General features: G+C 36.5%; 2 protein-coding genes across 3 annotated transcripts; one reads left to right on the top strand and one right to left on the bottom strand.

The window, feature by feature from the left end:
- Positions 1-129982: 129982 nt before the first annotated feature.
- Positions 129983-264743, bottom strand: GRB14 (growth factor receptor bound protein 14). Of its 2 annotated transcripts, XM_003921924.4 has the most exons (14): positions 264374-264743; positions 262978-263110; positions 192033-192189; positions 174091-174212; positions 172089-172163; positions 168968-169105; positions 154761-154871; positions 154474-154569; positions 148285-148365; positions 143024-143140; positions 142861-142933; positions 142679-142766; positions 139891-139984; positions 129983-138659 (listed from the first exon to the last, which is right to left on the bottom strand). In XM_003921924.4, exons 1-14 carry the CDS (start codon positions 264562-264564, stop codon positions 138513-138515), a joined length of 1623 nt encoding a protein of 540 aa, XP_003921973.1. In that variant the 5' UTR covers positions 264565-264743; the 3' UTR covers positions 129983-138512. The 2 variants fall into 2 exon arrangements, with proteins under 2 accessions (XP_003921973.1, XP_010327858.1); XM_010329556.3 differs by lacking the exons at positions 262978-263110; positions 264374-264743 and adding an exon at positions 212301-212581 and having other exon boundaries at positions 129984-138659.
- Positions 264073-285645, top strand: LOC104649896 (uncharacterized). Its single transcript, XM_074400176.1, has 6 exons — positions 264073-264672; positions 275228-275304; positions 275746-275815; positions 276673-276735; positions 278589-278663; positions 284756-285645. The coding sequence occupies exons 1-5, from the start codon at positions 264073-264075 to the stop codon at positions 278595-278597; spliced, it is 819 nt and encodes a 272-aa protein (XP_074256277.1). The 3' UTR covers positions 278598-278663; positions 284756-285645.
- The last annotated feature ends 2713 nt before the right edge of the window (positions 285646-288358 follow it).

The raw sequence follows: 288358 nt of genomic DNA, 5'->3' as shown, positions 1-288358 counted from the left end.
GCTGGGATTCTCTGAAATAAATAATACGATTCTTCTTTACTGCCAAGGCGCAAGGTTGGCTTTGTATTATAAAAAGGGTGCAGAACCAGGACGTCTCCCCTAGCAGTTTCATTGGCCAAAGAATAATTATTGCTTCTCTCACTTAACAATTCTGTGAGTCTTCAGAAGTGCAAACCATGCCCACCGACTCTGTGATCTCAATTATTATGACAAAGAACTTTCCTTTCTCTACAGTTAATAACAATAATAATTAGATCAACTGATATTTATTAAGTGCTAAAAACTCTATGATAAGCATATTTATACCTTATTTACTAATAGCACTTTAGGCAAGCAGCGTTAGTCCTATTTAAACCAAGATAAGAGGGAAGGTATTAAGTTGCTTGCTCAAGATTGCTTAGTGTTGATAGCTTAGTAGTTAGTAAGTAGAAGAGCAAGGATTTGAACCTAGGTCTGACTATTGCAAAGCCCAAGATCTTATCTGCTACAATACACTGAAAATAATGGCCCTGTGAGGAAATAGTAGTGATAGACAGATGTTCAGTAACTAATCTCTACAAGATGTTCTCTTAAGCTTTGGGGTCCTAAGCTAAATCTGACTACAGGTGGTTCTTCAGAGTCTCAATAAATATGAACAAGACAGGCAAATCTTTAACATCAGTCCATTTGTTTTTTGAAATATAAGTTACATTTGGCTAAATCAAATTTAAGCTATGCTCAGACTCCTATATATAGTGAATGTCAGAAAAAAATGTAAAATATATCATGTATAAACATCAAAGTGATATACAGTTGATTCTGTTTCTAACACTTTATGATATTCTGAAATTATATATTTTTTCTTAACAATTAAATCGGTGGTCAGCCAGCTTAAGTCCAATGAGCTTCCAAGTGAAGTTAAAGATTCATTATTCGCAGCACTTAATTGCTTCCATCTTTGTCTCAATTGTTTTCTAAGTTTAATAGAGCTTCAGTTTGTGTATCTAGTATAATCTATTTATTTTCTCTCTTATTCTCATTTTTGTCATTAGTTGACCAAAGAATTTTATTTATTTTTAATTGAGATGGAGTTTTGGTCTTGTCACCCAGGCTGGAGTGCAATGGCATGATCTCAGCTGACTGCAAACTCTGCCTCCTAATTTCCAGCGATTCTCCTGCCTCAGCCTCCCCAGTAGCTAGGAGTAAAGGCAACTGCCACCACATGGGCTAATTTTTGTGTTTTTAATACAGACAGGGTTTCACCATGTTGGCCAGGCTGGTCTCAAAGTCCTGATCTCAAGTGATCCATCTGCCTGGGCCTCCCAAACTGCTGGGATTACAGAAGTGAGCCACCATGCCTAGCCAACACTTTATTTTAAAGATCAAACAGCACGGTGCTTGTTAGGCACAATTTCTCATACACAGTGGGTTCTCAAAATATATTAGCTATTAACGATGTTATTATTTCAATTATTGTAATCACTGTACTTCTAGCATACAGAAACTCAGCAGGATCTATAGCACTAATATTAACTGTATATTGTCCCCTGGCATTCAGATAACCAAGCCACAATAATTGGTTTGAGTACAGATCACATAGCTAGATAGAGGTACTGGGTACTTTAGCATGATACACCATTCTTCCACTCTAGTGGTGCACAGCAATCAGAGATTGCCCATTTAAGAAGAATAAACCTTCTGTGATTTTCAGTAAAATGTTAATCAGGTCTCTCTTCAAACAAAATATTATTTGTAAATTATATATAGCTGGTACAAGTTGACTTATTTGCATCAGGTAAAATATAAATCAATGTTTAGTTTAGAAAAGAGCTTCAGTCTCCTGAATTATTTATTGTCTTATTAACTTTAATAACATTTAATAAAGGGGACTCTGTCATTGCACAAATTCTTACTATTAACCAAAGTGAACACGTTGAAAAGAAGTATATGCTGTTTTAAGCCACTTGAACATCATTTGGTACATCCAAGAAACAATTTACTTAATGGTAGCAGCAGAATCTAGACCAATAAATGTAAAACAACGTATGCCAGAAAAAGTGGAGGGAATTATATTTTGCCATATAAACATCCAGTGATAAATCCCTGTGAACATTACTAAATGTGTTATTTTAGCTTAAGAACAGAATTATGCTAACTTTTAAAATTTATATAAATGTAAGGAGCACAATTGCAGCTTTTTTTACATGGGTATATTGTATAGTGGTAGTCTGAGATTTTGGTCTAACCATCACTTGAATAATGTACATTGTTCCTATTAACTAATTTCTCATCCCTCATTCTCCTCCCATCTTCCCACTCCTCCACTCTTCTAAGTCACCAATTATGTTTATTATTCTACATTCTTTTTTTTTTTTTTTTTTTTTTTTTTTTTTTTTTTTGAGACAGTCTCGCTCTGTCACACAAGCTGGAGTTCAGTGGCACAAACTCAACTCACTGCAACCTCTGCCTCCCAGGTTCAAGCCATTCTCCTGCCTCAGCCTCCTGAATAGCTGGGACTACAGGCTCCTGCCACCATGCCCAGCTAATTTTTGTATTTTCAGTAGAGATGAGGTTTCACCATGTTGGTCAGGCTGGTCTCAAACTCCTGACTTCAGGTCACCCACCTGCCTCAGTCTCCTAAAGTGCTGGGATTACAGACACGAGCCACTGCACTCGGCCTCTATATTCTATGTGTGTAAGGTACATATTGTTTAGCTCTCACTTATAAGTGAGAACAAGTGGTATTTGACCTTACGTTTCTGAGTTGTTTCACTGAAGATAATAGCCTCCAGTTCCATCCACTTTGCTGCAAAAGACTTTATTTCATTCTTTTTGATGGCTGAATAGTATTCATATATATATATATATATATGAATATATATATAAATATATATATGAATATATATATATGAATATATATATATATATATCACATTTTCATCATCCAGTCACCCACTGACAGACACAAGTTTATTACATATCTTTGCTATTGTGAATAGTGTAATAAACATGAGTGCAGGCATATATTGATACAATAATTTCTTTTCTTTTAGACAGATTTTAAATAGTAAGATACTATTGGTAAATAGTAATTTTATTGGTAAATAGAACTAACAGTGTTTCCATTTTTAGTTCTTTGAGAAATCTGTTTTCCACAGTGGTTGTACATTTCTACCAGTTTGAATCAGTGAAATATCTCTTACCAATTGGTGACATTTTGAATCAGTGAAAGATCTCTTACCATACTGTTTTCCACAGTGGTTGTGCAATTCCACCAATAGTCATACCAACAGTGGAATTTACATTCTTACAAACGGTGTGTGTTCCCTTGTCTCTTCATTCTCAACAATATCTGTTATTTTTTTATCTTTTTGGTAATAGTCATTCTGAGTGGTGTAAAATGATATCTCATTGTGGTTTTAATTTGCATTTCTCTGATGATTACCAATGTTGAACATTTTTTATATGCTTGTTGGCCATTTGAATGTCTTCTTTTGAAAAATATATATTCATGTCCTTTGCCCACTTTTTAGTGGGCTTATTTTTTGTTGTTGTTGTTGTTGAGTTGTTTGAGTTTCTCATAAATTCTGGAGAAGAAAATTATGCTCATTATTAGTCACAATCATAAAATGAAATGATATAATTTGATAAGGTGTAGTCATTATGTAAATAATCTAGTTGTACACTCTTGCTAAGAAAATCAACATGAACAATCGCCTTGAGATAAGAAGAAATAGTAGTTTTAACCTGAACTTTTAAGTTTGTGGTGTAATTCTAATGCTAAATCAGCTTTAGAAACCAAGTGGACAAAAACTAGATTGTTCTAGTTGGTAAATAACTGATATCATGAGAGTCTTGTATTAGATCAAAATACTATTATAGAGAAGAAAAGGGGCACTTTCAATTTGCAAAGTAGAACTCTGTTAAGAATAATCAGTCAAAAGTTTATAATAAACTTTGAATATGTCTAGCAAATTGGAACAGAGATGCAACTAGCTATCCCAGTGAAATTTTTTGGCAATCTTTCAAAGCAATGAAGAAACATAACAAGAACATTTTGTCAGGCCTCAGGAGTTTTGGTGACTATTCTATAAACAATAGCATCTCAGCATTATCCCCAGCCACAATCATACCAGATGTTATACTTCCAACCCTTATTCCCTGTCTCATAATAAAAACAAAAGGAAAAAGTTATCCTTCTATTTATGAAAATAGGAGGAAAAAGGTAACTCTTTTATTAACTATGAGTTGAAAGACAGTAGGATAGTTTACAAAGGTGTGTTTAAATGGCAAACAGTGTTAGCATAGATTCATTATATCTTGTTTTCTCAAAACTCAGCTAAACTTGAATTTTGCTCCATTCAGTGTTTCAGAGGAAAACGGAAGGAGACATAACCTCTGCAATAGTTAGTGGCAACTTTCTATGAGATTGGAAATGTATTCACTGTGAAAATATTGAGTCACTAAGCCTTCAGACTGCATTCCAAAAGTCTACCAGGGACATTTCAATCAAGGGTGTGAAAATGTGGCAGGCAGGCCATTTGGGCTAAAAAGCATTGTACAGAATTATGTTGGGGAATCTAGTGCCCTCCAAATGACCTCGTGTGTGGCCATGACATTAAATCAAGGAGAAACTTATTCATTAGTTGAATATTTTCTTTCCAAAAAAGGGAGAAAAAGAAAGAGTCTTGCGTTCCCAGTAAGAATGCTAAATTACCTATCTCCCAATGGAATGATTCACTTTCATTTCCAATAGCAGTAAAGCCTGTTGACCCCCGTGGTGTTATCCTTCTTGCTGCTCATGCAGTACTTTCTTTAATCTCTCGGATCAAAGATTGGTCAATAAAAATCATCTCTGCTTTTGTGGGGAGCAAACAAACTGCACTCAGTCTTGTGATAATTGTAAGTTTTCACAAAATTCCAGAGAAAGAAATACTCATGTGTTGTTACTAAATTAGACAAGGAAATAAGTTATCTCCTATTTGGTGAGCCCATTTAAAATGCACTAGGTTTTCCATGTAAGGTACATATTACTTGTCTCAGGAGAGTGAGAAGTGTTCTGATATTTTCCTTCTTCCTAAAAATTTTAAATGAATTTTGAATCAGTGAAATATCTCTTACCAATGACCCTGAACACTGAAGTCAATTTTTCTGCAGGAAAAAATTACATGGAGGTGTCATTTTGAAAAAAGAACATCAATATAAATGACAGCCTCAATATGAACTGCCCTTTGCAATAAAGAAAACATGCCTCAATCCCAAATGAAAAGGACAACTTCTTTGGTGAAAGAGTAAACCAGTTGTGTTCTCCACTAAAGTTTCATCCACTTTGCTAAGTGGCAGCAGGTTTCAGTAGAAGATGAAAATAAAAGCTAGTTTTTGTTAGGTCTGTAATTATTCAATTGAAACTAGACTCTGTTCATTGACTCATTTCATAATAGATCATCTAATAGTCACTCATGGGAGATTCATGGTTCTTCTGAATTATCTTAAAGTTGACAAATTATTAATTTAGTAGGGCACAGTTTGCCATTGACAACCCCATTAAGCTTTTAAAATTTTATTTTAATTTTCTAATTGCTAGTCATATGAAATATATACTGTCATCTGAACTATGTTTCTTTCATCCCAGTTTAAATTTTAAAAAGTAATGGAAAATTAATACTTACCAGAAGTAAAATCTGTGGAGGGTATTCTGATACCTTTTCCGTCTGTTATGGTTTGGCTGTGTCCCCACCCAAATCTCATCTTGAATTGTAGTTCCCATAATCTCCACATGTTATGAGAAGGACCCAGTGGAAAGGCATTGGATCACTGGAGCACTTTCTTCCTTGCTATTCTCATGATAGTGAGCATGGTTTCATGAAACCTGATGGTTTTTTAAGGGGTTTTCCCCCTTTGCTCAGCTCTTTCTTCTTCTCTCTGCTGCCATATGAAGAAGGACATATTTGCTCCCACTTCTGTCATGATTGTAAGTTTCCTAAGGCTTTACCAGCATGCTGAACTGTGAGTCAATTAAACCTCTCTCCTTTATAAATTACCCAGTCTCAGGTGTGTTTTTATTAACAGTGTGTATTAGTCTATTTTGACATTGCTGATACAAACATACCTGAGACTAAGAGGAAAAAGAAGTACAGTCCCAAATGGCTGGGGAGGCCTCACAATTATGGTGGAAGGCAAAGAGGAGCAAGTCACATCTTACACGGATAGTGGCAAGCAAAGAGAGAGATCTTGTGCAGAGAAACACCCCCTTACAGAACTATCAGATCTCACAAGACTTAGTCACTATCACAAAAACAGCACTGGAAAGACCTGTTCCCCCATGACTAAATTACCTCCCATCAGGTCCCTCCCATAACACATGGGAATTGAAGTTGAGATTTAGGTGGGGACACAGTAAAACCACATCACAGTGTGAAAATGGACTAACACAGTAAATTTGTACTGTAGAGAGTGGGGTACTGTTATAAAGACACTTGAAAATGTGGAAGTGCCTTTGCAACTGGGTGACAGGCAGAGGTTGAAGCCATTTTGAGGGTTCAGATGAAGACAGAAAAATGTGGGCAAGTTTGGAATTTCCCAGAGACTTGTGGAATGGCTTAGATCAAAATGCTGATAGTGACATGGAATAGGAAGACTAGACTGAAGTGGTGTCAGATGGAGATGAGGAACTTGTAGGAAAGTGGAGTGAAGGTGACTCTTGTTATGCTTTAGCAAGGAGACTGGTGGCATTTTGCCTTGCCCTGGATGTCTGTGGGATTTTGAACTTGAGAGAGATTATTTAGGGTATCTGGTGGAATAAGTTTATTTTTCTTGTGACAGAGTCTCTCTCTGTTGCCCAGGCTGGAGTCCAGTGGTACAATCTCAGTTCACTGCAACCTTCACCCCCTGCATTAAAGCAATTCTCCTGCCTCAGCTTCCTAAGTAGCTGGGACTACAGGCACCCACCACCATGCCCGGCTAATTCTTGTATTTTTAGTAGAGATAGGGCTTCACCATGTTGGCCAGGCTGGTCTCCAACTCCTGACCTCAAGTGATTCACCTGCCTCAGTCTCCCAAAGTACTGGAATTGCAGGTGTGAGCCACCACACCCAGCCCTGGTAAAAGAAATTTCTAAGTGTAAAAGCATTCAAGAGGAAACAGAGCACAGAAATTTGAAAAATTTGCAGCCTGACAATACTATAGAAAAGAAAACTCTATTTTGAGAGGAGAAATTCATGTCTGCTGCAGAAATTTGCATAAGTAACTAGGAGCCAAATGTCAATCACTAAAACAATGGGGAAAATATCTCTAGAGTATGTCATAGATCTTCACTGCAACCCTCCCATCACAAGCCTGGAGGCCTAGGAGGGAAAAAATGGTTTCCTAGGCTAGACCTGGTTCCCCTCTGCTCTATGCAGCCTCAGGACATGTTACCCTGCTTCCCAGCTGCTTCAGCTCCAGCCATGGCTAAAAGGAGCCAAAATATAGCTCAGATTGCTACAGAGGGTGCAAGCCCAAGTCTTGGTGGCTTATATGTGATGTTAAGCCTTCAGGTGCACAGAAATCAAGAATTGAGGTTTGGGAACCTCCACCTCGATTTCAGAGCATGTGTGGAAATGCCTGGATGTCCAGATGGAAGTTTGCTGCAGGGTTGGGGCCCCTATGGAGAACCTCTGCTAGGGCAGCGGGAAAGGGAAAGGTGGGGTCAGAGTCCCCGTACAGAGTCTTCACTGGGGCACTGCCTAGCGGAGTTGTGAGAAGAAGGCCACTGTCCTCCAGACCCCAGAATGGTAGAGCCACAGACAGCTTGCACCTTATGCCTGGGAAATCCAGACATTCAATGCCATCCTGTGAAAACAGCCAGTAAGCCCCTGGGGCAGAGCTGCCCAAGGCCATGGGAGCCCACCTCTTACATCAGTGTGTCCTAGATGTGAGACATGGAGTCAAAGGAGATCATTTTGGAGCTTTAAGATTTAATGAGTGCCCTATTGGATTTTGGACTTGCATGAGGCCTGTAGCCTTTTTGTTTTGGCCAATTTCTCCCATTAGGAATGGGTGTATTTACCCAGTGCCTGTACACCCCCATTGTACCTAAGAAGAAGCTAACTTGCTTTTGATTTTACAGGCGCATAGGGAGAAGAGACTTGCTTTGTCTCAGATGGGACTTTGGACTAGGACTTTTGAGTTAATGCTGGAATGAGTTAAGAGTTTGGGGGACTTTTAGAAAGGCATGATTGTGTTTAGAAATGTGAGAATATGAGATTTGGGAGGGGCCAGGGATGAAATAACATAGTTTGGCTGTGTCCCCACTCAAATCTCATCTTGAATTGTAGTTCCCTAATCCCCATATGTCATGGGAGTGACCCGGTGGGAGGTAATTGAATCATGAAAGCACTTTTCCCCATGATAGTAAGTTCTCATGATAGTTTCATGCTTAAGTTTTAAACATGTAACAGTCTCAATCATCTGCAACAAGGTAGCCAGATGCTTTCTTCTTTCAAAGTGTGCTCACGTTTCAATCTCAGAGACCTAGATAGTAACTTCTAATAATAGTAAGTTCTCAAGAGATCTGATGGTTTTATATGGGGCTTCTCCCTTTGCTTGGCTCTCATTCTTCTCCCTGCAGCCATGAGAAGAAGGACATGTTTGCTTCTCCTTCCACCATAATTGTAAGTTTCTTGAGGCCTTCCCATCCATGCTGAACTGTGAGTTAATTAAACTTTTTTCCTTTATAAATTATCCAGTCTCAGGTATGATCTTATTAGCAGCATAAGAGTAGACGAATACACCATCATAAGAAAGAAACGATGAATTTCAATGATATAATGGATATAGCAATTACGGATGACAGTTATTTTAAATACTACTAGATATATTATGGAATGCATAAGTAACTGAATTTATAAACATATAGAATGGCTAAATACAAAGTGGAAGAATTAATTCCTAGGGAGACAGATATACTCTACATCAAGACTTACAGGCTCACATATTTTGCTTTACATTAACATTGATACAACAACTCATCTTTTCTGTATAAACTTGTTCTTAATAACACTTTTGTGTTATTGGGAATGATAGTATTTGCCTAATTAAAAACACATGAAAATACACATTTAAAACTCATCAAGTGAATAAAATTAAATATATCTAAGAATGATTACTCATTTCTAATTTAAGAAAATAATTTAATAAAACTTTGTCACTTTTAAAAACGAGTTACTATGGTTTAAAACATAATAATTAAGAGAATCTACTATGGAGTTAGAGTTAGGCTCAATTTTTAGATTCATGACTTATCCTGACACACCTTTTCATACTTACTGAGTTTTGGTTTCTTCTATAAAATTGGAACTTAAAAAAAAGTCTTTTTGTAGTAAGGACTAAATATAATAGTAGACTCAATATGCCTAGTAGCATTCTTGGTTTAATATTTACTGAGCATCTACTATTGCCAGATCTTGTATTTAGTGATTTGTTAAAAATAGTCACTCATTTAAACTCTAATCTATGGGGTTAACATTATGACAACTGCATTTTACAGACTGGGGAACAGAGGCACAGAGAAATTTAACTTGCCTAGGGTCTAGACCCAGTAGTTGGCAGAAACTGGATTTGAACCAGGTTAGTCTGACTCAATCACTTAAATTCTTGTTTGTCATACTAGGCTGCTTCTCCAGTTAACAACAACTTTCGGTTTGTCAGCTATTTATCTTAATATGTATAGCTCTGTCCTGCCTTGAAAGTTTTTGAGGTTTGCATTTTTTTTAACTTGGAGAGAAAGGCTGACTTTGTCCTTCATTGGCAATGTGAACACGGTGTGATTTTTCAATACCTCTTTCTTCTTTAATAATAATATGAGGAACTAGCTCTCAATGCTGTAGAGAAGATCTCAAAAGAGGATGAATGTGAATATGCTAAGTAATCATTGATTTTACATGGCCATATTGTACTTGGGGAGAAAAAAACTATTATATCTTTACTGAGTGATACAAATCCTTTATGATTCCACAGTTTTTGGACTATGCTTACCAAATCCAGGTTCCTAAGAATCTTCATGTAGAGTCAGAAAGAAATCTGAACTCCTCTCACCCCGCAACAGACAGAATTTGTTATTTGTACTTGTTTTTTTCTGTTATCCCTAAGAATACACTTTAAAAAAATATTTCAAAGCTAAACATATTTAAAATCTCTGAATTCTATGGTCTGTATCTTCTAGCCAAAGTTCAACTATTCTATGAGCCCTACCAATTATATCACATGGTAAAGAGATTTGGATATGTTAATTAATTTGAATGCAAACTGCTTTTTAAGGAACTACATACTAAACAGGATGTTTTCAAACTTTGGCAAAGTTCACCCAAGCCATTCTATTATAAAATGTTATGATGTTGGGGAGAAAGGATATATGGAGGCACATTGAAGACTGCAGTTTTCCATCCCTAATCTCAAATCACCCACTATTATTCAACCCTTATAAATGACAGCATTTCAAAATATATATTGTAAATACCTCACAATTAACACTAGTTGTGAAGGAGTATTTCCTAAAAAGAAATAATATGATTCATCTTCTAGATACTTGTGCTGGTTTCTTCACCCATGTGTTCAAATACTTAATGGTTATTTACTGAAGCTGCTATAGAAAAATAAAAAGACATATTCAATATGGAAAACTAAAAATACAGAAGAGTATAGGGATTAGTTTAATATACTTCCAGACATTTGCAGTTTTGTACATAGTTTCATTATATTGCATAAACAAAACTGCATTGTTTAAAATACTGTAATAGGATTTTCTGACTATAAGAGTACTACACACTTACTATAGAAATATTGAAGTAAACAGAAAATTAAAATGAAGAAAGAGAAATCATCCAGAATTCCAGTGAATATTGTTACTGCTGTATTTTCTTAAAAGAATGTCTCCTATGCATTTTTTAAAATAGTTGCGATCATTTTGTATTCTCCGGCTTTGAAGTGTACTTCACATAGTCATTCAGAGATCTTAGATGAAAAGAAAGTTAAGATGAAATCAGTGACAGATAACTGCCACTGGATTGTCTCCATCAAATTAAAGCAAAAGTCATCTCTCAGGTCATTTAATATAGGTTTAAATATGCAGAAATTAGTTATTCAAGTGTCCTGGAAATTTTAAAAAAGGAGAAAAAGGACACTTCACTGTTCCCCTCAACCTTGCAATTGGTAGAGACAAAAGGACACTTTCCCTTGGTCTCCTAACTTAAAAATTGTTAGCATGAGGTGAAAGAGAACACCACCACGTCAGGTTCAAGTTTTCATCCTCAACATCTATAGTTTTCTCTTTCAACATTTTATTTATTGATGCACTGTATTGGAAGATGATCTCAAAGTTTTGGGCAGTGTTTTCCAAACTTTAATGAGTGCTCGAATCACTTGTTGATCTTGTTCAAATGCAGTTTCTGATTCAAAGGTCAGAACAGGATCTGAGAGTCCTCATTTCTTTTTTTTTTTCTTTTTTTTTTTGTTTTGTTTTGTTTTTTATTGCATTTTAGGTTTTGGGGTACATGTGAAGAACATGCAAGATTGTTGCATAGATACACACATGGCAGTGTGGGTTGCTGCCTTCTGTCCCCTCACCTGTATCTGTCATTTCTCCCCATGCTATCTCTTCCCACCTCCCAACCCCCGTCCCTCCCCCATTTCCCCCCAATGGACCCCAGTGTGTAGTGCTCCCCTCCCTGTGTCCATGTGTTCTCATTGTTCAACACCCGCCTATGAGTGAGAACATGGGGTGTTTGATTTTCTGCTCTTGTGTCAGTTTCCTGAGAATGATGGTTTCCAGGTTCATCCATGTCCCTACAAAGGACATGAAGTCATCGTTTTTGATGGCTGTGTAATATTCCATGGTGTATATGTACCCCACATTTTCCCTATCCAGTCTATCATCTCACACCAGTTAGAATGGCGATCATTAAAAAATCTGGGAACAACAGATGCTGGAGAGGATGTGGAGAAATAGGAACACTATTACACTGTTGGTGGGAATGTAAATTAATTCAACCATTGTGGAAGACAGTGTGGCGATTCCTCAAGGACCTAAAAATAGAAATCCCATTTGACCCAGCAATCCCATTACTGGGTATATATCCAAAGGATTATAAATCATTCTACTGTAAGGACACGTGCACACGAATGTTCATTGCAGCACCGTTTACAATAGCAAAGACCTGGAACCAACCCAAATGCCCAACGAGTCCTCATTTCTTAACACAAACAATGGGCTTGCTGCTGGTCCACAGATCAGCATCTCTCTCCAGCTGCCACAACACAATCATGCAAGAGCAAGATGCTTGCTAGTCTTTTGCTGGTTCTCAGGCACTAGGTCTTTGAGATTGAAATAGTAAGCACACTTTGAAAGAAGAAAGTCTATCTACCTTCTTGTAGATGATTGAGACTAATCTGTTTTATGTTTAAAAATTATTTACAAGCTACAAATTAATTTTGGGTTTTCATTTTCATTATTTTTGCATCATTATAAAGAGGTTAGTGGACATTAGAAAGAAAAGCATCAGGGACAACTCTTCAGCACTTAAACCAGAAGTTTAAAAAAAAAATGAATAAAACATAACATGAGTTGTTTCAACAGACAGCAGTAAAGAAGTTGGAAAGGAGGAGCTGTTCAATAAATTTTAAGAATAATGACTCTCCCACAGGAAGTAAAACTATATTTTTATTTCTATTTCTTTCAATGCAAAGTTTTCAAATGATATTAGCAGCCTAAACCTGTAGTGCCAACAGGTGAGTGTGGACTTATCCTAAGAGAGTCCATGCCTGGGGCCAGGCACAGATGGCTGTCAGTGATCCTGGTCTGCATTAAAAACCTCCTGCAGCATGAGGACCAGAGCAGAATATAATTTAGACCACATTGCAAACAAAATCAAGTGGGAGAGAATTTCACTTTTAAATGTTCATTCACCAATAAAGGAAATAAACAAAGACAACATATCTACATACCATCATTTTCCCCGAAGGTGAATGGTTGCATCTATGCATCAATTGGTTTCAGAGAGAGCTCTGTGAGCCAAGATCATTAAGTATTGTCCTGCCCAGAAGCGGGGGGATGGGCAAAATGACCTCTTGAAGTCCCAATTCTATAATTTAGAAACTGGTTACTGACTCCTTCAGGATAACCACAGAAGTGGTGGTAAAAGGGATAGCAGGCATTAGTAGCCAACAGGCAGCACACTTTAACCTTCTGTCAGCCACACCAGAATGTTATCAGAGAAAATGTTGCTTCCAATACCTGGAAACATCCAGGTTCCTGTGACCCTCTCATCCTTGTAGAAATCATCATGTAGTTTTCCTATTAGCATTAGGACACTCTCCAGGAAATCTCAGAATCTTTATCCTAACTATTTAGTATTGCACCATTATTTTATACTTGTAGTTTTTACACAAAAGGTACAGAATCAAAACTCTTACAGCTCATTTTGCCTTAGTGATTCTAGACAAAGGAAATAAAACTATAATGTTGATACTCAGTTTTCCAGAATGATATTAGCTGAGTAATTTTTATTTAAAAAATATATATTGTAAGATTTGACAGATTACACTTAATGTGGATTATCAGTTTCCAGAAAATCAGAATACCTGATCTTAAATTCTATTGCTAACCCGAGCTGGCTGTCTTTGTAACGTGTAGCATTAAAAAGAAGGAAATCTGGACCAGAGACAGAATGATTTTGCAAGTCTGTTACCACTTACTGAAAACAAAACAAAACCGTACAAAAAGCCAAGCTTAACTACTGGTAAGGATTCAGAAGAATTATCATTATTGATGAAGGAGAGATATTCTTAATGAAACATTATGGGTGCTGTGGAGCATTTCTGTGTGGTTTGGACCATCAAGTTCCAGTTCAGAATCTGTAATACACCGATGCAGCAGCAATCTAATCTTCCTGCCATATCCTCTTATGGGCTCAACCTTTTCTTCATGGAATTCAGTGGCTTATGAGTTCATATTTGTGGATCTGTCAATGAGTCCTTCTGCCCTTTCTTCCCATTTAGGCTGTAAAAAGAAACTTTTGGTTTTTCCCTCTTTAATCCACACATAGTGGATTGTATCTTGTATCTTACACATAGTAGGCCCTTAATATAGGGTCAAAGAATAAATTTTAAATGAATTTTGGCATTTTAATACGTAAATTTCCCTTGAGCTTACAGAGGTTCACTGCCCTTTTGATACAGACATTTTCTAGATAGAGTTGATATTAGTCATAGGAATCATGCATTTAAGTAATAATTCTTTAAAAGGACTATGGGCTTTATCTCTGGAACTGACTCTTCATTGTCTTACTATCTTAAACTAAACAAGCATTATGGATGATGAGCAAGAATGAAAAAGATCCCCGACTGACAAAATTAATATCCTAGATAAACATGGAATTAAATGCTAGATATGTAATCGGGTACTTAAAATATTCTGCTACCTGTTCAATCACAAAGTGCAACTCCCTCCGTTACAAATAGAGTTGATCCATTAGCTCAACAATTATATTAATGGAAGCACTACTTAAATCACATGAATGCCTAATGACTTTTTAAAAATTTACATGTATTTAAGAAGTAAATATGCAGTATATAATTGCATCTGCATGCAATCAGTAAATAGAACTTAAATTTTTATTTTATTTTTTCATATGTTATGTAACATTTTTCCTATAAGAAATAGAAGCAAGTCATCAGAAGATATCAAGGTTTATTTTTTAAAAAAAGCACTCGGATGCTAAAAACTGAATACTTCATAAAGGAAATAGGTTACTCTCCCCTAAAATTGCCTCTAATGTTAGCTGAATATTAATAAAATCCATAAACCATTAGTACATTATAGCTGCTTTGTTCTGAATTACATAGACCTTTTATGTTTATTCCTCAGTGAAAATGCATAAAAAAATGAAATCCTCTCTAATTGTACTCTCTGAAGATAGCTGGTAAAATCATTTCTAGCAGCTATAAATCAATTGTAGTATTAAAATGACCTGCCAGGTGCATCTTCTGGGTATCAGACTAATTAAGGGAATGTATTAATTGCAACTATTCATCAACACCACCAACGTTGTTAGGTAACCCTTACAATGAATCTTTTTACTGTATTATCTAGCGATAAAACTGCAGTTTTATAAAATGTGGAAAAAAAACAAACGGAGGGAGAGAGCGAGCTGGGAGAACGGCGTGTGCTTGTGCTTCTGCATTTCGAGAGGTCTTACAGAGTGGCACGATGGCCAGAATAAAATATTTTCTTCCACAAAATCTTTAACTCACCTTTATGCTTGGTTTCTATTGTATTTTGCTTTGTAAAACATGTTTAATATGTCCTATTAAGCCAATTTTGAATTTTTAAAACCCAGTTATTTTACTGCTTTTTATTAAATAACTGCTAATAATAGCATATTATGGACAGATAAGTACATACTCATATATCTATGTGTATAAAACATAGAATTGCAAACTCTGTGTGTGTGTGTGTGTGTGTACATATACATATCTTTCCCTGTATGGAAGTCAATTAAACTGTAATGGTAATTAGCATCAAAAGAATGTCAGAAAAATGTAGGCTTTGATCTTAAGTAGTAAACTGAGTAGGCCTTTGAAATTAATTTCAAATGATGGCCACATTATTATTACATTTTCAATTCCTCAAAGAAGAAAAGAAATATAAAATCTCGGAAATTGTTATAAAACAAGAAGTGTTTTTCTTCTTTCTTTGTGTGCCAAATTCTTAGAGAGCATTAAGTGGCTCACTAGTTCTAAGAACATTAATTCACTTTGTCATTACGGCAATATTTGTGTGTGTGTGTGTTTGGGTCTCTTTAGTACTTCAAATAATATGAGTAATAAAATGATAAATTCCAAGTAGAGAGACTACTATTTTCCGTTTTTCTGATACAAATCACTGGTAGACTCTGAATTGCCCCTGAGTATCCCTGAGTAACCAGTTCCAGATACTGCCTCAAAGGTTCCAAAAGTGTGCTTTCCTTCAAATCAGGTCCTGGCACCCTTTTCATTTTTGGAGAATTCCTGTAAGAAATCTATTTTATGTTTAAAGCATACCAAGGACGGCTGCGGTAGCTCACACATGTAATCCCAGCCCTTTGGGAAGCCGAAGCAGGAGGATCACCTCACGGCAGGAGTTTGAGACTAGTCTGGCCAACATGGTGAAACCCTGTCTCTATTAAATATACCAAAAAAAAAAAAAAAAAAAAAAAAAAAAAAAAGCTGGGTCTGGTAGTGGGCACCTATAATCCCACCTACTTGGGAGGGTGAGGCAGGAGAATGCACTTAAACTTGAGAAGTGGAGGTTGCAGTGAGCTGATATTGTGCCACTGCACTTCAGCCTGGGCAACAACAATGAAATTCCGTCTCAAACATAAAATAAAATAAAATAAAATTAAATTAAATTAAATTAAATTAAATTAAATTAAATAAACCAAGACCACAGGATCAAGAGTAGACAGGATTCTAAGGTAACCCTTATTACACTAGCACATCTGATATTCCTATAGTACAAATAAAGAGAAATTAAGTCACTAGGACAGGTAGAGCACATAGCAATGCTCTCAACATCATGAAGAGTAGTCACTAACGTCAGATGCTTCAACACAAGTTGCTTATTGATATTTAGCCATGAACAAACAGCCTTAGCCTTGTGATGAGGCAAAGGAAGTTCTCCCTCCTACATATTTGAAATTTTGAGGTGAGACAATAAATTTGTTTAATGAATTTTCAAAGTCTAAGAAGAATCTATTGCATTCCCTGAAATAAGTACTCTGGAGATAAGAAATTGACAGGCTGTGTTGGGAACTTCTCCTTGGATGGGTAAAGTCTTCCAATCAGCCATTGGAGGGAAAGTCACAAGCCCCATATCAGGGACTGAAGCTATAAATTCACTCTGGTTCTCCATTTCTTAAGGAGCTAAAATAAGATAGAGGAGAAATCAAAAAGGGCTGAAGGCTATGGGGCAGACAAAACCCTCCACGTAAGAGCAGCAGGGCAGAGTCACAGGCTAGAGTGTCCTACAACTGCAGGGAAGCCCTGGTCATGTAAGCTGCCCTTCCTTCAGCAAGCAGTGCTGGGGGCTGGCCTGTCAGAATCAGCTTGTAAAGAGATAGTGATCCACAGTCTGGGTGAAAGTGGGCAGAACACTGATTTGAGTCTGCCAAATCAGTTCGGCTGCTGTACTTCTCCAGTAGTGTACAAAATGAGGATAGGTAAGAGGTAGCTAAACCCCCTGCCCACGAATCCTGGAAATGTTTCCTTTGGTTTGAACTCTTGAAGCTAGATATGAAGAAAGAAATATATAATTTAGAGCTAGTACCATGTATCGATCCTTTTCTACATCAGAGTCTGTACTGAGTATTTTGTAAACATTATCCTCTTAGCTTTATTTCATCTTCATCACCATCCTAGGATGAAGGAATTGATGTTCAGCAAAGATAAAAGACTTGCATAAACTTCTATAATTAGTTGAGAAACAGGGATTTGAATCCAGCTGTGTTTGATGATAAGCCTATGCTCTCGATCAATAAACTATACTATTCCTGAATATTCTTTTGGAGTTTGGAATCATCTCAATGTACAAAAACAGATATGAATATCCCAGAATTCTCTTCACCACTCTGATTTTTGTTAACTCATCTATACCCACTAAGTGATTTCTGCCTGATCTGCATCTTCTACATATCCTATATATTCCCAGGAATGCACTCTTGAGCTCAACAATTTTAAATTTTTGATACCCCATGATTAGTAAGACTGATGCGCCCATGCAATGAATGTTAAAATCCTTTTTGTTCATGTCATATTCCTTTACTGAAAGTAATAAGTGTAGATTTTCTGATTCTTATTTGCTCACCTGAGTTTTTACTTCATGTTATTTCTGTCTTTCTGAGTAACAGGTGATTTAAAAAACAATAGATGAATACTTATGATAGGGTAACCTCAGAAAATCAGAAAATTTGCACAGTGCTGAAAAGTAAATGTGACATGTTTCTGTCTACTCAGTCATATTAGAACAAAAAAGAGTCGCACCATTAGGACACAATGGTGACATCTATACTATCAGGACTGGAGTGACAATCGTCACAACCGTGCTGACTGACTGAAGATAAATAATTTTCTTGAAGATATCATTAAAACACTTGTACTTTTTTTAAATATATTGTTACTTAAAGAAACACAGAAATATATTATTTTGAAGATCTCACTTACATATAGGGTCAATTCATGTATTGATACAAATCAAAGAGAGTAGAACAGGATACAATCCCGATGTCACTTTGGGCTATGAAGTATGTTTGGCTATTTCCTTTTTTATACAGGGATGTTATATTTATATCCTTATTCTTGACAAACTCAAAAAGGAAAAATCTGGTTCCATAATTTCTCAGACTTATCTATTTCCTCTTTGACTCTTTACAAAATGAAATAGATTCAATTCAGAAAATGCTTATAAGCTATTCAGCTTTTCCAGTTGGTCCCATTGCTTGACTCCTTGAAATTCTCTGTGCTGGGAATAATTCACTCTCACTCAAGCTCATGTTTTGTATGGTTCTTTATCTTTCTATGTATATATCACAGGCACAATGATCTCTGAAAACATTTAAGCTTATAAATATATAGTATTTACTGTGTCTCTTGGTTTATCTTTGATGCAGAATCCATCATCCATTAATTCTAAATTAATCTGTGGCTAGTTGCTATCCTTTCTCTATAGGATGTACAGTAACTTTTTTTTCAGATATTTCTAACCCCACTCTGCACTACATCCTACAGGTAAAGGAATTTCTTTGCCAGGCATTTTGATTCTATTATTTCACTTTCCTAGGCCACTTTTGGGCTGTTGACCCTCTGGAATTCAAACTGAAATTTCAAAGGAAAGTGCTGTTTTTAAGCAGCATCCTTTAGAAAAGACTTTTGCGGTCTTCTCAAGAAAGTTAGCTTCTGCAAACTTGCTGAAATCATTCATTAGCCCTAATAGGTGTTTTTTCTAAATAGGATTTTCTGTATTCAAAACCAAATCTGTACCTAGATATAGGTTTGTTTCTTTTTATTTAATTTGGATGGGCTTTTTTCTTCCTTGCCTAATTGCTCTGGCTACAATTTTCTGTACAATGCTGAATAGAAGCAGTGAGAGAATACATCCTTTTCTTGTTCTTGATTTTAGAAATATTTATTTCCGTTATCACTAATATGATGTTAGCTGTGAATTTTTCTTGAATATCCTTTAATCAGATTGGCAAAGTTTACTTCTATTGTTTCTATAAAACATAAGAATTATATTTTCTTAATTTAAAAATAAAATTAAGAAAACAGATACTTTTACATTAGCATCAAAAATAAAATACTTAGGAATAAATTTAATTAAGTATAATGGAATATTATTCAGCCATAAAAAAGAATAAAATCATAGTGTTTTGCAGAACTGGAGGCCATTATCTTAAACAGAAAGTCAATACTATAATACATGTTCTCACTCAAAAGTGGAAGCTAAATGATGTGTACACATGGACACAGAATGTGGAATACAGTCATTGAAAATTCAGAAGAGTGGGAGAGTAGAAGCTGAGGCGAGGGAAGAGACATTACTTATTGAGTACAATGTATGTTATTTGAGTGATGGCTACACTAAAAGCTCAGACTTCACCACTATGCAATATATTTATGCAACATACCAGCACTTGTACCCCTAATATTTATATCAGAAAAGGAAATATAAAGAAGTGTAACATTTGTACCTTGAGAATATTTAAAGAAATTAATAAAAACTTAAATAAGTAGAAAAATGACAAAAGAAGGTTAGCTTCTTATTGCTCATTGTCATCACTATACCTTGTATACAGCTCTTTTTTATAACGCTTTCCACTCAGAAGATCATTGATTCATTGTTTGATGCCTCATTAAGCTTTGAGCTCCTTGAATAGAGGACTCATGGTTTATATATCTTATAAATTCAGCACCTAGTATTCTGCTTGGTGTGAAGTGGCATCCATTAAATGTTTGTTCGATAAGTGAATGAAGACTCTATTAATTGCCATCACTATATTTTTACATATGACAACTTTCCTTTCAATCCTATCCAGTAAGTCCTATGTAAAAGACTTCACAAATTTAAATTTAAATGATCCTGCCTCCAAATTATGGCAAAACATTCCCCCACTGGGAATACAGAACTGCAAAGTGACTTGTAGAGTTACTTACAATAATAATCTTTCTCAGAGAGATTCCCTTTCTCTTGACAGAGAAAATCAGAGTATCTAACTTCAACGACCTTCCCCTTCTATGTCAAATCTAGTCCATTCAAAGTGCTGATCAATATTAACCTTATCTCCTTAAGAAATATTTTTATTTTAACTAACTCAACAAGACACTTTGCAATTCTGGTTGAGGATAATGATGATGATGAAGAATACTATTAATTAATGTATATACCTATGCAACAATTCCACATGATTTGCACATATACCCCAGAACTTAAAGTACAATTTAAAAAAAAAGTCTACTATAGTAATTTTTATATCAATTATCTCTTGTGTTTGCAATAGTTTTAAGATGTATGTAATGAAAGTAATATAATCCCCCATTTTACAGATGAACCAACTCAAGCTGAAATAGCCTGTTAGTTCCAACTTTTTAATTACTAAGACACAGTCTTGTATTAAAGAAACAGCAAGCGCTTTAGAGTTTGTTACATATTCTTTCAAATTCTACTTTGACCATTCATGACCTACAGGACTCCTTAAGGAGTCTATCAGTTTGCTAACTTACGAAAAGAAGGTAAGAAGTCCAAGAATTTGGTTTCCTTTTTTCTTATCCCCAACCACATTGTATTCTACATGCTAGCCATCAGTAAATGGCTTTGATCACAGGGTTATTTGTAATAGTTGGTGTATTCTTTCTACATAAACGATACAAATGGAGAAAGTAAATATTGTGATTCTTTATACTTACCAAGTTATCTTACATATACCATTGTTCTATATAGACACTGCATTATTTAATGATTTTTAAAAGTAATAAACTGTTGAAATTCCTAGTTAATCATGCAGCAACTAGGTAGACTTACCATTAGCACTCCAAAAAAAAAGAAAGAAAGAAAGAAAGAAAGAAAGAAAGAAAGAAAGAAAGAAAGAAAGAAAAAAAGAAAGAAAACTATAACTGTGCAACATTGAAAATGAGAGACTTTCCAGATAGAAAAGTAAGAAAAAAATAGTTTAGAAATCATAACATTATTTTCATTTCATCAGGGGAGGCTTTACCAGGGTAACAGCATTTAAAATAATTTCTAATGGAATCTTTTAGTATATACCTGAATGATCATTTCTCGTCCTCAAAATCACAAAGGGAGATCTGACAACCTCAATTTCTTAATGTAACTGTTTGAAACACTCCTTCATCATGGTCCTATCTCCATGCTTAGTTAATGCCCTCTGCAACCTTAAAATGGGAACCAAATGTCTCCTGTCAAGAAAGAGCCTTAGCACATAGTAATATAACCAAATGTTACAATTTATCTTTTGACTGCTCTGGAATTTTCTTGTCAGGGTGCAATTTCTAACTGGTTTGGTGACATTCCCTGGTTTTTGCTTCTGACACAGTCAGAAGGTGCTCCTGAAAATTATTGATCAGCTGTGGCCCTGCAGTGAGAGTCTGAATGCCATTCAATAACATCCCTTGCCAAGAAAGAGCAATATGCTGCAAGTTGTCGTGAAATTCCCACCATGCTGGTTTCCTTTAGGTTCATTGATGCCTCAAAAGGAAGCCTGAAAAGCAGAGAGTCGACTGATGTGGATAGCAAGAGAAGGAAACGCATGTAGGATTTAAAGGTAACATCAAGAAACATTTGTTAAAAAACATAAAACTCTCTCGGGTGCTTGGAGGCACCCTCTCTAGCACTGCTGTTTCAACACCTGCTCTCTGCGGTCCTTTATTCTCTGGTCTTCTCAAAGGGCTACTGAGCCATAAGCAATAACACAACAGGGAGTACTTATGTCAGCCCCCACACACATTTCTGTGAACTGAAATATGAGGTGTGGCTAAGTAGACCTCACTATTGCCAGGGTCTACATATTTTATCTGCACGCTCACTCCCTAGAATTGCTCTCCTATTACAGCCCTGATTGTAGCTAAAAACAATAAATGAAAATATGCTGAAAGATGACAGTCTAAAGTCATAATGGAAATTACAGGCACATAAAGTAGCACCGAGGTGCCTGGATGGCCATTTGACTAGAAGTACAGATGCCCTGTCCAGATGAACCGGAACAGCCCGCATCTCCCCCTTTGTAGTACAAAATGTGCGCTCACCACATTGAAACCTGGAAACCTCAAGACTTGATTTTCCTGGTTGCAACTCCATGGCACCTCTTTAACTTGTACATATAAAGTTCCTTCGACACTGTTCACCACAAATAAAAGTCACTCCAAGCAGAGGTCCATGCTCATGCTAGCATGACACAAATAGCTGAATATGTCTCGTGTGGGACCTACTGCATCAAATCACACTGATAGGACTGAGAATATTGAATTGTCTCCTTCCTCTGAATAAGCTGTATGTCCAAGTTATATCTGAGCTGTGTCATGAAAAATCAGTGGAAGAATGACTGTAATATTCTTAGAAAGAATAGCCCTTTCTTAAAAGGTAGGAATTAGTATTCTATGACAAAAAAAAAAAAAAGTGATCCCATAGTCAGTACATTTGGAGAGTTCTTTGCCTCATCCTGAAGATCTGCAATAATGAAGCCTTGGAATGTATTTTTCGTGAAATGCCATTTCATGTACTATTCCATGAAACAGTTTAGAAATCACTCTTATATTCATCTGAGATGGTAGGTCTGATAAGTCTCAAGAAATTCTTGTGCCCTTCTTCTTTTTAATCTAAATTTTCCTTATTTTGTCTTCATTATCTAACAGAGATACTAACTCCAAATTCAGGTTATTCCAAACAATATTGAGAAGAGCTAGGTTAAAAGATAGTTTTAGAGATTCTATAAAGGGCTGTCCTTAATTAATCTAGAAACCAAATAACTTAGAGATCTCTTAGAACTTGAAAAAACTAAATCCTTATGCTAGAGAACAAGGTTAATTCACCTTACACTAAGTGTTATTTTTATTATGAGAATTATAGACTTTTTAGATGGCGATGAACATTTTTAAATTTTACCATTGCTTCAAGACCAGCCTGGGCAACACACAAGACCCTGTTTCTAAAAATACATTTTTTAAAAAGCTAGCTGAGCAAGGTAGCATGCACCTGTAGTCCCAGCTACTTGGGAGGCTGAAGCAGGAAAATTGCTTAAGCCTAGGAGTTGGAGGCTGCAAAAGAGTGAAGCCCGACTCTAAGCAAGAAAAAAGAAAATTCTGTCACTGTTGTAAAGGGGCCATGCATAGTTAACACTATTGCAGTGTTAGCTACTATGCAAATTTATGTCCCCAAATTCTGCCCCACCTTCTCCAACATCAGCACCTCTGTTTGGAATGTCTGAAGCAAAACAAGCGATGCATTCAGCGAACTCCTCTTGCCATATGAGGATAACTCTTTCCCACCCACTGATTCATCCGGTTTCTTCTATCGTGGTTACTTTGCAGTGCATCGATCTCTTGATACCTGGATTTACAACTTACTTTGTGCCTTTTCAACAGCAATTGATGAATTTAAAATGCAATGAGAGTTTAGTTTCTATCCTGAAACTAAGCAAGAAATTCTTCACTCTTTTCCTCTCGTATTGCACTTTTTTTAATCTGCCTTTTGTCCTCTATCTCCTGCTTATCCCTTTCACCTTCTCTCCACTGCCTCACTCTCTTGATCCATCAGACACAGCCCAGCCATCTGATACCTATACCTTAAAGTAATTTTGGACTGAAGCAAAAGGCCCTGGAATCCTTAGTAATCCGCTTCAGATCCAGCTACTGAGCACTGGTTAGGCTCCTGAACAGCCAACTGTCTTTTCAGGCAACTACCTTGGAAATTGAAAACCTGTTAGAGCATCTGTGGAATAACATGAGCCCTGAAACAAAGTCATACAAATAAAAGAAAATGTCCTTTAGGTGTTACTCTAAGGCACCACGGAAACAATTGAAAGGAAGACAGGCTCTAGGTGATCTCTATTGATGGACCTCAAAGTGGCTGCTGCTTAGAAGCAGTCTGGTCATTTTGCCTGCATTTCCGGTGTCATTAGGCATCTGCCCTGAAAACCAAGCGGCTTACTTAACTGCACAGAGCTTCCTGTCTGAGAGTGACTAGCAAACCTGAGAGAATGCATATTTGAGAGGTACTCATGGGACAAGCAGTGCATGCACAGAGTATTCCAGCCCAGCAATGCCTGCTACTTTCTTTAAGGGAAAGTTAGCTGTGCAGACATGCATGCTTCAGCTGCTTCCATCGTGCTTTCTGCCCCCAGCTTCCACAAAAGCCCTCTCTGCACTTTTCCCTGGAAGAAAGAATGCAGTGCTCTTACCTCTGCCCCCGGCTTTGACTCACTGTTCCCTGATTTGCTTTCCCTCACTAATTCTTCTACTTCTTTACTCTCTCCCCTACACCTGCTTCCTGACTATATTGCATCAAGACAAAATATTTGACAAGGATCTGCAAATACACAAAATTAATATTTCTGCTGAGCCAAGTTTATTCTCTCTTGTTGAGATCATGTCAGAAATTATTCCAATGGGTCAACAATTTTATTTCTGCCCAATACAAGGAATATTTTTAAGGAGACAATTTTGTTTCTGTGCCAGACTGCCATTATTAACAGCTTCAAATGTACAAAACATAATGCATTCCCAGGAATTCATTTAACGTCATCCATCCATTGCCTCTTCTTAATATAAGCCTCTCTTTTGTATCTCATCTCTTTTCTATTCATCACGTTACACTCCTCCATGACACCCTTGCATCCCCGTTTAGTATCCAAGCCCCTCCCTCTCCTCCTCTTTCCTCTCCTTTTCTAACATTCCCTAACTATAAGAAATACCTCATCTGGCCATTTCTGGTCACCTTGCTACCACCTAACAAAACACGCCATCTTTCCTTTCCCATTTCTGCTGTATTCTTTACCCCAGCTCATCCTCTGGTCCCAGGACAACTAAGCTCTGCAAGATTGGGACAAGGATCAGGAGCAGGAAATTTAACAATGGCAGAGCTGTGACAAGTTAATTCAACTCCTGCTGTTAAATTAACCAGCGTTCCAGCCGAGTTAACGCGTCACCCAGTTTCAAAAGGTTAAGCTCCAAGCTTAATCTTATTCATCATTATGAACTCTTCAAATTGGCTGAAATATTTAAAATTCAGTGAAATGAAAGGACCGCGGGAAACATTTAAGAGCCAACTGCCCGGTCTTCAAAAAATGGAGAAATAATCTACAAAGATTAGGAAAAGAAGGCTTCAGAATGGGTGAATGGAGACACTCGAGAACCAGGTTAGAGTGAATAATAAAAGGACATTGAGGACAAGGGCATCTTATCTTCCCACTATCGTGAAGAGATTCAGGCGTTAGGAAGAAATTTAATGGAGCACCCTGAAAATGCTTGTCCTATCTCATCATAAGCAACAGACCAAAACTGAATGCTAATGAAAAGGGCATGTACAATAATACCCACTGAGCTCTCTGTTTCTCTTTGGACTTCGGACATAGATGGGAGGTGGGTGACAGTGTAACCCTCCACTTATTACTGACTGGGAGGGAGCTCTCAGCCCCCTGGGTGCTCTCTACTCAAACTTCTGTGACAGCAGAGAGGCCATGTGAATTTTTAGAGAGGGAGCTGTGCAATGGAAAATAATGCTAGAGGCACTCAACCTAGCATTTCTTATTCAGCACAATGTTTAGTATACAATAGGGCTTGATAAAGGTTAATTCTATTATTATTATTACTTTTACTATACACCTTTGATCTCAAACCTCTGCAGACTTTTAAAGAGAATAGCAACTGAGATAGAGGGAACTGATATTCCACATGCATCCCTTTCCCCTCCTCAATCTCTTGCCCCATGTGGAAATGTATAAAGTTGTTTGAAAAGTTCTTTCACACATGCATCAGCGCAAGCTACCACTCTGCTACACAAGCCTCTTCAAACAAATAACTGCATTTTGCCCAAGCTAGTAGTCATGTCTAAATTTCCTCTTTGCTCCTGCTTGCCGCTTTATACATGTTCTTACAATTGCCTTCATGCTTTGCCTCTTTCCAGAGGTTTTTGTATTTGGAACACCTGTAATTACACCTCAGCTTCTCAAAAGTGATATTTTTAAAAATTATAATGATATTGCTTTGCTGATTGTATATTTGGTCTGCTTTTTGCATATTTTATTAGATTATAGGTATCTACAGGGCAAAGATCAAGCCTACTTTTAATATATACTCTGTATGCCTAGAACAATCATGTACATCTCTTGAGTTCCTTAGGTTAGTAAATAGCTGTATAACTTCCATCTTAATTTTGTACATAGTTACTTATTTTCTCTCTCTCTTTCTCACACACACACGCGCGCATGCATGCGTGATAGAACTTTTCAGTTCATATGCTACCTTTAATTGTTCTGTTCTAATTTCATTGGCAAAAATTCCCAACCCCCAGCTAAAGAGTAGTGAAGATGGAAAGCATCCTGCCTTGACTTTGGCAGGTGTACTTCTAGTATCTCTCCACTAAGTAAGACGCTCAGTGAAGATACTCAGTGTGACTGATTGCATTTTCCAGTAATACTTACAGCACTATCTTCCATACCAAATGTACCTATGCAGTGTGACATTGCTACTCTCCCATCAAGGGATGCAGGTGAATTCCCTTCTCCTTGAATCTGGATCAGCCTAAGCAACTCAATTAAAACTAACAGGACATGACAAAAGTGAAGTTATGTGTGACTTCTGAGGCTAGGTCAAAGGAAGCCTTCTGATTGTTAAAAAGTTAGCTCGCCAGATATTACTTCTCAGCATGCACCATGTCAGCACTCAGTCACCATGCTCTGAGAAGCACAAACCAAACACAGAGGCCACGCATAGTTGTTCTGATCTGTGGTCCCAAGTGAACTCAGCCTATCGGTCATCTCGGTCCAAATGCCAACCATGTAATGGAGGAAACCCAAGAAAATTTCAGTGCCCAGGCTTTGAGTCATCCACAGCCATTTAGTCCCCAGATGAGGCCCAGACATCAAGCTGCTGAGACAAGCCATCACCCCTGTGCCTGGTCAGAATCCTGGTCCATCCTCTTGGCTCTTTTGAAAAGGGTCAAAACAGAGGATGAAAAAGAGAAAGCCCCAAAGGAGAAGAAAGAAGCCACAGAAGAGGAGAAAACCAAAGAGGAGAAGCCAGAAGCCAAAGAGACCCAGGAGGAGGTCAGATTGGTCTGAGAAGACCTCTGCAATCAGGGCCTCTTGCTACGTCTCCTACTTTCCCCTCCAGCCCTTCATATTTTATACTATTTCCCTATTTTATATTTACATAAAAATTGATCAAATATAAGTATTCCCAGGGGTTAAACAGAAACCCAGGCCCTGAGCCCAGGGCAGCTATGCTGGGTGAGCTCTTCCAGGAGCTGCCTTGCCACCCCTCCATCCCCAGTGATTAACTTTGAACCATAAAAGGTGCCAAGTCTGGGTGGGAGGAATGCTTTTATGCAACCGTAAGACAAAGTCCTTAAATGCCATGTGCATGCTTAGTAGCTTTGGAAAGGTGCCCTTATTGGGCCTTCCAGAAGGGTTGGCTGTGTCGGTCCTTAAGGACCCACTGTTCTCCGTCTCCTAAGGTAACATCACCCATTTTTCTGGTTCTGTTTTCCTATCTTCCCACTGACCTCAAGTGAGCCAGGGAATTCACACTGCCTGCCCTCTGTCTTGCCTTAGTTCTGCAGGGGGAGGTTGGTAGTCTAGTTTCCTTTTTTGAGATATTATTTTCATTTTTGTGCAACTCTTTGTGATAAAATAGCACATTTCTATACCTTCCTTTAAAAAATCCTGATCTGCAGGATCTGTGAGTATAACATAGTTGCTATACAAAACTAATAGTAATGCTTATTTTATTAAGTGTTTTTATTAGGAATTGTTACATTTTGTCAACTGACTTTTGAGTCTCTGTGGAGATGATCTTTTATTTTTTTTCTCTAAACCTATTAATGTGTTGATTTTTATTGATAAATTAATTGATGTAAAACAACAGCTTTATATTAATGAAATTCATCATACTTAGTTGTGATATATCATTATTAAACATATTTTGGATTCTGCTTGCTAGTATTTAAGATGTTTGCATCAATATTTATAGGTGCTATTGGTCTTTGGCTTCCTTTTTTGAAATATTTACCAGATTTAAATACCAGTTATACTTGCCTCATATAAGTAATTTGGAAATTTTTCTCCTTCTCTGAGCTCTGGAACAGTAGCACGGGGATCATCTTGTCTTTGATGGTTGTACAAATATTTAAGTCTGATGCTTTTCTCTGAGGGATCCACTGATTTTTTTTTTTTTTATAAAAAATATGACTTTAATATTTTCTGTCTCTATTTGGGTCAATTTGGATAAATTATACTTTGTTAGGAAATCGGCCATTTTAGCAAGGTTTTCAAATTCATATGCACAGAATTGAGCACATTGTCTCACTTTAAAAAAAAAATATTTTATTGCACTTTAGGTTCTAGGGTACATGTGCAGAACTTGTCTCCCTTTTTAAATACATTCTTTGTTTGAATGATGTTTCGTGGTCATTCCTTCTATCATATATTTGTCCTTCTTGACTAATTTGCTAGCAATTTGCTTCTTTAGCTGATTTTTAAAAGCACTTTAGTTTTTTGTTTCTACTGTTTTTTTTTTGTTTGTTTGTTTGTTTGTTTTCTTGTTTTCTACTTAGTAAATGTTGGGTTTTGTCATTCCTATTGACCCTCTGTTTTTTAAAATTTTAACTTTTTGGTGTATTTCTATGCTTCTGAGTTGAATATTTCTTTTATTTTCCTTTTTATTGACCTAATTATTTAATTTGTATCACCACTACTTTAATGGTATTCCAGAGGTTCCATTATGCAGTGTTTTCATTATCATTATTTTTGGATGTTTTTGTTTCCATTTTGACCCAATAATTTAATAAGATGTTTGATACATTTTAGATAAGAAGGGCCTTTAAATATTTTTGTGATTAAATGTCTATTTTTGCTGCATTTCACTATAGAATGTTTTCATGTTTTTCTTTCATAGAACTTAGCTTTTAGAATGAATTGGTATACAGTCAGATTTGTTATATAGTTAAGATCCAGGTGCAAAATGAGGCACGTTAGTGCAAAGCTTATTTGAAACCCATAGCCACAGCACTGACTAGAGTTAGATGAGGACCTGAGAGAATGAACAGTTGGGCACAAGGTGTTCAATACACAAGGTACATCTTTGCCGATATTATTTATTTCTATTGTTTCTGAGTCAATTTCAGATTTGTCACTTGCATATTACAGAGTTGGATATTGCTTTGTAAGCCTTTAAAAATCTTTTCCAATACATGACTGATGCCATTTATATATATTAATATGATTGATGTATTCAGTCTTAGCTGATGTATACATGCATATGTATATATGTATAATTTACTGTATATTTATGTATTTTTCACTATTTTTTTGTATTCTTTTTATATGAAGATTTTAATTTTTTCTAGTGATTACATTTGTACTAATACTCTTGTATATCTTTTAGTCCTTTTCCTTAAGCTTCTCTTATGTGATTTCTCAGCTTGAAAAATTATTTTTGACTCCAAAGTACATAATAAGCTCATGGGCTTTTCTTAGTTTACACTTTCTCCCATCTCCTCTTTTTTTTTTTTTTTTTGAGACAGAGTCTTGCTCTGTCACCCAGGCGGCAGTGCAGTAACACGATCTCGGCTCACTGCAATCTCACCTCCCAGGCTGAAGTGTTTCTTCTGCCTTAGCCTCCCAAGCAGCTGGGATTACAGGCATAAGCCAACATGTCCAGCTAAATTTTGTATTTTTGGTAGGGACAGGGTTTCGCCATTTTAGCCAGGTTGGTCTCGAACTCCTGACCACTGGTCATCTGCCCACCTTGGCCTCCCAAAGTGTCTTATTTTCTTATTTCCGTTTTGTCAAGCACATATAGAAATCACTTGCACCCCTTCCATACGTTCTTACTCATCCAAATGTTCTCAGATCTTACTACCAGTTCATTTGCCAAAAATCTCTCTAGCATCTAAAGGTTTGATGTAATATGCTCCATAGTGGATTCTTCAAGGGCTTGAGGGTGTGCTGTTTCTTGAGTTCTTGCTGTGTTAAACTGCTTTTCTTTAGCCTAATTCTTAGAAGATAGCTTAACTAGATATTAAAGGTTTGTCATTCTATCCTTGATTCTCTTGAAAACAGTGCTTCATTATTATCTTAATTTGTATGTTGATAACAGTAATTCGGATACCAACTTTATTTTCCTTTTCTTTTAAAGTGGTTTTTAAAAAATCTAAAATTCTGAATAAATTATTTTCTTTATCTCTGAAGTCCAGCAGTTTTACTGGGATATATTTCAAAGTAAATTTTTACGAGTGCACAGAAGGCTTTCAGTACTGTATGTACAATCAAGTCTTCTTTTATTTTAAGAATGTTTCTGTAGATTGTCAATTTAAGTATTTGTTCTGTTCAAATATTTTGTTTTGATTCCTCTTGGACTCCAATCATATTAATCTTTATCTCTTTGCTTTTTTTTTATCGTTCTTTACTGATTTTGTTCTTTGGTATTTCTTCATATATATTTTCTGTGTCTTTTAGTATTATAAAATATACTTACTTTCCAGTGGGCACCTTGTAATTAATCTTTATTGTGGTATAACTACCTTTTTCTTTAATTATTCATTACTACTAGTTCAGTCAGCTTTTATTTTACCTCAATCTGATATTCGTGGTTTTCACAATTGGTCTAACTCATAGTGGAGCATTTTCTTGCATCCATTAGCTCTTTATCTTAAAATATTTTTTACAACCAGGGCTCCAATTAATACCTCCCTCTTCTATGATGTTGCTGTATTTCCCAGGTGTAGTGCCTTTCCAAAATTACCATCTCCTCTCGTCCAACACACTTTCTGAGTCCCTTCTCTTAAATTATAAGTCATCAGGCTTCTTCACAGTCTTTTCCCATTGAAAGTGTAACTATCTTCTTCTAGGTTAAACCCTAGTTGATGTGATTGGAATTATGTTCCCAATAGGATCATTCCTCACTGTTCCTTCTTCTGTTGACAGTTTACTATGTTCTTGAACAATTTAGATCTTGATTCTTCTTATTTTGTACGTTTTTAGGTATAATATTTTTTTCAGGTCTTGTTGAGTTAAACTGATTTTCCTTAACTGAATTCTCTAATTCTTGTTTTAGTCACTTTATGTGAATTGTAGCTTGTAGTCATCTGTTTCCTAGTTATGTCTAGCCATAGTGTTAAGTAATGTTATTTGCTTTCATTTATCTGCATGGTTTTTGGAGGCTGCATGGAAAAATTTGACTCTAGGATTCAGCCATTATTTTAGTAAGAAACATAACATATCACATAATATACATATTTAAATAGAATATAGTCCGTTTAAAAATCTTTTATTGGGAGAATAACTATTTGAATATTAAGTAGTTTACATTTTGATCTATAAAAGGGAGTCTAAAATCTAACATCTTGGAGTTAAAAAAAAAGTGTAAGCAGCAAATTAGCTTAATATAATCACATTTTTCAAAATCAACTGACAAATTAATAAGTAAAAATGTGTGAAAGTAATGATATTTTAATTTCATAAAAGCCAATAAATCCAAACAGTATATATTATTCTTATTTAATGGATTATATATAGTTTCTATTGGTACATTTGCTCTGAAGGATTGATAGGAGATATACATTAAAAATGTCAGCCACCACATAGAAAATGTGATAATTAGTGTATTTACCACCACTCCATTGACTATACCCTATATTTTTGTTAAGGTATCTAAATATTGTATACATAATATCTAAATATAAGATTACATTGAAGACCAAACAACACTATTTTTTTCTTTTCATCTTCTCTAAAACATAGTCTAAGCAAAGTGATAGATTGCTGCCATATTCTCATTAGGATTGTGGAAGACTTGACACTCAATTTCCACACCAAGATCTATTCCTTTCCCCATCCCAACTTTATAAGACTGTCTGCACTCTGCTTTGTCATTTCCAAGCCTCTGCATTTGCAATTCCTCCTTCCTTGGAATTTTCTTTCATTATTACTTTATTGGTAAGTACTCACTGATCCACACCATTTTTGCTGACATTTTTTGTTGATGTGTTACATGTCTGATTCCCAAAGCTCTCAGGTTTTGCTTTTCTACAAGACACTTGAGACTAATTGAATTATGACAATATTTTGGTTAATGGTACTTCACACAGCCCCTTCAAAAAATACAGTCTCCTAAGAATTATTATTTAGGCGTACTATCAAAATATGTAGCATGTAAGTTGTAATTGATGTATTTATGCAAACTATGTCAGATACCAGTGTTAGGAGCTGTTTAATAATAAATAATTTACCTTTTCTTATGCAGCATTGAAGAAAATTACTCTCATAGAGAAAAGCCATGATTATATGGATAGCCATGAGTCCATGAGACTTTTAAAAACTTCATAAGCTTAAAGTCAAGTTGGTGTGAGGTCAAAGAGATATCATCAGCAGTTTACTACAAACCTGTAGCTTATGTTATCATGTTCCAGAGTGGCCAACGCTAAACTTTAATTTAGTAAGTATTTAAACATTACCCATAATATAGAATAGAAGATATTCTTTAATATGCTGATAAAGAACCTCATCCATCCCTTGAACTAAGTTTTTCTACCTCCTACTACTCTTCCTTCCTACAACCCTATGCTACTCGCACCAAATAACTCAAGAACCCAGTGTGTTCAGAGGCTTCTCACAATTTCAGGTTGTTCTTGCTCTGATAGTGTCATAGAGCTAGCATGCACTGTAATCTCCTCACTCACTCTGCCTCTCATAAGCACTTCTTTTTGTATTGCTTTCACCATCTGCTCACATTTCGTTCCTTTTCTGAAATGGTTCTGAACCACATCCCAACAATTTTATGTCAGGTATATATAAACGTTAAATAAATAAACATAAAGTAAGGTAAGAATGAATAGAGGACACTGACCAAACATCTCTACTTAGAGATTAGCTACTAGGAGGCTTATAGATATAATACTGAGCCTGTCAATACACACTTAAAAATGCTTCAAACCAAGAAGGAAATTAATCATCAATGAATCTGAGATCTTAGGGCAATAACGTACCTCAGGAGACTTTCCTTCTTTGAAACAGGTAAGTACTAGTTTCGCCATTTTACAGATGTGTTCCTGAAACCTCAGAAAAAGTATATAAAATGCCCAAAATCCCACAGGTTATGTCAGTAGAAGAGAAAGAGAACAGTTGTTTGTCTTTTGTGTCCTTTTATAATGCTATCACCACTTTATTGCAATGGCTTAGTTGAGAGAGCTAGTTCTGTACACATAATCTTTTAATAAATTATAAAATAGTAACATTAACTCTGAATTGTGAGTAATGTGGTTGGAAAAAGTAAAATACAACAAATAAAAGCCATCTCATCAAAGCATGCTAAAGATATATAGATCATACTAATGAAAAAAAATTCAATGTAAGCTTATTATATGCAAAGTGCAACTATTATGTGATAAAACCACTTATAAAGTTCACTAAGGAAAAAAGTCAGAGGAAGATAAAATTCAGCAGTGTAGGCAGAAGGCAAATATTTGGACAAAATATTACTGAGGTGTATGATACCTGATAATTGTTTTTAAATTAATGTAGTAAAACTCAGTATTTGAAATATAAGTCATTTTAACTCATGATATAAATATCTGAAAGCCCAAGAAGTTAGGATATTTTATTTTGAAACATTTTAAGAAAGTCTTTAAAGAACGCTATCAACAGAGCTAAAAGGTGATTTGAAGAACAGTTGGCTAAATTAAAGCATCACGATTCCAAATGTAGTTAGAAAATAACATTTTTTATTCTCAACTATTTAAAAGGTACAAAAAGCACAATGCCTCTATAATTGACAATAATTCAATCACAATGTACAATTTCAGGAAAGAACCATTGTCATTACAATAAGATTTGCTTTATTGTTTTAGAACTAAATGCTAACTGGCATTATATTTAATAAGTAAAATGTATTTAAATTATAGATAAATTATATCAAGTCAAAGAATAATATTGTTTTTCATGGGTTTCTGAATGTCAAAATAGACCAGATAAAATTTTTAAAGTATTATTTTTGAAAACTTTTAAAGACTTCGAGTTTTTATTTTATCATTTCTAAATACCTTATATAATTTTAAAAAATGCAATTAAATACAAGTTTATTGCAGACATAACAAAATCTAAAAACAGGAAAATCCAGAGCGAAAAAAAAGTCTATATCATTCTGTATAACGCAACCTCTAACAAATGAAAACAATAAACTTTGTCTTCATTAATATCTTAAATGACTACTATAATCATTTAAATAAGTGAGACTTAGAATTACTGGTAAATAAAAAATAATTTATCAAAACAAATGACTCTCTACTGAATATGTCCATGAAAGCATGCACTGTGGAGTGCTTCTTTTGAAAAACAACAACAACAACAAAAAAAATGTAATGCCATACTTAAAAAAAAAAAAAAAGAATGCTTGTAACTCTCATTTTTAATACTACAGTGGGAACTCAAGATTTACAGCATAATTAAGAAGTCTATTGTTGATGCAATGTGCAAACTTCACACTTCTTCCATGCAGACTGATGTCATTTAAGCAGGCACTACTGATACATTTTAGTCATCTGCAAGAAAATATTTGAGATCTACACCTAGATAAAAGTTCACTATAGAAGAAGAAGAAACATCCACTAAAATTAAATAACATTTCAAGCAGGATCCACAGGATGTTCAACTAATACAGCATTAAATTCAAAATGACATGGGTGTATCAAACCCTGGAAGGGTTTATGTTATGGTGTTTAAATATCATCTTGAAGCAGTTTTCTATTATTACTTATGTCTACATTTTGAATTTGAGCATGGTAGCATTTCCTGAGCTTCCTTTAATATCACCTCAGTGAGACTCTATCCACTCACAAACATTAAGCACCCTGGCAGACCTGTTTCCTATTCTAGAAAAGTTCACTTGAACATTGTAAACCTGCAAACTCACCTTTTTCTTCAACGTTTTTGTTTAATCTTGTAAGCACTCATTTCTATTTATCACTCACATGGCAAATTCGACCACATATTCTATTATATCTTGCAGTTTTTAAACACAGAAATCACAACTCATTTTTTGATAAGACAAAACTTTCTGCAAGTTTGAACCAAGATCTGATATTGTAGCTATGCTGTGAGCATAGAAGACTCATGGATTAGGCTCCCTGGACAGCTGATTGAGAGTTCTTAGGCATGATCTGACCTTGTTGCTAAAGTTCTCTCATAACAAATTTATAGCCAATGATGAGCTCCTATCTGATACCTTCCGTTCCCATAAAGAAAAAAATTACTTGTATTTGAAGACCAGTTTTGATTTGGAGAACATTTGGCTTTAAGACTTTGTTCAGAGTTGCTCTTTGAGGTTTCTATTACTTTGATATTACCAATAATACTGCTCTCCAAATGTTTTTTCCATTTGTATCTAAATCAAAAAGCAAGATGAACAGTCTGTAACTAGGCCTAGAGTAAGGCAAGAATTCATAGGACATAAAACCAGGAGTTCCACATAAAATTCTGTGCCTGAAAAAAACATGGTATATATTGAAGATTGTCTAAGACAAATCATTCTGAATTAGAGTGTTTTAGAATGATTTCAATTTGTATGTGCTAAGCTAAAGATTTTCATAAAACTCAATTAAAAAAAAAAGGATAGCTTTATTTAATGGGTGATCGGTTTAAAAACTGTCCTGAGAGTTATAATTTAAAACCGCTGAGAAGCTACTTTAATGAATATCAAACCATATTAATAAGATGAAACACAGAACATAAAGGACCTGATATTACTTATTCTGAAAAAGGCTCAACTAAAAAGATGCAAGAGTGGCTGTAATAGGTGGGGAAGGTTATTGTGCATAGGTAAGTAGTTATCAGCTCTCTTCAGATTTCCCTGGGAATAGAATAAAGATAAATTATCTTTAAAAGTATCATAACAGTTTTACAGTTAATAAAAAGCAGCAGACATTTAGCATTGCAATAGTGGTTAAAGCAGATTTAGAAACAGTTTTAGAAGTCTCTAAACACAGGATATAAATAATATTCCCATAGTATATTTTAAGTATACCACTATCTTGCCTCTTTTACATTTTATAATTTTGAATGCTCTTTGAGATAGTTAATCATCACAAAATCCTTGAGAAGTGATATGGCAAATGAGTCTGAATTTTCCTAAAATAGCCACAGTTTTAGCCTATCATGAAGGAGACATGGTCATTTCCTTTTCAGCATTCCTCAGAGTGCCCCATTCTAGATGAAAGTAAATGGATATCATAGATATAAAGTCCAATTTTATAATTGAGGAAATCAAGATGATCAGCTACAATTATAAAAGTAATAAATAATAGAACTGATATTGAATAGGAATAGCTGCTGATTCTTCAATGTTCTTCCAAGGAACAGGACTGGACAACTTTAAGGTTGTATTTTAATCAGTAAAGCTTTTTCCTAACAAAATGACTATGAATTGATAACAACATTTCAAAACTTTTAAATTTTTCTATACATTTACTAACAAGAAAAATATTTCCATGACTTAACAGTCAATTCAATGCAGTTAATTGAAATAGAAGATGTGGCAGATCAGAAGTGACGAAATGTTCTTTCAGACTCTTCCCATGAATACACGGCTTTATGAACACTGCTCTTGAATATCCATGGGATCTTTGAATATTCGGATAAACAGAATATATTGGAAAGGCAGCTAAGAAGTTTTCAGTCCAAAAAACAAACTACAAAATCACAAGAGTAAGTTCCTACTTACCAATAATAACATTGATGTAAACAGACTAAAATCTCCAACTAAAAGACTTAGTGACTCAATGGACAAAAAAATGGGACCCATTAATCTGTTGCCTATCAGAAACACTCTCCACTTATAAAAATACACGTAGGTTTCCAATCAGTGTGGAAGCTGCTTTCCTCTCCTGAATTCCATCTTTCTGGATTCTCTCACTCAGCATGAGAGTTAACTGTTTCATTCTCTCTCCTTCTCCTACTTTTCTCTCTCTAAATAAATCATTTTCTACAAACAAACCAAAAACAAGTATATATATACATATATATATATATATATATATATATATATGCTGAAAACAAAAAGATGAAAAAAGATATTACCTGCCAATAGAAACCTAAAAAGAGCAGGAATAACTAGATTAGATCAGACAAAATGGATTTCAAGACAAAAATTATAAGAAGAGATTAAGAGAGTCATTATATAATAATGAAGTGGTCAAGTCAGCAAGATGATATAAAAGTTATAAACATACATGCACCCAACACTGGAGTACCTAGATATAAGAAGCAAACCTTACTAGAACTAAAGAGAGAGATAGAATCCAATACACAACAGTAGCTGGAGACTTATCACTCCACTTTTAGCATTGGTTAGATTTCCCTAACAGAAAATCAACTAAGAAACATTGGATTTAATCTGTACTATAGAACAAAAGGATCTAATAGATAGTAAAAGAACATTTCATCCAAAGTCTATAGCATCACAATCTTTTCCTTAGCACATTGGTCATTCTGAAACATAGACTGTGTGTTAGGACACAAAACAAGTTTTAAAACATTCAAAAAATTCAAATAAAATTAAGCGTCTTCTTTGACCACAATGGAGTAAAACTGAAGATCAATAACAGGTGAAATTTTGAAAAACTATACAAATACATGGAAATTAAAGATTCTTTAGAATCACGAGTCTCAAGAAATTAAGAAGGAAATTGAAAAATATCTTGAAACAACTATGGGATACAACAAAAGTGATACTAAGAAGAAAGTTTATAGCTATAAGTGCGTACATCAAAAAGGAAGAAAAACTATAAATAATTTAGTGATGCTTCTTAAGGTACTAAAAAGGAAAGAGCAAACCAACTCAAAATTAGTAGAAGGAAGAAAATAATAAAGATCAGAACAGAAATAAATGAATTTGAACTGAAGAAAACAATACAAAATATAAATGAAACAAAAAGTTGGTTTTTTTAAAAGTTGAACAAAATGGACAAACATTCCAGACTAAGAAAATGAGCTCCAAATGGATAAAATTAGAGATGAAAAGGTAGACATTACAACTAATACTACAGAATTTCAGAAGATTATTAATGGCAAATAAATTGGAAAATCTAGGAAAAATAAACACAGTCCTTGACACATGCAACCTACCAAGACTTAACCAGGAAGAAATGAAAAACTTGAACAGACCAATAACAAGTAAAAAGATTGAAATTGTAACAAAAAGTCTCCCATCCAAGAAAAACCCAGGACCCAATGGCTTCATTGCTGAATTCTACCAAATGTTTAAAGAATAAATAAAAACAATGCCATCCAAACTATTTCAAAAAATAGAGTTGGAGATAATACTTCCGAATTTATTCTATGAGGCCAGTAGAACCCTGACATCAAAACCAGACAAAGACACATAAAAAAATAAAACTACAGGCCAATATCTCTCATAAATATTGATGCAAAAATCCTCAGCAAACTACTAGCAAATCAAATTCAACAATACATTCAGAAGATGATTTATCATGACCAAGTAGGACTTATCAATAGGATGAAAGAATGGTTCAACGTATGCAAATCAATCAATATGACACATCATGTCAACAGAATGAAGGGCAAAAACTATATGATCATTTTGATTGATGATGAAAAGCATTTGATATAATTTCTCATCCCTTCATGCTAAATCCTTCAAAAAACTGGAGATGGTAGAAACATACCTCGACACTCCTATATATGACAGACCCACAGCTGCTATCCTACTGCATGGGGAAAAGATCTGAAAGAACTGGAATATGACAAGGATGCCCATTTTCACCACTATTATTTAATATAGTATTGGAAGTTCTAGCTAGAGCAATTGGGCAAGACACAGAAATAAAAGGCATTTAAACTGGAATAGAAGTCAAATTATCCTTGTTTGCAGGTAATATTATTCGATGTTTGGAAAAACCTAAAAAATCCACTAAAAAACTATTAGAACTCATAAGTAAATTCAGTAAAGTTACAGGATACAAAATCAACATTAAAAAATCAGTAATGTATCTATATGCCAATGGTGAAAACTATGGGAAAAAAAATATTTTAAAGTAATCCCATTTACAATAGCAACAAATAAAATTAAACGCTTAGAAACTAACTAAACTAAATAAGTGAAAGATTTGTATAATGGAAACTATAAAAACTGATGAAAGACATTGAAAAGGACACTGAAAATTGGAAAGATATTTCATGTTCGTGGATTGGAAGAATTAGGATTTCTAAAATGTTTATACTACCTGATATGGTTTGGCTGTGTTCCCACCCAATCTCATCTTGACTTATCATTTCCATAATCACTGCATGTCATGAGAGGGACCTGGTGGGAGGTAATTGAATCATGGAAGCAGTTATCCTCATGCTGTTCTCATGATAGTGAATGAGTCCTCACAAAATCTGATGGTTTTATAAGGGGCTTTTCCCCTGCTTCATTTGACACTGTTCCCTGTTATTGCCATCTGAAGAAGGATGCGTTCACTTCTCCTTCTGTCATGACGTAAGTTTCCTGAAGCCTCCCCAGCCATGCTGAAGTGTGAATCAATTAAACCTCTTTCTTCATAATTTACCCAGTCTCAGGTATGTCCTTATTAGCAGCATGGCAATGGACTAATATACTACCCAAAGCAATCTACAGACTCAGTGTAACCCGTATCAAAATAACAATGACATTCTTCCCAGAAATAGAAAACACAATCCTAAAATTTATATGGGATCATAAAGGTCCAGTATAGCCAAAGTTATCCTAAGCAAAAGAACAAAACTGGAGGAATCATGGTTTCTGACTTAAAATTACACTGTAGTGCTATAGTAACCAAAACAACATGGTGCTGACATAAAAACAGATACTTAGATCAATGGAATGGATTAGAGAACCCAGAAACAAATTGACACCTGCAATGAACTCATTTTCAACAAAGGTTTCAAGAATATAAAATGGGGAAAAGACAGTCTCTTCAATGAATAGTGCTAGGAAAACTAAATATTCATATGCAGAAGAATAAAACTAGATCCCTGTATCTTGCTACATACAGAAATCAAAACAACATGGATTAAAGTCTTAAATATAAGACCTCAAACTATGAAACTACACAATAAAACATTGGGGAAAATCTCCATAACATTGGTCTGGGCAAAGATTTCTTGAGCAACACCACAGAAACAGAGGCAACTAAAGAAAAAATGAACAAATGAGATCACATGAAGTTAAAAAGCTTCTACACAGCAGACCAGGCAGAGTGGCTCATGACTGTAATCCCAGCACTTTGGGAGGCCGAGGTGGGCAGATCGCTTGAGCTCAGGAGTTCAAGACCAGTGCAGGCAACATAGTGAGATCCATCTCTACTAAAAATCAAAAAATTAGCCAGGTGTGGTGGTGCATGCCTGTGATCCCAGCTACTTGGGAGGCTGAAGTAGGAGGATCACTTGAGCCCACGAGGTGGAGATTGCAGTGAGCTGAAATCACACTGCTGTATTCCAACCTGCGTGACAGAGTGAGACCCATCAAAAAAGTGAAGAGACAATCCACAGAATCAGAGAAATATTTGCAAACTACCCACCTGAACTCTTTACATATTCTGGCATTCATAACCAGAATCTGTAAGGAGCTCAGGCAACTTTATAGGAAAAAAGCTGATAATCTGATCAAAAAATAGGCAAAAGATTTGAATAGACATTTCTTAAAAGAAAACATGCAGGCAAGCTGGCATATGAACATGTGTTCAACATCATCATTGATCGTCAGACAAATGCAGATCAAAACTACAATGAAATATCATCTCAACCAAGTCAAAGTGGCTTATATCCAAAGACAGGCAGTAATAAATCATGGCCAGAATGTGGAGAAAATGGAACCCTTGGACACTGTTAGTGGGAATGTACGTTAGTACAACCACTATGGATAACAATTTACAGGCACTTCAAAAAACTAAAAACTGAGCTATCATATGATCCAGAAATCCCACTGCTGGGGATATAGCCAAAAGAAAGGAAATCAGTGTATCAAAGGAATATCCACACTCCTATGTTTGTTGAAGCTCTATTTACCACAGCTAAGATTTGGAAGGAACCTGAGTGTCTATCAACTGATAAATGAGTAAAAAAAAAAAAAAAAGGATGGGACTTTCAAGATGGCCGCCTAAGAACAGCTCAGGACTTCAGCTCCCAGTGAAAGTGCAGAGGGTGAGTGGACGCCGCATTTCCAGACCAACTCTTATTGCCCACAGACCAGGAGATACCCAGGCAGAGGGGTCGCCAGCGTCGCAGTCCCAGCCGGTGCGGCTGTTTTGGCCCCCGCGGGGCTGATTCCGCCCGCGCGGCTGCTGTGACCACTCCCTGTTGCTGCCGTTCTCCGTACAAAAGCCACTGGTCTGGGAGCCCTCTTAGCTGGCGAGCAGAGCCTTGAGACGGCAGAATAGCCCATTCATCTGAAATAGCGAGCCAGGCCAGGAGATTCCTAGGCAAAAAATCCGCCAGGAGCCCGCGCCGCGGTTCGAGCCGACTCCGTGAGTCGCAGCACGGGAGATCCCGGCGCCTTTTCAACAAGCGACCGGAACGCGGGGTCGTTCAACTTAAAAGAAAAGACTCTGAGTCAGGGAGCCAGGTGATCAGGTTCGGTTGGTCCCACCCCTCCACCCCCAACAACAACGAAAACAAAAACAGTAATTGGAAACCCTCTGGGTTGAGCCCTTCAAACCAAGCACAGCTGAACCGGGACGGTCCGGCTCCGTGGGGGAGGGGCTTCCGCCATTACTGAGACTCTCCACCGCTACGGAGGCAGGCTGCCGTTGCCGAGGCAACCCGCCGTTGCCGAGGCAACCTGCCACAACAGAGAGAGTCCGCCATAACAGAGGCGGGGCCACCATTGCCCAGACAGTTCTAACTACACCCATATAAAAAGGACTACAGGGAAGAGCTCAGGGCAGCTGGGCGGAGCCCACAGCAGCTCAGCAAAGCCCCTGCAGGCAGGCAGTGGCTAGGCGTGCTGCTAGCTGGGCGGGTCCGACCTGAAAAAAAAAAAAAAAAAATCAAAAAAGGCAGTAGTGCAACGGAAACTCATAAAGCTCCAACTCCCTGGGACAGAGACAGACAACAGGTGGATAAACCCACAAAAATGGGTAGAAACCAGCGTAAAAAGGATGAAAACTCCCGAAACCAGAACACCTCTCCTCCTAAAAGTGATCACAACTCCTCACCAGCAAGGGAACCAGACCGGATGGAGAAGGAGGGTGATGAAATGACAGAATCAGACTTCAGAAGATGGGTAGTAAGAAACTACAATGAGCTAAAAGAACATGTTCTAACCCATCGCAAAGAAAATAGGAACCTTGAAAAAAGATTGGACGAACTGCTGACGAGAATGGACAGCATAGAGAGGAGAATAAGTGAATTGATGGAGCTGAAAAACGCAACACGAGAACTTCGTGAAGCATGCACAAGCTTCAACAGCCGAATTGACCAAGCAGAAGAAAGGATATCAGAGGTCGAAGACCAACTCAATGAAATAAAAAGAGAAGGCAAGAACAGAGAAAAAAGCGCAAAAAGGAATGAACAAAATCTTCAAGAAATGTGGGACTATGTGAAAAGACTTAATCTACGTCTGATAGGTGTACCTGAATGTGATGAAGAGAATGAATCCAAGCTGGAAAATACTCTTCAGGATATTATCCAGGAAAACTTCCCCAACCTAGCAAGGCAGACCAATATTCAAATCCAGGAAATACAGAGAACACCACAGAGATATTCCTCAAGAAGAGCAACCCCAAGGCACATAATCGTCAGATTCACCAGGGTTGAAATGAAAGAGAAAATGCTAAGGGCAGCCAGAGAGAAAGGTCGGGTTACCCACAAAGGGAAGCCCATTAGACTCACAGCAGATCTCTCAGCAGAAACCCTACAAGCCAGAAGAGACTGGGGGCCAATATTCAACATCCTTAAAGAAAAGAACTTTCAACCCAGAATCTCCTATCCAGCCAAACTCAGCTTCATAAGTGAAGGAAAAATAAAATCCTTTGTGAACAAGCAAGCACTCAGAGATTTCATCACCACCAAACCTGCTCTACAAGAACTCCTGAAAGAGGCTCTACACATATAAAGGAACAACCAGTACCAGCCACTCCAAAAACACACCAAATGGTAAAAAAGCAGCAACACAATCAAGAATCTGCATCAACTAACCAACAAAACAGCCAGGTAGCATCAAAATGACAGCATCAAATTCACACATAACAATACTATCCCTAAATGTCAATGGACTAAATGCCCCAATCAAAAGACACAGACTGGCAAATTGGATAAAAAGCCAAAACCCATCAGTGTGCTGTATCCAGGAAACCCATCTTACATGCAAGGATACACAAAGGCTCAAAATAAAGGGATGGAGGAAGATCTACCAAGCAAATGGAGAGCAAAAAAAGGCAGGAGTTGCAATTCTCATCTCTGATAAAATAGACTTTAAAGCAACAAAGATCAAAAGAGACAAAGAAGGACATTACATAATGGTAAAAGGATCACTGCAACAAGAAGAGCTAACGATCCTAAATATATATGCACCCAATACAGGAGCACCCAGATACATAAGGCAAGTTCTTAATGACTTACAAAGAGACTTAGACTCCCACACAATAATAGTGGGAGACTTTAACACCCCATTGTCAATATTAGACAGATCAACCAGACAGAAAATCAACAAGGATATCCAGGACCTGAACACAGACCTGGAACGAGCAAACCTAATAGACATTTACAGAACTCTCCACCCCAAATCCACAGAATATACATTCTTCTCAGCACCACATCACACCTACTCTAAAATTGACCACATAATTGGCAATAAATCACTCCTCAGCAAATGCAAAAGAACAGAAATCATAACAAACAGTCTCTCAGACCACAGTGCAATCGAGTTAGAACTCAGAATGCAGAAACTAACTCAGAACCGCACAGCTTCATGGAAACTGAACAACTTGCTCTTGAATGTTGACTGGATAAACAATGAAATGAAGGCAGAAATAAAGATGTTCTTCGAAACCAATGAGAACGAAGACACAACATACCAGAATCTCTGGGACACATTTAAAGCAGTCTCTAGAGGAAAATATATAGCAATGAGTGCCCACATGAGAAGAAAGGAGAGATCTAAAATTGACACCCTATCATCAAAATTGAAAGAGCTAGAGGAGCAAGATCAAAAAAACTCAAAACCTAGCAGAAGACAGGAAATAACTAAGATCAGAGCAGAACTGAAGGAAATAGAGACACAAAAAACTCTTCAAAAAATCAATAAATCCAGGAGCTGGTTTTTTGAAAAGATCAACAAAATAGACAGACCACTAGCCAGATTAATAAAAAAGAAAAGAGAGAATAACCAAATTGATGCAATAAAAAACGATAAAGGGGATTTCACCACAGATTCCACAGAAATCCAAACCATCATCAGAGATTATTACAAACAACTCTATGCACATAAACTAGTAAACCTGGAAGAAATGGATAAATTCCTGGACACCTGCAACCTCCCAAGCCTAAACCTGGAAGAAGCCGAAACCCTGAATAGACCAATAACATGGTCTGAAGTCGAGGCAGCAATAAAGAGCCTACCACCCAAAAAAAGCCCAGGTCCAGATGGGTTCACAGCTGAATTCTACCAGACATACAAGGAGGAGCTGATACCATTCCTTCTGAAACTATTCCAGACAATCCAAAAAGAGGGAATCCTTCCCAAATCATTTTACGAGACAAACATCATCCTGATACCAAAACCCGGCAGAGACTCAACAAGAAAAGAAAATTTCAGGCCAATATCCATGATGAACATAGATGCAAAAATCTTCAATAAAATACTGGCAAACCGATTGCAACAGCATATCAAAAAGCTCATCCACCGTGATCAAGTAGGATTCATCCCGGGGATGCAAGGCTGGTTCAACATACGCAAGTCCATAAACATAATTCACCACATAAACAGAACCAAAGACAAAAACCACATGATTATCTCGATTGATGCAGAGAAGGCTTTTGACAAAATTCAACAACCCTTTATGCTAAAAACCCTCAATAAACTAGGTATTGACGGAACGTATCTCAAAACAATACAAGCTATTTACGACAAACCAACAGCCAATATCATACTGAATGGGCAAAAACTGGAAGCATTCCCTTTGAAATCTGGCACTAGACAAGGATGCCCTCTCTCACCACTCCTATTCAATATAGTACTGGAAGTTCTAGCCAGAGCAATCAGGCAAGAAAAAGAAATAAAGGGTATCCAAATTGGAAAGGAGGAAATCAAATTGTCTCTATTTGCAGATGACATGATTGTATATCTGGAAGACCCCATCATCTCAGCCCAAAATCTCCTGAAACTGATAAACAACTTCAGCAAAGTCTCAGGATACAAAATCAACGTGCAAAAATCACAAGCATTCCTATACACCAGTAATAGACTTCAAGAGAGCCAAATCAAGAACGAACTGCCATTCACAATTGCTACAAAGAGAATAAAGTACCTAGGAATACAACTAACAAGGAACGTAAAGGACCTCTTCAAGGAGAACTACAAGCCATTGCTCAACGAAATAAGAGAGGATACAAACAGATGGAGAAACATTCCATGTTCATGGTTAGGAAGAATCAACATCGTGAAAATGGCCATACTGCCCAAAGTAATTTACAGATTCAACGCTATTCCCATCAAGCTACCAATGACCTTCTTCACAGAACTGGAAAAAAACACCTTAAACTTCATATGGAACCAAAAGAGAGCCCGCATAGCCAAGTCAATTCTAAGCAAAAAGAACAAAGCGGGAGGCATCACACTACCGGACTTCAAACTATACTACAAGGCTACAGTAATCAAAACAGCATGGTACTGGTACCAAAACAGAGATATAGACCAATGGAACAGAACAGAGGCCTCACAGGAAATACAACATACCCACAACCATCTGATCTTCGACAAACCTGACAAAAACAAGCAATGGGGAAAGGACTCCCTGTTTAATAAATGGTGTTGGGAAAACTGGCTAGCCATGTGCAGAAAGCAGAAACAGGACCCCTTCCTGACACCTTACACCAAAATTAACTCCAGATGGATTAAAGACTTAAACATCAGACCTAATACCATAAAAACCTTAGAAGAAAATCTAGGCAAAACCATTCAGGACATAGGTGTAGGCAAGGACTTCATGACCAAAACGCCAAAAGCAATGGCAACAAAAGCCAAAATAGACAAATGGGACCTAATCAAACTCCACAGCTTCTGCACGGCAAAAGAAACAGTCAGTAGAGTGAATCGGCAACCAACAGAATGGGAAAAAATTTTTGCAGTCTACCCATCTGACAAGGGGCTGATATCCAGAATTTACAAAGAACTAAAGCAGATCTACAAGAAAAAAACAAACAAGCCCATTCAAAAATGGGCAAAGGATATGAACAGATACTTTACAAAAGAAGACATACAGGAGGCCAACAAACATATGAAAAAATGCTCATCATCACTGGTCATCAGAGAAATGCAAATCAAAACCACATTGAGATACCATCTCATACCAGTTAGAATGGCGATCATTAAAAAATCGGGAAACAACAGATGCTGGAGAGGATGTGGAGAAATAGGAACACTTTTACACTGTTGGTGGGAGTGCAAATTAGTTCAACCATTGTGGAAGACAGTGTGGCGATTCCTCAAGGACCTAAAAATAGAAATCCCATTTGACCCAGCAATCCCATTACTGGGTATATATCCAAAGGATTATAAATCATTCTACTACAAGGACATGTGCACACGAATGTTCATTGCAGCACTGTTTACAATAGCAAAGACCTGGAACCAACCCAAATGCCCAACAATGATAGACTGGATAGGGAAAATATGGTACATATACACCATGGAATATTATGCAGCCATCAAAAACGATGAGTTCACGTCCTTTATAGGGACATGGATGAACCTGGAAACCATCATTCTCAGCAAACTGACACAAGAGCAGAAAATCAAACACCGTATATTCTCGCTCATAGGCGGGTGTTGAACAATGAGAACACATGGACACAGGGAGGGGAGCACTACACACTGGGGTCTGTTGGGGGGAAATGGGGGAGGGGCGGGGGTGGGGAGGTGGGAAGAGACAGCATGGGGAGAAATGACAGATACAGGTGAGGGGACGGAAGGCAGCAAAGCACACTGCCATGTGTGTACCTATGCAACAATCTTGCATGTTCATCACATGTACCCCAAAACCTAAAATGCAATAAAAAAAAAAAAAAAATCAAAAAAAAAAAAAAAAAAAAAATGTGGTAGATATACAAAATAGTGAACTATTTAGCCTTGAAAATAAACAAGATTTAGTCATTTGCAACAACATGGATGGATCTGGAGATCATTATGTTAAGTACAATAAGCCAGGCACAGAAAGACAAACATTGTTCTCATTTATCGGTGGGATCTAAAAATCAAAACAATTTAACTCCCAGACAGACAGTAAAAGTATGGTTACCAGGGGCTAGAAAGGGTAGTACAGGACTGGGAAGTAGGTGGGGATCATTAATGAGTACAAAAAAAAAATAGGTAGAAAGAACTGATACAACCTACTATGTGATAGCACAATAGGGTGACTATAATCAATAATAACTTACTTATACATTTTTAAATAACTTAAAGAGTGTAATTAGATTGTTTGCAACTCAAAGAATAAATACTTGAGGCAATGGATACCCTATTCTCCATCATGTGCTTATTTCACATTGAGTGCTTGTATAAAAACATCTCCTGCACCCCATAAATACATATATACCTATTATGCACCCACAAAAACTAAAAGTATTTTTTTTTAATCCTAGATGAATTAAGCCATTTAGCTGTCCCTGCTTAGGCACCACACAAAAGTATGTGAAGTCAGCTTGACCCTCCAGACAAGACTTTCACCAGCTGAATTCTACCAAATGGCATCATTCAATATCATGCAGAGCAAAAGCATGGGCCAGCTGAGCGTTGCCCAGATTACTAATTCACAAAATTATGAAATATAATACACCTTTTTTTTTGCTTCAGACTTTAAGATCTGGAGTAATTTATTATGTAGCAATAGATAACTGGAACAGAATTCGGTACCTAGGTGTGTGGTGCTGTGATAACGAATAATAAAAAAGCTATACTATTGGCTGGTATGAGGTGGTGAGCAGGAGCTGCAAGGAACTATCCATGAAAACTTGAATGGCCTCAGGGAGGCTATTAGGGTATCAAGGACAATAAGAAAAATGTTATTGGAGACTGGTGAAAAGGGCAGCTGAATTATATATAGACAGAACAGTTAGCAAAACTGTGGCCTGAAGCAGTATGGAAAATAGAAAAGCAACCTAATAATCTCAAAAATCTTGCTAAGGAATTTGTAGGCACAGATTCTTCTAGCTCCCTATGACAAAATAAAAGATGGGAGAAACAAACTAAAGAAGAAATCTCTCAATTTTCTAGCATAATTTGGAGGAAATACTAAGCTAAGGACAGTCTTTCCCAGCCAACAAAAACTGTTAAAAGTAAGAAATAGCCTCATAGAAAAGATCAAATCTAGGTCCTTCTTAGAAAGCAAGGTCTGAGGGTAAAGATGAAGTAAAGGATAAAAGTGTGAAACCTTTTTTTAAGACCTCAGAGAGATGTAAGGTGGTGTTTTATGAACACTTTCAGCTGGACAAAATAACTTCTAAGGACAAAAATCCTTCTTAGGCAAGCCCTGTAGACTCTCTTATTTAAAAATATTGGGTTTCAGAGAATCTTGGAGGCATTGTCTTAGCCTCACAGAGTACTCTAAGTATAGAGAAGCCTATTTCAAAGATGTTTGTGGATGTGGTGTTATCTACTGGCATGAATTGTAAATTCATATACATGAAATTTATGAAGCTTTTTAAAAATTGTATGAGTTAGTCTGGAAAATATAATGATATTATAGAATACAAAAGGCATTCGGGTTCCTAATTTTCTGCAGGTAAAAAGACAAAAAACAAACAAAAAACAGCTGAGAACACTATTCAGCTAGAGATACAAGCTGCTTCTAATAGGAAAGATGAGTTCAAAGTCACAACGAAGTGCTCAGAGGGAGAAGTAAATAGGTCCAGAGAATTATTTCCATGGAACAGTACTGAGTTCTAATTTTTTAAAGGCAACATGTGTTTGATTAGATTTCAGAATTGCTATGGACCAGAGACTGCCATATGCCTCTTGCTTTTTCCCTTTCGGAACAGGATAGACTGTTGCTGTTAGTCTATGCCTACTTACCATTATATATTGTGTGTGTTTGGGAAGGAGCTATATATAGCTTATCTTTTGTTCACAAGTTAACATCAAGAGAGAGTATAAATGAAGGAGTCTAATATACACCTTAACTTGTTTTAAAGGAATGAGGTCTAAAACTTCAAGATAATATAGGATAGGAGTTTGTGGGACTTGGAGGAAGTGAGTGTATTTTCCATGTGGAAGAAATATAAGCACTTTATACCTCAAGGCAAACCATGATGGATTAAAGATGGATGCATATTCTTTGAAACTTCTCACATTGAGGATGGGCCTTTCAACTTTCTCTTTGAATTAAGTGGGCTCTATTATTGCCTTAACAGTTATAATTCAATAGAAGTGACACTAGACATATTTCCACTCACTAAGATTCTTCAGATCAATAATGAGCATCTACAGAAAGCCTGCAGAAGCCTCATGTGTAGTGGTAAAAGACTAGATATTTCCCCCTTTTGATTAGGAATAAGGCAATTATATTCTGTCTTACAACTCCTATTTAGCATCATACTGAAAATTCTAACTAGTGTAATAAGACATGAAAAAAAAGAAAGGTATACAGAATGGAAAGGAAAAAGTAAAAATATGACATGATTTTCATATAGAAAACCCCAAATAACACACAAAACAAAACAAACAAAAACACCCTTAGAATTAATAAGCAAGTACACCAAATTCTCATGATACAAAATAAATCCACTGAACAATTACTTTTTTATAAATGAACAATGAGCAATTAGAGTAAAAAATAATGAAGCAATATTATGTATAATGGCACCACAAAATTCAATACTCAGGAATAAATTTTAAAACTATAACAAGGTTTGTATGTAGAAAACTACAAAACACTTGTAGTTTGTATCAAAGAAGTATCTTTGATATGCATGTATTCAAAGAAATGTATCAAAGAAGGTCTGAAAAAGTGGAAAGATATTCCATGTTCAGAGATTAGAATACTCAATATTGTTAGGATGTCATTCTTCAAAATTTGATCTGTAGGATCATCAAAATCCCTGTAGCAATCTCAGGAAGATATGTTGTAAATATCAGCAAACTGACTTATTAAATTTTATATGTAAAGACGACCGACCCAAAATAGCCAACAAAATACTGAAGCAAAAAAAAAAAAATGACACTTACCAGTTTCAATATTTATTATAAAGCAAAGTAATCAATACAATATGGTATTGGCAAAATTATAAACATACAGTGCAATACAACAGAATATAGAACATAGAAATAGACCCTTCTAAATATGGTCAACTGATTTTTTTCATAAAGGCTTAACAACAGTTTCACAGAGAAATGATAGACTTTTCAACAAATTGTACTGAAAGAATTAGACATCCATATGAAAAAAAAAATGAATTCAGCCACCGACTTTAAGGTAAAGCTAGCTCAAACATAAAATGAAAGACAAACAACCAAAAAAACCTACAAGAAGAAACATAGGAGAAAATTTATGTGGCCTTTAGTTTGGTGATGAGTTCATCACTATTATGCCAAAATCATGACTCATGAAAGAAAAATGTTGATAAATTAGGCGTTATTAAATGGAAAACTTCTACTATACAAAGACACTGTTATGAGGAATACAAGGCAAACCACGACTGGGAGAAAATATTTGTAAAATACTTACCTAGTGATGGAATTGTGTCCAAAATATTAAAGAATTCTTAAAACTCAAAAAAAGAACACAAATACCCAATAACATAATCCATCACAGAAACAGAACAAAACACAAAAACCAAACAATTATCTCAATAGATGCAGAAAAGGCCTTTGACAAAATTTAATGGCTCTTTATGCTAAAAACTCTCAATAAACTAGGTACCGATGGAACTTATCTCAAAATAATAAAAGTCATTTATTACAAACTCACAGCCAATATCATATTGAATGGGAAAAAACTAGAAGAATTCTCTTTGAAAACTGGCACAAGACAAGGATGCCCTTTCTCACCCCTCCTATTCAGCAGAGTATTAGATGTTCTGGCCAGGGCAGTCAGGCAAGAAAAAGAAATAAAAGATATTCGTTTAGGAAAAGAGGAAGTCAAATTGTCTCTATTTGCAGATGACATGATGGTTTATTTAGAAGATCCCACCATCTTAGTCCAAAATCTTCTTAAGTTGATAAACAACTTTAGCAGTCTCAGGATACAAAATCAATGTGCAAAAATCACAAACATTCCTACACACCACTAACAGACAAACAGAGAGCTAAATCATGAGTGAACTATTCACAATTGTTACAAAGAGAACAAAATACCTAAGAATACAACTAACAAGGGATGTGAAGGGCCCCTTCAAGGAGAACTATAAACCACTACTCAAGGAAATAAGAGAGGACAAAAACAGATGGAAAAACATTCCATGCTCATGGTTAGGAAGAATCAATATTGTGAAAATGGCCAAAGTAATTTATAGATTCAATGCCATCCCCATCAAACTACCATTGACTTTCTTCACAGAATTGGAAAAAAACACTTTAAACTTCATTTGGAACCAAAAGGTAGCCCATATAGCCAATACAATCCTAAGCAAAAAGAACGAACCTGGAGGCATCACACTACCTGACTTTAAACTATACTACAAGGCTACAATAATCAAACAAGCATGGCACTGGTACTAAAACAGAGATATAGACCAATGGAACAGCACAGAGGCCTCAGAAGTAATGCCCACAAATCTACAACCATTTGATTTTTGACAAACCTGACAAAAACAAGCAATCAGCAAAGGATTCCCTATTTAATAAATGGTGGGCATTACAGTTGGGAAAACTGGCTAGCCATATGCAGAAAGCTGAAACTCGATCCCTTCCTCACACCTTGTACAGAAATTAACTCCAGGTGGATTAAAGATTTAAACATGAGACCTAACAGCATAAAAACCCTAGAAGAAAATTTATGCAATACCATTCAGGACATAGGCATAGGCAAGGACTTCATGACTAAAACACCAAAAGCAGTGGCAACAAAAGTGAAAATAGACAAATGGGATCTAATTAAACATAAGAGCTTCTGCACAGCAAAATAAACTATCAGTAGAGTGAACTGGCAACAAACAGAATGGAAAGGTTTTTTTTTTTTTTTTTTTTTTTTTTTTTTTTGCAATCAACTTGTCTGACAAAGAGCTAATAACCAGAATCTACAAAGAACTTAAACAAATTTACAAGAAAAAAACAACCCATCAAAAAGTGGGCAAAGGATATGAACAGACATTTCTCAAAAGAAGACATTTATGCAGCTAACAAATATGAAAAAAAGCTCATTATCACTGGTCATTAGAGAAATGCAAATCAAAACCACATTGAGATACCATCTCATGCCAGTTAGAATGACAATCATTAAAAAATCAGAAGACAATAGATGCTGGAGAAAATGTGGAGAAATAGAAATGCTTTTACACTCTTGGTGGGAGTGTTAATTAGTTCAATCATTGTGGAAAACACTGTGGCGATTCCTCAAGGATGTCGAACTAGAAATACCATTTGACTCAGCAATCCCATTAGTAGTATAGACCCAAAGGATTATAAAACATTCAATTACAAAGACACATGAAAATGTATGTTTACTGCAGCACTGTTTAGTAAAGATTTGGAACCAACCCAAATGCCCATCAATGATAGACTGGATTAAAAAAATGTGGCACATATACACCATGGAATACTATGCAGCCATAAAAAAGGATGATTTCATGTCCTTTGCAGGGACATTGATGAAGCTGGAAACCATCATTCTCAGCAAATTGACCCAAGAACAGAAAACCAAACATCACATGTTCTCACTCATAAATGAATGTTGAACAATGAGAACACACCGACACAGGGAGGAGAACATCACACACTGAGGCCTGTCAGGAGAGTTAGGGGGCTAGGGGAGGGATAGCAGGGTTTGAGGGGTTTGGCAGGGCTAACAGGAGAATTATCTAATGTAGATAATGGGGGGGGGTGAATGCAGCAAACCACCATGTGTACCTGTATAACAAACCTGAATGTTCTGCATATATACCCCAGAATTTAAAGTATAATTTTTTAAAAATAATAAAAAATGAGCAAGAGATCTGGACAGATACTTGCCAAAGGAGATACAGAGATGGCAAAGAAGCATATGAAAAGATGCTCAACATGATTTGTCTTTAAGAAAGTGCAAATTAAAACAACCGTGAGATATCACTGCATACCCTGTAAAATGAGTAACCTCCAACGCTCTGAAAATAGCAGTCGATATTTAGGATGCGGACCTGCAGGAACTCTTATTCATTGTTGGTGGGGAGTCAAAGTGGCACAGCCACTTTGGAAGACAGTGTGGCGGTTTCTGACAGAGCTAACCATAGTTTATTACATGATGCAGCAATCAGACCCCTAGGTATTTACCCAACTAATTGGAAAACTTACATTCACACAAAAATATGCATGCAAACATTTGTAGCAAGGTTATTTACAATTATCTAATTGGAAGAAACCAGTAGGGGACTTTCAATAAGGGAATGTATAAACAATTTTGTATATCTGTACAACGGAATACTACTGCTATCATTCTGATGTTTGTGTCTGCACAAAAGTCATATATTGAAATCCTAACCCCAAGGTGATGATATTAGAAGATGGGGCCTTTGGAAGGTAATTAGGTCATGAAAATGAAGCCTTCATGAATGGCACTGATGCACTTACGTAAGAGGCCTGAAAGAGCTCCTTGCTCCTGCTGCCATGTGAGGCTGTAATGAAAAGATGGCCATCTAGGAAGCAGGCACTTGAAAGAAATCGAATCTGCTGGCGCCTTGATCTTAAAATTTCCAGCCACCGGAACTTTGAGGAAAATATTTCTGTTGTGTACAAGTCACCCAGTTTATGAAATTTTGTTATAGCAGTGTTAACAGACTAAGACAACTATCCAGTGATAAGGAATGTGTTCTCTCAAGCCATTCAGAGACATGGGTGAATCTTAAATGTATGTTGCTAAGTGAAAGAAGCCAGACTGAAGAAGCTACATATTGTATGATTCCAATTATATGACAATCTGGGAAAGACAAAACTGTAATGTAGAAAACTGATCCACCGATCACTGTACCAAGGTTTGGTGATGAAGGGTTAAATAGGTGAAACTCAGGGCTTATTTTTGGGTAGTAAACCTATTCTGTATAATACAGTAATGGTGGATACATGACACAATGCAATTTTCAAAACTAAAAGAACTTTATGGCACAGAGTGAAGCTTAACATATGCAAATTAAAAAGTAAGAGATCACAGTGTACCAAGATGGAATGGAGAATGTGACAAACAATCTAATTATATTACACATGTATGCAACAAACTCATGGAAGGGGATGAGGGAGAACCGTTCTGACCTCAGTAACTTTGGAATTTAGTGGAATCTGTAAGACAAATGGCAGAAGGTGCCATGCATAAGCACCGTACTTTTGCTGACAAAGTTCTTTCTCTAGGGGGTAACAATTCTAAAACTACTGCACATTTATACAGCAATTAAACACATAAGTAAATGAATGGCAGGCAAAAGTAGCCAGTTTTCTCATTGCTGGAGTAGAGGATTACAGATAGTGAGGGGAGGAAGCTAAAATGAAAGGTGTGGTATAGTTGCAAGTATCAGTATGTGAACTCATGTTTAGCTTAATAAAGACACAAATGCTTACATATAAAAATATTTACAGATATGTGTACACACATATGTCTCCTTGCTCTATCAGCTAGGAGGGCCAGACAGTAATAATGCCGCTATAGTAACAAACACACTGAGCTGCCAGGTCTTGATTTCAAAAATGATTCTCTAGTAAAAGGAACCTGGAATTGCTAGAGAAATGGCTGAATTTACAACTGGTAAATATATATATATAAGATGAACCTGGAGGATCCTATAGTAAATTGAAGTAAGAAAGTACTCAAAACAAATGAACAAACAAAGGGATCCCACAATAATAGGTATGTCAAAGGGTACAGAAGCCAACTGAAAGAGTTCCCAATGGCCAAAGCTGAAACAATTTGAGAAACAAAATAAACAAATTAGTATTTTATTATTAACAAAATAAATATAAAAGAAATATCCATAAATCCCTACTGATATAGATAAATGACTTTATAAATAAATAGAGGAGAATATCTGGTGCAGAAACTTCCAAACAATTTCTATAAGTATGCTTATGTTAAGGAGTTAGAGCATACTTCAAATCAGGTAATCAAGGTTAACATCAATAGTGGTAAGTCATTACATCACAGTGCCTACTCTTAAAATACATCAAGGTGTGTATGGTACATCTATCATATACCCTTGAGGTGACGAAATGGCTCTACCTCTGGGTATTCCTACTAAAAACACATTTCTTCAATCTAATAATGAGAAAAACATCAGACAGATTCCAGTTATGACATATTCTACAAAACATGCAATGAGTACTACTCAAAACTGTCAAGGTCACTGAAAACAGAAAAGTCTGGGAAAGTGTCATTTATAGCCAAGAGAAGCCTAAAGAGACATGATTGCTAAATGTTATATAATTGCTGAATGGGATACTACAACCAGAAAAATAAAACATTAAGAGAAAACTGAACAAATCTGAATAAAGCATGTACATTATTTAATACCAATTTATCAATGTTGTTTCATTAATTGCGACAAATATATCATACTAATGTCAAATACTAATAATGAGGAAAGCTGAATGTGGGGTATATAGGAACTGTCTGTACTATGCTCTCAATAATTAAGTAAATCTAAAACTGCTTTAAAATATAAAATGTATTTGGCCAGGTGCAGTGACTCACTCTTATAATTCAAGCACTTTGGGAGGCTGAGGTGGGCAGATCATGAGGTCAGGAGATCGAGACCATCCTAGCCAACACGGTGAAACCCCGTCTCTACTAAAATACAAAAAATTAGCCAGGCATAGTGGGGCACACCTGTATTCCTAGCTACTCAGAAGGCTGAGGCAGAGGAATCACATGAATCCAGGAGGCAGAGATTGCAGTGATCCCAGATCATACCACTGCACTGCAGCTTGGTGACAGAGTGAGACTCCATCTAAACAAAAAATAATAAAAATAAAAAGTGTATTTCAAAAAGAACAAAGTTGGAGAACTTACAATATGCAAATTGAAGCTAATGTAGACTATAAAGCTATATTAATCAAGGCAGTGTGGTATTGGAAGTAAGATTGACACATAGAACAATGGAACAAAATAGAGAGTCTAGAAATATACACACACTAAAATAGTCCATTGATTTTTTTCAGCAAAGGTGATAAAGTAATTCAGTGGGAAAAAAAAAAGTCTTTCAATGAGAAAAAGTCTTTCAACAAATAGTGATGAAAATATTGGCTCTCTATATGCACAAAAACGAACTTCAACTCTTGTCTCACGTCTCACATAAAGGTTAACCTGAAATGGATCATAGACCTAAATACATGAATTTAAATTAGAATTTAAATTACTAAAATTCTGAGATATAATACAAAAAATATTTTAAGTGTGTATAGAAAAGTAGATTGATACTCATAAGTACCTTTATAGAGATAGATTTAGAGAAAGAGAAATGACATGTCAAAAACGGTAAAAATTGAAAATTTTATGTGAAAGATATATAGATATTCTTCTCACTATTCTTGAAACATTTTGTAATCTGATAATTTTAAAAATTAGAAGTTTTGGGAAAGAAGATAATAGAGTCAAATAGAAAATAAAAATGGAAAAATCTCATTAGTCTGGTTATAGCAACAAATGGCTTCAAAATAAAATAAGGCAGTGGTAAACAGTGACAAAAACACAAGAGATTCACATAAGATGAAGACAGTAAAAATTTATTGATGTTAGCAACATGAAAGTCATCAGTGACTTCAATGAAAGAAATTTCAGTGTAGTAGCAGGAATGGGAATCAAATTTAAGTAGAGGGAGGGTCAAATAAGCATTGAAATAAAAAACAGCCTTGTAATAAACTTTTTTGAGAAGATAAAGGAAACTCCTTCATAACAGTACAAAATAGAAGGAAATGGGTGCAAAAGTAAGGTTTTACATTGTGGTGGGAAGATAACAGATTTTTGCATCTCTTGGTTTCTGTATTGGCAGTTAATAATGAAGTGAATACAGGTCAACATATGATATTTAGTCTGGGGAAATTAAGAGACTTTCAAAGTTGGCAAGTTAGCTTCTTAGAGCATCATAGTAGGATTTCCATGCTATTGTGGAAATTCATTTGGAAATAAATTTGTATTCATACAGTATTCACGGCTGTACATAAATTATTGTTAATTAGGTAGCCACATTGTATTCTTTGCATTTATCTAAGAGAAATTATAACTGTTTTCACTAAAAAAAAAACCTGTATAGAAATCATTACAGCAGCTTTCTTTCTAATTACTAAAACTTAGAAACAACTCACATGTCCTTCAACTGGTCACTGAGATGTATCCATAAAATGCAATACTACTCAACATCAAAGAGAAAAGAATACACTAATGATAGGTGCAGCAACATGGAATCTCAGATGCACTATGCTAAGTGGAAGAAGTCCTCTCTAAAAGAATGGATAATTACGATTCCATTTATATGATACTCAGGAAAAGGCAAATCTACAGCCTGGTAGTTTTTTAAGTCCACATGGTGAGGGAGAGCAGAACACAAAGGGATGCAAAGGAATCATTGTACTGATGGACTTATTCTATATTTTTATTTTGGTAGTGGTTGCATGACTCTGTGTTAGTTATATTTCATACAGCTGTACCCTAAGAAGGAAAAATTTTAATATATGTAAATTAGGCCTTAATAATTTTTTTAATTTAGTTGATAATACGTAATTGTGGAGGCTTAGATTTCTAACTTTGACTGAGTCAAACAATTATGTGAAGCATGGTGAAAGCAGTTTTAACAGTTTCTAAAAGTAGGAATTCCCAACTGGTCTTCTAAGAATAAGTTACAGGTGTACCAGGGATGCTGTTCTCTTTTAGTTGCAAGGGCAGGGAGCAGGCCCTAGGCCCCAGAGCTTCTAAACTATGCATTTTAGCTGGAAGTAGCTTCAACCATTTACCCCACTGGGCTGTACACACGTTATATTGTCTGTGTGAGCCATTATGTGAGAAGCATGGAAAGCACTGTCTTAGAAGGAAATGGGCACTTCTTAGAAGGAGATAGTGCTGTAGTTCTTACTACTTCACTCATTCCTGCAAGAGCTTCCAAGAGAGTAGCACCACAGTGATTAGACCCTGCCTCCTCTTCCAGGCTGCTGCTGGAAAGCTGGTCCAGAAAACAGAAGAAAGCACAACTGCTATTGTCTGTAAAGCTACATTAAGACAAAAACAAAAACAAAACAAAAAACTGCAGCCAAATCTATCGTTAAAGAAAATTAAGGATTCTAAAATGCTCTTGTTATTTAATAAAGAAGAATAAAATTCAGTGAACTTATCATGTCATTGAATAGTTTGGGATAAAAAGTTGAAGAACAAAATAAATTTAATTTTAAAAATAAACAAATGAAAGTAATAAATTAAGGGCAGAAAATAATATACTTTTAAAAAGGAAGTTTGATATCAAAGACTCTCCAAACACACAAATAAATATGCAAATATAAAAACAATTCTAAAAAAAATCAGAAATTAACTTACTGTTATAGCAATAATTAAAAATCTAAAATTTTTGATAAAAACAATAGGCTTCTAAGAAGACAAAAAAGTTACCAAAACTGATTTTGCAGAAAATTATTATAAATGATTTTGAAAACCTGAATAAACTATTGACCCTTAAAGAAATGGGAAAAGATATCAAAATTAAATTTAACTTTTCCATGCTGTATAAACTTTTCAAGAAGATAAAAAATTCTATCAGGGCTATCTAGTGATAAATGGTAGCTTTCCTTTTCTTTTGTATGTTTCCTAAATATTAGAAGCAATACACATCACTTTTGTATTCAGAAACAAAACAATAAATTTTATTTCTAAAACAAGTAGTCCCAACCAAGTTTCTGTTAATATTATTAATTAGTTATGGATTTAAAATGGCCTTTGCAATTCTGCCACCTCAATGCAAGTTTTAAAAAAATTATCTTCATTCTTCCAAAAAGTATTTAAGTTTTGCATCTTCTCAGTGAATATATGTCACAATTGGTTAAAGAAAGTATACTTGCTTGAGAGTAGAGAACTAGTTTAAGAATATTTTAAAGTAATCAATATTTCAGAAGCCTGAATGATCATATATGAACATGAACCACAGTAATTGTCAAATGAATCTGTTCAAAGAGCCTACCTCCAAGTTCTCCCTCATCGATTAACTGTTTTGTAAAAAGGAGAAATGTCAGATGATTTGAAGTGTTGAAATATGAACTCCCACTGAAATCTAAGTTGTATTTTTGTCTGTTATAAATAGTTTCCTAAGTTTGTGACAAAGTAATAGGAAATTCATTTTCTCTCTAAACATAATGAAAGTTTAAAGGAAAGGTGCTGCCATGTTTGCCCTATATATACTCATAGACAAGCCTCTAGTTGTCATCAATGGGGGATACAGGAACATACTTGGCAAAAAAAAAAAAACACAAACAAAAAAAACTCTTGTAAGGGTTTGAACAGTGATTGCAAAAGAATAATGAGGGAGGTAAGAAGTCACTTTCTTAGCAGAGGAAAAAGCCGGGAAGAAAAACACACTAGCATGAAAAAAAGGAAAATTATGGAATCACCTAAAAGCATTCTCACTTTTTTTTTCTACTCTATTATAAATTTAACAACTGAAAGACAGGTTTCAAAATTACCTAAGACAACAATCACATTTCATTTAGGATAGAATCTAAAGATACCAGCAGCCATTGAAAAAATGGAGGTGAGAATTACAGCAAAGAAAGTGAGGGAGTAATAACAAGAGAACTCCTTATATCTTTAGAAGATGTGAATAAAGTGAGAGACATATACTAGGGAATGTAGTTTCAGGGGCATGAGGAATTTCGGTATCTGTATACTATCCACTGAATAAATATTCAAGATATGTTCTTTAGGTAAACTAAGTTCCTTTTCTATTACAGGAAAGTAATGCCAATTAGCGAGAAGGGCGTCAACCCATGGCTGCACATTTTTCAGATAGCTAACACTGCTTTAGATTTTCTAAGAGTTGGAGTTGAAATTGAGGGAATTAATAAAAGAAAAGGTACCTAACCTTGTTCCTTGAAATTATGATGGGACTAATAATTATGGAATTTTATTTTTATTATATTAAATAGTGTACTATATATGCATTGTTTAAAAAAACATTAAGAGGAAAATATATTGGAATAACATGCAGAAAACAAAAAGCAGCAGAATAGCCAGGTATTACACACAGAAGGAAGTCATTTAAAAAATGAATGTATCCATAAATTTTCAGATAAGTCCCATATGGGATGAAATTTAGTCATATTCTATTTCAAGATAATAATAAAATTCAAAATATGTGAGAAATGTATGAGAAATCACAGAAGGCAAAGAAGTATCAAATAATGGAAATAGGCAGGTTTCTAATTTTTAAATCTAGGCACGATATGGGCTTATTCACAAACAAATATCTAGTCAGCACATGATACATATTACTTCAAATATGTGGCAAAGAAAAATAAAGTTTATTCTTTTATGGTTTGACAGTAGGTACTCCGGTTGAGGAGAAAATAAGACAATTCACTAGGATTGGTGGATTAGCCTGTTCTAACACGGCTATGAAGAAATATGTGAAATTAGGTAATTTATAAAGAAAAGAGGTTTAATTGACTCAGTTCCACATTGCTTCAGAGGCCTCAGGGAACATACAATCATGGTGAAAGGCAAAGCAGAAGCAGGAGCCTTCTTCACAGGGTGACGGGATGAAGTGAGTGCAAGCAGGGGAAGTGCTAGGTGCTTGTAAAACCATCAGAACTCATAAGAACTCACTCACTATCATGAGAACAGCATAGACAAAACAGCCTCTGATATTCCCACCATTGAACCCTGGGGAGGATGGGGACTATAATTCAAAGTGAGATTTGGGTGGGGACACAGAACAAAATCGTATCATTTCACCCTGGGCCCCTTCCAAATCTCATGTCCCTTTCACATTTCAAAACCAATTATACCTTCCCAAGAATCACCCAAAGTCTCAATTCATTCCAGCATTAACCCAAAAGTCTAAGTCCAAAGCCTCATCTGAGAAAGACAAGTCCCTTCTGCCTGATCCTGAAAAACCAAAAGTAAGTTAGTTACTTCCTAGATACAATGAGGGTATAGGAATTGGGTAAATACATCCATTCCAAATGGGAGAAATTGGCCAAAATAAAAGGGCTACAGGCCCCATGAAAGTCTGAAATTCAGTAGGGCAGTCAAATCTTAAATCTCCAAAATAATATTTGACTCTATGTCTCACATCAATTGTGAATTTATATCATAATTGGTTATTGTGATGCAAGAAGTGAACTCCCTTGGCCTTGGGCAACTCCACTCCTGTTGCTTTGCAGGGTACAGCCCTGCTCCTGTCTGCTTTCCTGGACTGGCATTCAGTGTCTGTGGCTTTTCCAGGTTCAGGATGCAAGCTGTAAGCTGTTGATGGACATACCATTCTGGGGTCTGGAGGACAGTGGCCCTCTTCTCACAGTTACAATAGGCAGTGCCCCATTGGGGACACTGTATGGAGGCTCCAATCCCACATTTTCCTTCCACACACTGCCCTAGCAGAGGGTCTCTATGAGGGCTCCAACCCTGCAGCAAACTTCTGCCTGGACATCCAGGTATTTTTATACATTGTCTGAAATCAAGGCAGAAGTTCTCAAACCTCAGTTCTTGACTTCTGTGCACTCACAGTCAAGGCTTGGTATTGCACCCTCTGAAGCAATGGCCTGAGCTATACATTGGTTCCTTTTAGCCACAGGTGGGGTGGAGGGCACCAATTCCTGAGACTGCTCATGTACAGAGCAGCAGGGTCCTAGAACTGGCTCACAAAACCATTTTTCCCTCCTAGGCCTCCATGCCTGTGATGGAAGGGGCTGCCATGAAGGTCTCTGACATGCCCTGGAGACATTTCCCCATTGTCTTGGTGATTAACATTTAGCTCCTTGTTACTTATGCAAATTTCTGCAGCCTGCCTGAATCTCTCTCCAGAAAATGGGTCCTTCTTTTCTACTGCCTCATCAGAATGCAAATTTTCCCAACATTTATACTCTGCTTCTTTTTTAAACAGAAGTTTCCATTTCAAACCATCTCTCTACAATTCAAAGTTCCACAATTCTCTAGGGCAGTGGCAAAATGCCTCTTGTCTCTTTTCTAAAACAGAGAAAGAATGACCTATTTTCCAGTCCCCAACATGTTAGCTCCTCATCTCCATCTGAGATCATCTCAGCCTGGATTTCATTGTCCATATCACTATCAGCATTTTGGTCAACAAGTCTCTAGGAGGTTCTAAACTTTCCCACATTTTCCTCTCTTCTCTGAGTCCTCCAAACGATTCCAACTTCTGCCCATTACCCAGTTCCAAAGTCACCTCCACATTTCAAGGTGTATTATATCAATACCTGACTCCTGTTACCAATTTATGGTATTTTCCTGTTCTCACACTGCTATGAAGATATACCCAAGACTGGGTAATTTACAAAGAAAAGACATTTAATTGACTCAAAGTTATGCATTGCTAAGGAGGCCTCAAGAAACTTATAATCAGGGCACATGGCAAAGGGTAAGCAGGAACTTTCTTCACAGGACAGCAAGACAGAGTGATTGCAAGCAGGGGAGATGCCAGACACTTATAACCATCAGATCTTGTGAAAACTCAATCACTATCAGAAGAACAGCATGGCAGAAACCATCCCCATGATTCAAATACCTCCACCTGGTCTCATCCCTGATACGTGGAGATTATGGGATTACAATTTGAGGTAAGATTTGGGTGGGACACAGAGCCAACCAAATCAATTAGCAATAAAATATTAAAATTTATCTAGTATTTTTTGTAGAAATAAAAAAGACATGAAGCTGTACTAATATTTAATATACAGGTTGGCAAGGGCATCCACATTGGGCTCAAGTGTGAGAACATCATATGTGCTGTATAGTTTATTGAAGCATCCTAATGGAACAGTAGGGGTTCAATAAGACAGGTGAACTTTGCTCATATTTGAACTATTGTAATTTAAGCACACCAGTTAAGTAGATTTACAGATTACATTGTCTAGTTTTAATGAAATTCACCCTCACAAAATGAACAAGAAATTTAAAAAGACTCCTGCAAAGGAGCCACAGATCAAAGACAATTCCATTAACTCGCATACAACTGAACAATTAGAAAATAGCAGTGCTAAGATCTCTATTCTTCCTTGAGCACATTTCTCATCAGACACTTACGAGTTAAAGGCCAATAATAGTCTCATTAGATCTAATATAGTCAGGAGACTTTCACTTAAATACTAAAATTAGAAGCAACATTAATATTGACTAAAATATAATTACTAAAATATAATGAGAACAAAAGGTTTTCACACTGAAAAAAATTTTAAAAAACTGTTGCATTCTACTTATCTTTAAACTTTTCAATTCTTATAACTGGTCAAGTTTTATAGTATATCTGTCATATTTGCATTATGTTTATATTTTAGTACAAGTACATAATTAGAAATATATTGAAGTGAAAATACATAAAAATATTTTACTGAAAGGGGTGCACTATCAAAAACATTTGGAAATCTTTGATCTGTAAGATATGTGTTCTCTAAATAAAATTTCTTTGAGACTAACATTGATAATCAGGAACATGCTGAAAGAGCTATTTTTATAAACATTTAAAAAGAAAGGTAAATATAATTTTAAAGTATAATAATTAGAAACCAAAATGACTTAAAAAAATAAGGCACACAATTGACATCATTTGTTTTCTTAATAATATTACTCTGACTTTAAGATAATAAAGTAAATATTACTATTTTGAATTGAGCAAAGTACTTAGAAAATATCAGAATGTGAAAAATAGTAGAACTTAATGGCACACTCCAGGAGGAATAATAAATATTATAGACAACCAGAACAATCTTTCCAGCTCACTTCCTTTAGTACTACCAGTTCAAAATCCTTTGATCACTCGGATAATGAGTCCTAATGCCCATTGATCTATCACCCTTCACTGATTTCCTGGCCCCTGATGCCTTCACTACCCTCTCTAGCCACTTTAAATTCCATAGTTCTGTCATTATAACCACTGTCTTACACAGACTCTTAGTTAGCTCCCTTGGCTCTCCCTAGTGCTTCCATTGAACTTTCATCCTCTACATCTAAGTCTATGCTTGAATCGAAACATGAATGCAACTAAACTAGGCATAACCATACTCTCTAGTATCCCTTTAAATTCAGGAAGAAGTAATTCTCGATACCACCAAGGCTTATGTGATATTTCCCTGGACTGTTCACATACTCACTCTCCTAAACAATTGTTTCTCACTTTTTTGTCTTTTTAAGACATCAAGGCTTTCTCTTGGAGAATGGCCCAGGTTCCTAGCTGTGACCTATCAAAATAGGAAGGGTCTGAAATTTTGCTCTACTTTCAATGTAAAAAGTTAGCTTAACCACATTTTGTGGATAACACCAAAAGTCATGACAGTTCTGGGTTGATACAAAGGACAGTTTACTACCCACACAAATTGTAGTAGCTAGAGTGTTATCATTCTCTTGTGATTGTTCCTATGAGGTTTGATTTTTGTGTGTCAACTTGAGGAGGCCACAGGTACCCAGCTATTTGGTCAAACATTCTTTCTGGATGTGTCTGTAAGGAGATTAATATTTGAATCTGCAGACTGAGTAAAGCAGATTTTCCTTCCTAATATAGGTAGGCCTCATCAAATCCACTGAATGCCTATGCCTAATAGAATAAAGAGCTAAGTTAAAAAGAGTTTTCTCTCTATGCCAGACAGCCTTTAGACTTCTTCTGCCTTTGGACTACAACTGTATCATCAGCTCCCCTTGGTGTCTAGTTTGCCAACTACAGATCTTAGACTTTTCAGCCTCCGTAATTGTTAAGCTAATTCCTCAGAATAATTTTATTCTTATATGTTGTATATAACACAGTATGTAATATAATATTATATATGTGTATGGATATAAAATCTATAATATTATATATGTGTATGGATATAAAATCTACCAATAGATTTTATATCCATACACATATATAATATTATATTACATTCTGATCCTTTGGAGAACCTGAACACAGTTTCCTTGACCTCAGTTCTCACAGAGCAATGTGATGAGGACCAAGTAAAATCTGCATGTGCAGTGGGTTGCATTACAGGTGACAAAATTTGAGCTTAGGGAATTTGAATACTGTGTAGGACATGAGATACCTCATCTGACTTTTCCTTGGAGGCAAACATTATCTTTGTTACATTTCACAGTAAGCATACTTGCTTTCTCTCCAAATGGAGATAGATAATATCTGACTCTTTCCTGTACAAACATCCCTGAAAAGAGATTCTAGAACAAATAGGCAGTAAGTGATGTTGCTCACAAGACACATAGAGACATAAGAAATTCAGGGAGACATATCTCAACATGGCCAACCCTCCACTCATTGTACACTTTAGCCCATACCTTCTTGTCTACATTGCACTAGCTTTTGCTCTGTACTCAAGAGAGCAGCCAAGATGATCGTGTCATGTCATGTCATGCTTTGTGCATAGATTGCTTGAGTAATTTTCCTGTCTCTCCTCTGAGTAACTGTTTTTCCTTCTCTATTGGCTCATTCCCACGTACATAAATTGTGCTCATCTTAAAAACAAAATAAACTCAGTTTCAGCTCATAATTACTATCCCCATTTGTCTCCTACTTTTCATAGCAAATCTCATGAGAAAAAAACAAACAACAACAAAAACTGCTTCTATTCACTGCACCTCAGTTGTCTTCTCCAGTTGTTTCCACAACTCACTCTAATTAGACTTCTGCCTCCTATCACTCCAGCAGCCCTCCTCTTATCAAGATCACTGTCTTAGTCCATTTGGGCTGCTGTGTCAAAGTACTGTAGGCAAAGTAGTCTATAAACAACAGAAATTTATTTCTCCCCGTTCTGGAAGCTGAGAAGTTCAAGATTAAGGTACCAGCACATTTGGTGTCACAAAGGGCTTCTTCCTAGTTCGTAGAACAGTGCTTTTTCCCTGTATCCTCACATGATGGAAGGTGCTAGCTAGCTCTCTGGGATCCCTTTAGAAGGGCAGCACTCACTAAAATCATGAGGGTTCCTCATTCATGACTTAATCATCTTCCAAAGGCCCCATCTCTTAATGCTATCATCCCAAGGGTTAGGATTTCAACATAGGAGTTTTGCAGAGAAATAAACATCATTCAAGCCATAGCAATCACCAGTGACTGATATGTGGCTAAATCCAACATTCAATTATTAGTTCTCATCTTGATCTATCAGCAGCATTTGAGATAGTTGTGTTCCCTCTCCTTTTTCACCATTTTATTCACTTGGTTTTCGGGAAACCACTTTCAACACGTTTTCCACTGGCCTCTCTTAACTACTCTTTCTCAGTCTCCTTTGCCAGTTCCACCTCATCTCCCCAACCTCTAAATGTTAAAGTGCCCCAGTGTTCAGTCCTTGTATTACTGCTTTTTCTATCTCCACCAATTCTCTTGATAATTCATCTAGTTTTATGATTTTAAATAGCATTTTTTGTACTGTATGTGGTTGACTCTCAAAGTTATGTTTCTGACCTGTACCTTTCCTGGAACTCTAGACTCATATGTCCAACTGCCTAGTCAACATTTTTTCCTGGGAGAATTACTTGATCTCTCAAATTCATAAGCTCCTCATATTTCCTCCTGACCTCACTCCTTTAGTAGTCTTCCCCATTTAAGTAAATGGCAACTCCATTCTTTTAGTTTTGGCTCAGACCAAAACTTCTAAGTCATTCATGACTTCTCTAATATTCTGCATCTTATCCTTCAACTAATCCTACCTGCTGTCTACCTTTAAAAAAAAAAAATTCAAGAGAACAAATTTTCACTACTTGCCTGCTACCATTCTTGTCAGTTATCCACAGCTGCAACAGCAGCTTCCCTTGCTCCCATCTCACCTCCCATTTTCCTGAAAACCTTCCCTTGTTCCCATCCCACCTCCCATTCCCCCCAAAACCTGGTTTCCTTATTTGTGTTCATGGCCGGCTTTGGTCTCTTGTCAAGACAGCAGCCAAAATGATCCTGTTCTAAGTAAGGTAAATCATATCGTGTCATTTCTCTATGCAAAATTCTCCAGGGTTTTTCCAAAGTAAGAGCTCAAATTTTTTGCAGCGACATACAAAACCAGCTTTTTCTTCTGATCTCATTCTAACCTCCTCTTTGCTAATTCCACTTTAGTTACAGTCTTCCTTTTGTCCCTTGAACATACCAGGCATATTTTGCCCTCAAGGCTTATCCCATTCTTCTACCTGGAATGATCAACTCCAAAAAGCTAAATGTCTCACTATTTCATCACCTTTACCTGGTGAGACTTCACTTGCTTACCCTATCTACAATTCTAGCACGTTTCCTTTTTCCCTAGATTTCCTGTCTCCCTTTACTTTATGTGTTTTTCTTAACATGTATTCATTAATATTCTATAAATCTCCTTTATTTATCCTGTTTATTGTGTGCCACTCCCACATTCGAATGCCAGCTTTGTAAGAGCAGAGACTTGTGCCTGTTTTGTTTGTTCATTGCACTATGCCCAACATCTACAATAGCACCTGGAATATGGTTGGTACTCAATATTCATTTGTAGAGTGGATTCATAAAACATTCAATGAGAAGTTTAACAAACAGAGATGAATTAGATTTAAATGCAAAAATCGTGGATAATCTGAAGGACATTATGCTAAGTGAGATAATACAGTCACAGGACAAATACTGCGTGATTCCATGAATCTGAAGTATCTAAAATAGTCAAACTATTGCCTGGAGCTGGGGGAAAGGGGAAATGAAGAATTGAGTTTGAGTTATACAAGCTGAATAAGTTCTAGAGATCTGCTAGACCAGTTGTCCCCAACCTTTTTGGCACCAGGGACTGGTTTCATGGAAGACAATTTTTCCAGACTAGGGGATTGAAGGAATGGTTTCAGGAAGAAACTGTCCCACCTCATATCACGAGGCATTAGTTAGATTCTCATAAGAAGTGGGCAACCTGAAACCTAGATCCCTTGCATGCACAGTTCACAATAGGGTTTGTGTGCTCCTATGACGGTCTAATGCTGCTGCTGATCTGACAGGAGGCAAAACTCAGATGGTAATGCTTGCTTGTCCTTGCTTACCTCCTGCTGTGCAGCCTGGTTCCTACCAGGCCACAAATCAACACTGGTCCACTGCCTAGGGGCTGGGGAGCCCTGTGCTGTACAACAGGATGCCTACAATAAACAATGATGTCATTCATTTTAAAAATACATTACGAAGGTAGATTTCATGTTAAGTGTTCCCACCACAAAAGAACTCTTGGAGCTGATAGATGTGTTTATTATTTTGATTGTGTCATCATAGTTACAAGCTCACCAAATTGTACACATTACAAATGTACAGTTTTTAAAATATATCAAATGTATAAGGCTGTTAAAAAATCAATTTTAAAAATAAAGAAGGGAGAACTTGATTTGGCTGCTCTCTTGGAATTTCCCATACACGTCTTCTTATTTGGACTCAGTGCCTTTGCATATGCTTTCTCTAGTGCCTTACACTCCTTTCCCCACACCATTCAATGCAAGTGCCAATTGCTCAGTGACGCCTCTCTTATTTCAAGACATCTCCTCATAAATCTATTAAATCCTCTTCTACCCTGCCTGTGTCGTATGTTCATATTTCCATCTTTACCTGCATTATACCATGTAGTAATTATTTGTTCCAAGTCTCCTTATAAGTTATACATTCCTACGTGTTAATTAAGACCCATGTTTGTGATATTCTGTCTTTCACACCCACACATCCATGGTACATAGCTGTTTTTCAAATGTAACTGAATTTCTGTTTTTAAAGACATAGAATGATCTAATTTTTGAAAAATTTTAATACAAGCCGAAGTTGTCATTAGTTGGTATGCATTATTCGGATTGTGAAAAGTGAATCTTAAATGTTGTGCCCAACACATGGCCACACAGGAGTGTGAGCTTCCCATCACTGGATATAATTAGGCAGAGCCTAGAGACCAGTGCTCAGGGATCCTTGGAAAAGAGATTCCTCAATCAAAAAGGAAGTTAAATTAGAAGAGCCCTCCGGGCCTATAGAATTCTGGCTACCCCATTCTCTGATTTTTCTGTTTTTGTTTGTAATTTATGGTAGTCTGAGGTTTTTAGCATACTATACTATCCTGTCTAATTTATTACAATTTGGATATAATGTATAGAATAAATAAGAATTTGACATAAATGTACAGTGAATACATTTGCTCAAGTATCTGAATGATTCTGTAATCAAAATATATTTTAAATTTAAAGCTCTTAATCTATTTTCATGTCAAATAAGTTACTTTTTATGTTAGTGAGTTTAGCTTTCATGTTATAAACAATATTTTGCAATTCTAAAATATTATTACTAGGAATATTATTCTTTGGTTCTTATTCCTCATTTCTTTTTTCTCACTCTCCCCTCTTAAATTTTAAGTATGATGCTTCCTGGATTTCTGTGTGAATTTTTTTATGATTTTAAGATGTTTGAATTTAGAAGCATCATTTAATATTGAATGTTTTCTTTAGAAAAAGTGTATTTAATTATTTCAGTGTTAATGCTTCAAGAATAGCAAGTTTAAAATATCTTAGTGAATACTAAAGACATAAAAAACAAACTTAACATTCTATAAATGTCCTTTATTTATCCCGTTTATTGCCTACCACTCCCACACTAGAATGTCAGCCAAGTAGTTACTGTATTTCCTCACTTTATCTTAAAAACAATACCAAATGTAGAAAAGACAGATACTGTTATCTTCATTCTATAATGGATATTCTAGCACAGAAAGGTTTAAATGACTTCTCCAAAATCACACAGCCAGTCATGGCAGACATAGCAGCAGAATTTTCTTCCGATTCTAGCCCAGAGTTCTGTACATTTCAAATCTGTGTGTTTAACTTCCAGAGCCTGCTTGATGAATGAACACATTTTTAGAATTTTTTTCATTTATAACAGAAACATTCAATTTTATGTTTTTAAACCAAGTAAAAAGATACCTCACGTTTTTGAAGTTGCAATTTTTAAATTTATTATTTATTCAAAAAAGTCTGACTGCATGCTTAGAATAAATAGTCTGTACTTGAAACACAGTACCCCACTATGTATTTCTTTCCTTCAATTCTCCCTCACCTGCCCTTCATCTCTAGAGAGATGCCCTCACATAGGAATTCCCATCTGTCAGGAGACCTTTCCCTCTCTCAACTTTAAAAGAAATAGACATAATTTAAACTAATCCAAATTCCAAAAAGCACATTTAGCTTATTGGCTAAATACTTTGGCTTTTTTTTTATGCAAAAGTGCAATGCCTTGTTTCTCTTAATATAAAATAGGTCAAGCTACTTTCTGCATATTAGTCACTATTATCAACAAATGCACAAAAATGTGCCATAACTAGAAGTTGCAGGCACAATAAGTATTCTCTGAGGAGTCACTTTTGAAGTCCAGAAACCTGCAGAAACAGAAAATGTTTCTTAAAAGAATATGTCTTGTGATTTCAGATTCCATTTGCTATGTCTGTGATAAATCCACATTTTTTGTACTAAGATACATACATCTCACTAGTAGTATATTTTCTTTGTTAATGTCACAGCAGGAATAAAGATGGCGACAGTGGAAATAAAGATTTTGAACCTGATATCTGTATATATTGCCATTTAGTAAATCAAAATCTCCCATGGTATATAAGCAATTATCTGAAGAAATTAGTATAGGAAATTTGAATTAGCCTCAATAAGTTTGTACGGATATATGGAAGTTGACAAACATATTTTACTTTTAATGTGGTGCAAAAGTAATTGCGGTTCTTGCCATTATTTTCAGTGGCAAAATTCGCAATTACCTTTGAACCAACTTCATAGAAGATATAAATCTTTATTTTACTTATATAATTCTCCAAATCAGTAGCATATATGCATATATGTACATATGTGTGTGTATCTACATATACATCAAAAACTGCCTCTTATTGAGAAAGTTTCTACTAAGATGTTCAGTAGTTGCAGTATGTGATTAGTCAATTTCCTAAATGGTATCAACCATCCAGGTTGGAGCATATTACACAGATTATCAAGACATTACTAAATTGTCTGAAATCTTCATATCCTGAACCTGAAGGAGCAGTCAAGAGAACATATGAACTGTACCAGCACTTACATAGCAAGATTTTCTTTAATGGTATGGATTACCAAATATTCTAGAACACCTCCAAAGATTATTTCAAGGATATCTTGCCCTGATCCTCGCATCTCATATTGTCACAGATTCATATCCAGAATAAAATTCACTCCATCCATTGGGCATCCCTTCCAAATAGGCCCATGTTAGACATATTACAGGCCCCACATACCCAGGAGATAGGGAGGGAAGAAAATAGAAACGAAGGGCGGAAGGAATGGCTGACCACAATCTTCCAACCGTTCCATATGCCTGTCTAGAAAGATTATACACATGACCACAATCAAGCTTGAGTATTCCTCAACTGAAATGTAATTTTAAAAATACCACGTTCATTTAAGTAAGTTTTTACGTGAAAAAAATGCAACTAGAGAAAATGTCCTTCCCATAAGCTTTTATATATATAGTTATACATATATATGTGTATATATAAATATATATGCATAATCTTAAGTATCCACGTATATTTAACTATTTATATATAATATTAAAATATCAAGTTTAGAAAACATGTACAACACAATTCTTCAAAATCTTCTGAGAAATTCAACATGCTTGACTGTTCAAAAAATAATTGTGTTCAAAATTCTTTGAGCTTAAAAACCTTCTTCCCCAAATGTTCACTAAACACAGAACATGTGTAAGCCATGTACACAATATAAATTACATGGAAATAGGCATACGGCAAGTCTATATATTTCAGAAAGCATAATATATAGATAGTAGGCACCTTTCAATTCCTCAGGTAACCACAGAAAATAAATCTAGATTATCAAAGTGATACCTTTATGTTGTTTACGTCTCAATAATGATGATGGAAACTGAGAAAGACAGGACTCGTTCCTTGGATGTTTAAATCAACCGAAACATTCTATTTTCATGGCGTATTGCGGCACAAGTGAGGATGTTTCCTTAGCTTCGTATCTGTTTTGCTAATTTCCCTAGGCTTATTTCTTTCTGGTGTTTTTTCTTACACTTCCTTTGCACTTGCTATCTCCCTCTCCTTTTCCCTCTCCCGCTCCCTTTCTCTCCTTTTCCCTCTTTTCTAATTAGGCCATTTTTTTCTTCTGTCATTCTTGCTCTAAATATACTTGCTAAGTCTATCGCTGCTCTTGCCTCTTTTCCACGTTATCTTTTTTTAGGCACAATGCCAGTGCCATTTTTCTTGTGATTTGTGAAAGTCTTTCTTTCCTCTGTCCCTGCCCAGGCCTCCTACCCCCTGCCTAAGCTTTTCCTTTTTCCTCTATTATCTAGTATGCTCTCTGTTATATTTCTAGCCCTTAAAGTTCACAGGGCTCGTGAGAAAAGAAAACTACAGCTGTGGTGAAACAACAGAGGTTTGTCCAAAAACGACCCTTGATTATTTGGATCTGGTTTACCATGTTGCTTCTAAACAATAGCTTTAATTATATGTCTTGAAAAAACCTGCAAAAATTAAGCAAAAGCCCTAGAGAAAGTACTTGTAATATGTTTGTTCTAAAGTTTAGGACCCTCTGATTTGCCCCTATTTCTGCATCCATATGCTAAAACAAAGTATATTTACATTTTCTCTTGTTTACAAGGGAATTAGAACAAAAATAGCTCCCATTCCCCCAATTATAATGAATTCTCAATACTAATATAACACACAATACATGCCATCTCAATAAGAAATAGACATTTAATTTGGATAGGATGTTTGCAGTTTTATCCCGAACACTGGGAAAGGTGATTAAGTACCTGATGCCGGAACTCTTAATGACATGCACAGAATCTCATGGGCTAAAGAAATTCCCAGAGGAAAACTCAGGAATATAATAACCAGTTTCGGTTTCTACAAGTTAATCACTTCTTTGCTTACATATGCAATGATTTTAAAGTCTTTAATTGTATCTGTGTTGTGTTTTATTTTGCTATACAACCTTTTAAGTTTGTTTTTATTGCTGGTTTAATTCCTGAAAGCATTCCCCTTACTCCACAGGCACAAGATGCCAGGTGAATTTGCTTCATTACTGATCAGCATTTTTATTTTCATTTCACTGGTAAATACTTTTTTACATGCTTTGAAAAAAGAATAAACATATTTAAAATCTTAATAGGGAAATTGATCATTGCAAACCTAATTGGATCCCTTGACTTTCTTTACTTCACATGCATCGGCAGTAGTGTACTGAGCTGCAGACCTACGGAGGAAAAAAATCTTTCTGATTATAACTAGAAACATTTCTTGATTCTATATTTGCAGAATCAAAATTACAAAAATAATAATAATAATAATGGAAGCCCTAGGAATAGCAAATTAAGGTCTCCATAAGCTACAGCCAAAAGTTAGCAGTACAGAGATAGTTAATGCAACTGAACTTCTAAAAAAAAAAAAAAAAAAAAAAACTCCTTTCACAAACCACACCTGACTTAGTCTTATGGGAAAGAAGGAAGGTAGAAAATACATGGATTCTAAGTAGATCGTCAGGAAATTAAAGATGAAAAGAATAGACAAAAAAAAAATAAGAAGCAAAACCAAAGATGCCACTATATAATTAACAGTGGTGTACAACCATGAATACAGTAGAGATAGAAATTAATACTCTAAGAATCTTTTAAAGAGAAACACTGCTGTGATAAGAAAAAAGGAAGCATTAACAATGACCAGATTTTGAACAGTGATATTTTGCCCTATGAAGTTCTGTGAAAATTGCACTGTACCAGTAATATTTAATTGTGGCATAAAACTTAAACACCATTTACTTGATATAAAATAGGGATAGTATGTAAATTAAGTAAGTTTCAATTCATGTCTTCTTACTCACATCTGTTGGCAGTTTAAATAGTTTTAGTGTCATTAATTGTTATAAAAGTGCAAGATTTGCTGTATGCTTGCCACTTAGGACCAAAGGCACAAAAGTCTAATTGAACTAAGTAATTAGTAATTTGTCATTTCCTATTGTCAGCAATTACTTTCCATTAGAAATCCTCACTGAAAATTCTAATTTGAAGTGAGGTTTGCATTTTATTGCTGTCCATCCAAATTAGTTTAAAATTGACAGCTACATTTTCATTTAAAAATTTAAAGATATTAAATATGCTTGAAGAAAATGGAGCATACACAGCTCCACATAGGCGCACGCGCGTGCACACTCACGTACACGTGGGAGTGGGCGCGCGCTCACACACACACACACACACACACACACACACATTCACATTCATTCAAAGGAAAAGACAGCGAACACCCAAGGAGGTGTCTTTTATTTCCCCAAAGGGGAGTTGCTGTGCAAATATCACTTCATCGTTGCTTCTGTAAAATTCTAGGTTTCTGATTTTTACATTTACACACAGACCCCTGCAGTGGTGCTCTCACCTGAACACGGATGGACAAGGAAACAGCACACTATTAGACTTCTCTCTGGGGTTCCAAGCTCCCTCTGAGATATGGCTGTTGGATGGTTTTTTATTTTGCTCTTTCTTCATGCTCCACTAGCCAATCAACACTTTCCTTTCCTAAGATCTGAGCACTGTAAAAAGCTAAGGGGGAACTTAGATCAGACCTTAAAAATAATACTAAGGAGGTGATTTATAATTAGCATGGATCCACTGATCTACTTTAAACTAAGGGCAACTCGGTGAGTCAAGCTTATACTTAGCTCCTTTGTAAAAGTCAGAGCACCACATGTTTTCCCAACTAGGTAGTCTTCCTCTTTCAAAACTTAACAAGTCTGTTTCCCTTAAAGTAAAGCTGGGTTTCTGCAGTGTGCGGTGGCTCACGTCTGCAATCCCAGCACTTTGGGAGGCCGTAGGCGGGCGGAACACGAGGTCAGGAGTTCGAGATGACCCTGGTCAATATGGGGAAATCTTGTCTCTACAAAAATATAAAAACTAGCCGGGCGTGGTCACACGCGCCAGCTACTCGGAACCCAGGAGGCAGAGTTTGCAGTGAGCCGAGATTGTGCTACTGCATTCCAGCCTGGGCAATCCGCCTGGAAAAAAAAAAAAGAAAGAAAAGAAAAAAAAGAAAAGAAAAAAGTTGGGTTTCTTTAACAACTAGACCAGCTTTCCTATTGTCAAAATAAAAAATAAAGGATTAACTTCACACGTTTTTCTCTCTACCCCATTGTTTAGATCCTAAAACGGTACGCTAAATCTTTAGTTGGAAGGCTTGAGATAATATATATGTACACAAATGTCTAGTGTCTTAGATGAGACTAACAAAAATTCCTTGGGGAAAAGCATATTTATCTATTTATTATGATAAAGTTGGCATTGTCCATAAAGAACAGATCTGATTTATTAGCCTAGAGTTATAATTACATTATAGGGCAAAAGACAATGAAATTTCACAATTGCGAGTCTATTAACTGAAGAACTAACAGGGTGGTGTTGAATGCATCTCTTTATTAATTTAAATGATATGGTTTACTAATTTTTCTTTAAGTTGTATAAATGTTAAAATTGTCTTGTAACACTGGAAACGGTAATGGATTTCTCTTATTTTTTTTTTAATGACATTTTAATCATTACTCTAAAGTAATATACTTCTACAGAACAAATTTTCTACATTTACCCCTTTGGTAACTAAGAACATATAGCACACATCTGTAACACTTAAGCGAACATTAATTAGTGCTAATTTATAATCGAATTCCAATGGAGAAGCAAATTATACTTTCTTGAACATCAAAAGTCTTTATTGTGACCATTATGATGACGAATACCAGAACATCTTAATTATTTCTGCTTATAAATAACGTTTTCCGCAAAACTTAAAAATGTGGAGTATTGGAGAAAGGGCGGGGAGGCTAGTCTCATTATAATTTAGTTTTAATTTAGTGCTAATCCAGTTCATTTCACTGAGGATCTTTTTTTCTTTTCTTCATCATAATAGAAAAAAGATTGCCTGACAATTCAAGAGCAAATTTTTCCATTAGACATATTTTTGGTGATCTACTGAAATGACTTTAAGAATTATGGCACTGCTTCAAGATTTTGCCACGTAAATCTAAGATTGTCTATAATATTCAAATGTTATGTGAACCAAAAATTAAACTGTAAAATATTTGCTGCCTCACATGCATCACATTTCAGTAGATTCATAATTCTAAAGTAATACATGCTTCACAGAAGAAAAATAAGTAACAGAGACATAGAAACTCTTATTTGACTCATTCTAAAAATGTGTAAAATTGCCAATAAGGCACTGAAGAGAATAGAGAATTAAATTAAAAGTTCAATAAACACTGATCAATATGCTTGTAAATACCAAGTCTATAAAATGTTCTTCCCTTTAAATGTAGTTATACCACAGCTACTTGTTATGTATTTTGGAATTTGGCTGATCATTTTTAAATCTACTTAAATTCGTTTCTAATAGAAACATGCCAGAAATCTAGAACGACTGCCCAAGATGATTTCTTTTGAATAAAGAAAGAAAGAAAAAGAAAACAGCAGCCTGGATCCTCAAGCTATCGCTATCTCCTGGTTTAACATTAGCTCACAATCGGCTGAATAAAGAAGTCATCTCTGTCTAAGATGTAAATAAATCACAAGCCTCAGTTACTTTACCACTAGCTGTTTGTCATTCAGTAAAATAATGGTTAATCAATGTCTAATCAATGAAGATGTGTAACATATTAGTTTGCAGTCCTTCATCATCCTATTTTCTTCAATTGCCTGGGGGTTTGTGTTCAGTACTTACAGAATCGATTACAATTGAGAATGATCATTCAGCTCATGTTGAGAGCTGTCAGCTGTGCTTTCCACGAGGCAGTTTTACTCTTGTGTTTAATATGAGATGCTAATATTTAGCTGCATCTGACAAACTGGGTTCCATGGTGGAACATTTTATGAGAAGTGCTTAAGTAACTAATTGTATCACTACATGTCACTTGATGAAACTAAACTTTTCCTGACTTCACAATAATCATAAGCATTACTGGCTTGCTGTGGAAAATTAAAGAGAAATAGCTGCCTGCTTGAGTCTGATCATGCCTGCAGGGAAGGTCTAAGAAAGGCAACTACCAATGACGCTTTTATAAATAACTACAGGGGGTGGAAGGGTGTGATGATTCTACAATTTCGTATATAGCAACATTTATAAGGATCGTGTATCCTCATGTGTAAGCATCCTTGAATGTTCACAATACCTCACAAACACCATGAGAAAAGTTGGACCTCAGACTCTTGATACATTTCTTTTAAGAAACAAACTTTTCTGACTGCACATTTAAATTCCAAAGAAAATGTTAATTGCCTGACAAGTCTGTTTTCCTTGTCATGTATATACACATCCTGAAGAAAAAGTGGGAGAATACTTGAAAGAGTAGAAGAGGAGGAGAATCTTGATTTCAGCAACAAACAATTGTCAAGCTATGGAGCTCTTTGCTTTAATTACTGATTTTGTAATTTGTGTTGGAAGTTGGGCTGATGACAATCACAGAGCCCAATGTTAAAAACTAATAACGATATAGTATTCCATTAGAAACATTTTTGGATCTTCAGAGTATTGATTTGAAAGAACAAGTTTAGTGCTCTCATTGTTAGTATTAGTTCCAAGAGCACCCCCTAGTGCCCACAGCTTTGAAGAACCTTGTGGAAGGCAGAAAAGTCATTTGTATGCAGTTCAAGCTCATTGACACTTGCTTTATAGGCCAATATTAAGAACCTTTAAAAAGTATATCTGTCATCACAAGTGACCTAAATGTGCTCTTAAACTTAAAAATGTTTTAATATTATTCTGTGATCAAGCATACTGGAGAAATTTTAAATGATCTAAGATTTTCTTTAAGTTATAATAGTGCATTAACTTTATTAGAGTATTGCTTCAGTGACACATTGTCAAATTTTATGGATATTTCAGAATATGTGTTAATTGTATAAATGGCTGGGATAACTGAGAAAAACTTAACTAATTACAACATCTTAAAGAAAAAGGTTACTTCACACCCAAAGCCATAATGTGCAATGAAATATTGAATTTACATTGTTTCCAGTAACAGTGAAAAAGGAAAAAAAAAACTATCCCTGAATCCAAATTTTTAATTAATCTGACTTGTTTTATAAATGCTAGTTGTAAATGTGAACAAAAAAGACCCTTTCAAATGATTAAATGATCACTTTTGTTTGTTCTTAGTTTTAACTCCCTTTATTTCACAAATGAATCACATCATAAACCTGCATACATTGGACTAAAATGGGCCTACTGAAACTATGAAAGGATATCTGTAAAACAGTGGTTTTGTTTTTGTTTTGAAATAGAATTTCACGGTCATAAATAACAAACACAAGAAAGACATGTGTATTCACTTTTAAATCACAGATATGTCTTTCCAGGTTGGTGTACTAAAGATGTAGTGGAGGAATTCAAAATTTGGATTTATAGTAATATCTTATGCAATCACAAATGGTGTTTACATAAACAAGCTACTTAGCTAACCCGACCTAAGAAAAACAAAAATCTCAGCCTTTAAGTAAATCGAAACTGCCAAACCAAAACAGTTTTGTGCTTAAGATAAAGAAAGACTGAGGACAAAATTGCTAGAGCCACCCAATTCCAGAGAAATTCCCAACCCACAAAATTGCTATAACTTTATCAAAATATACATGATAGTGTTTTTCTCTTACGGAGAAACAGTCTATACCTTTACACCCTGAGGTGTTTCCGCAAACTTTGTTACATTATTTCTTGTGTATCTTTCTGACAAATACAACCTTTGGAAAGAAAATAAAGCTAACATGTGCACAATACCTCATATGTAACAGTCTTCAGACTGTTAACCTCAAAGAGAATCAGATCAAACTCTGAATTAAACTTGGTCAACATTTTCTAGAAGTTACTTTTTTTCCTATCACTCACATTGCTCAGAATATGGGAAACCCTGTTAGCCAAATGTCTTATAAGCTGGGTTCACATATCTGTGCAAATATTTGTAGTCTTCTTAAATTACCTTTTTACCATCAGCAGTTCCTAAATCAAGCACATACACTATAAAAGGCAAACCAACAAAGAAGTATGTAAAAGATCTTCATCTACCTCTGCGCAGCTACCAGGGGAGGTGAGCTTGCCCCACGAATGTCTACACTTTGATAGGAGAGCTGTGATAATGATGAAAAGTTAATAGATTTTTATCTATATCAACGTGATGATCATAGACCTTGTTATTTTTATTATTTTTAAGAAGGGAATTGGTGCTGCATGAATATGAAGGCATATATTCACAGAATTTCTTAGATTTATAGGTACAGGAGCTACAAAGCCTTCTCTTCTTTCTGAGGTAGATAAATTGAGTTCCATGCAGTTTACTATGTAGGGGTCTTTCAAATGAGACCACAAAATCTCAAATCCTTCCTCTTCTGTGTGGACATTAAAGATCCCATAGCAATTTTCATAAGAGTAGGGGTTTGTCACCATGCCACTGGGCAAATTCCTAGGACTTACCTTAAAGTCAAGCAGCCAGCTTCTCTCCACAGGATTTTAGTGTATTAGATACCTTGAAAAGTTCAGTATATTTACTCAATTTATTTAAAATGTTCTCCTAATGGTTCTGAAATGTATTTTTAAGCAAAAAGGAACCAAAGGTCTCTTTAGGTGAAGTTACAGTAATGTTTGTTATGTGAAATCAAACTTCCTTCCAAAATATTTGATTAGTCCTTTTTGAACACAAATGCCTACAGTATTAATTTTATTTTAAAAACAAAAACAACCAGCATACAATAAAAAAATCTTATAATCCATGATCCATGCTTTCTGATACAGGTAATGTAAAATAAATGATATAATCTACAAAACAATGACAAATGAAAGACTTGGAAAAGGTTATGGTTTGACAAGGTAACATTTTTGAAATCTGGACACCAATCAAATTGATGTAACTATTGGTGATGCAACACTCTCTGACACTAAAGTCTTTACCACTGTCTAAAACATATAGAAGACCTATTGTGATTGCTTAATGTCAGCTTTTGTTCATAAGCTCTTTCATAAAATTGAAACCAGGAAAATGATTTAAAGCAGTTCAATTTGTCTATTTACCTTAATCTTTAACTATTCCCATATGTCCGGCTACATGATGTATGACTCTTCATAAACCAATTTTTCAAAGACACACACGACAGAAAAAAGTCAAGCTCCTAACCTTTTATGTGCTGAACTTTTATAGAGCTCTAGAAAACAAAATGCTTTTAAGTTTCAGAAAAAGGGGGGAAAAACAAGAGAGAAAGATAATTTTCTTTTTCTCTCTTCTTAGTAAATATATGTATTAGTGAAAGTAGAGCATGCACCAATTTCTAGGTATGTGAAAAGTTCTTCTGATTGTCTCACTCGCACACATCTTGTAAAGGTCTTTGTTTAAAAATACTGCATAACAAATGAGGATCCATAAATTAAGATCATTAAATTCCTACAGGTCCCATAGTTGAGGCGGGAATATTGTGCTAGGTATAATATCACTCCGCAAGGGAGAATAGTAAAAGAGAAATGCAGATTAGGGATTCCTCAGCACCAGGAGCCTGAATCATAATCATAGTAGAACAGCTTTAGTTTCAGTCTTAGAAAAAAGCAACAATCATAGCAGTAATTTAGTCACAATTGAAATAGAATGTTCTGATTACTTTTAAAATATCACAAAATCCTATAAAATTTTAATTTATTTGCATACCTTTATAAAGATAAAAATAAAGGGGGAAAGTAGCATTTTGTTCATTCATGTAAAATATGTTTGCTGGACACCTATTTTGTGCTTGTTCCTGGATAAACAACAACTATGAACTGAACAAGTTCACAGCTCTGTCCTCTCGGAACCTACTTAGTTGTAAACCAGAGAACCGGCTTAAGGAATATTCCTATCAGGTTATGATTATGTGCCAGTGTAGGAGTGAAATTTTATACCACCTTCAGCTCAGTCTTTGTGCAAAATTTGCATCAGGTCAGTCTTTATGCAAATTTTGTTCTATAGGATGTGTTATTTTCAAGATACACTACAATATTTCAGTTGGTTTGTCCAAATTAAAAAACGTAGTCTTCTCTCATTAAAAAAAAAAAAAGGCGCAAAACATTAGAATTCTTGTAATGTAATGTGGAATCCAGAATAGAGAAAAAGACTTAGCATTTGTTACACATCTAACTACATGTCTAGTCCAAATCCAGGCACCTTGCATATGTTACATACGGATGTGTTCATAAGATGCAAGTATAAACATTTATACTATGAATACTCTCATCTTTCATAAGATTAAGATCAGCTAAATCTCACTTTATAGAGTAGCATAGTCTGTATCTTAAAATAGAAGAAATTCTAATAGAAAAACCAATGAATCATTACAATGAACTCTTATTTCAGTATGTGGATTAGTTAACTGGTATTATGCCACCATTTCTCCATCCATAACTAGGTAGACAGCACATTCCTTACGCAGATTTGTGAAGAGGTCTTAATGAACCACTGTACTAATTGATAAGCCATAGATTTAATGCAACTTCCCGAAGTACTTTATATGCTTAAAAAAGGTAAGCCTGTCAACCAATGAGAAAAAAATTAACATTCAAATTATTATCATTATCAGGCACTGTCAGAAACTAACATACAAAAATTGCATGATAAAAATCAATGAGATGCTGTCTAAAGCTCACCAGAGAATTTTATTCACAGCACCAACATCACAGGATAATTTTATGATTTGTCTATGTCATTTGATCAAATAACCATAAATGCCAAACTAAGATTTTAGTACCAGCTTCTAAAGTGTGTGGCATTCACGTCGTTTATTTATCTACGATCCCCTAAGTGAAACTCTGAAAGTATATCATTACACATATGTGTGTATACACAGACATTATTTACATATATTTACTATAATACATTTAAGTGGACTTGCAGTTCATTAAAAGCAAATGTCGCTATCTTTATAATTTTGAAAATGAGAAACCTGCAATTTCCAAAACAGGTGCTAAGATGCATTTGATGTGATATCATTTTAATGTACATTCTCAGTTTATTCAAGCTCTGCAAAGGAACTCTGAATAAATGAAGATAACAAGAAATTTTTATAAACCTAAGTATATTCCAATTTCTGTTATTTTTTTTTTCTATTAGTAGGAATTCTAATTCCTAATCTCACTCCAACTTCAGACTAACAAAATTGTCATCTTAAAGCAATTTGGAATAACTACACAAACGAAACCACTTAATAATTAGAAAATGTTAAGTTGATATGTGTTCAAATAAAAAGATACTGGCAATTCTCAGAATGTAGGAAAAAGCAAAGACATTTGTGTGACATTAGGTAAATGGCTCAAATCTGTTTACTTAGATATCTTGCTACTTACCTTATTCTTAATCCACTGATCAAATACAGAAAAAAAATGTAGTAGAAATCAGACATACATCACAAAGCTTTATGTGCGACTATTTGTTGCCTGATAATCAGATTTTAGAAGGGTGAAATAAATGAACTATATATATATAAATAAATATTTGTATGCAACTTTAATTTTTTAAAATTATTTTATTAAATTGTTTTTAAAATAAAATAATTTTAGATACACTTAAAATACAAATGATTAGATTTTACTGTTCTGTGCATTTGAACTAATACATTTAAAACTATGTCAACAACAAAAAACTCATTTATAATAGATTTTTTTTAAATTCCTAGCTTTTTTTTCTTAATGGCTCTTTTCAAACTTCAAGTATGCTTGAGAAACTAACTGTAGATCATGTATACAACATAGGGTCAATGCTGTATTGAATTTCCAGACCATTTTCAGACTACCTTCTGGCAATGGAAGCATTTTGACCACTGACACTCCCTATGGGTATATCTGACTACCCTGGTACAATGCACCATTCCGCATTATTGAATCTACAACAAACTGCTGTAGGTTATTCATTGATTGAGTGTTTAAGTATATTCTTTAGGAGCAAGTAGAGAACTAATCGGTAAGCAATCACATAAAATAAAATAAAATAAAAAACGGCAGAAAAATTCCCGCATCAAAGATGCTTCAAGCTGTGGCACTTAATTATTTGCATTCTTTGATTATATTGTGTCACATTCAATAAATATATAGGAATTCTATTTCTTGATATCACCCTAGATCCTTCTCAGCACATCATTGTACCATGCAAGGAAATTAAGAAAGCACCTGCCAAACCAACCACACCAATTTGAAGGACATCTACTCTCTTTTTAAACTTATAATTTTGGGGGAGGCCTGGATCAATCACAATATGCACCAGAATGTTTATTTAACTAATAAAGATACAGACAGTGATTCTATATTTTTCAGTACTTGTAAAACTAGGTATCAGGTAAAATATTTCCAGGCTCAAGACATAAATGTACACAGGTGCTTCTTAACTAGACTGTATTTTAAGAATAATCTTAATGACCCCTTGCACAGTCTTCTTAAACAATGCAGAACCTGAGAGTATGTGGTGGCATGTGTGAGAGAGCAGACAGCTCTACATCCCTTCACAGGGTCCCTCTGTCAGTGTGTATTTAGGTTAGCTTTCTAACATGAAATCAGCTCAGCTGCAGTGTCGATTTCAGAGCGTTCTGAAGAAGACAGAAAGGGAAAATGCTTCAACTCCTTAACATGCATTTGCTATTTCTCTTCTCTGAAAGCCTGAATGTATTTTCTGATTTTTTCAAAGAAATGACTTTTGAGAATATGTTTGCCATACCAAACTGATTTCTTTTGGCTTGCATTAGCTTGGTAGGTTTTGAATATTTTAACAATTGTACATTTAAAAATGTTTAAGAACAGAGAACAACACGTAATACATAGACACTTTTAAAAATATATTAATATATATATATATATATATACCTTAATATTTGGCATTTTCAAAAAGGAAGTAGGAAGAAAATGGGGTGAAAATATTTTCATAATCATATGTCATATAATGTTTTATCTTATTTTTAAGTATGTTTTTAGTTGCCTAGGTCTTATTTGTTTGTGTTCTATTGTGAGCAAAGTGATTATTGAAGCCACCATTAGTGTAAAGAGGAAAGAGAAGCTCAAAATGTTAATATCAATAAATATAAAAATCACAACTGTGTCTAAATTATTTTTTTGATGTCCATGCTTTTTATTTACTGAATTATTTCACTTTAATGGCAGCACTGAAGGCATATGGAAGAAGATGTCACTTTGCAGCCTTACTATATAAGAGTTCAGTGAAACCTGGAGTGTATTTCAACTAATGAAATGCTTCAGTATTTTTGAGAGATTGCTAAATGTGGAAGTAGTTTACTTCTAATAAAACATTTCAATAATATTGTTCTTCAAGTGGAAAATAACCAGGGAATAGAAAACAATTTTAAAATACAAGCTAACAAACAACAAAGAAAAGAAAATGCCGGGGTCAATGTCACATTGTTACTCACCTCTCTGATCAAGTTTGTAGAGTTCTTCAAGTGTGACAATTAAAGATCCGAGTCAGTTAATCTATGTGATTATGCTGTAGGGACTTGAACGAGTAAAAACTGTGGCTCATTCACAAACGACTTCACACTATAGAACAGGAACATAGAAAGTCACTTCCTTATCAAATAGTAAAGAAAATATGCTTATGATGTGGGAGACCAAAAAAGGAGATTTCATACTATTTACTAGTGATGTTTCCTCAAAGTTATGGACAGTTTTTAAAGACTTCTTTAAGTGAGGAGTAAGCGTAGCGCAAGTATTTTTTTAAAATTCTTTTTACAATAAATATGTGAAGTTTAATTTTATTCTTTGATGAGTTATTATTTTGGTTGATTAGGTTTTATAATGATAGTACTTTCCAACCTTAGTTCAAGCTTTTGCTTATATATAATACTTTTATTTTTTTGGATTTGTTACTACATATTTTATATTACTAAAAATGCATATATTTAAGCAAGATACTTATGCAGAAAGGCATTGGGTCACTCTCCAATAATTTCTAATAGGGTCATTTTGATTCCTCCAAGGAAATGTCTTTCTGCAATTTAAGAAAGACTCTTGCTCTGCTAAAGGTTAACACATAAAGAAATGTCCATTATCAAACAAAATTTTAAAAATTCAAGCTACCAGGAAATTTCAAGTAACATTGTCCTACCAAAAATTTGTGTTAACACTATACTTATACACTCATTACACTGGATTGTTAGTTTTTACATATCTATATATAGAGATGGAGAGTCTTAGACTATGATGGTTTTAAAGACCTGAATTGTATTTTATTAAGGTCCTAATTCAGAGAAGAATAGGTAGCAAATTTCCAATCAGTATTTATGAAAGAAAAAAATGGGAGGAAAGAAAAAAAAAGTAGTGCTAAAGGAAGGATGGATAGACTTGAATAAGGGAGCTAAATAACAGGAAAACACAAAAGAAAAGTAGTAGTATAAAATGCGTAAAAATATTAAGTTAAACAGCCTTTACTATCAGATGTAGAACAGCATTAATCTATAAATAAGTAAGACAAATGTAACTATATTTGCTGGACTGATAATTTATCCATTACTACAAATTTCAACATCAAATGTGTCATTAAATAAGCTCAACTTACTCCATTATAATTCCCCAAAGATATATTTTAGGAAGGTAAGTTTATGTTTTTGTTTCAAATAAAAAGATTGCATCCCACCAATCCCTACCTGGGTTCTGAACCACATTGTCATAATTAAGCTTTTATCTGCAACAAACTCCCACAAACCAGAAACAAATTACCCCCTGGAAAACCACTGGACAGTCACAGCCACCAGCCACACACCTAGGCTCAAAGTTGTGTGGTATGGTTTGACTGTGTCCCCACCCAAATCTCATCTTGAACTGTAGTTCCCATAATCCCCACGTCCTGAGAGGCACACAGTCGGGGGCAATTTAATCATCGGGGAGGTTACTCTCACACTGTTCTTACCTTAGTGAATACGTTCTCATGAGATCTCATAGTTTTATAAGGGACTTTTCCTCCTTTTGCTGGGTCTTCTCTTTCCTGCCATCATGTGAAGAACGGGTTTGCTTCCCCTTCCATGACTGTAAGTTTCCTGAGTCCTCCCCAGCCATGCAGAACTATGAGTCAATTAAACCTCTTTCCTTTATAATAATTACTGAGCCTCAAGTATGTCTTTATTAGCAGCATGAGAACAGACTCACACTGTCACGTGGGGAGACTCTACTCTCAAGAGTCTCAGACTGACCTGTGGTCTAACAGAGAGAGTTGCAGACATCACCAATGTCTGCTAACAGAGTCTATCTACAACATAAGAACATTCCTCCTATATGAACAGTATGGAAAGGATTACTCCTGATCACCTCAATAAATATATTATGTTTCATGCATTCATTTTTGAATTACAAAGATTAGCAGGTTATTCCTAAAGTACCTTTGAAATTTTACAATTCTTAATTATCATTCAGTTGAAAATGGAAGTTCTATGTACTAAACTTCTGGTAATAAGCAATATATTTTCTTCTCAAAGCTAATAGAGATTTTAACTCTTCCAACTAGGACATGGTTTACATTATGATCTAGAGCAACCATCTTTCATTTGGCATAGGTTCTGAATGCATTGCCTGAATTTGCATGATGTAGCTCTCATGAGCTTTAAAAGTTAATAAATAATGAATTCCAGTGTCCTATTTTACAGTCAACCTCTTATTATTGTAAAAAAGTAAAGACACTACAATTATAGAAAATAAATTAAAGGCTTGAAAAACAATTTGGTAGTAATCCTACAAACTCAGAGAAGGAAGAAAAAATACCTAACATGTTTAGTTCTGTGAAAACAACAGAGTGGAATTTAATTGTATGTCTGAGACAAGAGGAAGAGTATTTAATTTCTCTTGAATCTGCCTACTCACAATTTGTAAACGTAATGGATAACTTATATATAAAATCATTGCTTAACCTCTATTATTTATTTAGGTTCATTATATTTGCCTTGAGAACTGGGCATGCATTTTCTTCCTCAGTATAAGATCCTAATGCCATGTACATACACACAATATATCTTGCTGAATTTGTTGCATTTATTTGAGTTGAATGAGACATTGTGTAGCTTTCATCTAGTTCACATATGATGATAATGCTAGCTAAAAAGAGTGAACAAGATTTTTAGAATTTGTTTGTGAAAAGAGAGAGAGAGATTGAAAGAAAATGACTAGCCATATAAGCTTTAAGCTTAGTAGAGAGAACCTCAGTAAAAGAATTCATGCAGGTTTATTTGGTATTGACATATACATGTATTTCCCTCTCAGCTGGAATGACTCCAAAAGGGTTGTCATGGTTGGTCGAGTAAATAATACATGCTTTAAAAACAATTATAAATCTGTATTCACCTGATGGACTTTGTATTCATTCCAGTCAATTGGGCATATAATACTCGTTTAAAAAATAAGTACATATAATGCATTAAAAACTGCTTAAACGCCCATTTAACCGGAGGGGCCAAAACAGCTCTAAAATGGAGCATGTGATTAACACTAATGGAAGTTATGCATATGTAATGAAAGGAGAACCCCAAACCCTTTTAAAGAGGGCTATGACAGGAGAATGACAGCTGGGAAACACCACAATTGCTTTGTAAAACAGTCTTTGCCCTCACAGCAACCAACAACTCCCAGAGTGGTGAATCTTGGGGTTCAAGGCAACAAATGTACTGATATTTAAGGTAAAACAATGCTAAGGGGAACGGCAGTAACAGCCTGATGATAAATAATGCAGCGCTGTAATTGGATTGCATCTCTGTACTTAAACAGCTATTCACTGATGATGGCTCCCATCCCACTCAAAGGTCTTACCCAAGATTCTTTCTTTATAATGTCAAATACAAGAAGGACATATTTTATGTTTTTAATGAGTGCAATTCAGAAATAATCTCACAATATTTTAGGTTCACAAGGTTTTCCTTTTAAAACAAATGAAGGAAATAAGCAACAGTTGGCATAAAAGCAAATAGAATTCTGGCTTATTTCTTTTTTGATCAGAGTTTCAAGAAAGTATTTTTCAATTGGCCACATAGATGGTGAGATTTGGGAATCAAATAAACGTCTGCCTGTCAACCAAATTGTTTCTCCTTTAGCCTTCTCCCTAAGTCCCCCACCAAAAAAAAAAAGTTTGAAATTATCAATGGAAGTGCTTTGCAGGTGGTTGAGGGTAGGGGGTTTGTATGATAGAAACTCATGGCTGAAAATGCAAATACATTACCTGGACAAAACATACATTAATTCATGAGTGTTCCCCAGCTCATAAATTAATTTTGCAGGTGGACTATTACGATCTAGGGAAACAGTGGTCCTGTATGACAACAAGGCACAGAAAAGAGCAGTTCCATTGGGAGCAAAGCTGCAAGGAATGTATGTTGTACTTAGACGTAACACAAAAGAAGAGACTGTGAGCAATCAATGGGAAGAAGAAAATCACTGGGCTGTGTCAAGGAGTCCTAAAAACAAACCTCCATGGTCTCACCCATTACTTTGCTAATATCTTTCAAAGTAATATCACACTGGTAACTACTGGAGTTCCGCCTTAAGTCTCAGTCTCTCTTCCATTTCCAATATCAATTGTGGTAGTTTGAATGTTGCTGTGATGTGAGTATCTTCAGGGCAGGCACTTTGATGTGTACAGCATCTTAGGTAGTAGTAGTAGTAGTAGTAGTAGTAGTAGTAGTAGTAACAGTAGTATATAGGTATTATTATTTGTACCAAGAAGAATATCTGAAATGTAAGAGATGCTCATTATGTATCTGTTGAATGAATGGGGTGAATAAACAAGTAAATATAGTAAAGCTTTCCATAAGCACAGGATTGGAAATTAATTTCAAAGTCAAATGATGAGTTGGTGTTCTATTTTATCTTCTAAGGTATAATGAAGACAATTTCACCTCTAAATACATGCATTGAATAAGTAAAAACTTCCACATACAAAAAGGGAAATACATAGTAGAATGTGAGTAAATCAGCTAGCAGCAAGAAGGTAAAGAGAATAACAAAAACAAACAGAAACCCTAAGGATGTCTTCGAGTGCCATTGACAAAACACAGAAATGACCCATACAACAAAAGTCCCTTTGAGATCCTTGAATCCAGGTCTATTCTCTACAAAGAGTGGCATGGTATGTTTACTACCTTTTATTCCCATGAGAAAAATGCAGCCTTCCTAACTGTCAAATATAGTCTTAAAATAAATCCCTATAACCTAACCCTGGGAAAACTCAAGGTCCCAATCCTCTGAGAGTCACAAAATACCAAGTCCCATGCAGAGGGCAGAAGAGCTTCCCTCCAAACTCTTTGCCCACTTTATCATCTAGGTACAGTGCAGCCTTGAAGAATCTCACCACTTCTGCCTCTTTCTCTACAGTCATCTAAAGCTAGGCCCCAAAATGTGAGTTGGTGGGGGGTTAAAAAGGTGATTCCATTTCATCTCCCATCTTCCACTATCCTCCCTACATCATACACCAAATCTCTCCTTTCTAGTGATAAAATAAAGTTCCCAAATGAAAGGAAACAAACCAATGCTGGGGAAGTGGATGGTGAGGGGAAGCCCAGTCATCTAAGACTAGCCTGCCAAAAAATCCTGTTCTACATGTGTTATCTCATGTAGTTCTCACCATCCCCCTAAGAAGGTATATTCATCTTTGATATGTGGAAACTGACGCTAACTGGAAAGATTAAGTAACTTGCCAAGAATGTATTATCTCCCATGAAAAAGAGCACTAGAAGCCCAACATTCAACCAGAAAGACATAGCCCTTGCTGTCATGAAGCATATTAAGTAGAGAGATGGAAAAATAAATAATTAAATTAAATATGTTACAGACGCACCTAAGAGAACTTCTAATTCAGACCTGGGGAGGAGGACAAAGTGTTGGCTACATAGAGATCTAAAAGATCAACTGGATTAAGCCAAGAAAAGAGGCAGTGAAGACTGTCCATGTGAAGAAATGATATATACAAAAGAGCAGGTATACACAACCTAGAAAAACTGCAAGGATGAAAAGTTGGAGGAAGTGCTACCGAAGAAATCAGTAGAGACAAGCTCGTGCAGGGCCTTGTAAGTCACCGAAAGGGATTTGGACCCTATCTTGGGGACAATGAAAAACTGTTAAAGGGGATGAACAGAGGTGAGATATGATCAGATTTGTGTTTTGGAAAGACTTCTCCAGCTGCAGTGTGAAACAAATGGATTTTAAAAAGAGAGAGGAAAATAATTTAGGTTGAATGAAATAAATTGTCAGTATCTGAGTATTTTGGTCTGACAATATTGACAATTTCATATGGTTCAGCCTAATGGTTACACAGCTGTTGTTTAGGCTAAAGTAATGGTAGGAAGAATAGAAAGATGTAGATGCCTTTCATACCTTCCGTAGCTATTTATGAGAAGACAGCTAGCACTCAAAGATTGATTGAATGTGGCTAAGGGAAGGAAAATGGAGCACAAAGAATGACCTCCAAAAAAGCTTCTAAATAGAGCAGCTGAATAGATAATGATGTCAATCATCTATGTAGAAAAACAGGTGAAAGAATTAGGAGAACGTAAAGAAGTCGACTGGTTAGAAGAAGTTATTTATCCCAAGAACTATCCATACTAAGAGTAGAAAAAATGCTTTAAATTGAAAATTCCAAATTAACAAAATAAAATTGACTTTAAAATGGGTAATATTATTAACAGATCTATAAATGCTTATATTAATAAATAAAACTCTTAAGCTAAATTACCAATCTCCATCTTTTCGTAAAATAGGTATCCTTCTTAACTTACAAAAATTAGACTTTTGCATGGATTCATAATCTGACCTTCTCCAGATTGTCAAAGCCTAAGAAATAGCTTCAAGACTATGGATTAACCTTTATAGGGTATACTTGACTCGAATTTTTAAGAGATGTAGTGTCTTCAACTAAATGATCCCAATACAAATTTAAGATTCAATCAGCATTAATGGTGGTATTAGAAATGATAACTTCAATTATAACCATAATGCATTTTCCTTTGGGAGATTAATTTATGTAGAGTAGGTATGCGGTTTGCCCTGGTACAGTCATACTTCAGACCTCCTTGAGACTAAGAAAAGGTATTTGTGCTAGTTTGATTTTAGATAACATCTAGTATAAAATATAATATTTTAGATAATTGATTTAGATAATAGCACATGATTAAAAAATAATGTTATATAACTCATTTTTCAGAAAGTTATTTTTTCTAATTAACCTGAGAAAAAGGGTATAAGTTGAAATTAAAACAGATAAGATATGGAATTAATAAAATAAATCTATGTTTTGGTCCTCATATGAATTTTATATTCTACTCAATCTATAGCTATAAAGGAATAGCTGTAAAAATATTGTGCTACATGACAACAAAATAAGCAATTTCCCTCAGTATTCTTTTTCATCATTTCACTTTTTGAAAGGAAAAAGTTCTCTAAGGAGTTATGTGACTAAAACTAGAACTTTTAAGGATGTTGACAGCTATTTTTAAAAGGAGTACATTAAGTATTCTCCTGAAAATGAATGTGAGAGTATCTATAACATCAAAATTATCTAAACAGAAAACTCGAATGTAAAATAGTCTTCTCTCGGTAATTAGAAAAAATATATATTATTAAAAGAAATTTCCCTGGGACCTTGTTAAGGTATACTATAGAGTCCACTATGGAGTATATAGTATATGACATAGTATAATATATAATACCATAAAATATATGGATTGATATCCATATATAACATCTCTAAAAAACATCAAATTATCATAATTGAAAGATATTTTAAAATCTTAGAACCTAGAGCAAGCGTCCCCAAACTTTTTACACAGGGGACCAGTTCACTGTCCCTCAGACTGTTGGAGGGCCACCACATACTGTGCTCCTCTCACTGACCACCAATGAAAGAGATGCCCCTTCCTGAAGTGCGGCGGGGGCTGGATAAATGGCCTCAGGGAGCTGCATGCGGCTGGGCCGTAGTTTGGGGATGCCTGGCCTAGAGTGTTAGTAATTACATGTACTAACAGATTTTTATATGCCATGCAAAACATATCTGGTGTACTAGGTACTGAGTAGGTACAATTCTAAGTCCCATTTTACAGATGAGTAAACAAAGCTTGAGATTTCAGTTACTCGCCTGAGTTCTTCCAGCTAAGGAGTGGCAAAGTCAGACTTGAATCCCCATTTGCAAGTCCCTAAAGCATGAGCTTAACTCTAGCATGCTATATATTAACCCTCTAGGAAGATGTAAGGAGACCTCATATCACTACTTTTCTTTTAGATTAGTTTGTGTCTTTTCACTGGCAACATAAAAATGGGGAAGACAGTGGTATTCAAAAGTGAAAATAGGATACACTTTCGGCTTGATCACTGAGTTTATACCAATTGCATCATTTATCCATTCAGTTTTACTATCTGCAAAAATGAGAATTAGGCTGGATTAAACAAGTGTACCATTCTAAGTAATGGTATTTCTGATGCTGGTATTGGTGGTTTTTTAGAGTCATATAATTCTAAGCATTTTAATTAAAAGCCCCTCATTAAAACTTACTTTAAAATAGTTCAATATAAAATTCATTAATTTATCCAACACAAACACATATTTGTTATGCATTCAAAACGCATAGGTGGGTACTTGGCGAAAAGTAAAAACCAAAGGCAGTCTATGGTTTCAGCGATATAACAATCTACTTGGAAAGATACGAAACACATGCAATAAGCATAACATTGTTCAGCAAAATATACAAACCAGTACAAAACAATGTAGTAAAAAAAAAATCCACCCAAGAAATGAAGGCTAAGGAATAAAGCAACAGGTGAGGCTTGGAAAGAGAATGTGAAGGATGTGTTTTGACCCAAAGAATTAAGAAAGTGGTTAAAACGATGTTCAAAAAGAAAAGCTAAGAAAGCATGAAAATTTATATTTGGGGCTAAGAAAAGTATACAGGAAACAAGAGCTGGAAATTTGAGTGAGGGAAATTGACAGATGACTTGGAAGATCACACAGCAGATTTAAATGAAATAAAAACAACTTTGTTTTGATTTGGTTCTTCAATTTGCTTTTATAATTCAGGGAAACAAAAATTCTAATCTAAAAGTGTTTGCCATGAGTATCTGTCAAATTAATGTTTTAAAAAGTTACTCTATGAATTTTACTTTAAAATTAAGTGGAAGGACCAACCCAAATATTCCCAATACAAGTTGAAAGGTGGCTTTCCTTAGCCCAAAGATTTCTTAAAAACAGATATAAATAGATAGAACAATAGATCGATCAATCGATAGATAGATATAGATATATACAAAAACTTTTAAACAAAAGCTACATATGTATAAATGTATCTTTCGATTTTTTGAGCTTAAAATACACATTTTTCTCCAGCTCTCCTCAGTGTTGTCTTAATGGTAGTCGTATCTTTTGTTTTAATTTACTCTCCCTTGTGTAACTTTTAATGATTTTTGCAAAATTCAACAGTTCAATCTGGAGCCAAAAAATATAAAACCTTGATGAGTCTTAAACCGTCTAAGATTAATTCGGGAAGAAATTACCTTGGTTAGTCATGCCTATTTTTATTAGCATTCTGAAGTCTGCTTTCTCTGAAGAAGTGGGGAGAGTTTGACCTGAAGTCAGGATTTAGTGCATGATACAGTTTGTTTCTAATTACTGAATAAAAGAAGATAAGAATAGAATTTTAAATGATAATATTCTTGTACATGCTATCAAATAATATCAAATGAGATATGACATTAATGTGCATGATAAACAGAAATGAATATCATTCTTCCTGGTTACATTATGTCAATGAAACAAGTGAATATTCTATGGTTCAGAAACAATATAAGTAAATTTTTAATGGAAGCCCACATATAACTGTCATGAATGTCTTTCTAAGTAAGGATATCCTGGGCAACTACTCAACATCAAGACATCTATTACATTGGGGAACTTGTAATTTTTCTTCCAGAAAATGCTATGAACACTGCCGTGTTTATCAATTAATCATGCAGTTACTGTTACGCAAACCCTCTGCCAGGTGAATTGTGAGTGTATCTGCATACTGCACATGAACTAAGAATGAGAACACACACACAAAAAAGGTCTTTTTTAAAACCTGCTTCCTCTTATTCAAAGTAAAAGGCAGCAGAATCAGCTGAAACTCTGAATTAGGAATATTCAGCTGTGAATGGAGAGCGTGATTGGCATCTCCTGATATCTGCTTTATTTAATATCAAATAAAAAATAAGTTCTCGGCCGGGCGCGGTGGCTCAAGCCTGTAATCCCAGCACTTTGGGAGGCCCAGGCGGGTGGATCACGAGGTGGAGAGATCGAGACCATCCTGGTCAACATGGTGAAACCCCGTCTCTACTAAAGATACAAAAAATGAGCTGGGCATGGTGGCAGGTGCCTGTAATCCCAGCTACTCAGGAGGCTGAGGCAGGAGAATTGCCTGAACCCAGGAGGCGGAGGTTGCGGTGAGCCGAGATCGCGCCACTGCACTCCAGCCTGGGTAACAAGAGCGAAACTCCATCTCAAAAAAAAAAAAAAATAAAAATAAAAATAAAATAAGTTCTCACATTTTTATAAATGGGTAAAAATAACAAATATCTATTGAGCAATTATTTTTTATTTTTTATAGCAATCTATTTTATTCAACGTACTATATATCCTAAACATTATCATAGAACCTCATTATTCCTACCTTAATCTATTGCAGTTGTTTTCAGCAGTGTCCGTGGTGCCCGCTGGGGATATTTGTCAATGTCTGGAGTCTTTTTTTGTTTTGGTTTGGTTTGGTTTGGTTTGGCTGTCAGAACTCGTGGGCAGTGGTTGTTCTATTGGCATTTGAGGGTAGAAGCCAGAGATGCTGTTAAACATTCTTCAATGCACATGACAACCCCTACAACAAAGAATTACCCAGTCCAACATATCAATAGTGTTGAGGTTGAGAAATTCTGCCCCATTTTAATCTCCATTTAACAGAAGAGAAAAATGAGGCTTAAAGTGGTTAAGTAAACTGCTCAAGGTCACAGGGCTAACGAGTGGCTGAGCTGGGACTCAAACCTAGCACTGTCCAATGACAAAAGCCCACACCCTCACCATCTCATGCTCTTGCTGCTTTGCACCTCATTGTAAAATCATTTGCCTCACTCTACACAATTCATAGTGCTGCAAACCGAGGTCCTTAAATCAGAGACCCTTCATTTTGGTACAGGTAGAGCTGCTCTCTACCTCTTTGATCTTCACGAGTCATTCAAATTCTTTTCAGTAAGCAAGGAACCTACAGCTAGATGTTTCCTATTTCTTCTTTCTATGATTCTAACCATGAGCCTTCTAGAAAAGTTACCTGATTGCCTCTCCTTTCCTCCACCAGGTGTTAGCTTAGGCCTAAATGCTTTGTCATTATACTGTTCTCTGCTTCTTAGCAAGCAGCAGAGGAGTCCCTGGAGTGGCCTCCTGCTGACTTTTCCATTTGCTCTGTGGAATAGAAGCCTGTCTTCAGCGGTGCCAAGGGTGACTTTTTCTTCCTCCAGGGACCAACCTGAACTCCACTGGGGCAGTAAGGGGGATTTGCATTGCCCTTTCCCTTCAAATATCTGTGGAGTATCCGGTATTCTGTAGGAAATCCACTAAGAGTTCACTTTCTGCTACTCTGAAGTAGTAAAGATTCCTAAAGGAGGAGATCCACAGGAGATCCTCCAAACCCAATAGCTGAGGACTCAATGTATGTTGCTCAGTTACCTGCATGCACCCCAAAGACCAATCCAAAAGAGCCTAACCAACATTAACAGTCAGCTAGCTTTGGGAGATTCTTGCAATCCCAAAATAGCCACTTGGCTAAATCATAGCATCAGGAGCTATAATTTGTTTCTTAATATAGACTTCAAATAAAAGAAGCAGTATTTTCTATTACAGGCCCTTTCAAGGGACCAGATTTGTTTCTGTAGAAGATGAGATAGAGAACATGTAAGAATTGCAGTAAGATATCAAGAAGAACCAAACTCACTAATGAGAATTCCATTGCCTCCTTTTATTGCCAAAAAAGGATTTCTGGCTCTTAAAAGCTGTTTATGTGATCCAGAGGTGATGTCCCAGTTGAACATATCACTCCCACACAAAGATTCCAGTTTTACAAATAATAGTAGATAGGTAGAACATGGATTTGTCATAACCAGATAATTGAAACTCACATCGTAATCTAAACTTTAGTAATTTCTTCTTAACCTTCCTCACCAAGGCATCTCTCAGTTTTCCCGTAAAGATCAAAATTACTCAATGTCAACTACTTTTCCCTTGTCTCCACCAGAGCAGCTTCTCCCTGCCGATGGTTCTAATCATGATTAAATTCTATGTTGCAGAACGAGAGAGAAACAAGAATGCTACAATATCCAGAAACTTGAAATATCTTGTGAATAATTGCAAAAAAAGTGCATCTTAACTAACCTGTCATGAAATCGGGCTTACCTGACTCCTACTCCCACCCAGTTCTGCCTAGCTTGGCACAGTATCTGCTTCAGTACCCTCTGGGGGAAGCAAGGGATTGCTTGTTGGAAAGGTCAGTCGGAAATACGGGCATACTCCCCATCTGAAAAACAATCAAAGATGATGTGATAAGAACCCCATTTTTGGCCCTGTTGCTTATGGCACTTGAAGCAATGAAATTCTCTGCACCCCACAGACCAGATGATAGTTGGTGCTGAGTGCAGGTAGCACAACTGGTTAGAGTCAAAGTGGCCTTCCTGTCATCTGAAAGCAAACCAAGGGTCTTATCACAATACTTTCTACTCTGAGATTCAAATACTGTAGAAATGGAATCAGCTGCTTCTAATGGAGATTTAACCCAATTTGATTGAAAATCATTTCCTGTTTTCTGGTCACCCCTATTCAACATCCTACCTGACTACACACACACACACACACACACACACACACACACACACACACAAAATGCACACACACATGCACACTGTTTATTCCATTTTTTTCCAAAGATGTAAGCAGGATGAAAGTGAGAAAGCTAAGCCAGGCTAGAGCTAGGGCAGCTGAAGCTGTCACAGAGCTCTCTCCCCTTGACATATAAGTCTGCCAAATTGCCACAGCCAACTAGCAATCATTTGTCTTTTCCCTCATCTCCTCAGAGAAGCTGATGTTCAGGGTGGTTTTAGAATATGGACAGGGGTCTCCACGGCCAAGAAAATACATCTGATGTTTCCCCCTCCCCACCCCCCGCCAAGCCTGCTCTGTGGATGTAACTCCTCTAAGGCTTGGATGCAGGTCTCCAGAGGTGAAAGGAGCATGGACTAGCCCACTGTGCTGCCTTGCCCACAGCATAGTATAATATTAATTAGTCACCTTCCTTATTATTCAGTCAAAATATGCCAGACTGAAATAAATTACATTCTTAGCACATATTTCACACCCCTGGATCAAGTCTTGCAAGGTTTTTCTTTTATTATTTATAAGATCATGTGCTGTCTTCCTGCAGAAAATGAGATGGTATGCATGAGGAAAAAGGTAAAAGAAATGCAGAGAAATGAAACAATCAGATATTCCCTAATGATATTTAAAAATAGAAAATTTGCTACTGTTACATACAGCATGTTCCATCTTTTGAGATTTAATGGCTCTCTTGCGGTTTAATGGAGAATTACTTTCAGTAATTGATTATTAAAATTTAAAATTGCTAACCATCTTCATTATTAGATGAGCGAACATGTTATCCTTGTAATTAAAAAAGCCTGAGACTCACTTTCATCCTGTTGACAGAGCGGGCAGACTGTCTCCACACTCAGACTTGATGGTTTCAGGCTTCTTGTTTGACAAAAATAGCCAGTGAGTCATTTGATGATGAAAATGCAGAACATCCACAGAGACTGAGCAGAAAATATAATGAACAAAAAATAAAATAATAAAAAGCCCTACAAGCGAATTAAAGTTTTCAGTCCCGACTCATTAAATGCTATGCATCACTTATGTGATATTTCAATGTGCGTTGCTGAGCTAACACAGGTCGCTGTCAAGTTTTTCTTCAGCCTCACTCAACGTGCCCTTAGAAAGGAGTACCGGCCTGGCGCGGTGGCTCACGCCTGTAATCCAAGCACTTTGGGAGGCCGAGGCGGGTGGATCACAAGGTCAGGGGATCAAGACCATACTGGCTAACAGGGTGAAACGCCGTCTCTACTAAAAATATAAAAAATTAGCCAGGCCTGATGACACACACCTGTAGTCCCAGCTACTGAGGGGACTTGAGGCAGGAGAATCACTTGAACCCGGGAGGCAGAGATGGCAGTGAGCTGACATTATGCCACTGCACTACAGTCTGGATGACAAGAGTGAGACTCCATTTCAAAAAAAAAAGAAAGAAAGAAAGCAGCACAATCTCCCAGCACATTGGGAGGTCAAAGCAGGTGGATCAAGAGGTCAAGAGATCGAGACCATCCTGGCCGAGATGGTGAAACCCTGTCTACTAAAAATACAAAAATTAGTTGGGCATGGTGACGCAGGCCTGTAGTCCCAGCTACTCAGGAGGCTGAGGCAAGAGAATTGCTTGAACCCAGGGGGCGTAGGTTACAGTGTGCTGAGATCGCTCCACTGCACTCCAGCCTAGAGGCAGAGCCAGACTCCATCTCAAAAACAACAAAAACGGACAAACAAAAAAGAGCTAACGCAGCACAATCTTTCCTCCTCCACCTGCAACAGCTCTTGCTCTTTGACATTTCACTTCAGTATTTCCATTACAAATTTTTGATTTTGGCAACATATTACACAAAGTGGGCGCTGGAACAATCCAGTTTAGCTCCCCTTTCTCTTGAATGTGTATAGGATGTCTCTAGCTTCTTGCATAGAGGGCTCCAAAGAATAAGAACCCTGCAGAGTCAAAAGAGCCATTCTTCAAAATCCCTCACCATGTCCACATTCTGAGAGACACAGCTTCATCAGTCAGTTATCCACACACCAAAGGTGGGGGATTTGTCTGTGTGGGATCTTGCATTTCCTTGAATGTTTTCATCATGTTAAAGTGCTCATTTTGTGAAGGCAGCACTCAATGCTTTCTAAAAGGAAATTTTATAACTGTTAATGGAAAGAGCCTATCAAAAGGGACATTTTTCACGACTTAATTATTAGGCAGATGTCAGCCTTCAGAAGAGGAAAATCCTGCAGACTCGAGGGGTACAATTATAAATGAAGCAAAGATATTTGTACATAAAGATTTCTTCTAAAAATTGAGGAAAGCCATCTATGTATCAGCATTCCCACATCTTAATCATTTGGCTCATAAAATCTCTGCTCAAACGTCAATTTTTGAAAATTGACTAATCAATGACTTACCAATATTTTCTTAAGATCTAGATTCTCAAGATCATGTCCTCTCTGATTTGGCCCAGCCAACCTTCATTATTCCTTAATAAAAGCACCCTACACTTTGCCCGCAATCAAAGACTACGATATCACTGGGCAGTTCTTAGATCATGCAATAAAACTGTTCTTACGTGTTTGTCCTTGTGTTTGCTTCCCAATTAGATTACATGACCCTCAAGAGTAACAGTGATTTCTTTCATTTATTTATTTATTTATTTATTTATTTGCTGTTTTACCTTACCTACAGCCTCTCACCCAATTTCAAGTTAAACAGACATCAGGGCTGCCACCATCTTATTTCCTTATGGGATTAGATATGGAGGTTTCACAAGGAGCTGAACTCTTAACCTTGAATTTAAGTTACACATAAATATAAACTTGAAACTAGAACTTGTAGGGACAAGATTAGCCTTTCTCAACCACGGAAAAATTTTCTCAATCCTCACAAGGATGGTATATAACTAATTCCATTCTAGCTATATATAAGTAAATGTGTTTCATACAATGTGCATTAGGGCTTAATTCTCAGAATTTCTTGATAGTCAGGTCTAGATTGTTCTTTCAGATTACTTTCAACAATCTCACAAAGCCATTAACAGATAAGAAAATGTCTTTCCTCTTTCATGGTGTTTCTGGCTTTGGTGATATGGCAACCTTCATCCAAAAATATAAAATACCAACCCATTTTTAAGCTCATCTCATAGGTTCCCACTCCTCAGAGTCACTTGCCTATATCCAAATATCATGGCATCTTGCCTGTTTTAATGAATCACTTTTCTACCCTCTATCAAGTACCACTAATAAATTCTACAAGTGCTGACAATAAATTTAAATTTGAACAATTTTCTACCTCTCCCAGAACCCAGTAGGGTGATTTTAATGTGTAAGAGATTGCAGTACATATTAACTGAATGAGTAAGTAAATGCATAAATGAAATTAAAAGAATGACCGATTCTTAAATTCTTTTTTCCTATTTCTCAGTTTCCTTTCTAAATTTAAATATGAATGAAAATAATTACTCAATACAGGTATAATGATTAAGAGTTTAAGAAACATTTCTTCATCATCCAGGCAGCAAAAACATATCTGAAGAGAAATTCTTCATCCTCTCATCTCAGCTGATAACAATTCCATAGTTTCAACTTCTCAAGCCATAGCCTCTGAGTCATCTTGGACCTCTCTCTTTCTCTCATATTTCCTATCCAATTTATCAACAAATTATGTTAGCACTTCCTTCAAAATGGATCCAGACCATTTATCAGCACCTCTATTATTACCACTTTGTTCCAAGATATCATCATCAATCCCCCGGATTATTCTTATTGTCTCTTAGCTGCACTCCCCATTTATTGCCAGAAATACCCTATTGCAACAACACTTTGAAGTCATTCCTCCAGCAAAACCCAAGACTCCCCATTTCATTAATGCCCTGCAAAGACCCCCAAAACCTGCTTTCTCTTCCTCGTCTTTAACCATCCTCTCTTACTTTTTCTCTCTCTTTTTGACGCCAAGAATACTGGCCTTTTTGCTATTCCTGCAACCAGGTACTCTTCTACCTCAAAAAAAGGCCTCTAGGCTTCTATACTTGCTCTTCTCTCAGCCTGATGCTCCTACCCAACATAGATGACAATAATGTCTTGCTCCCTCAACTTTCTTCACATTGCTATTCAGATATCACCTTTTTATTAAGACCCTCAGAGATGTAGAAATTTATTTTTTCTCCAACTAACTTAAACCAGCTAATTTATCAAGACAGTTTTAAAATCATCCTGTTTTTCTCCAAGGAATAGGCCTCGTGGGGTAAGGTAGAAAGAAAAGGGGAAGAAACAGTTAAAAGAAAGAAAAAAACTTACATTTACTACTTCTTTGTAGTCAGATAAATCAGACCGAAAACAAGATTCATTGAGCAGCAAAAGATTTCCCCCCCCAAGCTTTTGTTTTTATGTTATTTTTACTGCTTGTTCCCACACATTATAATATCTTGGCAGCAACACGGATAACAGCCTGCTGGCATTAAAACAATTTCTGGAAAATATTCCAGTTTTCTGAAATTCTGACAACCTAACATGTTATGCGAGCTGATCCTAACTAATTTTTTTGGTTGAAGCAAAGACTTTGCAGTAGGAACTTTCCCTGATGAGAGATTTCATATTTTTTTTAAAAATCACAAATCTCTGAAAATTGGTGCTGGATGTAACATTAGCTGATTCACTTTCTCATTTTACAGATGAAGACTTAAAGACCCAGGGAGATTAAATGATTTGCCCAAGGCACGTGGATTGTTACCAGCAGAACTGGGAATAAAATTCAAGCTCCTTGGCTCCCAATTCACTGTTTCTTCTGCTTTCTTCATGATTGTGCCATTTAACTACTCACAGTTGAAATCCGACTAATGTCAGCCCTACTCTCTAGGAATTTGTAATCCAAAACTTGAAACCAAATGGATAACATGAAAATAATCATAGTCATAATTATGGTGAAATATATCTTCCAATTTCTAATCCTCAAAGTATTCTTATATCTATCTCCTCATTTTATCCTCAAAAGAATGCTCTACAAATTATATAATATGAAACATTGCATAAATATTAATAGGTAATATTTAAATAATCCAGTGGGCTCTCTAGGGGATGATCAGGAAAGAAATGTCACTATGGATTTTTACATGTATGAATGAGATGGCACTCTAACCACCTATGCTAGATTCCTCTAAATTGGTTTGATGGACCATCCTTTACATATGTATATATGTTTATACATTTATATGTAATTTTATAGATCTGTACATATAGATAATTTCTCTTCTCTGTTATCATATTCACACTTGGAGTCTATTAATGCTTTTCACTATATTCCTTGTGTCAGCACAGATGAAAGCCATCTCAGGTCTCTGGAAATGGCAGAGAGTGAATAATTAAGATCAGGCATCAAGACATTGACATGTCATTCACTGATAACATGGATGGACAGGATGCCAATATTACTTTCTAAATATGCCACCAAGGGAGGTATTTCCTAGATCCTTAATAAAATTGGCCCCCATACATAATGGATACTACCAGTTGGTACCTGCTTTCCACTGCATAGTTTATGTCAAAATTATGAAGGGAAAAAAAGAAGAAAAGATATTGTCCATTTGCTTATGGAGTAGACAACTGTCTGTTTTGTGAGACGTGAATGGTGTCAGGCAAGGCCTCTGGCCAACAGTATATCCCCCTCAATACCTGTCATACTGCCTGAAATCCCAACCTTATTGACTCCAGTCCTTTGTGTCTTGAATCTTTTTTAGGCCCTAAGCAAACCCATTAAAATGCATATACCCTTAAAACAAACAGTCTTCTCACAGATCAGGCCCTTAATTAACGGGACCCAAGATAAATCAGGAATAAGGAGAGTGATAGCAAAGGGGCATTTTTAAAGCAATGCAGGGGCCATGTGAATTGGCTCATGTCTGTAATCCAAGAACTCTGGGAGACCAAGGCAGGAAGATCTCTTGAGCCTAGGAATTCAAGACCAGCCTGGGCAACACAGGGAGACCTCTGTCTCCACAAAAAGATTAAAAATTAGCCAGTCATGGTGGTGCCTGCCTGTGCTCCCAACTACTCAGGTTGTTGAGGCAGGATAATTGCTTGAGCCCAGGAGTTTGAGGCTGCAATGAGCTGTGATCACATCACTGCACTCCAACCTAAGCAATGGACTGAGACCCTGCTAAAAAAAAAAAAAAACCTAGTTTACCCTTGCTGTTTAGGGGTAGGTTCTGATTCTTTTTCTATTTGATCTCCTATTTGAGATCCTGTATACCTACCAACAAGTTTTAAGAGCCAACTACGCAATTACGTATATCTCTGTGTTTTGCTTGTTTGTTTGTTTTGTTTTTTCTTGCAAAAGTCACATGTTATGATAGGCTCACCAACTGGGAAAACCTATCTCTAGCTGACCCAGTATCATCAATGCTCAAATCCTAAAATCTACTAGGTTTAACTAACATATAAGAGCTTAGACAGTAGTCAATTAAATCATTGAGTATGAGATTAAGAAGGTAGGGTGGAAAAAGCAGCACTACTGTGGAAAATCTTCCTGAGCAGGAAGTGGCAACACAGTGATCAGGAGACCTGCTATGGCCACTGGCCATACCACACTAGCCAATCAAATTCCCATGTGCCTCCCAAGGCCACAGTCTGAGGGATTTGTGCAAGAGGACTGCAGAGGACAGAGGGATACCAGCAGCCTACTGTGCATGCCAAGAAAAAGGCAAATAGGCTTTTCCACATCTTATTGTATCTGTTCACTTGACCACCAGTAAATATGGAAGAAAAAGTTGTCCCAGATCCTCCATAAGAAAATCTTATTTATAATTGGGTTGAACCTTCCCTAAGTTTGAGAATGACTCACAGTATTATAGAGAAAGAGGGAATAGGTAGTAAAAATTCAAAATGCAATGAAGCTGAATATATACTACAGCTTGCCAAACTCCCGTAGTCATCCTGCACTGTGATGCATCTCAGGAAGTGGCATCTCCTTTGGAGAAAGGATATTCTATGACCCCCACGAGGATAGTGCTGACACCAGGAACAGATTCTAAAAACATCTGTAGACAGAGTGAGGAAAGGCTCTATTCACTCACTAGAATTTCCTGGCACTTCCATAAATGTCAATAAACACTGGTCTAAGGGGCATATGATGTTCCAATATATTTTGACATAAAAGTTGTGACCAGGAGGGTCTTAAAATAAAAGTACTGGAGGGAAATGTGTGAGTCAGTTTGGGAAGGCTAGGCCATTCTCAAAGGCAGCATATGACTTCAGAGGGGGGCTACAGTCCCCCGAAGTCAATTGAATAATCTGTTTCATTGACACAATTATTAAATCATTGATTAGTGTGCTGAGTGGTCGGTATTGGTTGTCTTTATTACAGGTGAATTGTAGCTATTGCCAGCTGTTTCTCTGGCAAGTTCTTCAGCTGCAGAAAAGCTGGCATTGTGCCCAGATGCAGCCTGGGAGTCCCACCGCTTCAAAGTGCTTTTTCTTTCCCCCAGCGAGTGCTTCCCCCTGTCATTACATGATTTCCCTGTGCTCTCATCATTACAACAATAGAATCCATAAAACCAAACGCAGAAACAAAGGGATAACTTATTGGCAACTAATGAAACACGGAGAGATTCTTCAAGCGGTGTAAACGTGAAAGGGCTTTGAACCAGTTTAAACAATCTACACAGATTTTGTCGCCCCATTGTTAACACAGGCGTGAAGGCAACTGTCTCAGCTTCATAAAAATTACACACTCTTTGCCTTAAAGATCTGCTCTCTTGTTGCCTCTACTCCTGGCACTCTTTTTAGAGGGCTGGTTTGCTTTTTGTCCACTTACTCAAATTCTGCCCCCCAATCAAGACTGGTTCCTCTTCCAAGTTTTCTGAGCAATTTTCCATGAACACTGCAGACTCTACTGAGCTTTCCTGGCTTTTCTTTTCTCTAATAACTTAGGTGTGTGCCACTAATTTAGCCACCCAGAGCTAAGGCAAGTACAGGCAATATTGAGAGCCCACGCTACATCACAAGTAGCCCAGGGCACTTCGCTCTGATCCCGGAGGTGCTCTGAGAAACATTCTCAACCAACACTCCAAGTAGAGCTCCATCGATGACTCAGCTTTGACAATTAGGCTGGAATGAAATGTGTTTGTCATCCCAAGTGCTGAGAGAATAAGACAGGTCTTGGTGTCAGATCGACCAGGATTCAGACTCCAGATTAACAGCTTACTTGATATGCAACCATGGTTTTTGTGTGTTTGCTTTTTTAATTACCTGAGACTCAGGATTTTAATCTACAGAACAAAAGTGAGGCCACCTACCTCAGAGTGTGACTTCTGCACAGTTCCTTGTATACAGTAAGCATCTAATATATGAACATTTCTCATCCCCTAGGCCCTTGCTAAGAGCACTTACTGTTGAAGTCTTATCTGGCCAAGCAAATGGCAAGTTTCTTGAGGATATGTCTACAGAAGGTTCTTCATGCTAAGGCTAAAACTGTACATATCTAATGCAACATTTGTAACCTTTTTCCTGAAACACTAGGTATAGATAAGATAAACTTAGGTGATGCTGTGAATGGAAATAGGGGATTAACAAGATAAAACTTTCAGGTAGTTGATTTCAGCAATATGCTCATTCTCTATGGACATTATAATATGAGAAAAATATAGAATAAAATAAAGTCCTGCCCATTTGTGGCCCAAATATATAACAGCCTTAATAAACTGCTTAATAATCTATCTATCTGAAAGGATTCTGATTCATTCTTTTACTGTCTGTAGGGTCTGCTCAAGTCTGGAGATAAACATTCTGATTTGTTCAAGCACAGCTCTGACAAATAGCAAGTGAGAATCACATCTGCCATATTACCTTGACGTGTTCATGCCAAATTGCATTTGAGAAGCATTTTGAAAGAGGATTGGAGTTAGCACAGATATCAGGTTACTTTCCTTGGTAACCCATCATGAATACTGAATTGCACCTTTAACCTGAGCAGGAGGAGTTTTTGAATGCTTTCGTGCTCCACATAACCCCCTCAATGTGCTACCAGATGGGCAGGTGACTGTATATAGTCTAAAGTATAATAGACATCAGTTTCTTTAATTCAAACATCTTTGCTTCATTTCTCCTTCAAAATCAAGCTTGTGATGCAAATAAAATTTCAAACTTTCCAAGTCAGATTTCCTTTCTTTCCTTTCTATATGTGGTAAATGCAAAACTTTCAGTCACTAGGAAATAGATTAAATAATCATAGAATGATAGAATTTTCAGTGCTGGAAGGGACCTGAGAGATCATCTAGTCCAACCCCCTCATTTTAACAGATGAGGAGACTGATGTCAGGGGAAGATTATAGCCGCAGGGGTAAACCATAGTTCATTAACTCATCTCTGGAAGACTTGTTTTTGTTGTTAGAATAAGTGATTAAATGATTTTAATTTTATACTAACTCCTTTTTTCAGAAAGTTTACATTCACTTTCTCCTTTTGTCCAGGTAACCATGACAATAGTGGGGAATAATAGAGCTATCAGTATAAAAATAGCCTCATTAGCAGCCACAAGGGCCTCGCCAATCAGCTTGGACCTTCCAAAGGGCTGATAACTACCTTCTCTGCCTTCCAGTGTGCAACAAACACACTCTCCGGACTCATTCCACAGGCAGCTCTTTCCTCTTCTGAAGCTGTGTCCCTCATGGTTTGACAGCTGGGATTTACAAGTGGAATCCCACCTGAGAAAGCCCTGTTCTCAAGCAGGCTCAGCTGGATCTTGCCCTGGGATTTCCAACCTGCCTCTGCTTTCCAGAACCACTGATGTCATGTCTAAAACAACAAAAGTGAGCATTTTTTTCTCTGTTTACAACAAAGGACAGAGAAAAATTAGGTATAATTTCGAAATGGACAAGTTCATTTGCAGGAATCTTTTAGAGAGGGTTTAGTGTTTGTTTTGGGTTCTTCATTTGATTTTTCCACTGCCACTTTCTACCTTACCATGAGCAATTTGAAGATTATGTGAGTTTACATATTACAGAAAACAGTTTGTCAAGGCATTTATATCACATCTCTACCCCTACCATGCTACAGCCATAAAAGCACAAAAAATAAAAAATAAAATAAAAATGAATAGTGGGAAACAGAACTGAGAATTCTTAAACCAGACCCATTTTACATTATTGACTAAATTCACTTTGTCTAAATTTCACTAAAATACAAAATTACACTAAGTTGTCCAGCTGAGGTACATGGAAGGAGGGAGCTAGGACGGAATGTCATTTAAACTGTCTCAAGAATGAAAAGTTTTTAAAATATACCATGGGCTTAAAAATAAACTAATAAGGTAATGGAGGAGGAGAGTCTAGAAATAAATCCACACATATATTATCAACTGATTTTTGACAAAGGCACAAAGGCAATTCAGTGCAGAAAGAATAGTGTTTTCAATAAATGGTACTGGGGCAATTGAAGATCTATATACATATAAAAATGATGGGACACGGATGAATCTGGAAACCTTCATTCTCAGCAATCTGACACAAGAACAAAAAATCAATCACCGCATTTTCTCACTCATAGGTGACTGTTGAACAATTCTCATACATGGACACGGGGAGGGGAGCATCACATACTGGGGTCTGTTGGGGGATACTAGTGGGGGGACAGCGAGGGGTAGGGAGTTGGGGAGCAATAACATGGGGAGAAATGCCAGATACAGGTGACGGGGATGGAGGCAGTAAACCACATTGCCATGTATGTACCTATGCAACAATCCTGCATGTTCTTCACATGTACCCCAGAACCTAAAGTGCAATTTTAAAAAATGACCATTGATTTATACTTTTCACCAAATGAAAAAGTTTACTCAAAGTGGATTAGAGATCTAAAGGTAAAATGTGAATCTATAAAACTTCTAAAAAAAAAAAAAAACGGAAGAAAATTTTGTAATCTTGATTTAGGAAAAGAGCTATAAAGATAAAATGATAAATTGAACTTTATCAAAATGAAGAACTTCTCTTTAAAAGATGGAAAAAAATACAGGAAAAACACAGTCACAAACAGAAAAACACATTTGCATATTATATACTTTGGATAGAGACCTTTTATCAGGATTTGTATATATTTTGGATATAAATATATAAATAACACTAAAAAATCAGTAAGAAAACAGTCTAATTTTTAAAGTGAAGCAAAAATATTTGAATAGCTGCTTTATCAAAGAGGATATAAGGATTGGGAAGAAATACATGACAGCCATTAGGGAAATTAAAAATAAAATCACAATGAAATATCATTTTACATCACTCTTACAATGACTGAAATTAAAAAGACCAACCACACCGAGTATTGGTGAGAAAATAGAGCAACTGGGACTCTCGAACACTGATGGAGAGAGTGTAAAGTGGCACAACCACTTTGAAAAACAATTTAATGATTACTTTAAAAGTTAACTCCTAGGTATTTCCCTGAAGGAAATGAAAAAAATGCCCATACCAAGACCGGTATTTGAATGCTCATGAAAAATTTATTTGCATTAGTCCCAAAGTGAAAAGAATCCACTGTCTATCAACAGGTGAATGGATTAGAAATTAGTGGTATAGCTCTACAGTGAACTAGCACTTAGCAAGAAAAAAGAATAAATCATTGATACATTCCACAAAGTGGATGCTGCTCAGGCAGAAATAATGCCTTACTGAGGTCAAAATGTTTACCTTAACAATAAACCTCAAAATAATTATGCTGAGTGAGAGAAGCCAGATAAGACCACCACCAACAACAAAAAAGAGCACATACGAATGGATATGATTCCATTTATCTCAAATTCTAGAAAATGCAATCTAGTCTATAGGGACAGAAAGCAGATTAGTGGTTGTGGGGATGGGGAGGGGGCAGTGAAGATAGAGGGTAGAAGAGTAAAGGGGAGGGGTAACAAAATCAGACAAAGAAACATTTGGGGTAATGGATACGGTTATTATTTTGATCATGGTGAAAGTTTTATGGGTATAAATGTATGTCAAAACTTACTCAGTTTTATAGTTATTAAAAAATGGAAGAGAAATAAAGATAACTTGGACCATTTATTGATATGAGCCACACTGATGATTTCACAGTATCATTTTTTAGGATGGGGATCAAAGAGAAAGTATAAGGGAAGCTTGAATAAAGAATATATAGCAAAGGGGTCATACTCATACAATATTGCCAGCTTAGGTATCTGAGGTCCCTTATGTCAGCTTTGGGAAACATTTTCTACGGTACAGCTTCTGAGAGAGAAATGTTTTCAAATGTTTGTTTCTTTAATTTCTCCTCATGACTTCAGGTATTACCTTCTACAGAGCATTTACCCTCTGCCAAGCATTTTACCGAGCACTTTACATGCATGTTCTCATTTAACCCTCCCAGTCCATGTTATTGTTCCCATACTACAGATGAAAGAACAAAGGCTCCAAAAGATTAAATAATATGCATAAAGTCATATGAACTGGCGTCAGGCTGAACCAGGGTTCACAGGCAGATCTAACTGCAAACCCGCATGCCCTAAAATGTGCAGTTCTTGCTGCTTATTCAGAAAATAAGAGTGATATATATTGGATGCGAAATTAACAACAAGTTCTTTTTGCTTCATGAATGTGTCCTCTGAAGGGACTGCCCTGTTCAGGCACATGGTCTTCTCACCTTCACACAGCTCAGCAAAATGTATCCTCCTCCAAAATGAATCCTTGTCAGAGTTTACTCTTTAGGGGATAGGTAGATGGAAAAAGCTAGCTTTTACCTGATAGTAAAATTTAAAGACATGAAATCATGGATGAAAATGAGGTAGATATAAGGTGAACACAGATAAGTAAGATGGAGCAATGAGACAGAGAGCCACTAAAGGATGCCATGTACAGCTGTGCAATTTGTTCATTGCACAGGGCAAGTGACAGAAGGAGCAAGTGGATTTTGTACCTACAGTCCATTTACTACCCCTGGGCTTGTCCCCTCACCCAGGGGTTTTACTGACAGAGGGCCCTTTAAGAAAATTGCACAAAGCTGCAACATGAACTAGGGGTGGCCTTGATGAACAGATTTTCTTTGTTTGTCTTTTGTTCTTTTGCTATCTTCCAAACTCACAGCATCACATTACCACACTGGATTCTGCATTATTCGTGTCAAATAATCTGCTAAATAATGTGTCCTAGAAGGCACGATATGAGCCAAGGTAGCTTACATAAAAAAGAAAAAATAATGGCGTAAATGATAAATGAAATAAAGATTCTTAAAGAAATTTTATGGTATTTAATTAATCTACCAGTTTTACTAAGTTGCTTTCAAGTGAAATGGCTCTTTACCAGTGCCTTTTGAAAAGGTTAGAAGTGAATTCCCTGAGCTACAATCATTAGCATATAGATGTCTCTAAGTGTTAATTTCTGTTTTCACTGAATGGATGTAATTTAAAATGAGGCCCTTTCAAATCAGTTAACTTCGGCCATTTGAGAAAGATAAGAAAAATGGACTCAAGCATGAACCCCCAGCAGAACCTGCTTCTTCGGGATAAGTACTATACGCCACAGCCACGCACTACTTTGGGAAATTACAGATCTGTTCAGAAAGAGAAAGAGGGTTTGAGGTGATCAGGCTAAAAGGACCCTAAACATTTGCTTTCGATTTAGCTAATCATGAAAAGGAAATTGAAATTGAATGAAGAAATCAGTTTTGAAAAATATGGCAGTTCTGTCCCCACAGAAAAGCCCAGTAATACTGTAGATCAAATCCATCAACAGTAGCTTTTCTGTTTTTGCACCATGCTTGCCACGTAGAGGTTACTCAACACACTTTTGCTGATCCGTGTTATATAAATAGAAAGATGCGTCTCACCGTGATCATTAAAGATCGTTAAAATTTTGCTCATACTCTCTTTACAACGTGTCTGTTTGTGTGTGATGCTGTAAGAAAACATCTGAGACTGGGTAATTTATGAAAAATAGGAATTTGTTTCTCAAACCAGCGCTACGGGTTCTGGAGGCTGAGAAGTCTAAGATCAAGGTGCTGGCAGGTCCAGTGTGTCTTGTGAAGACCCTTTCCTCATAGATGGGGCCGCTTAGGTACCCTGACATGATGGAAGGGCTCGAAAGGGCAAAAGGGATGAATGCTGTGATGTCACATGGCAGAAGAACTTAGGCTAGTCCTTCCAGCCCTTTCATAAGGGACTAATCTATTTATTCATGAGGGCTTCATGACTTAATTCCCAAAAGACCCCAACTCTTTTATTTTTTAACTTGTGTTTTTTGTTTAGGGATACACATGCAGATTTGTTACAAGGTAAATTATTGTATAATTATTTCATCACCCAGGTATTAAGCCTAGTACCCACCGTAGCAGGGCACGCCGCAGACAAAACCTCTCGGACACCAGGTTTGTGAAGGAATTGGCTTTTTATTCCGCCAGGACTCTCTGCAGACCACTGGTGTCTCAAGAACCGAGCTCCCCAACTAGAAAATCCTGGCTGCTTTTAAAGGCTCACAGTCTTAACGACTACATGTGAGAGGGTCGTGATCGATGAGGTAAGTGAGGGGCACGTGACTTTGGTGGAGGTCTAATCGTGATTAAGCAAGAACAATGCCCTCCGGGGAAAATTCCTCCATACCACGCCTGTGACCTATAGATAGGATAGGAACTGGGGTTGGCCGGGGTTGATCCTTAACCTTGAGGTCCGGCCACTGGCACTGGTTTTGTCTCCTCCACTGAACTTGTGCCTTCTCTTTTCAACTTTTACTTCTCCTTTTGAAATGCAATGGAGAAGGCTAAGGGAAAGAGGTCTTAGAAGCTTAAGAGGAAGGGGTCCCCTTCCTCACACTACTTATTTTTCCTGATCCTCTCCCTTCTGTCACCTTCTACCCTCCAATAGGCTTCAGTGTGTTGTTCTCTTCTATATGTCCATGTGTTCTCATCATTTAGCTCCCACTTATCAGTGAGAACATGTGGTATTTGGTTTTCTGTTTCTGTATTAGTTTGCTAAGGATAGTGGCCTCCAGCTCCATCCACGTCCCTGCAAAGGGCATGACCTCGTTCTTTTTTATGGCTGCATAGTATTCCATGGTATACATGGACCACATTTTCTTTATCCAAGACCCCACATCTTAATACTGACACAAAGGGGATTAAGTTTCAACAAATGTATTTTGGGGCACACTTGCAGACCATAGCACAATTCCTTCTCTTTACTTCTGAAGTAACCCTTTAATAATACAAATCAGAGTAACCCTTTAATAATACAAATACAATTCTTCAGCAACTTCTTCTGGTCTTTCTTAGGATAAAATTTAGGATAAAATTCAAAGTCCTAAGCATAGCCCACAGGTCCAGCACGGTTTGCTGCATCGACCTCCTCTCACCCCCATTCCCACTAGGCTCAGCCATATCGACTTTCCACAGTCTTACATCCACAGCTCTGTCCTGCCTCGAGCCCTTGCTTTGGATGCTCTCTGAATGCAAGGCTCTTCCTGTAGCTCTCCTATGGGCAGCTTCTGCGCATCCTTCATGCTTCAGGTCTGATGTCACCTTCCCTAGGGTAGTCTATTCTCATCAGTGGTTCTAAATCTCAGCACTCTCTTTCTACCATAATACTTACCAAAATCTGACATTATCATTCTTATTTAACATCTATTTTTCTCATGAATGTAAAGGCATTGTGAGGACACGGAGCTTCTCTCTCCGGTTTGTAGCAATATCCTTGGTACCTAGCACAATAGGCACAGTGCCTGTTCTTTTGTATGAGACTGTAAAATATTTTCTGATGTCATCAATAAGTGAAGGGTGGACACATGGATTTGCCAGCTCCACTCTAGATTTTTTCCAGTGGTATATAGACCCAAAAATACATAAGCTCATAGATTATACAGAATAGATTAAATTTAGAGCATGAAATCACTCCCTTCAAAATGCTATTTTAAAAAACAAAGTAGGATCTATGCTCCCCCATAGCACTTACAGCACACAGTAGCACAACAGCACTTAACACATAGTGCTGGTCTGTCTACCACACTCATGCTATACTTACCTGTTTATAGGACAGCTCCAACGCCCTAAACTGTAAGATGAGTTAAGAAAGAGATTACATCTTTTTTTTGTGGGAGGGCAGGGGATGTATTTCTCTTATTGCCTAAGCTGGAGTGCAGTAGTGTGATCTTGACTTACTGCAACCTCCTTGTCCCAGGTTTAAGCGATTCTCCTGCCACAGCCTCCCAAGTAGCTGGGATTATAGGCACTCACCACCACATCTGGCTAATTTTTTGTATTTTCAGTAAATATTGGGTTTCACCATGTTGGCCAGGCTGGCCTCGAACTCCTGACCTCAGGTGATCTGCCTGCCTAGGCCTCCCAAAGTGCTTACAGGCATGAGCCACTGTGCTGGCTGAGACCACATCTTGTCCAACTTTTTAACCCCTAAGCTTCCTTGAATATAACAAATGCATATTAAATATTCAATTTGTTCCTACCTTCACTAGAATTCCGATGCACTGCCAGGTGAAGTTCTTCTCTAAATTGGCTTCACACTCACAATTCTGCCATAGCAAAGAAAAAAAGTCAGAGCCATTAATTGTTGGATCCTCATAAACATAAGAAGCTCTTGGCTCAGGGCTCCAATCACATGACTAACTTATGGAACTATCCATTTATTCACTCATTCTTCATTCGACAAATGCTAGTGAATACCTATCCAAGGCAGATTAGGGTCCTTCTTAGAGCTCAAAGTCTAGTAGAGAAGAAAGGCCATAAGCAAGCATAAACAAACAAAAATCTATCATTGAAATTGTAAAGTGTTTTATGAAGGTATGAATAGAGCTAATGATAAAGAATAGAAGGTACATGGGTAAGGTAGCCAGGAAAGGCCTCTCTGAGACGGCATATAAAAGGAGACCTTAAATATGAGAAGAAAGCCAGATGTGTTGGCTCACAACTGTAATCCCAGCACTTTGGGAGGCCAAGGCGAGTGGATCACCTGAGGTCAGGAGTTCGAGACCAACCTGACCAACATGGTGACACTCCATGTCTACTAAATAAAAAAAATGAGCTGGGAGTGGTGGTACATGTAATCTCATCTACTTGGGAAGCTGAAGCAGGAGAATTGTTTGAACTGGGAGGCCAAGGTTGCAATGAGTCAAGTTTGTGCCACTGCACTCCAACCTGGGCAACTAGAATGAAACTCTGCCTCAAAAAAAAAAAAAAAAAGAAAAAAATAGAGAAGGAGACATTCATGCATAAATATGGGGAAAAGTGTTGATGTGGTCGGGACAGCGTGAGTGGCAACCCCCAAGCGGGAAGACACTGGGTACACTGAGAAACTTTACAAAGTCGCTGGGCCTGGGAGCATGCATAGAGAGGAGAGAAATGGACGGCAACGGAAAAGGGAGCAGAGCTTGGATCTCAGAGGATGTTGGAGGTTATAGCACTAACTTTCTATTGTATTCATAAAGCAATGAAAGTCCCATGATTGGATTTAAACAGAGGCACGGCAAGCTGTATTCTCAGTTTTAGAGATTGTCTTGTGGAGAATAGATTAGGCATGGAAATTCACAAGTGTCTCACTGCCGCATGCTAACTTCATACTGTGCCTGAGAAAAATTTTCCTTAACTAATAGGACTTCCTCCAATCATCTCAGAAGACTGAATTTGGTTGCCTCACTTATCTGGGTATCTGATAACACTGTTATGCTCATCATAACTTCAGTGTGAATAGGACCATCGATGCTGGGATATACTGGTGCACGTACATACTAGTGAGCCCCTTGTGTTTTGACATTGGGTGTGTAAAGGGTTTCTTCCTGAGCGGCTTTATTCTTTTGTCTGCTTTATGCTATTTGCCTGTTTGAGTACATGGGCTCCAGTGTTATAACTATAAGGCCATATTTTTAAACACAGACATTTTAGACACTGTGACTTCTTCCTCCCACTGCAGTTCTCATCCAGCAATCCTGATCCTTATCAACAAAGACAGCATGAGGGTCACACTGCTGCATGCACAGACTTACACATTAGGGCCTATGGATGAAGAAAGCCAAGAGTAGTTTTGTTTTCCGTTTTTCAAGGACAAAAGTAGAATAAAACCTTGCAGGTCGTACGGCAAGCAGCTCAGATGGCTACAGTAGCTCTTTCCATCTGCTTTAGGAGCTATTTAAACACTTGATTCTTCAATGTCCATCCTTCTTCAGTTCAGGAAACACCAGTGCTTAAAAAATATATCCATTCCCTGTGTTCTAAATAATATCCTAGATAGCCTGAGTTGATGTGTCAACTAGGGTGGCAAAGGGAGTACCGTAACGGCAAGATAGCATGGCTAAAGGAGGGATATTTCTCTATATTGAAGGTTAATCCTCAGAGTTCATGAAACATATGTGTCACTAGTTAGTAAATTCAGAATACAAGCTGGTTTATCTATGTCCCTTATAGCCCTATGTATGAAAAAAAAAAATGCATCTACCACTATGACAGTACTCAACGTAGAGAATACAGATAATAATTATAATAGCTAATTTACATTGAACAATTGTGTATTGTAATGCATTTAATCCTTCTAATATAACATCATGAAGCAGCAAATATTATCTTCATTTTACAGATAATAAAAACAGAGCTTCAATAGGTTAAGCAATTTGCCAAGGCCACACTTTGAATAAGTGACGGACCTGGGATTCAAATCCAGGTCTGTCCAATCCCAGGCCCAAACTCTTAATCCTATGTAATGCAGCTTTTTGCTTTCAAGATGCTCACAGTAGGAGAGATAATAATGAATTCTATTAATACTCACCATGGAAAGTCCTATGGAGAGTGGTCTTGTGGATACTCAGAAAAGAGACTCCCTGCGTAGGAAAAGAGTTGCAAATGCAAGTGAAGTTGGCGTTGAATCCTGTGTGGTGCCAGTACAACACAGAGGTTAAAGTATCCTGCCCTGAAGATATACTGTTTAGGTTTTAATCTGGTAACCTGGCTTTCTCTTCTTTAACAGATTACATAACATTTCAGTGTTTCCGTTTTTCCATTAGTGGGATAATATGCCTGTAAGTAGACAATCTTGAAATTCTGATGATTTTGTATTTTTGTAGAATATCTGGTAATTAAATATGTTTTCATTTAAACAAGTCTTTGAAAAGACAGAAGTGTTCTTCCGAAATAACAATAAAGAGAACACAAGAGACATAAAATATTAACATTAGTTAATGCCAAACAGTAATGTTTATCTAACCAACATGTGCAGTTTGCTTGACATTTCTCCTGGTATCAATTTGTTTTATTTAGGATTTTTTTCACTTATGGCAGCACAGGGACGTTTAAATGGTAAGTTTTCCTTTCACCTAAAATGTTCCCAGTCATCATAAAACTATATACACCTTGCTCTAATGCCTTGTTGACACATTTTTTAGAGATCAATCCAGCACCCATATCCATCCAAAGCCCACTATTAGGGAAATCATTTGTTTCCAACCAGTCCAATCACTGAAAAAATAGGAATTGCTATTGTGCTGTATCTACTGTGCTGTGTTATTTATAAAGTGCTGCAGTGGAGCACAGCAATGCCATTCATCAGTATCCAATCAACAGTGAAGCTGGCAGGGAAGTGAGGTGTACAAGAATGCATTGGCACAGACCATTTAAACCAGGAGTTTCTAGAGCTTGAACTTGGCAATAGTTATTGAAACTAATTTATTTGTTATTTGCGGGAAAGGGTTACTACTTTGAAACACACTCGAAAAGTTTCCAATTTCAGGACACTGAAGGGTCCAAAATGCAACTAGCATTCCTGTGTGATTTCCTCCCAGCACTCCCTGCCCCCATCTACACACCTCATAAGATGTCATTTCATTCTCTGCCGTGCTTGCATTTTTTTGCTCATTCCCTATTTATGTTTTTAAAATTGAATCCTCTCCAAATTCTTTTCCATTTTTAAACACCACCTGCTCTTCTTTCTAAAGTACCTCCAACACAGGTTTGCATTTCTTGAGAGTCCCGTTAGATTCAGAAGTGATACATACATGCTGTTTGTTGCTTAGCATGAAAGGCTAGAGTATGAGTCAATTCTTTATTCACATATATATTCACAATTATTTATTCACATTATATAGACGAGTCAAAATGCCATTTGCATCTATAAATCCCATGCAATTCCCATCCAAAGTGTAATGGGATTTCTCATATAGCTTGACAAACTGATTCTTAGCTCTATATCAAAGAAAAAAGCTCTAAGATTAGTCAAATATTTTTCGAAGAAGTACAAGCAGCAAAGAGGTCTTGCTTCACTAGAAATGAAGGTTTGTCTATAAAGCTATGGTAATTAATATAATGTGGCTATAGAAGGCAAAAAGACAAATTTATCAATGGAACTAAATAAAAATCTCAGAAATAGAAGTCTATAGGTAAACTTGTTAAATAATGAAAGAGGCATTGGAAATATATTATTAACAAACTACCAAAAAATGGTATTGGGATGTTGGCTTCTCATACTAAGCAATAGTAATAAAAAGAAAACTCAAACAGTATACACATACATAAACTTCAAGAGGATTAAAGTTTACATACACAAAGACAAAAATATAAAACGTCTGTGGCCTTAGGATGTCAAATATAAGTTATAAAGGAGTGGATAATTTAATTTGACCATATCAAAATTAAAGCCTCTGCACTAAAGATACTCAATGTTTAAGGACAAGCCATACCCTGAGAGACAACATTTGAAACACATACGACAAGGAGTTAGAATTTTTTAAAAATTGTTTAAACTCTTCTAAAGTGATGCAAATATGACCAAATGTGGAAAAGATTTGAACAAACCCCAGAAGAGGAAACTTGATTTTTTAAGTAACACAATCCCACGAAAATAAAATCACATCCATTAGTATTATTAAAATACTATTTTATAACAATCCAACTGGCAAAAAAAAAAAAAAAAAAAAAAAAAAAAAAAAGTAACACTAAATGTTGATGAGGATTTAGGTAATTCCCATACCTAAGTTCTCATACCCCTGGTGGTAGGGGTATGAAGTGTTAGGACCAACTACAAAAGCATTTTGGCAGTACCTGTAATACAGAAAATTTACAAAATCTATAGTCCTGCAATTCAACTCATAGGTAGATAGTCTAACAATAAAAACAGAAACAACATAAACAACATAAGCAAGGAACTCTCACAAGAAGATACCACTTAGAATATTTTTGCAGAATTATTTGTAATCGTACAAACTTCATAAAAACACAAATAAAAAATATACAGGAAATAAACTTTTATATAACCATAAAAAGCAGCAAAAATGAAATATGCACACATAACTAGATAGAATTATATAACAGTAGATAGAGATAGAGCTAGATAGATAGACATGGGTAGACCTCAGAAATACATTTATTATGTTTTTATAAAGCAAGTTGTAGGACAATATGTATAGGATAATAACACTACTTTTTTCAAATACACAGGAAATAACATATCATTTATGGATAGTTACATATGTTGTAGAAGTATAAAAATACACATGAAAGTTTTCAATGCTATTACCTTTGGAAAGGGAAGAAGGGAGAGGGCTATACAGTTTTACTTCTTTAAAAAAAACAGCATGAAGTAAATATGACAAAATGTTATTTATTAATTTTGGATAGTGTGTAAAATGTCTGCCATGGAAAATAAAGCTGAGGGGAGGAAGTCTATAATGTTTCTACTTTTACATACTCAAGAAGTTAATGGCTCATCTCGTTCCTTATATGTTTTACCTTCCTGAACTAGAGCAATGGTTATTTTTCGCATTCACATTTCAATAAATTTAACTTTAAAAAAAAAAATCTACCCTTTAAGAAGCAACTATTTCTGAGCTTAGATGCATATGAGCTAATGGAGAAGGTTTAGGTGTTCAGGAAGCACTAGCATATTGGAACCACAAACAGAAATAAGGATGGGCTTTAACTCTGAATTATCTTACCCTATCAGTCATCTGTAGGGCTACAATATTTAACCAACAGTTATTTCCCTGGGTATCAACTTTGTCACTTCACCCTTGTCTTTGGCTTCTCATTATCTCTTTCTTACCACCAAGGGGTATCTGTATCTACTAATATTTTCATATAAGTGAGATTTTTCAAACACCTTTTTAATCTAGTGGAACTGTTAAGATAAAAACAGTTTTGATAGGAAGAATGTGAGTAGAAAATATCCTGTGTAAGGACATTTATTAATTAGGTTGGACTAGGTTTTGCTTGACAGAAAATAACCCTAAAAGAACACCAAAAATCCAATTGGTTTAACATAATAACGTTTCTTTCTTGATCATATAGTATGCAGAAAGAGGACCGGTGGAGGGCTCTTTTACACCCAGGAATCCAGTTGATAGAGACGTCACTATCCTATAGCTATACTATATGGAAGATGTCATCTTCTCACACCTTTGTCAGGTCAAGAGCAACTGGAAAAAGGAACACAAGGTTTTCACCACCATACTTTGTCTTATGGCCAGAAAAAGATACAGGGCCCTCCAGGGATCTGTCTTCCACATGCTTGGCATTAGAGAAAATTGAATGTTAGTGACCACTAGTAATATCTACCAAGATGTAGACCTGGTACAGCTGGGGGTCCTAGAGAGGACACCTAGAGAAGATAGAAGTCTAAGGCTAAAAAGAAGATTGACAAAGTACAGAAGGAGCAGACTTCTAAAGCTCTAATTAAAGTGTCAATAGATGTAAAGATTTGATTGACATATAGAAATTAGGGGAAAAATAACTTTAATGCTTTTAGTGTAGAGATCACAGTATGCACAAGATGCCCTGAATAAGAAATACAGAACTTGAATTTTTTGGATCTTTATTTTTGTTTCAGCAACTCAAACCAGGTACCTTTTATTTTGCTGCTGACTGCAATTGTCAATTAGGTGCTAGGTCTTTTGTAATTTGAAATGTTTATGAGAAAACATAAAAATTAAAGAAGGAGTATTCATTCTTATTCTTTCATCTCTTTTTATTGGATCCAGTATAAGAATATAAGAATTTGTCCATGTCCCATAAACACTTTGTACAGACTTATTAAAAAACACCTCTTTTTTTTTGAAAATAACAGTGATTTATTGTTGTTTTATGACCGAATAGTATTCCATTGTGCATATATACCAGATTTTCTTTATTCATTTATCCACTGCTGGACACTGAGTTTGATTCCATGTTTTGGCTATTGTGACTATGCTTAAATAAACATGGGAGTGCAGATATCTCTTTGATATATCAATTTTCTTTTGTTTTTAAATATATACCAAATAATGCAATTGCTGGATCAAATGAAAGTTCTATTTTTAGTTTTTTTAAAGGAACCTCCATACTATTCTACATAGTGTTTGTACTAACTTATATTCCTCCAACAGTATATGAGGGTTCCCCCTTTCTCCACATCTTCTCTAGCATATGACACTGCCTATCTTTTATTTATTTATTTATTTATTTATTTATATTTTTATTTTTTTATTGCATTTTAGGTTTTGGGGTACATGATGTCCTCTTGAGAGGATTATACTGTTTATCTTCAGTGATGCCAATGTTTGCACAATTATTCCTAAAATTAATCTCGTTAGGATGATTCTCTTTACCAAATTCATTTATATAGTATAACATCCATAACATAATTGATTCTCTTGTAGCTTAGCTAAATTGTAATCATCTATACTGGCAATTGTCTATGTGAAGTTGCATACTAGGTATTCTTAAATCCAATGCAATTTAATGCCAAAATGTATCCATGTTCTGTAATAAATAATTCTAAATAAATCTAGCAGAGCTTGTCTGCTTCCTTTATCTTTTGTGAAAACTATTGGTAGTTGCAAACATAATATAATCTGTCCTCAAGCGTAACATTTAATTATTGGCTCATAATTTTATTAACTTCAATGCAGCAACAATAATGAGTGTGTGTTCTATTTTGCATTCAGAATCAAGATCTAGGGATTAAATAATATTCTTATATTCTTGTTTGTAACTAAAATCCAAAAGCACTATATCAATTTGATAAGATGCAAAACCTTAAGAAAAATGTTGTGGTCAGCTAGATCTACAGTTTTAATTTTGATAGCAGAAATAGTTTGATAAACTTTGTTAGAAATGTTTCTTCTTGCAGTTAATTTAGACATACTGCATTTATTTTTCCCCTCTTTCCCCCTTTCTTGATATGAAAATATAATCAGGAAGCAATTCTTTCCCCTCAAGAGCAGCAGGGCCTTTTAAAGGATCTTCATTATTTTATGTGGTAAATGTTCACAGCTCTCAAATTTATTGGTACAGCTGTCAACATGTATATTCAGTTTGATAATAATGTTCCCGCTTAACGAGGCCTCTTGGAATTATTTATTATTAAATTTCATTACTTTCTGCAAATGTTCATGCTGATTAAGCCCACCCTTTCAGGGTCTACCACACTTAGACCAATCACAGTGTGACGAGATGGTGAAATTTAAGCTAACTTGCTTTCCACAGGACCTGTCTTGTCAAATCTTTAAATATAATTTAATGAAATGTCTGTTGATGTAACAATGGTAAGTGGAAAAACTCATTTATAAAATCAACCAACCATACCTGAAGTACATTTGCACTCTTTGACATGACAAGAATTACTTAAACATTTTGGACTGCCTTTGTGTGAAAAGAATTGCCATGTATGGGATTTGCCAAATATTCCGAACATTGTACTCTGCAATGAACATGGCACAACTTTCCTGGAAAACATTACTCCCAAAACTCAGATCTCTAAGAAAATGCCTGGAAAAGCATTAAGTGGTATAAAAATATAACCGTTATTATCTGTATAGATATTGAGAGTTAGAATAGACCTTGTCCAAATTCTTGGTGATTTTGTAAGGTGGTAGGGGTGTAATAGAAATATGTTATCAATATTGTCATATGAAGAAATCAAGAGAGTAATTCTATACATAAAATAGAGAAGGTCTGTGAATGGAATATACACACACAAATATATACATGTGTATGAATATACGTATACACATATACATATATATACACAGAGAGACATATGCACACATGTACATATAATTTTCAACATGGAACATGAAAATCTTAAGATTTTCTGAACTTAGTAGGAAAAAGAAGTGTAGAGATACAAAAACGGGGAGAGAGGCTCACTAAATTAAAATCCTTATGGGCAAGCTATGGGATAAGAACATCTCATTTTGAAAATAAAGGCAGCTAAAAGCAGGTTAGATTTACCCATTTGGGGTGCTTCTATTATATCTATGAGCTCTATCACTGCACTAAGTATGTTTTTATACTTATCTGTTAACGGGTTTATTCTCACTTTCTGTGAGGTCTTTGAGAACAAGGACCTTGTTTGTTACATATTTCTTTTCCTTAGTACCCAGAATAATTTCTAAGACATAATAGACAATAAATAAATGTTAGATAGATGAATTGGAGGTAGAAAAAAACCATGGCCAAAAACAACTTTGGAAATTTCCTTACATATAAGCTGGTTTAAAATTATAATCATATTTCTAAAAACATAAAGAAACGAAAAGAAAAGAAAGTACTGGCAAAAATAGAGAGAAAAAAATAGGAAAAGTTATTTCTAAAATACTGTAGAAGGATTATTTTATCTTCTTTCTGATATGGTTTGGTTCAAAATGTATCTATTATTCAAATCAGCATATATTTCAGCATCTGGAGGATAGAAAGTAACATATTAAATACATTTCCTGCTCAAGAAGACCTTATAGTCTATTTCAAACACATGCTAATTTGAAAAAGTCCACTTCAACCTATTCTCAGAAATGTAAAATTTTGAGAGAACTGTTTGCCATGTGAATTTTTTTTTTCTCTTGGAAGGTTTTATGGAAAGCATATATTTTAAGTTACGCTTTGAAATACATGAAGATTTGAACAAGTGAGGGAGGCCTTGGGTGAAAATAAAAGTCTACTTTTAGAGGGAGAAAATGAGAAAAGGGGGCCGTGGGAACCTCCAGAAACAAATGTAGTGATCAGCAATAACAGAACCCAGAGAGGTATTGGCAATGACAGACTCGTGTTTAGAGAAATTTAAAAGGTAAGACATTGAAAGACTATAAGGATTAAGATGATAATCAGCAAATTGATTTAACAGTTGCTTATACAGTAGCAGTTGTTTATCCTTTAACCAAAATTTATTGAATGATTATTATGTTAGAGAAAGGGAAAAAAGAAAAGATTTTTAAAATAGTATTTATTGAGCTATTTTGTTCCAGGTTCTAGGTCTTGTGTTTTGCAAATATTCTGTCAATCCTTATGACAATTCCTTTTGTTAAAGGAAACTGAAGTGCAGAGAAGTTATTTATTTGTTCCCAAATCACAGAGTTGGTAAGTGGGCTTGAATCCCCAGTCTTTCCCTGCCTAAAATTATGGTCTTTTCATTTCCCTTCCCTCATGCATACTGTTTCCCATAGGTCCCTCCCAAAGGAAATGTCCATAACAGGGTTCCTGTACAAATAACTTTTGGTCTAGATTTTATAAACTAGACCAAAAGATGATAGATAGATAAATAATAGATAGAGAGATTATAGGTTAGATTCAGAAAGTTAGATAGATGATAGAAAGAAGATAGACAGATAGATAGACACAGATGATAGCTACATACATATAGATACATATTGTTGGAAATCACCATTAAACAGTCAAAAAACAGCACATCTGAGCAATGGCAAAATAAAACTACTTTATCAAAATCTTAGAAACAAACCCTGAAATATGAAGGAATAGAAAACAATTTATTCCATCAACATATTTATTCTACAAAGCCAGAAACATTGTTTCTAAAGCATTTAACCTATTGTAAATCATTTTACAGTTGCTATTTTATTCATACACAATGTCCCCACAGATATAATTGTGTCGTGCTGAGTTTGGGATGATATTCAAGCAAAAAGTTAATGATAACCCAGCAAAAACTGTAGTTACGGAAGCAATCTTTGGAAAAATGTCTCCAACAGAAGTGGGATTGATAATCTGCTTCAAACAGTGGGTATCCAAGGACTAACATGAGAAGGGTTTGTCAATCCTAGAATTAAGTCCAGACTTCTGAAATGGTCTTGAGGCTATTATTTATATGCACCATGTCTTTTCATGTCTAAATTAAGATTGAAAATATCTTCAGTTTTTTGCCTTCTATGATAATGCTTCAAAACTTAACTTAGAAACACTCTACATGGCTCTAACTCCACAGTCTCCAAAGTGTAAGTAACTCCATTCAGTCCCAGGGGTCAGCACAGACAGAGCCTACTTCAAAGAGCCCCGGAAGAGGCTTGGCAGATACCTCTTGTTCAGGAGCGTTGGACTTTGACATCAATGGCACTCGTGGTGAGGCATGTACTGCCAGCCGTTGGTCAATGTACTACCTATGGAGTATATTCAGTGCAATGGCTGGGCCTTAGAAAGCATGGCAACAGCATTATCTGTTGAAAAGAGCCCTTTTGAAAAATATCTTAGGCATTTGAGTCAGACATCCCATGATTTGAAAGCAAGCTTCAGCACTTTACTTCTCCTTTCTCTGTGACATCAGAATAGCACAACGTCCCTTATGGAATTTTTTTTCAATGATTAAATACGTTAAATCGTGCAAAGAGCCTAGGGTGGTGTCTGACACTTAGCAGAGTTCCGAAAATAATAGTTATTTCTGGTATTGGTATTGTTTGATTTGCCTTTTAACACAGACAAAAAAAGAAAAAGAAAAAAGAAAAACAAAACAAAACAAAACAAAAAACGGAAGTATAAAGAGTTTAAACATCTTTTCTGCTGTTACACAGTAGGAAGACCTGGACAGACTCCAGACTTGTGTTCATAACAGAGAAGAATCTACAATCTGGAGAAAAATACATTTTAAAACATAGAATTTGGGGGTCAGAGTTGCTTAGAACAATTTTATAATTAACTAAAAGTAGCTTTATTGTAAGCCAAGGGATCTTAACAGCAGTCCCAATTTGATCTGGACATCTATGCTTCACTGCTTACACTTCACAACAAACCTTCAAATGGGAAGAAAATTCACTGAAGTAATTAAAATTTTTAATTGGAGAAAAAAGTATGCAATTCACAAAATGTATTTAATTAGCCCCCAGACAACTCAGCGATCCAATATATAATTTCCAAAACAGTTATAGAAGTCTGTAACATGAATTTGCTGAAAAGGGAACCATATTTTTGAAACAAAGCAGCTATTACTATCTTTTAGGGTAAATGTTTCCTAATCGAATGGTAATCTTACTTCTTAGCATTTAACCCTATTCCCTTTAATATCTTACTTCTTTCTTAAATGCTTTCAAGCTTGTTTTTTATTAATTATACAAATCATTCATATTAAAAGGCAATATAATAGTTTCAAGAAGTAGCTTCACAGGCTATCTGCATATTTAATCAACTGCCTCTAAATTTTTAATCATTTGAGTCCAGGTTCTTGTCTTGAAGCTTAACTTGATAACAAATCTACCCACTGGTAGAACTAATTGGTACAGAATCAGTCAATAATGTATAAGGAAAAGAAAATAAAAAGATTGTATGTTACAAAGGTATAAGACCACTAGCCAGTTATTCCTGAGAGGTGACAGCGAAAACAATGCTTGCTTCTATTAATCCATGGCGCACTGGTGACATCCACTGGCTGTTCCTTAGCATTATTCTGATTCTTTGGATTTTTAGTTTAAGACTGGTGAAAATGAACCAGTAGGCTTTACATATTCATGCCTTTCCTTAATTTTAACTTTAGTTGGATTAACCTATGTGTCTATCACACTCAGTGCATTTTGTGTCTAACATTTAAAACCTTGAAATACAGTAACACATGAGAATCACTTCGTGTATTCAGAGTTAGAGTGACTTCAATAAATCTTGTTACCATTGTGGGTTTGAAAGAACACAACCCAAACTATAGTGAGAAGAGAAAGCATCATCATTGGTTACATAATCAGTGGAAATTTACTGCTATTTTACACTAACAGGAATTTGGCAAATTGCCTTGTTTTACCATATTGTGAAAACAGTGAAGCATTTGGAAAGGACTAGTTAGTACTGGGCGGTAATAGTTAGGTGGACTATGATCCTGTTTCTCAACTTTTAATAAGTATTGTAACCATCTGGAAGGTCTATTACAAATGCAGAATTCTGGGTAACTTTACAGAGCTACACTAGAATCTTTGAGAGAAGTTTTTGATGGATTTCGTTAAGAAACTACACTTTAAGGAAACTGTGCACTTTGGATGCATTTGCTTAAAGAACTATACTATCTGCATTAAATAGAATATTTTATCTTTAGTGCTCCGATCTTCAAGTTTCATACCGAATGCAGAGCACATGTCATTTTGGACTCCTTACTGGGGGCAACAGGGAGAAGAGCTTCAACATGATCAGAGGGACAAACTCTTCAGAAATAATGCCTTTTCTATGAAATTTTATTTTATAGTCTTAAAATTTCATCATCAAATCAATTAAAATTTATTTACAAAAGAATCATTTATGCAAATCTTCCAGACAGTGCATTTAAGATAGAAATAATTTATGATTCCTTATAAATAAAAATCAGATGCCCAGAAAGAAGAAGATTAAATGGATAGGAGATAACTAGTATTAGATGCTCAAAGACAATACATAATTTATTCTTATTCTACATATAGATGCATTAGCAGTACTGTGTTATTTGCAGGTGGTGAGATTACAGGTGTGTTGGCTTTCTGTGATTTATTTCGCTAGAGATGCCTAATTTTTCTACAATGAAGATGTGCTACTTACACATTTTTTTTTAAGTTTAAGTGAATGTACCCTGCAAGTTCTGGGGAAATTGTGCTTGTGCAGAGAGCACTCAATGATGCATTCAGCATTATTGCTAATATTTAATCAGTCATCATCATCATTATCATCATCATCATCATGTCATGATTATCTCTCTAAATCCCGCAACTAAGCTTTCGATCAACCAGAAGCTCCATGGATTATTTGAGTTACAGCACAAAGTTTGGGTATTTACTTGGAACTACAATTTGATAGCATTAATTTAATAATTGTAACATGGAGTGAAAGACAATTTTGAAAAATACCAAGAAGGTAAGAGACATAAGAGCAAGAAAGCACAAAGGCTAAGCTATTTTTTATGAGACACCAAGAAAAGGGTATTCCAAGGATGGGATATAAAATGATAAGAGTAGGAGAGATATAGCATGTAGAAACTAGGGGGAAAGCTATTTTGTTTTTTTTGTTTTTTTTTCTGGAGGGGCTGGAAATTAAGCAGGTAGATTGAAATTCTAGGTAAGTTATTTCTTTTTACTTTAATAAAATGTTACTGTATTTCACTGTACAGCAACAAGAAAGTAATGTTCTTTCAGAAAATATACTCAAACAACCTTCAGACTCCCAAGGCCCTTTGCAGGATTCATGTATGTCTACGATAATGCCACTGGAAGAAGACTGGGGAGTTTGAAGCTGAAGCTACTTTGTGATCTTTACCAGTCCTTCAGGATGAAAAGCTGGGAGCTAGCCTAGCCTCAGAAGATAAAAACAGGTCTCTTTTATTGAAAATTCTCTAGTTCCTTTGAGTTACAAAGACCACAGCCTAGGGAGAGAGCCTAAATTTAGACTTCTCTTGTTTCCTTAAGGAATAGGCAGGAATCTGCCAAGATGTGTGTTCATTGTCCATTGATAACTAATGGGAAATAACGAATCCACATGTTTTGACAGATGAGTAACATGCTCAGATTGAAATACTAGATTAGACAGAAAAGATACCTGATCATTCAAATGTGTATTGTATTAGAAAATAATGCCAGCTCACATTAAGAAACAGCAAACAAACATAGTCAAATTTAGGAAAGTAGAGTGTAAGATGACAAATAATTTTCCCTTGCCTTTTTTTCTTTAGAATGAAAAGGAAATTATTTGTATTCCTGATCATAAAAAATATGACCAATAATAAAATGTTACATAGAAAAAAAAAAAGATAAAGCAAAGTATAAAGTCACCCCAACACCTCACTAATTTTATATCACAGGGAGAGCAGAGTCAACTACATCCTCCTAGCATACATGTACATGCACAGACATACTGGTTCTCAAAAACTGTATACATTTTTCCATATCACTGTGTACCGATATATGATCATCCATCTAATTATGACCAATCCCTATTGATAACTACTTGTTATTTATCATTTTTCACTATTATAGATGATGTCTATTCTAGCCCACTTCCAAACTAGTATGCACAAAACTTCAAAGTGATGTTTCCCAGATATAAATCTCAATTTATCTTTTCCGTTTGTGTATAAGCCACCACTGGCTTTCCATGGCCCTTAGGGTAAAATCTAAACTCTATTTCCTGTCCTAAAAGGGGCCTGTGTGGTTTGAATGTTGGTAGGATTTTCATCATTGTCTGCTGTGCCACTCCCTCCTTACCCACCATCCCCAATCATCTTGGTCTCAAATGTGTTACTTTTTGCCTTGGGGACTTTTGCACATTCTCTTTCCACTGCCTAGGAAGCTCTTTGCCCTCATGGCTTTCAGAAGGTTAGATCCTTTTAACCTTGTCTCCATCTAAACGGAGGTTTTCTCCGGACCTCTTGTGTAATACACATTGCCCACTCTATTATTTCTGTTAGTAGTTCCTTACAAGTAACTTGGAGCTATTTTTAAATTTGTTTCTATGGTTTTTTGTCTGTATCATTTACCAGGATATAAAATCAGTGATTGTGTCTTGCATGTACCTGAGTTTTTCCCAGTCAAATACATATTGGGCACTAAGAAAACATCTACTGCATGAACAAACAAGTAAATAAATTAAGAAATATAACGTGATGCACTACTAAAGAGTTTTCTCCTTAGAATAAATTTCTCGAAATAGATTTCTGGGCCAGGTATGGTGGCTTACGCCTGTAATCCCAGCACTTTGGGAGGCTGAGGTGGGCAGATCACGAGGTCAGGAGTTCAAGACCAGCCTGGCCAACATGGTGAAACCCCATTTCCACTAAAAATACAAAAAATTAGATGGGCATGATGGTGGGTACCTGTAATCTCAGCTACTCAGGCGGCTGAGGCAGGAGAATTGCTTGAACCCAGGAGGCAGAGGTTGCAGTGATGGAGACTGCACCATTGCACTCCAGCCTGGGAAGAGCAAGACTCCATCTCCAAAGGAAAAAGAGAGAGAAAGAGAGAGAGAGAGAGAGAGAGAGAGAGAGAGAGAGAGAGAGAGAAGAAAAGAAAAAAGAAAGATTTCTGGCAAAACGATAATTTACCTTATCTCTTTACTGTTAATAATGTGTGATTCTCCAAAATATGTAGCACTTGAAATTCTCACCAATGATATGGTGGAATATTTAATTTTCCCACACACACTTGATAATACTTAGTACCAAAGTATTAGGCCAAAATAACTGATCAAAATTTAAATTTTAGTTGTTGGATATGAATGAGGCTGAACATCTTTTTATATATTTACTGGTGATATTTACTTCTTTTGAAATTGCCAGCTCATTTTTTTTTTTTTTTTTTTTTGCCTCCTTTCTACTGGAATGCATGTTTGGTTTACTGACATGTAAGGCATTTGAATAACAAAAATTAAATTAATCTTATTTCTTGTTAATTATAAGTATTTTATCCAAATTTTATTTTGTCATTAAATCTTATTTATTGTGGTATTCTTTTTTGTATGTGTATATTATGATACGGTTTGTCTGTGTCCCAATCCAAATCTCATCTTGAATTGGAACTCCCATAATTCCATGTGTCCTAGGAGGGCCTGGTGGGAGGTAATTGAATCATGGAGTGGGTCTTTCCCATAATACATTTTCTCCTCTTTGGATAATTTACCTTTCAATGCCCATAATCCTAAATAACAAGATTTTACTATCTCTTTTGAGATTGGTAGGAGACAAACGTGTGTGAGTAGCTCAGATGTCTACAGTCACAAAGTTAGTCTACGCTTCCTGAAGTCAGGGTAGAAGAAGGATGAGATTTCTTCTTTGGAGCATCCTCAGCATTTACAACAAAAACAAGTAATGTTAGCTCAATTAAATAACGATTGTAGGAGTGTCTTTATTTAAACGCTTTTTAATCGCTCTTATTTTACAATACATTTTAATATCTGTTGTAGTAACACCCCATTAATTTCTAAGTGTTTTTGGATATACTTATATGTATATTCTTGTGGTCAAAGTTAGAATCATTGCATCCAGGGAATAAATACACTAGGCATTAATAAGGGTTGTATTGAATTTATAGGTTTGGTGAGTATTGAGACTTCGGCTGTTGTTAAAATGAGAATGGCAAAGACACTGTGCCACTGGTCCAGGAAAACAATGGAAAAGTCTTAGGTGTTTTCTACTTTGTTCAATGTCAGTGTTATTTTTAAATGAGTTTTAGTTCGACATAAATTTTCAATAAAGGAAAATAAAGTAAGAGGGTACAGTGGTTTCTCTTATCTGTGAGGGATACGTTCCAAGATCCCAAGTGGATACCTGAAACTATGGATGGTACCAAACCTTATACATACTATGTTTTTCCTATGCATACATACCTATGATAAAGTTTGATATGCAAGTTAGGCACAGTAAGAGATTAATAACAATAAAATGGAATAACAATAATTTTGTACTATAATAAAAATAGGTGAATGTGGTGTCTCAAAATATTTTATTGTATTATATTCACCCTTCTTCTTCTTGTGATGATATAAGATGATAAAATGCCTACATAATGAGATGAAGTCAGATGAAGGATGTAGGCACTGTGGTGTAAATAAACAATTCCAGATATCAACAACTCCTAAGTTTCTAACTGCACACTGTTCTGAGTAGCGTGACAAAATCTCACACTTTCCCGCTCCCTCAAACCTCATATACAAATCATCCCTTTGTTCAGCATCTCCACACTGTACGTGCGTTACCCACCCACTAGTTACCAAGTAGCCGTCTCCGTTATGAGATCAACTGTTGTGATAACCCGGGGTTTGTGTTCAAGTAACCCTTATTTTATTTAAAAATGGCCCCAAACTGCAAGAGTTGTGATGAAATATTTTTACACTTCAGTTGACCATGGAAAATTGAAACCATGGAAACCAAAACCATGAATAAGAGGGGACTATTCCTGTATATTTGAATTCTAATTTTTATCCTTTAATGTCTGAAATCATATGCATGTATATGTATGTTTTCCACTGTTACAAAAGTGAAAATACTTTTTCACTATTACAAATCTGTGGATGAAGTGATTAACATCATTTTGCCCTCAGATTTTAACCTTCTTTCTTTCTTTTTCTTTTAAACTACACTATATTTTTTCCTTTTTTTTAAGCTTCTAACTTACATTTCCAAAGAACTGGTGTCACTTCCTCATATATTGATTCATTTGACAAATCTCTATTAAGAACTTACGATCAACCTTAGGCACTTGGCTAAATTCTGAGGCTATAACCACGAACAAGATACTTCTTCCTTGCTAGGAGTTTATGCTTTGTAAGGAAAACAAAAATTAACAACGAATTTCCTAGAATGTGATGAGTATTACAATGGAAAAGCTGAAAGAATCTATAGTAGGGCAACTTAACCTAGCCTGTAGTCAAGGGAATTGTCCTGAAGGAAATGGTGTGTTACATGAGCTTTTAAAAAGGAAAAGAGTTCACAGAACTGGAAACAAGGTAAAGGAATATGTTGGAGATGAAGGAAACAGTATGTGCCAATGCTAGGAAGAATAGACTTTATCCAAAGGCAATGGGAAGCCATTGAAGCTTTTAGGTAAGAGAGTACTATGATCAAATAAGTGGAGAGATCACTCTGTCTTAGAGTGAAGGAGGGAGGGTAGGTGTGGAAAAAGACCAGGGGACCATTCAAGAGTCTTCTGTAGTAGCAGAGGAAAGAAAGTGGCCCAGATTTGTGCAATGGCAATGGAGGTGGAGAGCAGTGTACAATACAGCAATGATATATACAGCACTCAGTATTATTTGGATGTGGAAGGTCATAGTCTCTTGATACCTTTCAGGGTTCTTCTTGGGAAATGAATGACCATTCTATGTTTACTGAAGCTCTGAAGGAGGTCAGTTTTAAAGGGAAGACAGAGATCCATGGTAATGTGAAGTTTGATATAACCATAACATGTACAAATGGAGATGTTGAAAGATACCTAAGTATATGAATCTAAAGTTCAGGAAGGAGGCACAGGTTTAAAAGTCATTTCATATGTGAAACTATGAGAATAAAGGAAAGAGTCTACAGGGATGGAGAAAAAATAGAGAAAGGAATTGAGTGTAGGACCTACCTAAGCATTGCAACATTTAAAGGAAGCAAAAAGGAAAATAAGTATGGAAAAGACACCAAGAAGAGGTACCCAGAAAGACACGAAAAATGCAAGCACTCTTTTCACATGGAAATCAAGGGAATAAAGTAGCACAAGGAGGGAGTGGTCAACAGTACTAAAGTTGCTGAAAAAGCAACTCAGAAAGGTCTGAAATTGTCATTTTCAGTGAGGTTAAGGAAACATCAATGATTTTGATTAACAGGAGGTGAAGAAGGGGTGATGGGCAAGAAGGCAGATTATGAATGAGAAAAGCAGACACGGAGTTAGAGTTTTGCTAGGTCAACAAAGGGCTGATTTTTAAAAATGATTTTTATAAAAACTACAACTTACATGCTAGCTGAGAGCAGCTTGCCTTTTGGTTTTTGTGAAACGCAAGTATCTCCACTTGGAAGGCCAATGATGTCCAATTCAAAGTTTCTGACACTCGGTCCTGTAATTCGGATTTCCTACTTCTGCTAAACTTGTGTTTGCCTGTATTCCACCTTTGCATGCCATCTAAATCTTGGTGTGTAGTATGGTCCCTTCTTTCTCTGAACTTTCTGTAACACCACTCCTCCACGTCAGCTGTATCTGCGTGAGCTTTCTTTCAGGATTCGGAGGATGAAGGGTGATTAAGTTGTAGAACCACATAGGAAACATCATTAATACTGTGTACTCAATATCTATGTTCTTAAGAGTCTTTTTTTGCCACCTGGTCTCTTTACTTTCTCAATGACCATCTTTCTCCTTACGTTCCTGCCTCCTACCTTCTCATTACGCCCCTTGATGGTTCTCCAACTGCCCCACTTTTTCACTTCTATGCCCTAATTCTTAGTGTCCTGTACAAAATAAAATTCCCTATATTTAACTATTTCCTTCAACATGAATCCTTAAAGCCTCACTTTCCTATATAAAAAACTTCTGAATGAAAACAATTTGTTCTCTAAGCATTTCAATGACATCTGTTAAAAAATTATTTTATGTGTGTGTGTGTGTGTGTGTGTGTGTGTGTGTGTGTGTGTGTTTCCACCATGAATATCAATTCTCCTAGTTTATCTGGTTCTAAACCTACAAATCATATTTTACTTCTGTCTTTGCTTCCCTCTTATCCCTGTCAACCAATTGCTTATGACATCAGTGATGATTCACCCTCCAAAAAATTCCTGTTTCATGCCCATGGTTCTAGAACAGGCTTTCCTGATTACTGCCAAGGCTCTCACAACCGCTGCTTGCTGTGTCACCCTCCTTTGATTCATTTCTTCATCTTTAATCATCTTATCCACAGTTGCTCTCATAACCCCAGATATAATCAGCTTACTTCTACCCTCTAGATAGAAGAATAAATTAACTCATTTGTTTGGTAAACATTTTCTGAGAACTAATAATGTGTGGGGTAGAGATTAAAAGATGAATAAAGACCATTCCAGGTAGAAATTCAGTGGGGTAAAACATTGAGGTACCTGGCTATGCTTTTTCTTAAATATAAACTGCTTTGTCTAGCATTGAAGCTCTCCCTAATGCAGCAGTTGCTTGCTTTTCTAGTCCTATTTGCCATGACTTTCCTCTCTGTTATAATGCCCTATATACTTCAGTTACAATGAAGCTATCATTTGCAGAAAAACTCTTAAATTCAGTATGTGCCCTTTCCATGCTGCCTGGCATTGCCCCTCTCCCTTTGATAAGACCAGACAGTCCTTTCTACAAGGCTTTGTAAATTGAACTCCTACAGGCCTTCCGGGAACCCACTTTATTCCTCCCATCTTTCAGCAAGTGTAAGCAATGTCTCTCTCCCACTGTATTTATAGTATAACACTTACCCAGCCTACCTTCTAGGATAGATACTTGTATATCTATCCTGTATTATTCAATTTTGCATCTCTAAAAGTGCCTTCCACATAATAGGTACTTGATACATCCTGAAGTGAACTTCACAAGCATACAAGACAAGAGCATCATTTTCGGCTCCTAATCAGATTGCTAACAACAAAAGAGCTTCTGAGAGGGGACAGGATATACTGAGTGTATGATCAGCTAAAGGAAGGACAGATTTAGCAAAAGTCTATTAATTTCTCAGAGATGAATCAATCACCTAGGAAGAGCTTTTTTCATATTCCTCTACCTGACTGTGCACCATCCTATGCCCTGTACCGTCCAGGCAGGAATGCTGAAGCAAGTTTTTAACCTTTTATATTTCCCATCCTATATAATTTGGAGGAAGGGGACAGGATGAATGTGAGAATCACAAATCACACTTTATCTTTTTAATCAGCAGGTGAAAAAAACATGGTGGTCCGTACAGTCTTGTATGGATAGGTACAATATGGTTTTCCACACAATCCCTACATTGATGGACTAGGCAGCACCCTACTGTAGAATACATACTTACTTCCATAAAAGCATCCTTATAAAAAGAACTGAAATAAGGGCAGAGGTTAATATGTGATGTGCAATATATTTTTCCTAGCAGGAAGAACAAGAGGTAACAATGCAATAATACTCAGTGGAAAGGGCAATGTACCTGGGAGGTAGAGGGCCTAAATGTGTGATTGCTAATGTAACAGACATATATACTAAGGAAGATGGCTAGGCCAATTTGAATGGCAAGACAAGAAACGTTGGTGATGATAGTGATGGTAGTGATTCCATCTAGAGATGAAGAAATTGGTTTAACCAAGGCTACATAGCCAGTATGTAATGACTTGGAATTCAGCTCTACAAAGTATAATACCAGAGCTATAATCTTAACTCTAAAGTTTTGTGTATTATATAGTATGGAATTATTCACACTTACAAAGTACATTAATATAGCAAAGAACTAATCATATGATATCCCATTTGCAGGACAAGTATTTATGCTGGTTAAATTCAATTGGGCAGATCTCTGCAATGAACTCTTAGCTGAATATAGTTATGTGCTCAGCCAAGATATCTATGCAAATCTGTATTGTGGCCTGAGGAGTATGTGGTTAGCAACATTACAAGCAGTGCCCTAGTTATGAGAACTGGGACTCTCCTTGTCATGTTGCTAACCACACATTCAAAGGAATGTCACAGACAGTAAGCGTGGGAGCCAGGACTTAGCTGAGCTGATGCATCCCACAAGAGATAGGCATAGAGGTTTGGTTGAGTGAATTTTCAAGGTTACAATAACCTTGTGACAACAAGGTCCTTGAAACAAGTACCCTCAATCTCAAGCAAGCTACTCTGTGTCCCACAGGTATTGTAACACTAGGAATCACCCACTCTGTTCTCTAAAGAATTCAAGATGGAAAACTGGAGGTCTTATATGGGTAAAATCAACACAGCCAGGTACACAGCAGGTCACAATATGGCAGCATTTATTCTGAGAAGGAGGTCCATAGGCTTCATGAGGCTGCTGAATGGATCCAAGGAACCATGAAGCTCAAAAGTGCCTGGGAGTATAGAAGACAGCATTTTAGATAGAGGAGCCAGCTTGAACACCAAGCTGTAAGCATTACCAATGATGGCCTTTCCTCCTCAGAGAAGTTATGATCCAGGAAATAATCCGACATCACCACCAGAATACAACTACTCTTTGTACAGTTGTCATGATCGGTGTTCAAAAGCCAGTGACCAATATGGGGCTCTAATTAAGTGATGTCACCCACTGTAAAACAGTTAAAACAAAAATGTCCATCTAATCTATTCAAATCAGTCAGGGCTTACACTGTTATCCACATGAAACAACTAATTATTCTGAATTGAAGCACTCCTAATAGATAGTCTGCTGCACTAGCTTCTTTCTGGGAGAGTGAAGCATATTACCTCCAATGTAAACAGAAATGGAAGAAAACAGAGACAATTTGTCTTCATCCCTATCCCAAATGGTGCAAGATAACAGAACATAGCTAAACCAAAATGGAAAGTAACCCAAAGGTAATTCACATTTTACTAGGGAATGCATTTTAATGCTGTAGTAACTATGAATGTGTCTGACATTCTAGATTTCAGTCATATTACATTTACACACACATACACACACACACACACACACAGATACAGACACACAAGACCCATTTTCAGAAGGAATAAAAAAAATAATGATTTTCCTTTGTCACCTTTCCTTGATAATGTTTCTTGACTCATACTTTAAGATCAAATTAAGCAATTACATACAAAATCTGAGCCCCTCAATAATACATTTAGATTATGAAGTTAGAGACCGAAATAACAAAGACAAGCACAAACTGGCCAATGTACAAGAGTTTGGTATTCAAAATAGTACATTTTCTGATACTGTCTGTTTAAATTGGGAACAACCTGAGAAGCTGTATTTCAATTTAAAACATAGTCTTTTTAAAAATCAAAATTAAATCAGAAATACTCAGTGCCATTCTGAGAGGTTGAAAGGGCCAAGTGTGTTTATCCATGCTGTTCCACTTAGCAGTCCTGTGTGCCTTTCAAGCTTTTGCGGAAACCAGACCAGTATTTTATAACATCGGATTAATGTTCTAAGTTTCAGTGTTTTAGCAATTAGGCTTGCATTAGCTAAAAGTAAGTTAAATCTTTAAAATTTTAATAATTCTTTTTCAGTGATTATTTTATTAGCATTTCATGAATGCTTTCATATGCTTCGTCACCAAAAAAATACAGCTTTATTTAAAACTAAAGTATGCATTTATAAATATTACTTTAAAAATCTTTCTCACAATGTTGTGATAAAGGTCAGTTAGAGGAGGTGGCCAGTATTTTGTATAATTTTAATGTGTGTTACTGTGTGTTTAATGAGTGTTCTGAAAGTTAGAGAATGGGGCAAGTGTGAAACATTAAAGTAACAATGTCACATTGTCATAGATTATATACCATGAGAAGGTGTGTGCAAATTATATATATCTTTTCTACATTTCAGTTACTTTCTTAAAAATAGGTAGTACTAGCCAATCATTAAATTAATGGAAGGAAATACAATGAACAATATGCCGCTAATGGATACAATACCAGTATAAATTTTATAATTAACAATTTAATCATATTTTTTAATTTTCTGGAAAAAAATCAGCATATTTCAAAATGGTTTAAAGCTACTACGTCAAAATATGACTTCATTTTAAGATGATCACAAACCCAGAAAATATATAATTCAAAATAGTTTTTAATTTCATTAACAGGTTGTGGGTAGTTTCTTTTAGTAGATAAACTATTATCATATTTCTTAACATTAAAAAATAGTATAATTGAAATTTAGAGCACAAATAATTCTTTCCGACCTCCAATTTATTTCATATTTCATGTTTGAGAATTCTAATGTTGCTATATAGTAATAACAGCAGTAAATATGCATATTTGAAGAAAATATTATAGTAATTAAAAAATCACAAAAGAACACACCAAGTCATTTTTTTTCCTAAGGTTTAATTTTAACTAATGAATTTTAAATGATGACTGTAAAGTCAATCCAAGTCTTTGCTTATTTGCAATGCACAAACTATTTTTTGTAACTTGCAGGTAAAGTACATTCTTTTCACATAGTAACATATTTACCCTTATTTATGGTCTTTTATTATTTTTCTTGAGTCCTTTTCCTTCAATACCTTAATCAGTCACTTCTGGTTTGGCTAAAGAGCAATCCTAGAGCAATAATGTTTCAACTTGCAAGGAAGAACACCCTTATTGAGTTGATAGAACTCCACCAGCTGGATGAGATCTGTAAATCTTGTGTGGCCATCATCCAGTGTGTGGAACATTTCACCATCATCTTCTACCTGCAGACAGAAAAGCAACAAATTAGTAAAGAGGGTAAATTACCCAGAAGGCAATATTCCATTGCAAACAATCTCCATATGTCAAAATCGCCAAGTTTATAAAACTGAAAGACAGTGAAAAGATTGTTACGGCCTATCTGTTTTTTGTAACATCACTTGTATTTAAAAGAAATATCATCTGATCTTTAGATAAGCTTTGCTACTCTACTTCATCTAGTTCTAATTCTCCCAACATTCTGTTAGTTAAGACAGTATATTTTGAATCAATGTAAGAAATCTACAATGTTCAGAGTAAAAGTAAGTGGGAGATGCTCCCACTTAGAGAAATTAATTTCCTTTTCTAAATGTTGTCTATTTAGCCACAAAAATGAATATATACATAACTTTATCAGTAGATTTATTCTGAAGCAATCACATATTATGCTAATCGAATGTCATTTTGTCAGTTGTCTGTTTTTTTAATCAGTGAAGTCTTCTGGCATGAAACAGTTCATACTTGCTGGGGACACTGATCACAAAATCAAAGAAGTAAGGAGGATACTTTAAACAGCCTTTGGATAATTCCAAAAAGAGGCAATTCAAAAGGACGCACTAGTAATTTAGCAATATTACGTAATACCTTTCCAAAAATACTGAATCTGCATTCCACACCATTCAGTTCCAATACACTATACGTATCAACATACATACACACATGCACATCCACACAGACACACAGCAGCAGAGGCAAGAGGAATCCCAAAGCAAGTTGTGCCACAGAGAAGCCAAGTCACAGAACTTTAAAAAATGTGTTCAGAATGCTTTAAATCTTCACCAGTTCCACAGCATCTCTGTTTCTAGCCATAGTCATTAAAAACAAAACAAAACAAAACAAAAAAAAATTCTTTGAGAGAAGAGAGGAGAAAGGGCTTTAAAATACTGTTTCCTAAAGAGCCATTAGTAGAATTCAGGAGAAAGAAGCTTTAGTGGCCTTTTAACAATAGGTGGCATGGGGTCTATACAATATTGCTAAATCATATTTCATAGAAAAAGGAAAATTTAATGTTTACAATTCCTGTATTTCTTATATTAATTCAAGCTCACAAAATCATTTCTGCCAAAGTTAACTCTAGTCAAAGCACAAGCTCCCAAATAATATTTAATAAAAGGAGCAAAAGAAAACCAAAGTTTCCAAAAGCTTATGCATTAACATCATTTCTAATATACCAATGTGAAATCATGAATTACTTACTGGTATAATTTGAAAGTGCTTTATTTTTTGTCCATGACTCATTGACAGTACAAAAGTTTTCGGGTTACTCTGACTATCCCGTACCAAGAAAACTCTAAAGAGAAAGAAGAAATTTCAATATGTTTCTATATTTACTCTTGGATTTCATAGAATAATAGCATTAACAAACTCAAGAAGTATATGCATAAATGTAACCAGGGACTCCTTTACTATGTATTCAATGGGTGGGATTATCCAAGTTGGCAATCAATATGGTACAACATAATCTGTACTATAAAGCTGTCATCAGTGCTAATGTAATTTTAATAGGTTAAATTCACAACCCATTTGACAGATAGTTTGATCACAGTAAACAATGCACTGTTATGTCTGCTTCAACAATTAGTGCTATGTTCTCGTTGCACTGGGAAATTGGGCATTCACATGTAACTATTTTGTCCAATGATTAAGGCATTTGCATATTATTATTTTACCATCTGGGTCATGTTAGGCCCTGAAAGAAGATAAGAATTTAGAATAATTTGTTTTCTCTTTGAGACAGGGTTTTGGTCTGCTGCCCAGGCTGGAGTACAGTGGTGTCATCTCAGCTCACTGCAATCTCACCTCTTGGATTCAAGCAATTCGCCCACCTCAGCCTACCAGGTAGTTGGGGCTACAGGCACGTGCCACTATATCCAGCTAGTTTTTGCATTTTTAGTAGAGATGGGTTTCACCATGTTGGCCAGGCTGGTTTCAAACTCCAGACCTCAAGTGATCTGCCTGCCTCAGCCTCCCAGAGTGCTGAGCTAATACACCTGGCCTGAAATTTGATTTTATTATAACCTTCTCTTCTATACTGGATGCCCTTTCTTTTAATTCTCGTTTCAACTGCTACATAAACAATAGCAAGAAATAAATGAATATATTCTTCTAAAAAATCATGAAATTATTTATTAAATGTGTAAGCAAAATGCTTTCAGTAAAAGAAACATCCAAACACCACATACTTTAATCTTGAAGAATGCAGCAGAAAAGCTTCTATAATGTCAGGCTAGAAAAACAAGACATGGCCTCTAATAGCCTAAGAGAAAAATGCTGCCAGAAGTGGATTCTTATTTACTGGCAGTGCAGTGCAAAACCAGTTTTGTATTAATTGTTGGCAAACACACTGTGTAAATGATCCCCACTAGTGAATCCAATATGAATCTCACTGTGCCTGGGCAAAGAGGCAGCCAAATTTAAAGCATCACAGATGTCTGACGAGGTTATCCATTTCATTTTCCCTGTGTGAGATTCCGACATTACATCACTGGGAAATGGGACAAAAGGGCATTTCACCAGTAAATCAAGCTGCAAGTCTCTCCCCATTCCTAAGTAGATCAGCACTACCACCTAGTGGATCACCTGGCACCATCACATCTTTCCAAAAGAATACCAAAAATACTAAAAATAAGATATTTCATTTTTTATACAATCATTTCATTCACTTTATAAAAACTCGGTCAGAAATAAAGAAAACTATAATTCTTTAAAACGTTTTAATGATTCTTTGTGATTCATTTATTTTCTTGCTTTCATCAAAGTGTAATTCTACTGATTGTTCAAATTTATATCCAAAAAGACTGCGCTCCATGCAAAAAAGCATATTAAAATATCTTATTTACAATCTGTGGAAATGCTGACTTGCTATTAATAATCTTCCATGTGAAGGTGCATTTTTATCCAAATGTCAGTATTAAATCACCTTGAAATCTTGTCATCAGCATAAGCCACCTTTTGAAGATAAAAGATCCCATCACCACTTGTTTAAATTGATAGTGATTTCACTTCTCATCTAAACCACAATACAACCTCCTTCATTTGTACTGTACTTGAGAAGGGAATTTAGCCAGTATTATAGAATGTAACTGAAACACTGAGTAATTTGAGAAAAATAAAATTCTTCACACTATAAATCTTTCATATTTTATATTTCTCTTTTGTTACCATGGTACCCCACTAAAAGACAACATGAGAAACAGTTGAAAAGTCTCTTTTTTTTTTTTTTTTTTTTTTGAGACGGAGTTTCGCCCTTGTTACCCAGGCTGGAGTGCAATGGCGCGATCTCAGCTCACTGCAACCTCCGCCTCCCGGGTTCAGGCAATTCTCCTGCCTCAGCCTCCTGAGTAGCTGGGATTACAGGCACGCGCCACCATGCCCAGCTAATTTTTTTGTATTTTCAGTAGAGACGGGGTTTCACCATGTTGACCAGGATGGTCTTGATCGAAAAGTCTCTTTTCATAGGTTTATATTACTTTAAAATGTTAAAATTTAGAGAAAAGACAATAGGGAAACAGAAAAAAAATTAGTGTCTAAAACACATACGAAACAGGTTTTTACTTAATACACATACCTTAAAATATACAACATGTGACATAATGTCATAATATAAACCATACTTTGAATTAATAATAATTATATGTTCAAATAAAAATGTTGACACTTAAAAACAAGTTCATTTTTCCCACATCAATTGATATCTGAGATGCTATAATCAGCAATCATGAGTAATATTAGTGATCACTGGTTAAGAACAAGATCTTCTGTTCTGTTATTCGTTCATTTATATACAAATACCAGGCACATACTATGTACCAGGTATTATATAGATACTGTTAGAATACAATGACAACCTCACATATAGGACAAAGTCACTTCTGTTTTATGATAAGCCCAAATCAAGAACCCTTTGTGAGTATGGAATAAATAATTACTACTTATAGGAGAAATCCAAATCACAAGTACTCAAAATTAAAGATACCAAACTTACCCATCCACAAGTCCTTGCTGAATAATCAATCGCTGAGCCTCATCTCTAGAAATTTTGTGGTGAAACCATGGCTGGGACCGGTGAATAGCTAAAGAAATAAGATGGAGATGATCGCAATTTCATTGCGTGTCCTTTCCATGTCTGTCTATCTACTCAGTGGCAGTGACCGTGAACAGACATACCCATGTTTGTGGCAGAGCTCTGTGAAGAGGCAGTGGGGCTACCGTGAGAGCCCAGACGTAAACATCCTTTTTTCTGAGCAAGGAAGGAGAAAACAAATCTCAAGTTTTTAGGTGGAACAAACTGAAGTCATAAATATTTTGAAGAATGTGAAGCTACTTATACCCTCCAAGCGAGTCCTTCTTCAACTGCAACTGAAAGGGCTTCAGTGGGATTTTCTATAACTCTGCTTTTCTGGCCTGAGAAGTCCATTGCTACCAGGGAATTCTCTGAAATACTTCTCTGGAAAACAAACAAACAAACAAAACAACCATACACACACACATACACAAACACACACACACACACACACACACACACACACACACATTTGAGCCATGAAAATATTCTTTGAAAGTTATCTTTCAGTGTTTTTCCGGCAGTACCTTTCCATTCTAGAAGGTGGTACCCACGGTGGCTAGCAGAAAATTTAAAGTGAAAATACGTATTCAAGATACAATGGTGTTATAAAATATTTTTGCTAAATAAGCTAAATAGTAATTTGTTAAGGTAGCTGAAGTGTTGAATAAACAGATTAAAAGCTTTTAAAGTATGTCTTTCTTCTAAAACAAACTTATCTTTTCATATTCTCTAGTACAATGGGAAAACTTCCATTTAGAAAGGAATAGCCTTTCCTATGTTTAAAAAGATACATTGTTTCTGAATTCATCCCTCCATTAAGCTTTGAGATTCATCAGTCATCAATTAAGTGTCAAATCCATCTACTTATGAAGCAACTATTTTTTAAGATTCAAGATACACAAAAGCTATAACTAAGATTGACATACATCTCTTTACAAATACTACTTATTTTAATGAGTTTTATAATGGAGCTATCTAGAATATGTATTTTAAAAGTTTATCACATCGACCTTCATCTCACATAGAAAATAAAATTTAGTGAAAGAATAATGCAGAGAACCCCATAATCTTAAAATTTTCCTGGTTTAATATATGAACACATTTTTATCTTGTGAGAATACACATGGTCACATAAAGGCTGCAAAAATAAGGCTGAATAAGAACTGATAGAAGACAACTTTAAACAGACTTAATTTAAACAAGTAATAAAGTCATTGTTTTTGCTAATTACTACGTGTTATTTATATTATTTAAGTTGAAAGTAAAATATTCAAAACTTGGATATTATTTTTCTTTTCTATTTGCTTGGGACTCTACTTTACAACCATCTCTTAACAAGTACGCCATCCCACAACAAGTTATGATTCCTAAGAAAGACCATTGCCAAAATCTCTAGTCAAGAATCCCACTCAGTTCATAAACATGAAGAAGGAATTAAAATTCTCCAAAAAAAAAAAAAAAAAAAACATCCACGGAAGTGGCTGGGCGCAGTGGCTCACGCCTGTAATCCCAGCACTTTGGGAGGCCGAAGTGGGTGAATCACGAGGTCAAGAGGTCGAGACCATCCTGGTCAACATGGTGAAACCCCGTCTCTACTAAAAATACAAAACATTAGCTGAGCATGGTGGCGCATGCCTGTAATCCCAGCTACTCAGGAGGCTGAGGCAGGAGAATTGCCTGAACCCAGGAGGCGGAGGTTGCGGTGAGCCGAGATAGTGCCATTGCACTCCAGCCTGGGTAACAAGAGCGAAACTCCGTCTAAAAAAAAAAAATAATCCATGGAAAATAACAGTTATTTTCTACTAACTAATAGAAGAGCAAAACTCAAAACTCAAAGTGGAGTTCCAACAGTAAACTGCTAGTCAGACTGCATCTGGGGCCCCCTGGCTTAAAAGCATTTTATCTCTCTCTATGTGGACTCAGCTATACCTGGCTCGGTTGCAGAGACTATAGTCAAATGTGGGCTTCTATCCTTATCCACAAAAAAGTTCTATCCTTATCCACAAAAAACCTTATCCACAAAAGAAAGTTAGGGCTCCTTTATCATTGCATCACATATCCACTTTATTAGCATTTGCAATCTTTCTCTTCAAACTATGCTGTGGTGGCCTACAATCTTATTATGGTTCATCTGTATTTCTAGAGATCTGGCATGCAATATTGCATTCGTTAGAGGGGGCTTTATAACTGATAGCTGCTCTTTCCACACAGATGCTGTCTCTGTAATCTGTATTTTCTGTCACACCTTTGTTTACCCTTCTCACCCTATGATCTTCTGTAGACCAGTCTGATATACTTGTGCTTCGCTGACATTAATGGAAAGCATCTACCTGCCCAAACCACAGAGTAAGTAGCCTCAATCACAATAGCTTTATTCTTGCACTATCTCTCCCTTTATATGCCAAGGTAAGTTCTGTAATCTCAACTTCCTGACAACATAAAAATACTATTACTTAAGGAAAAAAAAAAAAAAAAACTATAATCAGTTGTCGTATTTTTCTCCCTCTAGTATAACAGGCCAGGAAGTAAAACAAGATCCTGTGTTCCCTATTTACTTGACATGCATAGAAGACAACACTACAAATAAGGAACGTTTTCACTTGCCATATCAACTACGGAAAAACAGGACTACAGCAAGTGTTTTCTACTGAATGGCAGGGGTAGATGAAAAATTAATAGTTTACCATTGGTGGACAAAGAAATGGAGGTAAAGCAGAGTCTGACAAACTCAAAAGGTCATTTTCAGCTCAGTTTCTTTCACATAGAAAAGCAATGTTGATAATATTCAGAATTGGTTCTATTTCTCCAACACTTGTCCGCTTTTCTAGCTCTTTCTTCTTAGGAGATGAACAGAGAAAACCCTAAAAAATGGGTCCATGATTTTAATGGCATTACTTTCTTTTTTATAAAAAAAAAAAAAAATGGGCCTGGATATATCCTGGATTATCCAGCCCACACTTTGAGATCACACTTATTCTCAACCTCATAGTGAGGTTGTGCATAAAATGGTTTTCAGGCTGTTTGGCTAGGTGACAGCCAGTATCATCCCATTTGAAGGATCCAGATAAACTTACAGTGTCACCATTAGCAAAACAGCACAGAATTTCTTCACATATTATTCTCTCATTTGCTTTATACAGAGCTACAGAACATCAGAAATGTAATGGTCTCTAGGGATTATACAACCATTGCCCTCATTTTACACTGTAGGATACCAGTGACTTGACCAAAGTCATAGAGGCACCGTATGGTAAAAGCAGTAACAGGTATGTCTGGTGTACGATTCTTTTGTGTTCCATAGTATGGGAGATACAGCGAAGAAATTGCAGTTTAGAATGTCTACTCTCTGGTCAAAAGTGAAGAATTTTAGAGCTTGAGTAGACTCCCCTTCCCCAACCCTCTGTCCCCTCACTCCAGCCAGGGCAATATTAATAAATACTCCTTTAAATGATCCTTTGTTGGCCCGAAAAAGGAGCAAATGTATTTGGCTTCCTGAAATGTCTGTTGCTGATTGATTCTCAATTAAAAGGCTAATGGGGTGGCTGTCACATGCTATATATAGTTAAGATGTTCATTGTGGTTTGAGAATTTTTTTTTTCTCATTACCCTTCTCAAAATGTATACCTGAAAAAGTTAGGAAAAGAAAAAAAAAAGTATTTTTCCTTTAAAAATATAACTAAAGTTTTATACTAAAATGTATACTAAAAACTTATGTGTTAATCGCTGAAAACAGTCCCTGGATGAAAAGCAACAAAGGCTGGCGAGGGGTACTGGCATCTTTTAGGTCCCTGATTCTTCCCAAATGATTTGGAAAAGTGAGATTTTGTACAGACACCAAAGACAACACAACTACTTCCCAAAACTTCTAAGTTTCCTTCACGGAAATTCAGAATATTGGAGATGTAATTCTCACATGCTACTGTGTCTGCTTATGAGAACTGCCAAGCAAGATAGGTCCTTATCACACAGGCACCCGCATCCTACACCCCCTATTCCCAACCAAACTCACTCAGGGAGTATCTCTTCCTTTTCATGGCTCTGAACAAGGAAAGCCACACTAACTAAACTGTCATCCATATTTTGATCAATGGCAGCATCACTTTCAATGGAAAAAGGCAGGAGTAATACCATACACATATGCCGACAGTGATGAGACTAGAAAGAACTTTGTTTATAACCATTTTTCCTTTGACTAAGAGGACACTAAACAATTGCCTCCAAACACTTGGCTGCTATTAACATATTCATCCTAATAACTTTGTACGCTAAAAGAAATTTGGAGGACTATAGGAAAGGATTAATGTAATAAAAGTAATCATTCTTTTTACAGACATATGGATTGAAAGATAAGGGTAAGCTGACAAACTGTAAGAATATTCACCTTAACATGATCGCTTTTATAAAACTTCACTGTGCTCCTTAGTTTCTTATTTTGGGGCTTAAGAGTAGTATGATACAAAGATGAAAAGTTATTCTTCCATAACTTAAAGTGATGTAACTACAAAATAGGGGTTATTTTTCTATATAGTCTATCAGACTTCATAATCAACATTATTTCATGCTTCATTCCTAGAACTGAGCATTTCATCTACTACATTACATGAGGGGTAAATGCACCTTCCCTGGTCACATCCATGAAGAGCATATTTTTAACCTAAGTGAAAATGTAGATTTTAAAAAAATGCACTTTAACTGATTTGTAACACATGTGCATACATCTGAATTCCTAATAAACTCAATCTTAAGGAGTGAAGCAAAAATAGCAGAACATAAATCTTAAGTTCACAAATACATTTCTTATATTAATGCACGTGAAATTAAAATTAGATTCTAAAGAAGGAAAAAGATGTGTCTGTGTGTGTCTGCAAATAAATATCCAAGTTACATTTAGTACAAGTCTGAAAAGCAGTGCCAGAGTTAATGTAACACACGACCTATATTTTGGCTTGCAGTTTTTGGGTTTCCTGGAAAGCAGTCTGCTTTAAAAGGACCTGGAACGTAAAAAATTACTGTGAGAAAGCCAGAATACAAAAGAGCTCACATGTGTATACTGTAGTTTTTAAAATACCAAATCATTGCCATCTTTATACTAGAATGTGACAGTCCTAGAATCAGTATTAAAATAAAAAAATGAAACGACAATGAAAAGCAATAATTAACAAAACATAATCTACAATGCCAAGGAATATGTCCTATAAATGATATTTTTAAGATCTAGTCTTCAAATGTTGTAATGACACAGAAAGACACATAATTCTTTCAAATATTTAAAACTTTAACGCATACTATTATGTATTTTATTAAATATGTGATACTGAGATGATTTTATCACATAGGTTGCAAGCAAAGAAAATCCAAGAATAAAAAATTCAATGTAACATTAAACTAGAATGGTGCCAAAGAGTTACTGTACCTAACCAACAGAAAATAATATAAATTACTATAAGATACTGCTATGTAGTGTTATTTAAATTAATGTAATGTTAATGCAAAGTAAAATACAGGCTCAAAAATGTGGTCCTTACCATAGGTGATACACTCTGTGAACTGCAGCCACTTCTACCTTGATATGGATGCATATAGTTCTGGTACAGCTGCGTGCCATACTGCAGAATAAATAAAACACATTCCCACCACTTTTACTACTCTTATATTTTATGAAAATCTACACTTTCATCAATTATACAATATAAACGTAAAAAGAATTAAAGCAAACAAGGAAAGCAAACAAAAATTTGAAAGATAAAATTTTAGTGCCCCACAATAATACATTTAAAAAGACAACTGAAGTCTTTTACTTAGACCTACAACTTAAGGTCCAGCTCACCAGTACAGAGTTCTGGAGCTGACATTTCTACTCAGTATTCTTAGCACCAAATTGTACCACAACTCTCTGGAGTAGTCCACTGCCTCATGATAAAAAAGCTCACTTGGAAAGGGTGATGTGCTTTCTGGTACAAAGATTCCAAAAACGTCACACACATCCTAAGCAACACTGTGTAAAATTTATTATAACTCTCAGATGAATGACTAATGATTTACTTTCCCGCTTTTGGTAAATCCATAAGTATGGCCCTATGTTGAAAATTATTGACAATATAGCATCTTCATATAAAAACTCTTATGCCATTGGTTAATTTTTTACCTCAAATTCAGGGAAACCAAAATAGTGGAAAATCAAGCTGATTTCAAATAAAAGGTTTCAAGATACAATATAAGTGATAGAAGATAAGAATTTCACAGTCTTCACTTTAAGGAGGCAGCATCATATGGACTGGGCTGGCAGGACAGAATTGGAAAGCAGATCTGGATTATAAATGGATTATTAGTATAAAAAACAATAAGAATGCCAACTGCCAAGACCAAACTTGTCCTGGAGGTTTCTATATCTGAATTTGGAAGCTAACCTCTTTAGGTTTCAGCCATTTGTTAAAAAAAAAAAAAAAAAAAAAAAGAAAAAAAAAAGAAAGAAAGAAAACAATGGAAGAAGCCAGCCCCTTTTCCCATATAGTCTGCAATTCTGTCCGTTTCATAGACCCATAATGAACTTAAATGTCAGGTTCTATACAAAAGAGATTAGACACCATGGAATCAAATCTTACCTGAAGGACAAATTCCATTGAAACATTCCAACAGAGCTGTTTTTCTACTAAAGACTATTTCCTTAAAAGCAATTCTAGCAAAATGGATATATTTGGTAATTAGAAGAAAAAAAAAATCAGAGGGGGTCTAGAGGAGTCACTGTTTTCAAGATTTTGCTTTTCACATGAATACAAACCCACACTCACTTAAAATTCCCTGTGTTGACTTCTTTATCCAATTATTTCCCAACTTCTAAAAATTATTTCTTAATTTAAGATTTGATTGACATTAATGGGACCTAATGAAATTTATTTCAAATCAACTCTAAGCCTACAATAGCTTTAAAAAGAAGGCAGAGGAGCTTAATTCCTAGTCAAATTCATTTTGGAGAATATATAATAACCTCAAACCAACACTTTTACAAGAAACATGCTGCTTGGCCACCTTTTATTTATCTGCATTGAAAAGCCTACTAATAAATCTGTTATCTTCAAAGATGTATTGTCCCTGGCACCTGCAGTGTGAGGTAGTTGCCTCTGTGCTGCTGGAGGTCTTTAGCAGGCATTTAACTCTGGACAAGGGGTGGGGCGGGGGTCACCCTAACATTTCCCCATCCTACGGAGGGCCAGATAAGGGACCAAAATATGTTAGAGAGGACCTAGCAGAGATCTAATTGAAGGGAAGGAAAAGAGACAGCACACAACTAGGACATTACACATGAGAAAATCTCCCATTTTCGAATTCTCAGATACTCCACAATTCTATATGTAATTAGAATTTCTCCAAAGAGAAAAAGAGATCCATATGGATCCATCTGATCCATATGAAGAGTTTACATATATATAAAAGGACATAAAAATGAAACAAGTGGCCAAATCACTGGCGGAAGGCTGTATCTAACAAGTGGCATGTGATGAAAAAAGAGGGCACTCTGAGTTTGTCAAGAAAATATCTCCCTGTTCGTCCCCACTAAGTACAATGATAAACTCTGGAAATAACAAAATAGACAACAAAAGAAAATAAAGTAGGTGTTTGAGACACTTCTACCATCAGGTGAGCCCAGTCACACCAGCCAGGTGATCCAACAGGAGAAGCCCTGCTGACAAGAAATTGCCAGCGAAGCCAACTCAGTCCACCATTAGAATGTCACAAACGTGTCTGCGTTGTGAGACCTGGAGCAAGTCCTAGCTTCCTGTGATCTCAATATTTTATAATGTAAAATAGATCATATCATACCTCTTTCCTGTTTGGGCTCTCATGGGCTCCAGATAAAGGGCATCACAGATGCCTCCTACCCTCTTCGGCCTTATCTAGAAAAAGCTTTGCCATTATTGAAATGAACAAGGAACACGGGTATGGTAGGTAGAATAATGGTCCCCCAAAGATGTCCACATCCTAATCTTCAGAGCCTATGTTAAGTCACATGGCAAAAGGGTAGTAAGGTTGTCGTCAATCAGCTGATTGTGAGGTGGGGTGATGATCCTGGATTAGCCATGTGGGCCCACAAGTGTACTCACAAGTGGGAGGAGAGACAAGACGCAGAACCAAGGAGATGGCAGTGTCAGAAATACTTGGTGTGACAGTGTTGGCTTTGAAGATGTTGAAAGGGCCCCCAGGCAAGAGATCTGGATGGATTTTAAAGGCTGCCAAAAAAACAAGGTAACTGGATTCTCCTCTAGAGCCTTCAGTAAGAAATGCAGCTCTGCTAACACCTTCATTTAATCCAGTAGGATTCATTTCAGGCTTCTGAACTAAAGAACAATAAATTTAAATGTTGGTTTAAGTCACAACCGTGGTGAAAATTTGTTACAGCAGTCATAGGAAACCAACACAATTAAGCATCTTTGAACTGGAAATCTGTGACTTGAAAGATGCCTTAAGAACAGTAAGATGAGAAAAAAATAGTGAGAAGGGGACATTCTTTCAAAAACTAAGCATCATGGAAATGAAAGGATTGAAGAAAGCTGTTAGTATATTTCACCCATTTTTAGATGATGTGCATTTCAAACTTTAATATCTACAAACTCAATCCTATTCTCTGTAATATCTTATATTCACTGTGGACCTAGTGATTTGTCATTGCCTGAAACGTTTGGTGGGATTAAGAAATCACCAGCATCAAACCTTCCAGAAGCAGTATCAGTGGCTAGAATCCCAGCTCCATACCACATCCTGTGGAAAATACAAGTATCTGTGACTCTGAGATGAAAATGATTCAGAAAAGCCAGGGTTAGAATATGAAGAAGTTTTAAAAATACTTCCATTAATGTATTCTACTTATGTATTTTATTTTATGTTTATGTGTGTATATACTTAATGCATATATGTGTATGTGTAAAATATATTTATGGCTGTATGTATATATGTGTGTGTGCAAACAAAAGTGATTAAATTATAAAATATAGGTTTAAATAAATCTGATTATTTGAATAAATAAAACAAAAACTGTAAGTGATATGAAAGCATAATGTTATCATTTTATTAGTATCTTTTTTTCTTTCTACCTCTAATAAAAATAAGAATGTAGCCTGGTAAAAACCAATGGCTTCTTAGATTAAGTGAAATGCTGATTAAAGGAAGTGGGCTTACCACCTGCTTCTGGGTTGGGTGTCAAACTTTAAGCCCAAGGTAGAAGGGATGAAGATGGGTTAACAAGGTTGAAGAATAATCCCCTTTACAGCCTAACCTGATCCAGTCTTGGAAAACAGAGAAAACCAAAAACCACAAGATATTTTCTCTACCATAACTTTTGATGGAGTAGAGCCTTCAAAAGAGAACCAGCCTTTTTATCTGTAAAACTGGAGGGCTAGACAAAGTTAGTAGTTTTTATTCAGACAGACACATGGGACTCTAAATCAGAATCCCTAAGGATGGGGCAGGAACCACATGCAAACAGGGAAAGGTTTTCAGGTGATTTTAACAGCAGAATATTTGAGAAACAAACAAACCTCTCATAAAGAAGTAAACATGGTGGCTATCTGCCAAAACAGCAAAAGAATGTAAATTTCACAGTTAAACAAAAAGCGTGATTTAAATCATTTTTTTAAACTTCTTCCAATATCACTTTATAACTGCTAGAATGACCATTATTAACAAGAACAAGAACAAAAAAAGTGAATAACAAGTATTGACAAGTATATGAAGAAATTGGAACTCTCATGCATTACTGGTAGAAGTGGAAAATGGTTCAGCCACTGTGGAAAACATTTTGGCAATATCTCAAAAAATTAAATACAGAATTACCGTATAACAAGCAATTTTATTACTACATGTATTCCCCCAAAACTGAAAACCTGTACTCGAACAAATACCTATACACATATTCATATCGCACTATTCATAATAGTCAAAGGTAGAAACAACCTAAATGTCCATCAATGAAAAAAATGGAAAAACTGTTTATCCAACATACAGATAGATATCGAGAGATATACAACGGAATAATAGTACACAGCCATTAAAGGAATAAAGAGCTAATACACACTTCAATGTTGGTGAACCACAAAACATTATGCTAAGCAAAAGTCAGAAGCAAAAGGTCACATACTATATGATTCTATTTATATGAAATATCTACAATAGGTAAATCCACACAGACAGAGGCAAAATGGTGATTGCTAGGGCCTGGAGTAACTGCTTAATGGGTGTGGAGTTTGCTTTTGAGGTGATTAAAATGCTTTGGAAATGAATGCACTAAATGTCACTGAATTATTTACATTAACAATAATTTGATTAATTGTATATTTTGTGAATTTTACCTCAGTTAAGAAATTACAAGAATACAAAATAAAACTTTCTTCTAAACCTGCTATGACAATAATTCTGATTATGACTATTCTGTCCTTCTTTACTCTGATCTCTCTTAAGTTGGATGCTAGGAAAATGAAAACAGAGAGCAGAAGAGGTAAAAAATGGCAAAGGCAGAAGAAAAAAAGCACATCTAGAAAATACGCAAACTGCAAATCTGTTGAAAAATTTACAGCATCCCCATCTTCAGGATAAATGAAATGGAGGATCCTAAAGACTTCACAATGCTCCAACTGTTCTGATTTTCATTTCTAACTACATCAAAAAGCTGGTTTTAGTCACACATTGTTAACAATCTAAATCTTTCTGTGGTAAGAAAAGGAATATACATATAATGCACATATAATATGCATAATCAACATATTGGCAAATTACATTAGTGCCTAGGCATAAATGATAAAAAGAGTATCTTAGAATATGTTAATGCTTTTATTTTAAATCAAAATTTTAATAATAACAATAAATTATGTATTTTGTTGGCTTCAGCAGCAGTGATACTAATTAATGTGGATAGGCACATTTGGATTGTTATCTTTTCAACAACAACAAACATTTTTGAATTTCTTCCCTAATTGTGTCTACCAAACCAGTATCTTTGAAGAGAAATCGTTGATAATTGTTATAAATATAAATTTTAAGTTTTGCTCAATTTACCGGCAAATAGTTTTCAAAAATAAATGTGTGTTATATACATTCTGGAAGAAATCAGTTCTGCTTTTATTTTCTATGTGCATCTACTTTTACAATATTGTTACTTATTACAAAATTGTTCAGCAGCAACAAATTATGCTTACGGAAGTTGTAACTTCTACTTAGTACAAAAGTAGTTGTTTAAAAAATATATTCAAGTAAAATTGTGTAATAATTTGAGTCATGCTTATTAAACTAGAAAGCAATTTATAGAACACAAATAGAACACAAAACAGTTACATTAAACATCTCAAGGGTGGGCACATCTTAAAATACACTTTATCTTGCTTGGATCACAGGCAATGTTTTAAGAATGCAGACTAAGTCATGTATAGGAGACATTTCATTCAGTTATACTGGCTATGTAATTCCTTCACAAAAATAAAAATCAGAACATTTCTAGAAATGGAATAACTACTCCACACACAAAAGAGAAATGTATTAGGTTATTCTACTCTACTCTACTCCGAAAATGTTTATCATTTAGAATGTTAAAAACATACACATTTGGTGGTTATTTTTCTTTTTTCGCATGTAGCCACTCAGTGAGACTTCATGTTCTGAAATACTGGTATTTTCTAACTTTTATGGTACTCACAGCATTTAATAGAAATTCATGCCTCTGGCGAGATTACCTTAAGCAATCTAATCGCGGTCACCCAGCACGTCCTACTCTGCTCTTCTTCTGCACAGAGCATTTTCAGGTCTCGGGGCCCTCCCGCTTTGTTAGGCTAGAAGGCCACAGCACATTGTTTATCGTTAATGCATATCTTGAAGGTAACACCTGTTGAAATAAAAGCCACTAAAATTCTCTTATATATAAGAGAAAGCTGTCTCTTTTTAAAAGAAATTAAAAGAAACTCAAGCTTACCTAAAAGGCTGAGGCTTGCTTTATTCATCTATCAAAATATTAAGCCTGTACCTTAAAGCAGAATCCATAGTTAGTCGGTGCTCCATGTTTTTTTTTGCCTGCCGGTGACACGTAAATATCACTATTGCCAAATTCGGTGAAAAACTGCAAATGCCGCGGTTCCTTAAAAAAAGTATTGAAATGGATACATATTTTTGCATTATCTTCTTTGTGTATTTTTATTATATAATTTATACCTTGGGCAAAAACTTATGCCTAACAGAATTTCAGTATGATGCCACAAAAATAAAATAAAAAAAGAAAAACAAATATAAGTTACTATATCTTTAACCAGGAGCTGCATACAATTTTATTTAATTTTGGAAGTGACAATTTTGTTTATAATGTAACTTCCAATAATAAAAATAAATTTCTGTTTTAAACTTCCATTTCTCTTTAACCAGCGTTTCAAGGAATCTGAGAGAGAAATATATGTTAGCAAAGATTGGCTTGGGAAATGTATTGCTTATCTAGGTTTCAAATAATGGTAGCTCAACACAAGGGAGAAGGTTGGTTTGAGCTTCCGTAGCAGTTAGAGAAGAAGAAAAGGAACAAGACAATGATTCCTGCTTCATTCACACACAATATCCCTCACATTTGTGTACAGCACAACACACCACAGGAAGCAGCAGCTGTAGGAATCTCTAACTTTATGAAAAGAAAGAAAGCCTGTACAGATATAGGAGTTCAGGGAAATTAGCTGGCGGCAGAATGTTTCTGATTTTCAAGGCAAAGTGGAATCATGAACAGCTATTTCTTCTCTGGGAGATCCATGAGATTTAAAACTGGTCATGGGAAATCAGTAGGTCGTATTATTTTGTGATAGGTTAATAACTTGGAGAAGTGCTTAATTCTGAGGTTGAATGCATAATCAAAACTGACCAAAATGCATTTGTTCTCTAAAACCTTGCTGCTAGTAGTGTGGTCTCAGACCAGCAGCATCAGTATCACCTGGGAGCTTGTTAGAAATGCAAACTTTCAGGGCTCATCCCAGACCTACTGAATCAATATCTACATTTTAACAAGATCCCAGGTGATTCATAAGCACTAAAATTTGAGAAGCACTGCTAAAAAAAAAAAATTAAAAACATCCCACAGAAGAATATTGAGCAAAACAGGCAACCCTATTCAAATCTGAAACCAAAAGCCTTTCATTGTCACTTACCGGTGTTATTCCACCACTGATAACTGGTAGAGCAAGAGTCTCTCTGTATATCACTGTTCTTAAGCATTTTAATCTAATGAATCACTGTAGTGTCTAACGAGAATAAGACAGAAAATTGTTTTAAAAAGAGCCAGCATAGGGCTCTTGGAACGAGGGAGGAGGAAGGAGAAATATACACATATTACCATGACTTTTAAAATCTTATTCCTTGATAGAAACGAATTTGCGGGTAAAAATGTCTGATTTCTATAAAGATAAAATAAAACCATCCCTGTCCACTGATGCTGTAGAACTCAGTATAGTTCAGTTATTCAAATGAGAGTAAAAGGTAGCTTGAGGAACACTGGAAGAAGCAGCATGATGAGTTTTTTCTCTTGATTGATTTTTGTTCCGCTACTGCACACATGCTAAGGCTTATGACACTCTAAGGCTATGAAGCTGTATTGGCATGGTTAGCAAAATGTAAGTATGTGTACATTTGTAAATCTCCCTGTGTGTATAGGCAAGGGGAGGTGGAGAGAAGGGTACTTAGAGATTTCTCTGTAAATATATTCATGACCATATATCTTTAAGGTTTGCAGAAGTGGTTAACTAACTTTAGAGCTAAAATCAATCAAGACCTCCTCATAGGAAAGGATAGGAAATGGTTTCTTTAATAGGTAGAATTGCCATATAAGACATTAGGAGGGACAGACCAAGACGCCTGTACAGGCTCTGCCTATCATCCCCCCAGCAGAAACACTGAACGTAATATCTACACCAAAAAAGCACCTTCCTAAGGTTTTAGAGGTTCCAGACGGGAGCCCACTACCACGAAGAGTGAGTCTCAGACCTGGTGCATTCACCACGAGATAACTTAAGTCCTTAGACCTTAAATGAACATCAGCAGTCCCTGGCAGTTCTCCCTGGGAGCCTTCATGTCACTGAAATCGGCAGACATAGGTAGAAAAGACAGTCTTAAACTGTCAGCACCTTCCCTCCCCTGTTCCTCAGCAGGAGAGAGAATCTGTGCAATTGGGAGGGGGCGAGCACAGTAACTATGAGACTTTGCATTGAACTCAGAGCTGCCCTCACAGCACAAAGCAAAACTGGACTGAACTCAGCTGACACCTACCCACAGAGGGAAGATTTAGACCAGCCCTAACCAGAGGAGAACTGCCAATCCCAGCAGTTGGAATTTGAGTCTAGTAAGCCTCCCAATTGCAGACTAAATGGCTCTGGGGCCCTAAATAGACATGAAAGTCAATCTAGGCTGCAAGGACTGCGACTCCTAGCCAAGTCCTAGTGATGAGCTAGGCTTGGAAGCAACACACTTGGACGGCACATCAGCTAGTGAGACAACAGCTGGGGTGGCTAAGGGAGTGCTTGCACCACACTTCCCACAATCCCAAGCAGCACAGCTCATGGCTCCAAAAAGAGATCCGTTCCTTCCGGATCTCTTGAGGAGAGGAGAGGGGAAAGGGTAAAGAAGATTCTGTCTTTCATCTTGGGGATACCAGCTTAACCACAGTAGGACAGGGCACCCGTCAGAGTTGTGAGGCCCCCTGTGGAGGGACATTAAATTTACCCTGCTCCCATGATTCCCTTGTAGAAGATACTTTTAGTTTGTAATTAGTGGTAGGCAGGTACCAGCTGCCTACTTGGTATATTCTTGAGTTATGTGTATATGTAGAACACCTGTGTATTAATGAGAGCCACCTGTCAAAGAGTAAATAAATACATGAATGAAAATCTGCTCGGGGCCTTCAGTCTTGGAGAGCTGTAAGCCCTACAGGCTCTCAGACTGTTGGCCCCCAGATAGATTCACTCTGTTGCACTATCTGGTTGTCTGCCTCTCAATACCTTCAGCCCACCTGAGTGGGAGTCTCCCAACTGAGCTGGTTCTCAGTAGCTCCCATTCAGAAAGTAGCTCCCAGATAACATCGTTAGACACCCTGAGCCAGAAGGGAACCCACTGCCTTGAAGGGAAAAACCTAGTCCTGGCAGAATTCATCACCTGCTGACTAAGAGACCTTGGGCCCTGAATAACCAGCAGTGGTACACAGGTAGTATGTCATGGGACTTGGATGAGACCCTAAGATATGCTGGCTTCAGGTGAAACCCAGCACATTTCCAGTTGTGTGACTATGGTGAAAGATTCCTTTGCTTGAGAAAAACACAGGAGACTTTGCCTTGTATGTTCAATTCTAGCTTGGCCACAGAAGGGTAGAGCACCACGATGGTTCTACGGGGTCCCCAGTTGTGGGTCTTGGCTCTTGCATGACATTTCTAGACCTGCTCTGAGTCAGAGGGGAGCCAACTACCATGAAGGGTGAGTCCCAGACCTGATGCATTCACCACAAGATGACTGAAAAGCCTTTGGGCCTTAGATGAACATCAGCAATCCCTGGCAGTTCTCTCTGGAGACTTGTAGTAATGGTGGCCATAGGTTGAGGCTCCTCTGCCAGTGGAAAATCGGGGCAAGAGTGGGAAGGACTGAGTCTCATGGTCTGAGTGCCAGCTAAGCCACAGTAGAATGGAACAATAGATAGATTTCCAAGTGTTTTTGTTTGTTTGTTTGTTTTGTTTTGTTTTGTTTTGTTTTAGATGGAGATTTGCCCTTGTTGCCCAGACGAGTGCAATGATCTCGGCTCACTGCAACCTCTGCCTCCCAGGTTCAAGTGATTCTCTTGCCTCAGCCTCCTAGTGACTGGAATTATAGGCTTGCACCACCACACCTGGCTAATCTTTGTATTTTTAGTGGAAAAAGGGGATTTGCCATGTTGGCCAGGCCGGTCTCGAACTACTGACCTCAGGTGATCCCCATGCTTCGGCCTCCCAAATTGCTAGCATTACAGTCATGGGCCACCACACCTGGTTAATTTCCATGGTTTTTGACTATAGTCTCTAGCTTTCAGATGGCATCCCTAGACCAACCCAGGGACTGGGGCATCTTGCTGCCCTGAAGAAAGGACACAAGCCTGGTAGGATTCATACATGTTGACTGTAGAGACCCAAGGCCTTGAGCAAACATAGATGGTAACTAGGTGGTGGTTACAACAGGCCTTAGGTGAGACCCAGTGCTGTTCTGGCTTTGGGTCTGAACTAATGCAGTCCCAGTGGGTGGTGGCCACAGGGGTGCTTGTGTTATCTCAACCCTAGCTCCAGGCACCTCAGCACAAAGAGAGACTCCATTTGTTTGGGAGAGAGTAAAGGAAGAGAACAAGTGTCTCAGCCATGTAATCCAGGGAATTCTTCTGGATCTTATCCAAAATTGCCAAAGTGGTACCTCCACAGATCTGTAAGAACCACAATTAGTACACTTGAGCTGCCTCCCAATACATATATGGCTTAGATCACAACACTCAAGACTTTCTGAATACCTGAAAAGACAGCCCAAGAAAGTACAAACAGTCCCAGACTGAGGAGACTATAATAAATATCTAATGCCCAGACACCAGCTACCAACCATAAGCATCAGGACCATTCAAGAAAACATGACCTCACCAAAAGACTAAGTAAGGCACCAGGAAACAATCCAGGAAAAACCAATCCAGAGACGTGTGATCTTGCAGACAGAGAATTCCAAATAGTTGTTTTGAGGAAACTCAAAGAAATTCAAGATAACACAATGAAGGAATTCACAATGCTATCAGATAAATTTAAAAATAAGACTGAAATATTAAAATGGATCAAGCAAAAATTCTGGAGTTGAAAAATGCAACTGACATATTGAAGAATGCATCGGAGTCACTTAACAGAATTGATCAAGCTGAAGAAATAGTGAGCTTAAAGACAGGCTATTTGAAAATACACAGTCAAGGCCAGGCACGGTGGTTCACGCCTGTAATTCCAGCACTTTGGGAGGCCGAGGTGTGTGGATCACAAGGTCAGGAGTTCAAGAACATGGTGAAATCCCATCTCTATTAAAAATAAAAAAAATTAGACTGTCGTGGTGGTGTGTGACTGTAATCCCAGCTACTTGGGAGGTTGAGGCAGGAGAGTTGCTTGAACCCAGGAGGTAGAGGTTGCAGTGAGCCAAGATTGCACCATTGCACTCCAGCCTGGGCAACAGGGTGAGATTCTGCCTCAAAAAAGAAAGAAAGAAAGAAAGAAAGAAAGAAAGAAAGAAAGAAAGAAAGAAAGAAAGAAAGAAAGAAAGAAAAGAAAGAAAAAGGAAACATATGCAGTCAAGGGGAGACAAAAAAAAAAGAATGAAAAACAATGAAGCATGCCTACAAGATCTAGAAAATAGCCTTATAAGGGAAAATCTAAGAGCTATTATCTTCAAAAAAGAGATACTATCCAGGTGGGCCCAAAATCCAATGACAAGTGTTATTATAAGAGACACACAGAGAGAAAGGGAGAAGACCATGTGAACACAAAGGCAGAGACTGGAATTAATCAAGCCATGGGACATCTAAAGTCATAACTAACCAAGGCAGAAAATCCTAACAAAAATTTAAATGATCAAATAACAAGAATGAAAAAGAAGTAGTCAAATAAATAATGGATACACATTTCTAGTATGAAATGAGTTTGCAGATTGATCCAAAGGGACAATAACAGAGAACATCCCAAACCTAGAGAGAGTTACCAATATCCAAGAACAAAAAGGTTATAAACATCAAGTAGATTTAAACCAAAGAGGACACCTCAAGACATTTAATCATCAAACTTCCAAAGGACAAGGATTTTAAAAAGGATCTAAAACAGCAAGAGGGAAAAAAACAGTAATATACAGTGGAGTTCCACTATACATGACAGACTTTGCAGCGGAAACTTTATAGACCAAAACAGAGTGGCATAACATATTTAAAGTGCTGAAGAAAAACACTTATACTGTAGAATGGTATATCCAGAGGAAATATGTTTCAAACATGAAGGAAAAATGAAGATATTCCAAGACAAGCAAAAACTAAGGGATTTCATGAACACCAGGCCTGTCCTATGAGAAATGCTAAAGGGAATACTTCAATCAGAAAGAAAAGGATGTTAATAAGCAATAAGAAATCATCTGAAGACACAACACTCACTAGTCCTAGTAAGTACACTTAAAATACAGAAGGTTATAACACTGTGATGTGGTATGTAAACTTATCATAAGCAGAAAGACTAAAAGATGAACCAGGCATGGATGCTCACAGCTATAATCCCGTCACTTTGTGAAGCTGAGGCAGGATTGTTGAGCCAAGGCAACCAAGAAGTCATTTAGATGCTTCATCCTCAACAAAACATATCCTGAGCTAAGATCACTATTTGTCTTCTAAGAGAATTACCTTCTAGCAATTATTCTATTCCTATTTTTATTTTTTTATTTCTTACTCTTCTATCTTTAAGAACATTTTAACTGCTTCCTCTTCTTTGATATCAAATCAGCCACCCAAATCTGGCCTTTTGCCATTTAGCCTGTGGCCATTCCTTTATTCTCCCCTCCACTGCTTGTTCTAGGTTAGACTCCATCACTTTCACCTGGATTAATGAAATGATCATCTAGTTAGCATCTGTGCCTATAACCAATTCTCTTTCTGTCTCTCTCTACTTCTCTCTCTCTTTCCCTCCCACTCCTCCCTCTCTGCTTCCTTTGCCTTTTCCCTTCGATCGCTTTTTCTGTTTTTCAGTCTCTCTCTCCTTGATCTTTTAAACTCTCTGTGACAAAACTAATCTCAAGATACTCTTTTGGTCATTTCACTCCCTTGTTCAAACTTTTCAATGGCTTTCTCTAGTGGGTTGAATAGTATTCCCCCAAAAGATATGCCCATGCCTTAATATCAGGAAATTGTAAATGTAACCTTAATTCAGAAAAATGGTCACTGAAGATATAATTAAGTTAAGGATCTTGAGATGAGATTATTCTAGATTATCCAGGTGAGCTCAAAATCCAATGACAAGTGTTATAAGAGACACACAGAGAAAAAAGGAGAAGACCATGTGAATACAAAGACAGAGACTGAATTAATCAAGCCATGGGACATCTGAAGTCTTAACTAGCCAAGACAGAAAATCCTAGCAAAAATTTAAAAGATCAAATAACAAGAATGAAAAAGAAGTAGTGGATGTACATTTCCAGTATGAAAAAAAGATGAGTTTGCAGATTGAATGTGCATGCTGAGAAGCAAGATTTAGCAGACTATATTTCAACACACCTAGAAATACGGCAGGAAAATTACTAGACACCAATGTTTATAAGAATGTTTGAAAAATTGCTAGAGAGCAATGACAGTTTAACCCATAAAGAAGCAATGGTGCTGTCATCGACAACTATAGATGCACGAAAATAGAATCACAATAACCTCCCATAAAAAGTCTCAAAAGAGTTTTTACGTGAAAGACATCAATGCATTGCATAAAATGTCAACACTTACATGCCAAAGACTATATAACATAATGGACACAGATTAGACACAGAAACCAGGCAGCAGAATACACATGCATGTTTTAAGTGATAATGTACATGCATATAGACTTCTGCACATATATATCTATGTAACTGTTACATAGGTAAATATATAAGCACGTAGATAAATCTATTCATCCCTGATGACAACATCATAACTTCCTCTAGTAATTTATGATGTAGATAAGGAGACAAAATAACACCATACAAAATAACTAAAGACCAGTAAAGGAATAGGAGATGGGATTGACTTGCAGCTCCCACTCTGACGGGCAGAACAACGTGAGGAGATTCACATCGTGAACTTTTGCAGGAACATATACAGAAAGCTGAGATAATCCACAGACCCTCTGAAGGAAGTGGACTGCTGCTTCAGGGCCCCTAGAAGACAGCCAAAAAATTGTGAGTACCCAAAGCGTGAAAGGGGGATTGTCCACCCTTGAACACACACTCTCACTGGGGAGGCTGAAGGTCCAGATCACAGGAGAAGGATTTGACGTTACCTAGAGCAGAGGCAAATTTAGAGTTGAGTGAAATACAGGGGTAGAAAAAGCAGCAGGAAAGACCTGTGGGCACTCTTGGTCCCCAGGGAAGCCTTTTCTGACTGTCTCACAGGGGTCCTTGGAGAGAATTGCCAGAGGAACTTAGAAAAGACCACAGAGAGAAGGAACCTTCCAGCTGAACTTTGTAACAATTTCAACCAACTCAGAGTTTCCTAGACAGAACCTGGGGATGGGGGTGAATCAGGAGGGCAGACATAGTACAGAAGCTGCAGCAGGCATGGGGGTGCAAAACCTGAAAGCCCTGCTTGCTTTCTCAACTGGGAGGCTGGTAGCCTGGGACAAGATCTTAGCCCTGTTCACCTGCTGCCTGGAAATGATGATCAGTACTGATGGTCAGGCATGGTGGGAGCAAGAATGAACTTTAGGGCTACATGGGAGCTGGGTGAGGCCTGTAACTGCTAGCTTTCCACCACTATCTTGGTGACCTGCATGACGCAGCAGAGGCAGTCATAATCCCCCTGGGAACATAACTCCATTGGCCTGAGAACTACATTTCCATCCCCCACAGTGGCCACAGCAAGTTCTGCCCAAGGAGAGTCTAAGCTCAGACATGCCTAACCCTGCCCCACCTGATAGTCTTTGTCTACCTGCACTGGTATGCAAAGACAAAGGACATAATCTTTTGGGAGTTCAAGGGCCCCAATCCACCACCTGATCCTCCCTGTACTACTGCAGTTGATGTGCTCTTGACAGCGCCAACTCCTGGCTGGAAGCCAACCAACACAAAACTAGCAAATACACAAAACTACAACTAAGGACCCTCACAGAGTCCACTTCACTCCCCTGCCACTTTCACTGGAGCAGGTGCTGGTATTCATGACTGAGAGACCTTAAGATGGCTCATATCACAGGACTCTCTGAAGACACTCTTTAGTACCAGCCCAGGGCATAGTAGCTCCACTGGGTGGCTAAATCCAAAACAGAAATAATCACTGCAGTTTGGCTCTCAGGAAGCCACATCCCTAGGGGAAGAGGGAGAGCACCACATTAAGATAGCACCTCGTGGGACAAAGGAATCTGAACAGCAGCCCTTTAGCCCCAAATCTTCCTTCTGACATAGTATACACAAATGAGAAGGAACCAGAAAAACAATGCTGGTAATATGAGAAAACAAGGTTATCTTATACCCCCAAACGATCACAATAGCTCACCAGAAATGTATCTAAACCAAGAAGAAATCTGAGAGAAAGAGAATTTAGAAGATTGATTATTAATCTCACCAAGAAGGCATAGAGAAAGGTGAAGTCCAACTTATTAAGAAAGAAAGAGAGAGAGAGAGAGAGAGAGAGAGAGAGAGAGAAAGAAGGGAAGAAGGGAAAAACATGATACAATATATGAAGGGAAAAATCTTCAGTGAAATAGCATGAATAAAAAACAATCACAACGTCTGAAAATCAGGAACACACTTAGAGAAATGCAAAATGCTCTGAAGTCTCAAGAATAGAATCAAACAAATCGAGAAAGAATTTCAGGGCTCAAAGTCAACTCTTTCAACTTAATTCAACAAAGAAAAAAGAATTTAAGAGATTAACAAAGCCTCCAAGAAGTTTGAGATTACATTACATGACCAAACCTAAGAACTGGTGTTCCCAAGGGAAAAAAAAAAAGAAATCTAAAAGTATGGAAAATATATTTGAGGGAATAATCAAAGAAAATTTCCCTGGCCTTGCTAGAGATCTAGACATCCAAATACAAGAAACTCAAAGAACACCTGAGAAATTCATTGCAAAACTATCATCACCTAGGTAAATAGTCACCAGGTTATTCAAAGTCAAGTCAAAGGAAAAAATCTTAAGAGCTATGTGGTAAAAGCATCAGGTAACCTATAAAAGAAAACCTACCAGATTAACAGCAGATTTCCCAGCAGAAACACTATAGGCTGGAAGGGATTGGGGCCCTATCTTTAGTTTCCTTTAGCAAAATAATTATCAGCCAAAAATTTTGTATCCAGTGAAGTTATGCTTCATAAATGAAGGAAAGATGTAGCCTTTTTCAGACAAACACATGCTGAAAAAATTCATTACTAACAAGCCAGCACTACAAGAGCTGCTAAAAGGAGCTATAAATCTTGAAGCAAATCCTCAAAATAGACCAAAATAGAACCTCTTTAAAGAATAAATCTTAGCATTTTGGGAAGCTGATGTGGGTGGATCACTTGAGGGCAGGATTTCAATATCAACCTGGCTAACATGGTGAAACACTGACTCTACTAAGTATACATAAATTAGCCTGGCATGGTGGTGCTTGCCTGTAATCTCAGCTACTCAGGAGACTGAGATAGATAGAAGAATCACTTGAACCTGGGAGGCGGAAGTTGCATGAGCCAAGATGGTCCCCCTGCACTCCAGCCTGGGGGAGAGAGCAAGACTCCATCTGTATTGTCTGTTTTCATGCTGCTGATTAAGACACCTAGGACTGGGCAACTTACAGAAGAAAAAATGTTTAATGGACTCACAGTTCCTAATAGCTGGGGAGGACTCACAATCACAGCAGAAGGTGAAAGGCATGTCTCACATGGCAGTAGACAAGAGAACTTGTGCAGGGAAATTCCCCTTTATAAAACCATCAGATCTTGTGAGACTCATACAATATCGCAAGAATAGCATGAGAACGACCTGCCCCCATGATTCAATTATCTCCCATTAGGTTTCACACACAGCACGTGGGAATTATGACACTGCAATTTAAGACGAGATTTGGGTGAGGACACGACCAAACCATACCACCATTAAAAAAAAAAAAAAAAAAAGAATAAATATCACAGCTCACAGCTCACAGGACCTATAAAACAAAAACACAACGAAAAAAGAAACAAGGTATTCAGGCAACAAATAGCACAATGAATAGAATAGTACCTCAGTACCTCACATCTCAATACTAACATTGACTGTAAATGGCCTAAATGTTCCACTTAAAAGATAAAGAATGGAAGAATAAATAAGAATTCACCAAACAAGTATCTGTTGTCTTCAAGAGACTCCTGTAACATGTAACATGTAAGGACTCACATAAACTTAAGGTAAAGAGGTGGAAAAAACATTCAATGCAAATGGACACCAAAAGAGAGCAGGAATAGCTATTTTTACATCAGACAAAACAGACTTTAAAGCAACAGCAGTTAAAAAAGACAAAAGAGGGACATTACATGATGATAAAGGGAATTGTCCAGTAGGAAAATATCACAATCCTACATATACATGCACCTAATCCTGGAGCTTCCAAATTTGTAAAACAATTCTACTAGACATAAAGAAATGAGATAGACAGCAACATAATACTAGTGGGGATTTTAATACTCCATTAACAGCACTAGACAGCTCATTAAGACAGAAGGTCAACAAAGAAACATATGGATTTAAACCATATCTTAAAACAAACTGACTTAACAGATATTTACAGAACATTCTACCCAACAACTGCATAATAAACATTCTATTTATCAGTACATGGAACATTCTCCAAGATAAGACCATATGACAGGCCACAAAACAAGTTTCAATAAATTTTTTAAAAACTGAAATTATTTCAAGTACCCTCTCAGAACACAGTGTAATAAAACTGAAAATCAACTCCAAAAGGAAACCTCAAAATCATGCAAATACATGTAAATATTAGGTCAACAACAAAATAAAGATGTAAATTTTTAAAAATTACTTGAACTGAACAATAATAGTGACACAACCTATCAATACATCTGGGATACAGCAAAGGTAATGCTAAAAGGAAAGTTCATAGCCTTAAAGGCCTACATCAAAAAGTCTAAAATAGCACAAATAAGCAATCTAAGGTCACACCTCAAGGAACTAGAGAAACAAGAACAAACCAAACCCAAACTTAACAGGAGAAAAGAAATAAAAAAAATCAGAGAAGAATTAAATGAAATTGAAACAAATAAAACAATACAAAAGATAAATGAAACAAAAAGCTGGTTCTTTGTAAAGATAAATAAAATTGATTGACCATTAATCAAGATTAACCAATAAAAGAAGCAAGAGGATCCAAATAAGCTCAATTAAAAATGAAACAGAAAATATTACAACCAATACCAGAGAAATACAAAATATCATTCAAGGTTACTATGAACACCTTTATGCACATAAACTATAAATGCAATTCTCATCAAAATACCATCATCATTCTTCTCAGAACTATAAAAAACAATACTAAAATTTATACGGAACCAAAAAAGAGCCTGCATAGTCAAAGCAAGACTAGGCAAACAGAACAAACCTGGAGGCATCACTGACTTCAAACTGTAGTATAAGGCCATAGTCACCAAAAAACCAAGGTATTGGTATAAAAATAGGCACATAGGCAAATGTAACTGAATAGATAACACAGAAATAAAGCCAGATACTTACAGCCAACTGGTCTTTGACAGAGCAAACCAAAAAAAAAAAAAAAAAAAAAAAAATGGAAAAAAGGACATCCTGGTCAACAAATGGTGCTGGGGTAATTGAGAAGCCACATGTAGAAGAATGAAACTGGATTCTTCTCTCTGATGTTATACAAAAATTAACTCAAGATAGATCAAAGGCTTAAATCTAAGATCTGAAACCACAAAAGACTCTAAGATAACATCCCAAAAAATCCCTTCTAGATATTGCCTTAGGCAGAGACTTCTGGACTAAGAACCCAAAAACAAATGGAACAAAAACAAAGATAAATAGATGGAACTTACGTAAACTAAAAAGCTTCTGCACAGCAAAAGAAACAATCAGCAGAGTAAACAGATGACCCACAGATTAGTAGAAAATATTTGCAATATTTACATGTGCCAAAAGACTAATATCCAGAATCTACAATGAACTCAAAACAAATTAGCAAGAATAAAACAAACAATCCAATCAAAAAGTAGGCTAAGGACATAAATAGACAATTCTCAAAAGAAGCTATACAAATGGCTAACAGGCATATGAAAAAAGTACTCAACATCACTAATGATCAAAGGAATGCAAATCAAAATCACGGTGTGATGCTACCTTACTCCTACAAGAATGGCCCTAACAAAAAAATCAAACAATAATAGATGTTGGTGTGGATGTGGTGAAAGAGAATACTTTTATGCTGTTGGTGGGAACGTAAACTAGTACAACCCCTATGGAAAACAGCGTGGAGATTCCTTAAAGAACTAAAGTAGAACTACCTTTCGATCCAGCAATCCCACTACTGGGTATCTTCCCAGAGGGTCATTATATGAAAGAGATATTTGGACAAGCATGTTTATAGCAGCACAATTCACAACTGCAAAAATACGGAACCAGCCCAAATGTCCATCAGTCGAGTGAATAAAGAAATTGTGATAGATAGATACCATGAAATAGTACTCAGCCATAAAAATGAATGAAATAATGGCATTGCCAGAAGGAACTGGAGACCATTATTCTAAGTGAAGTAACTCAGGAATGGAAAACCAAAAAATCCTATGTTCTCACCCATAAGTGAGAGCTAAGCTATGAGAATGCAAAGGAGTAAGAATGATACAATGGACTTTGGGGACTCTGGGAAAGGATGGTAGGGGGGTGAAGGATAAAAGACTACACGATGAGTACAGTGTACTCTGCTCAGGTGATGGGTGCACCAAACTCTCAGAAGTCACCACTAAAGAACTTATTCATGTAACCAAATACAACCTATTCCTTAAAAAACTATTCGAATAAATCCATCAATCAATAATAAAAGAGCAATAAATGACTCAGATGAGTCCTTTTATTAACTATTTTATTATTAACTGTTCTGTTGATGTTGATCAACAGAAGTTCAGAAGTAGATAAGATCAGCAGCATGATCTGAGGGAAAAGAGAAAAGGTATATACTATATTGGGCTTCAAACTCTGAAGCCAAGGAGTGAACTCAGAGTGAGGAAAAAGTGGTAATACATGTTGTACTGAAATAAGAGCACCCAGACTCTATCAAAGATATTATGTTGAAAGCAGTGTGAAGTAAAGCTGAGTAGCCAGTGTTCAAATAGGTCAGGGCAAATGTTTTAAATAAAAAAAAAAATTAACACCAACCTTTAACATCAAGTAATAAAGTAACAAATAAAACAAAGTAAGCATGTTTTAACTTACAGCTAATATGTCATTTAGAACACATCATGGATACTTCAATTTACCTTTGATGTCCCTTTAGTAGAAAAATATAAACCAGATCTTCTTAGAAAAAAGTAAACTTTTTTCCAAGACTTCTTTCCCTGTTCTTTCGCATGTAAGAAGCCATGAATTTCAGGATAGGTGCTTGAACTGAGAAACATCTGAAAGAAAATTTATATATTTTCATATTATGATTGAATCAATGATATGGGCACCTTATACTAATCATGTCAAGATTTCAAACATAAACATGTAAAAATCAAACAGGATCATAACGTACAACATTACAGTAATTACTGTGTGTGTATACTGCATGTGCTTTGATAGTCCTTGGTGTATCTCTCTTTCTGTCTCTCTCTCTTTTTCCCTCTCTTTCTGTCTCCGTGTGTGTGTATACAGACATACATACAACAGAAAATAAATCAGAGTCTTTCAAAAACCTGAGACTCTTCAAATGAAAATGAATTCACAAAATATACATTCTAATTGTTAGTATTTAATTATCTAACTTCCAAAATTATAAGCTAATTAAATGTCCATTCAAAAAGTTGGAAGTCATCTACAGAGTTAAGTCCTGATATGCTTTTCATCCTTCTCCATGGTTTTTCCTGAGATTACTGGTTTGCTTGTTAACCTCATTATGGTATAAGTAAGACCACAATCCTGACTTCTATTGTGAAGCAGGAAGTTGAGCCAAGTTCACCTCCTTGAGAAGAGTAAAGCAAACAAAACTATCGTTTCTTTGTCATCTATAGTTCTTACTTGTGGGTGGATGTGGCAGGTCATGTTTTCCAAAGAGGACTACAACAATGTCTTCCATCCCACATGCTCTTTTGCAATGTCATCTTGCCACTGAGCCACAAAATGATGGAGTCTTTCTCCACCCCCTTGAATGCAAGCAAGCCTGTCATTGCTTTGACCCATAGAATATGGTGGAAGTGACCCTTTGCTAGTTCTAGGTATAGTCCCTAACTAGCCTGTGCTTTTCGTGACTTGACCTTTGGAAGCCAGCTGTCACATAAGAAACGTGACTACACTGAGACCATCACAGGTAAGAAACCCAATGCAACTGGAAAAGCCCTGCAGGATGACACACCATGAGACAGGCAGAGTGAGAGAGAGAGAGAGAGAGAGAGAGAGAGAGAGAGAGAGAGAGAGAGAGAAAGTGGGGGGACAGGGAGAAAGAGAGACTACCAAGCAGTATCAAAAGACATGCAGTCAAAAGCTCTCTTAGAAAGGGACCCTCAGTCCCTAGCACTAAGTCAATATGCCTCAGAGATTACCCACCCAGCTAAACACTTCCTAGATGCCTGTCTCACAAAATTGTTGGCAAAATGTAAATTGGTACTTTAAACCATAAAGGCTTGGAATAGTTTGTTACATGGTAATAATTAACTGAGACAGTGGGCATGTGTTAGTCAAGAAAATGAGAATGAAAAGGAATAGCTCAACTGAGTGGTTGTGCTCAGCATCCTTAATAAGACAGTGGAAATGCATTAGTGTCTCATTAAAAAAAAAAAAAAAAAAAAAAAAAAAAGAAAGAAAGAAAGAAAGAAAAGAAAAATCCCTCTGAATAAACAAATGGGAAAAAATTGAAAGTAAGAGAATTTATTAACTAAAATAATGTAACATATTTTAAAAGGCTACTCAAGGAAATACTGATAGTAGATATTTATGTTTTTTAAAGTAAATTACTAAGAGAAATTTAATTTAATGAGCCACAGATATTAATTAATTGACATGCAAAACAGGCAAGTAGGTTTTTTAGTTTGAGTGCTTTCCAAGTTATTAAACCAAACCAATTAAATTTTAAAAAGAGAGTCATAGAGGTCACATTAGAAAAAGAAGAAACCTTTTAAAAAGTGGAAACATTGCCTCAGTGGAGAGAAGAGGTCAGGGGCACATGCAGGACTATCTGATTCCAAAGCCTATGATTTTTCTTGTTTTTATAATTTAACATTAAAGCAATAGAACTGTGCTATAGGAAGACTTGCAAAAGGAGGTGGAATAAAAACTCCATCCCACCACTGTGTTGTAATACAGTGGTGAGGCATTCAGAGGGCTGAGATCTGAAAGTCCTGGGGCACAGTTGCTGCTGCCATTTACCTAACATTTTGACGGGGTGTCTCTGTGAAAAGCCAGCAGCACAGAAGCAGCTTTTAGAAAAATCTCTGGAGACTAATCATGTTTCAAAAATATTCTGAAGCACAAAAACGAAATATAACCTATTAAAAATCCCACAGAAAACAAATCCATGATAGACATGCCAACCTAATATTGTTAAGGTCAAGCAATATTGGAAATAATAAAAGTTGTCTTCATTAAAGATCAGGGAATACTAAGTGGGTTTGGGGATGCATGGGGCTTAGCTCAAACAGTAACCATTATAAAGACGTTGCTTAACATTAACTTGTGAAAAACAAGTGTAGAGCTTCTGATGTAAAGCTACAAACCTATAAAAAATTTAAAGAAAATAACTGAAATCATTCATTTATTGTAGCAACAATGTCTTTGAAAATAACAATTTCGAGCCACTGCCTGTGTGGAAGAAATGAGTCTGATAGATACAAAATTAAGAAGATTTTTAATTAGACAACTGGTATTCTTAATTCAGTTAAGAATATTTCACAATTCTATGCAAGGATTTCCATCACAGCTATTACAAATGCTATGTTTACATTTGCATTCTGTATCTTTTATATCCTTTCATTTATTTTCTAAATATTTTATCACAAAGAGGATTGAGAGTATTTATTATGAAAGCTAGTACTAAATATCTATTGGTAAAATATCTATATTTGATGAAGAATTTTGATTTTTCTAAAGACCGGCAGAATCTTTACACACATCACAGAACAAAATTGCAAATTTCCTTTTAAGACACACATTTTTAAATATGTAAAATCCTTTAACAATTGGCTAAACCTGGGAAGAAGAATATTGTTAGAGAGCTTTATTGATTTAGGGCATTCTTTACCTGAGTGCTTTTTTTTTTTCCTAGTTTTACCTACAGCAAAAAAAAAAAAAAATAGTAATAATAATTCAGAGCTTAAATTTTCAAAATCTGGGCATGCATAGAAAAGGACTTAAAAGTTTTCCTTCATTGTGCTATAACTTACATATTTTAACGAATGTATATTTTACCTGCAAAATCTGTGTGGGGGATATTTCACCATTGGTTTCAGTTGCAAAAGATACCATATGCTCTGGAAAAAAATACTGACAAAAAGATACAGGTTAAATCATCACAAAACTCCTGAAGAAAAGATTCAGTTATGATCAATATAGTAATCAAAAGCAAAAGTTCTTTAAACTAGTGTGTCTAAAATTCACCCAAAGTGCTTCTGAAAAGGCCCATCCTTAGACTGTACTCACAGGTACCGTAATAAGAATGTCTGGAGTTGGGTGCAGAGATTAGCAAATGCACCCAGATAATGCTGATGTGGGTGGATTCAGGTATCTAGAGTAATAAACACTGCCCTGAAGTTGACAATATGCTTGTTCCCACATCTTCTTCCTGAGGCCTGCCTACCAGGTACAAAAGGACTATTGATCCCATTTTACAAAGAAAAGGCTCATAGAAGTACAGAGTTCAGGGTATGCCCAAGGTCACAGCCCACAACACTGTGGAGGTCAGGATTTAAACTGGGCTGGGGAGCTAAAAGTCCAGCTCTTTCTACCTATCATTTTCCCAAACTTTTTAATCATAAAATTTACCTCAGGCAGTTTGCTAAAATAGGATTTCCCAGGCCTCATTCCTGGAGTTTCTGATTTGGTAGGTCCAGGCAGTTCCTGGAGTCTGTGTTTTTAATAAGCACTCTCTTCTAGGTAAATTTTGTGATTAGACAAGTTTGGGAAAATAGATTATAGGTCCTCTAGGACAGGGTTTTTCAACAGCAGTTCTACTAACATTTTGGTGTAATACTTCCGTATTGAGGGGGGCTCTCCTGCATATTATAGATGATGAGAGCATTAGAGCATTCCTATCTTCTGTTCATTAGCAGCCCTCCTGCCCCTCACCACCAGTTTTGACAACCAAAAATTTCTCCAGACATTGTCAATATCACCCCACCAGTTAAGAACCACTGCAATAGGTCTATAAAACAAATGTCCAGCCTTGTTTAAACAAAAAATAAAATAAAAATGAGCACTGAACATTTCTTTAAATATATTGTTTTAAATTCTTGTTTTTAATGAAGACTCAACAACACAAAAACACTTTCCCTTCATATTCTAATTTATTTAATTTTTATTATGACTAATTTTCTTTGCCAAAGATCATCCCATTATGTTTCTATTAATAGGTTAAGATAAAAGAGAACGTGAGAAGTCTTTCAGGGTTTGAAAATATTCTATTACGGTTTGTATCATATATTTTTCATAAAGAATCATTTCAATCTAATTATCATCCAAAACTTAGTGTAAAAATATGCTGCAGCTGCAGAGACAAAAACAATTTAAAATAATGAGCCCAGAGGCTATTCTGACTTTTCTAGATCCCTAGTCTTCATTAGAATGTGACATACATTTATTTTCTTTTAAAGAGAACTACAATAAAAGTAGTATTTACTAGATAACGCACTGGTCTTTATCTCATTTCTACTTAGCTCAAAAATTACTACACTGAAACAAAATAATTTGTCACAGCAAGATTCAGGTCAATCTTAATTTCTGGCTCCGTTACAATACTCTCAACAATCATCAATAAGCTTTTTACTTTAGAAAGTCTATTTAAATTTCCTAAATTCTGTAGAAAGGGTTAAGGTATAATATTTTTCTTAACACTTGTCCTTAAGGTGTTTAAAAATGTATAAAAATTCATTTCCCACATCAAATGTATAATTGTTTCCCTTTCAAAAAAGGCAATACTGGGTTTCCTAATACTTTTAAATTAAATAATCAACTTCATCTCAGTTCAGACTTTACCAGTATGGCTTTAAAAAGTTTTATACCTGTGTATCTGAACTTCAATGTATAATGTTCACTAATCATTATCAGCATAAGAAATGTGGGTATAATTTTAAAAGACCAGAGTCTTCTACAAGCTACCAAATAGGACTGTATTTTATATAGAGAGACTCTCATCTTTGCATGAAATTTAACTGATTCATTTATTTTCCATAATTATTAATGGGGTTTCACTTACCACTGGGTTTTTAAAGAACTCATATTTGGCATAATTTTTTCTAAAGTATAGCTTGTTTTCTTCTTCTATTCCCCAGTTGGATAGCACTTCAATCACCAGTTCATGATCTTCTATTGTTCTTTCTGTAAATCATTAAAATGTTTCAATCAGTATGTTGACAGATAAACAGACATATATATATATATATATATATATATATATACATATACACATGCATACACACATATGAACATATACAATATATTACACATCTCTATTAAACATAGCAGATTTCAACTTAATTATGATATAGCCAGATTGATAAAATTTCTCATCAAGCTTCAATTACTAATATTCATCTTTATACCAAAGCAGACTGTTGTCTAAAAAGAAAACAATGGATAAAACATCATAATGTACTTTTTGTTATCTCAATTTCCTTTTATTACTGTGTAAATAATATGTTTGATAACAAATCTGCATTAAGTATATGAGAGCTATTTTTTTCTCCAGCTCACCATGGTGCCAAAATTAAAATATTTGTTTCAAGGTTGAACAATTCACCTCATTAAAAGAAGAAGAATTTTGACAGGTTCATATGTGCATTTAAGACTGTCCAGACTAATCTGGATAGCTGAGAAAAATGGAAAAAACTGCTTTAAACAGAAAATTTTAATACAAGTAGATTTTTTTCTTTAAGAAGCCCAATTCTTTGGGGTACTTCATATTTTCAAAAGTAATACTAAAGAAAATATATTTTGTATTAATAAAGAAGATAATTAAGTAGGGTGGGAAGGCACTTGGCAGAAAAGGCACTTAAGTAAGCAACGGCAGTTTTAAAGAGGTGAATATAATATGCAAAATTCCTATTTTGATAAGAAACTGTGACACTGTTGACAGTAGTATTATTCATAATAGCCCTAAACTTGAAACTACCCTAATGCCCACTGATATGGGAATGAATAAGTAAATTGTGTAAAAGCACACAATGAAAATACACTACGACAACCCACAACAGTATAGGTAAATATTGTATTTAATGAACAAAATATTTAATTAAAGGATCCAGACATAAATAGGGCATACTACATGATTTGACTTCCATAAAGTTCAAAACAGCAAAATTAATCTACAGTGCTAGAAAGGGCTTGGAGACATTAAGGGTGGGAATGAACTGAATCACCGAGGTGAGGACAATACTGTTTCTTGATCTGGGGGTTGGTTACTCTGGTATGTGCGATATCTGATAGTTCATTGAGTTGTGCACACTTGGTTTGTATACTTTTCTTAATGTATACCATCCTTCAATAAAAGGCGGAGAAAACAAAAGAAACTGGAAATTCCTAAAGCAAAACAAGAAATGGAGAACAACCAAATAAGGAATATGGAAAGTCTCTGCTGTTTTACTGTTTCTAGGATGTTTTTGAAAAACATTTGTGTCTCAGAAATTCGACATTCAGTAGTGATTTGTGACCTACAATACCCATACCCTTGGAAAGTAATATCATTCTTAAATAGACATTTATTCATCTGAAAGGAAGTTCTCATAAGAGTGCTCAATGAATATGGATGAGTTTGAACTAAGTGTCTATCAACACTTGGGGTTCTCTTCCTAACTCTGATTGCTCCTTTTCTATCCCATTGACTGGCTCTACCAGCTCTTTCTCCCTCCATCTCAGTTCTAGCTTCAACCCTTTTCTTTCTCCTCCTATAAACTAATTCATTCTCACCTCTTCAACCATCCCATTTTTCAGGTTTTCTGAAGTGAAATTTCTGGCTATAATTGTTTTCACCCATGCTCCTGTCCTAGCAGCTATACTGTCCACCACCTCAAACACAGTGTGTCTAAAACCAAAGTCAGTATGTCCGTTCTTTAAATTATTACACATAAAATTACCAAAGGATCCAGCAATTCTACTGCTGGCTGTTTACTCAAAAGAAGTGAAAGGAGGGACTCAAACAGAAATTTGCAAAAACCAAAAGGTGAAAACCTAATGTCCATGTCTATCAACAATGCATAGATAACAAATGTAGTCGATACAGTACATACAATGAAATATTCAGCTTAAAGGAATGTAATTCTGACACATGCTACAATATAGACAAACCTTGAAGCTATTTGCTAACTGAAATAAGACAAACACAAAAGAACAAATGCTATATGATTCCACTTATACAGGTATCTAGAATAGTCAAATTCATAGAGACAGAAAGTGGAATGGTGGTTGCCAGGGTCTAGAGGGAGTAGGGAATGAGGAGTTACTGTTTAATTGATGCAGTGTTTCAGTATGAGGAAATTAAATATTTTAGAGATCGATGGCCAGTCATGATGGTTGCACAGCAATGTAAATTCATATAATGCCACTGAGCCATAAATATACAAAATTGTAAACGGTACCAAAAAACTTTTTAAACTTAAAAACAAAACAAAGTCATCTACACTTTTCCCTTTCAGATGGCTTTTTCTTCCTAAATTATCCTATTTCATTACTATCATTTTCACTACATTCTCTAAAAAAAAAAAAAAAAAAAAAAAAAAAAAAAAAAAACAGAACTAAAGCTCACATTTGTACCTTTCTCTACTTCTACTCCAAAATCTTCTACTCTTGAAATTATCAGATAGCAGGGTTTCTTCCTCTGACTGTCTGTCACACAACAAACAATCCCCACATTAGGTCCCACTGTCACCATTTCAATTTGGACCTTTGCCTTTTCTTGTTCAGCCTAACTAATCTTCAAATCTCTACTTTCTTATTCTTCTAATCCCATGTGAACACAGGTAGCATAGCAAAACTCCTAAAACATCTGTATGAACGCAAACCCTGCCCAAAAACTTGTCTGCTTCTGCTTGTTGTAGATAAATCCATATAGTATGGCAGTTACTTATAACCTGGTCGTTTGTTCATCTGTTCAACAGATATTTCCTGAAGGTCTATAGTGTGTCAAACACTCATCTTAGAGCTAGGAATTTTGTGGTGGAGAAGCCATAACAATATAACTGCCCTCATGAAGCTTTCATTCTAATGGGAAAACATAGATAATAAATAAAATGTGAATCATAAAATGTGGTTGTCTTAGTCCATGTTGTGTTGCTATAAAGAAATACCTGAGGTAGGGTAATTTACACAGAAAAAGGGGTTTATTTGGCTCATGGCTATACAGGAAGCATGGTAGCAGCACCTGCTTCTGGTGAGGCCTCAGGAAACTTAGAATCATGTGGGAAGGTGAATGGGGAGCAGGTGTGTCAAATGGCAAGACAGCAATAGAGATGCCAGGGTCTTTTGAACAACCAGCTCTTGTGTGAACTAATAGAGTGAGAACTCACTCATTACCACAGGATGGCACCAAGTCATTCATGAGGGATCTGCCTTCATGACCCAGAGTCTCCCACTAGTCCCACCTCCAACACTTGGGATCATAGTTCAACATCAAATTTGGAGGGGGCAAACATTTAAACGACAATAGTGGTGATAAACTTTACAGGGAAAAACAGAGCAGGAAAGAGAGAGAAAGTGCTGAGGACATAGGAGATAGGAACCCATTTCCAACAGCTTGTCAAAACGTCGTCATTGAGAAGGTAATGTTAAAGAGGAGACCCAAAAGAGAAGAGGACAAGAGCCAAGCAGACAGAGAGGAAGAGCAATCAAAAAGCCCTTGAGGTGAGAGCAAGGCTGGTATGTTTGAAACACAGCCAGGAGGTTAGTGTGGCTTAAGCTGAATGAGGAAAAGGGGTTATCCCAGGAGAGGAAATTAAATAATGGTGAGGAGATAGCGGGTTGTAGAAAGCCCATAGTAAGGATTTGGCTTTTCCTCTGACTTAGATGGGAAGTCACTTTGAACACAGGAATAACATAAACTAATAAGTTTTAGTAGGATCACACTGTGGAGAAGAAAACTGATTTTAAAAGGCTGAATGCACAAAGACCATTTGGTAGGCTACTGGAACTAACCCCAGGAAAGATGATGCTGTGTAGATTAGCATGGTAGTAGTTGATGTAGTTAAAAAAAAAAAAAAAAAAATACACAGAATCTTGATCTGCTTTGAAGGTAGGGCCAACAGAATTTGCTGACAAATTGGATATGGAGTGAAAAAGAAAGTGCTTAAGGAAGACATCAAAGTTCTCAGCATTAGAACTTGGAAGGACTGTGTTACCATTAATAAGCTAGCAAAACTGCAAGACAATCAAACTGGAGGGAGATCCAGTGATCACTGAGATACCGAGTGAGACATTGCACTTTTAAAAATCTGTCCTAACTTCTGTTTACTTCTCATACAAATTCAGCTGGAATTTTCAAGATTATGAAACACAGGTACATGTCATTAAATGTACCATGCGGTAAGCACCATATCTATATTCTCTGCGACTGCAGTGGGAAACAATTTCAAGGTATCAATAAAGGTGCTTGTTTGCTGGCTTTGCCGACCTGTATTTCCTTGGATCCATTACCTTCCTCTACCTCTAAGGAAACAGTATGAATTCTGCCCTCATAATATACTATAAAGAAAGGAAAAAAATAACAAAGAGCATTTTTCTTGGTTTTTCAAGCTTCACAGTGGACTTTACCAATCTTTGACAAATATAATCATTTAGGAAGAAGCATGCCTAGCCAATCCTCCATAGTCACATATGGGGACCCACCCCCTGCCCTCTGGGAAAGGAGGCATAGTTAAAGAGTTATTGAAGAAAACTGGTGGAGTGAAGCCCGTGAGGAAGCTAGATGGTAACTAGATGGATGGTGTAGGTCCCAAGTGACCCCATATCCTACCTCCTTCCTGAATAGAACCCTCTGAGAGTTGTAAGACTCTAGATAGGTTTAACAGTGGTCTGTGGCTCAAATTAGAGTATAGACTGAGGAAAGGCTATAATCTAGCCTTAAGTAGAAGCCCTTCATCTAGCATGACAGAGAAGCAACACCTAAATACAATGTCAAGGTCATAGCATCCCAGTAGGGGCAACAGTATTGTAGTACCAAGTTCCCAAGAAGAAATATGGAAAGGCTAAGGGAAGACCATGAACTTAAGGGTCATCATGGTATAAGCAATAAGCTTAAAAAGCAGGAGTTTCCAGAACATGAAGAGAACAGTTGCATAAAACTTGTACAGATATCCCTCTTGGGATTTAAATGTGCCGTCAGAGTGCTGGAGGAGTAAAGGTACATCTAAACCTTCAACTGAACACATTTTAATGTGCATGGAACCACTGATGAAAACTGCATTGATTATTTTTCCCAATAAGACTAAAACAATCCAGAAAGCAAAGAAATAATAGAAGAATAAATTGTCTGTTCTTAAACCGGGAGACTCAGTATCAGAAACCAATTCAAAATTAAATAGTAAAAGAGGTTACATTTCTGCATTTATCAGTCTGAGAGCTGTTTTGCTATTGTATTTCATACTTATAGTACCTGTAGCAAGCTAAATAATGGACCCAAAGATATCAGGTCGTAATCCGTAGAACCTGTAAATGTTGCCTTATGTGGTAAAGCCTATGCATACGTCATTTAATTAAGGATATTGAGATGGGGAAAATATTCTTGATTAAGGTGTGCCCTAAATCCAACTACAAATATCCTTTAAGAGAGAGGCAGAAGATTTAACACAGACAGAATAGGGAAAGCAATGTGATCAGGGAAGCAGAGGTTCAAATGGAATCATCACAAGCCAAGGAATGCTAGTAGCCAAGAGGAGCTGTAATGGGCAAGGGATGGAATCTCCCTAAGGATCTTGGAAAGAATGTGACCCTCCAGAACTGTGAAATACTACATTTCTATTGTTTAAGCCACCAAATTTGTGGTAATTTGTTATAGAAGCCTTAGGAAATCAATATAATAATCTACTAAGCAAGTTACAGTTCCATTTTACAGATAGAAACAGGTTCAGAATAGCCAGTCTGCCCAGGTTGAATGACAGCCACATGTCTGAGCTCAAGTGGATGTTCTTTCCTCTGCACAGCATTGCCTCAACTTCACGGAAGTTCTCACCCAAGGGACATTCCCTAACAGCTCTGCTGGATCTATTTATATCCTGTGCATTCTGCCTATAGCAACTAAAATTGCTCTTTCGTGCTCCTGCTGTTCGGTACTTTAGTTGCTTCCAATTCTTTTATTTTGAAAGGTATTCAATAAATATTTGCTAATTAACTAAAAGTAAATCACATTTTCAGTGTAAGGGACAAAACAGTAGTGGGCAAGATTTCAAATTATGTCAATCTTTACTTTCCATGAAAGCACAAATCATTTGAATTTGGACTGCATCAAATAAGGAAATAAAACACAACGGGTTAAACAATCAAACTACATTTGAACAGCTATGGCAAATATGTAACTAAAGAACTCAGTGGGTGCAGTGACTCATGCCCATAATCCCAGCTACTCAAGAGGCTGGATATAAAAAAGAACTAATGTATGTATAGTTACGAAGAAGTAGAATCTTGTCAGGGGTTTTGTTGACTACATGCAAATAAAAACCAGAACACCAATCTTGAAAAAATAAAGAAGGATACCATATTTGCAGAAAATGTCACAGAACTATAAAACCAAGTATTTACATAATGCAATTACTAGCACTAGAAAGATAATCTGGTAATCTTAAGAAAAATATGTCTTTTGGCTGGGCACAGTGGCTCACGCCTATAATCCCAGCACTTTGGGAGGCCGAGGTGGGTGGATCACCAGACTTTAGGAGTTTGAGACCATGCTGGTCAACAGAGGGAAACCCCATCTCTACTAATAATACAAAAAATTAGCCGGGCATGGTGCTAGGTGCCTGTAATCCCAGCTACTTAGGAGGCTGAGGCAGCAGAATCACTTGAACGCAGGAGGTGGAGGTTGCAGTGAGCTGAGATTGTGCCACTGCACTCCAGCCTGGGTGACAATTAAGACTCTACCTTTAAAAAAAAAAAAAGAAAAGAAAAGAAAAAGAAAAACATTTCTTTTAAAAAGCCATCAAGAAACAGAGAGTATGTAAAGCCAACAACATACATTCCATTCCATTGAAAAAGATTTCTAGTTCTGTTCTATCAAAAATTCAGATAAACATATTAAAGAAGCTAATAAAAGTCAAGCAGAGTGAATGCAGCAGTAGTTTTTTACCTTATATACTAGCCTGGCAATGAAGATATAGTTTTCTTATTACAGAATCTGATTTTTAGAAATTACATTACATATCCTTTTTAAATTCATGCATCACCATCCCAATCTGGATGCACTGTAGCTTCCCCCAGCCAATCTCATTATGTTAAAGGATTAATGCTATAATAATCCAAATAACCCTGGGAGGCATAACTGAACATCAGTTAATCACATCTCACATAAAATTAGCATTTCTTTTTTAAGTGCAGATATCTGACTAAATACAGGCCCTAGCAGGCAGAAAATTCAACAGGAAGATGCAAGATGACTAGACAGATTGCTTTGAGAAAAATAAAATAAAAATGCTGAAAAGGGAGGTGAAATGTTGCTAAAGACCAACTTTCTCTTGCCTAGGTCTAGCCAAAGAACGTCACTACCAAGACCTAAGAAAAGCGAAAACGAAACACTAAGCCTTTAACAAACTTTCTGTGGACCTTTCTCCTTTCAAGCAAAGTTTAACCAACTAAGTATCTATTAAGTTCTTTATCATATATTTCAAATATCAAAAGGTAAGATATTAATTCTACATCTAGGAGTTCTTTGCTGCAATGTTCAAAATCCAGAATGAACTTAGGTACTTTTTGGCATTTGAGAAATGACTACAGGTCGGAATCACACGAATTCAAAATTATTATTTTAAAGACTTTATCTTTAAAACTTCATAAAATTCATCTAAAAGACTATATTAAAACATATTATTAAAACCTCACAGATACAAATCTATTTAAAATAAAACCTTCTGATGTTATTTTTTGGGCATTGGAAAGTAAATTACGATTTTCAACTACCACTCATATGTAGGTAGAAAAATAGGAGGGAAGCCCTCTTAAATTACTTCAACATAGCAACCAAGAAGAGGGTAAAAGAAAGAAAAGCTTCAAAAAGCATTTTAAAAGCTCTTCAAAACAAAAACAAAAATGTTATATTGCCTTAAATTGTATTGTTTTGTTTCTAATAGGTCATTGAGGTCTTATGGTAATAAAAAGAAATATTACCAAATAATAACTACATGTAATCCTGTTTTCTAATTTTCAGAAACTCTTTCTTAAGAAAAAAAAAAAAGGAAAAGAAAAGAAGAAAGAAGAAAGCAAGAAGTTTCTTCTGAAACTGTTGATTTAACATCAAAGTCTTTTAAAAAACCTCCATCCTCCAAGAATGGAAAGTGCTCACCTGTGACCTTCTGCCTGGATTTCTTTGCTGAATCTACTGCCAAGTACAGCGTGGAGCTCAAATAGAAATCTGAGTCCCTACTCTTCTCATCACTTGATAAGAGAAGAAACAAAAGTGGCTTTTACCTCTAATTCACCCAGAAAACAATTTTTTGAATACCCTTTTTACAGGAAACTCCAGGAGACAAATGGTCTTTGTACTTCTCTGTGCTGGGTAGAAACTACATACATTTTGTCAATCTGACTTTCAGATAAAAAATGAACAGCCTCTGGCCAAGCAAAACAAAAACTGGAGAAGCAAAGAATAAAACACAGCTCAATTTCTAAAAGGTTCCTTAACCTAAGAACACTACTTAATACCAGCAGGATCCCCCAGAACATCGCCATCAGACGCATTCAACTCCCCAAGTGCAATAATAGGAAAATTGTGACACTTCAGCTTGATGGCTATAAAGGCCCCGTAGTTCATTCTTCAGCAAGTGGAAACAGTCTTTAATTAACTCAGACCCAACAATTGCAACTTATATTCACAGACAGCATTATTTTTCCACAAAATGCCTGCATATATATGATCTCAAGTTGAATGGGTAAGTATCTGAAGAGCTCAAAAACAAGCTTCCATTAATTTGAAGGTTCTCAGAGCATTCTTTAAGGACTCAGAGTACATTTTATCTGAGCACAGCATGTGATTTCTTTGGCTTCTTTTCCAAGCCTATTCCTTCTATGTACTTTGTTATCCACCCTATGAATTATTTGATATAAATACCTTACAGTTTAGTAGGACTTAGTTCAAAACACGTTTATTTGTCTTAGACCCTGAGTTACAAAGATTCAGGTGTACAGAGAGTCCCAGCTCCGTGGAATTACTGTCTAATTTTAATAATACGATCACTGTCAGGATAGTCGTAGAAAATGTTACAGGAGCAAAGAAGATCTGTATTTTGTCCAACTTGGGGCTTCAGAAAGATGTCTGAGCTAAGGCTCTAAAAATCTCTTTAAAAGTTTTAAAAACTGTATTTATTTGTTTCTGATTATTAAGTAATACATTCCATTAAAAAAAAAAAAACAAATACAGTTAACTTACAATCACAATACATCTTTACACGTGTCAATCAGGAATAAGCACCTAACCTTTCAATATATTTCCTTCTTTTCTTTTCTCTTTTCTACATGTGGGTATGTGTACAAAGTTTTATAATATTAGAAAACATTATATGCTTATACACTGATTTTTATTCTGTCATCATCATAACCTTACACTTGCCCACATCAATCTTCAAAGGAAGAATAACAGCATGATCAAAATCTGCCTAATATTACATCATTACATCCTATGGATGTACTGTAATTTGTAACATTCTCCTTTTATACTGTAAGGTTTTACTTGTCTAGTTAATTGATATTGTAAATAATCTACTTTGAACAGCCTTGTATTTAATTCTTGTCCACAGTGCTTGTTTCTCACACCTACCTATAGTATGTCCTGTGGAAGCATCACCTCCCGGGACACAATTCATCACTCTTGGTGCCTCCTGCACCTCTCTGCTGTTTACAGGATTTACGGTTTCCCAAGGGTGTATGAGAATGGGTGGTGGCAGCAAGCATCCTGATCATCTCAAGGAACAGCCCTGGAGCAGCAGCAGCAGTCTGCACCAAGCAGCCAGGAAAGTGGAAGAGGCAGATGTGTCTCCCGGCCTGCTGCCAGATGCAAAGGGTGACTGTACTTCACACGGCTGAGCATGGGATGCCTCCGACTGCTTTTCTCTCCCCACTCTCCCCGGACTGTGGCACTAGGTTGCCTATCAGTCAGCTTGGACAGCTGAGAGTTTTCATCTTTATTGTCCTAAGTATTTTTAAGAAAAGACTGAGTTTTTACTTTCCTGCCATTTTTAACTAAAATATTTAAGCCCTAGAAGATGCATAACAGTTAACCAGGTAAAGATGGACAGGAAGGGGTTTCCTGTGGCTCTTAACAGAATAAGCAAGAAATAGTAGAAACTGTAGTGTATGCAGGCACCTGCACGCAGTTCTGTAACGTGTAAACTAAAAGGAGGGAGGGGTGAGACATAAGGCTGAAGCTATGAAGGGCAGACAGGTCACAAGATGCTACAAACCCCACAGAGGACCTTGGACCCAAATGCAAAAAGAATCAGGTCTGCATTCAGGTGGATAACTTTGGTACTACCAGAGGCAGGAGGACCAGTTGTGAGGCTAATATAATACCTGAGGGGAGAGGTGTCAGGACCTGAATTCATGTAGCAGAGGCTATGAGAATACGTCGACGAAAAAAACAGCTAATCAGGAGGCAGATTTAGTTATGGGTGCTTCCTACTCTTTGCTAGTTAAATATTGCCCATTTCCGGTCTGTGCGTGCCACCAGGACACCAAGTCTCCTCAAAGCACGAGGGGTCAGAGCACATGATTCTCTACGAAAGGAAGCGCAGTGCCACGTGTCCCAAAGGCTTCACAATGATTTCTTCTGTGATGAGGGTGGTCACAACTCCGGTGGCTGGTACGTTATAAACTGCACAGAAAGTCCAACTGCATATCAGATCCAGAACAGGAAAAACACTTGTACTTCCTTTGTTAAAAAGGAAAAAAGAGTGAAGGAGCCGCTTCCAAGCAGGATGCTGTGAACCATTCCCTCACTGTCACTGTGCATCGCTTCTGTCTTAAGGCGATCACGTGGGCAGAGCTGCACACATTAAAATGGTTTCATTAAAAGCCTCCAGTCATTCATTTTGCTTATTAAAGCCACTCCACAATGATATTCACAATGGAAATCTCAGCTGTCCCTAGCAATGATACTAAAATACAATTAATTCCTCTTCCCGAGGAGTCTATAGGTATGCGCTTGAGGTATTGTGTTAATTGCCACTGCTTCATATCATGGCTTCAATTAGGAATCAAAATGGGAGCAAGACAAACATGGATCCCTTTAAGTTTCAGAGGACTTGAAGTTTTCCCCCCACCCTTACTCTTACATTGATTATAAAAGCAGCGAGGATTCCATCTGGGGAGCTATAGTGACATCCAGTGGCTGTGAAGCAAACCACACCAGTTACAAAACGGTTTACTACGTCGTGAAAGGAGAAATATTTGTTGATATACTGACATTGTAAATTCATTGTCTATCAAAGTGTGTGTACGAGTAGAACCATATAATAATATGATCCAAAACAGGCCATTCAGACATTCATAACAAAATCAAAATATTTAGTTGCCTTCAATGATTTACTCTCCCTATTAAAATTCTCAGCGGCATACAGTAATAATTATAGGCAGATGATATGAAATATGGATATTGCACTCAAAGTTACAAATATTATTATACAATTCATGTTTTTTACAAATTCAAAAACAGGTAATTTTTAGCATGATCCTCTTGCTCGGCCAAAATAAATATCTGGCTCTTCTATGAAGGGAATTATGTTGGTGCTGTTCAATCTCAGTAATTTCCTCACTACCTGGGTTAGGAACGTTTATCTGAAAATGTTCTAGGGGTTCAAAATTTAAATTATAGCATGCCTGAGACAGATACAGAGTGAGACAGAGGCAAACTGACCGTAGAATCTCAGAAGCAAAAATGTTGTGGTGAGAAGAAACCAATTTGCTTCAATGGAAAATGCAGATTATAGAATCTGACAGAATCTAGATCTTTGTATTCCTGTATGTAAAATGGATATTAAAATACATACTCTATACACACTAGTAGTAGCTATCACACATATGCGTTTGTATTAAAAATACTAATAACGGGCAGGCGCAGAGACAGGTTACACCAGATTATGCCTGTAATCCCAGCACTTTGGAAGGCTGAGGCAGATGGGATCACTTGAGGTCAGGAGTTCAAGACTAGCCTGGCCAACATGGTGAAACCCTGTTTCTACTGAAAATACAAAAATTAGCCAGACATAACGGTGCACACCTGTAATCCCAGCTACTTGGGAGTCTGAGGCACAAGAATAACTTGAACTTGGGAGGCGGAGGTGGCAGTGAGCCAAGATCACACAGTGCACTCCAGCCTGGGTGACAGAGCAAGACCCTCTCAAAAAAAAAAAAAAAAAAAAAAAAAAAAAAAAAAAAATATATATATATATATATATATATATATATATATGTAAGAATGAGATTGAAGTTTCCTTTGCCACAGAAAACATAACTCTGTAAACAGACTTCAGGTTCAGGAATGTACTACATTCTGAATGTCAAGTATTCCCCTTCTGCTTTTAGTAGTTTGTGATATGGTTTAGACAGATGAGAAGCAATGACAGTAGCATATGTATTAGCAACATGAAATGTCTCTGAAACAGGCCTAAGCTAATCGAAGTCACTAAAAATAAGCTACAGTGCAGAAAATCCTAAACTCTCATCGATCCTATAGGTCAAAATGTCCTTACCTATGAGGCCTCAGGATCTCACAAATACTAAGTCTCATAAACACAGAGATCATATGCGAAGACAGACTATGCATCCGACAAAGGTCTAATATCTAGAATTTATAAGGATCTTAAACAATTCAACAAACAACAAACAACCTCATTAAAAAGTGGTGAAGGACATGAATAAACACTTCTTAAAAGAATACATAGAAGTAGCCAAGAAACATGAAAAATTCCTACACATCACTAATCATCAGATAAATGCAAATCAAAACCACAATGAGATACCATCTCTCACCAATCATAATGGCTACTATCAAAAAGTAAAAAACAGCAGATATTGACAAGGCTGCAGAGAAAAGGGAATGCTCATAAACTGCTGGTGGGAATGCAAATTAGTTTGGTCACTATGGAAAGCAGTTTGGAGACTTCTCAAAACACTTAAGAGCTACCATTCAATCCAGCAATCCCATTACTGGGTATATATCCAAAATAAATAAAAAGATACCTGTACTCATAGGTTCATGACAGCACTATTCACAATAGCAAAGACACAGAATCAACCTAAATGCGCACTAACAGTGGACTGGATAAAGAAAATGCAGTAGACATAGTCCAGGCATGGTGCTCACACCCGTAATCCTAGCAATTTGGGAGGCTGAGGAGGATGGGTCACCTAACCTCAGTAGTTGAAGCATGCCTGGGCAATATGGCAAAACCCCATCTCTACTAAAAATACAAAAAAAAAAAAAAAAAAATTGGGTGTGATGGCATGTTCCTGTTATCCCAGCTACTCTGGAATCTGAGAAACAAGAATAGCTTGAGCCCAGGAAGAAGAGGTTGCAGTGAGCAGAGATTGCACCATTGCACTCCAGCCTGGGTGACAGAGTGAGACATTGTCTCAGAAAACAAACAAACAAACAAAAGTGGTACATATAAATCATGGAATACTATGAAGCCATAAAAAAGAATGAAACCATATACTGCATAAAGAAATAAAGCCACATTCCTACAGCCATCAAGGATGTTGGCCTCCCTCTTCAATAAGCACATTATCCTAATCGAGTTAACATAGGAACAGAAAACCAAATAGAATTTTATTTCTTGAAAATTCATCATTTTGGACAAAGAGAGTGCAAGAATGTTTCTTGAACAACAGTGAAAGCTGACTAGCTGATAACTAAAGTTCTGGCAAATAGTTCATCCTTTGGCTCTTTACATCATTAGCACTGACAGAAGACTTGCAGTAAAGATGTCACTAGTTTATTCTGTTGGCAAAGAGAACCGGTAGCTGTATATTACATTTAAGGAGGAAAAAAAAAACCTCTCTAATTTTTCCCATTCCTTTACATGTGCAAATTAAATAGAACATTTTACTTCATACCACTATTAGACTGAATAGATATATTGCAAGATTATAATAAGCTATGCAAACAGGCAAAACTAAAACAAAAAAGCATTTTGAAGACAAATCTGTTTACATGTTGTGCTGAGGAAGATGACAGTACCCCAATACTGATTATTCTCCTGTTATATCAGTGAAGAACTGGAAGCTATTAAATCTAATGCATATGAGTATTGGGGTAGAATTAATGTTTTCAATTGTCCTGTTTAAACATATAATCTGAGTGAAAAACCAAAAGAAAAAAAAAACACAAGAAGGCTCTGGAAATAAAATTATTTCTCATAAGCTTTGGTCTAACGCATGACTGATGAAGTCATGAGAATATGGTCACATCTTTGATTTTATTTCAGCAGTTTCCAGAAAATACAGTAATAAAGAAATAAACTTACATTACTATTTGATGCCTAAAGGTTTAAATTTAGTATGCGGATCAAATTAATTCCCAATGTTCCATTTTAAGCTTTTGCATTAAAAGACCTGTACATTTTATTCCTTAATATAAATAATTTGCAGTGTTCTCACTGAAAACCACTTCTTGATTTACAGAGTAGATTTTTATTACTGAACTGCAAAGCTACTTGTTAGACATAAATGGTAGTGACTATAACAAAAAAAAAATTTTAAGTCTCCCCCAAAAGAAAAAATAAAGAATATGAAATACCGTAATATTATATTATGCTAATTCGGTGCTAAATGAAATAGTTTGGAATAAGTCAGAACTCTATTGAGAATTAACACCATACTTCTAGGAGATTAATTTATCATGAATAGAATTTAAACTAGTCACAAGTGGCAATGAAGAAAATATATGTTGAGCCTTTTCTGTCCTAGAAGATGAAGCAACAAGTCATGCTGGCCAGTATGACATAGCTTCGGAATCAGGCATTCTTGGCAGGTTGATAACTATCTAGGACAAGCTGTCAAAATCAGTTGCATTATTGTAGCTCATCAGCTACCACTGAGGAGACCATGGAACTCTTCTAGCTTCCTTTCCACAGGCCTCACTCTGTCCCCTCCATGAAGTTCTGACATGTCCTAGGACAGCAGTTGTCACATCAGAACTACAAACACTTTCTAAATGGTTCAGGGAGTGCAGGTAGTGTTCAGAAAAAACACTTTCCAAAAATCTTTAAAAAATGAATCCTTCTAAAAACACACCTTTTCTGCTAACATCATTTTGAATTCCATGTCATAAGAGAAAGGCAAACCTCTCATTTGAACAAAACCTTACATTGGCACATTGCTCTGAGGCAGAAACTCTTGAATGCATCAAACAAAGCAACAATTTTATATATTGGCAGCGATGCTAAAAAGTAAATGACTCTAATGACTATGTATAAAATTCTTTCACAAGTCTGAAGAAAACAACTAATAAAGCTGACACTGATGAATTATTTAAAATAATTTTGATGATTTCTTACTAAAACTTTTTAAACATACAATGGCAAGAAGTATGTGGCAAGCTGAATTATAGCCCCCAAAAGATAACCACATCTTAATTCCCAGAACCTGTGAATGTAACATGGGGGAAAAAAAAATGCAGACAGTATTAAATTAAGGATCTTGAAATGGAGATTATCTTGAATTATCTAGGTGGGCCTAAACTGTTGCCACTTTTATAAGAAACAGGGAGACTTGACAGAAGCAGAAGAATAGAAAGCAATGTGATTGCAGGGGCAGAGATTAGGTGATGCAGCCACAAGCCAACAAATGCTGGCAGCCACCAGAGCTGGAAGAGGCAAGAAATTAGAGCTTCCAGAGGACACACATCCCTGACAACACCTTGATTTCAACTCAATGATATAGATTTCAGACTTCTGGCCTCCAAAAGTGTGAGAATCAATTTCTGTTGCTTTAAGCCAAGTTTGTGGTAATTTGGAACAGCAACCAAAAGAAACTCACAAAGAGTTCAAGGAATTGAATGACATCACCATAACAAACGCCTTCCTGTCGTATCTACTTAAATGAAAACATGTTTTTAACACTAACATCTATAAAAATAAGAAAGCAGGAAACAAAATTGTTGCCAAATCCTGTCTCACCCTCGTAGAAGAATAAATTCTTTACAACATATTAAAATAATTTTTAAATGCTCCACAGTTCATAATAGAGATGCATTTCCAAATAAAATATTTTTAAAGGCTACTCTTTATGTTTCTGTCTTTAAAACGTGAAGGACTTACTTATTTCTTCAAGAAAAATTTAGGTTCTGCACTCCCATAAAGAGAATCACTGCTATGGACACTTGTATTTGTCAGTGCTGCAACTGATTCAAAATGTGGTCCAAATGACAGCTTATTTTATTAACATCTCAAGCACTTTGCATTGTGCTCATAAAATTATTATGAAATCCATTCTTCCATCAATTTGGTCTGTTTTAGCTCTAAAATTCCCATAGATCATTCTTTAAATGAAGAGGCGTAGGTAAATTATAAAATTTCTATCATTGTTTCCATTTTGTGCTACTTTCTTTGCCTCTTGACTACAAACAAATAGCCAAAAATAAAAGAATAAAGAAATACTATTCATAATTCCTTTCTATTTTTGCACCTTTGAAGAAAATGTTCACCACGGGATGTATACCAAAAGAAATAGAAAAGCAGGACTTCCTGGAAAAATAATGACAAAGAAGCACACTGGCTCCACTCTCCCCCAAAGAAAACCAAAACCAGACAAACAGCATTGCGATTTTCCCTGGAAGTATCCCAGAACTCAGAAATGAAGATGAGATAGTTCCATGGGTGACAGAGAAGTGAAGAAAAACTCCAGGAGGTAAGAGAATCAAACTTCCACATCTACCACAATGCCCCTCCCACAAGCTTGTGAAAACCTTTTTCCCAACTCACTGTGTTGATACCAGAAAAAGTGAGATTAAGGTGGACAACCACCTACCCACCATCTTGGGTTCCCTGGCAGGAGATCTGTCTCTGTCTTAATCACAGGAAGCATCGTGATTTCCCAAGGGGAGAAATATCCCTGAGGACAGGCAGAGAAAAAAATGGAAGCAGGACAACCATTCCCAACACCAGAAACTCTGCTCTGCAACCCAGCCAAAGGAGAAACCAAATCAGACTGACTGTTCAGCAGCACAACACTGTAGGAAGTTCATCCCACAGGTTCCTTGGGCATGAGCCCCTAGCCAGCTGCCCCACACTGTTGGAATATCCCCTTTGAGACCTCTCTCATTTGGAAAGTGCAGTGCTCTGACCTCTGCTAAAGCCAAGGTGAAGGTAGGCTTAAGCACCAACTAGAGCCGAAAAGAAGGCAATGACTTAGCAGTAAAAACCTCTAAGAAATATATCTAATAAAAAACAAAAGAAGCCAGCCGGAGAAGACTCGAATAATCCTTCAATGCAAAGATATAGACATACATCCATAAAAGCAACAGCAAACAGGGAACCACAATCTCCCTAAACAGACACAGGAACCAGTAAATGACCCTAGGGAGACAGCGACATGTGAGCTCTGACCAAGAATTCAAAATAGCATCCTTAAGGAAATTCAGTGATTGCCAAGATAACAATAAAAAGCAATTTAGATATTTATAAGATGAATTTAACAAACAGGTTGAATTTTTTTTTAAATAAACAAATGGTGACCCTGAGAAATACATTCTCTGAAGTGAAAAATGCATTAGAGGCTCTCAACAGCAGAATGGATCAAACAGAGGAAAATATCAATGAGTTCAAACATAGGCTATCTGAAAATATATGATCAGAAGGAAAAAAAGAAAAAAAGAATGAAAAGGAACTGAATCACCTATAAGATATAGAAAATTATCTCAAAAGACCAAATCTAAGAATTATTGGTGTTCAAGAGGGAGCTGAATGAGAAATAGAAAAGCAATGACGTGAGACAATAATTCTGTGTCCTTACCTACACCTATGTGAGGCAGGTGCTCAAAAAGGGTCCAGCTGTGGTCATCAATGTAATGATTCTTCAGGATCAATAGCTGACAAACATCTCGAGCCGTTATGTCACTGGGTACATCTAAAGCTCTGCTGGTTTCATCTTCACTGTATACTTTAATTACCTGTGCAGGCAGAAACAAGAAAAAGAGCTAAAATACTCCTGTTTGTGTTTTTAATAAATTTCATTTTACATATTTAAAGTGTACATGATGTTATTATATGTATATATCAAATGGTCATATAGTAAAACAAATTAATATATCTATCACCTCACAGTTACCCATTTTCTTGCAGGTGTGGCAACAGCAGCTAAAATCTACTCATTTTGCAAAATCCCAAATGTAATACACTATCATTAACTATAGTTCTCACATTGTACATTAGAGCTCTAAATGTGTTCATCCTACACATCTGCTACTTTGTATCCTTTGAGCTACATCTCCTCACTTCCCTCCACCCCACCATTGACCTTGGAAACCACTATTTTGTTCTCTGTCTTTGCATATTTGACTTATTTTTAGATTACACATCTGAGATTATGCAATATTTTTCTTTCTGTTAGAAAAGAAAGGACTTATTTCACTAAGCATAATGTCCTCCAGATTCATCCATGTTGTAGCAAATGGCAGCATATCATTTTTAAGGCTGAATAGTATTCCATTGTGTGTGTGTGTAATGCAAATATACAATGAATTATACATACATATATATATATACATATATATACGTATATATACATATATATACGTATATATATGTATATATATATATATGCTCTAACATACACCCATCAATGGGACAGTGTACTAAGGTTTACTAAGGTTGTTTCCATATGTTAGCTATTGTGAATAATGCTGCAATGAACATGGGAGTATAGGCATCTCTGTGGCATGCTGACTAAAATTCCTTTGGGTATATATCCAAGAGAGGGATTGCTGGCTCATATGGTAGTTCTATTTTTAATTTCTTTACAAATATCCATACTGGTTTGCAGAATGACTGTATCAATCCACATTCTCACCAAGAGTGTACTAGTGTTCCCTTTTTTCTACACTTTCACTAATACTTGTTATCTCTTGTCTTTTTGATAGCAGCCATCCTAATGGGTTTGAGGTGATATAGCAGTTTTGACTTGCATTTGCCTAATGATTGGTGATGTTGAGTACCTTTTCATATACCTGTTAGCTGTTTTTGTATCTTCTTTAGAAAGATGTCTGTATATACATTTTTTTTTTTTTTTTTTTGAGAAGGAGTTTCGCTCTTGTTGCCCAGGCTGGAGTGCAACGATGCGATCTCAGCTAGCTGCTTCCTCTGCCTCACAAGTTCAAACGATTTTCCTGTCTCAGCCTACTGAGTAGCTTACATTATACACATTCACCACCATGCCTGGCTAATTTCGGTTTTTTGTTTGTTTGGTTGGTTGGTTTTGTTTGTTTGTTTGTTTGTTTGTTTTTCGTAGAGATGAGGTTTCACTATATTGTCCAGGCTGTTTCCTGAATTCCTGACCTCAGGTGATCCACCCACCTCGGCTTCCCAAAGTGCTAGGATTACAGGTGTGAGCCATGGCACCCAGCCCTTTGCTCATTTTCAATTGGGTTATTTGTTTATCTAATATTGAGTTGTAACAGTTATTTATAAATTTTGGATATTAACTCATAATTACATATGGTTTGCAAATACTTTTCAATCCATAGGTACTCTTTTTATTAAAATATTCTATTAAAATATCATTCTAGTAAGTCAGCAAACATTGGTTTAGTCAGTTGTAATTCCTTATACAGTGTCTTGTACATTTAATTTTCTTATACATTGAATTAATGTTACCTATCCAAGACTTGTTTATGTGTCAAAGCTACTTTGTCCAACAACTTCCATTCTCTTCAGTGCCTAAACTAAACATCATTCAGTAACCATTTAGCATCATTTCCCCACCACGCCGGTCTATGGAAAAGCTACGTATCTCCTACCAATATTATGGCTGGGCACAGTGGCTCACATCTGTAATCTCAGCACTTTGGGAGGTTGAGACAGGCAGATCACATGAGGTTAGGAGTTCAAGACCATCCTGGCCAACATGAAAAACCCCATCCCCACTAAAAATATAAGAAATTAGCTGGCATGGTGGCACATGCCTGTAATTCTAGCTACTTGGGAGGCTGAGGCATAAGAATCACTTGAACCTGGGAGGCAGAGCTTGCAGTGAACTGAGATTGTGCCACTGCACTCCAGCCTGGGTGACAGAGTGAGACTCTTGTCTGCAGGAAAAAAAAAAAAAAAAAAAAAATCCTTTAAATAGCCTAGTAACATGGGCAATTTATTCCAGATATACTCAAGTAGTACACGTAGGGAATAGAATCAGACTTTATGAAAAGATTTCTCCATCTCAGGTATGAGAATTTGGATACAAACTGGCCAAATGTTCACCAAATCCTTTCTCTTTTCTTCCCTACAATTAGCTGTGGGCATATAATTGATTTTTAATCAATGGAATGTAAGTATATAGAATGTTACATTTGCTGGCCCATGAAAATCTCCTATACATTGTCCTCCATTGCTTTTTGCCATTCTCCCACTGAACAGAATGACTACAAGGGCCTAGAGGAAAGGAAAGCCATAGAACAGAATGAGACTTTGTTCCTTAAAGACCACATAGATGCCTAACTGGGAAAACCCATATAAGATTCTGACATGAGCAAGAAATAAACTTCTATTGCATTAACTCATTGTGAATTAGCTTTTATCTATTACAGCAGCTAATGTTATAAATTAAAATGATATATCAATGCTGTCCTATGTTTTAAAAATGATACTTAATGCAAGGAAACAGTTGCTATCATACAATGATATAAAGTAGTAAAACTATTTTATACATAAATATTGGAGAATATTTATCAAAAGTATTAAATAGTCTATTCCTTTGACCCAGTAATTTTTCATAAGCAATCTATCCCAAATATCTGACCTAAATGTGGAAAATGGCTTTAGGCATTGACATGTCTAGCAAGGCATTATGTGTCATTCTATTGACCTAAATATCCAACAATAAAAAAATGGCAAACTCCAGTATTTTTACGGAATGGAACATTATATGGTCCTTAAAAATGTTATTCAAGGAAATGATATAAGAACACTTAAAAATTCTTCAGTGGTACAGCGCAAACTTACTTGGCTTTGTCTACCAGTCACCTACTCCTCTTCTGATAGAAAGATACTTTCCTTTTAGACTACCACTCCCTCCCTCACCAGCAGACTCTGTGCTCTGGTAGCTCCACCAGCTAAGTGATAGTTTGCTGGAGCTGCTAGAACTGGCTTGCAAGAGCTGACTATTAAAAATTCAGGAGCTCTAAAAACCAGAAATCTTAAAATCAGCCATGATGCAAGTATTTCTATGAAAAAAATCCATAAATCCTACATATAAGTTCTCTTTAAAATTTTTATTTTTAGAGCCAGTTTATCAGCCCATCATTGCCCCAGCTCCTGGATGGAAGATGTTTTCTAGATTGACCAATCAGTACCCAAACAACAGTAATAATTTAACAGATGAGAATGCGACTTAATCAGAGGCAGTCAGAGTCAATCTAGATATATACTCACATAACTTTGGAGTATACTTCCTTTTCTACTGTACCTAAGCCTGGGAAAACGTAGGCTGGAGCTGCTATTGTTACTAAAAGAACAACTGTGGGCAAATGGGGCTCACAAAGAGTAAGTCATGCTGCAATGGACTGGGTGTTTGTGCCCTCCAAAATTCACATTTTGAAACCCTAGTCCCAAATGATGGTATTTGGAAGTGGGGCCTTTGGGAGGTAATTACATTATGCAGGTGGGCCCCCATAAATAGGATTATTGTCCTGTGGAACAGAACACTACGTGATCCAAACCAAATAAGATAAACTCTTTCAAACCTTTCTTTTGTATTTGCACATGTGATTTCTTCTACCCGGAATAAGTTTCAGTGCTCCACTCACAAACAACCTGCTTTCTCTGGCAAACTTCTACTTATATTTGGCCCTGGTACCAAGGGCACTTGCTTCAGAAAGTCTTCCCTGACTGTCCAAGGGTTTGTAATGTGACTCTTTTATGTGCTCCTATTTTGTAATTTTTGGTTTGCCTGTCTTTCTCCCCAGCTATGTGTCTTAGAATGTTTTGTGCTGCTATTAAGGACTGAGGCTGGGTAATTTATAAAGAAAAGGGGTTTATTTGGCTCATGGTTCTGCAGCCTGTACAAGAAGGATGGCACTGGCATCTGCTTCTGGTAAGGGCCTCAGGATGCTCACAGTCATGGCAGAAGACAATAGGAACAGGTGTGTCACATGGCAAGACAGAAAGCAAGAAAGAGGGGAGGGAGGTGTAAGATGCTTTTTAACAAGCAGATCTCATGGTAACTAAGAGTGAGAATTCACTCAATCCCCTGAGTATGGCACCAAGACATTCATGAGGAGGCCTAAATGCCCCCATGGCCCAAACACCTCCTGCTAAGCTTCACCTCCGATACTGGGAATCAAATTTCAACATGAGATTTGGAGAGGACGAATATCCAAATTATATCACTCTCCCAGCAAAAACCCTTTTAAGAAAAATTTCTCTTTATTTGCCATTTATCATTGTACCCCAGGAACCTACCCCAGGGTGATACATGTCTTAATAGAGATATATGAAGTGAGGGAAATTGTACCACCTGCAAAGCCTATCACAGCGTGTTGAATATGGTAGCTACTCTACATAAATGCAAATTTTAATGGAAAAGTATTTTCTTCCTTGGAGTATATAATTAATTACCATGTCTATGCTCAGGAAACTAAAATTATTCTCATGAGTATATACTTTCTCATCATACAAATTCCTAGGTAAGAACTGATTCCATATGGCAGTTCTGAGTTTTGGAAGTCACTGAAGCTGCTACCAAGTCACATGAAAAAGATCATAAAAACACTGTCAAAATCAGATGCTATTCTAAATTTTTCACTTCATTCACTATGACGTCAAGTTCTATTTGGAGTCTCAGTGCTTCTCATGATTGCATCTTGGTGGGCTACTGCTCTTAAGGATACACCTTCAACACCTGTATCTATACTAGAAAACTGATAGAATTCTCAGGGATGCTGCTGTGGTTACAATTGCCTGGACCAAACACTTGAGGGTGCTTCTGCCCAAGATGATGTGAAGACACTCACTCCTGAGAGGACAAGAGGAACCAGCTATGGGACTGCTCTTTCATATGAAGCAATAACATCACTGTTTCTGTTCCCTGCTGCACATTCCTTGCCAGAAAACGGGGGGACTGAAGAATGACCTAGTGGTTGCCAAAAATGTTCTCTGCACCTCCTGACTACCCCCACATGTTTTCCGATGGTAAACTCTCATCACCTAGGGTAACAGAAGTATGCCTCTTATTTGCATGTTCTATCTCTTATGGCAGAGAAGCTAAGAAAATGAAAAACTAGAGACATTCTGAAGGCTAAACCAAATTTTTTTTTAAAGGGCTAGAAAAGAGCAAGAGGTCAAGTTGGATAAAATGAGAAAGGTGACTAAATAATCAGGACATGCCATTATCTTCTTTGGACTGTGTCACTACAAATTTAGACATACGCTGCCAAGAATTGAGATGCACAAATTTAGAGGGGCTTGGGCCAACTTGAATTTCTGGAATAAGTGCCTATATTTCATTGTTAGAAAGAATAACACTTGCTGAGAGAAAAACTTAATACTTTTGTTAAAAATCCATTTCAAGACCTTATATTTTAAAAAATCCTATTTAATGCTCACACTTGTCCAAAACACACATTCATCTATAAATAATGAAATTATATTTAGGTTGGTATTCCACAGCAGTAAATCTCTGTCATCTCTTATATTCTGTAATTATGAAAATTCTTTATACGATGAGTGGGATGCCTTTGTTAAAAAGTCTCATTTTTGGCCATGCATGGTGGTTCACACTTATAATCCCAACACTTTGGGAGGCCAAGATGGGTGGATCACCTGAGGTAAGGAGTTCAAGACCAGCCTGGTCAACATGGTGAAACCCTGTCTCTACTATAAATACAAAAAAATTAGCCTGGCATGGTGGCAGGCACCTGTAATCCCAGTTGCTTGAGAGGCTGAAGCAGGAGAATCACTCAAACTCAGAAAGTGGAGGTTGCAGTGAATTGTGCCATTGCACTCCAGCCTGGGTGACAAGAGCAAAACTCAGTCTCAAAAAAAACCAAAAAAAATCTCATTTTATTTCTATGTATTCATCCTTAAAATATATGAAAGAGTAAAAGACCATTGAAGCCTTAACTCTCTAGTAGAGGTAAATATATCTCTTGCCCAAAGAATTACTACACTAAACCTTCCTATTTAAGAAAAAAGTCAACTCATCACAAGAACTGCATGTCTAGCATGGGTTAAAACTAAGTTAAAGACTTTGGTGATAATGTAAAAAAACAAATAGCAGAGCTGTTCTTAAGAACCACTGAAGCAAAATATTAGTATTCTCTTTCTCATACGTACTAAAAGGTAGAAAAAATTTGAACATTATATAATCATGCTATTTAATAAAGAAATATTATACATTTCCAGTGCAGTGGCCTAAATTCCCAGTTTGCTTTAGAGTGAGTAGTATATATTCATATCAATTTATCTACAAGATCATACGAAATTGGATGCCAACAGGAAGAAATTCTTCCTTGACCCTAAAGAAGAAGAGGAAGAAATTTTGCTCCATCAAAGGATTGAAGGTTGACTTGCAAAAGAAACATGGCACTGATAAGGTTTATCTATAACAACCCACTAGCATAAACAGATAGAGCTTCAAGGAAGGCCAAGAGGGTACACACTGCCTGCCTTGGAAAGCCCTTCTCTGTCACTCTAATCCTGACAAACAGAACAACCTTGCCCTTTGGAGTAGTTTACAGCTTCAAAAACTGCCCTAGGAGCATACAGCGCCTAGTAACGCAAATTTAATACAAAGTCACTGCAGCCCTTGCAAGGATATGCTGGAATGTGGGTGCAGCAAATCTCTGTTTTGGCTGACATTCTATCAAGGCATGTTTATACACTTGATACATCAGCTCCTCTCCTAGACCACTCTTCATAAAAAGTTAAGTGGAGGAAGGAAATTAAAAAACTAACGTAACTCATTTTTAGAATACTAGACACAAAAATGTTAAAACACGAGAAGAAATGATAACTTTTCAGAAAAACGTTTGAGGCTTTTAAAGCCTCTAGACTGAAAGAGGCGAAATGATAACTTTTCAGAAAAACGTTTGAGGCTTTTTAAGCCTCTAGACTAAAAGACACAAAATATTTAAAATGAAAGGGAAAGGCCATTTCTAAAAATAAATAAATAAACAAATAAAATAAAGTCAAGTCAGTATGTATTACCTTGCCCGCAAAGCACACTTAATATTTCTCTACATCACCTGAAATTCTACAAACATATCTGGAAAGCTCTAACTAAAGAAAAAAGTGAGCAAAGGCTAAGCAGTCAGCCTTTTTCCTCTTCCTTGCTGACTCCAAGGTATGGGGTGTCATGGAATAGCCAGATCCTTTCAATGTGAATTCATTCTAGAATATTTGAAATAAACTCAGGGCTGTCAGTTGGTCTTTTGAGAATGTCACGGAGCAAAGGAGGGCTTTGGATCTGCCGTGACTGAAAAGTCATTAATGATGCCATAGGTTTGCCCCACAGCAGGTAAAATAATGAGCACCGATTAAGCACAAAACAGTGAGGAAGAATCCATAGGACGAAGCAAGGGAAAGAAAAAAGTGAAAGCAAAAGATATTTAGGCATAGTTATCTATGGTTATCTTCTGGGTCAAAGTTTCCATGTTAGGAAAATTTACATTCAATAGATAAAACAAACTGAATTGCAATTAATTAATTAGTCTTTGATTTTAAATAATTTAAATACTAAATTTATTTTAAATATCATATTTAAACATGATCATAGCATGATGAGGCATATATAATTTTTAAACAAAAATATAAATTCATTAATTTATATATCTATTTATTATATATGTATAGTTAACACATAGTTAATAGAAAATAAAAATAAGAAACAAGGCCCACAGAAATTCTCTCTGAATTATGTCCTAAAGTTAAGCTTATTTCTATAGCTCTTTGAAAGTTTATCATCCAACTACAGTAAAATTGTAAAACGGACTCTAATGTTTCAAATTTTTTAAATTATTATTTTTAATAGGCAATGTACTTAAGTCATGTGAAATATTTTTATATCAAGGTCAGAGTAGCCCTGAATTTTTAGATTCTTCTGAATAAGGAACACAGTATCCTAAGATAAGAAGAGACATTTTTAGATATTTTGAATTAAGCAATTATTTTGAATTAAGCAATTCAAAATAATCCTTGAAAGGAATGGGAAGCTATGTAGTCATTATTCCTTATTCCAAATCTCTAATACTGATTTTTTAAAATTTGTTTTCAATTTTAAAAACAAAGACTACTCCAAAAGACCTTAACAGCTCAAGAACATCCATTGCTTTCTTACGGCTATCCTGTATTACTTTGCTAGCTGTCAAATATTTACTAAGAGAAAAACAGTACACAGTTTTGAGCAATCAGGTAGCAAGAAAAGTCTCCAGTTCTCACCATTTGTGAGAGAAAGTGAACAACACGTTTTCCTTGAGCATGAACAGTACATGTTAAATTAGTTATAAGACATTACTTAAAACAGATATTGTCACCAATATCACAATTATAAGAATTGATTGACACAAACAGGTTTATTCCATATCCCTGCATCCCCTCCTAACTTTATTCCCTCCAATCTTGTCCTGACTCCAATCTTACATTTTTTTTTTTTTTTTTTTTTCTCAGCTTCTTGAAAAAGCCATGCTTCTTCTCAACACGGGGCCCTTGCACATGTTACTGCTTGTGCTTAGAACAGGGTTTCCCCACCCTCTACTTTTTCTCCTCCCTCATATCTTATGAAAAACCATTATTACTGGGAGGAAGCTTCCAAAGACCCTCCAGGCCCTTTGTTGTATGCATGCATGTGTGCCACTATGTAATTACTACGCATTGCCCTTCACCATCAGCACTCTGTAGGACATCAGGGACCGCTGTTTTCTCCTCTTTATATCCCGAGCAGTGAGCACAGAGTGGGGCACACAGGGACAATCAAAACGATTCGTTCAGTGATGAATGAAACCATCACGTACAGCCCTGTATGAGACAAGAGCAGCGAATTCCAAAATGGTAGTGTTGAAACCTCACAGTTTGAAAACCTCTAGGGGAGAAAAGACACACATGGACCAAAGAGAAAATGTAGGTAAAATTTCATGAAACTTCTGGACTGAACAAAGCTGACTTAGGTGACTGCTGAGAGCCATTTCGTGTCTGGGACTCTGAAAGAATAAGGAAAGAATGTAAGAAAACACCTATGTGGGACAAATATGAGCAAACATACTGAGGAAGAAAGGAGCAAAAAATACTCAGAAACAGTAAAGAGACCACACAAAACGGAGATTGGAAGGACAAAGTTACGAGGACAGCAAAGAAGCGCAGGAGCCAGGGAGCCTGTGGAAGAGGTGCCTTCACCTGGGACTGCAGAACACTGGTGTCCGTCACTGCCAACTAGTCAGGGGCTACCACAAAAGGAAATACTGTTTAAGATACACAAGTGACAGACAGCTTTTTTAAAAGTTGGCAACATAGAAATTGTTCTTAAAAATTAAATGTTATTTAACACTAAAAATGACAGTGTTAACATGAATATTATTACAAAGTGGTGAGAGAATCGGGATAAATAACCACATGGTGACTTAATCACTTAGGAAAGGGTTCAGCTGCAATAACAGGAAGGCTTTTTTTTACAATGGGTTAGCCAGAATGAAGTTGGTTTCCTTCTCACATTTGAAACCAGGGCAGGCAGCTCAGGGTCTGGTGAAGCAGTCCCATCAAGTCACCCCTGACCAAGACTCTTTCTGTCCCTTCACAATCTTTGACTTATGGCTCTTATCATTAAGGTTTCAAGATGGATCATCTCCATACCACCTCTGCAAAAACTCAGCCTTGGTAAAACTTGTATGATAATACATTTCTGCAGTAAATTATAGGGTCATGCCCAGATAAAAGAAATTCAGCATTAGAGAACCTGCGCTCCTGAGGATCCACAGAGAGCTTTCAGGAGTCCTGGATACGAATTCAAAATGCACAGATGAAGTTGTACGACGCATTATTTTCCCATCCAGCAACAGGCTAACGAGGCTCAGTGTGGTCTCACTACTGGAAATGTCCTAATCTTGGCACAGGAGGGAAGTTAGCACTGTCACACCAGATAGCCTGGGGCAGTGATACTGCAGAATCATGCCACCTTTAAGCTTCTAACTAAGAGAAGAAAGCCTGCAGGCAAGAAGAGGCTCAGAACATCTCCTTAAAGCCCCATCCATTCACCTTTATCCTCCTCCTCTGTTATTTACCTTTTCTGCTCTCCTTGTCTCAGGCCAAAATCCATGGAGACTACTTTTTCTGTGGGCTTCCTTTCTTCCTATTAGGTAGAAAGAAGGACTCCAAATCAAGTCGGGGGTCAATTTGACAAAGAGAGAAATTCAAGCCCTTTCAGTTTGCTCTATTATGTGGCAAAAAGAAAGGCTAAAGAAACTGCTTCAATTTCATTATAAAAGAAGGCAAACATTAGCAACTAAGTTAGAAAGTATCCTAAGCTGTCACAAACAGACACACACATTATTTTGAGACCTAAATCCAATATAAGAATAAAGAGAGGGTCAAATCACAAATCCCACGCTAAAAGTTTCTGATGATTTCATCAAAGCTGCGTTCTCTAAGTTTCAGTGTTTTTAATACTCATGCAATTTCTGCTAAGAGGCCAGCCCTAATTCATCTTTGACATGAGAAAATCTCGGCAAGTGCTAATGCGAATTCATATTTAAAGCAGAAAACCACTGGCCATGCTTGCTGGACACAATGTTAGGTCAGTATCTCATTTCACTTTTTAAGCAATAGTTTATTCCCAGAACAACCATAAGACATGTCTAAGTGAAAAAGTTAAAAATTGGTTGACACAGTAAGAAAAAAAGAACAAGTAGGGAAGGGGTGGAATAAGTGTTTAGAAGAGAGGGAAACCCGGGAGGAGGAGAAAGACACTGTTTATTAGCGTACAAGACACATCAGACTTTATTGCAATTATTGGGTGGTCTGGCATCAATTGAAGCCCTTTTAGGAACTACTTTATTTCTTTGATTTTTAAAAGCATGTGTTTTTTTTGCACATTTAACTTCTCTAAAACTTGGATGTAACTTACCCTTAATGGTATGTTATAGTTTCGTTGGAAGTACATAAAATAATGATACTTCCTACAACTTAAAGTGCCATCCAATCAATAAAATACGCTATGTTCAATCTTCCCAGGATATTTGGGGATATTATTTCAGAAACTTATAATAGTGAACAAAAATCACTCTAGATCATAACATTCCCAGGCAGTAACAACACTGGGAACAACGGATTTATAACCATTTTGTAACCTTACTTTTCCTTTTTCTAATTATTTATTTATGTATTGATTTGCCCATAAGTTATTGCAGTATAGGTGGTATTTGATTACATGAGTAAGTTCCTTAGTGGTGATTTGTGAGATTTGGCTGCACCCATCACCTGAGCAGTATGCACTGCGCCATATTCGCAGTCTTTCATCCCTCACCTGCTCCTTCGCTTCCCCTCGAGTCCCCACAGTCCACTGCATCATTCTTACGACTTTGCTTATTCGTAGTATAGCTCTCAGATATCAGCGAGAACATACAGTGTTTGGTTTTCCATTCCTGAGTTGCTTTGCTTAGAATAATAGTCTCCAATCTCATCCAGATGGCTGCGAACACCATTAATTCACTCCTTTTTATGGCTGAGTACTGTTCCATTGTATAAATATACCAGTTTCTTTATCCACTCATTGACTGATGGGCATTTGGGTTGGTTACATGACTTTGCCGTTGCGGATTGTGCTGCTATAAACATGCATGTGCAAATATCTTGTCGTATAATGAGTTCTTTTCCTCTGGGTAGATATCCAGTACTGGGATTGCTGGGACAAACAGTGGTTCTACTTTCAGTTCTTTAAGGAATCTCCATACTGTTTTCCATAGTGGTTATACTAGTTTACATTTTTTCTAAATAATTTTATATCAGTGAAGGACATGTATAGAGCACAGTTCTGTAAAACAAATGAAATCTATGCTGTTAGAATCATAAAATACTAGAGGTTAGAAGGGTTCCTGGAGAACATCCACTGAAATCCTCCAATTTCACAAATGAAAAAGTTCAAGCTGGAGTCTTGACCTGCTCAAGGACCTCCAAACGGTCATTGGCTGAGCCAGCTGGAGATCCCCATTTCTGGCTTCCACGTGATGCTGTATTCTTTCCATTCTGCTCATCCAGTATTTAGGCTGCTTTCAGCTGCTGCTTCTACATGACATCTTGAATAAAAGTATTAGATAAATAAAAACTGGGACATAAATAGATGCATACATATATCCCAGAGCACCTAGCTTTTTGAGTGTCAAAAAAGCCTGCTTTTCTTTGCTTTTTTTTTTTTTTTTTTTTTTTTTTTTTTTCACTTTTCACAGCTTCTTGCCAGAAAAATTGCAAATACTGAAATAGCCAGCAGAGGGAGTCTTTATTTCTCAGTTTGTGCAAATAGAGAAAATACCACGTTTCAAAAACTACATCCTTGTTAAACCTATGGAGTTTCTGTTTGCTATAATTACAAGCTTGTGATAAAGTTTATAAATATTTTTTAGAATTCTTAAATATTTGAATTTTTAAGATAATGATTTCTACATATTAAACATTAATAAGAAGGATTTGGGGGGCATATGTATATGTGTGTGTGTGTGTGTGTGTGTGTGTGTGTGTGTGTATCACCTCACCAGGAACCTTTCCTGGAACTCAAACTTTGAAGTTCTTGCTGGGATATCAAACAGTAATATGGAATTTTTTCTTCAAATCTTGATAAAACTACCCAAGCTAATATCACTTTTGAAACTGCAAAATAATATTCCTGGTGTTTTCCCAAACAAAGCCTGAATGTATACGTTCAAATATGCATGTCTGATTAGGAGGCTTTCTGACAATCCTGTTCTTGCCAAAACAAATTTTGCATTCCTCTTTTAGAATTACCATAAGAGAAAGCATTTTTAATATCCTACAGGGTTAGAAAATCTTTATCCTTTCTGGGGGTTTAGAATCTGAAATTACCAAAAGTCTCGCTTCTCTTTTTTCTGCCAAAAAGAGACTCTTATTTTCAATATTTGGCTTAGTGTGCTGGGGCACAGCCAGGAGAGCCAGCCCTACAGACTGCCCCAAGCAAAAGTCTGAGACTGTTCATTAGCCCAGCTATTTTTAATCAGCCTCCACTGCCAAATGTGGACCATGCATCACAGTGTGCAAAATCATGATGCCTGGAACCTGTACTCATGGAGGTTCAGCCTAGCTGCTCACAATAGACAGGGGACCCTGGAATCTGCTCTGTGATCAGATCACAGATCCCAAGCTTATTATTCGCTATGAGTTTTCGATTCCTCATACTGTAAAATGGGCAAAATGTTGGCAAACTGATAGCAGTTAATGTTAGCAATTATTACTATAAATTTTTGAAAGCAAAATAAGGGATTTCTGAATAAGTCCCAAGAGACCCCTACAGCCCTGTGAGCTCTAAGAAACTCGGACCTGATGGTTGAATCACTATGTCTTTGAGGCAAAACTGAGTGTACAGAAAGGAAAAACAACTAGGAGAACAAAAGGCAGATTGGCAGAAAATGTGAGATTTGTCTCATGAAAAGACTACAGGTGAGAGGACATATTATTGCAACCACACTGTGCTGAGTGGGTGTGTAATGCACATGCCTAGGTGATTCTGAGAGGCAGCCTCCTTTGTGAGGTGGAGCAGAGGCCTGGACTTCAGTCCCACATCTGTCACTTATGAGCAAGGTGCTTTGGCAAAGACACTTAACTTCTCCAAGCCAATTTTCCCCATCCAAAAATGGGTTTGGCCACCAAGCTTTTAGGGTTCTTATGAGGGTTATAGTGAATGTGTAATCAATGCTGAACATGTTGTAACTGCTATTTTTTATTGTTCTGTGTGAAGGGCAGTGACTATACCAAATTGCCCACTGCAGCAAGTTGGAGCCAGATTAAGGCAATGAAAAGGCCTGAGTATTACAGCTTTTCATCCCAAAAGATGAGAAACGTGACAAAAATAAAGGAAAAGCAATGGAGTCAAACACTGGGAAGGAAATAGTAGGTCAATATCTAAAGAGTTCAATCTTGCCTTTACAAAAATGGTTTTTATTCAACTAATGGTAATTAGATACCAACTTTGTGCCTTCTATGTGCTGAGCACTGGGGTCCAATGATGATCAAAAGTAACAAATCCTCACCATCATACAGCTAAGGTTCTATTAATAGTCACACCACATGTCTAATGAAACAGCTTCTTAATACTAGACCTAGTTTATCCCTTTCAAGTATACAACCCAGAAGTCCCTGTCTAATACTCCCCAGAACATTGAAAGGAGGAATAATGAACCATGTATCTTGCATTTAAATCTATGTTCCCAAAGACTTAAAAAAATTCATCAGCATATATAGTTGGCTTCATTTTTTAAAATTCAAATTAGAGTTCTTCTAAAGTTATAAAAGGAAAACAGTGACAACAAGCATTTGAAAGATATATTGTCTTTCTCCCCCTGGCTGCAATCTATGAAGAAAAACCACTTTTTGTTCGACTCGTTTTCTACTATGAAATCTTTGTATAACCACTTTCGTAGAATAGGGCACAGAGAATTTAAATTCTCAGTCACATGGAGATTTAAACTGCTTATGAAACTAGTAAAACATGCCATTTCACAGGCGGGGCAAAAGGAAAATTCATATTTGTTAGGCTTCTACTATGTGTAAAATACTTCTATGTATCCTGTTGAAGCCTCACAACTGTTAGCTGTTCCGTGAAGAAGCATCATCATCCCCAAGACAGAGAAACTGATTCTCAGAGAGTTTTGAAAGAGTGCTCTCAAAACCAGAGCACTGGTGAGTGATGAAGCTGAGCTCAAACTCTGGACCTCCTGGCTCTAAAACATACAAATAATCTGCTACATCACACTTCCTAAAAACTCACTTTTCAGGAAAAGAAACATTTTCTGAAAATGCAAATACCATTCATCAGTGAGACACCCTTCCTGGTTGAGTATGCAAATAAGTTACCCTGTACAAAAGTAAAAAGGGCAGAAGAAATATCAAGGTTTAGCAATAATGAGAACTCTGGATAAAAAGCAGTAACAATGCCCACTACCACTTCACTATCACCTTCCAAGCAAGTCCACCATCTAAACTCAGACCATTTGTGGCCTCCCACAACCCTCTTCTACTCAGGAAATCTGCTCTCTCCCCATTCTTACCATGCCTACAATCCCTACACAAGTAATAGAATATTATTTGTTCAAAAAGCATAGCCGTGCTTCATATCTGGCACCACAATAATAAAAATCCCAGGCAAATATTTACTGAACGTCTAATATGTTCGAGGCACTTGTAGAGGAGATGGAGAGTTGCCCACAAATATCCACCCTTCCTCTCTTCCTTCCTGATGAGTCCCGATTCTGGTGAGGATGACAGTGGCTATACTCCAGGTCTGCATTTCCTGACTTCCTTTGTATCCACAGTTGGCTGTGTGACACAATCCTGGACAATAAGATGTAAGCAGAGACTCATGGTTACTCCACAATGACATGCTAACTGGTATAAAACTCATGAGCCTGTTCTTGGCCCTTCCCATTCTTTATGCAAAGGCTGTAAACCAGATAACTGGAGATTTTCATTTCCTTCCATAAAAGGAAAAGGGACCCACACTAGGGAAGAAATAATAGAAAGCAAGAAGAAGTTCAGTTGCCTGAGGATATTATGGGGCTGCAACATTAACTTTGGACTGATCCTTGTTGTAAAGTGAAAGAAAAATAAATCTCTTTTCCTCCTTAATCCACAGCCCTTTGTGTTTTTTGGTTACATGAAATTACATTCTGCCCATAATCGACAAAACCTTTTATTTAAAGATCTCTTCCCTTATAATACTAAGATATAGTTGTAAGACCAAAAATCAAAAGACAACTTTTGGAAACCAAATGGTGGTGCAAGATATATAAAAATAAACAACATAGAGCAATTGAAAGTTATATTGTACACACCCATGGACAGCAATATGACAAATATTATTTAAAAGGTAAAATAAAATTGATGTTGTACGGCTGTAGTGGCTGAATTAACAAATGAGTAACAAAGCATGTCCGGTGATAACAAATCAAGGCACCATGAAGATAAACGTGAAGCCAAAGAGTCTTAGAAGGCTTTAGGATGAGACCGCAGCCTGAACTGACACTTAATAGACAGCATTTGGGAACGCAAATGCAGTCCGGAGTTGTCGATAGGCTGCAGAGCACAATCCTGGGAGCAGAAGTGCAGAGATACAGATGTTAAAAGCTGTTTGAAGCATAAGGAGGCAAATTATGTGCTGCAGTGAAGTCTTGATGGGAAAGTGGGCAGGCTGAGGGCCAGGCAGGCCCCAGAGCACGGTGAATGCTAAGGAAGTTTGGACTGATTTTGCCCGATTAAAAGATTCTGGGAAAAACAGTGATATGATACGTGTTCTTTCCTCCACTAAATCACTTTTAGAAAATCATAGCAGTAACTCTAATTGTATGAGGAAAGAAATGATTCTACCATGAACTGTTGTCTTATACGAATGGGGAATTCGATCTTCTCATAAATGGCACTGCTCCATATTATACTTAGGAATTCACAATTTTCAAAAGGATTTGAATCTTAAAAATATATATCTCTAAAAGTATTCCTTTTTTCTCTGAGATTTCAGAAGATACTTCAGGATCTTCTTTGATTATGAACACCTCTTGTAATTGTAGCATGGATGAAGAATACAAAAATGCTTGCAAACATAACTTAAAAACAATATTAACCAAATAGAGGCACAAAATACGCCTAACCCACTGACTCCGCATATGGACATATGGCCTTCTAACCTGGTAGTGTTTGTAGAAAAGAATGTGAATTTTATATTAAACTCAGTTTATACTTTGCAATGCTTGAGTCTTATGTTAACTCTCTGGGACCTTAAAATGTTTTCTTTACGTAATATGCCAATCTGGAGTTCCAGGTATAAACTGTCTTTCTATCACACACTCACACACACACACTTGGCTGCTTACAATTGCTTTCTGAATAAAATGTTTTCTATGCTAGAGCATAAGGGAGTTGGTGGAGGTGCAGAGGAAGATGAAAGGACTTGCCTAAGCTAATTCCAGACCTGAATGGCAATTATACGCACCATAAGGCAATCTCATTACCATATTAATTTCAGGAGGTAACATGTATCTAGGAGAAGCATACTGGAAGTCACAAGATCTAGATTCTATTTCTAGCTCTGCCACTGACCTTCTGAGTGACCTTGCATAAGTCACTCAACACCCAAGAGACTCAGTCTTCTCATTTGAAACAATAAAAAGCACAACCTATGATGATCTCAGGAAAATGCTACTGGGTAAAAGATTCATTCACAATGTTTGCTGAGAATGTGATCGTTTCTGAGGCACATGGGGAAGCCTTCTTCACCAGAACCTTAATTCACTCAAATCAGATAAATTAGATCCTAATAGAATTTGTTGAAGTGAAAAATTTCTTTCCAATTTACTTGATAGAGAATCTAGCAAAATATCTTTTTTCTCAAAGATCAAGGTGTACTTTCTCTGCTACAAAGTAGATCTATACCACATGAAGGGTCATGTTTAAAATTCAAGTTCCTAATTACTACCAGAGACTCTTACGGCCACTTGGATCAGATGCACTAGGTGATAAGAAAATTACTCCCTATTGCTATTTCAGAAATGCTCTCAGCCTTTTAAATGATTAGGATTCCATTTGATAAATTAGTTGTTAAGTGCCACTCATTCAGAATGCGCAAACTTTACACCAAATCTGTAGAAAAAGCACCTGCCTTCATGGGAAAATGAGAAGCTTCTCCCCAAATATTATGAGAAATGTTTGTATTGATTTATAAGCTCATTTAAAATTACAGGACACAGGGAAAATATGTTAATTACAAGTATGGAATAATTTCTTATATTGGAAGAAAAAAATGAGTCACGGTGTGACCAGAGCAGATGGATGATTTTTAAATCATAAAATACTCAATTTCTACAATAAAAGATAGTAAGATTTTTAGAACAATCACATAGACAAAAATTGGTCTTTGGGGAGTTAAAATATCAGGAGAAGCAAATAATGAGGCGCTAAATTATATAAGCACTTAAATATGTGCACTTACTGAAAGAATAACCCAGATTTCAGGCTAGAGAATTTTGACTTTTATAATTACTATAATAGAAACTTGACAAGAAGCTTATTACTAAAATACCAAGATAAATCACAATGATGTGTCCATTGGCAGCTCAGATGTAGCATCAATAATAATCACAGCTTTTCAGAGTAATCTTGTTTCCCTACTTAGCAGACAGTGTTAGAAGTTATTTGTTCCAGCCCAGTTTTGCCCATAACCAATTTCTCCCAGGCTAATTGTTCGACTCCTTGAAAATTACAGCATCCCTTCCTAATGTTTTACAATCTCTCTAAAACAATAAAAACAATTTACACATTTTACTACAACCATGAAAATATAAAATATTTGGTTCACAGAATTACAGACACACATAAGACTGAAGATATCGTTTACTGAAAACTCCTTACTTTATTATACAGACGGGGAAGTAAAGACTTCGAGAGTTTACTGGATTTGCCCAAAGTCACAGGGCTAGAAAATGGAGAGTTCAGATGGTACATTTTCCATCATACCAACATGTCATCAAAAACAAACCACATGATAAAAGTTTCTTAGTCAATCTAAACTGCACTATTAACTGGATAAAGAACTCAAACATGAGAACACAGACATGATAAATGTTAATATGTCTTTTCACATCCTCAATGCGCCAGAGAACCTACGTTGTCATTATTAATGTACTGCCAAGATCAATTAAAAATAGAAGTTAAAGCCCAAAGCAAAATGTTTTTAATCAAATTTGCTTATGACTAGCAAAAGGCCTCCAGAAAGGTAAAAAACTGATGTTTGCAAAATTAGCATATAGTTTTTCTAATGCCAAATAACATAGTCCCAGTAAATAGACAGTTGACTGGATAAGAAAATAAGCTGAAAATGTAAAAATTAAAAATAGTAAAGAGATACTTCCTTTTTCAAAAATATAGCCACTTTACTAGATCTGTCATGTTTCAAATAAATTTCAACATGACCTTTGACTTAAAGGAATGCTCTGATAGTTAACAGTTAACTATTAAAAGTTGAGTACAAAAATAAACACTACAGCTTCTAGTGTCACCAAAACCATTTGGAAAGCATATTGCCAAAACTGAGTTTTAGTGCTTTCCTTCTCAATGTGACAGATTTGATTCTTTAAGAAGTTCAACGCAATGTTCTTATTCTGTGTGCTTAGAAGAAAAGATTACTATGGCTACGTGACATGGTTGTATTTATCACCTTGTAAAATACAATGCCATGAGACATAAAAATAATCTTTATAAAAAACTAATAAATAAAATATTTTCACATACAGGATTGACTGCATTAATAATTAACAGATAGCCCTTTCAGAGGGGAATTTAATGGAAAGTTTTTCTAAAGCAAATACACAGGTGTTCAATAGAAATGGGTAGAAACTTGAGGATAATAAACTGGCAACACATGATTAAACAATAAAATAATTATATAGTCTATCCAACAATGAAGAGATTGATATTAATTATGGTGAAACAAAGAAGCTATCCCTTAGTAAACAAATATAAGACATAAGAGAGAGCAGATTTCCTACTGAACTAAAAGTAAAGAGGCTTGAAGTTACAGTAGAAAGAAAAAAGAAAAAGTTTCAATACAGTTTCTAAATCACAATGACCTGAAATCGAGATCAAACTTCTGTTACATGAAAGTCTTCAGCTACAGCGATGTTCTAGTGCAGTATTCTTTTTCCTAGTTCAATTCCAATAATATATCCTTTAATTTTACCTACAGCTTTAATGAATTATACACTTTTTCAAGGGTATCTCAGTAAAACTTCCAATCTATTAATAAACACACAGTAACAGGAAAAAAAAAGCACCAAGAAAAATTAAAGAAGAAAAGGAAAAAGAAGTCACATACCCTTTTCTGTAGAATTATTGGCGTTATTGCAGGTAGAGTGACTCTTCTTGCACTCAAACTCATGCCTGCACTTCTCTCTCGTAGATCATGGATAAAATAAAAGAAATCTTTTATAGTTACTCCTTGGGAATTTCAGGGCTCAGTGCAACCAAACAACTAGGAAAGTAATAAATGCCACCCTGCTTATGTGATTCCAATCTACCCAAAGCCAATTAAGGATGGCTGTGGGACAGGACAAGGCGGCAACCAATCAAAGCCCGGAAAACCCCGCCTTTGTCCTTGGAAACACATTCTGATACTTTTGTTTATGATATTTAAAGAACCAGATTAACAGGCATCTAGTTCGCTCAACTTTTTTTCCAAAACAGTGCAATTCAATGCCATCTTGGTTGACTAGGCAGTTACGTCTCTACTAAAGCATTTCAACATATGGCAGATATGAATCTGTTTACATTGGTCTATTTAAAGTATAACAATACATTAATGAACAAATTATTTTTTTGGTATTCATAAGACTGATGAAGAGAACAACTGGAACATACCTGAGCACAAAAAAATTGTCCCGAGGTTAGAATTGGCACAAAGTGTTAATTTCTACATTGCAATAAAAGTTTTAACATGTGTTAATCTTTCATGACCTAAACACCAAAATTTTTGTTTTATAGATCTCCCAGCTGTCCTTGATATCACACACTGTTAAATACTGCTTTAACAATGAACCTAAATAATAGTGTTAAATACAAAGAGGACATTAAACTACAATGTCTCAATCTCAAATACTTATGTTTTAAAAAGCACAAATGTCTGTGATGTAGCATATTTAATTCTATTAAAAGCATTTAAAAAACAAGACTACTCAAAGCTTCTGAAAATTTTAATGACCATTTTGCATTTCTTCTCATAAAAACTGAAAATGTTATTCTAATGTTTCTAGGGGAGGGAGGCTGCAGGAGGTTTGCAAGGGAAAATATTGATCACTAGCAAGAAAATTTTCAATGAAGTCTAAATAAAGAATGAAAGAAACACTCAAAAGTGACAAAAAGGATCGCAGTGTTAAAACCAATCTGAGCTTTTACAATTGTAAAATCCCTTGTGGACTGACACCCGGACAAGCTTTACTGAACTGCTCAACGCTCTTCAATCGTGAACCACCGCCTTTAGCAGGAGAAGAACTCGTAATTTCTAGATGACAATGTGATTGTTGCAGTAACAAGGCAAGATGGAAGATTCTCCGCAACATAGACACAAACTTTCCATTTCATTATCTTGACTGCTACTAGGCAGGGCTCCCTTTACTGCTTTACACATAAGTGTGTTTAATATGCATGGTGAGCTTACATTCCTCAAAAGAAAAAGAGACACAACAACCCCAAGTTTCCCTGCTTTGAATTTCAAAACCAAAACTCCCTCAGAATGGTAGTTGGGAGTGACAGTAAAGAACTTAATATAAAAAGTCACAGACCTAGTTGGGAGGCATTAATTATTTTGATTCTTAAACAGTTAGGTTTATCACGATATTAAAAAAAATATATATATATATATATATATATATACCAGTAAAGGAAATACCGACTAACACAGGGATGGGGGTTAGCACTTATGAAGTAAAAGATTCTGTTCTAACCTTGAGCTACTTTTCCGCAAGCCAACAATAACAAAGACCATGGTAACTAATAATTTCAAGAATATCATCCGCTATATTTGGCCTTATCTGTCTTCTTTTCTCAATTTAGCCTTCAAATATTACAAAGTGTTATCTCTGGTCTTAAAAATTGTACTGGGGGTTCCATCATAATAAAAACAATTCATATCACTAAATTATCAAGCAAAGTACTCATTATTTGCCAAGCCTTGTATCAAGCAGTAGGAACACACTATTGTTAAGACAGTTAAGGTCACTGTTTCATACTGGAATAGAGATATTAGTTGTTAAGTTAAAATATGCCACTCAGTGGTGAGCCGAGACTAATAGCGATTAAAGGCTAAGTATCAAGGGCGCACCAAGGTAGGAGAACCTACACAATAAGGGTGGGATCAGGGCAGCCTTCAGAAGGAAACGGCTTTTGCTTTGAAAAGTGATTAGAGGGAAAGAATATGCAGACCTTGAAAACTGATGTGAGCGAAGAGTCAAGGTCTCAAAGTTTACTCTGAGGTTTGAAGTCTAGATAATGGGAAAGTTAGAAATGCTGTTTTGTGTCACACCATAGAGCCTGTTAAACACTATTTATGAAATGAATGCTTCAAGTCTAAACAGTATCCAGGTCCTGTATACATTACAGTGCAACATATCCATGCCCTATTAGGCCTTAAAAATACTTAATAGATAACTAGCTGCTTACCTGTGATAAGTCATCCCTCCAGAACACTGGAAAACTAAAGTTGCTAAATTTTTAGGGAAAATTATGAACAGCAAAATTTGGCATTTTGTGACTTTGTTATCAAAAAGGCAACTGTCTTTGAAAGTAAAGTTTACCTATACTTTTCATATTCCACAGACTGAACAAGAGAACACACTGCATACTTAAGACAGGTGGAATCTCATTTTTCTGTAATCCTTTGCAGGTGCTCATATTGACTGCTTTATATTACTTCCTAGTTATTTTAGACACTGATTCCAAATTTAACTTCAGCCTATTTTTTTGCCATTAATTATTAAAAATGACTTTGCCACCCACTAACCTTGTCACCTGAGCCTTAATTTCTTCAGTTGCAAAATGAGGATTAAAAAAAAAAAAACTATGGCCAACTCTTTCAGAACTGCTGTGAGGATCAAAGGAAATCAAGTTTATAGAAGGCCTGGAGGAGCCTAAAGCAGACACTAACAAAACACTCCTTAAACTCCCACTGCAGAGTATTGATCTTTTATCTCCAAAAATGAAACTTTAACATAACAAGATTTTTTCTAACACAACAGAGTCAACAATAAAATATTCCAGAATAGCACTGTACCTTATTTAGATTTTTCTTCAATAATTGGATAGAATAAGAATACATGTTGTCACTTAAAATATTTGCATAGCAATATTTCAATTAGGAAAAATAAAAATAACTATTATTGTGATGATTAATAATATTTATGTGAGTACCTAATATGTGCCAGGCACTGGGCTAGTTTTCACTTAACACTCACAACTCTACAAGGTACTAGCTATTGAATACGTGAGGAAATTAAGGCAGCTAAGAAATGGTCTCGGGTTTAAGCACATATTGCAAAAGAACTTGTCCAAGTTCATGAAGTCCACAGCCACTAAGCCAGGGAGAACCTGGCTCTCTCCAAGGCACTCCGCTTTTCCACTCTACGACATGTGTTCCCATATTTTATTGTTAAATACATAGCTTGATACAACATTAGCATAAAATGTCACATTCATACAGCCCTTGTTTCTGATGTACCCAAGCATTTGTTTGTTTTATTAACCTGTTTTATAAATATGTGTTGAAGATCTTACTATGTGTAAAGTGCTGTGCTGTTTGCTATGGAGAATTCAAAGTTAATCTCATGATTGCTGTTTACCGAAGGAGCTGATGCAGGGTGACACATAAACTATCAGTTATTATTATGTACAAGGTGGAATCTGGGCAGAAGAATGCTATTAGGTTTGTGCAAAAGTAATTGTGGTTATTGTTACTGAAATTAATGGCAAAACCCGCAATTACATTTACACCAACCTGATACGTAAGTATCAGGCAATCTCTAGGTTCCAAGCCTCCCTTTCAAATCTCTTCTCCCACTCAACTTCAACGAAGCTTCCAAAAGCATGTTCTGAACTTCCACCTCTTTGTTCATAATGTTCATCAGTTTATCAGCCCCACAATGAAGGCCCAACTCCAGTCACAAACTCTTCCGAAAGTTTCACTTCTGTGCATTTTTCAAGGATCCCTCCTTTTTATAGTACAAATTATCTTAAAATTGAGAGGTGGGGAAGGAAGGAAAGACAAGAAACACGTATCCATTGCCCAGTAAGTGTTAAGCACTTTGCATGTATTATTTCATTTTCTTCTTACAGCCCTGCAAAATAGGTATGATTTCATTTTGTTTTACAGATTCGAACCCTACCTGTCCTTTCAATAATACCACTTTACTCTTGATCATACACCAGTCTATTCAAACTTCAGCTACTGTCTCCTATGTGGATTCATTCTATATCACTTAGAATGTAGGTTCCTTGAGGGCAGGGCCATGTCTAACTTCTCTCTGACCATCACAGTGTATATGTATGTACCAGTGGCTTTATACGGAAAAAAAAAAAAAAAAAAAAAAAAAAGGCTATAAGGTAGCTGCTTCTTGAACAACAAGTCCTACAAATACTTTTAAATCCAACCAACCTGCTGCCTCACAGAAAATACACCTGCACTGTCCTTTCATCTTTCCTCATATCTCATACTACTGTGCTGTACCCCCTTGGGGTAACTTACTGCCTTTCTAGGTTCATCATCTCTCTCAAAGACATAGATCATTTTATTCCACCAGGAAGTCATCTCTCCTTATAGATTATGTCATTCTCTGTTTTGTAATTTTTTTAGGACTTAAACTTTTCCACTTCTCATGTCTTGCCTGGTACTTACTAATGCATTGTTTTGATAACTTATAAATCCTTCAACAGGCCTTACTTTTTCTACTTAACAAAAGTATAATTTTTAAGGGTAAGACTGAGTCTCTTATTTCCCTGGCTTCTCCCAGAATACCTGGCAGAGTGTTCTCTGTACACAGTACACATTATGTTCACCTACAATAAATGTGGGAAGACTAGTCACCTCAGTTACACAGCAGACAAGCCTTTCTCATCTTAACAACTGTTAGCCTTACGATTTTTTCTGAACAAAAGTACAAAGTCTTCTTTACAGAAACATTTAGATGTTCTTTCACTATCTGGCACAGTTCTGTTAGTGACCACTAGTGTGAACACCAAATCTAAATGTTGTACTGAGAACACCAGTCTCAGAAAATTCTTAACATAGATTGTTTCAGCAATAAATACATAGCCTAGATCTTCAGAGGTAAACTCAGAACCTCCGGTTTCACCAGCTCATCTTACTCTACTATGAATTTTCACTTACTTAAATAAATGACATAGAGTCAGTCTTCATATTTGATGTGCTGATCTGATCCACCACTAGCCAATTTTTCCCCTTCACTCTAACAGTGAAGTAAACAAAGTGAGAGTAAAAATTATCTTAAATTTAAGAAGCATCAGACAGAAACTGAGATCCTCTCTGAAGATAAGTAAAAGAGATCTGTACACATGTAACTGAAATCCACACAGAAGAAAACCAAAACAACAGAAAAAAATACGTAAAATAAAATATAAGAATCTTTTTATAGTCAAAACTTACTGATCCTTGGGCATGGTAGCTCATGCCTGTAATCCCAGCCATTTGGGAGGCTGACAGGAGGATAGTTTGAGGCCAAGGAAGTTGAGATCAGCCTGGACAACAAAGCAAGACCCTGCCTGTCTCTGAAAAATTTTAAAAATGTGGCCAGGTGTGGAGGTGAGCACCTGTAGTTCTATCTACTTGAGAGGCTGAGGCAGGAGGATCATTTGAGCCCAGGAGTTTGAGGCTGCACTCCACCAAACTCCAGCCTGATCAATAGAATGAGACCCTGTCTCAAAATAAAGAAAAAGAAAAACTTAGTGAAAGTCACATAGTTCCCCAGAGAAACAGTCAACACTAACACATTTCCTAGTAAAATTGCTGAAACCTTTTGAACAGCAAGGCAAAAGTTTTCTAGTAGCTTGTAAGTGGGGAATCACTCTATTGTCAAATTTCTCCGCGGCAACATTTAACAACCAGATTCAGTGGACACCACTGCCCTCTAGATACTCCACTGGATGCAGCAATGTTCATGAAATCCTTGAAACAAGAAAATATAAATCAGATTTTTAAGTTCAGCCAGACTCATTAATTATAAAGGCAACAGACAATATTCAAATTTTTGGACATATACAAATATATAAAATCATGTTTTCATGGGATCTTCTTGAGGAATTTACTAGAAGATAAATTTCAGTCATCCAAGTGATGATTGTAAAAACCAGAGTGAAATAACTGAAATAAACACTGAAATCAATCATGGTACTAAATTCCAAACATGTATGTGATTATGTTGCTATAATAAAATGTAAGTAATATGAGCCATAACAATAAAAGAATTGTTATGAAATTTCAATGTGAAATGATAAAACTTCTCAAAAAGATAAAAGCTGAAGGAGCAAGGATATAGTATGTCATATATACCATATAAACTGACTGCTTTGATAACTAAGATCAAAAGATACTTACGACTGATAAACCATAGGAGAATTTTAAGTAACTTATTTTATAATGCTAAAATCAGCTGGTAGAAAAGGGAGGGTGAAGAGAAAACATATTAGCTTCATTATTACTCTGCAGAAAGGAATAAGACATCATTTTCAAGGAAATAAGAGGATTAAGAATTTTCCAACAATTACACATATAATGATAACAAAAATATAAACTTTTCTAATCAAAAGAAAGCAAACACAAAGCTAAGAAAGCAGAACATCTTCTGAGTTTTTTTTCAAATCTATAAATTGGAAAACACAAAATAACAGTACTAATGCCAAACTTGTATGTTATCTCATAGATACTGCACAGCAAAACTCACCTATTGAAAGAAAAACTTCAAGTTGAATCATAAAACAGATTCTACTCTATTTTATGGGAAAGAGAGCCCCCTGTAATCAAGTGTTTCACCAAGTTGCCTATTCAAAAGTCTAGGCAAAAGCCCACAGGACAAACAAAAATAAAAAGGAAGGAAGGAGCAAGGAAGAAAATACTGTAAAACTGAATGTTGTAATTCACAATAGAAATAAAATGATTATGAATGTCTAGTTGTCATTTGGTACACACTTGTGAAGCAAACTCTATAACAGGGATAAAATCAGATGGAAACACACTATTAATTGACTATTATCCAACCTTCTCAAAGCCTGAATAACAAGAGGATTAAAAAGTAGGCATAAATATAAAATAAATAAATAGGCAAACATAACAAAATAGATTGAATTGCCATATGTTTAACTTTAAGGTAAAATCAGAGAATATCCCTTCTCTTCAAAAAATTGGTTTTAAAAAAAAAAAGCTTGATCATATTTTACATCAAAGATAAAACCCCAGTAAATTTTGGAATACAGATAATAGTTTCTAATCACAATACAATAAAAGGAGAAATCACTAATAAATCTGGGGTTAAGAATTCCTAACATCTTAAAATTTTAAGACTCTTCAAATAACTGTTCTGGCAAAGAAAACAATGAAAATTGAAAATGTAAAATTTTCGTGTTAGAAAACAATGAAAATTGAAAATGTAAAATGGCTATGTAATAACAATAATAAACACTATAATCATACCTCATACTGCTAAAACAATTCTCAGACTCTAATTCATAACCTTAAATACATGTATATTAAACAAAAACACATTTATTAACAACCCAAATTTTAAAATATCATTAAATTAAACCTGAGGAAATCAAAAGGAAGAAACTAATAAAGATAAAAGTATAAATTAAAACTTGAATAAAGGTAAAATGATAAAACTAGTAAGTCTTGGATTTGTTCTTTGGGGAAAACAGTAAAATAGATAAATAGTGAAACAAATTGAGGAAGGGAAAAAGGGAGAAAGCACCAATATAGAAAATAAGAAATAATACCAGAGAAATGATAAGAATCATAAGAGACTACTTCCCCGATTATACGCAAATAAAACATAATGAAATAGATTATTCTCTGGACAATATAATTTATACAAATTGACTCCACAAAATTCAAAGAAACTAATTGCCATAGAAGAAAGACAGTTGTCAAAGAGATACTCCCAAAAGCTGTTACCAAATCCTAGATGGGTTGATTTACAAATAAATTATATATAACCTTTAAGGAACAGATCATTTCAGTGCTAGTCAAACTATTTCAAAGTTAAGAAAATGTACAACTGTAGCCAAGAAAGTCAGACAAACAAGATCAATGAGGGGCTCTTCACATACCTGGTGTACATAATTGATATAGTTTGGCTCTATGGCCCCCATCCAGATGTCATGTTGAATTGTAACACCCAATAGTGGTGAGGGAAGAGGTATGAGGTGGGGAGATTTCTCCCTTTTTGTTCTTGCAATTGTGAGTTTTCATGAGCTCTGTTTGTTTGAAAGTGTGTAGCACTTCCCGTTTAGCTCTCTCTCTCCTGCCATCATGTGAAGATGTGCTTGCTTCCTCTTCACCCTTCTGCCATGATTTCAAGTTCCTGAGGTCTCCCCAGCCATGCCACCTATACAGCCAGTGGAACTGTGAGTCAATTAAAACTCTTTTCTTTATAAATTACCCAGTCTCTGGTAGTTCCTTATAGCAGTGTGAGAATGGACTAATACACTAATATACAATAAAACTGCAGTTAGCCATTGTTTCCAAAAGTGCTGACAGACTCGTGTGTTTGTGTGTGCATGTATGCAACAGTTGCCACTGAAAATCAATAAAGAATAAGACTTCCTAAAAAGACTAACTACACAAATACAAACAAAATATAGATTTTTAAAAATCTAACACCATACTCTAAAATAGACTGTAACATTAGACAACTAAAAAAAATGCTAAAAAAATAATTTATAAATGTTAGAAAAAATAACTCAATAATGCATTAATAAACTTGTGATGTGAAAAGTCTTTCAAATTAAGATCTAAAAGGAATTATAAAAACAATTTTTACTTATATTTTAATGTTACAGTATAAAATACTTCACAAATTCAAATATAAAACACACATTAAGAAAGTATATATGTAATATATTTAAGAATGAATTAATAATCCAAATACATAAAGAATTCCTTTAAGATGAAGAGTTTAAAAAGACCCAAAAGAAAAATGGACAAAAAACAGGTATGAAAAGAGAATACACACACACACACACACACAGTATATCACTGAACATAAACACCTAAAAAGGTACTCAATCTCATCAGTAGTACGAGAAACATACATTAAAATAAGGCATCTCACTGAATTGTACAAAAATGCAAATGACTGATAAAAGAAAATGCTGGTACAAGTAGCAAGTGAGAGAGTGGTATTCTCTAATACAGATAAAAAGCATACACATGGGAACAGACACTATGGAAGAAAATTTGGCAGCACCTGTAAAAATCTTCAGAAGCCATAACCTTGGCATAGCCATTCCTTTTCTGGTTGTCTATAGACTAACCAGCATAAATAATCAGAAAAGTATCTGGAAAAGGGTTCACTGCATCACTGTTTACAAGAGAAAATGTGGAAACACCGTATATACTGGAAATTGTCACAGATTAATAAAATGTAATACAGTCAGACTATGAAATGTTAGGTAGGAATTAAGAGAACCAAAGTATGAACTAACACAGAAAACTGTTTTAAACATGGTGTCCAATTTAAAAAAACGAATTATACAATAGTTACTTAGTATGACCCCATTTGTGTAAAAACAATAAAATATCCTATACTTCTATATATACAATAAGTCCTTTCTTTACAGTGTCAATCGGTTCTTAGAAACTGTGACTTTAAGTCAAACGACATATAAAGAAACCTATTTTACCATAGGCTAATTGATAAAAAGGTAAGTTACTATGGCATATTTCTGGTCACAAAAAAAATCACCAAACTTCTAAATAAAACCCAAAACCGGCCAGGCACAGCGGTTCATGCCTGTAATCCCAACATTTTGGAAGGCTAAGGAGGGAGGATAATGAAGTCAGGAGATCAAGACCATCCTGGCTAACATGATGAAACTTTGTCTCCACTAAGGAAAAAAAAAAAAAAAAAAAAAATTAGCTGGGTGGGGTGGCAGGTGCCTGTAGTCACAGCTACTTGGGAGGCTGAGGCAGGTGAATCACTTGAACCCGGGAGGTGGAGGTTGCAATGAGCTGAGATTGTGCCATTGTACTCTAGCCTGGGCAACAGAACAAAACTCCTTGTCAAAACAAACAAACAAACTTCCGATATTAAACACTGAAATAAATGTAAGCTTCTATATATACATTTAAGAACCATGTGTAAAAACAAGTGAGATAATGATTTATTCTATTTCGGGGTCACAGGTGGCCAGAGCCTATACCTGGCAGCTCAGGGCTTAAGGTGTGAACCTACCCTGGTTAGGACCTCATTTTATTGCAGGGCACACTCACAGTCACACATACTCACTCACACTGGGACCATTTAGACATGACAACCTGACCTGCACATCTTTAAGAAGTGGGAGAAAACGAATCTCTGCGGAGAACCCACATAGATATACAGAGAAAGTGCACACTTCACACACACAGTGGCCTGATCCTGGGATATTTTTCCTCAATCGTATTAGTAGAAAAAATGATGTTTAAAAAAAAATGACCTTATTGGAAGACCAGCTATACAGATACGCATAGGTAAGACCACAGAAAAAGACCTCTACAAATCTATGCCAAATTAACAATCTTGATCTCTAGGAAGGAAAATAAGATAGAGAAGAGAGGAGACCATAAAGTGGTTATTTTTAATGTATCTATTTTCATTCATATAATCTTTATAATTCATTTACTATCAGTGGAGAAATTAAATTTTAAAAAACTATCGGATTACTCAAGTTAAAGGGCAAGTACTGTCTTAGCAGAGTGCCACGAGCTATGACTATACAAATATCTACAAATATCTGGAAAAACCTCTTAAGAATTCTTGCTATATTCTTTACTTCTGATCAATTATTTCTACTAGCATTCTATAATATATTTTTTATTTTATTTTATTTTATTTTTTGAGACAGAGTCTTGCTCTGTCACCCAGGCTGGAGTGCAGTGGTGTGATCTCAGCTCACTGCAATCTCTACTTCCCAGGTTCAAGTGATTCTCCTGCCTCAGCCTCCCAAGTAGCTGAGATTACAGGTGCCCCACCACACCCAGCTAAATTTTGCATTTTTAGTAGAGACAGGGTTTTGCCATGTTGGCCAGGCTGGTCTCAAACTCCTGACCTCAGGTGATCTGCCCCCCTCAGCCCCACAAAGTGCTGGGTTTACAGGTATGAGCCACTGTACCCAGCCTTATGATATATTTCTTTAAACTGTATTCTAGGCTGGGCATGGTGGCTCACGCCTGTAATCCCAGCACTTGAGGAGGTAAAGGTGGGTGGATCACTTGATGTCAGGAGTTCAAGACCAGCCTGGCCAACATAGTGAAACCCTATCTCTACTTAAAGTATAAAATTTGCCTGGTGTGGTGGTGGGCACCTGTAATCCAGTTACTCAGGAGGCTGAGGTGGGAGAATCACTTGAACCCGGGACATAGAGATTGCAGTGAGCCAAGATTGCATCACTGCACTCCAGCCTGAGTGAGACAGATCGTACCACTTGCAGTGGGCCAAGTTTGTACCACTGCACTCCAGACAGAGTGAGACTCCATCAGTCAATCAAATAAATAAATAAAGTGTATTCTATTTAGAAAGTATGCATTACTTATACAATCAGCAATATTAGAATTGTCAATAATAAAGTCATCTTTTGTAAGTCATCTTTTGAGCATCCAAGAATACTTATTTAAATTTTTCAATCAAGTATATATTTAACATGCTTTGAAAACTCCCAGTGACAGAAAGTAATAATCACCCTGTGGTGGATGTCTTTATATTCCTCTACCCACTGGGGTCTGGCACACAGCAGGCTCTTCTATTAGTGAAGTGAAAACATGCTGTAGTTGTGAGGATGGTGCTTTCTTCTATGGATCTACTGCCAATGCCCCTTCCCTCAAAGAAGTGAAACAATCTCTACGTTAAAGAATAGGAAATATATTATAATCCCACTATCACATATACAAACCAGGTATATTTCATATATTTTCTACCTTCCGTCTCTTCAATTAAATTATTTTCCCTTCTTTCTTTTAGAACCTGTCCCTCTAACTGTGCTTGGTCTTTGCAGAAAGCTGAATAAATTCCCCGCCATCACCCCATGTCAAAGTTGTACTTCCTGGAAGCTGTGAATATGTTATGTTACATCATAAAAGGGATTTTGCAGATATGATTAACAGTCCTGATCAGGGACGATTACCCTGAATTATACAGAGGATTCCAACAGATCACAAGAGTCCTTAAAAGAGAGAGAAAGAGGAGGGTTAGAGTGAGTGAAGGCAATGTTTCAATGAATACAGCAAGGGAAAGGAAAGGCCAAAACCAAACCAGGGATCAAAGTGATTCAGGACCAAGAACCAATGAATGCAGGCAGCTTCTGGATGCTGGAAAAGAAAAGGAAATGGCTCTCCACATTTGCCTTGCCAATCAAGCCCACCAGAACAAATGAAGCCCTGCTGACACTTGGATTTTAGCCCAGTGAACTGATTTCACATTTCTCTTCTCCAAAACTCTAAGACAAATAACATGTTGTTTTAAGTCACCAAATTTGTTGTAATTTGAGACAGTAGCAAGAGGAAAATAATATATCCCTATTTCCTTCCCAGCTTCTTAGAAGTTCTATATTATGATCTCTTCTCTTTCCGGGATAGTTAACTTTTCTCAGCCAGATTCCTCTCACTGGCTTTTACACATATGCAAACCCCTTGATTTAACGACAAAAGATCATAAAATTTCCCTCCAGCTAAATTATCTCTCTTTAACCAGTAAACTCCTCAATCTAAGGCCTCTACTGTAAAGGTCTTAATCCAACCCTTTCATCAATGATCTCCTCAAAGCTAAGTAAAATAAACATCTTTTCTTCTTCATTTTATTTGTCCGTCAACATCATGTTGGCATTCTTTACAGGCCTCTCTCTGTTGGCTATTTTTTATCCAGCTTATTAAGACAGAAGACTTTAATTAACAACTTATAGAAAGATGTTCCCAAATTTTTATCTCCTGCCCAGATAGCTCTGCACAGCAATAGACTCATATTTAATTGGCTATTTGATATCCCCATTTGGATGACTCAAATGTAATTCAAACTCACAAAGTCCAAGCCAAATTGATGGTGTCACCATTAGCCACCCAAACCTAGTCCTCCTGCATCCAGCATTTCTAGTTCAGTGAATGGCACCACATACATCAAGTTGCATAAACCAGAAATCTGGGAGTCATTTCTGACATTTCCCTCTATTTACATCCCACATCCATATCCACTCTATCACCAAATTCTGCTAATTTTACGTCCTAAGTATCTCCCAAATCAAAGATGAGTATCTTTTATTCTCATATCTTATAGTTCACTCTAGGAATGAAGTAGAACCCTCAGATCTCCATAATCAAATACCTCCCCTGCCCTCCACACTTCCATGGAAATAGCTAAGAGGAGAACACTGAAGTTAATATGGTGGTAGAAACACTTCCTTCCTTAAAATTTCCCCATGATTGCTTGTCTTGAGTCCCACAACACAAATGTCTTTATGCTCTCCCCCTCCCCATTTAGGTCAATCACCACAGGTCCAGAACTCCCAGGTCACCCATTCTCAGGCCCTAGATTCTTTACTGAAGAGCAGTCTATTGCCTTATTTTACTTCACCAACCATACTTCCTTAACTACTAAAATCCTTTTACCATGCTTCTAAGTCTCACAATTACTCATGAAAAAAATCCCACAAATTTCAACCTCCTCTCTCAATTTTTCCTTCATTCTAACTTAACCCCATTTATCACTAAAGATCACTGATTCCCCTGTGGCCCTCTTACGTTAAAACCACTTCAAGACAAAGAAAACTGGAGATAATTTATCTAGCAGAATAGCACGAAAATAAACAATGAGTTCTTCAGGTAGAACAAAGCTGACCTCAGAGAAGGAAAAAAAAAATGGAGAGTAAAAAGTAGAGAGAAACAACAGCTGTGTAAAGAAGTAGGAGGAGGTAGAGCAGTGAAAAAAAGTAAACATACTGCTAATTCAGAGTGAATATTGAGTGGATATACCAATGTCTTATGAAGTAGAAGATCTATGTAGAATTAAAATACATGACAATATTAACAATAAAGGTGGAAAGCGAATGAACAGATTTAAGTAGTGGTAACAATACCATTTCAATGAATCAAGGATGCCTGTTACAATGTCTAGAGTAACTACAAAAAAATAGAAGAATAGTGTATAAACACAAGGTAATACCGCAAAATAATGAAATAATTTCAAGATACTTGATTCATCAAAAAAAGGCAAGAAAGAAAAAACAAGGAACATAAAACTGGTGGACTAAATAGTAAAAATATATGATAAAACATTTGAACTTATAAAATATTATACTCATTCTTACATTAAAATAGAAATCATTTCTTCAGATACTTTCTGATTGTAAACGTTTTGGAAAAGTTCAATGAAACGGGAATTTTCTTACTTGAGGGAGTCTCCTTTCTGGTGCTGAAAATACTTATTTTGTCTTCTTGACACAATTAGGTGACCTCATATGCAATTAGGCATTATAATAAAATTAGATATTACTATACAGAATTTAGAATGCATTGCATTTAATTCTATGTATTGGCTAGAGTTTAACCCAATTTCAATTTCTATCATATTTTTATTTTAAATGAAAATTTTTATTCAGTCCAATAAAATTCAGAGCTAACTTCTTATTTGCAAAATGAAGTTTTTAAACAAAATTATCTTTAAATATTTTTCCATTTACAAGAAGAAAAATCATTAACATAAACTTAAAAACATATTCATTTCCTGAACAAAACTAAAATATTTAGATATTCAGGAGATGGATGGCTAGGAATAAGTCCCAACAATGTAAAAAAAAAAAAAAATACTTTTCAGGAGGCTTAAGTACTGTTCTCCTAAATATTATCACCATTGCAAAAATAGAAAAGAATATGTTCGCTTGTCACAAATCAATGTCATTCTACTAACTGAAGACACAAAATTATGCCTGTTCTTCTCCCAAATATTATAAATCGCACATAACAAACCTTCATACAATGTCTTATCCTACTCTTCCTTATATTTATCAAGAAACTGCTAGTACCTTTGTAAAAGCTACATACTTCCTTACAAGAAATGCTCCAATTTAAAGATTCGATTGTTCAGTATCTTTTATTTCATCAGTGAAAAAGAAGTAGAAGAGAGAATGCATTTTCATCAGTGCAAAAGAAATAGAAGACAGAATGCATTCTGGGTTGTTTTTAATTTTGTTTTGTTTTGTTTGTTGTTGTTTGTTTCCTTTGTTTGTTTTGTTTTTGAGACAGAGTCTCACTCTGTCATCCAGGCTGGAGTACAGTGGCATGGTCTTGGCTTACTACAACCTCTGCCTCCTGAGTTCAAGTGATTCTCCTGCCTCAGCCCCCTGAGTAGCTGGGATTACAGGTACATACCACCATGCCTGGCTGTTTTTTTCCCTTTTTGTATTTTTAGTAGAAATGGGGTTTTGCCATGATGGCCAGGCTGTTCTCGAACTCCTGACCTCAGGTGATCCACCCACCTAGGACTCCCAAAGTGCTGGGATTACAGGCATGAACCACTGCACTCGGCCCCACATTCGAAATAAATCTCAACACTCAGCACACTTGCTACCATGAATTCCAAGTAATAAGTTGGTTTATTTTCAGATAATGTTCAAGAAAAAAACAAGCTAGATGGTACAAAAGTTTCATTAAAATGCACAATATTTTCAGTCACAAGCAGCATTATATTTGAATTTCATTTTTCTTTATATAAACTCCTGACAGGAAATGGGCTGAAAGCTGAATAACAGTTTCCCAAATATCCGACAGTACTACTGTGCTGTTAGCAAGTGTTTATCACTATTTGTGGAGACCGGTAGTTGAAATTTGCTAAGAAAATACATTTTAAGGATTCTTACCATACCAAAAAATGATAACTATATGATGAGATTAGTTTGATCATGTTAATCATGTCACAATGTATACAAATATAAAAACATCATGTTGTATGCCTTAAATATATGTAATTTCTATTTGCCAGTTATACCACAATAAAGCAGTAAAAAAATAAAACAAAATAAAATCAAGAAGGGATCACATAGATAATATAAAAAACTTTTAAGTCAATATAGTCAACAAAGCACAGTTTTGGTCACCAGTCAGCACCTTTAAAAAAAAAAAAAAAAAAAAAAAAAAAAAAAAAACCTTCAAATTTACTTTCTCAATGTGAAACATTACAATGTAGCATTACTACAATGTATCCAGTCACTTAGTCAACCATATTCACTCAGCACAGATTATAAGTGAAGTACTGTTAGACCTTAGTAGATCACAGATGAGCATGACATAGATTATGCCTTACGTCACTTCAATGCAGTATGTTATACATATGAGATGCACACAGCATGTGCTTTGGGGCATACATAGAAATAGAACCTGGAGTCGTAGAGGTTAGCAAAGAGTTTTTAAAGGAAGAGGTCAGACCTTAAAACAGAAGAATGTCCTGGTATAAATTGGAGGAAGGAAAGGAATCCAAGGAAAGAGCATAGGATAGATCTGGAAAGCACAGAGTAACATATCTGGATTAGAGTGAAGGAATATGTAGAGAATAGTGGGATACAATACTAGAATGTTTCATTGAAGTCCATCTTTGGACTACTTAGAAATTAAGCTGAGGAACCTGATGTTAATTTTATAGGCAATGGGGATCCAGATAAGATTTTTAACAAAGAATGTGACATGACCAGAGCTTTCTTCTGGGAAGATAAATGTGGCAGTCATTCATCAGCTGAACCCACATAAAAATACTATAGATCCCACTGTCGTCTTTTACAGACTTCTACCTTAAGACAAACTCTAAGAGTATCCTTGCTATTTAACATTTTATCTCCCCCTTTTCATAAATGCTTTGACTTGTTTCTATGTGCTGATATCTGCATTTGCCACACAAGACAGGCTACAGTGTCAAAGAAGCTTTCAGAAACGAGCCAGTGCTACCTTGAAGAAGACCAGTCATGCCCAATAACCTTCAGGCTAAAAACAGCCGAAACATCACTTTAAGAGCCAGAAGTCTATATTTAGATTCAAATCCCTTGATCAAAATGATAAGCTTAGAGAAGCAAGACATCTGAAGGATAAAGAATAATTACCATATTGGGTACTGGCCTCCTGGGGATTATAATTTCCACTTTATAATAATGCAATTGATGATCAAAGATGTTAGAGGTTAACTTGCTCAAAACCACAAGGCTGACATAATGCTTGGCAAAATTTGGACTCAGAAGGAGAAAACAGAAGAAAGAAAATAATGAAACACATAATTTTCTCTTTGCTGAATAAAAGACCGTAGGCATGAGATTAAATGAGCCTACCAAGTACAAAGCAGAAATAGCTATTTTTAAAGACAATTTAAAACATATTTTAATGAACTATCATAATAGCAACAATAACAGAAAAACTGCACAGTTTCCAGAGAGAAGGTTAAAAAACCAAAAACAATTCAAAACAAAAAAAGTCTTACTTAAATAACAAGAAATCAGACCGGCAAAAAAAAAAAAAAAAAAAAAAAAAAAAAAAAAAAAAAAAAAAACTTTTGTCTGCAAAACTGGATGACAAATGACAATGAATCAATATCTTCAAAGTTCTATAAGTAAAATTATTTTGACTTTAGAAATCTATACCCAGGCAAGTTATTTAACAAGATTAGAGGTCAAGTAAGACATCCATAAATACAGAGCCCCTCAGTAATAAACATCCTTCATGTCTCAGGCACTGTGCTGGACACTCGTTATTTCAGGTGAGTTACTTTGTTCAAGACAGTTCCTCTGCATAAGAAAGTTATCTTTAAGTTAATCTTTCAAAATTCAGTTTATTGGAACAATGTATCCCCCAAACATGCTCAACTGCCATGTCTCTACAATCATTGTCTTTAATATAGGAATTGTCTTTAGTATAGAAACTGACAAAAATGTCATATTGCTTATATCTGCCGATTTTCATACCACATACTAACAAATAATATTACCACCAGTAAAGGAAATGAAGGAAAGAAAGAGTCAGGCTGTCAGTTATTTTAAACTCCAATAAAGAATTCAAGGCAACGATCTTCATCCATTTTTATTTTTGCCAATGCAAGGTCTGCTAAGCTTCCTGATCAGAAACTGACATTCAGGGTGCTCTTCCCAAGAAATTTTTCATTCTTGAAATCAGAAGCAATGGGAAAGAAAACTTCACTGGACATTAAGCTTTTCTCACAGAAGTAAAACACCACGTGAGAGAGTGGGTGAAATAGCATCACTGAGTTTTACGCCAAAAGGAGGTGAGCATTGGAAGGATCTTTTCAAAGGCAGTGTGTGCCGTGGTAATTTCTGAAATAATCATACAGTTCTAAAGGACTACATTCCCTCATGACTTCCCAACTACTCATCCTATCTTTCCACATTGGAACCATGGCGGTCATCAAAATATTTCTCAAGCCAAATGAAATGATCAACTTCTTGTCAACTGTTAACAGAAAAATGTGTTTCCAGTCTTCTAAAACTCTCTATAGGTAACAGGGTTTAAACCTAGAACTCCTCTTTAAAATATCATGTGGCATGAAAAACCATTTTTATTATTTAAATAATTCATTTGATGGCTTTATAAAGATAAGAAAACTAACAATAATGCCCAGCCAAGGGTGGGCAAGAAATGCCGAAATGTTGCCAATGTACTTCATCTTAACAGCAGCAGCTTTATGTTCTCTCATTAGACTCTCCTGAGCAGATTGAGTAGAACAACTGAATTAAAAAAAAAAAAAAAAAAAAAAAAAGGGCCGAAGAATTTCTCTATTAAGTAGACCATCTGGTCTGCTATGCTGTTTCTGCCAGTGGTCACAGCAGAAACATGAAGAAAGCAAATGTGGACATCATCATAGAGTCATATGTCGGTGGAGAGAAGAAAGTACTCTTAACTCTAATCATAGGAGAATGTGCATTTTTTCTTACCTCAAGCTCAAATATTTATGATGTGTAACTATGCAATAATTATATTTATTTAGCAAATATGTCAGGACAGATTAGATGCAGGAAATGAGTGAAATCTTCAAAAGTGATTGTCTCAGAAGTTATTCAAGTAGACCGCCTTATGTGGAGCTTCATTCTAAACTGTTTAAAATAAGGCCGTATTTTTATTTTTAGCCACCTTTATCTATTTGACAGTTTATTAACAAAGGAGAGACCCATTATTTTCTGGCATAAATAGGAAGAAGCTGCAAGCTATTTGAAGTAACATGGTTCTAAAATCAATGCGACAGTTTTAAATACTCAGCTTGCTGCAGGGAAGGCTATTTTGAGAAAAAGACAGCTTCTGTTTAAACCTCAAGGCACCTTTATTAAAATTCACAATTCAGAGAAATAATTCAAAAAATTGCTGTTGGATAACATTCATTTAATGGTAGTTACGGTTCTAAACACAGCATATTAGTTGCAATTCAATATTGATGAAGTACAATTTTATTTCTTGTAGGTTGAATGTACATATCACAGTTCATAGAGGTCTCTCTTGTAGTCAATGTGTACATTCACAGACATTTTAGAGAAGTTAAAATATAAGATTAGTATTCAACTGTTATTGATAAAGTTTTATGATTATTATATTTTTGTTTTGGAGAAATTGTCCTATGTGAATGCATTTAAATTACAATGATAATAATACTTTATTTAACTTCTAAAAAATCCTATCCTAGTTAAAATACTCTACTTTGTAGTTTCACAGGCAGTGCCATAGAAAAAGTTTTGATATCATATATCCTTTGTTTCAGTCAATTTATGCTGGTATAAAGCAATACCCAAGACTGAGTAATTTATAAGGAAAAGTTGATTATTTGACTCACAAGTCTGCTGGCTGGAAGACTGGGCCTCTGGCAAAAGCCCCAGGCTACTTCCACTCATGGTGGAAGACAAAGAGGAGCTGGCAGGTGCACAGATCACATGGCAAGAAAGCAAGCAAGCGAGAGAAAGGAGGGGTCCAACTCTTTTTACTACCATCTCTGTCCAAAGCTCATGGAGAGGAAACTAACTTGCTTCCCACCCAAGAAGGGCATTAATCTATTCATGAGGATTCCACTCCCATGCCCCCAACACAAGTAGGTCCCACCTCCACCAACGGTAATCAAATTTCAACACGAGGTTTATAGGCGTCAAAGATCCTAACCACAGAATTCTTATTCCAATAATGTTCTTGTCTTACTTCAGTTGGACTGCTATAACAAAGCACTATAGACTGGGTGGCTTATAAACAAAAAAAGTTTCTTTCTCACAGTTCTGAAGGCTGGAAGTCCAAAATCAGGGTGCCAGCATTGTTGAGTTCTGGTGAGAGCTCTCATCTGGGTTACAGAGAGCCAACTTCTCACTGTGTCCCAAAATTACTGAGCAATAACTATATTGCTAAGATTAAAGCTATCTCCAAGTGACTACTGTGAATGAGAACATACTTTTGTGGATGTATTAATTCTGATATAAAGTAAACAAATAAATTGCATAATCTTAAGCCATACTCAAATAAAGCAAGTTCAATAGTTTGGGGGAGGGAAATAATGAAGCTTTTATTCAGATTATAATCTTACACAAGTTGATATTCAGTTTATGCTTTATATACAGTACATAGCACCCTGACACTGGAGGAATTCTACAAGAGTAATCATGTCTCTTCCACACTATTATTTCATCTAAACTTATGATTGAAACCACTTTGATAGTGCTTTGTACAAGTGGTTTCAGCTTTTTACATTTTCATAAACAAGACAAAATCATTTTCTTCACTATATGAGCAGAAAATGTTAACACCATTATTCTTATATTAAAATGCTCTAAATATACAACTGTGTGAGTCCCACTATGCGAATTCATATTTGCAAAGCTGCCACTAGATTTATTTTGAAAACAACTAAGTCACATGTGTAACAACGTGTTAATACTTGGCTGTAATCCTAAATCGATTATGTAGTTTTTTAACACAGCAAAATTATTTGGCCTAATGAATGTCTATTAGCCCTAAGAATCTGCTTTCAGTAGTAATAAGCTGATTGGTGATTATGCACAGAAATTTCTGTCTGTGTATTTATCTGATCCTTCCTTTCAAACTAACAGTTAAATAGATAAATTGGCAGTTATAAATACTCTTTCACATCAATTTTCTTTGTAGAATATAGAGACTTTCTAAGACTATGGATGGAGAAAGAGCACACAGGAAGATTAGACTAGGATTTGTTTCTATTGTCAACATAACCACAGGAGTACCTTCCACTTTAGTCCATTAAGTAAGGGGGTTGACCAAAACATTACATTGAAAGTGTCTACTGAGTGACAAAAGTCTTGAAGGCCGAAAAGAAAAATTGCTTTTCTCTATCTCCCAATCAATAACACCTCATGTAAAGGTGCCTATAAAAGAGTATGCCTAAAGCAGACCATCAGTCCAGTGTGCCTTAATAGTACTTGTATTCTTCAATAAAAGAGGTCAAGGGAAAAGTATATTTTGCTCAGGTGCAGCTGCATCCTGCAATATCATTCCATTAATTTGCTAATTCTCAGAGGACAGGTCTAGGGAGACCTGATCTTCTCTAATTCCCAGGGTTGTTGGTCTGGGGGCCATTGGTTTCCAAAGGCCTTGGGACAATTAACTTCACCACAATTCCTCACTAATCCTCAGGACTATTTCCTGAGCCCACTGCCCTGTCCAAAGTAGTATCTACTGCTTCGGGAGGCTGAGGTGACACAATAGGTAAACTCGGTCCAGAGCCAGCTTCATAGGCTACTGATCCCAGTGATATGGTTTGGCTGTGTCCCCACCCAAATCTCATCTTGAATTATAGCTACCATTAATTCCCACGTTGTGGGAGAAAATTGAATTGTGGGGGCGGTTTCACCCATACTGTTTTTGTAGTAGTGAATAAGTCTTATGCAACCTGATGACTTTATAAGGGGAAACCCCTTTCACTTGGTTCTCACTTGTCTCTTGCCTGCCACCATGTAAGATGTGCCTTTCACCTTCTACCATGATTGTAAGGCCTCTCCAGTCATGTGGAACTGTGAGTCTATTAAACCTCTTTTTCATTATAAATTACCCAATCTTGGGTATGTCTTTATCAGCAGTGTGAAAAAATATACCCAGTGAGACTTTTGGGATCCAACCCTAAACAAGCCAGCCCTGACATGGAGGCTCTGCCTCGTGGGTACCACAGGCTGAGATGCAAGTCTGTGGCCAGCATCAGCCACTAGACACATAGCATTCACATGGCCTTCCTCTTCATTGTCTGACATTCATGTGCATGTCAACCTACTCACAATCTAACAAACTGAAAGAAGAGAATTGTGGCTTAATGGCATTGTAAGACTTCTCTCTCTGCTTATTTTATATGTGCTTTGCATAGAGTAAAGCACTCTATCATACCAACAATTTTTTTTCAAATGTGGAAATACTGCTCAGTTTATGAAAGTTGTTCTACATACTTCAGGTATGAAGGAAAAGGACAAAAACCTGTGATGGTTAAGATCTTCCCCCCACCTTTTTTTTTTTTTTTTTTTTTTTTTTGCTATAAAAATGTTTCATTAGGTCAAACTGCTCACTATGAAAATGTTTTAAAATGCAGCAGGAGGAGATGTAAAGACTCAAAGAAGTGTGTAGTGACAATGGCTATCAGAACACACTAAAGAATCCACACTGCTTCCTCACTTTACCTAGAAAAGGAAGCTTCTAGGCTTCCTCCTCCTCAGCACACTCCTGAAACTCCTCCTCAGCTGTGGCATCTTGTTATTGCTGGTAGATGTGGGAGACATTTTTCGTATTTCTTTTTAATGTTGCTCTGTTTCTCTCAAAGCATCTCACCTCTGCCTCCATGCCCTTATCTCTCTGATTGGTTATTCCCGTCTCTGTCATTCCCCGTGATAAGCCTTTTGTTTGATCAACAGGTAGTTGCAAGTGTGCAAAAACCCATCCTAAATTATGAGTTAATACAAATTACTTTATGTTATATAGTGGTCTGTACTTTTTAAAGTGCTTTCATGTAAAGGTACCAAGAAACCTGTTAAGCCAAATGCAAATCAAATAGAGTATGGCTATAATAAACCTATATCTACAGTTACCTGTATTTATATAGGTAAGTACATGCAGATGTATAAAAGACATTAATGGAGGCAAAATCCTGTAGGGATTGAGGGAAGTGACATAGGCTGATAAATGTGAGAATGGGAGCAAGACTTTTTAATGAATAATTTTAATTTATTTTTAATATTATTTAACTATATATGCATTCTGATTACTGAAAAATAAAAATCAGGTAAATAAATGAATGAATATGTTTACATCAGGTTTAAAGCTTCAAGATGGCAAACTGGAATTACAAATGAATTGGAACTCTTAACAGTATAGAAGTAATTTTAAAATGCCTTGAGTGAAAAATGACTTTAATTCTACATTCAAAAGTATTTCTGAGTAAACTTAAAATACACGCATTTTCAGACCAATACTCACAAAAATTACTCCTCATTTCCCCAGCGAGGTACACTACCACAAAAAGAAGAAAAGGAAGACATTGTGAGGGATGCCTTTGAGCGAAGTACAGAACTAACAGAGTCCCTGCACAGTTGGCCCCTGGGAAGTTTGCGTTAAGATTGTTTCATCAGTTTCTTGGGAGAGAAGAAGAAATCTGGAAACAAGATCCAAGAAAATGAAGCAAATGAAACAACAAAGCAATTATTAACTACAGGAAAACCACAACATTTTCACAACAGAAGAACATAATCATAACTATGCATAATATGAACATAATTATGCAACACTGAATGATATTTACATAGACATATCAATAGAATTAACCAAAAATTTTGATGTGATCATATTGTCAGTACCGGAGAAGGAGAAAGAATCTATTAAAAAACTAAAAATCTTCAGCTTGCATCAGCAGAAATCATCTAAAATATCTTGTTACAGGCTAATTAAAAAAAAAAAAAAAAAAAAAAAAAAAAAAAAAAAAAGTCTGTTTTGTGCTGACTCACAACACAGTAGGTATATGTTGATGAAAACCCTCTGCCCAACAAGTAAAAAGGGCTACCTCCTTTGGCAGTATTTGCCCTGGGTGCAGGAAGACAAAAGAGGCTTTCTCATTTTTGTAAGATATATTTCTGGACTTCTTAAGCACCCATTATTTTGAAACAAAATAATTTGATGTGCCCACATGGCTATTTTTGTATTTAATCTTCATGATACTCTGTGAGATAAATGGAATGGCTATCATATGTATCTTACTGATGAAGAAACATGTAAAGCATCTGCTGATGGCTTTCAAAGCCATGTGTAGAGCTATCTTTCTGGCCTCTTCCTCCAAGACGCTTTCCCCTGTATTCTGTCTTGTAAAGTACAGAGGTTGTATGTAATTATTTACTCAGGGATTTTTAAATAATGCTCATATCTACCAAGGTACACAGAGAACTTTGGACTCATAATTTCACAAGCTCCAGGGTGTTAATTGAAGTAGCCACATTTAAGAGTAAAAAGATACAATCCATTTGTTCTTAAACATTTTATAAGTGATTCTACGGGTATACTTTTTTACTGTCAATATCTTGTACACTTGTTTTTTTCCAAGAAAGACTTTCACTCCTGTTGCCCAGACTAGAGAACAATGGCATGATCTCGGCTCATTGCAACAGCCACCTCCCAGGTTCAGGTGATCCTCCTGCCTCAGCCTTCCGAGTAGCTGGGACTACAGACATAGGCCACTACACCCAGCTAATTTTTGCATTTTTAGTAGAGACAGGGTTTCACCATGTTGGTCAGGCTGGTCTCAAACTCCTGACCTCAGGTGATCCTCTGTCCCAGCCTCCTAAAGTGCTGGGATTATAGGCATGAGCCAACAACGCCCAGCCTCTCATACACATTTTAAACTTACCCACTAAGTATTTTAAAAAGAAATTGACAAAAATAAAAACAGGGTTTAGAGAAGAGGCAAAGAAAAGTGTATCCCTATACTTTTTCAAGGTCAGACTTTACAGTAAACATCAAAGTCTGTTTCTGCCATAATTCAGCAAATGTTCTTCATGAAAATGTTTTTACCCTTTAAATCAGACTATATTAGACCCATTAATAGATCCATGTCTTTTCATTCACCAGTGCCCAGCTCAGTATCTGTATTAAAGGGAGAAATCATATGTTTATTAGATAAATCAGTGAAAGAATAAAATAATCCAGATGATCAAGTACTTGAGAGCATGCTAAGGATTTTGCAATAAATCAATGTTTATGTAGTCAAGTGGACATTAAGAATTTTCAGTTTGGTAAGCCTACTCATTCTTTCAACCAACTTTTTTAAGTTTTACTGTGCCAAGGGCCCAGTGCTAATGATGATAAGACACAATCCCTATTCTCAATAATATGAGTGTCTAGTGGCAGACAAAAGCAAATATAAAAAGAATATTTGGGCACAGATATTATAGATGCTCTGAAAACAAACACAATGGATACAATGAGGGCTAAGGAGTATGTGATTTGTTTTTCTTGAGGATATTAGGAAATGCTATTTAGGAAAAGGGGTAATTCATTCCGGGACAACAAACTAAACCTGAAGGGGAAGTAAGATACACAGTAAGGTGAAACAGAGTCCAGGGGAAGGCTGTCAGGAGTCACTTCACAGAGGGTTTTGTAAGAAACAGTAAAGAGCTTAGGTTCCATTGTATAGGCAGTGGGGAGCCATTCAAGAGTTAATGTCATTAAGATATCACTCAGCTATGACATTCATAGATGAATATCATGTTCAGATTTGAGTTTTTAGAGACAGTACTCTAGCAATAACAGAAAAAGAAGAGATGGGTATGATCTGGCAGAGCAGTTGATGGCACTTAGAGACTATTGCAATAGTGCAGAAATAAGATCATGCATCTAAAATATGCTCAATGGGGCCCTGGGCTCGGTGGCTCACGCCCGTAATCCCAGCATTTTGGGAGGCCGAGGCGGGTGGATGATGAGATCAGCAGATCAAGACCATCCTGGCCAACATGGTGAAACCTGGTCTCTACTAAATATACAACAATTAGCCAAGCGTGGTGGAGCTCACCTATAGTCCCAGCTACTTGGGAGGCTGAGGCAGGAGAATCACTTCAACCCAGGAGGTGGAGGTTGCAGTGAGCCGAGATTGGGCCACTGCACTCCAGCCTGGCAACAGAGCAAGACTCCATCTCAAAAAGAAAAAAAAAGAATATGCTCAATGGAAAATAGAAACAGACTGAATTCTATATTTGTACTTAAATGTGAACCCCCAACTTAGAATATACTGAACGCATTCTACTTTATGCACAATCACAAATGAGTTTTTCCAAAATACAAGTGACCAAATAGCGGTAGAAGAAACATAACAAGCTACTTTTTAAATGCATAACAGAAATGAGTCAAGCATCAAAGTAAGAGTTGTTTTGTCTTTTGAAATATTGTTCCTAAAATTTTTCTGCATCAAGGAAAATCAGAGCAATCCTGAACCCTAACATAAGAAGAGAATTATTACCCTTTAAGTCATTAAGATGTCAGCTTTCTCAAAAATAAAGGACAGAGAGAGAAATGACTAAACAACCAAATCCTTTAAAAAAGTTTCCTTACGTACTATTCTAATATTATTTTTAAATTACTATCTAGGATTCTCTCATAGCTGGGTTTTCTTTCTTGATGACTTGATGAATTATTTAAAGTGCATTTGGTCTAAGAAGATAAAAATAGCAAATAGTTTAGAATGTCTAGAGCAAAATACTGATAAATACACAAAGATAACATTTTGTGGAATAATATGTTCTTCAACTTGGGACTTGTTGGCATCTTATTTTTACACTTCAAATCGGGCTCAAGCAAACATAAAACTCAAACATTACCTTGAACTTTTTAAGCACATTTTTTGTCTTGTCCCTGGGGAAAGCTGGAACTGTCACTCACAGAACAAACGATTCTATTTGAGTAAAGTACTACAGTTTATTTGTCATTAAAAAACAGCTTTAAAAATGATTCCTAGATCTATTGTTTAATCCTTGAAATAACCTACAAAACCTTCATTTATTTAATCTGACTCCCGAGAATGGAAGGATTAAATGTCAGATCCTCTTCCTATGACTAGTTAGTTGACCACATCAATGCATAACATTACACTCCACTGGTTGCTTGTATCCTAAGAAGAAAATCCTTTAGTATCATGAATATCAGTGAAAATGAATTCCGTTAAAGAATGTAAGTGAAAGCAAAAAATAAAGGTAAAAGAGAAAACTCAACTGCAAAATTTTACTTTATAACCTCACATACACTTGCTATATACAATATACAGGCTAGAAACATGGGCAATATGCAAGGATTTACAGGATGTCAAAATAATTTTGAGTGCATTTCACCCTCTTTCATAGTGCAGATATACATTAATAAAGAGAAGCTGTAGCTATATTTGCTTTTTATTCATTTACACAATAAATACTGCTAAGCATTTCAAAACTATGTGATAGGGATTATAAAGAAAAATTAGATGCAGCCCGTACTTTCAAATGCTTATAATCTAGTAGGAACACATAGTTGGTCCTATTTATATAAGCAGCAAAGATACGGAGTGATGCCACTCACTTTCCCCAAATCTAAAAATAAACTGAGGAATTTAATTAACTATACCAGCTAACAATTCTCCAGTCATTAAAGAAATTGAGTTGATTTTAAGAGAAATAAGAGAATGGGTAGAGAGGAAGAAAGAGAAGCAGGGAGAAAAAGAATGGAGGGAGGGAGGCAAAGACAGGAGGAAGGAAGCAAGAAAAGGAGTGAGAGAGGAAGAAGGAGGAGGAGGGGAAGAGGGAGGAGATGAAGAGAAACGAAAATGGATTAGATACATAGGAAAAAATAAAAATACTTCATCCTGTTCTCTAATGACTTTTAAAAGACCTTGGAAAGAGGAAGCTATTGAGGAGGATAGAAAGGAAAGTAAGTAAACCAGGCCCTAGTATACTTAGAATAGCGAGGGGAGGGGAAGCCCCAGGAGCTGACTTGAAGTAAGACATTGAACCAACAAGAAGTCCTGAACCATGCTGTTTCTTCACCAGGTAGAGGACATTCTCCCATTGCACTGAGATAAGGTCTCTAAGGAACCTTCTCTCTCTTCGTCCTGAAGCTGAAGAAGGTATCTGCTGCAAGTTGGTGCTAAGAGCAAGATAGAGTGCTCAAAGAACAGGGAGAGCCTCTGTCAAAGCCAAATAAAGGGAAAGGTTGGAACGATGGGTCCATAGATACCAAGCTGGCATTCAGGAAGCACTTCCTCAAAGAAATCTGATAAACATGGTGATAATTTCAAGTACTATACTTTAGGTATGTTAGGCATTAAACTGAATTTTGAATATCATTGTTTCTATGGGAAAATGCATTCCAAGCTCCCAAATTTACCAAGGAATTTTTGGCATACAAGCTGCATAAATGTTGTGGTTGCTTACATATGATAGCATATATCTGTGTGCACGATTATTTTTCTAGTACCTTTTTCTATATTTGAATGTTAAATGAAATGTTCAATTAAACTGGAATGTAACTTTTTATAATTGTGGTTACATAGGACAAAATAGTTGGGCAGAGTATTCCCGGAACCCGTTCTGGGGGTCCTTTTTGAGACTGCAAAGTTCTTTCTGGCATGCTAGTAGGTCTTTAGGTGTCTCTAGGCTATATCTCTTGGTCTTCATTTACTGGTTGTAAAGTAAAATGTTAAATGATCTTATGTGCTAAAGGCAAGGACAAGGAAGTCAGACAAGAGTTCTGATAGTGACCATAACCATCCAGATGACCTTGAACATGCTACTTTATCTCTCTGGAAAGAAGTTTTTCCCTATAAATGGGTGTGGTTAAATAGGATGTTCCCCAAGTTTTTTTCTAGTTGACACCATCTACTTTTCTCTCCAGAACTTAGCCTGTGTTATGGCTCTCTTATTGTCACACTAACAAACTGCTCCAAAACACAGCGTCTTGAAACAACCCTTATGTTACATCTCATTTTGTGGAATAGGAGAGGAGAGCTTATCTAGGCAATTATTCTGTTCGATATGGTGTCAGTGAAGCTACTTTCCCTAAACGGCATGCAGCTGGAGGATGGGCTAGTCTAGACTATCCAACATTGCTTCACCGTCATGTCTAACAACTTGGCAGGGATGGCTGAAAACATGGGAGCAGCTGAGACTATCAGAGACTCTACACATGGCTTCCCCAGCACGGTGCCTCAATATAGTCAGAAAGGGCTCAGATGAAGTAGCTTAGGGTTTCTACAGAGGGTATTTGAAGAAACAGGGAAGGGAAGCTGCCAGGCTCTCAAAGCCTTGGATCAGAAATGGTCACACTATTACTGCCTAACTATCATGTAGGTCAAATAATCAGAGACCTTCAAAAGGATAGGACATAGATTTCCTCTCTCAATGGGAGATGTAGTAAAGAATTTACAATCATCTTTAATCCATCATAGCCTGTATCTAGGAATTGACACCAGCAGTGATACTCATTACTCTATCCCATGTTTCATAGCAGAAACTGAAGAGATAAAAAAGAATAAGGAACAGTCTCTACCTTCAGAAAACTTCCCAGTTTGACAACAAGAATGACAAAGGAGACATTCCTTTTCTGATTCAACAAGCTCAAGTTTATTTATTCTACTATAACTGATAGAGTATTAATTGATAGAAGCATATATTGGAAAATGCTACATAAAAAGAACAAGTTATAAACTAAGTGTTTGCATATGCACTGAGTCTGGAAGGAAAGAGAAAAAATAGCATAATATGATGTGAATGATATATATCTTCAATTCTCAGGCAAAACACTATGAAATATTATATAACAAATAATCTGTAGAAGATATCTGTCAGTTGTAGATTTATAGCCAACTAGCCATTCTGCAAATCAGAATCTTACTTCTTACAACTAAAAAAGAAAAGACTCAACCTAGAAGAGATGCTACCTAGAGGCACTGTTTATAATGTAACGCAAAAACGCAAAGATATCAGAATGATTTGAATACATGTATAAAATATTAACTTATAAAAACTTCACGTGATCCTTAAATAAGTTTCAGTCAGAAATATTTCTTTAATAGCCTAAATAAATTAATAATGCAATCTAGAATAATTCAAGCTAAAACAATCAGGTTACAGGTTCCCTGTATCATTTAAAGCATGCACCCTCTGCTGTACAGATTTGGAACTATCCACACACAAAACATATTTAAACAGCGCCCCCCTGTGTGATCCACTTCAGCAACCACTTTAGCAGTTGGAGAAAGGACAATTCCCTAGCCACACAGATTCTTTGTTAAACAATAAGTACACTTTATTCTTAAAACCAATGCAATTTAAAATTCAAGCAAATTCTAATGCCTTTCAGATGAAGCAAACAGATGTAGACAAGGGTTATCCTTTAAAAAATTACAGAACCTCAAATATACGTATCAAGCATATGGATGTATGAATAATAGCTCCTCTTGAATTGATGGCCAATTGACCAATCCTTCTGTAGGAGAAATTCATTATTTCAAACCCTGATTCAATCAGATTATGTCAGGGTTTCTTCAAAAGTAGTATAGAATCAAACTGCACCTAAATTATAAGAATCTCCTGGCAGGTGCTTGTTAAAGATTCTAATTTCTCAGCCTATGGAAATAGACTCTCCAAGGATGAGACCCAGGGATTTGCACTTATATCAAATACTCTACGCCTGTGATATGCCCACTGGGGTTTGAGAATTGCCATCCTAAACAACTTTTCTAAGACTGAAGGATAATTACATTGACAGGTAAAATAACAGATTATTAATTTATTTTTTAAACGGAATTTAACTTAATCTCTAAATACTTACACCATTTTTGATTCCATGATTTTAAAGCCAGTATTCTCTGCACTGATATTTATAGCCCCACATTTATTATAATGATGAGCATTTGACTTGCTAATAGTGACCACATAACAGCAGGACTGGTCCATTGCCAAATCTCTACTGTCTCTGCAAGTGACCTGGGTTCTTTCCAATGGAAAAAAAAGGTTGAGAAAATACTTTCCTCTCCACTTCATCTACTTTGTCCAATTGTTCTCTAGGCCACAGGGCAGGATTTTTACTGACTTAAATCTCAATTAAATCCAAGACAAGGATCTGTCAATGAAAATTAATTTTAACACTCCACAGTACAGCTAAGCTCTTTCAGTATGAATATATCCTGATCTTAGAATGATCCAATTTCCCTAGCAGTTTCTGAAAGCCATTCAAAATCTTACAAATTAAAAATAATAATAACAATGATTTCTGACATTTCCCAAAACAATAATAAAAAGGATTTTTGATATTTCATAAAGGGAGTATACCGATATCATAAGAAAAACACGATGGAGGTAGGGGAGACAGAATATAGTAAGGTTGGTTTCATGTGTGTTTTAAAAGACAACTCTTTATTATTGTCACAACCCATATTTCACTATATAAACGTCTACAATACTGAAAGCACAGAGAAGGTATTTTGTATGTAGTTTCTAAACAGAATTCTACCTATGAATTTTGTGTTAGGTATACAGGGCTGGGACTGAAATCTGAAAATTTGAGTTCAAGTCCTGGCTCTCTCAGGCATAATCTGTATATTTAACCCTTGATCTTTGACACTATTTTTTTTTCAACTGCAAAACTAGGATAAAACTAAGGATTCTATTACTACATTCAGCTGTTAAAAGAATAAAAATAACAACATTTGAAATTATCTTAGAAACTGTGTTATCACTAATATAAAGATACAATATATGCACCCTTATAAACCAGTGAAAGGGAAAATGCCCAACGATGATAGACTGGATAGGGAAAATGTGGTACATATACACCATGGAATATTATGCAGCCATCAAAAACGATGAGTTCACGTCCTTTATAGGGACATGGATGAACCTGGAAACCATCATTCTCAGCAAACTGACACAAGAGCAGAAAATCAAACACCGTATATTCTCGCTCATAGGCGGGTGTTGAACAATGAGAACACATGGACACAGGGAGGGGAGCACTACACACTGGGGTATGTTGGGGGGAAATGGGGGAGGGGCGGGGGGTGGGGAGGTGGGAAGAGATAGCATGGGGAGAAATGACAGATACAGGTGAGGGGACGGAAGGCAGCAAAGCACACTGCCATGTGTGTACCTATGCAACAATCTTGCATGTTCATCACATGTACCCCAAAACCTAAAATGCAATAAAAAAAAAAAAAAAGAATTTTTTAAACGCAAAAAAAAAAAAAAAAAAAAGAAATCACACTGCTTTACAGCTGCAGACCTTTACAATTCAGGATACATACTTAATAGTTTTGAAGAACTGTTTTTCCAAAAGAAGTCAAAAATATTTTTATATTTAAATTTTGTTTAATTACTATAACTTTATATATCTAGAAATAAACTAATCAAGTCCAAGATAATGTTGAGTGAAAGGAAGCTTTACATAAATCTAAAACCACTTCTGCTCCATCCGGCACACGGGTTATACCATGTAAGAGTAACGTACCAGCAGCACCCACCTCTGGAATTCTACTCTGCAATATTATCCATAGTACAGGCCTGGTCTGCTTCTAAAACAAACCACTCTTTGTGTATCTTCAAAATATATTTTAAAATTAAAAAAGAAGGAAGGAAGAAAGGAGGAAAGGAGGGAGGGAGGGAAGGAGGGAGACGGGAAAGGAAGGAGGGAAACGAAAGAAGGAAAGAAGGAAGGAAGGAAAGAAGGAAGGAAGGATGGAAGGACGGAAGGCAGGCAGGCAGGTCAGATGATTAGGAATCTGCACATAGCATAATATATATGGAGGTCTGAATTCGTACCTGGCCTCTGCCACTTCCTATCCCTGTAATTTTAATCAAGTAATATAATCTTTCTTTTCACTGTTGAATGAAGACACCAACATCATCTATACTTATGAACATATAAGGAAATGCTGTGATGATTATTGCAATTAATAAAATTCAGCAATATCTTGGCATGCTGAAATAATAGTTCGAAATTCAGATTTACATAGGGATGAAGGCAATATCCTGCAAAAAAAATGTGCAATTATTTTTTCCTAACAATTGTAGACAAACTTGTTTACAAATGTTAACAATTGTAGACAAAGTAGTTTATAAGAAAGCATTATAAAGGGATTTTATTGATTATAAGCTAATGAGCTCATTGTCATTGAAAATGCTCAAGAGGAGATTATATGGATGATCATCTACCAAGGATTTTAAAAACGCATCCTACTCTCAGTGAGAGTTATCTGAAACTTCTGTTCATTCAGCAAGTATATACAGAAGACAATATATGCCAGCAACAAGACTAGAATCCAGAATCCAGGCCGACTCATTCCTATTGCCCCCAGGGATTTCTGGATTGTGGAACACTGGTAATGCAATGTAATTGACCTGGTAGATTATCCCTAAGCAGGGCAGCTAACGCATACCTGGCACGAGAAGAGACGCCTCTCGCAGCTGAGTCTTCAAAGATACATTATTTGAAGCTAGCTATTTAAAGATTAAGGAAAAGAGATATGCAGGAAGATGGAACATCTATCTTATGTAAAGACCAGAGTCTCATTGGGTCAGATAAGAAAAAGAAAGACATTGTACAAAACTAAAAGCAGTTAACTGTAGTCAAAGCACAGAGGATAAGGAGGGAAGGGTTAGAGGTATGATTAGAGGGGTGGTCCAGCTGTATAGTTCCTCAAGGGTCCCATTAAAATCAGTATCTGAAGAGTGAGAGGAGATCCATGGAATGGTTTTAGGAGTAACATAATTTGATTAGCCCTTTAACATTATTGTTTCCACCTACGGAAAGGGGAACTTAATACACGATCAAAAAATGTTAAAAAGCTTTGGAAAAAGAAGACATGATTACTTTAATAAATGGTGCTAGTCTAAATGGATGTTCATTTAAAAAAATAAATTACTATCATAAAAAATAAACTGTGCTGTGTCAAAAACCCAAGTGTGAAAAACTAAAATATAAAAATGACTACAAGAGGCTGGGTACAGACGTTCACGCCAGTAATCTCAGCACTTTGTGAGGCTGAGGCAGCAGGATCACCTGAGGTCAGGAGTTCGAGACCAGCCTGGCCAACATAGTAAAACCCATCTCTGCTAAAAATACAGAAATTAGTTAGGTGTGATGGCAGGCACCTGTAATCCCAGCTACTCAGGAGGCTGAGACAGGAGAATTGTTTGAACCTGGAGGCAGAGGTTGCAGTGAGCCAAGATTGAGCCACTGCACTCCAGCCTGGGCAACAGAGTGAGATACCACTTCACAAAAATAAATAATTAAATAAATAAAAATAAAAATGACTAGATGAAGAAAAATTCATGACAGAGAGGGAAAAAAATTCTTAAATAAGACACACAAAAGTACAAACTAGATCTCACTAAATTAAAACAAAAATATTCTGTATCATAACACTATAAACAAAGTTAAGGCAAGTCACAATTACTGAGAAAAGATAATTGCAATGTTGACAATTGCAAAAAGTTCACTATCAATATCACATAAAGAACTCTTATAAGTCATTTTTAGAAACACAAACAATACAATAGAATAGTACAGGTAATTCACCAAGAAGAAATAAGAATGACCAGAAGCAAACAAAAAGATTCTCAACCTTACAATAATCAAGGTAATGCAAATGAACACAGCAATTAAATTTCATCACACTCACCACATTGGCAAACACTTTAAATTCTGAAAATACCAGCTGTTGATGAGAAAGTGTAGAAATGGAGACGCATATAGTGCTGGTGGGCACAACCACTTTGGAGAGCAATTTGGCGATACCTAGTAAAACTGTACATGCACCTGTCTACAGCCAAGCAATTCTACTTCTAAATACATACAGTAAGAACCAGGAATGGGCTGCCCTCGGGGAAAGAGGTTCTAGGATCCAGTTGGTGCAGCTTATGGCTTGTCCCTATGTGTACGGTTCTTAAATTATTCTTTTTATTTTAAAAAAATATTCTTTAAATAGATAATATAGGCATGTGGCTTAAAAGGAAACCTTAAAAGGATTTGTCGCATTTTAAATTAAAAAAAAAAACTGTATCCGCATCAAATGATTAAACATTTCTTTATTTGAAAATCTTAAAAAAAATACATACGGTAAAGGAATCCATGTACACAGGCACAAGAATCTATATTATAATGTGGTTTGTGATGACAGAAATTAAGAAGTTATCAGTTTTCTTCAATGGGTAAACAAGAAATTATGGTGTATGTATATAATAATATAAAATTAAAATAAGTGATTTATATTTATTCATATGGATTAATCAAAATGTCAAATGATAAGTTGCCGAGATACACATACAATATATTTTTAAATAAATCATTAGGACATATTAGAGTATTATATGTTGTAAAGGCATAAAAACATGGGAAGAAATGATACTCACTAACCTCAGAACAGTGGTTCCCTCAAAGCAGAAAAAAGGAGAATAAAATGGGATTGAGAACAAAGGCACAAAAAGAAAGAAATCATGTATGAACAATCTCTTCTTTCAAAAAAATAACGTGAGTACTCTGTTTGGAATTATTTCATGGTAAGAACCCTACTACTATATACAACAACATGGATGAACTTCCAAAACAGGCTGAGTGAAAGAAACTAGATACAAAAGGTCACATACTGTATAATTCCACTTTTTACGAAATATCTGGAAAAGGTAAATCCATAAAAGCAGAATGCAGATTCCTGATTGTGAGGAGCCAAGAGGGAGGAGAGAATGGGTAATATCCATTTAATGGGTTTAGAGTTTTCTTTGGGAACAATGAAAATGTTTTGAAACTGGACAAAGGAGATGGTGGTATGCACCATATGTTGTATGCATCATACGACATTGTGGATATACTTATGTCAGTAAATTGTAAATGCCAAGTAAATTGTAAATGCCAGCAAATTGTAGATTTGGAAATAGCTAATTTTATGTTTAATGAATTTTACTTCCTTAATCAAAATAGGCAAGCATACAACACCTCTAGGAGTAGAAAACTACTAAAAATGGAGAATCAATGAGGAGAGTCTCAAAGTAATTATGTAGGAGATGATTTGACCTGAAGTGTTGCAATAGCAGGGAATATGTGAAAAGTGGTTAAATCCAAGAGTTGTTCTTTAACAGGACTTGTTACCTGACTGGATGAGGAGAGAGAAATAAAGAGGAGCCAAAGATGAACTAAGAGATCTGACTTTCTAGAATGCGTAGAGTATATTCTATTTCCAGGGAAGGAAAACATGGGAGAAGGAGCAAGTTTAAGAGGAAGAGTATTCATTTGCTGTGTAATCTGCTGAGTTTGAGAGGTCTGTGGGCTGTACAAATGAAGATATCCAGCAGGCAGCCCAGTATACAGAGCTAGCCTGGGCTTATGTGCACACTGCAATTGAGGCCGTGGAAGTAGATGAGATCATCCTGGCAGTAAAATGAAAACCAGATGAAAACAAGAAGTTCTAGGACAAAACCCTAAGGAATACCAACACTCAAATCCTACAACAGAAACTTTAAAAGTCAGAAGTCAAGAAAGTATTTCAAGAAAGAAAAAGTAGTCAAAATATCTAAAACTGCTGAGACACCAACATAAAGACTCAAAAGTAGCTCTTTGGGAATAAGGTGGTCTTCAGAGACGTTAGCTGAGAGCTATTCCCTGCTATGCTGCAGGACAGTAGAGTAGAAAAACTGTTCAAACGTATAAAACCTAGTATCTTTAATTGTAGTGATAAAGATAACCAGTAAATTCAGAGAAGCTCTAGAAAGTACTGTGGCTAGAGAAAAGAGATAACCAGGCCTCATGAGAGTCACAAGGAGCCACTTCGTACAGAACTGAAAACTACACTAGCACTTCTCAAATGTTTCCACCAGAAATACCCAACATGCAGAAGAAAGTAAATGCACAGCCTTTGCCATCTCAGGGTAAGACAGTCTAAGGTACATAATTTGTTCTTAAAAATTCATGCACATTATGTATTCTACTCAGGAGTGTTTATTTTAATATAAGAATGTTTTTTCCCATATTGTCAATTAAAATTAATGTTCCAAAAAGGTGTTCCTTGTTTATCACGCAACTTCCCATATGGCCCTCCCACAATCCCCACACATCCCATATGCATATATACTCCTACTTTGAGAAATACGGAGGAGATTCATCATTCCACAAGAGTGATTGCCCCTAAAAATCCCTTTTAGAAATTGCTTGCCGCAACACAATACCCATAAACCCCTGTGACTTGTAATCATTTGTTCTTTCCATTTTTCTTAAAATTACATCCTTCAACTTTAAAAGTATGTTTCAGATATAATGGAAGTTGGTGGCTAAGTCTGTGTTGAACAGACTTTAATTAGGACTCCTCTTTATCTTTCTTGACTAAAGAGTCAATTAATTTATTACGTACTCTATACATGGAGGTTGACTCAATACCTTTAAATAGCTATTTTTCTCTGAACCTCTCCCATATGTTTCCCAAGGTGCAGGCATGGTTTTGTAAAGGGCCCCTTATGCTTCTGGGACAAAGGCAGGTTTTGCCTAAATGAGGTCATTAAAACAAAACATCAAGTTCCCAGTGCCCTGAGATTCCAAGCCAATGACCTACAGAGTGTTCCAGCTGATCTTAATTTCCTTGGCACAGCACAGTAAGAGTACTGTAATATAATGCAAAATAGCTCTAAAGAGAAACTAGATACTGGCTAGAGTCTTGCCAATACACAGTTAAATAATACCAAAGTAGCCCTTTCATCAGAATACTGTGTTTCACACGCATATGTCACCCTTCCCAAGAATGAAAGTAATCTTCCACTGTGAATGCGGGTTGATTGAAAAGCTTTTACTGGACTCAGCCCCATAAAGTATGCATGCTTTTTAACTGGCATACATGTGCTGCTAAGACTGAAAATGCTTACAAGGGAACCAAAGAGACAAAGAACAGAACCCATTCTCACCAAGGGTAATCCAAATTTAGAATGTGCTTATGGTGGTAAATCAATACTCAAACGTTTATTTATCCTGACCAGGCTCTCTTTTAACATCTAACAATATCAGACTCTTCCTGGAAAATAAACCAAATTTCACTTTTCAAAGTTTCTTTACACATTCGATATCATTTATATTAAAATGTCAGTACGTTTCCAAATATTCTACCCCTTAATAACAATGACTTCTTTGCTCTTTATCCATTTGTTTCTCCATTTATTTGCTTTTTTAATCCAACAAAAATTAACTGAGGGCTTGAGAAGTGCTAGACATTATTCTACAAGCTAGAGGTTGAATAAATAAAACTCACTCAATTAAAAAATAGTTCTTGTCTTCACAGAGCTTATGTTCTACTAGGAAAAGGCAGTAGATAAATGCATGTATATGTGAACATAACACATGTCAGATGATAAATGCTAGTTAGGAAAATTAAGCTGAGTGAGGGAGAAGAGGGAGCACAGAGGTGGTGGAAGGCAAAGTGAATCTTTGAACTCCATCAGAGCTACAATAATCTTTAATGATCTATTAACCAGTAAATCAGTTAAGGACCTCATATGATACAACTGAAAATGACAAATTAGAAACCATCTGACTTGATAAAGATTTGTCATCCAATCAGATCCATTAATTTTATCAATTTCTGGAGAGTTTCAACAAAGTTTTACCATCAACAAAGACTTACCATTAGCCATTAATGATATTTTGCTCTTCAACTTAAATGTACTTTGTTCAAACTAATACACTCAGAAAATTTGGGGATAATGTGTTTTTATCATACATTCGACAAACCAAAATACAAGGTTTCTGCATGACTTCTTTAAAATTTTTTTCCCTAAGATGCTTTTGTTTTATAATGTGTTGTACATAGATTTCATCAAAAGTTTAAAGTTTCAGATTTAGTTTACCCAAGAAAGTATCAGCCATATAATTGGAAAAGTTAATCCTCACTCTCAAAGCAATTGGCAAATTAGACTTATACTTTGTCAGATAAAGTCCAACTTTACTTTTCAATTCAAATTAGTTACATTTTGGCCAGGCACAGTGGTTCACACCTGTAATCCCAGCACTTTGGGAGGCCAAGGTGGACAGATCACCTGACGTCAGGAGTTTAAGACCAGCTTGGCCAACACGGTAAAACCCCATCTCTACTAAAAATGCAAAGATTAGCTGGGCGTGGTGTTGGGTACACATAACCCCAGCTACTTGGGGGGCTGAGGAAGGAGAATTGCTTGAACCCAAGAGGTGGAGGTTGCAGTGAGCTGAGATCACGGCACTGCACTCTAGCCTAGGCAACAGAGTGAGACTCCATCCCAAAAGCAAACAAACACACACAAATTAGTTACATTTTGAGAAAAATACTTTATAAACACTAAAAAACAAATTATGAATTATATCTTAGAAATAGCTAAAAGCGGGTCAAAATTAAAGTATGTAATATACTGATGGTGCCTATGTCATATCAGCTAGGAACAAAGCAAAGCAACCCCTTATATATCTCAGCTTTCCAATTCTTAGTTCATGCCTTGGACACACAGGGGAAAAAAAAGAAAAGAAAAAAGTTAAATTAATACAGAACTAAGAGTTCTGGGGAGTATGATGAAGTGCTAAGAAGTACATAGGATTCCTTTGGCAATTGTGTTACTGTACATTTTCACCACTAGGTTTCAGCTTTTGGATATAACTAAATAAAAATCAAGTATAAAATTATAAATAGTTACATTAAATGTAGTAGTCACCATGATAAAAATTTCTTATGTTTTTCAGGAATGCACATGACACTTTTAAAAGATAGTCCAGTAGCTAACATACCATTTTTTAGGAATTAGAAAATATTTAAATATTTTATAATAAAATGGGATATGAATTGACAGAAATTGGAATAAAGAGTTTATCATACGATTTGCTAAAAGAGATTTAAGTACAATATTGAAAAACACACACAAAATTTGAAAGAAATCATGTACATGTGTTATTCTCTAGTTTTAACCAATTTATCTTGAAAAGTTTGGTAGTCTCCAAAAAGATTTCTGCAAACATTTAAAAAAATCAGTTACTAACTATGGCAGATACTGTGGTGCACCATCTAAACCCACCCCCTTCAAGACTGAAGTACTCATTCTCCCAACCCTTAGAGTATCAGCCACTGAGACCTGTGGCTAAGGCCTCCCTGCCTGCCATTGCACTATGCTAAAGAGAGCCGCATGCCCAAGGTCTGGCATTTCCCAGGCAGCCCAGCACCTGTGCCCTAATTCTGAACAATTCCGTAGGGCCAATCCAGCTCCAGAGCTCTCCTACGGGATCAGCTGGACCTTTGCTGTGGCTGTGCTGCAGCCCAACTTTTCCCTGTTCCTACAAGTATTGTGTCCAAGGAGCTCTCCCCAGCAAACTTCCTGTAGGCAAACTGTGCTCCCAGTCGACTTCAGAAATAACCTCACTGGCAGCACTAACCTATATTATATCAGGTGTTTGTAGCTGCATGTTCTTTCACCTACTGATGCATCCTATCAATACGTATTGAGAGTAGCAGAGAATACATTTAAATACATAACAAAAGGCTATTTCAGCATTCAATATTTCTCACTGATGGGCTCCTTGCTTTGCTCTTAAGAAGTTCTCCCTCAAGGGTTATTATACATTCTTTGACTACAGTCAGGACATGGAAGAACTGAAGTCAAAAATTGAAAATTGATAAATGAAAATTGTGATTATTCCCTTCACACCATCATATATCTGAATTCAGAATATTTCAACATCGGTCAAAAATCCTCATTTCTACCATTTCTCTTAACGGAAAGAGGCTTAAGACATTAAAAAGGAACTCCTGATTTGTGGTGCTTTCATTAATCATTAAAGGAAGCTTTCCCTGTGTGTGATGCCCTGGAGGTTTACATGCCCCAGGGTAATGCACCCTGAGGTGGTTACTGGGAGCACAGGTGGGTTCTCAGGAAGTGAAAACTGATTCTCTTAAACCTATGTTTGTACAGCCCTTGAAAAGTCTTCATATATTTTCAAAGGGTATATATGTCTCCCCATTTCCATGTGATGAACACTGACCTAAATAATTCACCACTGACATTAATTCTTAATAATGAAAACATTTGCTAGCCTATAACTCTTTCTCTGAGAGACTTATACTATAAACCTAAGTGATATTTCCACTTAATCTTTTCTAAAGCTGTAGATCTTATGAACACACAGTAAACTGAAAGAAAATATAGCAGTTCACTGAGCTACATAGGTCCGGGCACGGTGGCTCAAGCTGTAATCCCAGCACTTTGGGAGGCCAAGGCGGGTGGATCACGAGGTCAAGAGATCGAGACCATCCTGGTCAACATAGTGAAACCCCGTCTCTACTAAAATACAAAAAATTAGCTGGGCATGGTGGCGCGTGCCTGTAATCCCAGCTACTCAGAAGACTGAGGCAGGAGAATTGCCTGAACCCAGGAGGCGGAGGTTGCGGTGAGCCGAGATTGGCGCCATTGCACTCCAGCCTGGGTAACGAGTGAAACTCCATCTCAAAAAAAAAAAAATAATAATAATAATAATAATGTATTCAATCAGAAATATTTCGATTAATTTCATTACACATAATCAAATTTTCATAGGTGTTAAATGAAAGCAAAAGGTATGTGCTGTTAAAATCCAATTAGTTCAGGATCTATAATATAATTTTACTTTTGTACTATAGAGAAATAATTATCAAGAAAAAATTTAACAAATAAAAATACAATTTTATTTTTGTAAACAGAATCTATTAATCAAATTTATTTTTTTCTAATTTAATGAAGATGATTAGTCATCATTAGAATAAATATGTCAAAATATAATTTGATAATATTAGTTTTAACTATGTCTCTTCATTAATCCATTTACTCATTCATTTTTTTCCAGGAAAGAACTCAAAAACAATAAAGTCAAGATAATTCACATGGAGAGAAAAAGAATAAAACAACTAAACCAAATAGATAATTGGACCATTCAGATTATGGTAAGTACAGCCAAGGAAACAAACTGAGAAATATGATGGAAAATTTAAAAAGAATTTTTTTAAAATACAGGCAACTTTTAGGCTACTCAAAAAAAAAAAAAAAAAAAAAAAAAAACCTTGATGAGAAGATCTAATACCGAAATCTAGAGAATAAAGAGAAATCAGCTATGTCAAGAGCCAGGGAAGGAGGTTCCAGACACAGAAAACAGCCAAGGTAAAGGCTTTGAGATAGAAAAAAAGTTTGCTAAGTTCACAAATAGACAGAACTGTGGCTGGAGTCTAATGAACAAAGGGTAGAATGTAGATTAGGTTTCAGAGGTAGCCAGGGACCAAACCATGTAGATTCCTACCAGTCAAAGAAAGAAATGTGGATTTTATTCTAAGGTATCAATATTTTTTAAACCAGGAAATGACATGCTATGGTTTAGATTTCTGAAAGTTCCCTGTAACAAGTATATATTGAATGAACCAAGAGAAGCTAACAAAGAAGAAAAAAGGCCATTTATGGGGCTCCTGTAGGTGAGAAGACAATGGCTTAAATTAGGATGGTAGCAGCAGAGATAGTGAGAAGTTTATATATTCAAGCCTACCTTGATGAAAGATGTAGCAGTACTTAAGAGAGAAAGTAGACTCCTTGAATTTTGGCTTAAGTAAGTAATCAAATAGATGATTTGAGGGTGGAGCAAGATAAATTTAGAGAATTCAGAGGTTATGACAACCCCATACTTTTTTTTTTTTTTTAGACGGAGTCTCACTGTATCGCCCAGGCTGGAGTTTAGCGATGCAATCTCAGCTCACTACAACCTCCGCTTCCCAGGTTCAAGCAAATCCCCTGCCTCAGCCTCCCAAGTAGCTGGGATTACAGGCACACACCAACATGTCCTGCTAATTTTTCTGTATTTTTAATAGAGACAGGGTTTCCCCACATTGGCCAGACTGGTCTCAAACTCCTGACCTCAGGCAATCCACCCGCCTTGGCCTCCCAAAGGGCTGAGATTATGGGCGTGAACCACCACATCTGGCCCACCTCATATCTATTAAGCCTGGCCGGGCGCGGTGGCTCAAGCCTGTAATCCCAGCACTTTGGGAGGCCGAGGCGGGTGGATCACGAGGTTGAGAGATCGAGACCATCCTGGTCAACACGGTGAAACCCCGTCTCTACTAAAAATACAAAACATTAGCTGGGCATGGTGGCACGTGCCTGTAATCCCAGCTACTCAGGAGGCTGAGGCAGGAGAATTGCCTGAACCCAGGAGGCGGAGGTTGCGGTGAGCCGAGATCGCACCATTGCACTCCAGCCTGGGTAACAAGAGCGAAACTCCGTCTCGGAAAAAAAAATAATAATAATACGTATTAAGCCAAGCAGAGCCAAATGTGTATTGGACCTATGCCGGTCTCAAGTGGTCACATCTTATCTCACATCCTTATTTCTAAGTTTAGACAGTTGGTCCCGTACTTTAACTTCACCCCTGAAGCTGGCTCCTACCAGATGTGATTCCTTTTCTGATTCTACTTCTAATATTTCAACTTTGACTTTGATACACAATTTCTAGTTTAACCAGACCCTTCTGCACCAGTTATTTCTATGAATGGGACTCCTGTGCCATCTGTCCTATGTCACCCCAAACATGTTCTTTATCAAAAAAAGTATGGTCACTATAGGGAATACCTGAACAGAGGCTGAGAGGGAGCTTCTAGGGCTAGTGGAACAAAAGAAACCCTGCTTTCCATGACTCTTATATCGGCTGCACAGGAGTCATTACTGCTTCTACAGCCATCAGAATCACTTGCTCTAGGAATACAATAAAACTGTAGAGTTTTCAGACACAGAAAGGGTGAGCAATGGGCTGATACAACACCCCTCATCTGCGGTAAGACTGTATTAAAAAGTAGGTTTGCTGATTCCTGTTCCAATATCTTTAAATCACATCCTATTGACTCACATCTTTCCATAGAAGCAATATTAAAAAGAGTGCATGCAATGTTGTAAGAGTACTATATTTTGGAGCCACGATGGGTTTTAAAACTTTGGCCTGACAACCTAACCACTGCATGTAACATTACATCTATGGAAAAATGTCTATGAATAAAAGGCCAATTTATTAAATATCTTTTGGAATACAAGCATTAGCAAACTGGTTAACAATATTAAATCTCCTATTTGTGTTGTTTTTCTTGTGGCTTTGAAAAATATTAAATGAGCAAAGAAAAGAACAGGAAGTAAAGGATGCTCTCTCCCTATGTAAGTCCTGCCATTTCTCTTCTAAATTAATCCTGAACCCTTTCTTTCTACCCCCTTACCTTGGCAAAGATTTGTGGCCACTTCCTGGGGTCTCCCTTGAGCTGACCTTTATCTGGAATGCCAAAAGGCCAATTATCAGGTCTGCTTATCACCACTGAAGTACACATAAGTATATACTTATACAATAGTGTTTATTACTATTTGACATAAGCTGACATTTTTTTCAAAGCAATATCCATAAGACTGCAGAAATCTTTTTTATATTAATTACAATCCAGTTATATTGAACCATGGATGACTCCAATTTTCTTTCTCTTGACAGAACATATTATATGCCCCTAGGAAAAAACAAATCAGAAGCTGGGATTTCAATATAGTTAAAAAGAAAACTCATATTATAGATAAACTTTGGACTGCAAATGTACCCTGCAAATTAACCAAAAATTAGAGGCAACCTTCAAACTGGAAAAAAAAAACCTTGGCAAACAGAAGATCTGCCAGGGGATTTACGTTTTAAAATAGGAAAAGAAAGCCATCTTCTCCTACAATGAAGGTAACTAGAGTAAGATGGGAAGGATCCTGAGTTGGTAGCTCCTGTCATCAGAGGTTAAGGAACCTCAGTAAGACAAAAGCTCAGGACAATGGCCAAGGAAGCTGAGAAGCCCTGAAGGATGATATCAACTAAAACTACTGTCCAATAAATATGCTTCATGTACATTAAGTGAACTGAGACAAAGGAACTGGACAGTCTGAACTGGGTACATGAAGTCAAACAAACCAATTGGTGGATCATCGTATATCATATAAATATGATTAGAATGAATGTTTGTGTCCTGTTTTGAGATCTTTTTTCCCCTAGGATACTAGCTGTTCATTGTTTCTTTCCTGCCTCCATATGCCATACCTACTAAGCCTGTACCTCCTTCTCACATTACCATAGCCTTGCGGAGTGAACAGTGGTCCAGGACCCACTGTCCCCTTGGCCACATCTAACTGAATAGGAGCTGGACACACTGGACTGACATACCTCCCCAGATGCAGTTTCCAGTCAGTTACCAAGTACTGAACCAACAGTTGGAGGAAAACTTGGGAGCAGCCACTTGGGGCCGCAGGTGCTACACGAAATCAGGGCAAGCAAGACTGCAAAGACATGTCAAAAATGACATGAATTTGCAAGAAAAAGCAGAGACTATGCGGTACGTTTGTGGGAAAACAAAAGAGTGAGAATAGATAAAGTGATTGCCTTGATTTTTGCTGACTTTCTTGTTCCCAATTCCAGCCTCCCATGAGACCAGTGACCTTTTGGCCTTCAGGCACTGCAACATAACTTTTCAGGCTGGTTCATTTGGGGTTCTGTTTTGTCTGAACAATCAATACCTGGCTAAAATACCAACTAAAGGCCATTTGTAACATTCTCACCTTTGTCAACAAAACAGAATTGTCCTCAGTTTTGAAAGGTCTAATTGCCCCACTTTGAAAGTGGCAGAGAATAAGAGTACACTGATTTTGTATACATGTCAAAGAGAAAAACATATAAAAAATCAAATTCCTATAACCTTCCCCAGAACGTTCCTATTCAGTGGGTTTTGTAAGAGATCCAAGTATCCATATTTTTAATAAGTATCCCTGCTGGTTCTGAGGAAGGTGGTTTAATGATCACACTTTGAGAAGCACAGCTGTAAAGACTTCTTCAATACTGCTACAAAGATCTGTACACTTTCAAATTCTTCTCCAAAAACATTATATTCATCAAGTGCCAGCATTCAAAAGTAGCAAATTGCCTTTGGAAAGATAGATTTGTTTGAAACCCTAATAGGAGAGAGTATTGTCTCTATTATTCTTTCTGCATATATGTTTTGTTTCACATTAAATAGGATTTTGTAAAATAGCTCAGAGGGCCTAAACACAATTTATGATGTTGTTTCCATCAAAAAATGAATTGAAACTTCCAAAGAGCTAATTTTCAGACTTTTGAAAGCTAAGCAGTTTGTAACTTGAGAATTTCATAAGCCATTCCAACTGAGAAAATTCAATTATGAATGGTTTTAGATGATGCCAAGGAATTATTGTTATTTCTGTTAGGAAATAATAGCATTTGGGTTATAAAAGAAAATTCATTTTTTAGAGATGAATACAAAACTATGTAGAGATGCAATGATGGGCTGTCCAGGATTTACATCAAAATACTTTAGCAAGGAAAGTATTAAAAAAATAAATAGATGGAGCAAATGAGGCAAAATCTTCATAACTGCGGAGTCTGGAAAAAATAAAATACGTACATAGTGTTTCTCTTCTTTTACTTCTATGTATACTAGAAAAATAAGTACATGAAATTTCAGTTAATGTAGCAACCACGTAAGATTCCTATAGGACCACACATACAAGTTCAGCATTTCCCAATTGGAATAATTACTGACATCACAAAGGAACGATATAAGAGATCCTTTAATTTGGGGACAGAAATCTACTTATCCTTTGAAAGTCCGTGACATGCTAGAGAAAAAAGAAATCAAAGCCAGAGCATATGGAAAACTACCTTTTTTTTTGATTATTTGAGAGAAATTTTTATTTTTCTGGATATACAAAAAAATGCTTAATTTAATAGAGAATAGAAACAGTGTGGTGAGGGACAGAACACATTGAGACGTAGTATTCTTTTTGATCTCCTTTTATGTAAACTATGGAAGCACGGGCAAATCCCTTCTGGTTTTTGCACATTCTTTTTGTAATCCTGAAATGCAGGTGATATACTTACTTCCTTGTGTTCCCGTGAAATAATATCCTGTGGACCGTAAACTACACACAAAAGCTGGTTATTCATAATACTAATACATCTTATTTGATAATAAAATCAAACATTTGATAGATTTCTCAGACCAATTTTAGGGAGAAGACGGAGAAGAAAGCTGGAAATAAAAAACGTAGTTACATTTCAGGAAGAAATAAAAAAAGGAATTTCAAGTCCTTAGATGAATATTAACTAATGGCATTTTTCTCTCCCGTTCTTGTGTTATGAGGAGAGTTGTAACTAACAACACTGTTATGTATGTATCATTGTATTACTCTTATTTACAGTTCTTGCTTTCTTTAGAAATTGTATCTTCCTTAAAAGGGACTGTCAAAGCCTCAAGAAATCCAGATGTCGGGTGCTGGCTGTGCCACATAGCATTCCTGAAACTCAATTTACACATCTCTGAAAGAAGAACATTGAAATAGAGGATCTGAAAAATCTCACCCAACTCAAACATTTCTTCATAGTATTTTTTAAATCTCTAAAGCCTTCAGAAGCTTTATTCTTACTTAGTTGTCCAACATAGTCCTGGGAAGCAATTAACCAGAGTTACTACACAGGCTATGTTCAAGCACAAAGATTACCTAGGGGTCAACAAACAAGACAAGAATTGATTCTGCTGGAAGAGCTAAATAAAGATTTCTAATTCTTTGCTTTCCTTCAAACAATAGGTGTTTATGGTTCATTACTAATAGATGATTTCCTGATAAATTTCAATCAGAAATTAGGAAAAAAGAGATTAAGTTCATAATAGAAGTCACTTTTAATATAAGTGACTTTTCTGGATCATGTATGTAAGGGAAGGTATACTTTAAATCTGCTTTATTGGTAAACACAAATAAATATGCCTAGGAAATATGACCAGTACTGTAAAAAGAGAAAAAGGGAATAAATAATATGGATTCTCTCTTATTCCAGCTTTCATTAAAAAATAACGGTACTGAAAGCCTACAGTATTGTATACTTTGGGACATTTTATTTGCAAAAAGTGATAAAGCATTTTCACTTTTTTTCTGGCTTCAATGCACTTTACCACTCATGTGTTATGTAGGCAGCTCAAATAATAAACAAAATTTATGGCTTGTAAGATGATTTTTGACTGAGGTTTTGAAAGGCCAGATTAAATTTAACATTTTTAGTTTGATTCTCTCAAATTTTCTGGTCATTGATTTGTAAATAACAAGTACAATTGTTTTCTATGGGGAGAAAAGAATCGCTAAAATGACTGGAATGGTTAAACAGGACAAATGAGAGAAAATATAAAGAAAAGAGACATCTCCTATAACATTTCAACCATAAATAATATGCAGTAGAACCTTTCACATATAGTCACTTACATCATCTCAACTGAATGTTACAGATAAACTGGGCCAACAACACCATCTTGTAAAAGGGTAATGTATGTCACAAAGGTACTGAGTTGGGGACTCACATAGTCATCTATTCTCAAAACCTTCCTCATTTCAAAGAACTGAGCATGTACAAAGAAACCAGAAGGATCAGTTCTCAATGCAAAGTCTAGGTGAGGGGAAAAGGAAACATGAAAGAAAGTAAAAAGCAGCCTCCCTCTTCCTCAACTTTGGGGTACCCTTGTCATCATAGAGCTCTCAACCCTTGGTTCAAGGCAAAGATTGGCAAGAAGGGCCCTTCAAAGGCGGGGACAGGCTTCTGGAATTGATCTTTGAAAATCAGGCTGGGACTCTCTGCTCAGGAAACAGCACATCTGTGTTGTGTGGGTGCTCTCTGAGAAGGTCATTGTGGACACAGGATACAAAGCCAGAGCAGGAAACCTACAGGGGTCAATAAAAACATCACCTTTTCCCCATTTCTAGTTTGCTATTTTCCCCCCATTTTCCAATTTAAACCTGATCAGAAGAAATGTCATCAGTCTCTAAGATGTCTACCCTAGTCTGATGACTATCCACACTTAGGGCACATTCTGCCTTGACTCTGGCACTTTCCCCACTGTTTCTCTTTCATCCCCTGTACTAACATAAGCATACCACTACTGCTTCCCACTTTCTATTCAAACCAAACCTGGCATCACCAACAAATCTCTTAGACACAGGCATTCTGCAAGTGTCCATTCATAGCATTAAAGTGAGTCAGCCCAGATCTCTTCCCCTTTACTTCCCTTCTGGTTCAGGCTCTACCCCGTATCACAACCCCAAATCAAAGCCCTATCTTTTATCAATATCTTGCATGGTATTATTGCTTAGCTAGGGACCTTATTGCCTAGGATGGTATAAGAAACATAAAAGATCCTTAGTAATTTAGGAACTACCTATTAAATTCTTCCAGAAGACCATTATGCCATCATTACACATTTCCTTTTCTTACTCTCAATCCAGAATCTTTTTTTATTTTCTACTACCATGACACACAGTCAGATCTATCATTCTTATTTCCATCTTTTATCCAAACTGAAAAGTTAACTCTCAAAGAGCTTGGTCATTTTGCTAGGGTTGTTTCTTCCTTGGGATCTAACTTTAAACCTCACCGTGATAATAAAGCTCTCAAGAGAGTCTCCTCTTTGTCTATCTCCCCAACAGTCACCCACTTAAGGGCTTATTTCTCCTTTTAAAATTGCAATTCAGAACATAGTTCTGCTTCTAGAAAAATTTACTCCCATTTTCTCGCATTCTTACCCAAAAGCATGATTACCAAGTGACTTCAAACCCCTCCCCCAAAAAGTATATACACAGGGCTTCCGTCAAACATATTTCCTGCTGTTTCTATTATTGCTGTATATGATCAAAGATTCACCTGCTTTCTAAGGTATTTCCTCCATTCCTAAAAATGTAAACACACATAGTTGAACCCATCAGAGGTAATAAAAGTGCAGAAATAAGAAAGAGAATAATAGACGTGGTAAAATGGCCAACTGTCTTGTCCTCTCTGTTCATTATCCTTCTCCCACTGCAAGTATCTGGCTATTTAAATTATTGTTTCCACCCTTGTAAGAACAAGGTGCATTTCATCTAGTGAGGCTTCTCTTTGTTTTGCTGGGTCAAAAGTTGGAGAACATATATGATAAGAGATGAATTATTCCAGGAGACACTGAACATTTTTCCCCTCAAAACATATAACCATGATGCATTTTCTGTTAGTTGCTTGGTCCTTAAAATCTAATTTGCTTAAGTCAGTCCCAAACTAGAAACTTGAAAAAAGAAAATCATAAAAATACAGTCTTCTAATTATCAATTATGGGTAGTCTATCTTCTGTAGCCAGAGCCTCTGAACTGAGAAATCCACTGAAATGAAGACATATTGACCCTAAACTCCAAGTACTTTTTGCCATAGCATCGCTATATCATTTTCCTTTAGTAAATGAGGTTGTCTTTGGTCAAAACTGTGAAAAATTAAAGAAAGTATTAAAGGGACCAGTCAGTCCCCGTCTCACACCACTACCACTACCTGCCCAGCCCCAACCTCTGCCCAGTTCCTGGCTTAAAAATGATCCCGTCTCCTACCTACCTGGTGAACAACAATTGCTCCCAACCACTGTAATTTATATATATATATATATATATATATATATATATATATATATTCTGTCTTTTAATCCATCCCAGGACCCTTGGAGGTAGGTTTTAACATTCCCATTATACACCTTAAAAAAATAAGGCCCAAAATGAAAATGCCAAAGGACCATGTCAGTCAACAGAGTTGTTTAACAGAGACCATTCTAATCCTTTGTTAATACTGTAAATTATGGAAAATCTTAAAGATTGTATGGATTCAGAACTCTTAAGATTTTTAAATTTTAAAATTTAAAAATGCATACCTGTTTTTTCCTTGAATTTTCTTTGGAAAACAGGTCTGCTGACAACACAGATGTAAATGGAGAACAGCATAGCTCAGGAAAAGGGTTTGGAATAGATGGCATTTCCAGAACATCAAGATCTTTCTTTTTTCTCCTACAGTAAGAGAACATAGGATGTAATTTACATAAAACAGAATGTAAAATATAATTGCTGTCAGGATTAAGAAGTGTGCTAAGGCCAACATGTACCACTCTGTGACAAAGCTCGTATTATATAAAGTACACAGAAAAGGTCTGTGATGTACTACTCTCTATGGGTCAAAATATAGTATGTTAATTAGACATGAAAAAAATCTCATAATATTTCTCTCTCTCTCTCTCTCCTTTTCTCCCTTTTGCCTTTAAATCACCAAGCATGGAAACTCTATCCCTTCTGATAATTTGACTATACCATTACAAATGCAAACCTCACCCTGAGGAGTCAGACATTGTTAGGCTTCTATTATATTGACAAAGTCTCTAAGTTACATTTAGTGCATTCATCCTTATGATATTTTACTAATCACTTTTGGAAGTTATGGTTTATTAATTATAGCTGTGGTTCATCTCACTTCAAATTTCATTCACAATGTTGCCCACACACAGTCTGTTGGTATTTCAAGTGCTTATAGATATTAAACAGCAAGGCAGTGTTTTGAGGAGTTAAGTTAATAGAACTTGATAGTATAAACCACTCTAGTCCACTGGAGAGTAATTTTAACTTCACTGAAGTTGAAACGCTTTGAAAATCAGGGGGAAAAAATGTAGCGTTTAAATGTATTAATATAAAGGACTACAGATTTGTGTATTGTGGTAACCTTTTTCTTTTTCTTTTTCTTTTTTTTTTTTCCCCAAAAGTATGTGCAACTCTAAAGACACTTAGTGCTGAATGCTACGGAGATTGGAAAGCCTTTTAAAACCTCTTTTCTTTCCTGTTGAATAGCAAGACTGCTCAAATGTCAATCCATGCTCTGCTTCTACAGGGTCGCTGTAAGACTCTATGTGGGAGGTGAATACATTTATGCTACGATTTTTTTTTTTTAATATATAAAATAAAATAGAGTTTGCTTTGTGAAAATGCAGGGCCACAAAGGAGCAGAAGGTGATCAACCTGCAGCCCGGCCTCCTAGTTTCACACCGATGGCAGAGGCGAAAGAGATGAGGGCTCTCAATGAAACGGTGATGCTATTTATAAGGCACTGTGAGATCGCAATGTCCTGCTGGTCCGGTAGGAGCCGGCTCAAAGGGGATTGTCTTCAGAGACTTTTACAAACTTGGCCCAGCTCTGGGCACATGGCTCACCCCCTAGGACCGCCTCCTCACCCCCTCGCTGGCTGCCCAGCCAGGACACTCCCCCGCGCCCTCCAGGGCTGCCTACCTGTCTGCAGCACAGCCGCGGGTCCCGTCCGGAGGGGGCAGGAGCGTTCGCGCGTGCAGCCAGGGGGCCGGAGCCAGGTCGTGGGCGTCGCCCCTCCCCTGGGCAGCGCCACACACCTGGGCGGCCAGCGGCGAATCCCGGGCAGCCGCCCTGCCGGCGGCGCTCTGCCCATCTTGCAGGGAAGTGGTCATTATCGCCGGCCGGGGGGCGCGGGCGTCATGGGAGACCCAGCGCGTGGGGAGAACGAGATCGTGCGGCGGGAGGCGAGGTGCGGGCTAGGCAGCCCGAGCGCTCTGCAGGTGCGGTGGCCTCGCAGCCTGCGCTCGGGGCCCCGGTAGCTGAGACGCGCGGCCGAGCAGTGTGCGAGGCGGCGGGGGAGGGGAGGGGGCGGACGAGGAGGGTGGGGAGAGGGGAGGAGCGGCCGGTGGGTGGGGGCCGCAGGCGGCGGGGCGAGGCGCGGAGGGGGCGGGGAGGGCGCTCGAGCCGCTGGCGTCGCTCCCGGGCCGTCCGCGCCGGACGCAAGGCAGGGACCGCCGCCTCCCCAGGTGGGCTTCGGGCCGCGAGGCTCAGCCCAGGGTCTGGGCGGCCCCGGCGGCGCTGGAGGCGGGAACCCAGCCGACGGGGTGCTCCTGCTGGGCTTGCCGGGAGGACCGCTGGCGGGACAGGGGTCTGCGCAGCCCTGACCCTCCCACCCTTGCATTCTTCCAGCTCAGCGATCTGAGATCACCTAAGGTGTTGCTGGGCCGCCATGACAGTCCCCACCGGGCCAGGAGGCCAGGGTACCAGGGGGCTGGTTTTGCCCCAGTCCTTCCCCCACGTGCTGTTTCTTACATCCACTGCGCAGCCAAAGACTGGGGGGCTGCAGGGGAGCGATGGGGAGCAAGGAGTCCAATCATTATAGAAACTACCAAGATGTTGAGAATTCCCAGTAAAACATGAGTAAACCTGAAGGTGTCTGAAATTACAAAGACTATTAGTTTTATTGTAATGAGAGAAGCTTACATTAATGAATTTCATGATGCCTTACGCTAACTATTCCATCCTCTCGACAGCTCCATAAATTAAATATTTACCTCATTTTACACAAAAGGAAACTGGGGCTCAAAACCATCGCCTGTAATCCCAGCACTTTGGGAGGCCAAGGCAGGCAGATCAGCTGAGGTCAGGAGTTCGAGACCAGGCTGGCCAACATGGCGAAACCCCATCTCTACTAAAACTACAAGAAATAGCCGGGCGGAGTGGCTGGTGCCTATAATCCCAGCTACTGTGGAGGCTGAGGCAGGAGAATCACTTGAAACTGGGAGGCGGAGGTCACAGTGAGCCGAGATCGTGCCATTGCACTCCAACCTGAACAACAGAGCGAGAGTCTCTCCAAACAGAGAAACAAAACAAAACAACAAAAACGAAGCACTAGTAGCTGGTGTAAGCAATATTCCAACCCAGAAGCTTCGTTGTCAAAAACCCAGACTGTTTGAAATGGTAATGGCAGTATTATGCTCAAGCTGTGACGTGCAGCAGCCCTACTCTGAAATGCTGGATGATCCTGTTTCTGCTGTTCCAATAAGTGTGCCCGTCCCTGGGCACTCTGAGGATTTCCAAATGTTTCACAGGGTCTTTGTTCTTTGACCAGGTTAGGTAATATCTGTCCCTGGCATCTGCTTCACCAGGTTTTCTTAATTTCAACAACCTCTGCCCAGGGAAAGGTAAATATTGCCTCCAGAAGAAAGCAGCAGCTCCGCTCCCCCATCTCAGTGTATCCTCTCCCACCGAGGCACCGACCACTAGACAACCCAGGGGTCACTAACTCCCAGCCTGCCAGGAGATCTGGGCACTCATGAAGACAGATCTTTGAGTCAGAGTTCAGAGAATCCAAAGTCTTCATTTTTCTAGTGTCAAAATTAAGGCCCAGAAGTGTACCCGGGTCACAGTGGGTGTGATCTCCGGGATCCTTTATACCAGGAGTCCCCAGCCCCTGGGCCCTGGACCACACCATACCAGTCCATGGACTGTGAGGAACCAGGCTGCAGAGCAGGAGGTGAGTAGCTGGTGAGCCAGCATCACCCTGAGATCCCTGCCTTCTGTCAGATCAGCTGGGCATTAGATTCTCATAGACGAAAGAACCCTATTGTGAACTGTGCCTGCCAGGGATCTAGGTTGCTCCTTGTGAGATGATCTGATGATGATGTGATGATCTGAGGTGGAACAGTTTCATCGCAAAACCACCACTCCCACTTCCCATTCGTGGAAAAATTGTCTTCCATGAAACTAGTCCCTGGTGCCAAAAAGGTTGAGGACACTGAAGTTTATACAACACTTTGGCCAAACCAGGACAAAATGACTCTTCTTCTCAGGAAAAAAGTAATAATACTAATGTTGGTAATTACTAACATTTTTTGACACATAAGCCAGACAAAGCCCTCACTCATATCCGGTTCTCTGAATTACAGATTCTATGCCTGGGTTTAAGTGAATTTAATTTAAAAGCATACAGATATACTGAGATTATCCCAGCAAAAACCAAATGAGGTATGTAGTTGCAAATAACTTGAACTAAAGAAACAAATAACTAAACTTTAGTCATTATCATCATTATCCCAATTTTGTCTAGAACTTTTGCAGGCAGCCATTTCTTCTTCTTCTTTTTTGTTTTTGTTTTTGTTTTTGAGACAGAGTCTTGCTCTGTCACTTAGGCTGGAGTGCAGTGGCATGATCTCCGCTCACTGCAACCTCCGTCTCCCAGATTTAAGTGATTCTCTTGCTTCAGCCTCCTGAGTAGCTGGGACTACAGGTGCACACCGCCTGGCTAATTTTTTGTATTTTTAGTAGAGACAGGGTTTCACCATTCTGGCCAGGCTGGTCTTGAACTCCTGACCTCGTGATCTGCCCTCCTCAGCCTCCCAAAGTGCTGGGATTACAGGCATGAGCCAATGTTGCCCAGCCATTTCTTCTAAGGATATTATAGTTTGAGCATTCTCACAGCACACAAATCAGTGTCTGAAGTTTATACCATCTCCACTCCCAACAACTCTCTCTCTCCCTCTCTCTCTCCCTTTCTGTATATCTTTCTTACACAAAAGGACACCACATGCGTGCACACACACACACACACGCACACACACACACACACGCACCAGGAAAGAGAGAGCACATTCTTGATTTTTTTTTTTTTCCACCTTGGAGAAAGGGATAGGTGGAAACTGCATATGTCTTTGGAATTGCTGGAAATGCTATTTCCCAGTAGTGTATCCTGCTCCACATCCTAGCATACTTGCCATAATTTCTTAACCTCAAAAAAGAATATTCCTTTGTTGGAAAGAGATCTCTATTGTGTCTACCCTTTCCAGGCATTCTCTTGTTTAGTGGAAACCCAGAGAGGGTCAATTTGCAGGCTTATGCTCACCCTCTGGCCCCCCCATGGGTAGAAATTGTAATCCCTGAGATTACCAGGGGCAAAAAGAAAGAGATCAGGCCTCTGATAATGAGAACCTAAATAATTTTGTCTTGTAGATTGGGAGTAAATAGTACCTTGAGAATTTGTACCAAGGGTTATTAGAATAGCTCACTCACATTTTTGAAGCAAATCAATAAAGGAACGAGGTGTTTTGGTTTTTTTTGTTGTTGTTGTTTCTGTTTTTTTCAAGTGGTTTACAAGAAATGATTCTAAATAAAGAACTATGCAGTATAAAAGGTACAGAATACTGTCAGACCTACTACAGCCTAAGATAATAGACGTGTTTTTCTGTAAAAGAGAAGTTTTGAAAGAGAAATTTTCATCCTCATAATGGACAGATTTCTGAAACGATAAAGCAGCTATGTGAGTATGAAAGCGTGATGTCAGTCCCCTGGGTGGCTGTCCTCCCTTTGGACTTGAGCCTGTAAAATTGCAGAGAAGCAGCTTGTCTCCTGGCCCCTGTCCTCTGTGGACATTTCCTACGCTTTGCACCTCCCTTTTCTGTTTTTCCTCAGGAATCTCAGTCTTTCTACATCTCCTGGAAAATGTGTCCTCATTGCATTCTTCTCTCCCTCTGCTCATCAATCAAATTTCTTAACCCTTTGTATGGTGAAAGATAAAACACATACAGAAAAGAAGTTCTTAAATGAAAATGTATAATGACTTATCACAAGGAAAACACCGATGTCAGGTCATGAAATGAACTCTTGTCAGCCCCCCAGAAACTCCTCTCTGACTCCTTCCTCCAATTCAGATTTCCTTCCTTCCTTCCTTTCCTCTCTCCCTTCTTTCTTTCTTTCCCTTTCTTTCTTTCTTCTTTCTTTTCTTTCTTTTTCTTTCTTTTGTTCTTTCTTTCTCTCTTTTTTCTTTTCTTTGATTTTTTAATTTAATTTTATTTTTTTTTTGGCAGTGTCTGTCACCCAGACTGGAGTGAAGTGGCAGGAAAACAGTTCACTGCAGCCTTGACCTCCCGGGTTCAAGCAATCCAGCCACCTCAACCTCCCAAGTAGCTGGAACCACAGGCACATGCCATCACATTCAGCTCTTCACTTTTAGTACAAAAGAGGTCTCACCATGTTGCCCAAGTTGGTCTCAAGCTCCTGGGCTCAAGCAATCCTCCCTCTCTGGCCTCCTGAAGTACTGAGATTACAGGCTTGAGCCACCACTCCCAGTCCAATTCAATTTTTCAGAGTAATCAAATCCTTCTCTTTTTTTTGTAGTTTAACAACTAATTATCTATCCCTAAACAAAATAGATTGTTTTCCAGGTTCACTCTTCATATAGATGGAGCCAAAAAGATGGCGCTTTTCTGTTTGACTTGGTTCCCTTAACATTGCATTTGTGATATTCTTCCATGCTGTTGCAAGTAGCTTTAGTTTTTCTGTTTTACTGTTGTATATAATACCACAATTTACTTATCCATTTTACTGCAGGAAGATATCTAGGCTGTTTCCAGCTTTGACTATTATTAACACTGCTACAATGTGCATTTTACACTTTCCTTGGTGCACATGGGCAGGCACTTCCAGGGGGTATATGTGGAGGAGTGGCATTGTGAGGTCATGGTATGGAGATGCATGTTCTGTTTTTGTAGATACTGCAGTTTCTCCCAAATTGTTTGTATTGATTTTCATTACTACCAGGAATGCATAAGCTTCCCCCGTTCTTCACATCCTTGACAATAAGTATATTAGAATTGTCACAGTAGGCATTCTGGTGAGTGCATAGCAGTATCAAACTGTGGAATTAGACTTTTCTTTATGACTAATTAGTTTGAGCACTTTTTTCTGTGATTAGTTGCCATTTGGACATCCTCTTTTTGAGAAGTGGAGTCTCCTTCTGTTGCCCAGGCTGGAGTGCAGTGACACAATCATGGCTCAGCTCACTGCAATCTCAATCTCCTGGGCTCAAGCAATCCTCCTTCCTTGAGCTCCCAAAGTGCCAGAATTACAGGCATGAGCACACGCCTGTAGTGTCCAGAGCCTGGCCTGGACATCCTCTTTTGATGGACCAATTCAAATCTCTTGCCCATTCTTATGATGAATTATCTTTTTCTTACTCACTTATGAGTTATTTTTAAGTTCTGGGGTTTTTTTTTATAGTTTGAAGGTATATAGGTTGTTTTTTATTAATATAAATAAGTAGTATCACAGCCTCATTCACAGAATTATTCTATCCTCACAACTTTGTAGGGGCTCCTTTGTCATAATTCAATTGCTGATCTATCCATAGGTCTATTTTGGGTTCTCCCTTCTATTCCACTGGTTTATTTACCAATATTTATGTCAATATCTCATTGCTGTAATCATTATGATTTATAACAAGTCTTAATGCTCAATAGAGCAAGGCTTTTCATTCTGTTCTTCAAGACTGTGATTCTTTAAGATAGTTAACAGCACGGATCTTGGTCTTAGTTCTGATCTCAAAAAGATAGGTATTAAATATAATATATCTTTATCACAGATATCCTTTAACAGATAAGAGAGAAGGGTTCCCTAATTTTCCTTGTTTGCTAATAATTTTTATTATGAATGGATATTGAACATTATTAAACCAACTTTTCTGCCTTTAGAGTTGATCATATGGTTTTTCTACATTATTCTATTAAAGTAATTATGTTGACTTTTTAATGGTAAATTAAGTGTACATTCATAGGCTAAACCCTGCTTATATATATACATATATTTATAACATTGCTAATATTTTGTTTACTGGTTTTTGCACCTATGTTCATAAATGAGATTGACCTGAATTTTTCTTTTTCATAATAGTCTTCTGAGATGTTGGTCTAGGGTAATGACTGCCTTGTTAGAAGTGGAGAGTTTTTACTCTTTTTCTTTCTTTGAACAGTTTATACAGATTATTTCTTATATAAATTGTGTTATTTCTTCCTTAATAGTTAATACAATTGACTTGTTAAGCCATCCGACCCTGGAGTTTTCTTTGTGGAAAAGTTGTTTAATAAATGACTTATTTCTTCCTTAGTTGTTAATAAAATTTGCTTGTTAAGTCATCAGACCCTGTAATTTTCTTTGTGGAAAAATGTTTAATAACTGACTTAATACCTTTAATAGTTATAGGACTATTCTAAATTCTTATTTTTTCTGCTGCCAATTTTGACAAGTAGTTTTTTCTAGGAATGTATCTCTTTTATCTAAATTTTAAAATATTTTGGCAGAAAATTATTCATATTTTTCTATTAGCTTTTGAATATCTGAAGGATTTACTATGCTTCCCTATGCCCATTCCTGACATTGGATATTAGTGCTTTCTCTCCTTTTCTCTTGACTATATTCATGAGAGTTTATGAAGTTTTTAAGCTTTTCAAGAAGAACTTATTTTTCATTTGTGCTTTATTTTGTTATTTTCTATACTTTCTTTTTGTTTTTTGGTTTTCGGTTTTTTGATTTTTTTTTTTTTTTTTTTTTTTTTTTTTTTTTTTTTTTTTTTTTTGAGACGGAGTCTCGCTCTGATGCCGAACCTGGAGTGCAGTGGCACCACCACCTCCCAGGTTCAGGCAATTTTTCTGCCTCAGCCTCCTGAGTAACTGGGATTACAGGATTCTGCCACTATGCCTAGCTAATTTTTTATACTTTTAATAGAGATGTAGTTTCACCATGTTGACCAGGCTGGTCTCAAACTCCTGACCTCAGGCGATCCATCCACCTCAGCCTCCCAAAGTTCTGGGATTACAGGCATGAGCCACTGCTCCTGACCTCTATTTTTATCTTTCTAATTTCCCTCCTTTTTTTGGTTTTATTTGTGGTTATTTTTTGTTGATTTTCTAAATATTTTACATAGATGCTTATAGCTTATTGCTGTATAGCTTTATTTTCTAATATTGACATTTAAAGATATACATTTCCCTCCAGATATGATTTTAACTGTATCCTTGAAGCTTTAGTATATTGATTTGTATTATTCAGTTCAAAATATTTTATACTTTCCATTGCAATATTCTTCTAGCTGTCGATTTTGATTCTTTAAAATATGTAATTTAACTATCTTGTTATCACAAACTATACTTTATGTGATTTCAGTCCTTTGAAATTTCTTAAAAATTGCTTTATGGCTCAGACTATGGTCAATTTTTAATAATATTCTATGTATGATATAAAAGAAGAAGTTTTCTGTAGTTGCTTCTCTTATGTATGTGTAGGTCAATTAAGACAAATGTGTTGACCATGCTGTTTAAATTCCTTATTCTTACTGATTTTTGTTTGTTCTGTTATTTCCTGAGAAATGTTATATTAAAATTTCATCAGTCAACCACTCTCTGTTGGCAATTACTCTCCATTTTACTCCAACCTACTCAGTCCTAGATTACCATTAATTTACTTCCTGTCTCTATAATTTGCTTATTCTGATATTTCTTATAAAAGGAATCATACAATATGAGTTTTTTATGAAGTGATTCACTTATAATTTCAGGACTACTAGAATGTTTTCCAATGTATCTGCACCATGCTACTTTCCCATGAGCAATCTATGAAGGGTCCAGTTTCTCCACATCCTAACATTTGTTATGATCTGTCTTTTTGATTATGGCCATTCCAGTGGGTGCCAAGTGGTGTCTCACTACGGTTTTGACATGCATTTTCCAGATGGCTAATGATGTTGAGTATATTTTCCAGTGCCTATTGGCCATTTGTATATTGTCTTTGGAGAAATGTCTATTCAGATCCTGCCTGCTTTTTAATGGAGTCATTTGTCTTTTTATTATTGACCTTAATTGTTCTTTACATATTCTAGGTACAAATGCCTTATCGGCTTTATGATTTGCAAAATTTTCTCTCATACAGGGAATTAAATTTTCACTTTCTTGCTGATATCTTTGAACCATAAATGCTTTTAATTATAATGAAGTACAGTTTATATTTACCTTTGGACACGTGATTTTGTGATCCCAAGGTGGCTTTTCCTATGCCAAGGTCACAAAGATTTACTCCTGTATTTGCTTCTTAGAGTTTTATGGTTTTAGTTCTTACATTTGCATTATAATAATTTTGAGTTAATATTTGCGTATGGTATGAAAAAGGAGTTCAGATTCCTTATTTTGCATGTATATATCCAGTTGTCCAAGCACCAGTTAGTAAAAACACTTATTTTCCCATTGAATATTCTTAGCACCCCTGTCAAAAATCAATTCACCATAAATATGACAGTTTATTTCTGAGCTCTCAAATCTAGTCCATCAATGTGTCTATCCTTCTGCCACACCACACTATTTTTATTATGCTAGCTTTTTAGTAAACTTTAAAGTTTTGAAATCAGGGGAACAGACATAGTGGTTCACAACTGTAATCCCAGCACTTGGTTAGACTAAGGCAGGCAGATGGCTTGAGCCCAGGAGTTTGAGACCAGCCTAGGCAACATTGTGAAACCTCATTTCTACAGAAAAACACAAAAGTTATCCAGGTGTAGTGATGTGTGCCTGTAGTCCCAGCTACTCAGAAAGCTGAGGCAGGAGGATCACTTGAGCCTGGGAGGCAAAGGTTGCAGTATGCCAAGATCATTGTGCCCTGGGCAACAGAGCCAGATCCTATTTAAACAAAAACAAAAACATAAAAAAAAAAAAAAAAAATTGAGATCAGGAACTGTGAGTCCTTCAACTTTGTTTATTTGTTTGTTTGTTTTTTAAGATTATTTAATCTAAGACTGGGCATGGTTGCTCACGTCTGTAATCCCAGAACTTTGGGAGGCAGAGGCGAGCATATCATGAGGTCAAGAAATGCAGACCATCCTGGCCAACATGATGAAACCCTGTGTATACCAAAAATACAAAAATAGCTGGGTGTGGTGGTGCACGCCTGTAGTCCCAGCTACTCAGGAGACTGGGGCAGGTGAATCACTTGAACTCGGGAGGTGGAAGTTGCAGTGAGCCGAGATCAGGCCAGTGCACTCCAGCCTGGTGACAAAGCGAGACTCCATCTCAAAAAAAAAAAAAAAAAAAAAAAAAAAGATTACTTAAGCTATTCTTAGTCCCTTGAATTTCTGCATGCATTTTCAGATCAGCTAATGCAGAGGAGCCAGCTGGGATTTTGATAGAGATTGTATTGAATCTGGGGTTCAAGTTTGGGAGTATTGCCCTCTTAACAATATTAAGTTTTCCAATCAATGAATGTAGAATATCTTTCCATTTATTTGTGTCTTCTGTAGTTTTGTTTCAAAATGTTTTATAACTTTAAGACTATAAATGTTGTACTTCTTTCTTAAATTTATTTCTAAGTATTTTGTTCTTTTTAATGTAATTATGAATGGATTGTTTTCTTATATTTCCAGAGTGTTTGTTCCTAATTTATGGAAACAAAATTGATTTGCACATTGACTGTGTCTTGCAACCTTGCTGAATTAGTTTATTAGTTCTGATGGGTTTTGTTTTTATTGTTTTGTCCTTTAGTAGATTTCTTCAGATTTTCTGTACATAAGACAATGTCATCTGCAAACAGAAGCAATTATAGTTCTTTCTTTTTTCTTTCCTTCCTCATTTCTTCCTTCCCTCCTTCTTTTCTTTCTTTTCCTAGAACCTCCAACACAATGTTGAATGGAAATGCCAAAAATATAAATTCTTGTATTTTTCCTGATCTTAGGGGAAAATAGTCCATCTTTCAGCATTATATTCTATGTTGGCTGTTGGTTTGTTATGAATATCCATTATCTAGTTGAAAAATGTTGTTTCTATTCCTAGTTTCTAGAGTGTTTTTATGAGGAGGCAATGGGTTTTGTCAAACTATTTTCTGCTCCTCTTCATATTTAAAAGATGTTTTTGTTGGCTATAGAACTATTGGTTGGTGTTCATGTCTTTCAACACTTTGAATATATCCTTTTATTGCTCTGGCTTAATTGTTTGTATTGAGATATCAAATGTCAGCCTAAAATGAATGAATGCTCCTGGGTAGAGGGAGGCTCTACATCAAACCATAACCTAGTCTATACTTTATTCCTTTAAAATGGGACTTCTTTGGCCCCCTAGCTTATTGCCAGTTATTCTACCAAAGCAATTTTTAATTGTGGACTGGGCTGAAGCATCTTCTGACTTATATAGTGACCATACATTTTTTTTCAGTGGCTTTTAGACGACAAAATTCACACCTGAGTAAAATAAAGCATAGGAGAATGGTAACTTCAGGTTAAGTTACTCTAAGATAGAAGGGTCGTACGGTGGCCAACTGATGAAGGCCCTATTTTATAGGACCACAATCTACTGGAGATCCTATTACCTTCTGTTAAGTGGTCCTCTCCCATGAAAGACCATTTAAGTAATCTTTGTGTCTAACTGAAAATAAAACTTCTAGGAACACTAATTGAGTTGACAGGCAAACCTATCTATACTTCTTATGAATTTATTCATTTATCTTCTGGCTGAGTTTTTGTTTCATTTGTTTTTGTTTTTGTTTTTACAGAGTCTCGTTCTGTCACCAGGCTACAGTGCAGTGGTACAATCTTGGAATCTTGCCTCACTGCAACCTTCAACTCCCTGGTTCGAGCAATTCTCCTTCTTCAGCATCCCAACCAGCTAGGATTACAGGCATGCACCACCACGTACAGCTGAATTTTGTATTTTTAGTAGATACAGAGTTTCACCATGTTGCCCAGGATGGTCTTGATCCCCTAACCTCATGATTTGCCCATCTTGGCCTCCCAAAGTGCTGGGATTACAGGCGTGAGCCACTGCACCAGCTTATTCATTTATCCTCTAACACAACTTTCAGATGCTCAAACTGCTTCACGCAAAACTTTTAGCATGCTTATGAATTTCCATAATACCCCAATTAAATCTCCTAATTCTTAGTACCAAAATTTTTTCAGCATTTGTAATATTCCTGCTTGTGATTGCTTTGTGGGAAGAGGAAATTTGGGGCTCCAAAACTGTCTGTGACTTTTATAAGCTAAAGTCAATACAATTTCATTTATTTTAAAGCGGTAAAGAAAACCACAGCTGTACTCCAGGGAGTGTGCTTTATTCTCCAGCCCTTGAAGCACAACTTTTGGTGAGTGTCTCTTGGCACACCTATGCATGCCCGCCTTTATTAGATCTAAACTGTGCATACTCTTAGACCTATGAGCTCCAGATGGCTCACAGTGATCCTGCCATCAGCTTTAATATGGAAGTATAAAGTATAGCTATTTTATATCTCAACTTTTATTACTCTCAGTAGCTGGATATAGTTCTCATCTCATTGACTTTAAAAAAAAATAAACAAATTAGTTATCTCTTATTTAAAACAGCAGTGCTAGTAAATCCAAGGATTGTCCTTGAATGACTGTCTTAAAGGAGCAGCAGGATTCTATTTTAAAAAGATAAAAAGAAGTGGGATTGTGGCAAGGTAGAATAGAAATGAAAATTCCCTTAAAGAACATGCTATAGGAATCGAAAATCTTTGATCACAGTTTTTAAACTAGCAATGTACCATAGTGTTATACCCAAGAAAATAGGATCGTATACCTGAAGAAATGCTAATTTATCCCTTCCCTACAGATTCTCTTATGGCTTCATGTTGTCAGGAACTTGGATTTCCCGAGGAATTAGAATATACCAGCAAAGATCAAGTGCTTATATAAGAAAGCTCAGTATCACAGTTTTGTACCCCATTTATAGCAAGTACACAGATCCCTAAATCCTGCATTCTGTGGGTGAATAATACCCTTGGTTTTAGTTTCTTTTCTTGTTCTCAGTATTGACCTTGACTTCCTTCTATGTATTTTATTGTGTCTATTATTTTTATTGTTATCTTACTGTATTTGTGCAAGCCATCTCAAATCCTTTTTGGAACAAACCTAGTGATGAACAGATAGACATATAAAAATAACAGTTAGCAACTTACAATGATTACTATATACTCTACAGTTTTGTGAGGGGATAAATGGCCTGCAGAGTGAGTGTGGACAAAGCCAGAGAAACACTACTTTGGTAAGATTATTTTGACTCTATATTTTCTGTTTTACTCATGCCTAACCAATATGTCTTAGAGATTTCTCTTTTATTGGACACTTGACTATCAAAGGGATAGGATGATGATAGAGATAAAATTTCAACCTCCCTTCTGATGCCAACCTGGTACTATTTAAGTCTCATGCCATCTAAGGCCTGCATTTCACATGTCCCTCTTCCAGCCCCAAATATCTCTCTCATATGGGGGCTTGCCCAATGTACAAATGATGCCTAGATAATGTGTATCATCTTTAAGGATTAAATGGATCATTCATTTATTTCTTATGCATTAATTCAGAGTCTACTGTTTATAGGGTATGGTGTTCTATTAGAAATCCTTGTCTCAGCTTTTAAGAAATGTAAATAATATATTAAGAAACATGTAACAATCCACAACTTAAAAATCAGTGTGGAAATAATGACACTTCTTTTGGCTTGATACGGAAATCTTGTCTTTGATTTGCTACATTGCGTAATGGCCAATACTCAGTCGAGTTCATTCTCACTTACTCCATGATTTCTCTTGCCACATGTTGATTCCTAGGTCATGCTTAAAATTTAGTTTAGAGTTCTATCTCTTCCTCTCTGCAAACACTCCCAGCCTCACCATGAGGTAACACCTTGTGCAGAGATCTCTAGCAAACATTTCCATCCTTACCTTCAAATTTTATAGGAACATTTGAGAACCTCTTCTGCAATTTCTTCAGAAAATAAAGGAAAATAGGTGAAGGGGATCACTCCAGGGCTTCTCTTGGTCTGGATAGTCTAGATGTCACATATCTACAATCATGAAAGAAAGTCTACCCTCCTGCTTTGGAGATTATCTATCTAGCTATCATAGCCCAATTCTATTCAATATTTGAATCTGTTTTCCTTCTAGTTCTGATTTTATATGGCTATGTGGTTAGACCAATGTTGGGGGACCAGTTTGTCTGACCATTGAATCTTCAAAATAAATAAGAAATTGTTAGGCCAGGCACAGTAGATCACGCTTGTAATCCTACCACTTTTGGGGGCTAAGGCAGGCAGACTGTTTGAGCCCAGGATTTCGAGATCAGTCTGGACAATATGGTGAAACCACGTCTCTACAAAAAATACAAAAATTACCTAGGTATGGTGATGTGCACCTGTAGTCTCAGCTGCTTAGAAGACTGGGAAGTAGGAGGATTGCTTGAGCCTGGGAGGTCAAGGCTGCAGTGATCCATGATTGTACCATTGAACTCCAGCCTGGGAGACAGAGCAAGACCCTGTCTCAGAGAAAAAAAAAAGAAAGAAATGGTTATTCTGCTTTCAAATATTAGTCTCAATGATTTCATGTCTAAGAGTCAAATCCATTAGTCCAATAAATTCTAGGTCAAGGCCAGGCGTGGTAGCTCATGCCTATAATCCCAGCATTTTGGAGACCAAAGCAGGTAGATAACTTGAGGTCAGGAGTTTGAGACCAGCCTGGCTAACACTGTGAAGCCCCATCTCTACTAAAAATACAAAAATTATCCAGATGTGGTAGTACACGCCTGTAGTCCCAGCTACTCAGGAGACTGAGGCAGGAGAATCGCTTGAACCCAGGAGGCAGAGATTGCAGTGAGCCAAGATTGCACCACTGCACTCCAGCCTGGGTGACAGAGACTCAGTCTCAAAAAGTATTTTAAAAATCTAGGTCAAGTTACTGAGTCTGCAAAGTAGAGGACCAGGCCTGGGTGCAGGTGAATTTATATTCTAAGGCTATTAGCTTGAGGCAGGCAGGGACTGTATTTATTATTCTTTATTTTAAAGTGTCTGATCCATAGTAGACATTTGACATATCTGAATGAATGAAAATTCTCCTTTCTCAGGCTTCTTAGAAGTCACCCTGCTGACTCTCCTGGTGACATCAATCATATCATACAGAGTTTCCTTTGAACTTCTTGGTAAGTTGTATTATACCCATTTTATAGATGGAAAACCAAGATTTAAAGTAGTAAAATATATTTTCTATCATCAAAAATTTAATAGAATGACTTTGAAACCTGGTTGTATAAAATTTCAAAGCCCATGCCCTTTCCATTACTCCATGGTGCTTATCAGAATAGAGATTATAGCTAGCTAGAGCTTGAACCTGGGAATTGAAGCTTCTTAGAAAAGGCATAATTTGAACTGGGTTTTTAAGGTTGTGTAGTACTTCTACCTAGAGACAGGATACACAATATCAGAAAAATATGAAGGAGCAAGAGATTGCGTGCTATATTAGGAAAATATTAAGTAATAAAATTCAACTTGAGTATATAAGCTACAAGTTATCGAATGATGGGGGATGAACCCAGAAAAGTTTGACAGATCTTTAAATTCTTGAATGCCAGGTGAAGCAATTTGAACATTCTTCTATGGGTATTCAGAAGCAAACAAAGGTTTTTAAAGAACATATGAGACATGATTAAAGCCATGCTTTACAGTGATGATCAAGTTGACATGTTCCACAATTGGAAGTAAAGAGACAATTTAAGAAGCCATTGAAAATAGTGCAAGTGATGATAGTAAGGGTAGGACAGTGGGAAAGGAGAGGGACAATTCAAAGAAGCTGTGAACTTCAAGACAAGGTAGGTAGGGAATGGAACATTTACAGAAATTAAGGACTTAAATTTAGGGTGTAGGTCAATCATGCTTTTGGTTTTGTATACATTACATTTGCATTGCTTGTAGAATATTCAAATGTAGATGCACAGCAGGAAGTTGGAATGCCTGCCTGTTGTTTGAAAAATCTCCTCTAAAGTCATCTGTTGAGGATTATTCTGCAGAGGGACAGTAACTGAAATCACAGAGCAAATGAGATTGTCAGAGGCAAGGTCATTCAAAGTAAAGACTTGAACAAACCTCAGACAGGAACATTCACAGAGAAGAATGAGGAAGAAGAAGCCTCAAAGCAGACAGAGAAGGTGTGGTTGGAGAGGTAGGTAGCTATTACTTCCATCAAGGGGTTATTTCTGCTGGTTTCAAGACTGAGGACTACAGTTTTAGTTTAATGATAGAAGATGGTGAAAATAGCTAGGAGGAACTAAGTTGGTAAATATGGATTAGGCTAAGGTAAATTTGATGAGCTGAATCGAATTTTTTTTTTTTTTTGTGACCGTTGACTTTCAAAACTTTAACAAAGTTTTTATATCTTTGTAAAATGTTACTTCAGACCTGGTTTATTTCCCCAGCCATCCCCCTGCCTCCTTTTTGAATAAAAGTAGGTTGGCAAAGTCTAGGCAATACTGATGAACGATGGATTTCTAGTAAATCTTACTAGAAAATATTTAGGAATACTATTCTAAGTTAAATTTCAGACTTGCTTCAAGTGTGAATTGAACTACCAGCAACTGAAGTTATAGTACGCTTTGAATTGAAAATAAAGTCAACTGTATAACTTTATCTCAACTATTAAGGTGCTCTTTTATTTTTCCAATATTTTGTCTTTGAACTACTTAATAATAAAGAGAGGTAGAATTGCTTTTTAATCACAGAAATTATTATTTTCTTTTTTACAATTTCAATCTTTATTTTATTTTATTTATTTATTTATTTTGAGATGGAGCCTTGTTCTGTTTCCCAGGCTAGAGTACAGCAGCGTGACCTCTGCTCACTGCAACCTCTGCCTTCCAGGTTCAAGTGATTCCTGTGCCTCAGCCTCCCAAGTAGCTGGGATTACAGGTGCACACCACCACACCCAGCTAATTTTTGTATTTTTAGTAGAGAAGGGGTTTCACTATGTTGGCCAGGCTGGTCTCGAAGTCCTGATCTCAAGTGATCCACCCACCTCTGCCTCTCAGTGTGCTGGAATGACAGGCAGTAGCCACTGTGCCAGGCTCAACCTTTATTTTAGAATCGGGGGTACACGTGCAGGTACATTGCAGGAACACGTACGTGTGTACATTGTATAATGCTGAGGTTTGGGGTACAATTGATCTTGTCACCCAGCTACTGAGCATAAATACAACAGTTAGTTTTTCAACCATTGCTCTCCTCCCTCCCTCCCCAGTTGTAGTTACCAGTGTCTATTGTTGCTATATTTATGTCCGTGAGTACTACTAATGTTTAGCTCCCACTTACAAATGAGAATATCCCATATTTGTTCTCCTTTCCTTCCTGAGTTACTTCACTTAGAATAATGGCCTCCAGCTGCATCCATGTTGCTGCAAGGGCCATGGTTTTGTTCTTTCAGATCAAGTGTAGAAAAAAAAAATTTAACTAACTTTTATTATTAACTTCAATTGATATGAGAAACCCTGAAAATAATCTGCATGAATCTGTAGTATATTTGGAAGATGTCTGTGCTTTCCATGTTTATTTCTTGTTGTCCTTAAAGCACATTGGTTGGCAAAAATATGAAAAGCTATCCATGTCATAGTAAATATTATGTTAGGAGAAGACAACCAGAATAAAAAGTTTAAAAAGATGGGAAACACTTAATAGCAATTTAACAGAGTGGTCTCTAAAATAAAAGAATTTGTTACAGTGCAAGATGAAACTATCAAGCCTCCAATTTATAATTATTTCCTGCCTAAAAAATAGAAAAGAAATTAAGCTTTACTAATCACTAACATAGATATTTACATTGGTACCTTCACACCCTCTGTATATTAGCAAAGTTCAGATCATACCAAGTGTCTATGTTATACCCAGGGCATATTACGAGGGTCCAAGCTCTTTGAGAATTACTCCAATACTCTTGGATTCACTTTCACTGTTTTGCTATGGATTGTGATTTCCCTGTCCCATTAAGTTACCTTAAAACTTACTATTTTCAATATTATAACCTTCAAATACTTTGTAATGAGGCAGACAATGACCACGAAATGGTTGTGTTCTACTGGTTATCCTTCTCAAACAACTTGAAGCAGTTGTTGAAATAAAAAATTGAGTTTACATTGCAAATTAGTTAAGTGCTCCAAATTTGCTAAACTTTGCTGCAATTACAGGTATGTCTCCGTAGAATGCTACCAGGTAGATTCTTTTTAAAGACAGTTTAAATTCCTTCCATTAAGATAAAATTTGTGTTTTATCAATGAGTGATTCATCAACTGTCTTTTTAAAAGAAACAAAAGTAGAAAGTATTTTGAAAACGAATCTTTAGAAACATTTATATTTTTATGTGATTTTGCTTCATGTTAGCAGTAGATGTAAATATGTCACTTATAAATATCCTTATAATTGCTTCTTAATTAAAAATACACAAACAAAAGAGAAAAATCTTAAACCAAGCATACTAACTGGGTGCCTGTTAGTCCCAATATCTCAGGAGGCTGAGAAGGGTGGATCGCTTAGGCCCAGGAGTTTGGGTCCAGTCTGGGAAACAAAGCAAGACTTTCTCACTAAAAATAAAACTCAAAACAAACAAACAAAAGCAACTGGGTAACGGCTGGGCGTGGTGGCTTACACCTGTAATCCCAGCACTTTGGGAGGTTGAAGTGGGCAGATCACAAGGTCAAGAGATGGAGACTATCCTGGCCAACATGGTGAAAACCCATCTCCACTAAAAATACAAAAATTAGCTGGGTATGTTGGTATGCGCCTGTAGTCCCAGGTACTCGGGAGTCTGAGGCAGGAGAATCGCTCGAACCCAGGCGGTGCAGGTTGCGGTGAGCTGAGATTGTGCCACTACACTCCAACCTGGTGACAGAGCAAGACTCTGTCAAAAAAAAAAAAAAAAAAACAAAAAACAAACCCTTGGTAGCATTTTATACATGTTTATAAATTTTCTAAATAAAGAATTTCCGTGGGTCATTAACTCATTGCTAAAAATGTAACAATTCAACTTCTGATTTGGTGTCAAAAACAAATATCTAATAAGACATCAAGTTTATGAATCTCAACAAAACATTTGCATAATTGTTAGACAGGATTGAAAAATTAGTATCATGATTTTTTTAAGTGCTGCCTTTCATGTACTCTTTTCCATTAATAATACAGATTTTTGTGAAGTATAATTTTAAGCTCTGATAGCCTTTAGAACCAAGTTTAAGAAGCTTAACTAAATTTTTAGGTCACAAAATATTACAGTAAGACTTTCACCCAATTTCAGCATATGGAATTATATAGCTTTCACTGAAAAATTAATAACTTTATTAAGAGCAAGTATTTTATATATCAATAACTGGAAAATAAATATTTAAACATATTATTTTTCCCTTTTAATCTAGTCTTTAAAATATTCTGCTTGTATATCTATAAGTATTGTTAAAAGAAAAACTTCAGCCAAATAAAATTTAAAAGAGTTTGATTGAGCAATGAACAATTTGTGAATTGGGCAGCCCCCAGAATCACAGCAGATTCAGAGGGGCTCTAGGGGTGCCTTATGGTCAGAACAGATTTTTAGAAAAAAGTAAAGTGACATACAGGAATTGAAAGTGAGATACAGAAACAGCTGAATTAGTTACAGGTTGGCATTCTGCCTTATTTGAACATAGTTTGAACAGTCAGTAGGGTATGAGTGGTTGAAGTATGGCTGCTGGTATTGATCAAGACTCATCTATTGTTAGAGGCACAGACTTCTAAGTTAGGTTTCAATCTTGTCTACCTAGTAAGTTAGGTTGTAGTTTGTCCAAAAGGACTCAAGTACAGAGTCCTTCTCTGGCCATATTTAGTTTGCTTTAACATTGTGTATGTAGTATACCCCATATAATATAATGGTACAGTAGTCTATTATTCAAATAGTTAAGAGTCCATTAATTTAATAAAGTAAAACATACTGGACACTGTGGTTCATGCCTGTAATCCCAGCACTTTGGGAGGCTGACGAGGGTGGATCACAAAGTCAGGAGATCGAGAGCATCCTAGCCAACATGGTAAAATCCTGTCTCTACTAAAAATACAAAAATTAGCTGGAGAGGGGTGGTGGTGGTGTATGCCTGTAATCCAAGCTACTCGAGGCTAAAGTAGGAGAATCGCTTGAACCAGGGAGCTGGAGGTTGCAGTGAGCTGAGATGGCACTCTTGCACTCCAGCCTGGCGACAGAGCAAGACTCTGTCTCAAAAAACAAACAAACACACACACACACACACAAACCAAGAAAAATAAGACGTATTTCTTTCAGAATAATAATTCTGTTGAAGAGTACACCATATGTTAATGTTTCTTAATATATAAGCAGTAACAAGGTTGCATCACGATTTCCCTGGACCCTAGGCCCTTTTGCCAGCTTAAGCCCCCTCCTCCATAAAAATATTTAAATTGTATTTTATGAATGCATTGATATAAAGGTGAGTATCTTATTTCATTAAAAGTTAATTTCTTTATTATTAAAAAATTAAAACACTGTATGTACCCCTATTGTGGGCCCAAAGTACCATGTCCACTGAGCCACATGAATATGTTGGCCCTGGCACCGAAACAAGAGATGACATGGAGCTTCTAAAGTGCACTCCATTTTACCCATCCTCGCATTTAGGTTTGCTTCATAACTAGTATTCTATTTGCTGCTAAAATAGCCACACAGGAGAACCAGGTGTACTTTGAGAAATGGCTGAGTCACAGAATATTTGTTTTCTCCAAATAATCCCTCAAAGACATGAAACCTTCCTGTTTGAAAGATGGTGGTTTCCTCAAAACAGCAGCCAGGACAAGAAAAAAGAGAAAACAGGCACCTGAAGCCACCAGCTAGGAACAGGTGGACAATGGAGGCAGACTGTGTACAGGTCCTGGCAGAATCAATAAAAGAGGAAGTCAGGGCTCCAATCTTTAATAGAAGTAAAACCCAAGCCCCTTGGCACAGCCTACAATCCGGCCCCCTGCCATTCTATCCTGTCTCATCTGCCCCCTCGTTTCTCCTTCATCATGCTGGCCTTCCTCCTGTTTCCACCAACACAAACACTAAGTTCACTCCAGCCTAAAGGTCTTTGCAGGAAGACTGTTTCTCCACATTGGGGAAAAACTATCTCCTTTGTGTCACTTAGGTCTTTGCTTACATGTTACCTCCCTAGAGAGCTTTTCCTCAAAAACCTTTCCCTCACCACTCTGGTACATCACCCTATTTTATTTTCTTCAGAGAAATCACTGCTGCCTGAAGCCATCATGAGCATTTATTCATCTGCATATTGCCTACCTCCCCAAACTGAATGTATGCTCCGTGGTTGTAGAGAGCAAGTCGATCTGGTATACTTGGAGCTCTTTGGTGTCTAGAACAGCGCCTGGCATTCAAGAAAGGCTTATCCAGTGAGTAACTATGCTCAAGTGAACATCTCCTTCCCAATCCATTTCTCCTCTACTTCCACTCAAGCAGTTCAGTTCATGGCCCTGACTTGAACATATGATCTTTCCTTTTTAGGACATCAAATCTAATTCAGCACCTATTGGAACATATTTGGAAATAACATTTTTAACAGGTTACAACACATTGCTGTACAATCAGGCAGCTGAAGAAAACCTACCTACATATCTTAAATCTTTTTACTTATTGGTACCAATGCACTTCACATGAGTGTGCATCACATTATTAACAAACTGAAACGTCATTGTTACATAAAACCTCTTTGTGCTACATCCAGAACTTTGTTACATAAAACCTCTTTGTGCTACATCCAGAACTTCAGTGACAGTTGGGGTGAAATGACATAATGCATACATTGTATCCAGTGATCATGCATCTTTTTCACAAAAGTGGAGGCAATAGCAGAGAATATAGAACTTGATATTTAAAATATGAACAGTAGTAACATTCACAGGGCCTCTTTCTACAACCACACAGAGCTGTTTCCAAGCAGGAAAGTTTCTGAAGTCCCTTACTGCATACTTTAGTCCTCTATGGAGCAGTTGTCGTGTAAGCCTATTCTTAAATGGTCACTAATTGGTAAAAACAACAACAACAAAAAAAAAAAAAAAAAAAAAAAAAAAAAAAAAAAAAAAAAAAAAAAAAAAAAACAACCAAACGAACAAAAACTGCGGAAGATGATTTTTAAGTCCCCACTGCCTCCAGAGACTGATTCTTACAACAGCTGCTAGACCTTTTGCTAAAACCACTTCAATTTTCCACTCTCCCTGCTCACACTTCATTACCCGTCCTTCTCCACATAGGCTCACAACCAGCCAACCAAGAGGAATTTACTTACTGCTGGTGTTGTGTTCAGTACTGTGCCAGAACTTTGGGGATAAGAAGATAAAGTGTGAAAAATATATCATTTCTGTTCTTGGAGAGTTATAGTCTAGAAAAGAGACAAAATTACTAGGCATAAAAAAATATTGAACCCTGAAGGACAAAGTACAACTACAGGAAGCAGACACAGAGCTCATTCTTCAAATAAGAGAGCAGGGCATTTCAGGCAAATGGGTAAAGACATAAAGAAAGAATGAATATGGCTTGTTTGTGGACTTTGAGAAGACTTGGTTAAAAAAAGGTCTATTTTGGGAAAAAGTGGGAAATGAGGTTGGTTAGCAAATCAGAACATATCATCAAGACATGGAATGCTAGGCAAAAGTATTTAGATTTGTTTGAGCAGAAGAGTTGGTATTATATTTACTCTGATCTTTCTTCCTATGTCCCATTTTGTAAAGAAAATAAGACTTCTTTTTGTTGAATAACACCTTCCTGGAAGTCTTCCATTTGCAGTAAAGACAGTCAAAACCCTTTGAAGGTATGTTAAAAATAGTGACTGAAACCTCAAGCTGAAATTTTTAGCATTGATATGTTTTTTCAATGTCCTTATGTTATTTTTATACTTAAATAATTTGGTTTGGAGAAATGAGAGAAATGATCTTTAATGAGATGTGACTTTTTTATGACAATGAATGGGTTTTTTATTTCAGCTCATCTTAGGACATAGTTGCTTTTTCAACTATCATAGAAGCTTTTGGTTTGTCTCAGGATCTAGAACAGACATCCCCAAACTTTTTACACAAGGGGCCAGTTCACTGTCCCTCAGACCATTGGAGGGCCACCACATACTGTGCCCCTCTCACTGACCACCAATGAAAGAGGTGCCCCTTCCTGAAGTGGGGCGGGTGGCTGGATAAATGGCCTCAGGGGGCCAAATGCGGCCCTCGGGCCGTAGTTTGGGGACGCCTGATCTAGAATAAGAATATTGTATGCAGCTGGGTAATACACAGCCTAACTTTCAATACTTTTTTAAAATGATGATTATTTCTAAATTATTTTAAAAAGAAAGAAGAAAACTGACATTTGCAGAGCATGTATTAAGCACAGGTATATTAATTAGGATAGAATAAGATAAATTGTTATAAAAACTTTACTCTCAAATCCTGGTGGCTTAACAAAACAAGGATTTGTTTGTACTATGTGGAAATGACCCTTTGGCAGAGGTCTGATTCCACATGGTTCCTGGGAGATCCAAGATGACACAAAGACCATCATCTGCAGCTCCACCATCTAGAACACACGGTCTCCTTGGTTCCTGCAAGGGGAAGAATCACATGGGGGCCCTTCTATGCTTTCACACCTTGGCCAGGTCTGGTCACAAGGCTCCCCTTAACTGCAAGCAGGATTCTGGGAGATGTATTCTTCCATTTCCACCTGGGAGATGTCTTCCATGTATACAGGACACGGGGGAAGTCCAGATTTGGGTGGGCAGAAGTAAGGTCTAGCATGTCTAGACATTGAGACAATGTGCTTTCTATTATTATTATTATTTTTTTTAATCACAACAAAGCTTTAAGGAGTAATGTTATCCTCACTTTGCAGATGAGAAAACCAAAGCAGAGGTAAGGCAGAGCGAGGTTTGGGTTTGAATTTAATTCTAGTATATACTAGCTGCAGGACAAATCCACTTTCATTTCACCCCGTGATCACTTTCCAAGCCTCTTGTTGGTGTTAGGGACTCCTCCTCTGTCTTCCTATAGCAATCCGTGCCTCTTCCTCACCATCGCAGTTACTATATTAGAACTGATTTTATAACACTAACTTCCTTGAGGAAAAGGGATTTTCTTTTTTATAGTTTTACTTCTTGTGCGTAGTCCCGTAACTGGCATGTGGTAAGTCTTTAATATTTATTGAGGTAATAAACTCAAATACTTATCTTTCTGGTCATTTCTTGGAGTAAGAGATCAGAAGATGGTGGAGATGTTGAGAATGACACAAAGTACCTTGCCATATTCCAAACAGACATAGCCACAAACATGTACTTTTTAAAATTCTTGAGTTTTAAAAATCCATAATAAGATTACTAATATGATATGGTGGAAAACGATGTATAAAACTCACAGTTCTGTTTACTTACTATGGCATTAGTTTCACCAGAGTGCCATAACAAAGTACCACCAATTGAGTGCTTAGTAAAACAACAGAATGTTTTGTCTCAGGGTTCTGGGGGCTAGACTTTTGAATCAAGTTGTGGCAAGGTTGGTTCCTTTGAGGAATTTGAAGTAGAATCTGTTTCATGCCTCACCTCTGGCTTCTGATGATGCTGAGAATCCTTGGCTTATAAATGCTTCTGTTCAATCTCTGCTTCAGTCTTCACATGGCATTCTCCCTACGTATTTTTCTCTTTCCTTTTTCTTATAATGGCACCAGTCATATTGTATCAAGGCCCACCCTAATGACCTCATTGTAACTTGATTACATCTGCAAGACCTTATTTCAAAATAAGGTCACATTCACAGGTATTGGGGTAAATTAAGTCTTTGACATATCTTTTTAGGG

Source organism: Saimiri boliviensis, chromosome 5, assembly GCF_048565385.1.
Source record: "Saimiri boliviensis isolate mSaiBol1 chromosome 5, mSaiBol1.pri, whole genome shotgun sequence".
NCBI lineage: Eukaryota > Metazoa > Chordata > Mammalia > Primates > Cebidae > Saimiri > Saimiri boliviensis.
This window is presented reverse-complemented; position numbering and strand designations above follow the sequence as displayed.

What these genes read in the sequence shown, in the direction of transcription:
- LOC104649896 (XM_074400176.1), top strand. Translation starts at nt 264,073, where the DNA reads ATGCAGGGCCACAAAGGAGCAGAAGGTGATCAACCTGCAGCCCGGCCT. An exon ending in GCAGCCCGAGCGCTCTGCAG is followed by an intron (nt 264,673 to 275,227) that starts GTGCGGTGGCCT and finishes TTGTTTTTACAG; the next exon opens with AGTCTCGTTCTGTCACCAGG. An exon ending in CCCTTGAAGCACAACTTTTG is followed by an intron (nt 275,816 to 276,672) that starts GTGAGTGTCTCT and finishes TATACTCTACAG; the next exon opens with TTTTGTGAGGGGATAAATGG.
- GRB14 (XM_003921924.4), bottom strand. Translation starts at nt 264,564, where the DNA reads ATGACCACTTCCCTGCAAGATGGGCAGAGCGCCGCCGGCAGGGCGGCT. An exon ending in GAGCTCTGCCACAAACATGG is followed by an intron (nt 142,767 to 142,860) that starts GTATGTCTGTTC and finishes TTATTTCTTTAG; the next exon opens with CTATTCACCGGTCCCAGCCA. An exon ending in CAGCAAGGACTTGTGGATGG is followed by an intron (nt 139,985 to 142,678) that starts GTAAGTTTGGTA and finishes CTTTCTCTTTAG; the next exon opens with AGTTTTCTTGGTACGGGATA.